Raw genomic sequence first — 288,358 nt, 5'->3', positions numbered from 1 at the left:
TGGGCTGATGGCTGCAGTTACACTAACCACTATGGAGTCTGATTTATAAATCCTGCCCTATGCTCCTTTAAGGATCCGTTGGAACCCTGTGAACATAATCTGTTTTTATTGGTACCCTTTGTTACAAAAAGTATTGATTGTGAATCAAGAATCAGTTTGAATCAAATCATCACCCCAAGAATCAGAATTGAATCAGAATTGAATCTTGAGTTGTTGGAAGATTAATTTCACATCATTAATAATTACTATCTAATCACAATATGGATCAATACAACATCCAAGTGTAATGAAAATAATGAATCAGACCAAATCTATACCGTAACAGCCCTATGTACTTAAAAATGAATAGTACGGACTCACCTTTCCCAGAGGGAAGCTGTTAAGGAAGGCTGGGGTGCGGTTTGTCAGCCCAAAGGTGAAGGCAGGGTAGCTGCTGCCAACTTTGAGCTGAGCTCCGCTGTACTGGGCTGTGATCTGGGTCTTGAAGGCTCGCCAGTTCTCTGGGTAGGTGAACAGAGTCTGAGAGGAGCAGGAAGACAGGGTTCAACATTTAAAACAAGCAAGGGTAAAAACTAAATCCAATGCATTAAAAATAAATATAATAAAAATCTAGACGGATGCATATTCAATCATCTTGCATTCTTTAAAATAACAGTCATTAAGGTTATTTAGCATCCAACAGCACCATGACTGAATGAATAAATGAACTGTTTGGTCATTCAATTCTAAAATGACTAAAAAGTGCAGCATCTATTGAATAAAAAACTAGCATACTTATCCATAATCCATACTGTTCATTATGAGATAGTTTTATTTGCTGGAAACTCTTGTAAAGGGAAATACTTAGAAAACCTTCAGAATAGCTTTAAAAATGGCTAATTATTAGCTGCATTTCTTATAGACTGTGGCTATTGATACGTTATATGTATCCATAGACTTCAACTCTATGCATACAAAGCCCCTCACTGGCCAGTTTAGGTCACGTGATAGATGCACTACGTGACTTAAAGGCTGCGTCCGAGTAATCCCTCCTATCTCCTTTCCTATCCACTTTTCTATAACCCCGTGGATGACGTCACAGGGTTAAGGAAAGGTGTTAGGAGAGGAGTTAGGAAAAGGTGATCACGTTTGTTTTGACGATCAGACGCACTTCCACTAGGTGATGTAATAATCCTACGGCCACGCCTCCTTTCATCATAAAATTCTAACGCTCTTTCATCATAAAAATCTAATGTTCTTTCGTCATAAAAATCTAATGTTCTTTCATCATAAAAATCTAATGTTCTTTCATCATAAAATTCTAATGTTCTTTCATCATGGCCACCACCTTAAACACTTTCAGGGGTTAAAGAAAAGACACTATCTCTAGACACTTTCTTTCTTATAAAACTCACACAAAAAACATTATTTTGGGCTAGTAATGTCTATTACAATGCTGCTCTGGCTATAGAGCCTTTATCCATATCCTTACAGTCTCTTCCTCAGTTTCAAGGAATCTCTCATTCCGGTATGAATTTTAAATTGTCCCTTTATGCAGATGATTTGCTTTTATACGTTTCTGATCCTACTCTTAGGGTTCCCTCGATTAAATCGTTGTTGGAAAAATTCAGTTTACTCTCAGGATACATAGTTAATTTACTTAAAAGTGAATGCTATCCAGTAAATTTGTTAGCTTTTGAGTTGAACCAGACAGATATTCCATTCAAACTTAGCCCCTCTGGATTTAAATATCTAGGAATCAACATCACCCGCACTTTACCTTCCTTATACACAGCTAATTTCACCCCATTGATTAACCAAATTAAAGCAGAATTTCAGAGGTGGGGCTCCCTGCCCTTATCTCTTTTGGGTCGAATAAACACAGTTAAAATGATATTTTTTCCCCGGTTTCTCTTTCTATTTCAATGTATTCCGGTGTTTTTGCTCAAAAAGTTTTTTAAGACTCTCAACCATCTTATAATATCTTTTTTGTGGGAAGGCAAGAACCCCAGAGTGAGGAAATCTCTATTACAAAAGATGACATTTAGTGGTGGGCTTGCTTTGCCTAATTTCCTACATTATTATTGGTCATCTCACATTCATAAATTGACCTATTGGCTCCGGTCACAAGACTTGTTGTGGTGCAAACTTGAACACTTGTGTTGTTCCTCATTATCACTGGAAGCTCTGTTGTGTTCTTCTCTTCCAATTAATCCCTCTAAATATACATAAAGTCCTGTGGTACAGTCCTCTTTGAAAATATGGTCACAATACAGGAACCATTTTAAGTTTCTTTCAGCATCAATAACAATGCCAATCATGAAAACTCATCTGTTTCCCCCCAGTCTCACTGACGCTACATACATGCAGTGGAAAAATGCTGGCATCAAAACTTTTAAGGACCTCTATAAAAATGGACGCTGCCTCATTGGTAGTAATTATGCCTGATGTAACAGTCCAGACATAAATCCACTATGAGGAGTAAAATGTGTGTGTGTGTGTGTGTTTGCATTATTTATTTTAATATATTTGATCTTCTGATGATAATATAACATACATTTAATCACAAAAGGCAGCTTCAAACAGATCAATGTTGACAGGTTGTCATGGCAACTCAGGCTAACATGGAAGCTCAATGTTGACAGGTTGTCATGGCAACTCAGACTAAAATGGAAGATCAATGTTGACAGGTTGTCATGGCAACTCAGGCTAAGATGAAAGCTGCAGAATCTACACCAATCTACACTCCGTACACCGTCAGAAACGAATAAAGAAGCTTTAATAACATCGATTAACGTTGACCAGCAGATGTCATCAGTGAGCAACGTTTGAGATCAAGGTGAGTTTTTAATAATAATGTCAACTTCAATGACTAATTTAGTGATTTTCCACAATCCAGTGTGTAAATACTGCTTGTTTTAATCTAAATGTATTTACATATATAGTCATAATCTTGTGTGAATGAGCTGATATTGTTAAGATCTTTGGAACGACTTTGTCATAGAAGCTCTATTTAAATCTGTTCGTTTTAACATTTAACATTTAGTCTGAATTGGATCATTATACACAGTGTGTGTGTGTGTGTGTGTGTGTGTGTGTGTTAGCGGCATATAATAACGGAATGTCTCACTGCATGTAAAGCTAGGGTTAAGAATGAATGAACCATTTGATTCCTTTTTTAGACAATCAACTTTTGCTTTTTAGAAAACGGAAATTGCATCTCAGGAAATGTGACTCGTAAATATAAAAATGAATAAAACACAAACAGAACAACAGAACTTTCTACTTCTGCCAAGTCCAAACATCGTCTCAGATATCTATAACTACATAGATATCTTTATTTGAGGAACATTGAAGATCACTTGAACTAAAGTTTAGACTTGGTGACGTGACGTTTTCCATATCTTTAACTTTCATTCTACCAAGTTCAAATGAGGTTTGAGATAAATGTGATGTTCATTTTGAAAAAAAAAAACATAGGATTGAAGAGCAGATATTTCTAACCAGTTTCCAGGTTAGAGATTAAATGTGTAAACAGTTTGCCATTGGTTTCCATCATCTACCACCCACCACTAAAAGTCATGTGATGTGTGATATCATCGAAGAAAGGTCTCTACTGTTCATGGGGAATGTTTTTTTAAATATAAATTAGCTGTGAATGGATTAAAAAAAAAACAATCGATTGCAAATCTGACTAAATAATCACAATTAATCACAACTTGTGAATTTCAATCATAAGTTACACTGAAATTACAATCAATCAATCAATCAATCTTTATTTGTATAGCGCCAAATCATAACCAATGGTATCTCAAGACACTTTACAGTAGAGCAGTCTTAAGGACGGACTCTTCATTTTCTGGATACACAGGTGCCCCCTCCTTCCTTTCTTTGGGAAGTGGTGGCCTAGTGGTTAAGGACGCTGGGCATGTAATCGGAGGGTTGCCGGTTCAAGCCTCACCTGGGCCATTACTGTGGGATGTTGAGCAAGTCCCTTAACCCCGAACTGCTCCCCAGGCGCCGCAAAATGGCTGCCCACTACTCCTCAGAGATGGGTTAAATGCAGAGGACAAATTCCATTAATGTAATAAAATTACATGGCCAATTAAAGGCGAAAGCCCCGATTTAATCTTAATCTTAATCTCCAAATCAGAAAAGGAGTTTATTTTTGGGTGCAAAATAAAACAGCATGTGCGATTTCCCTGGTTTAATTCAATGGGACATGAACATGATAAATGTGTTTGTTGTTGTTTTTTGTTTATTTACTTTTATTTTTTTTTTTGTTTGGTATATTTTTCTGTAATGTATGTTTTTTGGAGTCATTATGTGTATTTGTGTATCTTTCTGTTGTGTTTTTGTGCATTTTTTGTATAATTATAGTTATTTGTTGCCATTTTAGTGTGATTCTGTTGTCATTTTTTGTATAAATATTTAGTTTTGTGTATTTTGAGTCATTTTCATATTTTTGTTGTATTTTTCTGTAATGTATGTTTTTTGGAGTCGTATATTTTTTATTCTTTCAGTTGTCTTTTTGTGCATTTTTTTTTTTTTTTTTACTCATTTAGTATATTTAAATAAATAAATAAATACCGTGTCTGTGTGTTCCATGAAATGTTTGAGACGCTGATAACCAAACTCCATAAACATTGTAGCGCCAATCAGAAAAGTAACAAAACTGCGCAAAACAAAACATAAAGCTCCAAACTACATCAGTGAGAAAGTAAATTAAAGTATTATCTACAATTCGGCTGCCTTTTTAAAGAACAAAAATCATTTTGTACCTTCGAACCGAGTGATCAGAGCTTAGCTTCCATGCACGGCACCACACAGAATCAGCAGTTTTCCAGTTGGAGTATTGAACGGGTTGAGGTCAAAACCGACTCTTTTGAAACAGCGCGTTATTGAGCATCAGTTATATGGTTAAAACAATGGTAAACGTGTCTGCAAAAGACTCACCAGTGGCTGACAGTTTCAAATGATCTATTCAGAGAGCTCCCGTGTTTGAGAAGCTAACGATAGCATGGTGGAGGAGCAGTGGCCGCACACGTGAGTCTTGCTCGGGTGAGGAGCTGTGCAGTGAAATAGATATAGATGGTGCGCTAGCGCCCCCTCACACCCTGAGGTCAAAAGATGAATAGGTTTCATTTCGGGGCCGTCCAGAAGTGAAATAAAATTAAAATAAACATTTTGAAATGACCAAATTACTCCAAAATAACAGATACACACACTCGGGGTATTTGGAACCCATTGACCAAGTTTCTGGTCGAACTCGCACCGCGTCTGGGAGATATTTGCTCCACACACACACACACACGCACGTACACATCCACACACACACACACACACACACTCACAGACCTCCCTTGCTTTTATAGGTAGATACTCACTGGAAAGTGAGCAACAATGTTGGTTCATGTGGGCTTCCAGGTAGGAACGACGTACATGTCCTCTATATAAATGTCATTGCCCTATGAAAAAGTGAAGACCGTAAATAGACAGTAAAGCCGTATTGTTTAATTTAACCTTTTAGTTACAGCATTTATTAGCCTTTATATTACATACATTTTGCTGAGCTGCTTCATGGATGAGTTTCATGCAGGCATTTCCGATCTGTAAAAGAGGCAATTTCATATGTGAAAAAGCATAAACAAAAACAAACGTAGATTTTCCTTTTCTTGTTTTTACCAACTTTTCACTACTTACAATGGAATCCATGTATCGTTGCAAACCTGAGAAACAGAATTCCTCACGTGTAAGGCATGCGGACCCTTCTTTAACAATAATTTCTCCCGTAGGCCGTTTCTTGTGCAGCACGGAGTTAAGCTGCATGTAGCATATATTAGTCAGACAGTAAAGCGTGCATTCACAAACTAATATTTCTACTGATTAACTTACAAATTGTTCCTGGATAGGATTCCAGTCTTCTTCCCAAGGCTTTGCTGTGAGGGGCATGTCAACGGCTTCAGTGGTGGGCATGTCAAAGGCTGCTGTGGGGGGCACTGCCTTTGCCGAAATGCAATGGAAAATGACAGTTAACGCCTGACCTGTCAATCCTCATATGAGCTTACATCCATAGAGAAAAATAAAATTATGACCATGACAGGAAAAGAGCATCATTACTCACCTGCTGGTAACTCAGTGTTCATTGGACCAGGTTTAACAGTACTGTATGTCCCTGACGATCTTTGATTTTCTAAATTAAAAAAAAAAGTTAGGGCAAAAAATTCAATGAATAATTAATGTGGTGTATTTAACGTTGCATAGTAAAAGTAGGTTGAAGTTACCCAACACTGCCTGGTTGTAGATGTTCATTGATACTTCAGTTCTAAAGGTCTTTTTAATGGCATCCAATTGTTTTTTTGTTTTTGTGGGTGTTGTGATGGTGGATGATACATGTTTAAGAAGTAATTGTTTTTTTTTTTCATTTTTGCAAAAAGTTACTCCGCTATTTGACTGTTGACTTGTCCTGCAAGTTGTGGGACCAGCCGAAGTTTGCGCAAGGCATCTCGGGGATCCTTTGTATTGTCCTCATGGAATCGGTCATACAAAGCATAGTGCTCTGCTGAACCAGTTATTGGATGGCCATCACAGTCTGGTATCAGTTTCTTACAGTTCAGCCAAGGTAATATCACCTGCAGTTTTCCATCTTTGGCTTTTGATATGTTATCGGGAGTTGGTGCCACAAATGGGTTGACCGATATGGGTTTTTTAGGGCCGATGCCGATACCGATTATATTTCTTTCAGCCTTAGCCGATGACCAATAAGGACTGCCGATTTTCTTGAGCCGATATTTGGAGCCGATACTACCTTTGCTCGCTCAATTTACATCATAAAAATTACACTGTGATGATAACAAATGGTACAAGTTTCAAATAAAAAAAGGAACATTTATTGAAATGAACAAAGATGAGGTAGAGTGACACATTCACATCCCCCCCCCCCAAGATAATGCAAACTCTATTTAAAGTAACAGCTGTTTTTCTTCTTCCACCTCCAGTAGTACCAGTACCAGAGCCAAGCCATGGACTCAAGCATGGAAAACCTGTGAGTGCTAAACACGTTCACACACCACAGGATGTCAACAGCCACGGTTACATGATCATTTTTAATTCGGAATTAGTTTTTCCGAATAAAATCATTCGGAATTAAAGTGTTCTGCTTCATGTTTACATGGATATAATAATTCTCCAATTGAGGTTTACATGGAAAACCGGTTTATTTGGCTTTAGTTAATTCCGCTGTAGGTCTGGGCGTTGGGAAGGCTTCTGATTGGACGGGGCGAACATCGCGTATCACGTCGATCGGGAGAAACAAGCAACATTTTCTTGTTGGCTGTAACACAGAAGACCACATGAGTGACACATCCGTGTACCCTTCTTTGGTTATTTTGTTTCAAAACCAAAAAAAGAAAACAAAGAAAAAACTTGATTATTTTTTTGTTTTATTAATCTAAAACCAGAAACAGGAAAACGGAAATACCAAACAAGCAGCGTCTTTTTGTTTTAAAATTAAATCTGGTTCTGTTTGTGTGATATTTGGATATTTACGGGGAAACGAGGACGAGAGCTTCATGTTTTAATCTCACCACACAAAGGGGACACACAGACAAACTTTTACTCTGCTGCGTTTGATAAAAAAATTATCTTGTAGAGTGTTTTCCACCTCACACCGTTGGCAGAGGTGTAATTTGTGTCGATGATTTTGATTTTGTTAAAGAGTTATTGATGCTGGAAGTCCGAATCTGTGAATATCTGCCAACTTTACCGAACAGCGTTACTGTCCAAATAGTAAATGGACTAAAATGGACTTGATTTATATAGCGCTTTATCACCACACTGAAGCAGTCTCAAAGCACTTTACATGTCAGCTCATTTACCCAATCACTCTCACATTCACACACCAGTGGGACAGGACTGCCATGCAAGGCGCTAGTTGACCACTGGGAGCAACTTAGGGTTCAGTGTCTTGCCCAAGGACACTCAGACACCCTCTCTACCTTTAAGGTTAGGCTCAAAACATTCCTCTTTGGTAAAGCTTTTAGTTAGGAACCAGGTCATAGCTCATAGTTAAGATGCAATAGGCATAGACTGCCGGGGGGGTCTGGCATGCTCGGTTGGAGAGAGGTTGGAGAGGGCGTTAAGAGAGAGGTCATTTAGGTTAGAGAGGGACCGGAGAGGGTCCCATTCCTCTCTCAAACACTCCCTCTATGTCTGCTTCTTCCCTTGTGTGTTTGCTCCTGTACTCCTTCTGGCTTTTGTCTTGCAGGTCCGTGGGATCCTTAGTGTGGAGTTACAGAGTCTCAACAACTCTGTCTCTACCCTTTCCTCTGCACACACCCAACACAGCATAACATGGATGGCTGTTCATCATAGGAATGGGATCCACACAAGGTTCCTGCTGCTTAACAGAAGGTTTTCCTTGCCACCATGATGAATTCATGTTGGGTGTGGGATACATATGTATGTGTATATACGTATATATGCATATGTGTGTATCCATAAAATGAAGAGTCCGTCCTTAAGACTGCTCTACTGTAAAGTGTCTTGAGATACCATTGGTTATGATTTGGCGCTATGTGAGGAGATCTGGTCCAGGACCTGGGCAAGGAGGTGCAGAGGACTTCAGTTCTCGCTCTAATTTCCCCGTAAATATCCAAATATCACACAAATAGAACAAGTTAAAAAAAAACAGAAAAACGCTGCTTATCTAGTTTTTAGTGTTTCTGTATTTCTGTTTTGGTTTTAAATCAGTAAAACAAAATAACCATACTGTTTATTTGTTATTTTGATTTGATTTTAAAACAGAATAACCATAGAATGAATGGTAAAGGGATTCATGAGAACTGTTTTCACCTTTATTTTGATTGTAGTTTTGAAGCAGTAGCTAGACAATAACACACTTTGGTCCACGTAGCGGAAGAGAGATATGAGCTAATCACCGGTAAATAAAGCCCAGTAAAACTACGGAAAACAATAACCAGGAATAAATAGTTGCACCCTGGTAAAGATAGTAGCTCTAACAACCGTTACAATGATAAACTAGGTGATATTACAGCCTGTGCAACAGTATGGGGACGCATTTACTCCGTCTCCGGATTTTAGTATCACCTGTCCGATGAAGCCTGATCTGTTTGCTGACTCCATGTGTATAAGTCTACGTGTTAATGTCTGCATGTTTATGCCTCCTTCCATCCCCTTTTTTCATGATATCCATGTCTTTTAAGGCTCTTATTAAATAGTGTCGGCTCTATTCCAGGCCCCACCCAACACGTCATCACCGCAAGTCACACATGCGCAAAACGACTGGAATGAACTTAAAGCAGAATTAAGTGTTATTAACTGTTTACAAGAAAGAGGAATTATTTCATTCGGATTTAAAAACGGAATAAACCAGTCATCTAATTCAGAATTAAGTTTAATTTGGAATTAAATTAGCATTAGGAATTAAGTGTTTACAAGGTCAGGTTAAAGAGGAATTAACTTTTATTCTGCCTTAAAGAGGAATTAAAGCTCCCATTTAAATGAGCTCCACCATAGTCAATAATAATTAACCTTTGTGTGCATGTGTGTGTGTGCAGTTCTTCAAAGCAGATGATGGAGCAGATAGCTGACCTCGCGCACAGTCGGAGTCAGCTGAAGGAGCTGACCAAGGAGATGAGACAATGGCTGGATGTCGCTGACGAGGAGATATCAGAGCTGCGCTCACAGAACACTAGCATGACAAAGCACATCAAAAGGTCTGTCATTGTAAGAAACATGCATCCTAAACATTAGAGATGAACAATATTGGATTTTTGGCCAAGATCAGATATTTTAGTTTACAAGATTACAATTTCATTTAGCAGACGATTCTATCCAAAGTGATGTACAACAAGAACAGGTAGGGTTAAAGGTCCAGTATAATGCTATTTTTGCCATCTCCAATTGTTCGAAGAACCCCAACAACATAGTGTTTGATGTTTATTTTCACAACCTTGTCTGTTTTCTGGAGTTTTAGCCCACTGAAAAGTCGCTTTCATGACCGTTCCTAAAAACTGGCTGTTTTTGGGCCTTTGTGCATATACTGTACACGAGTAGTGTCTGAGGTTACACCTGGTACAGGGAATCAACTACTTTTTAGGGTCTCCAGCGGCCGCAATTCGGACTCAGGAATGATGCACAAAGTCGGATTCAGGGGGTATCTGTTGATACCTCGTCCGGTCCAATCCGAGGACTTTTTTTTTAAAAAGGCCAGGACTCTACCTAAGACTCTACCCACAACTCTACCTAGGGCTCTACCCACGACTCTACCCACAACTCTACTCACCCTGCCCAGCCAAAGGGGCACCAGAGATGCCCCTATCTTTTAGTACCCATAAAAGCAACTCAATTACAGTCACGTGAGAACTTGTAATCCATTACTTTCACCTCTAAGGGTGTGTGTGTTTGTGTTTGCAGACTGGAGAAGCTCCTCAGTGAAAAAGCCCACAATGAAGCAGAGTCAAGCGGGTTACTACGAGGCGAGGACCTTGATGCAGATAAAATCAATGCGCAAAAGATGAACAAGATGGTGTGTAATAATCACAAGCTTTTCAATTAGAATTGATGCTTGAAAGAAGATATAGAAGAATATCACCTGTGATGACTTGTGTGGAGCTCTGATTTAAAGTTGAACTTTGGTGTCCTGCAGGAGAAAGAAGCTGCCCTGATGATGGAGGAAACTCAGAAGCTCACTGCAGAGGTAGATATGTTGGTAAAAGCTACGCCATGTGCAGTGTTAGGTATAACAGCGTTTAAGTATAACGGCGCTACCTTTTCAGTTACGGAGTACCGTAATTTCCGGGCAATAAATCGCACTGTTTTATTGGCCGCATTACAATAATTTAGCAATTTTCTAAGAAAAATCCTCACGAATGCCGCAGCTTAACATAGGCCGCACTCTATTGGCTGATGAGGGTGCCCTTCAGACAACTCAGCCAATCAGAACAGGCAGGTAGGTGGGCTGCTGTACTCATCTTAGGTTGCAGGGAAATGTCCGTGTTTCAACTGATAAGTTTCCTTTACTACATGAAGTCACCTCCTCACTGCAATTTTGTGGTGGCATGAAGCTTATAAAACTGGGAAAAATCCATAATTTAGCCACGTCATTGTTTAAGCCACAGGATAGAAAGTGTGAGAAAAAAGTAACGGCTTATAGTCCGGAAATTACGGTAATCTAATTATTTACTCTCCCCATCGTTACAACGCCGTTATCGTTACTGGGAAAGTAAAGTGGCACGTTACCGTTTGGTGCCATGTTGTCAGGCAGCGGGCAGCCCATCTCAGCTGTTTTCATCCTGCAGGCAGCAGCAGGACAGTGGAGAACGCATGGGAGAGCAGGGGTGGTGATGACGGGCAAAAAGTTGGTTACTATTGAGCCAATGAGAGCCGAACAGGAAAATACGTGAAAACAAACATGGAAGACCCGAATTTATTGTTGAAACCCCAACAAGAAGAGGCTTTAAAACCGTCTATACCGTACTACACGCTGTTTTGGTCTGCTGGCTTCGTTTAGGGAAAAATAACTACGCTTGTTGCGCTGATTGGTTACTCTGCGCGTTTGTCACGCCCCACTCAGCCACCAGAACTCAAACGCCATGAGCACTTCCAGGCTAATGTCACGGCAAATTTGCGGTTGACCTCGTTTGGAGACATGATTTATTGCTCTGGTTGAATGATGGAGTCCAGTCGAAAGATGATGATTTTTATAAAAAAGGTTTATTATAAAACTCAATAAAAAAGAGTACAAAGATGGACAAAATTAGTGACCGCCCGGGCGGACGTCCGATGATCGAGTGGCACAGTTCTAACTCATCACGTATATTCCCCCTCAGTCCCCCTCCCTCCTCCCCCCGGGAGATAAAGAGGACAGAGAGGAGGAGGTGAGGGAAGAGAGCGAAAAGAGACATTTTCTTCTTAGGTCAAAACAACCAGTTCTCTGGTATCTCCTGATTGTCAGCTGTGCTGGAGGTGTGTGCGTGTATGGTGCTTGTGTGTATGAATGGATGTGTATTGGGTGTGTATGTGTTATTATGTGAGTGTGTGTGTGTGTGTGTGATAATAGAGGATGCCTCTGTGTCTGGCATGTGTTTTGGGAAGATGACCTGACCCAGCTAGAAGTAGAGCAGGAGGCACAATGAAAGTTACAACTTAAGGCTTAAAGGAATAAGATACATGAGTAAATGTATTTATAAACATAACTAACAATTTTTGCCATAACAATCCACCCTTTTTGGACAAAGTCCAACACAAAAAAGCAAAATTAGTTAGTAAAATGTTTACCTTAGCAAAGCACAGCCCAAAACACATAAAACTTTAATAAAAATTAGTGTAATTGTAGCTCAACCTCGTGGTCCGTAGGACAAACGATATTGACACCGTCATAACACTATGGATATATGCATTGTTTTCCTGAGGACACAGGCATCCCCAAAGTTGGAGCAAGAGGAAAGGAGGAAAAGGCAAAGAACCCCATAAACACATAATGAATATTATGTGAGACAAGGTCATATGCACAATAAAATCAAATATCCTTAGCTACTAAAATCATTGGCAATCACGGCAATGAATATGGAATATATATATATATATATATATATCACTAGTAGCAAAAACACACATGGTAAAAATATCAGCACAGCATAGCAACAAAAACATATGTAGGTGTCATCAGTAAGCAGAGTCATCATCTGAGACATCAAAAACATGAATCATAAACACTTCAGGCAGGACCTCCGGCGGTGGTAGGGTTATACAGACGTGGCAGTTTTTGTTCGTGGCGTCGCACAGCCTGGAAATGTTTTTGACTGCCTCTGCGATAATCTGACCGTCGGCGGTATTATCCGGGATAAAACTGCAACAAGATGCACCTACCATTGTGCAAACGCCTCCTTAGGCCGCGGTCTGTAGGTCTAGGACCATTCTATTTTGTAGGACCATTAAGCGTATATTCGTGATTTCCCCCGAGAGGCCAGTAAGGGCCAAAAATGACGCGTTAACGAAGGACTTAAAACTGTAGTCTAAGGTTTCGACGCGCAGTGTTTTGCCCACACCAGCCCAGGGAAACAGCGAATAAGTAACTTTCTGGCCTGTCGTCCACAGTTTATGTTGGGGGGGAACGTCCGTCCCCCAGATCGCGTCGTGTGGATCGAAACCCAAAGGAGTGTGAGACTCGCGTTTACGTTGTGACAAAAGGGGAATAGTTGAGCATAGTCAAAAACCGTTTGCTAAATTAAACGTGCCATTAGTCCCGGGTGTATGAACGTGGGCACATGTGTGCGAATTATGTGCAGTGTCGCATTCAGGACCCAGGGTATAATAAGCGGATTCGGCATCTCGCTGCGCGCAAAGCATGCTGGTCCGGGTCAAAGGTCAGGACTACCCAGCTCCCGCCTAACTCGTATCATAAAACGTAAACATGGCCGAGTCTGACAAAGATATTGAATATTTTGAGCGTTGTAAAGTGGATGTTTTAAACGAATATTGTAAGACACGTGGACACGTTGTTACTGGGAAGAGGAAGAAAGAACTGGTGGCCCTCGCTTGGGCATTGTCATTTCAAAAAGCGCCTATAGTTTTGACAAAACAGCAGGAACGAGATGCTGTCAACCTTGATTATAAATCTCTGCTCGAGATCGATGTTGACAGTTGATCCTGGGGGGATCGGGCATATTGTGGCGAGAAAGAAAAGGACGCCAACAAACCCCCGAAACCTGCTGGGTGAGAGACACCTCTCTAACATGTACACCACAATATAATATTTATATACTAGTTTACTAGTTAGCTTTAATGTAGTACAGTATATGTCAAACTTACTGATTTAATCCATTCGGCACGACGTTCTGGATCTTTTCTTTCAGTAGGAAATGGGATGAGTACGTATGGCGGGTCGCATATACATCGTGAGGTTCCTTTATTGCACTCGTGAATGGGGCAAAACTCTTTCATCCACGTATTAAGGCCACGTGTACCGTTGGAACAGCCACGCACTGAACAATGAGACCCTGGCATATTGCCTTAAAACGACCTTAAGCAAAGTAAATGCCTAAAAGTCCATATAAGTAGCCGGTTGTTCCACTAGACAGGGGCTTTGTTGACACGCTGGGCAGTCGTGAACTCTGACCCGGATATATTGACCCGGGAATCGCGCATGCGTACTGATAATGCTGATTTGGCTTATTGCAATTGTGACCGGGAATCTGGCCGAGTTTACGAGTTCCGTTTCTGGCAAAACAGAAGGGAAAAAGTGTGGATCGCGTGTAATCTACGTACATAGTGGAAGACGTGTCATCGCGTAGTGTAGCCAGTTTTTCAAAAATATATTAGTGACAAAAATAATGACGAAAATATTTAGTCAATGAAATTAACACTGTTTAACACGATAGTACAAAATATAAAAAAAACCTCATAATTACTTTGCAGAGTAACTCATTACTTTCACAGCATAGTAACTGAGTTACTAACTCAATTCCTTTTTGGGAGAAGTAATTTACAACAGTAACTAATTACTTTTTTATAGTAAAATGCCCAACACTGGTCATGTGTTTAACAGAGAAGCTAAACATTATCACCAATGTTTATCATTAATCATTCAAATTGTTTCAGATGAGAAGCCTCCAGGAACAAAAAGAGAAGGATCAGGCCCACATACGTGACATCACGACTGACCTGGAAACATTTAAGGTTGATATTTTTTTCCAATATTTCTGATAAGTGTCATGCTGTGGCTGAGTTTGATTCTGTTTGTTCCATCAGTGTTACATTGAACAGGGTGAGTTAGAGCAGCAGCAAAAGGATGAGATCATTCATCAGGTAGGAACACAGGAAGTGACCTAACTATGAGTCCTTAGTAATTACAACTCATCTTAACATTCAAATGAATATCTTTGCCGTTGTTTGTGATAGAGAACTTTGCAGTTAATCCATTTTGAGAAAACCGTTGGAGAGTACACCAACATCGTTGAGGTAATTATATCTGCATGTTTGTAATTTAAATTTTAAAAACTTTAAGCAGCCAATGTCAGTTTTGGTTTAAGATGTGGGATTCATTGTGAATAGACCCAATTTATTCATTTTTAGGTAGTAGTTGTTAAAGTTGCTGGAAATTATCATCTTTTATCAGATACAGATATGGGCTACATCCTCAAAAGGATTGAGCTGAGTTTGCGAAACAAGACCAGCACAAACAAGCAAAAAAGAGACATTGTGCGACCCACAGAGCATACGCAAATCGTGATATATACAAAAACTGTATAGGACTGTAACGATTTGTTTTAGCAACGATTTGATTCAAATCACGATTCATTGTTGCCGATATAATTCAAGGACGATATTTATTGATTTAGAACGATTTGATCTGAGGGGGTGCCCTTGGGGTCCGGTGGGCTTGGCCTGCTGGCTGCAAATCTTGGCAGGGGTCCTCCGGGGCGGGCGGTTTTGGCAGTGCCCTTGCATGCTAGCGGGTGCGGTGTGGGGTGGTCCCGCTTGGCCGTGCCCTGCGGTTCTACCGCCTCTGGGCTGTGTGCGCTGCATACCGGTATGATGGTCTGGCTGGGGCCCTTGGGGAGGGTCCAAACTTTGACAATAACTGGGCTCATCGCGCTGGCGGCGTCGTTGGGGGGTGATCTGGGGGGCTCGGCCGGTGCGCCTCGGGGCCTGCGGGGCGACTTGGTGCCCCAGGCGGCTGGGGGTGCGGCCGTCGTCCTTGGGCGGGCTGCTGCTGGTGCTGCTTCTGTTCCGGTTCCTTTTGGCCTGGGGTCCGGTCTCTGCTGTCTCTGGGCCCGCTGGTGGGCACCCGCTGGCTACCTGTTCGAGGCATGGGCGTTTGCCCTTTGCCAGTGTCTCGGGCGCAATAAACACAATAAACATGACAAGCATATGTGACAGCACACCGCTGTCAAATCACTAATACGTTTTTTAACATCATTTATTTCACGTGTCAGAGGCCAGCCTTCCATTCACCGACTCAGCATCCATCTATGCGTCTTTCTTGTGCTAATCAATCACATCCAAACCTGACCCTTTGTCAAAATGAGATTTACAGCTCTATTTTGGAGTCTTGTAGACGGATGCATAGAAGTTACTTTCAGTCCATAACAACACCAGAACTGTGATAAGTCACTTAGGCAGATTTTGTGGGGCAAACACAAGAAATCACAGTAAGAATGAAGTAAAAACACTTCTATGCATCCGTCTACAGGACTCCACATTCCACACTGCAATGCGTGAATCTTTTCCATCAACATCAATAAGAGAATGTTTACGGTGGAGATCAAAACAAACTTTTAAGCAGCAATTTTAACTTTTTTTTTGTTCTTTGATTCATTTATCTGTGAGGCCTACGATATGTCATTATATGAGAAGTTCATCTGCAGATTTCAGATGGTTTGGATGTGTTTTATTGTCTGATATTGGTTCTGTGCTGAAGGATCTCCGACTGACAAACCAGGAGCTGAAGAGGCAGTTAGAGGAAGCACTGGAGAGGACATCTATGTAATAATAGCTCATCTGATCTTCTTATTTCCCATTAATCTATAGCACTGTATATTAACTCTACTGTCTGCATGTCTGCTTTTAGTGCAGCTCTTAATGAGCCAGAAGCTCAGAATGAAAGAGCGCTCAGTAGCCTTCAGTCCATTGCTCAGGAAATTCAGGCAACAGCGGCTGCCCTGATGGAGGAAAATCAGAAGCTCACTGCAGAGGTAGATATGTAAAAGCTATGTCATGTGTTAAACAGATAAGCTAACCATTATCACCAATGTTTATTATTAATCATTTAAATTGTTTCAGATAAGAAGCCTCCAGGAAGAAAAATTGAAGGACCAGGCCAAACAACGCGATATCACTGCTGACCTGAAAACAGTTAAGGTTGATATTTGTTTTCCAATATTTCTGATAATTACTGATGTATCATGCTGCGGCTGAGTCTGTGTTTGTGTTGTATCAGTGTTACCTGGAACAGGTTGAGTTAGAGCAGCAGCGAAAGGATGACATATTTGATCAGATAGGAATGCCGGATGTGACCTATGACTCCTTAGTAATTACAACTCATCTTAACATTCAAATTGAAATATTTGCCTTTGTTTGTGTTTGAAAACACATGTACCATGTCATATTTTCTCGGAGATAAGTGGTCATGTGACCAGGTACGTCACGTTCTGTGATGTGTATTTGCAAAAAAGGTTTTTCCATGGCGCTTTTATTGCATTGCCAATAAACAAAATATGTGCACCTTTTTATTAAAAAAAAAAAAAAACACATCAAAAGGACTTTTTAGAACGATTTAATACCTTCAGGCATAGACTATGGAGAGTCGCCATTTTGGTCGTTCGTTAATTCCGGTTCCGATGGTGGTAAGTTTTTGAACAAGTTTAAAGTTTAAAAACAGTGGTTGCTATAACAAAAAGAGAAAAACCCAGCAGAATAATTTCCTTTGTGTTTCTAAGCCAAATAATGACACTAAGTCAGAGTTAGCCAGACGTTGGCTAAGCTAATGGGCATGAAGCCAAAGTTACATCTGAAATCAGACATGTTCAGACAGAATTCCTTCACAGAAAGTCTTGTAAACGTACCTGTTCAGAGCACTACTACGTCTCTGCTTACAGGGGATATTAAGAGTGGGTGTCATGGCACTAACTGCACCCCTACCAGATTGTTCCCTTTGATTTCCTTGTGACTAAATGATACCGTTACCAGTTTATTAGGGTGCTGTCAGGTGCTACATATTTTGTTTATTGGTAATACATTTAACAAATTTTTGTTAGATACATTTTCACTACAGGTACCCTTTAATATTAGAAGCGCTTTAAAAACACAACCAAAGTCGGCCATGCTTACATCCAATGCGTTATTTCCTTGTATCGATACAATTGATTGATTACCTTTGAAAACTATTTTAGATCGACGAATGTCCTCCGGAAGGCCAACTTGCCGATGACAGATTGATGTAGTTGGTTCATAGGAATATAAATTGATTCATCAATCTAATAAATTAATCGAATTTTCAAAGAATTTTCTGAGGATACGAGGCCCATAGTGTAAAGTGTAAGTCTGTGTAAAGTTGTTGGAAAATATCATCTTTTATCTGATAAAGACATAGGGGCGGATTCACTAAAGGTTTACTGGTATAAAAACATGTGCAAACATCACTCCGCTATTAAGGGGTACAAACCCCAGGGAATCAGGACTGCGCATGTTTAGCGTGTCACAATGTGCCCACAAACCATTTAGCGCATTTCCCTCTGATGAATATGTAATGTAACCGGATCGCATAAGGGGAGCAAAAAAATGGGAGGAAATGCAAATAAATTAATACAGTGGACGCAATGCAATGCATGAAAACCTGGAACTGTTTGTAGTGACTTTTCTGCGCCAGAAAATAGTACGACTCACAGGCAGGTGCAAACAGAGATCATAGCTGCAGTGAATGTTGATATAATACACAGCAGAGATGGGAAAAAAGGCTCTCATTAACCTTTCTAGTATATGAACAAACGTTAAATAATTCAATATTTATTATTAACAGCCACTGAAAAAAAATGTTGAGTAAAGTGTGTGTGTGAGGGAGAGAAATGCAAATGATCTTTGATTGTTCTGTCTATGAGGCCTACGTTATGTAATAGAAGCCTGTTTCCGCCACAAAAAAAAAATCACTATGCCAAGTCATAAATACGAGTTAGTAAAGTCATAATTTCTAAAATAATAATTAATTCAAACCTACACTATGTACCATGTGTTGAATTCTAAGAACTGAATAAACAGCCAAAATATGTGTATTGAATAAATTATAAATATAATATAATAATTAAGAATAGTAAAAGTCAGTGTTGGTAACCTGTTGCAAATGCTCAGATTGTATCTCATAATTATTACTTTCTATCTCACAATTATGAACTTAGTGATTTAAGTTATCCAGAGCTGAGCTGGAGATGATTGTCCATGCTTTTGCCTCATCAAGGCTTGATTATTGTAATCCAGTGTTTACATATGTAAAAAGTGTTTTTCTCAGCTTTTTGTCACAAACTGGCGATTTGTGTGAAACTTGCCTTTATTCAACTGCTGATTACAGAAGAACGAAACAAGCTATAAACAAAAAAAATATATTCCGATGAAAGTAGAGTCTAATATTTCAGAATCTGTTTTCAGATTTCAGATTGTCATAGGACAAAATATTCTGTGGGTCTTGAAAGATCGGTGAAAATAATCTAAAACGCCTGGCAATATTGGGTTGGCTGGCAATGAATGAGTTAATATGATACACAGTCCAAGTGAAAGACTAGTATATGAAACATCTCCTGGTAGGAATGACAGCTGAGTTTGAAGCTGCTGTGTAATAAAAAGCACTTTGAACTCACGCTGGTGGAGGTCGATATGTTTGACAAACTGTCACCTAGTGGTTTCTGGGGAAATGCTCCAAACTCCGGTGGTTGCCATGGTAGCGCAGGCTCCCCCACTTTAAAGTGTCCTCCCTTTTCATCTGGAGGACATGTGTAGGTCCGTAGTGAGATCTGATAATGGCTTCCAAAAGCTGCACCAACCGGCTTTTTCAGAGTCCAATTTTGTATTTTTCCGGGTAAGTGCAACGTCAAAATCCGTCCCTCTGTAAAGTTCCTGGTCTTATAGGAATAACGTCATAACGTCTCAGGAACTAGATGACACATAACCAAGCACCAGACTGACATGTTTACTCTCAATAAACTCTGGCTGCGATCTCTAGGATAGGAACAGTAATTCTGATAAGACATGAACATGATGTGTGAAAGCTGATTGGCTGTAATCTCCAAAATGGCGATTCCCACATATTGAGGGATATTTCATGTGTTTAAGGCTAAAAGGTAAGGTTGTGAAGGATAAACCGATGCGATCGGATATCCAATTCAACAAGTGAGAGATACGGCTCCATTGGTAGCAGCCTCCTCAGTCGATAGGAAATAGCCATGAATTCCAAGATGAATAGATTGTAGAGTCATGGATTGGGTATCGAGGGCGTGCACTGCAGCTGTTCCCACTCAACGTTCTTGAAGCCAAAATACAGCGCTAAATGGTGCTTCCATCTTGCAAATTTGACATAATTTGACCCAGTGTCTGCGCAGTAGGGTCTGGCAGGAGGAGCCCTGGTAACACTCCCCGCCCATTTAGCACACTGCCCTGATGATTTACGCAGCCCAGCTACGCCATGAACTTAAGTATCTTTCCCACTGGAAATTCTACCAACATCTTGTTCAGATGACATGTGATTTTGTTGTTCTGTTTTTGTTGTGCCAATGCCATAAAGCCACAATGCTTGGGGATTTGTGGTCTTTTACATATTTGATTGTTTTATAAAATATCTACAACAAATATTTATCATAGAAACAAATCATTATAGTTCCTACACTGTATCGAATCGATTCGTATCGAATCGTTCAGTGATAAAAGGATATCGTTTTTTAATCAAATCGTAAACTGTGTATCGAGATGCATATTAAATTGTTTATCACAGGGAGATGTGCAACCCTACTAAAAGTTAATATAAATGTCTCCAAGAACATTTCCTACACAAATTAGTAACAAAGTTTTAGTATTCAGTTTTAGACCAATCAAAAATATAGAATAGGTAAGATCTGTTTGGATGCTGTTGAAACCTTGTAAAGCTGCTGTATCAGTGTATATAAGCTATATTTGACCTGTCATGCTTTGTGTGTCTGCAGGAGGAAACTGAACCTGAGGATCAGACAGATCCTACAGTTGTACATCAGCACTATCAACGGTACCTCAGCTTTTACTCTTACATCCAGTCTTTTACTTTAATGTTTCACTTTTTTTTAAACCATATTTCAATGTTTTCAATGCTTTCCTCAGCGATGATCAAAGCTGTGCAAATGAGAAGAAGGAGGAATCTTCTGATTGGAGCTGGACCTTTTGTCTAATGAGCGTGTTGATCATTTTTCTTACACTTGTGGTCTTCGTGGCTCCAGGATGTTCCTGTCAGCTCTGCCCTCTTTTGAAGGACTTACTCAAGATGTTGCAACCTCATCTCAGCCTTACCTACAAGTCCAGACCTCCCATGTGAAATCACTACACAACCAAATTAAAAGCGTATGACAATGTGTTTGGTGTTTGTTGTATCATATAGTGAACAGAAATCTAAGGCTGTATTATGTATATATGTGTGTGTGTGTGTGTGTGTGTGTGTGTGTGTACTGTTCCCACTCTAATCTATAAAGATTTAACTTCCGATTGTAGGAAATCATATTAGTGTATATCACATTTGATTGTTACCAAGGAGGCAATATTTTCACCGACATTTATTTGTTCGTTTGTTAGCAGGATTCTAATCAAAGTCAGACCTTACTTCAGGGTTGGGGTCAATTACATTTTTCAGTTACAATTATGTTTTCAGTTACCCATGTTCAATTACAATTATAATGACCAGCATTTTTTCCACTTACAATTAAATTACAATCATTTTTTATTCTCAGAAAGTCAATTACAATTGCTTTCTCAATTACTAAATTTCAGTTACAATTGATCATGATTACTGAGACTGAAATGAATAACCGAATAAAAGTTAACCTGTTAACCAAGTTAGCTTTCTGTTAGCATGTTTTATGATAACGGGTCCTAAATCAGCTGTAAAATACACTAAAAACAAATATCTATCATCTAATTTCATTCCTATCTCTTGGTTACCTTGTTAGGCTTCCTAATCAATGAAAATATAGGTTTTAATATTTTTGATGGTGGTATCTGAGCCTTTTTTGTGTCAGTATACCCCTCTCGATTTCAATTTTTTTTTTTAATGATAAAATGTGGGAAAGAGATTTTTCAAATCACAATTATAATTAAAGCTGCAAGCAGCAATGAACGCACCCTCGCAAGTCGGGACGTGGCGCACGTTGAGGTTTGTTGCATGTCGGGGTGTGACTGAAATGTTAGTGTTGAGACGTAGCCGACCATTTTTAAGGATTATATCCCAAACTTTCCTGCAATGTTCTGTACAAATATGCCAATGATTTCCTTTTACCAGTAGGTGGCGCTATGACTATCAATGACGGTTGGGTTAAACCATTACTTATTTTTTGGCATACAAATGAAAGCTGCTATAATTAATTGTCATCTACTTAGCTCTACAAACTCTTAATAACTTCCATAAGTGTAGCACATTATACAGGCTGCTAAGCAGTGGTGGCTGGCCAATAGAGGGCGCTAGGGCGCCGCCCCACCACTTACCATGTTTGTTTGAGTGAGAAATAAAAATAATACCGAATTAAAAATACTACGAAACAAATGTATATTTGTATTTAGATAATCAGAAAAAATATATAGATAATAATGATAATGTGTAAAGTTGTTTTGTTCATCTGTGTCTGATTGGTGATGACGTGTTTCCTGTTTAGGGTGCAAAAATCTTTACATTCCACTCTCATGGAATCAGAACAGTATCATAATGAATGAACTCTTGCAGGGTTTTTCACAAATGCACATGCTTTGTTTCACAGTTGTAGTTCAGATTCACAAATGCACATGCTCTACTTCACAAATATTATTTTGAAGCACACTTTTAATATAAATCCACAGATAATGCAAATTGCTTAATGTGCATTTACAAGCTGCTTCTGTGCTGTGAAACATCTGTGTATTTGTGAAAGAAATGTGTGTAGTGAATTCTGAGACTACCCTAACGTCCAGACTACCCTGGTCAACGAACGTCACTATTGGTTGATAAAACTGACAGATTCATCAGCCAATCAGGTGTGTTTGCTTTCAGCCAATCATATGGCTTCTTACATTTTTGCCACACACCTGTTTGAACACTGCGTATGCGCACATATCAGTAGCTCTGCAGTTGGTGTGAAAGTGTGAGATACTAGTGCGTAGGATAATCACTACCCACTCCTGACATGGTCTTTCCTGGCTGTTTTCCCTGGACTCCAACTGCTCTGTTCACAGTAGTCACTGGGTTTCCAGAAATTCAGTAGGATCTCCTGCTAGGCATTGCTGCCAGTCGCACCTCCTCCAGTGCCCACGTGTCAGCAGCAGGGCCATCAGCCAGGAACCCCCGATCATCAACATTTTGCTGCTTCATTCCTGGAACGTCTCCTGGTGGTGAAGCAGTGACAAGACGTCTTCCTGCCACAGCTGATAGGTGTTCCTCCCTGCGGCTGTTGTCCTTCCTCCTCAGCCAGTGCTAAAAGCTCTTCTGCCAGCTCTTTGGTTGCCTTCTTTAGGTTCCCTCCAGTCACTCCTGCGTCCTTCACAAGGCGTGTGGTTGATAGCCTCACATAGCCTCGGCATTCAACTTCCACTGGATAGATGGTAGTCTTCCTGCCAGCCATCCGGCACTCAGCAGCCAGCTCTGAGTACTTGGCCTTCTTGCACTCATAGGCAGTCTTGATCCCCACCTCCACTGGTATCGTGAGCTCAATGAGGAGCACAGATTTTGCCTTACTGGACCAGGCCACTATGTCGGTTTTAAATCAGTGATATTGACCGGGAATCGGAGCTGCCTGTCGAGGTCTACTCACATGTTCTACTCTTGGTCAGGGGAAAATGGCCTAGATATTTCTTTTGGCCTGATGTTTCTTCTCCCTACGTCCTTCCATGACAAAACTGATGAGGCTAGGGTTCTCTGCTGGTGGTCCCCCTTTGTGGCCCTGTTGGCGGCCCTCCAGCACCTCTGCTAGCTTCCTAAGGATGATTGTGGCACCACCTGAGAGAGCGATCTTACAGCCTGACAAGAGGTGCTAGAGGTTAGCGTTAGGGGTGTTGCAGAGTGTACAGCATTCCTCATTCCCAAGATTGTAGATTTCTTATATTTAAAGTGCTTTCATACAGTTTCAAATTTGTATGTCTCTATCTATAGTTTATATATATCTAAATGTATAATAAAATATTTGATATAAGTGGGAAAAGAGCTTGTTTTCCAACGCAAACACACACAACACAAAAAGGTATTAGAAGTCTAATTATTTAGTCAATAGAAAATCATTGATCAATATGTGTCAACAGATATTATAGCGATAAGGTTTTTTGTTGTTGTTTTTTAAAAAATATATCTATAAAGAAGAAAAGTGGGTTTTCTAAAAATAATTCAGGAAAAGGTTTTGTAATGAATATAGCTGCTGAAAAATTATTTTGGCACAAAACTACCAGTGAAACTTTCATGATTTTGAAGCCAATAAGAAATCATATTGAGTCAAAAGGCTACTATAAATATTGTTGTTTGATTCTGTACTTCAGGTATTTGAGATTGTGGATCTTAATGTCTAAACATGAACAAAACACTCTTATGAGGCCACTATGTAAAGTCTTGATTTGTGAGTTAATATGTTCTGTGAAGTCCCTATTGAGATGAATACAACAAACATCTTCACTGAATACAGATTACTCTTGAGTAAGTTTGGAGACCAGAGAATGTAATTCCACACCACAACAATCCATCAGAATATAAGAACGTTTTCTGCTCAAAATCTGATCCTTCCAAGTACTTTGAGAGGCACCCTGTTTAGAAATGATCATGTAAATTACTGGCAGCAGTGTCTCCAGCAATTTGTTTACCTCCCATTACTTTGCTGTAAAATGAATAAATTTTCATTACTGTGATAACAATAATGTACTGCTCTATGTTGTGTAGTGGGAGTGAGGGTATCTTATGCAGGGTAATAATCACAGGGTAACTCATGTATTGAGCTTGATGTTCAGACTAAACATTAAGGTCATAGCAGCAGCTTCTGTTAAAAAATATCCCACTGCAAACTTTCTTCCATTTATAAGTAACATCAGCATTAAAACTACCTACATACTGTAACTACAAAAAAGTTTACAAGTGGGGTTTTTGTTTTGCTCAATATTATGTGGATTATGTTATGTATGCAAAAAGTGCCCATATAGGAAATTATTTATTTTATTTATTTTTTATTTTATTTATTTATTTATTTATTCAGTTTATTTCCGACATGGTTACATTCACTTTTTTTTTTTTTTTTTTTTTTTACATTTTTTGTACATGCCGAAAAAGGAGACGAGAGAAGCAGTTTGCTTATCCGGGTCCCGTCCCCTGTTTTACCATCGCAGATTTACATGGGTTTACATGTCTCTCTGGTCAAAACATTCTTGATTTCTTCTTTTTTGTGTATTCTCATCTGTTGGCCTTGTTCCCTGCCAGACGTTGTTAGCATTCCTCCAGTTCAAGAATAGTTCCTCTTTCGAAGGTGTTTGGAAGATTCTTCCCTTTTCATCCACAATGTCACCTTGTTTTGTCTCTACATCAAGGGTAATCCAGCTGTTGTTAGTTCTATTGGCAGTGTTGTATTTTCCACTGTCTGATGATGGGATCAGATCCAACTTGTATAAACACATCACTACATCCCAGTTCACAAGCAAAGTAGTATTTTAATGTAATATATCTCTTGGGATGGGTGTGGCTTAGTTCATAAGCGTGTTTCTAACTGCTGTTGTTAGTTTTATTGGCAGTGTTGTATTTTCCACTGTTAGATTTAACTTGTATAAACACATTATTATATCCCAGCTCATAAGCAAGGCAGTAATTTCATTGTATAAAAAAAAAACGTGTTTCTAACTGCACATATGACAATAAACACTTTGAATTTAAATTTAATGTAATCCTTAATCACCCCACCACCTAGCAATTAAAATGAATAAATGACAGACCTTTTTTACTCTTGGTTTCACATTTAAATCGGTCTCCGTAAAATAATCACAGTCTGAGTTTTGTTTCCAGTGTTTATATAGATCTGGGTCCATATCCATGATTACCATCAGTAGTGTTGTTGTTTAGGTGGATCCTTCGTATTTTCCCAAGTTGTCCATCGTCTTGATAAGAACTGGTTTTCCGTTCTCTTCTTCCAGGATGTAAATCCTGCAGTTTTTTGACCAAGTCTTCATAATCTTTCCTTCTTTTTTTATTTGGCGTGCTTTCCATGCAATGCTTGCATTTTGTTTCGTCAGGTTTTCATTGATGTACACCTTCGTTCCCTTGAGTTTGTTTCGTTGCTTGATTATTTCTCCTTTGAATTTTATATTCGTGAAGGTTATTTTTACAGCTCTGGTATCATTTCTCTTTGGCAGGAGATGGCAGGAGTTGATGTTGTCAGGGTTCAGGACAATGTCCTTCGACTTCAGGAAGTCAATGACCTGTTGTTCAATCGATTTTGTTTCTTCGTCACTCCTGGGTTTTATCTTTAGGCCTGTGATGATGACATCTTTCTCTCTTTCCTTTTGTTCCAGCTGTTCAACCCTCGCGTTCAACAATTTTATCTCTTCAGCATTTCTTTCATTCTTTTCTTTCAGTACCTTTGTTTCGCTTTGTAGTCTTTCCAGTGAATTTTCCAGCGTCTTTTCCAACGACTTTATCTCGGCAGATAGGTTTTGTAGACCCTCGCGTATCATCTCCTTGACCTCTTCCAAACCCGAATTGGGTTCTGAAGGGCCTCCCTGCGGTTTTTTCACCATTTTCCTTCAGTCTTGGGCCCAGTTTTTCAGGCTGTTCAGGCTGTTCAGCTGTAGCCAGCTGTAGCCAAGGTCGTGTTATCGGAGCAAAGAAAAACACGTCTGCTCTCACCAAAGACCAGAGACCAAATTATAACCAACCATTCGCCTATGGAGCATTTTGGGTAAAATGTTGATATATATATATATATATATATATATATATATATATATATATATATACACATTAATTTTGATCTAGGTATTAATTTTTTTAGAGAAATAAGTGCAATTTTACAATTATTTTTGCATCAGTTAATTTCACACTACCATGATTTTTAAACTACTGAGTCTGAAATAAAGGATGATGATGATGAATAAAAAAAATCACATAAATAATCTAATCCCTGACGACAGCCCAAAATGGAATAACAATCTAATCAAACACAAATACTTGCTACATTATGTAGGTCTCTCAGACAAAACCTGTATAAAGGCTAAAGGAAGTAAATATATATAAATATTAGTGATGCACCGAAATTATAATTCTTAGAACATTTAAGAAAGCAGTTTAAACTGAAATGGGAATTTTTGACTACTTCATTTTGGAGGTCAGATGATGAACATGAACAGGTTAGTGGACAGAAGGTCCAGCAGAACAGAGTAGAGAGATAGTGTCCCAGACTAGTTGAGCCGTGAACCACAGATCAGGAACTGCCATCATCATCCCATTCCTCTCTCAAACACTCCCTCTATGTCTGCTTCTTCCCTTGTGTGTTTGCTCCTGTACTCCTTCTGGCTTTTGTCTTGCAGGTCCGTGGGATCCTCAGTGTGGAGTTACAGAGTCTCAACAACTCTGTCTCCACCCTTTCCTCTGCACACACCCAACACAGCATAACGTGGATGGCTGTTCATCATAGGAATGGGATCCACACAAGGTTCCTGCTGCTTAATAGAAGGTTTTCCTTGCTGCCATGATGAATTCATGTTGGGTGTGGGATACATATGTATGTGTATATACGTATATATGCATATGTGTGTATCCATAAAATGAAGAGTCCATCCTTAAGACTGCTCTACTGTAAAGTGTCTTGAGATACCATTGGTCATGATTTGGCGCTATACAAATAAAAGATTGATTGATTGATTGATTGATCAGCTTCATGAAACCTGAAACAGAGCAGAGAGAGAAGGGCGAGGAGAAGACCCTATACAGTGGTGCAAAAAAGTATTTAGTCAGCCACCAATTGTGCAAGTTCTCCCGCTTAAAAAGATGAGAGAGGTCTGTTTTTATCATAGGTATACCTCAACTATGAGAGACAAAATGAGTAAAAAAATCCAGAAAATCACATTGATTGATTGATTTTAATGAATTCATTGTTAAATCCCTCAGTAAAATAAGTATTTGGTCAGTCCATCCAACCCAAACAGTTTCACCATTACCCCAGAGGACCCCACGGCCCCTCCCTCTGGGTAAACACATCTACACAGAACCAAAATCAAAATGATCCAGTAAGATATGTTATGTTGTTGGTTGATACAATCTGAATGAAGGATATTTTTTCTGTTTTTCGTTTGGGTTAAAGGAAACCAAAAACAAAAAAAAACGGATTTCAAAATAAAGTTCGAAATTAGTTTCTGTTCGTTTCCTTTTCTTGTTTTACCGTAATTGTTTAAGACATGAATAAGGACCGTCACGTGACCAGGAAGTAAAAGTAAAAGCGTCAAAATAAAAGCCCAAGGAAGGAAGGAAGGAAGATAGATGGCTAGATAGATATAAATAATTAGATAGACAATTAAATAGATATATAAATAATTTGATAGATAATTTATTAGATGATAGATAGATAGATATAGCCATAAATAATTAGATAAATATATATATAGCACTTATAAGGTTACAAGGTGCTTTACAGAGTGCAAAGACAAAACAAGATTTAAAACATAGAGAGAGTAAAAAATGTTCAATAAAATGCACATCAAAAAACATTGGTAGAATATATAAAAATGAATAAATAAATACATTCAGAGTTAATTTTTAAGCAAGGATTTACAATCTAGTATAGTGAGTTTGAGTTCCAGAGCTTAGAGGCTCTGAGAGCTAAAGCACAAGATATATAGATACTGTATATACAGTATACAGACAGACAGACACATACATACTGTACATACTTACAAGTTATTTTATGTGAGAAAAGACACATTTAAACGGATGCTTGTGGTGATTTTAGACGTTATTTCTGGAGCTGTAGTTACTCGTTGATGCCACCAGAGAAAGTATCACCTGAAGTGAGCGCTAGTTGTGGTAACTTTGCGTTTAGGTGTTTATGATTTAGCATTTGTATTAATTCCAAATATTAACTGTAGGTAACCCGTAATCATTGGAATTAATACAAATGCTATATCATAAACACAAATATAATGTATGTATCAATGTGTGTAGTTAGCAATAATTCTGTGATGTCAAAATGTACTAAAATGCTTCTCTTAGATCTTTTCTCTTGTTGATGTTGCTATTGTATGTTTGTAATAATAATTGTTTATGATTTAGGTGCCTATAAGCTTTCTTGCCTCAGCCTACTCCTTTGGAGCTTTAATTTCTAAGTTTAAAAGAGACATTGATGTGATTTGTTGTTTTTGTGGAACCCACCCAGAAACAGTGCAACACCACTTCTGGTCCTGCTCACACTCAAGGACTTTATAGAAAGACTTCAGTCAATTTATTCATTGTCCATCTTTACAAAGACTTTCCACTGAAATAGAAGGATATTGTCTTGTGTTTTTATTGTTTAATATTCTAAAGAAAATCCTTGCTTTTAATAAACCTCTTGATTATTTGGGCAAAATATTACATCTGCAAGTTACATCTACATCAATAAATGATATAAATCTCATTAAGAAATGCAAAAATAAAAAGGCTCAGAAAACCATTTACATCAGTTTCTAAAATGTTTGATTGTATGTGAACCCCCTGACACTCTTTTTGTGTATTTGTATGTCCTTGTATACTGTTGTATACTGTTTGTTTGCAAAATAAAAAATAAGAAAATTCACCAAGAATGAATATATTTTTTATATACTGTATGTATATAGAAAAAAGCCATGAAGGCAAATGAACTGATTTTTTATTTTATTGTTTTACAGAACCATGCTTGTGGATGTGCATAAGGTGTAAATGGTTTACATCAGGTACTGTTTCTTTCTGTAATCCTGTATCTTGTAGGACTTGCTGTATCCTGCGTTTGGTTATTGGTCACTGTACAAAACCTACATTTCCTCCCAAATGTTGTCTACATGTGGCCTGTGGGCACTTCTTGCATAAATAATCCACATATTATCAAGCCAAAACAAAACCTCAACTTGTATTTTTTTAGCGTTGGATGGTAGATTTTATACTGACTTGGTAGGATATAGATGTGTGGTTGGTGAATTTAAAGATGAATGGTTGCCATTTTACAGTATTACCTAGTAGTACATACAGTATGTTTTGACTAATCAAATGTTTTGAATGTTATCCTGATGTTGAAATCAGAGGTGTTGCAAACTGAGTTAATTTTGCAATTATAAGTTTGAGATGTATCTTTAAGAAGGGGAGATGTAATGTATAAATGCAGTTTGGTACTGTCACTTTATGGGACACTCGCGCAAGGCATTCTGGGATGCCTGGAAGCCATGTTTTGTCGGTCTTGACTTGGGAGTAAAGAAGTAAATAACACAAAAAGTCACCACTCCTCTCGTCTCATCTTTTATGTCTAGTAAGCTAGAAAACAGACATTACAGTCAGGTTCTTCAAAGCTCTGAGCATTCTTAAGTGACAACAGAAACAATGTCAGTTTCCTCAGCAACATCATCTGGAGACGTTTCCCAGTCCCCTTCAGTGTCTGTGATAGTCTGTTCAGCAGTAATGTCCTTTCTCTTTGCATCCAGCATTTGATTCACATGTCTTTTTACACATGCACCTTGTACATTTACTAAATATGTAACAGGACCCTAAACATCTGTTATCACACCATCCATCCACTAATCTCCTCCCCTGTAGTTTTTTTACAAGACCCACAGAGAAAGACCTGAGTTTCCTCCCACTGTCTGACTGCTGGGAAATCCCCACTACTGGAAAAACTGATGACCTTCTGGTTTCACTAAGGACAACCTAGTACGGACCCTTTCGTTTCAGAAAAAGCTCTGCTGGTGTTTTCTTGGTGGTTGAATGTATGTTCCTGTAACTAAACAAGAAGTGAGCAACACAATGCTGCAATGACATGCCACCAATCGCCCTGTTTTTTGCCAAAGACTTTTTGAAGTTTTGGACCAGGCATTCTGCCAAACCATTTGAGGCGGGGTGATAAGCTGGAGCTTTAATGTGTTTGACTGCATTAGCTCAAGAAATGATTCAAATTTCCCTGAAGTAAACTGAAGACCATTATCCGTTACAACCTGTTTTGGTAACCCATAGGAGGCAAAAAGGTTTCTCAAACCTCAGTGGTTTTGTTAGCTGTGGTAGTCTGCATGTGGCCAGTGATCATATGCATCCATAACAACTAGAAACATTTCCATTTTCACCTCTGCAAAATCCAGGTGTATTCTCTCCCATGGACCTGGAGCCCATTTCCATGTATGTACATGTGCTGTAGCAGGCATGCTATGTTGCTGTTTACAGATATCACATACATTCACCTCACTTTTATTGTCCTCATCAAGTGTTGACCACCAAAACCAACTTTTGGAGAAAGATTTCATTTTTACCATACCCCAATGGCTGTCATGTAACTCCGATTTGTCCGGAACGACCACCCGGAATCCCCAGAGAACACAGTCATCTTCTAATGTGAGGTCAAACGTCCTTTTCAGTAATGGTTTGTGGTCTGTTATCAAAGTAAACTTAAGACCAAACAAATACTCGTGAAACTTCATCACTCCAATAACTAAACCTAAGGCTTCTTTTTCTATCTGAGAATAGTTCTTTTCTGTTTTTGTCAGCATCCTAGAAGCAAAGGCTAAAGGTTTCTCATTACCGTCAAGCATTTTGTGTGATATAACAGCACCTACCCCCACACTGGTGAAGCATCGCAAGTTAGTATGAGCGGTAGGTCTGGGTTGTAATGTACAAGAACATTGTTAGAAAGTAGTTGCTTCTTAGCATCCTCAAAAGATTTCTGGCGTGACTCTGACCACGCCCACTTAACATATTTCTACAATAACCCTGTCATAGGAGGCAGCAGGGTTGAGAGATTAGGAATGAACTTCACGTAGTAACTCAACAGAGATAGAAAAGACTTCAGTTGAGTAGTATTAGTAGGAACGGCTGCTTTAGCAAGAGCCTCACATTTAGCTTGCATGGGGTGTATTCTCTCTGCATCAATCAATCAATCAATCAATCAATCAATCTTTATTTGTATAGCGCCAAATCATAACCAATGGTATCTCAAGACACTTTACAGTAGAGCAGTCTTAAGGACGGACTCTTCATTTTATGGATACACACATGTGCATATATACGTATATACACATACATATGTATCCCAATGACATGCCCCAAATAAGACACATTGTGCTGAAAGAAATAACTTTTTTCTTTCTTAACCCGAAGGTTGTAGTTGTTAAGCTGTTTTTCTCTATCTAGCCCTGTGAATAAAACGTCATCTAAGTAACACCATCGAGGCCCTGAAGGACTTGATCCATAAGTTTTTGAAATATTGCAGGTGCACTTGCTACACCGTAAGGAAGTCTGTTTACTTTATACAGTCCCTTGTGTGTGTTTATGGTCAAGTAGTGTTGAGAGCTCTCCTCTAGCTCCACTTGTTGATAAGCTTGTGAGAGATCAAGTTTAGTGAATTTCACACCTCCAGCTAGTTTTGTGAAAAGATCCTGTGGTTTTGGAATTGGGTACTGATCTACCTCGAACCATGGGTTAATGGATACTTTATAGTCCCCACAGATCCATCTAACTATGGAATGTTTACAGTAGGTGCAGCCCATTCACTATAGTTAACAGGTGTAATCACTCCATCAGCTTCCATTTTGTTTAGCTGAGCTTCTACGGCCTCCAGAAGTGCATAAGGCACTGAGCGAGGTTTGCAAAACTTAGGAATGGTCCCTGATACCACATGGAGCTTAGCTTTGAAACCTGTCACCTTTCCGAAGCTTGGCTGAAACACACCTGGTATCTCTCAGTTAACTCCTCCAAACTCTCAAGTTCTACTTTGTTTACAGAGGACCAATCCAGTTTCAGCCCCCTGATCCAGTCTCTCCCAGTAATGCTGGACCATCTCCTTCCACCACTAACACATTAAGTGTTCGACCGATTCCATTGCACTTTACATTTACCGAAATGCTTCCTCTCAGTCTAAGTGAATGCTTGCTGTAGGTTTTCAACACACAGTTTGTAGGCATTAGTTTTAGCTTCTTAAACCTACGTTTGTACAGTTTGTCAGAGATTACAGACACAGCAGCTCCTGTGTCTGCTTCCATTTTTAGTCGTTTCTCGTTGAGTCTCACATATAAATAGTAAGGTTTTTCAATCTGTACATCACTTTCAGAGCAGGAGTCCTTACCTCTAGTCTCTAATGAAAACAGTTGAACATCTCTGATATTACCTGTCCGGTACTCTGTAACACAGCCCGGTGCTGGTGTTGAGTGAGTCTTTGCTGTCCCTGCGTTCTGGCATTTTGGCCGCACGGCCCGAGTTGCAGGCTCTGTGGGCGGTGAGTCGACCTCCTTCTGTGGATCCTCATTAGAGGTGTGCTCCTCCACCGGCGTTGCAGGTACTTTACTCCAATCATGGTCCCTCCCTTGAGCGGAAGCGTCCAGGTGCTTGGTCCATTTGGTCTGTCTATCGTTTCTTCCTTCAGGTCGGGAACGGCAGGCCTTGGCAATGTGCCCTCTTTTCTTACAGGCGTGGCATTCCACGTCTTTTTATACGACATTCATCTGGTTTGTGCCCTTTTTCAGCACATCGATAACAAGGTTTCCTGTCTGCGTTTTTCTTCGGCGTGGCTGCCAAAGTAATGGCGTTACTCCTGAACGACTTTTGTGCCAACTGTTGTGCATTTTGTTTATTCACTTCATGTGCCAGTCCCATATCATACGCTGCTGCCAGTGTTAAAGCTTTTGTGTGGGCGTCATTCAACATGTCGTCACACAGTTCTGCACTTTGAACCCCACATACAAATCTATCTCTGAGAGCATCATCTAAAAATGTCCCAGATTTGCATGTGGATGCCAGCTTCCATAAACTAGCCATGTACTCACTTAAGAACTCACCTTCTTGCTGGTTCCTGGAGTTAAACTTGTATCTTTCTGCAATGAAGTTTGTCTTCGGCACAAAATGTGCATGAAACAAATCAATTAACTCCAACAGTTTTTTTCTCTGACAATTAAAATGGCGCACACAAGTCCATAAGCAGATTGTGGTTCCTTCTGCCCACAAATGTCAGGAATACTGCCTTTGACTTTTCACCACCAAACATCAGCCCGTTTTCCAACAAAGAACTGCTCCAACTTTTCTAAATAAGCTTCAAATCCTTCTTCGCTTTCATCGAAGTGAAAATCCTCACTTTTCCCTAATGCCGCCATAACCAACATGCTTTCTCCCTTCTCAACGGAGTTTTACTTCCAATATAAAACTCTTTTCATCCGTAAAAGATAAATCCCATCCTCGTCTGATGATGATTCTGTATCTTTTTATTCAGACAACACCACACACAGGCTGCAGCATTCTTCCTCTATAAACGGCTGCACAACTCCCAATACAGCTTTTTTTGCCCCTACAGGTGGAACAGATAACACAGCACTCTATACTTGTATAGGCATTCTTATGCTTCTTTTAAGATTAACACCCTTTCTGATTTAAACACCACACATACCCTCTTCTTTATTGTGTAGGTGGTGTATTTGAATGTGTTTCAAACACGATCAATGTACAAGTGCGCCATCTAATGGAATTTGTTGTCGTTTCACATTTTCACTGCGTTTTCTCCTAAACTTCCCATTCCTCCCATAGCCCATACTGCCTTTTTCAGTTCTGCCTGTATTTCCTCTTTTTTCTTTATTGTTTATTCCTATGTTCACTTCCCCAGTAAGTGCAAGATTGTGTTATTGTGCCTTTGTATTCTGATTTAAAATGTAGAAGAAGAAGAAGAGAAAAAAAGAAAGAAATAAAAAGAGAAAAGAAAGAAAGTGAAAAAGATAGAAAGAAAGAGAAAAAAGAGAGACAGTGAAAAAAGAAAGAGAAGAAAGACAGAAAGAAAAAAAACAGAAAGAAAGAGAAAGAAAGAAATAGGGCCTTCACACCCCTTCTTCTGGTGCTGGGGTCCTTCTAAGAAGTGTGCCGTTGTTAAAGGGGTCCTATCTGTGGGGGTCCTATCTGTGGGGGCCCTATCGGGGGTCCTATCTGTGCTGGCCCTATCTGTGGGGGTCCTATCTGTGGGGGCCCTATCTGTGGGGGCCCTATCTGTGGGGGCCCTATCTGTGGGGGCCTGTCAGCTAAAGCTGTGACCTGTAGATGGCATCCTGCTACAATCAGCAGCAGACACGCGAGGCTTCCCGCAGCCAATCACAGCTCTGCGTTTCAATCAAGTTTGTGTATTTTTCTGCCGTCACTGTTTGACTTCCAGCCGGGAGAAAGCTCTTGTTTTCCCGCTAGCTGGATATGTGGATGTGGAGGTAGCCGTGAGCGGCAGCAGCCCGCGGCTCACACCGAGCTTTGAGCAGCTCTGAGCGCGGAGGAAGATGTTGTTGTGACGGTCCTCCATCGCCCTGATCCTGGGCTTGGTGTGGTACTGGTCGGACTGTGGTCGCACTCTGTCCCAGTACGTGGCTTACTTCGTCCTCTGGCTGTTCTCTCCGCTCCTGTTTGGAAACAGCGGCCGAGAAAGTGCCACTCAAACCGAAGAGGAGTCAGAGGAAAGCCCGCTGCAGGTGGTGTTCACTGTTCCTTCACTTCTTTTTCCTGTTTCCCTCACACACATCTATAAAAGTGAAGTTACACTTCATTTAATTGATTTGTTACAGTCGAAGGTACAAACGATGAATTCATGTGGTATTATTAGTTGTACACCACACATGATTTCTTACAGATGTATTATTTTAGTGTTGCATTTAAAAACTAATCTAATGTTCCTGCTGTTTTTGCTCAAATGCCTGAGCAGTGATGTGTTGAATACCTGACAAATGTAGAAGTCATTGTTTGTAGCCTGAAGGGCTTTTCCCTGGAAACCTACATTCATTTATATTTTTTTGTTGAAAAACACTTCCTAACTTTACCAATTTGACCCTGTTGCATTTTGGGAAATCTTCCATGTATTTGCAGCAGCATGCAGATGAAGGGCTGGATCAGAATGATGGACAAACTGAAGCTGAACTCCTGGAGACTCAGTATCCACATGTGAAGAAGTCTCTGCAGCAAGGTGAAGCTCTTTATTCGTGTCTGTCTGTGCAGGATGTTTTACATGTGGTTTCCTTATAAATGTTTTGTCAGCAGCTTTTTTTTTCTTTTTTTTGTTTTCTGCTCTGTTTGGACTTGACACAGTTGAAAAGGACAGTTAGATTTAGACACAGCTGCTGCCAAAGCTCATATTACCATGAGGAGGGGCCTTAAGGAAGAAAATGTGAAAAACAGCCTCCGTGCATGGCGTGTCATCAATCTTTGACATGTTTCAAACAGGAAGTAGCCTATATTGAGGTTTTGGTCTGCAGCACAGTTTATCATGTTTACTTAGTATTAGATTTGCAGGGCTGATTTAAAGGGCTCATCTTTTTGTAAATTACTTTTTAACTGTAGTTAGTAGTTAGTAGTGAACTTCCAGGTATCTGATCTAAGCAGAAGTGTATATATATATCTGTGTATGTATATATATATTTGGGCAATATGGACCAAAACTCTAATCTCAATATTTTTTCTCAAAATAGCAATATACGATATAAATCTCAATATTTTTAACTAAATAAAGTCTTACCAGAGAGACAATTCTGGGTTAAATTTGCTGATTAAAATGCCACACAAGCACATTTATTAACAAACAGCTGCACAATGTGTCACTTTTGGCTTTTTCTCCTCTAAAGGCGGCACACGCTGTGATTTTATTTATTTTAAATCATTGAACTCAGCGATCCAGCTTAAATGAATGTGCGCAGCTTACGATTCATATTCTCACACTATACGGACCGACACTGTGACACGATCTGACTGCTCATACTGTACATCCATACACGACACTTATTAAGACATGTTAACTACCGAGTACACACAGTGTTTATACACACACTGATTTAAAAGTTTAAAAATCACTGGAGGGTTACAGCCAGCTTGTGTGTAGAATGGATGGGTGAAGCATGTACTCATCCTCAGTGATTAGCATGTTGAGTGCTATATAAATCAAGTCCATTTACCATCATGTAGTGCATTTCAGATTGTGTATTAAACTACACAGTCATGGCCCATTTAATGGCCCCTGTGCATTCAAAAGAGCTGAATCACTACAACTGGGAATGTTACAACTTTCAATCAGAATAGGACTCGGAGTAATTGGAGGTCCTGGTTATTTCCGATGAATCCCAGTACTCTACCATCACATGAAGGTCAAGGGCAATGATTCATCTGACCATTTTTTTAATCAATTCATTCTAAGAGAAATCACACATTTGTACAGAAGAATTGAAAGAAATAAACTCACATGACCTTTTAGATAGGCATTACTTCTATATAGGCATAATAAGAAATATTGCTCAAATAAACAACTACAGTGTTTAAACAGTGCCTTTATATCCAAATTCAGATTTTAAAAAAAAGCGCCCCCCCCCCTCCCAAGTTCAACAATAACATTTCATATTTTAGTATTTAAAATACTACGATTTTGTGCCACCATCCTATGGCACAAAAGACGGTTTAACCTCACATCCAATGTTTAATGAGTCTGAAGCAAAATAAAAGAACATTACTGTAATTTGTAAGTATTATTGCTATTCGTTTTTTTAATATTATATTGTATTATTTTAATATTATTTTTTATAGTATTAATTATCATATTAATTATGCAATTTATTTTCATTTTTCTATTTCTGCTTTCAGTGATTTTCATATATCAACATATAAAGCATATTAATTTTGAAATGCTTAAAACTACAAGAAGGTACAATACTGGTGATTGTATGTTTCCACTCATGGTCACTTTAGTTTGATATGCAATTAAACTGAAAAGCTATGGTTTTAGACCCATATCTGCAGCTTAATTAAGAATAAGTGTTTTGCAAAGATAAATAATAAACCTGACCTGTGGTTTTTTTTTGATAAATCTGCCGTTTAATGGGTCCTCCAGTCGAGCTGCTGCTGGACTAAGTGCTGCTATGAAATGCTAAAACTGCTCTGCAATAAAACCACTGCACAGTGCAATCTTTTTTTGCCACATTTTGAAGTGGGGCAGTGGTGTTCCATTAAAATCATTCTGGCGAGCAGAGTGCAGTGTGTTAAAGAGCAAAAACCAGACCCAGTGGTCTAAAAGACGATTCATTGACTCTCATAAATACGACGCTTCGACTCATTTTCTGAATCGATTTTGTTGGTTTAATTCTACGAATCATTTCTGGCCTAATCCAAATGGACCCATTGTCAAGGAGGCCGTCTTGCTACTGATCTGCTTATGTCTGAGAGCTGGATACTGCAGCTCAACTTTATAGCTTGTCAATGGCCTCTCATCCAGGTATCAACAGGGTTGGTTTTTGCATTAAAGGTGTAAATTGTTATGCAAGTCATTACAATGTAGTGGCTAGTCCTTGTATGGATTTGTTTTATCATAAAGTGGCAAGTCAATGTCCTACACACTGCAATGCAGTAAAAACGTCAAGTCATCGTCACATTGCACAATTTCTGCCATCACTAAAGAACAAAGATAACAAATGCTCTGAGAGTCTTCATGCAGTCGTACACAGAAAACTCCAATAGAGACTTCAATAATCGGAGTGGAATTGGGAAATTGGACTGAATAACCACTATGAACAACTCCCTTTATTTACTTCAGAGGAAAGATGTGAGGTGCTGCATTTTTTTTTGTCAGCCACCAACTGTGCAAGTTCTCCAACCTAAAAAGATGAGAGGCCTGTAATTTTCATCATAGGTATACCTCAACTATGAGAGACAAAATGAATTAAAAAAATCCAGAAAATCACATTTGTAGGATTTTTAATGAATTTATTTGCAAATTATGGTGGAAAATAACTATTTGCTCAATAACAAAAGTTCATCTCAATACTTTAATGTACCCTTTGTTGACAATGACAGACGTCAAACGTTTTCTGTAAGTCTTCACAAGGTTTTCACACACTGTTACTGGTATTTTGGCCCATTCCTCCATGCAGATCTCCTCCAGAGCAGTGATGTTTTGGGGCTGTCGCAACACGTACTTTGAACTGCCTCCAAAGATTTTCTATGAGGATCATTGTCATGCTGAAAGACCCAGCCACATTTCATCTTCAATGCCCTTGCTGATGGAAGGAGGTTTTCACTCAAAATCTCACGATACATGGCACCATTCATTTTTTCCTTTACACCAGGGGTCTCAAACTCAAATTACCTGGGGGCCACAGTAGGCAGAGTCTGGGTGAGGCTGGGCCGCATCAGGTATTCCACAAAAAAACTTTAAAAAATTTAAATCTTCATGAACGTCATTACTAACGGTTCTTTAAAAGTAGGGTAGGCAATTTTTGAAAGCTAGCATGATTTTGAATGAAGCCTCCCCGATGGCTCCGCCTTTACCCCCTCCGCCCCTCTCCTCTGTGCTCCGTCTCACTCACATGCATGCTCACAGCTGCTGGAGAAGAGGAGCTCAGCTCATTGCTTGTATTGTGTAGAAACTTCGTTGTCTCATGTCTCTTTCAGCAGTAAGTAAACAATAAACTTTCCATTATATATGTTAAAAACGTGACCAAAAATTCTGTTTTAACTCTGTTAGCGGTGGCGTGCTTTCAGTGTGAGGAAGAAATAGCCTGTGCTCATCACCAACCTTTCTCTCACTGCAGGCTTTGAACATGACATGATGTCGGCTAATTGCTGTCGCTCTCCTAATAAAGTTTTTTTTTTTTTTTAAAGCAATAAAGTTAAAGTCACGTGTTTAGCCAACCAGACACACGGAGAACGTCCTTTTCGCTTTTTCTTCCGGCAACAACAAGGCGGATAATGAACCACTCGGCAGCAATTGCTTTTCTTTTTGCACTCAATGTTCATGTATTTTGTGATGACATGAACATCATGACATTTGTAGATGGTAGAAAGTACCGCGATAGAGAGTGGAAAAAAGGCGATCGCCAGTGGGGCGTTTACTATCTGTTGGGACAGTGGGACATTAGCCGATATAAACCGTGAGAATGAGACCTCTACTTTACATGGATCAGTTGTCCTGGTCCCTTTGCAGAGAAACAGCCCCAAAGCATGATGTTACCACCCCCATGCTTTACACTAGGTATGGTGTTTTCTCCTCCAAACACGATGAGTTGAGTTTTTACCAAAAAGTTCTATTTTTTTTTTTTATATCTGACCATATGACATTCGCCCAATCCTCTTCTGGATCATCCAAATGCTCTCTAGCAAACTTCAAACTTCAGGCCCGGACATGTACTGTCTTAAGCAGGGGGGCACTTCTGGTACTGCAGGATTTGAGTCGCTGGCGGCCTAGTGTGTTACTGATGTTAGCCTTTGTTTGATTTACCGATTAATTCATTAAAAATCCTACAATGTGATTTTCTGGATCTTTTTTTTTTTTTTTTGCGGTATATCTATAATGAAAATTACAGGCCTCTCTCATCTTTTTAAGTGGGAGAACTTGCACAATTGGTGGCTGACTAAATACTTTTTTGCCCCACTGTATGTTTTATTTGCTCAATAAAACAAACCCACTCTTTCGGACATCTACAAATAATTGTGAGATTGGCACACACATGTTAATAATACTAACTTTGAGTTGTTTAATCCATGCACATGCAAGCTCCTTCTCTCCGCCCCGCCCATCTCAAAGCCAAAGCTAGCTTGCAGGCCAACACGAGGAAAGTTGTTTGCTAGTGGTCTTGAAACATGGCAGGAGAAACGCAGCAAAAACACTTGGTAAACAAATGTCAAGTCAAATTCTCTTCTATGGGAACACTTTGGATTTGATGGTGAAGACTTAGAGCAAAGACACATCACGTGCAAGAAGTGTTTTGTTTTGTGCAAAAGTAAACATACTTTTAATGTTTGAAGGATTTTATTTATGTTTAAAGAATATATTTTGTTTTTTTTGTACAAGAAATAAATACATTTTTGGTTGACAAATCAGTTGAATAATCATGATTTAAAATGACTAAAATAATCGTGATTATTATTATTTTTTTATAATCGAGCAGCCCTAATTCAAGGTAATAGTCCTGTCATTGTGTGTGGATGTGGACCCAAATGCAGAAACAGGTGGAGGCAGCAGGCAAGGATAACGTTGGTAATAATAGTCCATTTTAATTCTCAAACAACAAAAATTCAAACCAGGGAGTAGGGGAACAAAACGCAGCAGGACTCGAGGAGGGTAACATTGATGACGAACCAGCAATCATTCTATGTCCAAGCACTCAGCTAAATAGTGGAGGAGGCCTGATTTGGAATGGGCCACACCTGGGTGTAAAACATGAGGCAGTTAATTACTCGCAACCCAAACACACTGACATCACTGGGAGGTGGAGACACGAACAGGAAGGTCTGGAACACAAAGACAACAGTTAACACAGGAGGCCAGAATCGAAAACATTAAACAAAGACTCTCAGAAAACCTAAAGGAGAACCACAAGAGCTAAACACAAACAATAACAGATCCTAACAAGTCCACTGTTTTGTCCAAATGCTCTGTCACGTTGTCACAAACCCTCTCATTCTTATAAGGTAGGACGAGCCAGGATTATAAGGAGAAGTTTCCACGATGTGACGATGTGACCAACTCGCCCGTTTAGAGCTGACTTTTTACAAAATGTAGAATAACAAGAAAGGAAGGAAACATAACTTTTTCAACTTTGGGCCTCTGAATGAGGCTAAAAGAATGTATATCACTCTCGCAAAACCATTATAAAGTCATTTTTTTCATAATACTGATATAGTATACATTCGGGTATTTCTCGCGTACTCAATCTTTTCATACTATCTAATGTAAATGCACTACATACTAATTTTGACGTCAGACTTAGTATGAGTAGTACGTTAGTATGCCAATATGTCCAAGGGCATGAATTACTAGATCCATGTCCTGTAGTCTCACAAGACCTGCAGCACTAGTTTGGAAAAGTGGCAGAGTCCTGGTGGTAGTATCAAGTTAGCCGCTGCGTGGCTTTTCTGACTAATGCGCATGGGAGAATAGACCCCTCTGAGAAGCAAAGTCTGTTAGTGGTTTCCAATCTTTTTTGTCCAGAGTACCCCCTTCGCTTTTTGTCAAATAATGTGCACCCCCTTTTCATATCATAAGTACCCTCTCCATAATTTCATATGCGTTTTCATGTGTGTTACAGCTGGCTCTCCTGAACCCCTAAATGGCCACGTTTACATGAGGGCTTTAATTCCTTTTAATTCAGAACAAAAGTTAAATCCTCTTTAAACTGACCTTGTGAACACTTAATTCTGAATTAAAATATAATTCTGAATTAAACTTAAATCCCAATTAGGTGGCTGATGTATTCCGATTTTAATTCTGAATTAAATGCATCTCGAACATTGGTTGCCTAAGGGTTAATCTACAAATTCAAAACAATGAGTGGAATTTAGTTAAACTACAACTTTTATGTGATTACTTAAATACTTATAGTAAGTAAATACAGTGTCTTTTTTAAAAACATAGCTAATTATTTTTTCTATTGTCAGAAGTGTGATAAAACTGTATAAAACTGTGTAAAATAATCCTGTTTCAATGAATTACAAGAAAATATAGTATTTTATTAAGGAATTTTACTGTTACTGTTGAATTTGTAAATAAAAAAGTCCAAAAAGGAACTAGGAACATTTCCTTATTATTTCAAAATGAATTGTTACATCTATCTTATGTGAACATGTGCACTGGATTCTTAAATTACATTATTTTCTATAAGCTCTGATCTTCAGAAGTCATTCACTGGTAAAATAGAAAGGGCAAAGCTTGGATTTCATCAGGCAGGGATGAAAGCTGCTGCTGTCAGAGTAGGTGAGTGTGCTTGTTCCTGTGTGACTCCTGTTGTGATTGCTGCCCACAGTGTTTGAGTGTGCATACGCTCAGCTGGTCCTGCCTTGGTACGACACCCCTGAGCCGTGCGAGGAGCAGCCGCTGCACCAGGCACTCAGCAGAGAGGTCGACTTTGTCATCAGCCGCATCATTGAAAGAGCCAAAGACTTTGATGTCTGCCAGGCTGTCGTCGGCTCCATCCGCAAATGCTAGTTTCCATGACAATTATTGGCCTGTTCTCCTATGGCAGGGGTCACCAACCTTTCTGAAACTGAGTTTGTATAGTATTGTATAGTTTGAAGGGCTACCAGTTAGAAAAGCGCTTCTTAAATACCAAATGTTCACAGTTTCATTTTAAGATGAAGATGATAAACATTGCTTACCATTTTAACTTACAGCTAGCCTTTCTTAAGTTTCAACATGCAACACTTTATATTTTACTTTATGCAATTGTTTCATTTTCATTACATTTCATAGCAAATGATCATCTTATTTTCCTAGCTACTAATAAACTTTTAACTAATTGTATAACATAACATTTGTAAAATGTAACAATTGTCGTATTTTACAGAAATACACTTTGCGTTTAAAAAAAATGTAATCTTATATATCATATTACATATAACATACCACAACCCATACACCAAATTTGTAACACTTAAAAAGATTTATCGTAATGTTTCAGTGAAAACACACACTTATAGATGTTAATTTAATACTAAATCTTTATCAGCAGTATTTAACTCTACTAAGTACTAAATACATCTGTCATTATGTATTTATCTTTGTGTTTCAATCCTGGAAAGTAAATCACATTTTTGATGGAGCTCATTGGTAACTAGAGCCCCTGAGAGCCCCTCACATAGTCCATGCGAGCTACCTGGGGCCCACAGGCACCGTGTTGGTGACCCCTGTCCTATGGGGTATGTTTGTTTTTGTTAGATGTCTGAGAGTCTCTAGAAAAATGCTCTGACAACGTTTCATATTCTTTTGGCGCTTGTTTCCTGTCCAGAGCTAAAAGTGTCTGGAGAAAGTTCTGGTAACTTTTCATATAACTCATTTTTATTAAGTTATATACAATATATATTAGTAAGTTACGATTATAATGACCGAGCTTTTCCTCCAATGAATTACAATTGAAAACACAATTATTATTTTCCCTTAAAACTAAATTATAATTACATTCTCAATTACAATTAATCACAATTACTGAGCCTTAAATAACTATCTCCATAAAACGCGACATTCCTCTTGTCTGTTAACAACTCTAATGATAACGGGTCCGTTTGACCCATTACAGTAAATCAGTTGTAAAATACAAAATAGAATATTATCTTACATTTCATTTGTTTTTCATTTCTTGTTTACCTTGTTAGGCTTCCTTATCCATCAAAATGTTTTTTTCCTATCAGTATACCCCTCAATTTGATTTATTTATTTATTTTTTAAGATAAAAAAATTATACTCAAGCAAACTGAAATGTAGTGGGAGAACTGGATATGAAACATTTTTTATTGACTGTTAACTACGTATGTGTGAAACATTGAACTGTAACATGGTTCCACAGTTTTGCTTTTTAATTAAATTTCAGTTTTTAGAGACTTTTCATGCCAATTAAAATTACAGTGAATTATCTTAACTAAATTACAATTCAATTATGATCAGTGTTTGGAATAATGGCGTTTAAAATAACGGCGTTATGTAATGGTGTTTGTTTTTCAGTAACGGGGTAATCTAACTAATTACTTACTTATGCCGTTACAACGCCGTTATTGTTACTGAACGTTAAATGTGGTGCGTTACATGCATTGATTAAATAAACTGTGATCCGAAAGCATCCCCGGCTTCTTCCTCAGCTGTTGTGAGGAGGTGGGTTATAAACAAGGTGAGCTATTATGATTGGCTAAGGCGGCGTCATGTTCCATGGTAGCCAATCAGAGCCAGTGTTTTTACTCATGTGACAACACACACAAACACACACACTACAGATTTGATGACGCAGCAGAGATGGCGAGCGTTGAGCATCCGATGAAAAGTTGTCGACATCCGTTGTAAACAACTCAAATTTAATGAAGCACCTCACAATGACACACATCTAAAAAATCTGAATTCTTTGACATATAGCAACTTTTTTTTTTTTTTACAGTAATGCAAATAGTCACTTTCCTTATTAATGAGTTACTTTTATTATAGAGTATTTCTGTCATGAGTCTGCTTAGTTAGTTATGGTTTACCTCCTTATTCACTCCCTGTTCCTTGGTTTTGCCTGCTCCTGTCCATGTTTTCCTGCCTGCCCAGTTTTCCTGCTCTCCACAGCTGCTCCTCATTCCCTCGTCAGGTTGGAGGAGGTTATATATACTCCCTCTGTTCTGTCAGTCTCTTGCTAGATGGTCAACCCGTTAAGAGAGACTTCAAGCTCCTAGAAAGATTGAGAATTCTTGAGTTTGATTATAAAAGTGGGGAATTGAGAGTTTTGATTCCTGAGTTTTGATTATTAAAGTGGGGTATTGAGAGTTCCTGAGTTTGATTATTAAAGTGGGGTATTGAGAGTTCCTGAGTTTGATTATTAAGTGTGGAATCTGAGTTCTTTATTAAAAAACAAATCCGAGTGGGGAATATTTCAGTTATCTTCCTTGTTTTGGGTGGGGCCCGTTTATCTAATCTTATTTTGATATTTCAGTATCTGTCTAGTCCTTCCTGCGTTGCATTTGAGTTCTTCTGTATACCTGTGATAATTTCAGTTCCTAATGCAGTTACTTTTTGGAACAAGTAGTGAGTAACTATAACTAATTACTTTTTTAAAGTAACGTTCCCAACACTGATTATGATTACAACAGCAACAGATGTTTTCAATTATAGTAACAATTATAATTATGCCACAATTGTAATTAATTATCAATTACGCGATTGCAATTATAATTGACCACAACCGTGGTTCTTACAATAGTGAAAGCAGATCACCTCCAATGCTACATGTTGTGTGTCTAATGTTGGGTTTAGTGTTGTTTTGTTTGTGTAGTTTACTTTGTGGAAAAAGGGGAGAGTTCGTACTAAAGGGAGGAATCCTTGGTATCCGGAGAACACCCCCAAGAAAATGCAAACTCTATTTAAAGTAACAGCTGTTTTTCTTCTTCCACCTCCAGTAGTACCAGTACCAGTAGCAGTACCAGGGCCAAGTATCCAACAGTCAGTATCCATGGCCTTAAGTATGGAAAACTTGTGAATGACGACTGCTAAACACATTCACACACCACAGTGGATGATAATTAACCTCGTGTGTGTGTGTGTGTAGTTTTCCAGGACAGCTGATGGAGCAGATAGCTGAGCTCAAGCACAGACGGAGTCATCTGAAGGAGCTGACCGAGGTGAAACAATTGCTGGAGCTCGCTGACAAGGAGTTGTCAGAGCTGCGGACGGAGCAAATCAAAAGGTCTGTTATTGCAATAAACATACAACGTAAATATTAGGGATGCACAGTTTTGGATTTTTGGCCAAGATCAGATATGCCAATATTCTACAAGGTAGATTACAAGATTACAATTTCATTTAGCAGACGAGTTTATCCAAAGTGATGTACAACACAAACGGTAGGGTTAAAGGTCCAGTAATATGGTATTTTTCACCATCTCAAATTGTTCTAAGAACCCCAACAACATAGTATTTGAGGTTTATTTTCACAACCTCGTCTGTTTTTCAGATTTTTGGTCCTCTGAAAAGTCACTTTCATGGCCGCTCCTAAGAACTGGCCGTTTTGGGGCCTTTGTGCATATACATGAGTAGTGTCTGAGGTTCCTTTTAGGGTCTCTAGCAGGCACAATTTGGACTCAGGAATGGTGCACATATATGGACTCGACGGGACCAGACCTAGCTGCTGATTCCCCGTTCAGTCCGATCCAAGCACTTTTGGAAAAAAACTGGAGACCAAATTTTCAACAAATGGAACTTAATTTATTTTTCACCAAGGCATCTGTATAAAATAAAAGATTTGTCAAAATGTAATTTTTATTTTTTTTTTTTAAATACATAAAATTAACACCAATGACTTCAATTCAAAATAAAAGTACATTCTCAGGCTCTAAGTATAGCTAAATTTCTGAACTATAAAACTGAGATGACAACCAGCATTCAGTGGTGTTTTGGTGCGGTGCATTATGTTAATCTGGTTGGTTGCCTATGATGTGATGCATTTGGTTTTTGTCTGGTCATTTCATTTTTTGTAGTTTCACAATGTCCGTTGATCATTTAAAAAACGTAAAAAAAATAATTTACTCAGTAATGATTGGGTGTAGAAGTTAAACATTGCTTTACTTCTTTTAAAACGTACTTAACTACAAGTAAAATACTGATTTAGAAATATACTCATCACAGTTAATGGTAATTAACGTGTGTGTGTGTGTCTGCTTCATTGTGAGCTTTTTCACTGAGGAGCTTCTCCAGTCTGCAGAGACAAGCAGGTTACTTAATGCAGATAAAATGAATGTGCAAAAGATGAACAAGATGGTGTGTAATAATCACAAGCTTTTCAATTTGAATTTATGCTTGAAAGAAGATTGTTACGACCGGCTCTAGGCCGCAACAAATAAGGGGGACGCGACACAGGAAAAGGGTGCAAAGAAGTACATTTAATAATAAAGTAACAGGTATACAAAAACTAAATAAAATACAAACTCAAATGTACAAAACCAAAGGCTGGAGAACGTGGTCACCAGACCACAGGCATGCAGGCAGGTAGAGAGAGCGAGAGACACACAAGGAGCACAGCTCCCAGCTGACATCAGCAGCTGGGCCAGGTGCTGGATCCTGAACAGAAAGAGGAGGCGGCAGACAAGATGGGCTGCCCACAGGCCAGGCACATCACACACACCCCCCCCCCACAAGAAAGGGGCCCCAGGATAGTGGTGCACCTTTAGTTTACACCCCTGGGACATCGGGGTTCCCACCGTGCCGTCCCGGCGTAGCTTGCACGGTGGGTTGAAGTCACACGCGTCCAATGACATCAATGAGCCCTGGAGAGGGCATCCGCCATCAGGTTCTCCCGGCCCCGTATGTGACGAATCTCCAGTTGATACGCCTGGAGGTGCAGAGCCCAGCGCATCAGTCGTTGGTTGGGAGACTGGAGACTGCTGAGGAACGTCAGGGGGTTGTGATCTGTAAAAACAGTTATGGGCCCAGATCCCACATACACCCTGAAAAAGTGCAATGCCCACAGCTAAATGCTTTTTAGCCACTTCCTGAGCTGTATACAACCTGTATCTAAACCCATTCACAAAATCAATCAAATTACTTGGAGGATCTGATTCACTCCAATTATCTTTCAACAGTGCCAAAGGGCCACGAACTTTATGGCTAAACACAAGGTCATTAGGACTAAACCCTGTGCTCTCCTGGACCACTTCCCGTGCTGCTAACAACATCCAGGGCAGGGCTTCTTCCCAGTCTCCTCGCATCTGGACACAAAAAGAACGCAACATTGATTTTAGAGTCTGATGAAACCTTTCCAAAGCACCTTGACTCTGTGCATGATAAGCAGAGGAAAGGTTGTGAGTTATTTTTAATTGCTTCAACACTTGTGCAAACATCTTTGAGCAAAAATTGGATCCCCGATCAGTTTGGACGATACAAGGAAAACCAAATACAGAAATGAAATGACAATGCACGCACTACATTCTTTGTCGTAATACTGCGCAAAGGAAACGCAGCCGGATAACGTGTACTTTGACACATCACAGTCAACAAATACTGTACACCAGACCTAGCTGGCGGCAATGGACCAACGCAGTCTATAATCAAATGTTCAAATGGCTGTCCTATTGCTGGAATAGGATTCAATGGAGCCAATTGCAAAGTCTGATTTGGCTTACTAGTCAACTGACATGTGTGACAGGACTTACAGTAAACAGACACATCTCTCTTCAAGCGAGGCCAAAAGAAATACCTCAACACTCGATCATAGGTTTTCCAGATCCCAAGATGGCCGCACTGGTCGTGAGATATTTGTAACACAGTATCACGAAACTTTAAAGGCACCACAACCTGGTACACAGGATCACCTCCAAAGCCATCCATCTGAAGTGTCCACTTCCTCATCAATGCTCCTTCACGCAGGAAGTAACAGCAAGGACGATCTGCAACTTCAGATGAACAACAAACCAAATCAAAAAGCTCACTTAAGGTGACGTCAGACTTCTGCTCCTTCACCAGATCATCGTGTGTCACCGACCAGGGAATAACAAGACACTGTGACATCACAGTTAGACACCCCAACCATTTCATTACTTTTAGCTTTCAATAGTTTTGAACGTGTAACTACACAGGTACTAAACACGTCAGGAAACTGCCTCTCATTTTCATCAGGTTCATTACATACCACAGGAGCACTGGACACTTGGACTGGAGGAGGAACATCAGCCCACCTGCAATATCATTGCCCAATATCATCGTAACGCCATCTACTGGCAACGCTGGACGGACACCTATGGACACTTCAGCCTGGAAGAAATCACAGTCCAGTACCATTTTATGTTGAGGCACATTTAGGACACTTAAACCCATTCCCACAACAGGAATTTCAGCGCCCGTAAAGGTTTTTTCTGAAAACTGTAACACAGATGCAACAATAAATGAATCAACTGCCCCTGTGACGCGCAGAATCTTAACCCGCACACGCTCATCACTGCCGACCAAGGAGACATACCCCTCTGTAATGAACGGTAGGAAAAACTTTAACTCTGGCTCCACCACTGTAGGAACCATAACAGACACTGCACACATGACCGGTTTACGATCAGGTGACTTCTGCTCGAAACAAGCCTTCAACATATAACAATCATTCTTCCAATGCCCATGTTTGTGACAATAATTACAAATTTTCTCAGCGTCACGTGAAAACCGGCCACTTCCAATCTCTCCTGGTGGTTTTGAAAAATTAGACCCATTTTCACGAGAACCAAAACTACTTCTATTGCCCATTGAATGTGTCAGATAATAATCATCCGCTAATGCAGCTGCCTCCATAACAGTTACAGAGTTTTCAAACTGCTCCAGCAACATAAGCTCCTTCAAATCCTCTAGAGTTTTAACACCAGCTGACGAACACCAGCTCTCTAAATGTACCACCAAATCACGTCCAAACTCCAAATGTGACTTATCTCCACGTTTCCAACCTCGAAAACGTTGTCTGTAAGCCTCCGGTACAAGCTCATATGCTTTCAGTACTGCAGCTTTAACATCCAAATATGTAGCACCATCAGCACCACTCAAACCTGATATCGTTTGCTGCGCTTTACCTACCAAAACACACTGTAGCATCTGCACACGCATAGCCTCAGACCAACCACGAGCCTCTGCTAAATGCTCAAACAGGGCAAAAAACGTTTCAGGATCCCTCTCATTAAACTGAGGAACAAACTTCAAATCACACAGCTCATCCTTTGTGTGTTCCCCAGATCTAGAAGCACTCTGAACCTCTTGTCTCCTCAAATCCAGTTTCTGCCGCTCCAAATCCAGCTTAGCAATTTCCAAACCCTGCTTCATTTTCTCCTTCTCATGTTCTGCCTATAGTTTCAACAAAAGTAGCTCTTTCTGCTGCTCAAATGTCAAACCAGTTGCAACCACAGGTGAGACTAAACCTACCTCATGCTCCTCTATCTTACAAATGTTCATTTCAAACAACTTTTCCTTTAAATTATTTTTTATGATACCTTTCATTTTTTTAGTATCACCCAAATCAATCTCATAATACTCTGTTATACTAATTAACTGCTTTTTAGTGCAGAGATCCTGTCACGATGGGCTTTTATTTTGGAGGGCAGGCAGGAGATCGTGGACTCCCTTCCAGCAGCTTTCTCCTGCTGATTGGCCTCCAGCTGCAATGGATTAGCTGAGTATAAATGTGGAGGCTTGGGGTCACTTCAGTGCTGGGACATTGCTACTTGCTGTTGCTTCTTGCTGTGACTTTGGTTCTTGGTTTTACTTTTGTTGTTTTTCTTGGGTGCCTCCCTGGACTGACCATGCCTTTGAGAACAATAAATACTGGTATGATGCACCTGAGCTCCGCCTCCGTCCCTGCATTTGGGTCTGCACCCACACACGCCCGTGACAGATCCAGACCATCTACACATGGTGCCTCAACAAAATCCTCCACCATTTCATCCATAACTAACAAACTCAAAAAGACCCCAGAAGCTTAAATGTTAATTTACAAATGCACAGATACAAAGCTGAGGAAATCCCGCTAAACTACCTAGTCCAAAAACTTACTAACTCAACCCTAGTCTTTGGGAAGTGTGGCGGTGGGTTCTTATGCGCCAGATACCGTCGGTACACAGGACCACCAAACTGGCAACCAAGCGTAACCGCGGCGCGCTCCCAAGCCGATGTAGGGAAGGGAAGAAAATGGAAGCTGCGACCCGCTCTTAACTTCCACACTAAACACAGAAATGCAGTGAAACCCCTGTTGGGAAACACCGCTAAACCTAAAAGGGATTCCCCACCTTTAAACTTTCCGTGCAACTTAAAAAAAAACACACTTACCTTCTGGGTCTTTAACAACAGCTTCAGCTGACCAAATCCTCCCACATGTCCCCCACAAAGCGCGCACTGCTATCCAAATAACAAAATGACTTCACAGGGAATTCCCACTGAACACGTCACACCAAGACGCCAGGACCAGCTCACTCTCAAAATGGCGCACAGCCAACAAACAAACTAGAGCTAATACTGCGACAAAAGCGCTCCCAAAACCGGTTTAAACAAAAACGCGGCTACTTGTTACGACCGGCTCTAGGCCGCAACAAATAAGGGGGACGTGACACAGGAAAAGGGTGCAAAGAAGTACATTTAATAATAAAGTAACAGGTATACAAAAACTAAATAAAATACAAACTCAAATGTGCAAAACTAAAGGCTGGAGAACGTGGCCACCAGACCACAGGCATGCAGGCAGGTAGAGAGAGAGAGGCACAAGGAGCACAGCTCCCAGCTGATATCAGCAGCTGCTGATTACAAGGGGCTGGGCCAGGTGCTGGATCCTGAACAGAAAGAGGAGGCGGCAGACAAGGCAGACAAGATGGGCCGCCCACAGGCCAGGCACATCACAAGATGCAAGAAAAGATCACTTGTTGTGATGACTTGTGTGGAGCTCTGATTTAAAGTTGAACTTTGGTGTCCTGCAGGAAAATCAGAAGCTCACTGCAGTGGTAGATATGTTGGTAAAAGCTAGGTCATGTGTTTAACATGGAAGCTAATCAATATTACCAATGTTTGTCATCAATCATTCAGCTGAAAAGCCTACAGGAAGAAAATGAGAAGAACCAGACCTGCCTACGCGATATCTTCACAAACCTGGAAACACTTGGGGTTGATATTTGTTTTCCAATATTTCTGATAATTACTGATACACTTATCAGTAATGCTGTTCCATGCTGTGGCTGAGTCTGTGTGTTCCATCAGCGTTGGATTGAACAGGTTGAGTTAGAGCAGCAGCGAAAGGATGAGATCATTCATCAGGTAGGAACACAGGGAGTGACCTAACTATGACTCCTTAGTAATTACAACTCATCTTAACATTCACATTGAAATATTTGCCTTTGTTTGTGATAGAAAACTTTGCAGTTAAATCATTTTGAGATCGCCATTGGAAAGTACACCAACATCATTGAGGTAATTATATCTGCATGTTTGTAATTTTAACTTTTTTGCCAAAATAATTCAACCAGTGGGACTGAAATACACACCTGAATACTATACAGTGCAGGTGAGCTTTCATCGACTCCTGATGTTTAATGTAAGGGAATCGTCTATATATGTATTATGGACACAAACAAACAAATAAACATTCAATGGCACATTTATTCACATTTTATTTGAATAAAGTCCAACCAACACTTAAGTTTAAATGAACAAGATGTTAACCTTTTCTGCTCTCCTTTTTAATACTTAAAAAGTTTTCATTAAAAATACATATTAGGTTTACCTGACTCTTCTGTTTGTTTTTTCAAGATAGAAATAATACAATGTTGATATTGAAAATGAAGTGCAACCCAGATCTTTTCAGCTTAAATGAGCAGTGGTTGAATCTGCTACTTTTCTTTTTAACATAATTGCGAAGCCTGAGGCAGCTTCCGCAGAGCTAATGCTAATGAGCTAACGCTACATGTGCTGCTGCTGCAATGTTAAACACAGAGAGTGACTCCTTTAGAATATCTCCATCTGTGTTAAAGTATTTCCACACACTCGCCAGCTTCTCCCTTTTGTTTTGTTGTCTGCTGGCGCTCCCTGTCACAAAGAGCCAACAGAGTCTGCTGTAATGTCTTTAATACTTAGTGTTTTTCAAACACATCCAGTTTGCCATGCTTACATCCAATGCGTTATTTCCTTGTATCGATGTCGATTGATTACCTTTGAAACAAGGTTAGATCGATTAATGTCATCCGGAAGGCCAACTTGCTGAGCATAGATCAATGTAGTTGGATCGTATGAATAAAAAACCGATTCATCGATCAAATGGATTAATCGTTACACCCTTAGTGCAAATTAATTTGAGGATACGGCGCTAAAACAGTGCCGACTGCCGCACATACGCTGCAGAAATCGTGGCGCTGAGAGTAATTGCGCTTCGTTCTTTAGGGATGAGACTCATAGTATAGACCCCATAAATCAAAAATCCATTCATCCATTTTAAGACCCACTTATTCCCGTTTATCAGGGTCGTTGGGAAATCAAAAATCCTTTGCTCAAAAAGAGGTTGAAATTGCAGCTCAGAATATTTTATTGATCTCCACTGTAAACACTGTTTTTGACAATTTCATAAAAGTTTCACACTTTGCATTGTGGGATGTGAAGTAGAGCTGTAAGTAAATGAACTTGATTTATATAGCGCTTTATCCCCACACTGAAGCAGTCTCAAAGCGCTTTACATAGCGCATTCACCCAGTCACTCTCACATTCACACACCAGTGGGACAGGACTGCCATGCAAGGCACTAGTCGACCACTGGGAGCAACTTAGGGTTTGGTGTCTTGCCCAAGGACACTTCGACACATAGTCAGGTACTAGGATCGAACCCCCAACCTCTCGATCAGAAGACGACCCACTACCACCTGAGCCATGGTCACCCAAATCATTATATATGTCATTATCTGAAAAGTTCATCTGCAAATTAAAGATGGTTTGGATGTGTTTTATTGTCTGATGTTGTTTCTGTGCTGAAGGATTACCGATGGATGAACCAGGAGCTGAAGAGGCTGTTAAAGGAAGTATTGGAGAGGACCCCTATGTAATAATGACACATCTGATCTTCTTATTTCCCATTAATCTATAGCACTGTATACTAACTCAGTACTGTCTGCATGTCTGCTTTTAGTGCAGCTCTTAAAGAGCCAGAAGCTGAGAATGAAGGAGTGCTCAGTAACCCTCTGGTCATTGCTCAGGAAACTCAGCTGCAGGAAAAAGAGGCTGCTCTGATACAGGAAAATCAGAAGCTCACTGCAGAGGTAGATGTGTTGGTAAAAGCTTCATCATGTGTTTAATAGATAAGCTAATCAATATTACCAATGTTTGTCACCAATCATTCAGCTGAAAAGCCTCCAGGAAGAAAATGAGAAGAACCAGACCAACATAAGCAAACTCAATGCTGAACTACAAACATCTGAGGTTAACATTTGTTTTCCATTATTTCTGATAATTACTGATACTGTAACTGTCATGCTGTGGCTAAGTCTATTTGCATTTGTTGTGGCATCATTTCCACAAGCTTCTGCAATGTCACAATATTTATTTGTCTCTCAGATGTGACACTTCACCATTTATAATAGTTTCTACTGATTTCTTCTGATTCAAGATAACACTTGAAATACAACAAACTATTGTAAAGCTTGAATATTGTGCAGCGCTGTGCTGTAGTGGTTAGCAATTCTGCTTTTATGCTCCCCATCCTGGCATTTATTGATGTAGAAAACTGTCGAGACTTTTCTTTGTGCTGCGTATTGTACAAGCCTTTAACTGACTGGGCTGCTGAATGAGACTGAAATTAATAATGTTCTCTCATAGAAACACAAAGTTTATATAAGGTTGTGATGAAAAGCAGCTTCTCTGCTTTATCTCACAGTGACTCTGAGCTCTGCTCTCATTTCCTGCGCTGCTCTTTGTCTTAAAGCAGGTTCTCCACATCCATTCTATCATTTCTTGGGCACGCTGTTTTAATCCCATCCAAATAATGATCTTTACACCAAGGACAGTCTCAATTAAGTGCACATGATCTCAATGAAACCTGGGCTGACAGACTCTAAAGCCACGCCTCAGGCTGTGCTGTAGGAGTCCGTGTGACGACACAGAGGGCTGTACGTACCTGTGGTGCCAACTTGAAACAGAAACTCAAATCTCACCTCAAAAAACTGGGCCCAAGACTGAAGGAAAATGGTGAAAAAACCGCAGGGAGGCCCTTCAGAACCCAATTCGGGTTTGGAAGAGGTCAAGGAGATGATACGCGAGGGTCTACAAAACCTATCTGCCGAGATAAAGTCGTTGGAAAAGACGCTGGAAAACTCACTGGAAAGACTACAAAGCGAAACAAAGGTACTGAAAGAAAAGAATGAAAGAAATGCTGAAGAGATAAAATTGTTGAACGCGAGGGTTGAACAGCTGGAACAAAAGGAAAGAGAGAAAGATGTCATCATCACAGGCCTAAAGATAAAACCCAGGAGTGACGAAGAAACAAAATCGATTGAACAACAGGTCATTGACTTCCTGAAGTCGAAGGACATTGTCCTGAACCCTGACAACATCAACTCCTGCCATCTCCTGCCAAAGAGAAATGATACCAGAGCTGTAAAAATAACCTTCACGAATATAAAATTCAAAGGAGAAATACTCAAGCAAAGAAATAAACTCAAGGGAACGAAGGTGTACATCAATGAAAACCTGACGAAACAAAATGCAAGCATTGCATGGAAAGCACGCCAAATAAAAAAAGAAGGAAAGATTATGAAGACTTGGTCAAAAAACTGCAGGATTTACATCCAGGAAGAAGAGAACGGAAAACCAGTTCTCGTCAAAACGATGGACAACTTGGGAAAATACGAAGGATCCACCTAAACAACAACACTACTGAGGGTAATCATGGATATGGACCCAGATCTATATAAACACTGGAAATAAAACTCAGACTGTGATTATTTTACGGAGACCGATTTAAATGTGAAACCAAGAGTAAAAAAGGTCTGTCATTTATTCATTTCAATTGCTAGGTGGTGGGGTGAGTAAGGATTACATTAAATTTAAATTCAAAGTGTTTATTGTCATATGTGCAGTTAGAAACACGTTTTTTTTTTTTTATACAATGAAATTACTGCCTTGCTTATGAGCTGGGATATAATAATGTGTTTATACAAGTTAAATCTAACAGTGGAAAATACAACACTGCCAATAAAACTAACAACAGCAGTTAGAAACACGCTTATGAACTAAGATATATTACATTAAAATACTGCCTTGCTTGTGAACTGGGATGTAGTGATGTGTTTATACAAGTTGGATCTGATCCCATCATCAGACAGTGGAGGATACAACACTGCCAATGGAACTAACAACAGCTGGATTACCCTTGATGTAGAGACAAAACAAGGTGACATTGTGGATGAAAAGGGAAAAACCTTCCAAACACCTTCGAAAGAGGAACTATTCTTGAACTGGAGGAATGCTAACAACGTCTGGCAGGGAACAAGGCCAATACAAACAAAGATAGAGAGGACAACACTGACTACAGATGGACGTTCAGAAGAAATCAAGAATGTTTGACCAGAGAGACATGTAAACCCATGTAAATTTGCGATGGTAAAACAGGGGACGGGACCCGGATAAGCAAACTGCTTCTCTCGTCTCCTTTTTCGGCATGTACAAAAAAAGAAAGAAAAAAAAAAAAAAAAAAAAAAAAAAGTGAATGTAACCATGTCGGAAATAAACTGAATAAATAAATAAAAAAAAAAAAAAGTGAACTTTTCACATGTGTTGAAATACGGCCGCTCCACGGACACATTGTCCCGTTTCCAGACAAGGGCGCGCTGGGTGTGGTGTTTGCTGACGTCATCTCAACTGAAAATGCTATTTTTGGTGGCTGGAATTTCAGTGCATCACTAGCTGTAACCCAAAATTGATCTAAAACTCACTGTTAAAGTGATAAACACCCCAAGTGAAAGACTAGTATATGAAACATCTCCTTGTAGGAATGAGAGCTGAGTTAGAAGCTGCTATCTACCTATAAAAGCAAGAATGTTATGTATGCGTGCGTGCGTGCATGTGTTTGGAGCAAATATCTCCCCGATGAGGTATGTGTTTGACCTGAAACTTTATCAATGGCTTCCAAATACTCCAAGTGTGAGCATCCATTATTTTTGGAGTAATTTGGAGTTGCAAACGTTCATTTTAATTTAGATTACGGCTCCCTCTCGGTATTGAGCGCGGTATTGAACTGGCTTTTTCAGTCTGATCTTGCATTTTCCGTGTAAGTGTAATGTCAACATCTGTCCCTCTGTAAAGTTCCTGGTCTTATAATAACGTCATAACGTCCCAGGAACTTGATGACACATAACCAAGCCCTAAAGCACCAGACTGACATGTTGAGTCTCAATAGACTCACTGCAATTTCTAGGATAGGAACAGTAATCCTGACGAGACAAGAACATGATATGTGAAAGCTGATTGGCTGTAATCTCCAAAATGGTGATTCCCACATATTGAGGGATATTTCATGTGTTTAAGGCTAAAAGTTAATATAAAGGTCTCCAAGGACATTTCTTACACAAATTAGTAACAACGTTTTAGTATTCAGCTTAGACCAATTAAAAATATAGAATAGGTAAGATCAGTTTGGACGCTGTTGAAACCTTGTAAAGCTGCTTTATCAGTGTATATAAGCTATATTTGACCTGTCATGCTTTGTGTGTCTGCAGGAGGAACCTGAACCCGAGGATCAGACAGATACTACTGTTGTACATCAGCACTACCAATGGTACCTCAGCCTTTACTCTTACATCCAGTCTTTAAAAAAAATATGAAACATTAAAGTAAATCATTTTTCAATGTGTTCAATGCTTTCCTCAGCGATGATCAAAGCTGTGCCAATGAGAAGGAGGAGGATTCTTCTCGTTGGAGCTGGGCCTTCTGTCTGATGAGCGTGTTGATTTTTTTTGCACTTGTGGTTTTCGGCTCCAGGATGTAAAATATGTCTCTCCAGGATGTAAAATATGTCTCTCCAGGATGTAAAATATAACAATAAAAAAAGCATAACAAATGTATTTCTTACTATTTTTGCAATTACATTCAGTTCCTGTATGTTGTGACCATTGGGTTCAGATACTTACAGGCAAACTTGAGAGGGGGGTCACACAATGTTGGATGTCTCCAAGTTGAAACAACATAGAGGTCAGCAATATAGATGTTCTTTTTCTGAAAAATGAAAAACAATTTCAATAATAAATTTCCAATATACAAAAATGACAGAAAATAAGTGAAATCTGATCCCCCCCCACCCCCCATTTTACCTTGGACTGAGCTATCTGCTCATTGAGCTCGAAACAAGCATTTCCTATCTGAAAAACAGCACAAATTCCAATTCACAATTTAAGTCATAACAATTTTATATATACCAAGTGTTTAACCCACGTTAGATTCCATTTCTTTATTCTGGCCAAGGGTCCAAAAGTCATCGCGAGTCAGGCAGGCCTTTTGTGTTCTCACAATTAACTCTGTTTCAGGCCCCTCAGTATCCAGAATATATTCCAAATGAAAAGGTCCAAAAAATATCCCCTGGTCAATCATTGTTTGCTGCATTAAGAGGATATGAATGAGGCTCTATTAGGGGGAAACAGAATAATTACCAGCCGTTCCTGAGCAGGATGAGTTGAGAGTGTTGGCAAGCCCCAACTTGGTCAACCTTTGCGATGGACTCACAATGTGGTCCACATGGATTATAGTCTATTAAGAGAAAAAAAAAGTGAAAGTAGGAACTAAACAAGAAAAAAAAAGTGAAAGTAGGAACTAAACAAGAAATCCATTGACATTTGTTGGTCTGGGCCTACTACCCACTGTTGTTCGAAGTAGGGTCTGTGGGAAGCATTTGTTGCAGCAAAGGGGCACCTTCAGGAACGAGCTGTGGTTGCATCACCCTTTTGCAAGGCGACACTCCAGAGTCTTTCACTAAAAAATGAGTACAATTTAAAAACTGTATTTAAATTTGCAACAATAAACATGTACATTTCTTAGTCTACATATTTACCCAGTACAGCTTGTCCCAGATCATTCAAAAGGATGTCTTGCCCCTGATGTGACTCCTGTCCTCTCTTGAGAATGTGCTCCAAAAGCTGAGCGTTTGTGTTTTTATTTCGGTGGTGAACAATGTTCCTCATCATGAAAATGTGTGTCGATGGTGACATGTTGTTGAGGTAATAGTTATTTTTCTGCATGGTTGAGAAAAGCTGCTAAGCGACCTGGCTATTCAATGAGCCCTGAAGTTCCGGGACAAGGTTAATCCGTCTCAGGATTTGTTGAGGGTCTCTGGTGTTGGCTTCATGGAATTTGTCATACAACACATAATGTTCAGAGCATCCTGTGAGGGGATGTCCCTGTTTAACCGGTGAATGCAGCTTTTCAGTTGACCAGGGCAGTGAGACTCTCTTTTTTTTCTGCTGAGCTGCTTTAATATTCTCTGGGGTGGAGGCAGCCAGTCTTCCTTCATGTGGGTGAAAAGGTGGCGATTGTGGGCAACGAAGGTTGGCATGGGTTGCCAATCCCCTGGCAAAATCGTACACAGATGCCTCCAAGATAATAGAAGATCTGTAAAATCTCTTGGAGACTCTGCTCGGAGATTGAACTTCAAACTGTACACCACACCATGAGGGCACAGAATCACTGACCAGCCACCTTTAAAAAAAACAGAAGACAAGAACAATACTTATTTGAACATGAGTAACAGATGTGATGAAAAAAAATTATCCTCTACCACATCTAACCATTACCAAATGCTCCCCAGATTTTCTGGAATATCTTGTCATATGTGTCTCATTTTCATTTCTTCCCTCAACCTTATAACAAAATCCATTCTGGGTCCCTTTGAGTTAATGTTTAACACAAGCACAGACTTGCAGGTTTCTTTCCCAATCCATGGGGCCCAGAGATCAAAGCTGGGTTTTACAGAAAGGACATTTTTTTCATGACCTGGGTGAAAAGAACAGAACAAAACAAGAAAAGAAACAGTTAACATTTTTTTTTAATTTAACTTGTGTTATATATACAAAACCTTTAGATTAACAATATGAAAAAAATGTAATACTTTGGAAAAATCCTCATGCAACAATCTCCTGCTCAACAATGTCCCAAAATTTTTCACCACAGTAGTCCTCTGGAGGTTTTTGATGTTCAGTCACGAGAAAATAAATAAATAAATAATATATATATATACTGTATGTATTCTATGTGTATGTATATCCATATATATCTATGTATGTTAACAAAATTAAAAAAAAGTATGTATGTATATATATATCTAAAATAATTGAAATAATTCAAAAGATAAATAAAATAAAATCATGGATATGTGTATATATACTAAGTGTGTGTGTATGTATGTGTGTTCTTTCACATCCACTCAATACCCCCCCCTTCCTACGCTTTATATAATTACCCGTTGCTTGTTTTATTCTTTTGGTACTGGTTGTTGTTGTTGTGTTTGTGCTTCTCACTAACCTTCTCAACCCAGCCCCTTACCCTGTGGTGGTATCGCATGATAAGTACTTCTTCTCTTTCTTTCTTGCATCGAAGTCTATCACGACACAGCTGTGCACAAATGCTCTCAGACTCTTGGTTATGCTCACAATCGTATGGACTAAACCGCACTCCTTTCCATGTCTCAGTTTACAGTAACATCTTGGAATGTGCGTGGCATTCGCTCGCAGGCTAAAAAGATCAAGATATTTGATTATGTATCAAGATTAAATGCAGACATTGTTTTCTTTCAAGAAACTCACTTACTTCAATCAGAAGAAAAATCTCTGACAGACTCAAATTTTAACAAAATATATAACTCGTGTTTCAATTCCAGGCAAAGAGGAGTTTCGGTTCTTTTCAACAAAAGGTTGCTCTTTAACATAATCAACTCCACCATAGACCCAGAGGGTAAATATATTATTATCAAAGTGGTAATCTATAATAAATGTTTCACAATTCTAAACCTCTAAACCTAATAACGACGACCCTGAATTCTTCCAGAGAGTTTTTTTGGAGTTATCGGACCTATCTGCAGATTCATCTGTAATCATCGGAGGTGACTTCAATCTGACACTCAACACATCATTAGACAGATCCAGCAAGTGCCCAAATACAAAACCGTCTCGATCTGCTAAAGTATTAATGAATTACATGGATGATCTTGGAATAGGAGACGTATGGAGACTGAACAATCCAACTAAAAAAGAATACACCTTCTTCTCCCCTGTGCATAAATCCTTCTCCCGAATTGACTTTTTTCTCTTAAATAAATCCATTGCACATAAGATTTCCTCTAAAATACATCCTATAATCATTAGCGATCATGCCCCGATATCCCTCACCCTGAAGTGTGACTCTAATCAGAAATTATCCTCTCTGTGGTGCTTTAACACTTCATTACTTAATGACAGTGAATTTGGTAAAATGATAAGAAAAGAATGGGAGGACTTTCTAATAACAAACGATTCTCTGGAAGTGTCACCGTCCTTACTCTGGGAAACCGGCAAGGCTGTCATCAGAGGGAAGATGATATCATACTCTTCTTATAAGAAAAAACAGGAACAGATAGCAGAAAAAACGATTGAAGAAAAAATTAAGAAACTTACGGAAGAATACGCAGCTAACCCGTCTGAACTTTTATGGAAAAAACTCCAAAATACAAAACTTAATCTGGACATAATTTTATCTAAAAAAACGCATTTTATTTTACAGCAATTACGGTACAAAAACTTTGACTACAACAATAAATCAGGCAAATATTTAGCAAATCAGCTTAAACACAACAAATAAAACTATTTCATAGTGGCAATTTCTGATAATTCAGGTCAAACTTTAAACTTACCTCAGGACATTAATAAGATTTTTCATGATTATTATCAAAACCTATACTCATCAAACTTAAACCCTGACCCTGAATATATTAAAACCTTCCTCAATAACTTAAACCTACCACAGCTCACCATAGAGCAGAAAACCACCTTAGACTCACCATTAACCTTACAAGAACTACAAAATGCTTTGGATAGCATGTCAACAGGCAAAGCACCAGGTCCAGATGAGTTCCCTGCTGAATTCCTAAAACACTTCTGGTCAATGCTGGCGCTGCTCTTTTTCAGAGTAGTAACAGAGATTAGAAATAAAGGTTATGTAGGAGGTCACATGAATACATCTAACATTACATTATTACTTAAACCAGACAAAAACCCCATGTTACCCCCAAGCTACCATCCCATCGCTCTTATTAACACAGACATAAAAATTATTTCCAAAGCACTCACTTCCAGGTTAGAGAAAGTAGTACATACAATTATATACCAAGACCAGACAGTATTTATTAAAAATAGACACTCCACAGACAATGTTAGAAGACTGTTTAATTTGATCAACATGGCACAGAACTCTAAAAAGAAAACAATAATCTTGTCACTTGACGCAGAAAAAGCATTCGATAGAATCAACTGGTCATTCCTCCTTGCTGTCCTTGGCAAATTTGGCTTTGGAGAATCATTCATACAATGGATCTCCACCCTATACTCTAAACCTAAGGCCTCAGTAACCACAAACAAAATAACTTCCCAAAGCTTCACACTGCAGTGGGGAACCAGACAAGGTTGCCCACTCTCACCTTTGCTTTTTGCAATATTTGTTGAACCTCTCGCAGCAGCTGTTTATCAGAATACTGTTATTAAAGAAATCCACTCATCCATTTCAGAACACAAAATTAATCTTTATGCGGATGATATTTTACTCTATTTGGAAGAACCCCAATCCTCATTAGAAGAAGTATTTAAACTAATAAACAGCTTCTCTAAATTATAAGACTATTCCATTAACTGGTCAAAATCATGACTCCTTCCATTAACAAAAGATTCATGGAACCCAGCAACCCAATACCCACAATACCCCTCCCCTAAAAATACAATTAAATATCTAGGCTTAAATATATCACCAAACCTAAATGAATTAATTATACTGAACCTAGATCCGCTGTTGGATAAAGTCACAGAAGATCTGCGGAGATGGAACAATCTCCCCATCTCACACCTTGGCAGAATAGCCTCAGTTAAAGGGGACATATCATGGTTTTAAATCCTTCCTTTTAGATATAAATCATACAGTTGTGGTCTATATAAAGCGGAACTGCATTGCTTGGGTCTGAATTCCTCATTATTATAGCTCCCCAGACCCCTTTTCTACCCCTTTTCTGATGTGCTTCTAAGAGCAACTCGTTTTGGTGCGGTCTGTTCAAATGCAAATGAGACACTTCATACCCCACCCACTTTCCAGGTTCAACTCCACCCTGCTCGGCCATTTTTGTAGTTTGATAGAAGAGCTATGGCTATGTAGCGGCGCAGAAAAAGTTTATTCACACGTTATTTACACAATGTCAACAACGAAATACTTGTCCATCCAGCTTTACATGTTTGAGCCAGAGTCTGACCTGGCGGAGCGAGATGAAAATGAAGATGATAAACCTGCAGAACCCTAACAAGTGAGCTAACACAAGCACCGAGCTAACACAAAAATGACCTTACCCACAGATGTGGGTACATTTCCATAAAAAATAAAACTCAACCAGGCACTTTGAAAAGGTTCTGATGCTGGGAGACGTTGTACTGAATAATAAAAATGGCGGATTGCTCGAAGTGTTGGGCCTGGAGTCGATATCCTAATTTGGCAGTTCCGCTGACCTTATTGTTCAAAAAACGTAATAGAGAATCGAAAAGTCGAAACAGATTGAAAAATATGACCAAAACAGAATATAAAGATATCAACGGAGCACCTGAAGAGATTAATTTGAACTTTTCTGTGCTTCTAAACAATCTAAATATACATCAAAATGCATTTAAGGGCTAAAAAAAGTGGATTTAGCATGATATGTCCCCTTTAAAATGAAAATCTTACCTAAAATAAACTGTTCTCTATGATCCCACTGAAACCACCATGCAATGGTTCAAAAGATTAGATTCTGCAATTACAAAATTCTATGCTCGGAATAAAAAACCAAAAATAAGCCTTTCAACCTTTCAAAAAAACAAAAACGAGGGTGGGTTGGAAGCCCCTAATTTCACGCATTATTACCTAGCAAACCAAATTCTATATTTAACAGAATGGCTAAAACCAAAAGAATATCACAACACCTGGATAGTAATAGAACAGCTAGACTGCAAACATTTTAAATTCTCTGATCTCCCTTTTATCACTGTGACCCTCAAACGTCATAACTGCTTTAAAAACCCACTGATGGCCTCCACCCTGACTGCGTGGTGGAAAGCCCTGGACATTACAAATGTTCAATTAAAAACTAGCATATTGTCTCCAATATGTCCCTGGTGGTGGGGGACTGCTGGGGGATGTGGCTGGGGCCTGCTCCGCCTGGGGGGGGGGGGTCCCGCCGTGCTCATGGTTCGGGGGGGGCCGTGGGGGGTCTCCGGTTGTGCTGCTCTGCTCGTCCCTGGTGGCCGCTAGCTAATAGTATCTACTTTAGCATTGTTTTAGTGTTACAAAGTGCACTATAGTACAGCAAACAAAGAAACATAATTGTCATCCCTCCGACTGGTTTTAGGGAGAATACCTGGACAGATTAACACCTGTTTTTAAACCAGTAAAGTCCTAATTATTGTTAGCATGTAGCAGGATAACCACAATACGTGCTTCACTCACGGAGCTTCATTAACTTTTAAATTCCTCTTCTTCACTCACAACTGGTATTCTGACCAGGAAACAGCTTATTGTCACTGGTTTGTAGATTTCAGAATCATATTGGGATTATTTAACAGTGCATAAAGGGACTTTTTGTAGCTAAACATAGGTTTTTACCTCCATCCAAAGAGTCAGGCTGTTAGCAGAGGAAGGCTGACACCTAGTGGCCACAGAGGAGACTGCACACACCACAGCAGCCTGGAACCAGTATCTAAAGCCAGGACCACGTTTTTTGCTCATTTTTACCCTTTTTCTGCAACTAAACCAAACTTGCCATATTTTAACATGTTTTCATCACTTTTTCTTGCCATATTTTTGCTCCTTTTAAAGCATTTTTGCTACATCACTCCCATTTCTGACACTTCTCAATCTTATTTCAATGCCTTTTGTGCAAGTGTTTTCACTTTCCAGACATTTTCAGCCGATATAAACCCTTTCCACCACTTTTCCACCTAATGTGACAAATGTTGACCCATTATTGTCACTTTTAACCTCTTTTCAATATAGTCCATGCTTTTTGGCCAATTTAACCACATTCACAAATTGTCATACCCATTATTAGCAAGTTTCAACTAATTGTTCCAATATTGACAATTTGAAACCCTTTTAACACTTTTTGTCAGTTTTTACCCACTCTAGTTTGCTACTTTTAACCCATTTCTGTGGTTTTAAAAACCCATGTCACCACCTTTTTCCTAATTTTGGTCACTTTGTCTAATTAAATAAAAGGATTTCTTTAAGATGACTATAATGATAGTAAACTTCCTGGATAACAGTGGATATTATATTATATTATATTATATTATATTATAAATGTGGTTATCACAGATTCATAGAACAATGGACCATCATTTTGCGTACTTTATGGATGGACCCCAAAAATCTCTCCCCTTTATTCCCCCTTATAGATGATCCTGTCTCCACATGACTGTTCTTCAAAGTTCATGTCTGTGTTCAACCACCTTCTGCTACAGTGGGGGTCCCCGCTTTCTGGAACCTTTATTTTGGCGGTTGTGCCGTGAAAACCACTGATCTAAAGAACAAGTCACCAACCTTTGTGAAACATGGAGCTACTTTAAAACTAGTGAATAATCCAAAGGGCTACCAGTGTGATAAACACTTCTTAAACACCAAAACTTCACGGTTTCTCTTTAATTAAAGGGTAAGTTAATGAGGAAGAGTAATAGTGACTTAAAAAAGGAAATTTGCAAATGTTTTATTTTCACCACATTTTTTATTTTTCTGTATTTTTGTTTGAACAATCACACAAAGTTTACAAAGGGTGGCATACAACACACTGTGACAGATACAGTAATAAAGTATATAAATGCATGTGATCTTTACAAGTCTTTTTTCTTGAAATAAAACTCAGAGAGAAATAAATAAAAAACAAAACAGTTAAACTCAATTAAAATTAAGTAACCCTGGATAAACATAGAATACTTCTTTGAGGTTCAATCACCCTCTTTTACATGTAGGTTTCAAAAGTAATATGACAAAAAACAACACTTATACCCACATACAACACTTGGAAACAAAATGTACCACAGTTATACTCAACACAATTATAAATTAAACTTAGATGGACTTACAAAAACTCCTTAGATAACCTGAGCATTTTTTTTCCATTACATTTCATAGAAAAAATCATCATGTTCCTATTTTACTAGCAACTAACACCTTTCAACTGATCATAAAACAATCCAAACACCAAATGTGAAGTTTCTTTAATAAAATGTTTCCTCCCACTGTTGAGAAACATACATGTTAGGTTGGATGGAGTGCGTAACCAACCTGGAGAAGTGAATGGTTGCAGAGAACCATTGAATCTATTGTTGGTGAGACTTCATCATGACACTGATCATTCACTTTGATTGACAGGGCAGATGATCAGAGGTGCTGAGTTTTTACCACCATAGTTTAAACAGGGACTAAAGAATGGCTGTAGTTTATGAGTGAAGCAGCAGTGAGTGAAGGAGTCGATCAGAGCTGCAGCATCAACATCATAAAAGGAGACCACACCCCCCTCATAGTCCACAAACACACCCACCTTCTCAGGAACACACTTCAGATGAAGAATGACTGAAGGATCTTCACATGCTTTATACAACTTTCCATCTCTGAGTATCAAAGTCCAGTAACCATTCTTAGGAGTCAGAGGGGCGTATCCCTTCCTGTTGATGGATTCTTTAACCACTCCTAAATACCACTTAGTTTTTCTTTTAACCTGAACCTCGAAGTAAAATCTGCCTGAACCGAAACTCTGCTTCCCTGAAACATTAACACTAGGAGAAAATCTCTCTTTGTTGTCTGGAAGGTTCTTCCTCACATCACTGTGGCAAACTAGTTTTCCATCATCAGACAGGACGAGGTTAGGATGAGCTGTAAGAGGATCAAGAGTCACATCTACTGCAAACTGCTGCAGCCTCTTCATCGCTAACATCTTCATCTTCATCATCTTGTCACTGAGTGTGTCCTCCAGCTGAGTCACAGCTCTCAGCACAGTCCCTTCATATGATGATGGACGGACCATGACCTCTGTCCAGTCCTTGGTGGCTGGAGGAGCTTTCAGGGAGCAAAAGTGTTGGAGGAGGCGGTCTTCAGAGTGGGAGAGCTGCTCCACCTCAGAGCTTCTCTTCATCAGCTCAGAGATTTCCTCCTCCAGCTCTTTGATCAAACTATCAGCCTCTCTCTCTTCTGCTTCCTGTTGCTCCTCCATCTTCTCTATCAGCTTGTTCAGGCCTCTTTGAACAAGCTTCATCAGAGCAGTGAACATCTCCACACCTTCAGCTATCTCTCTGTCTGCAGCGTCCTTCCTGATCCTCACTGACTCTTTGATCTCCTTCAGTTTCTCTCGTCTCTTCTGGATCATCTGCTGAAGATAAACTTTCTTGTCTTCAAACAGATCTTCTCCCAGAGGGACAAACTGGTGACTCCTGTGTTCCAAAACAGAACACATCAAGCAGACACGTGTCTGATCGCTCAGACAGAACAGCTCCAGAGGTTTGCTGTGCTTTGGACACATCCTGGTTTCCAGGTTCTTCACAGGCTCCACTAGCTGATGTTTTCTCAGGCCTGATGCTGTAAGATGCGGCTCCAGGTGAGTCTTACAGTAGGAGAACACACAGTCCAGGCAGGACTTCAGGGCCTTTACTTTGGTTCCAGTGCAGACGTCACAGGGAACTTCTCCTGGAGCTGCTGCTTTACGCTCAGATTCACGTCTGAACTGAGAAACCAACTCACGCATCATAATATTGACCTTCAGCTGAGGTTTAGTGCTGAACACCTGATTACACACGGGACACTTGCTGGTGGTACTGGTATCCCAGCATGTGCTTATGCATGTTTTGCAGAAGTTGTGTCCACATGGTGTGGTGACTGGATCATTGAGCACCTCCAGACAGATGGAGCACAGGAAGTGATGTTCAGACATCCCGTTGCAGGCAGTAGACATGTTCACACACTGAGGGACAGAGACAAGCAGCACATTAACAGAACTCTCTCATTGTTGTGGAGTGTTCCTTTACTAATGTTTCTGAGTCTATCTCACTGAGATCACCTTTAGTATTTAGCATTGATTCAGTCCACCTGTAGTAATGTGGACAGTCGGCTGTGCCTCAGCAGCTGAATGTAAAAGTGCAATAGTTTGAATGTTCAAGGTTCAAATTAGTTCTAAGGTTCTCTCATATTGACACTGGAACTCTAAATTATAGAGTTAGATTTTTTGCACACTTTATTTGAATGTACAATCTTGTTTTCTTTAAAATAACCAATATATTGTGTAATAACAGACTGAAGTTTAACATAGCACAAACCTTTAAAGTCTGCATGGACCACACATTTCTCAGTGATTTTGTTTGGGAAAACAAATGAATTTACACATTCTGCCTCAAATGTAACTTATAAATACACGTAAGGCTAGCACTATCGGAAAGCGTCGTGTTGATGACGTGCTGACGTATCGATCATTTCCTGTTTACACTCTACCGCTGTTTGCAGCGCTCTACTACTGTGTTCTGCTAACGCTAATCAAACTTGTTGTCATTGATATTTTAGCCTTGAAAACACTTGTTTTACCGTAGAGTTAAACGTACGAAGGTTAAGTAAAAAGCAATCCCGCCTCTTATAGGCAGTGTAATCTCCTTTAAACTTCCTTTTGTCCTTAGCTTAGCTTAGCTTAAATTTAGCACCTATGGCTTCTCTCTCCTCCCCTCCGCTCTCCTGCCCGGTGTGTCAGATGTTTAGTTACTCCTCGTCCTCCTTTAGGGACAATGGTAGTTGCATAAAGTGTAGCGTACTGTTAGATATGGAGGCGAGGATCAACAATCTGGAGAAGCGGTTCCGCACCCCTGATACCAAAACAGAAGCTAGCAAGCAGGACCTAGCCGGTGCGGACCGTGCTAGCTCTAGCTTAGCCTCCCCCCCGGCCAGCAATGAGTGGGTTACTGTCCGTGGTAAGCATAGTCGAAGGTCAAAAAGCCGCTCGGGACACCACCATGTTCACGTCTCAAACAGGTTCTCCCCCCTCCGTGAGGACAACACACTCACCGGGGAACAAACTCTGATAATTGGCGACTCCATAGTGAGAAACGTGAAGCTAGCGAAGTCAGCGGGCATTGTGAGGTGCATCCCAGGGGCCAGAGCGGGCGACATAGAATCAAATCTATAGTTGCTGGCAAAGAGTAATCGTAAGTTTGATAGGATAGTCCTCCATGTCGGCACTAATGACTCCCGACGTCGTCAGTCGGAAGCAACCAAAGTGAACATTGAATCAGTTTGTGCTTATGCTAAAACAATGTTGGACTCCGTAATTTTCTCTGGTCCCTTACCAAATCTGACCAGTGATGACATGTATAGCCGCATGTCATCATTTAACCGCTGGCTATCGAGGTGGTGCCCAGAAAACGAGGTGGGCTTCATTGATAATTGGAGATCCTTCTGGGGAAAACCGAACCTGATAGGAAGAGATGGAATCCATCCTACTTTGGAGGGAGCATCTCTACTATCAGAAAACATGGCACAGTCACTGTTATGACATCTCATGAATGAGACCATGTTACAGAGGGGGAGTCCTCCACACCCCTCTGTGCTTGCCTTAGGACAGTTTCCCTCCCATTGCTATTATGATAGCTGTGTTCATCGCCATGGCAAATGCTGTGATGGTGATGAATATTATTTTATGGAGACGGTGTCAGTCCCCCGACCCAAATTTCACAATGATTTTAACATAAAATCAAATAAAAGAGCTATCAATTATAAAAATCTGAAAAAAATTAAAATCTCAAATCTAGAAACACCAAAACATAAAACCAGTAGATGTGCTCTATTAAATATTAGATCACTGAGATCCAAATCTCTACTAGTAAATGACCTTATCTCAGAAAATAACTTTGATTTATTCTGTTTAACTGAAACATGGCTGTATCAAGATGAATATGTTAGTTTAAATGAAGCCACTCCTCCCAGTCATTTAAATACTCATATGCCACGAGACATAGGCCGTGGAGGTGGTGTAGCAGCTATTTATCATTCCTCTCTCCTAATCTATCCTAAACCAAAGGCCAACTACACTTCCTTTGAAAGCCTGGTTCTAAATTTATCTCATACCAAATCAAAAACTTGCCAGCCAGTCTTATTTGCGATAATTTACCGTCCTCCAGGCCCTTATTCTGAATTTCTATCAGAATTCTCTGAGTTTATATCAAACTTAGTCCTCAGTTCTGATAAAATACTGATAGTAGGAGATTTTAATATCCATGTGGACAAAGATAGTGATAGCCTGAGCTCAGCCTTTATGACCCTAATAGACTCAGTTGGCTTTTTTCAAACTATTAATGAAGCTACTCATCATTTAAATCATACTCTTGATCTTGTTCTAACATATGGCCTTGATATTAATGAACTAAAAGTCTACCCTGAAAATCCTCTGCTATCAGATCACTTTTTAATATCTTTTAACATTATCCTAGAGGATCTCGCACTGTGCAATAAAATAGTTACGAGTAGAAATCCACTCATCCATTTCAGAACACAAAATTAATCTTTATGCGGATGATATTTTACTCTATTTGGAAGAACCCCAATCCTCATTAGAAGAAGTATTTAAACTAATAAACAGCTTCTCTAAATTATAAGACTATTCCATTAACTGGTCAAAATCATGACTCCTTCCATTAACAAAAGATTCATGGAACCCAGCAACCCAATACCCACAATACCCCTCCCCTAAAAATACAATTAAATATCTAGGCTTAAATATATCACCAAACCTAAATGAATTAATTATACTGAACCTAGATCCGCTGTTGGATAAAGTCACAGAAGATCTGCGGAGATGGAACAATCTCCCCATCTCACACCTTGGCAGAATAGCCTCAGTTAAAGGGGACATATCATGGTTTTAAATCCTTCCTTTTAGATATAAATCATACAGTTGTGGTCTATATAAAGCGGAACTGCATTGCTTGGGTCTGAATTCCTCATTATTATAGCTCCCCAGACCCCTTTTCTACCCCTTTTCTGATGTGCTTCTAAGAGCAACTCGTTTTGGTGCGGTCTGTTCAAATGCAAATGAGACACTTCATACCCCACCCACTTTCCAGGTTCAACTCCACCCTGCTCGGCCATTTTTGTAGTTTGATAGAAGAGCTATGGCTATGTAGCGGCGCAGAAAAAGTTTATTCACACGTTATTTACACAATGTCAACAACGAAATACTTGTCCATCCAGCTTTACATGTTTGAGCCAGAGTCTGACCTGGCGGAGCGAGATGAAAATGAAGATGATAAACCTGCAGAACCCTAACAAGTGAGCTAACACAAGCACCGAGCTAACACAAAAATGACCTTACCCACAGATGTGGGTACATTTCCATAAAAAATAAAACTCAACCAGGCACTTTGAAAAGGTTCTGATGCTGGGAGACGTTGTACTGAATAATAAAAATGGCGGATTGCTCGAAGTGTTGGGCCTGGAGTCGATATCCTAATTTGGCAGTTCCGCTGACCTTATTGTTCAAAAAACGTAATAGAGAATCGAAAAGTCGAAACAGATTGAAAAATATGACCAAAACAGAATATAAAGATATCAACGGAGCACCTGAAGAGATTAATTTGAACTTTTCTGTGCTTCTAAACAATCTAAATATACATCAAAATGCATTTAAGGGCTAAAAAAAGTGGATTTAGCATGATATGTCCCCTTTAAAATGAAAATCTTACCTAAAATAAACTGTTCTCTATGATCCCACTGAAACCACCATGCAATGGTTCAAAAGATTAGATTCTGCAATTACAAAATTCTATGCTCGGAATAAAAAACCAAAAATAAGCCTTTCAACCTTTCAAAAAAACAAAAACGAGGGTGGGTTGGAAGCCCCTAATTTCACGCATTATTACCTAGCAAACCAAATTCTATATTTAACAGAATGGCTAAAACCAAAAGAATATCACAACACCTGGATAGTAATAGAACAGCTAGACTGCAAACATTTTAAATTCTCTGATCTCCCTTTTATCACTGTGACCCTCAAACGTCATAACTGCTTTAAAAACCCACTGATGGCCTCCACCCTGACTGCGTGGTGGAAAGCCCTGGACATTACAAATGTTCAATTAAAAACTAGCATATTGTCTCCAATATGTCCCTGGTGGTGGGGGACTGCTGGGGGATGTGGCTGGGGCCTGCTCCGCCTGGGGGGGGGGGGGCCCGCCGTGCTCATGGTTCGGGGGGTGCCGTGGGGGGTCTCCGGTTGTGCTGCTCTGCTCGTCCCTGGTGGCCGCTAGCTAATAGTATCTACTTTAGCATTGTTTTAGTGTTACAAAGTGCACTATAGTACAGCAAACAAAGAAACATAATTGTCATCCCTCCGACTGGTTTTAGGGAGAATACCTGGACAGATTAACACCTGTTTTTAAACCAGTAAAGTCCTAATTATTGTTAGCATGTAGCAGGATAACCACAATACGTGCTTCACTCACGGAGCTTCATTAACTTTTAAATTCCTCTTCTTCACTCACAACTGGTATTCTGACCAGGAAACAGCTTATTGTCACTGGTTTGTAGATTTCAGAATCATATTGGGATTATTTAACAGTGCATAAAGGGACTTTTTGTAGCTAAACATAGGTTTTTACCTCCATCCAAAGAGTCAGGCTGTTAGCAGAGGAAGGCTGACACCTAGTGGCCACAGAGGAGACTGCACACACCACAGCAGCCTGGAACCAGTATCTAAAGCCAGGACCACGTTTTTTGCTCATTTTTACCCTTTTTCTGCAACTAAACCAAACTTGCCATATTTTAACATGTTTTCATCACTTTTTCTTGCCATATTTTTGCTCCTTTTAAAGCATTTTTGCTACATCACTCCCATTTCTGACACTTCTCAATCTTATTTCAATGCCTTTTGTGCAAGTGTTTTCACTTTCCAGACATTTTCAGCCGATATAAACCCTTTCCACCACTTTTCCACCTAATGTGACAAATGTTGACCCATTATTGTCACTTTTAACCTCTTTTCAATATAGTCCATGCTTTTTGGCCAATTTAACCACATTCACAAATTGTCATACCCATTATTAGCAAGTTTCAACTAATTGTTCCAATATTGACAATTTGAAACCCTTTTAACACTTTTTGTCAGTTTTTACCCACTCTAGTTTGCTACTTTTAACCCATTTCTGTGGTTTTAAAAACCCATGTCACCACCTTTTTCCTAATTTTGGTCACTTTGTCTAATTAAATAAAAGGATTTCTTTAAGATGACTATAATGATAGTAAACTTCCTGGATAACAGTGGATATTATATTATATTATATTATATTATATTATAAATGTGGTTATCACAGATTCATAGAACAATGGACCATCATTTTGCGTACTTTATGGATGGACCCCAAAAATCTCTCCCCTTTATTCCCCCTTATAGATGATCCTGTCTCCACATGACTGTTCTTCAAAGTTCATGTCTGTGTTCAACCACCTTCTGCTACAGTGGGGGTCCCCGCTTTCTGGAACCTTTATTTTGGCGGTCGTGCCGTGAAAACCACTGATCTAAAGAACAAGTCACCAACCTTTGTGAAACATGGAGCTACTTTAAAACTAGTGAATAATCCAAAGGGCTACCAGTGTGATAAACACTTCTTAAACACCAAAACTTCACGGTTTCTCTTTAATTAAAGGGTAAGTTAATGAGGAAGAGTAATAGTGACTTAAAAAAGGAAATTTGCAAATGTTTTATTTTCACCACATTTTTTATTTTTCTGTATTTTTGTTTGAACAATCACACAAAGTTTACAAAGGGTGGCATACAACACACTGTGACAGATACAGTAATAAAGTATATAAATGCATGTGATCTTTACAAGTCTTTTTTCTTGAAATAAAACTCAGAGAGAAATAAATAAAAAACAAAACAGTTAAACTCAATTAAAATTAAGTAACCCTGGATAAACATAGAATACTTCTTTGAGGTTCAATCACCCTCTTTTACATGTAGGTTTCAAAAGTAATATGACAAAAAACAACATTTATACCCACATACAACACTTGGAAACAAAATGTACCACAGTTATACTCAACACAATTATAAATTAAACTTAGATGGACTTACAAAAACTCCTTAGATAACCTGAGCATTTTTTTTCCATTACATTTCATAGAAAAAATCATCATGTTCCTATTTTACTAGCAACTAACACCTTTCAACTGATCATAAAACAATCCAAACACCAAATGTGAAGTTTCTTTAATAAAATGTTTCCTCCCACTGTTGAGAAACATACATGTTAGGTTGGATGGAGTGCGTAACCAACCTGGAGAAGTGAATGGTTGCAGAGAACCATTGAATCTATTGTTGGTGAGACTTCATCATGACACTGATCATTCACTTTGATTGACAGGGCAGATGATCAGAGGTGCTGAGTTTTTACCACCATAGTTTAAACAGGGACTAAAGAATGGCTGTAGTTTATGAGTGAAGCAGCAGTGAGTGAAGGAGTCGATCAGAGCTGCAGCATCAACATCATAAAAGGAGACCACACCCCCCTCATAGTCCACAAACACACCCACCTTCTCAGGAACACACTTCAGATGAAGAATGACTGAAGGATCTTCACATGCTTTATACAACTTTCCATCTCTGAGTATCAAAGTCCAGTAACCATTCTTAGGAGTCAGAGGGGCGTATCCCTTCCTGTTGATGGATTCTTTAACCACTCCTAAATACCACTTAGTTTTTCTTTTAACCTGAACCTCGAAGTAAAATCTGCCTGAACCGAAACTCTGCTTCCCTGAAACATTAACACTAGGAGAAAATCTCTCTTTGTTGTCTGGAAGGTTCTTCCTCACATCACTGTGGCAAACTAGTTTTCCATCATCAGACAGGACGAGGTTAGGATGAGCTGTAAGAGGATCAAGAGTCACATCTACTGCAAACTGCTGCAGCCTCTTCATCGCTAACATCTTCATCTTCATCATCTTGTCACTGAGTGTGTCCTCCAGCTGAGTCACAGCTCTCAGCACAGTCCCTTCATATGATGATGGACGGACCATGACCTCTGTCCAGTCCTTGGTGGCTGGAGGAGCTTTCAGGGAGCAAAAGTGTTGGAGGAGGCGGTCTTCAGAGTGGGAGAGCTGCTCCACCTCAGAGCTTCTCTTCATCAGCTCAGAGATTTCCTCCTCCAGCTCTTTGATCAAACTATCAGCCTCTCTCTCTTCTGCTTCCTGTTGCTCCTCCATCTTCTCTATCAGCTTGTTCAGGCCTCTTTGAACAAGCTTCATCAGAGCAGTGAACATCTCCACACCTTCAGCTATCTCTCTGTCTGCAGCGTCCTTCCTGATCCTCACTGACTCTTTGATCTCCTTCAGTTTCTCTCGTCTCTTCTGGATCATCTGCTGAAGATAAACTTTCTTGTCTTCAAACAGATCTTCTCCCAGAGGGACAAACTGGTGACTCCTGTGTTCCAAAACAGAACACATCAAGCAGACACGTGTCTGATCGCTCAGACAGAACAGCTCCAGAGGTTTGCTGTGCTTTGGACACATCCTGGTTTCCAGGTTCTTCACAGGCTCCACTAGCTGATGTTTTCTCAGGCCTGATGCTGTAAGATGCGGCTCCAGGTGAGTCTTACAGTAGGAGAACACACAGTCCAGGCAGGACTTCAGGGCCTTTACTTTGGTTCCAGTGCAGACGTCACAGGGAACTTCTCCTGGAGCTGCTGCTTTACGCTCAGATTCACGTCTGAACTGAGAAACCAACTCACGCATCATAATATTGACCTTCAGCTGAGGTTTAGTGCTGAACACCTGATTACACACGGGACACTTGCTGGTGGTACTGGTATCCCAGCATGTGCTTATGCATGTTTTGCAGAAGTTGTGTCCACATGGTGTGGTGACTGGATCATTGAGCACCTCCAGACAGATGGAGCACAGGAAGTGATGTTCAGACATCCCGTTGCAGGCAGTAGACATGTTCACACACTGAGGGACAGAGACAAGCAGCACATTAACAGAACTCTCTCATTGTTGTGGAGTGTTCCTTTACTAATGTTTCTGAGTCTATCTCACTGAGATCACCTTTAGTATTTAGGATTGATTCAGTCCACCTGTAGTAATGTGGACAGTCGGCTGTGCCTCAGCAGCTGAATGTAAAAGTGCAATAGTTTGAATGTTCAAGGTTCAAATTAGTTCTAAGGTTCTCTCATATTGACACTGGAACTCTAAATTATAGAGTTAGATTTTTTGCACACTTTATTTGAATGTACAATCTTGTTTTCTTTAAAATAACCAATATATTGTGTAATAACAGACTGAAGTTTAACATAGCACAAACCTTTAAAGTCTGCATGGACCACACATTTCTCAGTGATTTTGTTTGGGAAAACAAATGAATTTACACATTCTGCCTCAAATGTAACTTATAAATACACGTAAGGCTAGCACTATCGGAAAGCGTCGTGTTGATGACGTGCTGACGTATCGATCATTTCCTGTTTACACTCTACCGCTGTTTGCAGCGCTACTACTGTGTTCTGCTAACGCTAATCAAACTTGTTGTCATTGATATTTTAGCCTTGAAAACACTTGTTTTACCGTAGAGTTAAACGTACGAAGGTTAAGTAAAAAGCAATCCCGCCTCTTATAGGCAGTGTAATCTCCTTTAAACTTCCTTTTGTCCTTAGCTTAGCTTAGCTTAAATTTAGCACCTATGGCTTCTCTCTCCTCCCCTCCGCTCTCCTGCCCGGTGTGTCAGATGTTTAGTTACTCCTCGTCCTCCTTTAGGGACAATGGTAGTTGCATAAAGTGTAGCGTACTGTTAGATATGGAGGCGAGGATCAACAATCTGGAGAAGCGGTTCCGCACCCCTGATACCAAAACAGAAGCTAGCAAGCAGGACCTAGCCGGTGCGGACCGTGCTAGCTCTAGCTTAGCCTCCCCCCCGGCCAGCAATGAGTGGGTTACTGTCCGTGGTAAGCATAGTCGAAGGTCAAAAAGCCGCTCGGGACACCACCATGTTCACGTCTCAAACAGGTTCTCCCCCCTCCGTGAGGACAACACACTCACCGGGGAACAAACTCTGATAATTGGCGACTCCATAGTGAGAAACGTGAAGCTAGCGAAGTCAGCGGGCATTGTGAGGTGCATCCCAGGGGCCAGAGCGGGCGACATAGAATCAAATCTATAGTTGCTGGCAAAGAGTAATCGTAAGTTTGATAGGATAGTCCTCCATGTCGGCACTAATGACTCCCGACGTCGTCAGTCGGAAGCAACCAAAGTGAACATTGAATCAGTTTGTGCTTATGCTAAAACAATGTTGGACTCCGTAATTTTCTCTGGTCCCTTACCAAATCTGACCAGTGATGACATGTATAGCCGCATGTCATCATTTAACCGCTGGCTATCGAGGTGGTGCCCAGAAAACGAGGTGGGCTTCATTGATAATTGGAGATCCTTCTGGGGAAAACCGAACCTGATAGGAAGAGATGGAATCCATCCTACTTTGGAGGGAGCATCTCTACTATCAGAAAACATGGCACAGTCACTGTTATGACATCTCATGAATGAGACCATGTTACAGAGGGGGAGTCCTCCACACCCCTCTGTGCTTGCCTTAGGACAGTTTCCCTCCCATTGCTATTATGATAGCTGTGTTCATCGCCATGGCAAATGCTGTGATGGTGATGAATATTATTTTATGGAGACGGTGTCAGTCCCCCGACCCAAATTTCACAATGATTTTAACATAAAATCAAATAAAAGAGCTATCAATTATAAAAATCTGAAAAAAATTAAAATCTCAAATCTAGAAACACCAAAACATAAAACCAGTAGATGTGCTCTATTAAATATTAGATCACTGAGATCCAAATCTCTACTAGTAAATGACCTTATCTCAGAAAATAACTTTGATTTATTCTGTTTAACTGAAACATGGCTGTATCAAGATGAATATGTTAGTTTAAATGAAGCCACTCCTCCCAGTCATTTAAATACTCATATGCCACGAGACATAGGCCGTGGAGGTGGTGTAGCAGCTATTTATCATTCCTCTCTCCTAATCTATCCTAAACCAAAGGCCAACTACACTTCCTTTGAAAGCCTGGTTCTAAATTTATCTCATACCAAATCAAAAACTTGCCAGCCAGTCTTATTTGCGATAATTTACCGTCCTCCAGGCCCTTATTCTGAATTTCTATCAGAATTCTCTGAGTTTATATCAAACTTAGTCCTCAGTTCTGATAAAATACTGATAGTAGGAGATTTTAATATCCATGTGGACAAAGATAGTGATAGCCTGAGCTCAGCCTTTATGACCCTAATAGACTCAGTTGGCTTTTTTCAAACTATTAATGAAGCTACTCATCATTTAAATCATACTCTTGATCTTGTTCTAACATATGGCCTTGATATTAATGAACTAAAAGTCTACCCTGAAAATCCTCTGCTATCAGATCACTTTTTAATATCTTTTAACATTATCCTAGAGGATCTCGCACTGTGCAATAAAATAGTTACGAGTAGAAATCTGTCCAATAGTGCTGTGGCTAAATTTAAAGAGGCCATTCCTGCTGCCTTAAACTCAGTGCACCATCCAATAAATAACTATGATATTAATTATAACCCCTCTCAACTGGATCTGCTTGTTGATAGCTCTGCTAGTCTACTAAAATCCACCTTGGACTCAATTGCCCCATTGAGGGAAAAAACTATTAAACGTCAGAGGAAAGCTCCGTGGTTGAGCTCTGAAACTCACACACTCAAACAAACAACCCGTAAATTAGAGAGAATGTGGCGCTCCAATAAAACAGAGGAGTCACGAATACTCTGGCAAGAAAGCCATAGTAAATACATGACAGCCTTACGACATAGTCGATCTACATACTACTCCTCACTAATTGAAGAAAATAAAAATAATCCGAGGTACCTTTTCAGCACTGTAGCCAGGCTAACACAAAGTCAGAGCTCTATTGAGCCCATGATTCCTCTAGCCCTCAGCTGTGAGGACTTTATGACATTTTTTAACGATAAAATTCATAAGATTAGAGATAAAATTAGCCACTCCCTGCCTTCACCTGGGCCTGCTGTACCATTAAATGTAAATAGGCCTAACCTAAACTGTTTCACACATATAGGACTTCAGGAACTTAACTCTATTATTTCATCCTCCAAACCATCGACCTGCCTTTCAGATCCGATCCCAACTAAGCTGTTTAAAGAAGTTGTTCCCCTGGTCTGCCCATCTTTGCTGGAGACAATAAATATATCCCTATCAATAGGCTACGTGCCACAGTCCTTTAAAGTAGCTGTAATCAAACCCCTTCTCAAAAAAACCTACTCTTGATTCCAGCACTTTAGCAAACTACAGGCCTATATCTAATCTTCCTTTTATTTCAAAGATTCTTGAGAAAGTTGCGGCAGCTCAGCTCTGTGAATTTCTTCAAAACAACAGCCTGTTCGAGGACTTCCAGTCATGTTTTAGAGCTCAACACAGCACAGAGACTGCTTTAGTTAAAGTAACTAATGATCTACTCTGGGCTTCAGATGAAGGACGACTCTCAGTGCTGGTTTTATTAGATCTTAGTGCAGCTTTTGACACTATAGATCACTATATTCTACTAGAGAGATTAGAGAAATTACTTGGAATCACAGGGACTGCCCTAAACTGGTTTAAGTCCTACCTATCTGATAGGTACCAGTTTGTACACGTGAATAATAAGTCTTCTGTGTACACTAAAGTAAGCTACGGGGTTCCTCAGGGCTCTGTGCTAGGTCCAATCCTCTTCTGTATCTATATGATCCCCCTTGGTAATGTTATGAGAAAATACTCTGTTAACTTTCACTGCTATGCTGATGATACCCAACTGTATGTATCAATGAAGCCAGGTGAGACAAATCAGCTTTCTAAACTTGAGGCCTGTCTAAAGGACATTAGGGCCTGGATGGACCAAAATTTTCTTCTTCTCAACTCAGACAAGACTGAGGTCATTGTACTGGGCCCACGACACCTTAGAGAAACCTATGCTAGCCTAACTGCCCTAGATGGCATTACTCTGGCACAAAGCACAACTGTTAGAAACCTTGGGGTTCTATTTGATCAGGACTTATCCTTCAACTCTCACATAAAACAAACTTCAAGAACTGCCTTCTTTCATCTCCGTAACATTGCTAAAATCAGATCTATCCTGTCTCAGGGCGACGCCGAAAAACTAGTCCATGCTTTTGTTACCTCTAGACTGGATTATTGTAATTCTTTTTTAGCAGGCTGCCCGAGCAAGTCGCTTAAGACACTTCAGCTGGTTCAAGATGCTGCAGCACGTGTACTGACTAAAACTAGGAGAAGAGATCACATTACTCCTGTATTAGCCTCTCTGCATTGGCTTCCCATAAAATATAGAATAGAATTCAAGATTCTTCTTCTCACTTATAAAGCCCTAAATGGACAGGCACCAGTCTATCTCAAGGAGCTTGTAGTGCCATATAATCCCCCCAGAACACTACGCTCTTAAAATGCTGGACTACTCGTTGTTCCATTCGTCTCTAAAAGTAGTATAGGAGGAAGAGCTTTCAGTTATCAGGCCCCACTTCTCTGGAACCATCTACCAACCACGGTTCGGGGGGCAGACACCCTCTCTACCTTTAAGGTTAGGCTCAAAACATTCCTCTTTGGTAAAGCTTTTAGTTAGGAACCAGCTCATAGCTCATAATTAAGATGCAATAGGCATAGACTGCCGGGGGGGGGTCTGGCATGCTCGGTTGGAGAGAGGTTGGAGAGGGCGTTAAGAGAGAGGTCATTTAGGTTAGAGAGGGACCGGAGAGGGTCCCATTCCTCTCTCTAACACTCCCTCTATGTCTGCTTCTTCCCTTGTGTGTTTGCTCCTGTACTCCTTCTGGCTTTTGTCTTGCAGGTCCGTGGGATCCTTAGTGTGGAGTTACAGAGTCTCAACAACTCTGTCTCCACCCTTTCCTCTGCACACACCCAACACAGCATAACGTGGATGGCTGTTCATCATAGGAATGGGATCCACACAAGGTTCCTGCTGCTTAACAGAAGGTTTTCCTTGCCGCCATGATGAATTCATGTTGGGTGTGGGATACATATGTATGTGTATATACGTATATATGCATATGTGTGTATCCATAAAATGAAGAGTCCGTCCATAAGACTGCTCTACTGTAAAGTGTCTTGAGATACCATTGGTTATGATTTGGCGCTATACAATAAAGATTGATTGATTGATTGATTGATTCCAGAGCTTAGAGGCTCTGAGAGCTAAAGCACAAGATATATAGATACTGTATATACAGTATACAGACAGACAGACACATACATACTGTACATACTTACAAGTTATTTTATGTGAGAAAAGACACATTTAAACGGATGCTTGTGGTGATTTTAGACGTTATTTCTGGAGCTGTAGTTACTCGTTGATGCCACCAGAGAAAGTATCACCTGAAGTGAGCGCTAGTTGTGGTAACTTTGCGTTTAGGTGTTTATGATTTAGCATTTGTATTAATTCCAAATATTAACTGTAGATAACCCGTAATAATTGGAATTAATACAAATGCTATATCATAAACACAAATATAATGTATGTATCAATGTGTGTAGTTAGCAATAATTCTGTGATGTCAAAATGTACTAAAATGCTTCTCTTAGATCTTTTCTCTTGTTGATGTTGCTATTGTATGTTTGTAATAATAATTGTTTATGATTTAGGTGCCTATAAGCTTTCTTGCCTCAGCCTACTCCTTTGGAGCTTTAATTTCTAAGTTTAAAAGAGACATTGATGTGATTTGTTGTTTTTGTGGAACCCACCCAGAAACAGTGCAACACCACTTCTGGTCCTGCTCACACTCAAGGACTTTATAGAAAGACTTCAGTCAATTTATTCATTGTCCATCTTTACAAAGACTTTCCACTGAAATAGAAGGATATTGTCTTGTGTTTTTATTGTTTAATATTCTAAAGAAAATCCTTGCTTTTTGATAAACCTCTTGATTATTTGGGCAAAATATTACATCTACAAGTTACATCTACATCAATAAATGATATAAATCTCATTAAGAAATGCAAAAATAAAAAGGCTCAGAAAACCATTTACATCAGTTTCTAAAATGTTTGATTGTATGTGAACCCCCTGGAACTCTTTTTGTGTATTTGTATGTCCTTGTATACTGTTGTATACTGTTTGTTTGCAAAATAAAAAATAAGAAAATTCACCAAGAATGAATATATTTTTTATATACTGTATGTATATAGAAAAAAGCCATGAAGGCAAATGAAATGATTTTTTATTTTATTGTTTTACAGAACCATGCTTGTGGATGTGCATAAGGTGTAAATGGTTTACATCAGGTACTGTTTCTTTCTGTAATCCTGTATCTTGTAGGACTTGCTGTATCCTGCGTTTGGTTATTGGTCACTGTACAAAACCTACATTTCCCCCAAATGTTGTCTACATGTGGCCTGTCGGCACTTCTTGCATAAATAATCCACATATTATCAAGCCAAAACAAAACCTCAGCTTGTATTTTTTTAGAGTTGGATGGTAGATTTTATACTGATGTTTAATAGATGGAACAAAGTTTGCAGTGGGATATTTTTTAACAGAATCCATCCAGTTTGTGTCTAGAGAGATTAAACTTCAGTCCAAGGAGCTTATATATATATATATATATATATATATATATATATATATATATATATATATATATATATATATATATATAGGATAGGATACAGGATATATATATATATATATATATATATATATATATATATATATATAAAAGCTCCTTGGACTGATATATATATATATATATATATATATATATATGCACACTCTCGGACATCTGGGTCGACTGAGCTACACATGGCATCATGGACCCCTGTGCTGACCTGAGCTGCCCCAAAAGTGCCTATGTTATCCTTATTCGATTTGATCCACAAATATACCAAATAAAGTATCACAGTGCCCTTGTACAGGAACATCTAACAGGATGATAAACTAAAATATCAAAATATCAAACAAAATAATATGTGAGACAAATATAATATTGAAATAATACAACTGGGGGTGCCTGATAATAATATGGCCCTCACACATCCATCACCTTATATATCTACAACGTTAGCGATGGGCAATATTATCGGAAGAGCCTGATGACAATATGGCCCTCACACTTTCTACCATGGGGTCGCCTGAAATGTCTAGTAATTGATAATAATAATAAAACATAAATAAACACAAATTGAAAATTAAAACATATAAATCTAGTTAAAATAAAATGCAGTATAATAGGTGAGCATGTTGTCACGTTGTCACTAATTCTGGCATACGCTATATTTGTAACGCAGTTGTACAAACATTATCAAAAAAATAATTCTAGGGGAAAAATATGTTCATGGGCTCAACAGTAATGTGTGATATTAAAATGGGGTTACAACCCAATAAAGGTTGGGAACCACTGCTTTAGCCACACTAGACAAAAACAAATATGTTGCTTTAAAAAAAGAGCATTATTCAAAAACAAGTTTTCCATGGCAACCATGGAATCTCTTATGGAATCAGAACAGTATCATAATGAACAAACTCTTGCAGGGTTTTTCACAAATGCACACGATTTGTTTCACAAATATATTTTATGCAAACTTGTAATATAAATTCTGAAATGCACACGCTCTACTTCACAAATATTATTTTGAGGCACAGATGTAATATAAATCCACAGATAATGCAAATTGCTGAATGTGCATTTACAAACTGCTTCTGTGCTGTGAAACTTCTGTGTATTTGTGAGAGAAATGTGTGTGGTGAATTTTGAGACTGCCCTGACGTCATGGGTCAATGAACGTCACCATTGGCTGATAAAATTGATTGACAGATTCATCAGCCAATCAGGTGTGTTTGCTTTCAGCTAATCATATGGCTTCTTACATTTTCTCCACACTTTTAAACCAATTGCAGAGCGACTGATATGTGTGCGCATACGCAGTGTTCAAACAAGAGTTATCTCTGGATTTATATTACAAGTGTGCCTCAAAATAATATTTGTGAAGTGGAGCGTGTGCATTTCAGAATTTCTATTACAAGTTTGCATAAAATATATATTTGCGAAACAGATTGTGTGCATTTGTGAAATTGAAATACAACCTGCGAAACAAAGCATGAGCATTCGTGAAAAGCCCTGCAAGAGGAATGCAATATTGTTGGCTATAACGGAGTTTGCATATTTGTTTTCTGTGACAGTTCTTGACATACATTTTGTTCGAAGGAGTGTTGGACGACACCTAAAAGTATGTGATTTTTTTCCTGGTTGGGGGTAGGATATAGATGTGTGGTTGGTGAATTTAAAGATGTATGGTTGCCATTTTACAGTATTACCTAGTAGTACATACAGTATGTTTTGAGTAATCAAATGTTTTGAATGTTATCCTGATGTTGAAATCAGAGGTGTTGCAAACTGAGTTAATTTTGCAATTATAAGTTTGAGATGTATCTTTAAGAAGGGGAGATGTAATGTATAAATGCAGTTTGGTACTGTCACTTTAAGGGACACTCGCGCAAGGCATTCTGGGATGCCTGGAAGCCATGTTTTGTCGGTCTTGACTTGGGAGTAAAGAAGTAAATAACACAAAAAGTCACCACTCCTCTCGTCTCATCTTTTATGTCTAGTAAGCTAGAAAACAGACATTACAGTCAGGTTCTTCAAAGCTCTGAGCATTCTTAAGTGACAACAGAAACAATGTCAGTTTCCTCAGCAACATCATCTGGAGACGTTTCCCAGTCCCCTTCAGTGTCTGTGATAGTCTGTTCAGCAGTAATGTCCTTTCTCTTTGCATCCAGCATTTGATTCACATGTCTTTTTACACATGCACCTTGTACATTTACTAAATATGTAACAGGACCCTAAACATCTGTTATCACACCATGCAGCCACTAATCTCCTCCCCTGTAGTTTTTTTACAAGCACAGCTTGACCCACAGAGAAAGACCTGAGTTTCCTCCCACTGTCTGACTGCTGGGAAATCCCCACTACTGGAAAAACTGATGACCTTCTGGTTTCACTAAGGACAACCTAGTACGGACCCTTTCGTTTCAGAAAAAGCTCTGCTGGTGTTTTCTTGGTGGTTGAATGTATGTTCCTGTAACTAAACAAGAAGCGAGCAACACAATGCTGCAATGACATACCACCAATCGCCCTGTTTTTTGCCAAAGACTTTTTGAAGTTTTGGACCAGGCATTCTGCCAAACCATTTGAGGCGGGGTGATAAGCTGGAGCTTTAATGTGTTTGACTGCATTTAGCTCAAGAAATGATTCAAATTTCCCTGAAGTAAACTGAAGACCATTATCCGTTACAACCTGTTTTGGTAACCCATAGGAGGCAAAAAGGTTTCTCAAACCTCAGTGGTTTTGTTAGCTGTGGTAGTCTGCATGTGGCCAGTGATCATATGCATCCATAACAACTAGAAACATTTCCTTTTTCACCTCTGCAAAATCCAGGTGTATTCTCTCCCATGGACCTGGAGCCCATTTCCATGTATGTACATGTGCTGTAGCAGGCATGCTATGTTGCTGTTTACAGATATCACATACATTCACCTCACTTTTATTGTCCTCATCAAGTGTTGACCACCAAAACCAACTTTTGGAGAAAGATTTCATTTTTACCATACCCCAATGGCTGTCATGTAACTCCGATTTGTCCGGAACGACCACCCGGAATCCCCAGAGAACACAGTCATCTTCTAATGTGAGGTCAAACGTCCTTTTCAGTAATGGTTTGTGGTCTGTTATCAAAGTAAACTTAAGACCAAACAAATACTCATGAAACTTCATCACTCCAATAACTAAACCTAATGCTTCTTTTTCTATCTGAGAATAGTTCTTTTCTGCTTTTGTCAGCATCCTAGAAGCAAAGGCTAAAGGTTTCTCATTACCGTCAAGCTTTTTGTGTGATATAACAGCACCTACCCCCACACTGGTGAAGCATCGCAAGTTAGTATGAGCGGTAGGTCTGGGTTGTAATGTACAAGAACATTGTTAGAAAGTAGTTGCTTCTTAGCATCCTCAAAAGATTTCTGGCGTGACTCTGACCACTCCCACTTAACATATTTCTACAATAACCCTGTCATAGGAGGCAGCAGGGTTGAGAGATTAGGAATGAACTTCACGTAGTAACTCAACAGAGATAGAAAAGACTTCAGTTGAGTAGTATTAGTAGGAACGGCTGCTTTAGCAAGAGCCTCACATTTAGCTTGCATGGGGTGTATTCTCTCTGCATCAATCAATCAATCAATCAATCAATCAATCAATCAATCAATCTTTATTTGTATAGCGCCAAATCATAACCAATGGTATCTCAAGACACTTTACAGTAGAGCAGTCTTAAGGACGGACTCTTCATTTTATGGATACACACATGTGCATATATACGTATATACACATACATATGTATCCCAATGACATGCCCCAAATAAGACACATTGTGCTGAAAGAAATAACTTTTTTCTTTGTTAACCCGAAGGTTGTAGTTGTTAAGCTGTTTTTCTCTATCTAGCCCTGTGAATAAAATGTCATCTAAGTAGCAAATAACACCATCGAGGCCCTGAAGGACTTGATCCATAAGTTTTTGAAATATTGCAGGTGCACTTGCTACACCGTAAGGAAGTCTGTTTACTTTATACAGTCCCTTGTGTGTGTTTATGGTCAAGTAGTGTTGAGAGCTCTCCTCTAGCTCCACTTGTTGATAAGCTTGTGAGAGATCAAGTTTAGTGAATTTCACACCTCCAGCTAGTTTTGTGAAAAGATCCTGTGGTTTTGGAATTGGGTACTGATCTACCTCGAACCATGGGTTAATGGATACTTTATAGTCCCCACAGATCCATCTAACTTTGGAATGTTTACAATAGGTGCAGCCCATTCACTATAGTTAACAGGTGTAATCACTCCATCAGCTTCCATTTTGTTTAGCTGAGCTTCTACGGCCTCCAGAAGTGCATAAGGCACTGAGCGAGGTTTGCAAAACTTAGGAATGGTCCCTGATACCACATGGAGCTTAGCTTTGAAACCTGTCACCTTTCCGAAGCTTGGCTGAAACACACCTGGTATCTCTCAGTTAACTCCTCCAAACTCTCAAGTTCTACTTTGTTTACAGAGGACCAATCCAGTTTCAGCCCCCTGATCCAGTCTCTCCCAGTAATGCTGGACCATCTCCTTCCACCACTAACACATTAAGTGTTCGACCGATTCCATTGCACTTTACATTTACCGAAATGCTTCCTCTCAGTCTAAGTGAATGCTTGCTGTAGGTTTTCAACACACAGTTTGTAGGCATTAGTTTTAGCTTCTTAAACCTACGTTTGTACAGTTTGTCAGAGATTACAGACACAGCAGCTCCTGTGTCTGCTTCCATTTTTAGTCGTTTCTCGTTGATTCTCACATATAAATAGTAAGGTTTTTCAATCTGTACATCACTTTCAGAGCAGGAGTCCTTACCTCTAGTCTCTAATGAAAACAGTTGAACATCTCTGATATTACCTGTCCGGTACTCTGTAACACAGCCCGGTGCTGGTGTTGAGTGAGTCTTTGCTGTCCCTGCGTTCTGGCATTTTGGCCGCACGGCCCGAGTTGCAGGCTCTGTGGGCGGTGAGTCGACCTCCTTCTGTGGATCCTCATTAGAGGTGTGCTCCTCCACCGGCGTTGCAGGTACTTTACTCCAATCATGGTCCCTCCCTTGAGCGGAAGCGTCCAGGTGCTTGGTCCATTTGGTCTGTCTATCGTTTCTTCCTTCAGGTCGGGAACGGCAGGCCTTGGCAATGTGCCCTCTTTTCTTACAGGCATGGCATTCCGCGTCTTTTTATACGACATTCATCTGGTTTGTGCCCTTTTTCAGCACATCGATAACAAGGTTTCCTGTCTGCGTTTTTCTTCGGCGTGGCTGCCAAAGTAATGGCGTTACTCCTGAATGACTTTTCAGAATCAGAATCAGAATCATCTTTATTCGCCAAGTGTATGTTGTACACACGAGGAATTTGACTCGGTCAACTGTGCTCTCTCCAACAGTGAAAACATTCAATAATAAACAATCAACTAGAAAAGATGATAATAAGTATAAATATAAACAGTAGTTAGACTAGAATGTGCAAACTCGATAAAATAACAAGATAATAATAATAATAATAATAATAATAATAGTATAAAGAAATAAATAAAAAATAAAAATAAAGATAAAAAGAAGGAAAATAATAGAAAAGAAAGATAATAATAAAATATAATAATAATAAAAGGAAAATAGTGCAGTAGAGCATTGATAAGTAGTGCAGGAGAACATTTAAATTAAAGGTATGTACATGAACATTCTCAGTGTCAGATTGATCCAGGGTTGTTATGTTTGGTTCCAGGGTTTTTTCACAGAACCAGGTCTGACACTCTTTGACTGTTTAGTGTTGATCAGAGTGACAGCCTGGGGGAAGAAACTGTTTTTATGGCGGGTTGTTTTGGCGTACAGTGATCTGTAGCGTCTGCCTGAGGGGAGGAGTTTAAACAGATTGTGCCAACTGTTGTGTATTTTGTTTATTCACTTCATGTGCCAGTCCCATATCATACGCTGCTGCCAGTGTTAAAGCTTTTGTGTGGGCGTCATTCAACATGTGGTCACGCAGTTCTGCACTTTGAACCCCACATACAAATCTATCTCTGAGAGCATCGTCTAAAAATGTCCCAAATTTGCATGTGGATGCCAGCTTCCATAAACTAGCCATGTACTCACTTAAGAACTCACCTTCTTGCTGGTTCCTGGAGTTAAACTTGTATCTTTCTGCAATGAAGTTTGTCTTCGGCACAAAATGTGCATGAAACAAATCAATTAACTCCAACAGTTTTTTTCTCTGACAATTAAAATGGCGCACACAAGTCCATAAGCAGATTGTGGTTCCATCTGCCCACAAATGTCAGGAATACTGCCTTTGACTTTTCACCACCAAACATCAGCCCGTTTTCCAACAAAGAACTGCTCCAACTTTTCTAAATAAGCTTCAAATCCTTCTTCGCTTTCATCAAAGTGAAAATCCTCACTTTTCCCTAATGCCGCCATAACCAACATGCTTTCTCCCTTCTCAACGGAGTTTTACTTCCAATATAAAACTCTTTTCATCCGTAAAAGATAAATCCCATCCTCGTCTGATGATGATTCTGTATCTTTTTATTCAGACAACACCACACACAGGCTGCAGCATTCTTCCTCTATAAACGGCTGCACAACTCCCAATACAGCTTTTTTTGCCCCTACAGGTGTAACAGATAACACAGCACTCTATACTTGTATAGGCATTCTTATGCTTCTTTTAAGATTAACACCCTTTCTGATTTAAACACCACACATACCCTCTTCTTTATTGTGTAGGTGGTGTATTTGAATGTGTTTCAAACACGATCAATGTACAAGTGCGCCATCTAATGGAATTTGTTGTCGTTTCACATTTTCACTGCGTTTTCTCCTAAACTTCCCATTCCTCCCATAGCCCATACTGCCTTTTTCAGTTCTGCCTGTATTTCCTCTTTTTTCTTTATTGTTTATTCCTATGTTCACTTCCCCAGTAAGTGCAAGATTGTGTTATTGTGCCTTTGTATTCTGATTTAAAATGTAGATGAAGAAGAAGAAGAAAGAAAGAGAAAAAAGAAAGAAAGAAAAAGAGAAAAGAAAGAAAGTGAAAAAGACAGAAAGAAAGAGAAAAAAGAGAGACAGTGAAAATAGAAAGAGAAGAAAGACAGAAAGAAAAAAAAAACAGAAAGAAAGAGAAAGAAAGAAATAGGGCCTTCACACCCCTTCTTCTGGTGCTGGGGTCCTTCTAAGAAGTGTGCCGTGGTTGAAGGGGCCCTATCTGTGGGGGTCCTATCTGTGGGGGTCCTATCTGTGGGGGCCCTATCTGTGGGGGCCCTATCGGGGGTCCTATCTGTTGGGGTTTTTTCTGTGGGGGCCCTATCTGTGGGGGTCTTATCTGTGGGGGCCCTATCTGTGGGGGTCTTATCTGTGGGGGCCCTATCTGTGGGGGTCCTATCTGTGGGGGTTTTTTCTGTGGGGGCCCTATCTGTGGGGGCCCTATCTGTGGGGGCCTGTCAGCTAAAGCTGTGACCTGTAGATGGCATCCTGCTACAATCAGCAGCAGACACGCGAGGCTTCCCGCAGCCAATCACAGCTCTGCGTTTCAATCAAGTTTGTGTGTTTTTCTGCCGTCGCTGTTTGACTTCCATCCGGGAGAAAGCTCTTGTTTTCCCGCTAGCTGGATATGTGGATGTGGAGGTAGCCGTGAGCGGCAGCAGCCCGCGGCTCACACCGAGCTTTGAGCAGCTCTGAGCGCGGAGGAAGATGTTGTTGTGGCAGTCCTCCATCGCCCTGATCCTGGGCTTGGTGTGGTACTGGTCGGACTGTGGTCGCACTCTGTCCCAGTACGTGGCTTACTTCGTCCTCTGGCTGTTCTCTCCGCTCCTGTTTGGAAACAGCGGCCGAGAAAGTGCCACTCAAACCGAAGAGGAGTCAGAGGAAAGCCCGCTGCAGGTGGTGTTCACTGTTCCTTCACTTCTTTTTCCTGTTTCCCTCACACACATCTACAAAAGTGAAGTTACACTTCATTTAATTGATTTGTTACAGTCGAAGGTACAAACGATGAATTCATGTGGTATTATTAGTTGTACACCACACGATTTCTTACAGATGTATTATTTTAGTGTTGCATTTAAAAACTAATCTAATGTTCCTGCTGTTTTTGCTCAAATGCCTGAGCAGTGATGTGTTGAATACCTGACAAATGTAGAAGTCATTGTTTGTAGCCTGAAGGGCTTTTCCCTGGAAACCTACATTCATTTATATTTTTTTGTTGAAAAACACTTCCTAACTTTACCAATTTGACCCTGTTGCATTTTGGGAAATCTTCCATGTATTTGCAGCAGCATGCAGATGAAGGGCTGGATCAGAATGATGGACAAACTGAAGCTGAACTCCTGGAGACTCAGTATCCACATGTGAAGAAGTCTCTGCAGCAAGGTGAAGCTCTTTATTCGTGTCTGTCTGTGCAGGATGTTTTACATGTGGTTTCCTTATAAATGTTTTGTCAGCAGCTTTTTTTTTTTTTTTTTTTTTCTGCTCTGTTTGGACTTGACACAGTTGAAAAGGACAGTTAGATTTAGACACAGCTGCTGCCAAAGCTCATATTACCATGAGGAGGGGCCTTAAGGAAGAAAATGTGAAAAACAGCCTCCGTGCATGGCGTGTCATCAATCTTTGACATGTTTCACACAGGAAGTAGCCTATATTGAGGTTTTGGTCTGCAGCACAGTTTATCATGTTTACTTAGTATTAGATTTGCAGGGCTGATTTAAAGGGCTCATCTTTTTGTAAATTACTTTTTAACTGTATTTTCTTACTGTAGTTAGTAGTTAGGTGAACTTCCAGGTATATATGTGTGTATATATATATATATATATATATATATATATATATCTAATCTCAATATTTTTTCTCAAAATAGCAATATACGATATAAATCTCAATATTTTTAACTAAATAAAGTCTTACCAGAGAGACAATTCTGGGTTAAATTTGCTGATAATTTTGCCACACAAGCACATTTATTAACAAACAGCTGCACAATGTGTCACTTTTGGCTTTTTCTCCTCTAAAGGCAGCACACGCTGTGATTTTATTTATTTATTTATTTTAAATCATTGAACTCAGCGATCCAGCTTAAATGAATGTGCGCAGCTTACGATTCATGTTCTCACACTATACGGACCGACACTGTGACACGATCTGACTGCTCATACTGTACATCCATACACGACACTTATTAAGACATGTTAACTACCGAGTACACAGTGTTTATACACACACTGATTTAAAAGTTTAAAAATCACTGGAGGGTTACAGCCAGCTTGTGTGTAGAATGGATGGGTGAAGCATGTACTCATCCTCAGTGATTAGCATGTTGAGTGCTATATAAATCAAGTCCATTTACCACCATGTAGTGCATTTCAGATTGTGTATTAAACTACACAGTCATGGCCCATTTAATGGCCCCTGTGCATTCAAAAGAGCTGAATCACTACAACTGGGAATGTTACAACTTTCAATCAGAATAGGACTCGGAGTAATTGGAGGTCCTGGTTATTTCCGATGAATCCCAGTACTCTACCATCACATGAAGGTCAAGGGCAATGATTCATCTGACCATTTTTTTAATCAATTCATTCTAAGAGAAATCACACATTTGTACAGAAGAATTGAAAGAAATAAACTCACATGACCTTTTAGATAGGCATTACTTCTATATAGGCATAACAAGAAATATTGCTCAAATAAACAACTACAGTGTTTAAACAGTGCCTTTATATCCAAATTCAGATTTGAAAAAAAAGCGCCCCCCCCTCCCAAGTTCAACAATAACATTTCATATTTTAGTATTTAAAATACTACGATTTTGTGCCACCATCCTATGGCACAAAAGACGGTTTAACCTCACATCCAATGTTTAATGAGTCTGAAGCAAAATAAAAGAACATTACTTTAATTTGTAAGAATTATTGCTATTCGTTTTTAATATTATATTGTATTATTTTTTATAGTATTAATTATCATATTAATTATGCAATTTATTTCCATTTTTCTATTTCTGCTTTCAGTGATTTTCATATATCAACATATAAAGCATATTAATTTTGAAATGCTTAAAACTACAAGAAGGTACAATACTGGTGATTGTATGTTTCCACTCATGGTCACTTTAGTTTGATATGCAATTAAACTGAAAAGCTATGGTTTTAGACCCATATCTGCAGCTTAATTAAGAATAAGTGTTTTGCAAAGATAAATAATAAACCTGACCTGTGGTTTTTTTTTGATAAATCTGCCGTTTAATGGGTCCTCCAGTCGAGCTGCTGCTGGACTAAGTGCTGCTATGAAATGCTAAAACTGCTCTGCAATAAAACCACTGCACAGTGCAATCTTTTTTTGCCACATTTTGAAGTGGGGCAGTGGTGTTCCATTAAAATCATTCTGGCGAGCAGAGTGCAGTGTGTTAAAGAGCAAAAACCAGACCCAGTGGTCTAAAAGACGATTCATTGACTCTCATAAATACGACGCTTCGACTCATTTTCTGAATCGATTTTGTTGGTTTAATTCTACGAATCATTTCTGGCCTAATCCAAATGGACCCATTGTCAAGGAGGCCGTCTTGCTACTGATCTGCTTATGTCTGAGAGCTGGATACTGCAGCTCAACTTTATAGCTTGTCAATGGCCTCTCATCCAGGTATCAACAGGGTTGGTTTTTGCATTAAAGGTGTAAATTGTTATGTAAGTCATTACAATGTAGTGGCTAGTCCTTGTATGGATTTGTTTTATCATAAAGTGGCAAGTCAATGTCCTACACACTGCAATGCAGTAAAAACGTCAAGTCATCGTCACATTGCACAATTTCTGCCATCACTAAAGAACAAAGATAACAAATGCTCTGAGAGTCTTCATGCAGTCGTACACAGAAAACTCCAATAGAGACTTCAATAATCGGAGTGGAATTGGGAAATTGGACTGAATAACCTCTATGAACAACTCCCTTTGTTTACTTCAGAGGAAAGATGTGAGGTGCTGCATTTTTTTTTTGTCAGCCACCAACTGTGCAAGTTCTCCAACCTAAAAAGATGAGAGGCCTGTAATTTTCATCATAGGTATACCTCAACTATGAGAGACAAAATGAATTAAAAAAATCCAGAAAATCACATTTGTAGGATTTTTAATGAATTTATTTGCAAATTATGGTGGAAAATAACTATTTGCTCAATAACAAAAGTTCATCTCAATACTTTAATGTACCCTTTGTTGACAATGACAGACGTCAAACGTTTTCTGTAAGTCTTCACAAGGTTTTCACACACTGTTACTGGTATTTTGGCCCATTCCTCCATGCAGATCTCCTCCAGAGCAGTGATGTTTTGGGGCTGTTGCAACACGTACTTTGAACTGCCTCCAAAGATTTTCTATGAGGATCATTGTCATGCTGAAAGACCCAGCCACATTTCATCTTCAATGCCCTTGCTGATGGAAGGAGGTTTTCACTCAAAATCTCACGATACATGGCCCCATTCATTTTTTCCTTTACACCAGGGGTCTCAAACTCAAATTACCTGGGGGCCACAGTAGGCAGAGTCTGGGTGAGGCTGGGCCGCATCAGGTATTCCACAAAAAAACTTAAAAAAATTTAAATATTCATAAACGTCATTACTAACGGTTCTTTAAAAGTAGGGTAGGCAATTTTCGAAAGCTAGCATGATTTTGAATGAAGCCTCCCCGATGGCTCCGCCTTTACCCCTCCACCCCTCTCCTCTGTGCTCCGTCTCACTCACATGCATGCTCACAGCTGCTGGAGAAGTGGAGCTCAGCTCATCGCTTGTATTGTGTAGAAACTTCGTTGTCTCATGTCTCTTTCAGCAGTAAGTAAACAATAAACTTACCATTATATATGTTAAAAACGTGACCAAAAACTCTGTTTTAACTCTGTTAGCGGTGGCGTGCTTTCAGTGTGAGGAAGAAATAGCCTGTGCTCATCACCAACCTTTCTCTCACTGCAGGCTTTGAACATGACATGATGTCGGCTAATTGCTGTCGCTCTCCTAATAAAGTTTTTTTTTTTTTTTTTTTTAAGCAATAAAGTTAAAGTCACGTGTTTAGCCAACCAGACACACGGAGAACGTCCTTTTCGCTTTTTCTTCCGGCAACAACAAGGCGGATAATGAACCAATCGGCAGCAATTGCTTTTCTTTTTGCACTCAATGTTCATGTATTTTGTGATGACATGAACATCATGACATTTGTAGATGGTAGAAAGTACCGCGATAGAGAGTGGAAAAAAGGCGATCGCCAGTGGGGGGCTTACTATCTGTCGGGACAGTGGGACATTAGCCGATATAAACCGCGAGAATGAGACCTCTACTTTACATGGATCAGTTGTCCTGGTCCCTTTGCAGAGAAACAGCCCCAAAGCATGATGTTACCACCCCCATGCTTTACACTAGGTATGGTTTTCTTTCTCCTCCAAACACGATGAGTTGAGTTTTTACCAAAAAGTTCTATTTTTTTTATATCTGACCATATGACATTCGCCCAATCCTCTTCTGGATGGTGGCTGACTAAATACTTTTTTGTCCCACTGTATGTTTTATTTGCTCAATAAAACAAACCCACTCTTTCGTACATCTACAAATAATTGTGAGATTGGCACACACATGGTAATAATACTAACTGAGTTGTTTAATCCATGCACATGCAAGCTCCTTCTCTCCACCCCGCCCATCTCAAAGCCAAAGCTAGCTTGCAGGCCAACACGAGGAAAGTTGTTGCTAGTGGTCTTGAAACATGGCAGGAGAAACGCAGCAAAAACACTTGGTAAACAAATGTCAAGTCAAATTCTCTTCTATGGGAACACTTTGGATTTGATGATGAGCAAAGACACATCACGTGCAAGAAGTGTTTTGTTTTGTGCAAAAGTAAACATACTTTTAATGTTTGAAGGATTTTATTTATGTTTAAAGAATATATTTTGTTTTTTTTGTACAAGAAATAAATACATTTTTGGTTGACAAATCAGTTGAATAATCGTGATTTAAAATGACTAAAATAATCGTGATTATTATTATTTTTTTATAATCGAGCAGCCCTAATTCAAGGTAATAGTCCTGTCATTGTGTGTGGATGTGGACCCAAATGCAGAGACAGGTGGAGGCAGCAGGCAAGGATAACGTTGGTAATAATAGTCCATTTTAATTCTCAAACAACAAAAATTCAAACCAGGGAGTAGGGGAACAAAACGCAGCAGGACTCGAGGAGGGTAATATTGACGACGAACCAGCGATCATTCTATGTCCAAGCACTCAGCTAAATAGTGGAGGAGGCCTGATTTGGAATGGGCCACACCTGGGTGTAAAACATGAGGCAGTTAATTACTCGCAACCCAAACACACTGACATCACTGGGAGGTGGAGACACGAACAGGAAGGTCTGGAACACAAAGACAACAGTTAACACAGGAGGCCAGAATCGAAAACATTAAACAAAGACTCTCAGAAAACCTAAAGGAGAACCACAAGAGCTAAACACAAACAATAACAGATCCTAACAAGTCCACTGTTATGTCCAAATGCTCTGTCACGTTGTCACAAACCCTCTCATTCTTATAAGGTAGGACGAGCCAGGATTATAAGGAGAAGTTTCCACGATGTGACGATGTGACCAACTCGCCCGTTTAGAGCTGACTTTTTACAAAATGTAGAATAACAAGAAAGGAAGGAAACATAACTATTTCAACTTTGGGCCTCTGAATGAGGCTAAAAGAATGTATATCACTCTCGCAAAACCATTATAAAGTCATTTTTTTCATAATACTGATATAGTATACATTCGGGTATTTCTCGCGTACTCAATCTTTTCATACTATCTAATGTAAATGCACTACATACTAATTTTGACGTCAGACTTAGTATGAGTAGTACGTTAGTATGCCAATATGTCCAAGGGCATGAATTACTAGATCCATGTCCTGTAGTCTCACAAGACCTGCAGCACTAGTTTGGATAAGTGGCAGAGTCCTGGTGGTAGTATCAAGTTAGCCGCTGCGTGGCTTTTCTGACTAATGCGCATGGGAGAATAGACCCCTCTGAGAAGCAAAGTCTGTTCGTGGTTCCCAATCTTTTTTGTCCAGAGTACCCCCTTCGCTTTTTGTCAAATAATGTGCACCCCCTTTTCATATCATAAGTACCCTCTCCATAATTTCATATGCGTTTTCATTTGTGTTACAGCTGGCTCTCCTGAACCCCTAAATGGCCACGTTTACATGAGGGCTTTAATTCCTTTTAATTCAGAACAAAAGTTAAATCCTCTTTAAACTGACCTTGTGAACACTTAATTCTGAATTAAAATATAATTCTGAATTAAACTTAAATCCCAATTAGGTGGCTGATGTATTCTGATTTTAATTCTGAATTAAATGCATCTCGAACATTGGTTGCCTAAGGGTTAATCTACAAATTCAAAACAATGAGTGGAATTTAGTTAAACTACAACTTTTATGTGATTAATTAAATACTTATAGTAAGTAAATACAGTGTCTTTTTTAAAAACATAGCTAATTATTTTTTCCTATTGTCAGAAGTGTGATAAAACTGTATAAAACTGTGTAAAATAATCCTGTTTCAATGAATTACAAGAAAATATAGTATTTTATTAAGCAATTTTACTGTTACTGTTGAATTTGTAAATAAAAAAGTCCAAAAAGGAACTAGGAACATTTCCTTATTATTTCAAAATGAATTGTTACATCTATCTTATGTGAACATGTGCACTGGATTCTTAAATTACATTATTTTCTATAAGCTCTGATCTTCAGAAGTCATTCACTGGTAAAATAGAAAGGGCAAAGCTTGGATTTCATCAGGCAGGGATGAAAGCTGCTGCTGTCAGAGTAGGTGAGTGTGCTTGTTCCTGTGTGACTCCTGTTGTGATTGCTGCCCACAGTGTTTGAGTGTGCATACGCTCAGCTGGTCCTGCCTTGGTACGACACCCCTGAGCCGTGCGAGGAGCAGCCGCTGCACCAGGCACTCAGCAGAGAGGTCGACTTTGTCATCAGCCGCATCATTGAAAGAGCCAAAGACTTTGATGTCTGCCAGGCTGTCGTCGGCTCCATCCGGATTTTGACTCAACACTTGCATAATGCAAAGCAGTCGGACAGGTGAATGTTGATGCTTTTTCTCTGATATAATCTGATGTGATGGTGTTGCCTCAGTTACACTTTGCACTCAGTACCTGGCCCCTACCTATCATGTGTAAATCATTTTCTTTTATTGCACTATGAGTGCAGTCATGGTTGTTTTTAAGGCCCATAGTATAATGAATAGGAAGGTCTTACATCCATTTAGAGATAAAACCGAGCACTTGAGCTGATAAACTTTCAGTTATTGGATGGGCTTCACTTTCTGTTTCAGAGAGCAGTTGTTCAGCTCCAGAGCAGAGGAGGTTTCTGTTCTCAGAGCGTTCTCTGATGCTCTGGTACGTAACCTGTTTCCCAAATCCCTGTGGGGTCAAGAAGTCAGCCGCTGTGCCTTAAGTGAGATCATTGCTGTAAAGGGTAAGGAAGCCTTTGCTTATCTCACTGCAACTGTTTTTCATGAGGACCAGACCTCACATGACCTCATAAAAAGTGTGACTTGTCTGTAATAAAGTCAGTGTCCATGTGCAGCGTAGACGCAAATGCTAGTTTCCATGACAATTATTGGCCTGTTCTCCTATGGCAGGGGTCACCAACCTTTCTGAAACTGAGTTTGTATAGTATTGTATAGTTTGAAGGGCTACCAGTTAGAAAAGCGCTTCTTAAATACCAAATGTTCACAGTTTCATTTTAAGATGAAGATGATAAACATTGCTTACCATTTTAACTTACAGCTAGCCTTTCTTAAGTTTCAACATGCAACACTTTATATTTTACTTTATGCAATCGTTTCATTTTCATTACATTTCATAGCAAATGATCATCTTATTTTCCTAGCTACTAATAAACTTTTAACTAATTGTATAACATAACATTTGTAAAATGTAACAATTGTCGTATTTTACAGAAATACACTTTGCGTTTAAAAAAAATGTAATCTTATATATCATATTACATATAACATACCACAACCCATACACCAAATTTGTAACACTTAAAAAGATTTATCGTAATGTTTCAGTGAAAACACACACTTATAGATGTTAATTTAATACTAAATCTTTATCAGCAGTATTTAACTCTACTAAGTACTAAATACATCTGTCATTATGTATTTATCTTTGTGTTTCAATCCTGGAAAGTAAATCACATTTTTGATGGAGCTCATTGGTAACTAGAGCCCCTGAGAGCCCCTCACATAGTCCATGCGAGCTACCTGGGGCCCACAGGCACCGTGTTGGTGACCCCTGTCCTATGGGGTATGTTTGTTTTTGTTAGATGTCTGAGAGTCTCTAGAAAAATGCTCTGACAACGTTTCATATTCTTTTGGCGCTTGTTTCCTGTCCAGAGCTAAAAGTGTCTGGAGAAAGTTCTGGTAACTTTTCATATAACTCATTTTTATTAAGTTATATACAATATATATTAGTAAGTTATGTTTCTTAGCAGCTGAAATATATTGATTACCCCTTCTCTTTTACAGAAAAAACCCTTTTTTAAATTTGATTAAGTAACGCCTCTTTAAAATAATGCAACAAAGAAGTTAATCTTCTATGAACTTTCTACTCTCAATGCAATTCTTGACGACTGCCACTCTTTAGAGGATCTGTTATCTTTGGTCAGGCCAGAAAAACTGGTCTCCACTATCCATTCATGATCTATACGCACTATATGCCCTACATAAGAGCTGTTCACTTTCAGTTTAAAACTGCAAGTTAAACTCATTAGGTCACAATTTGGAAGATATTATAAATATTTTTTGATTTGATCAGAAAAGAAATTAAGTACAAAATACAAAAAGCTTTGATGAAGATTAAGAAGAGGCTGCAATGACGACATATTTTGACCTGTTGTAACTTGTGACTCAGGCATAACTTAAATACATTTAAGCTAAAAGTGAGAGGCTGTAGTTGAACAAACATTTAGGCATAAAAACATATGAAAATGCATTAAAATAAGGTTGAAAGCACTTCAACTAGCACATTACACATGTATACATATAACTTGATGGACCTGAAATTATTTGTGTACAGTCATAAGAGTGTAACAGCGTTCGTGTTAAAAGTAGTGCTGTAAAACAATTAAAAATTGAATCGCGATTAAACATGTTTTTTTTTTTTTTTTTTTTTTTTAATCGGGATAAAAAAAAATTTTCGCTGAAACTCTGTGTATTGTCACGTCAATGTCAATGGAACGTATAAACAACTCTGTTACAGCAAATGTATTTTGCCAAATGACAACAAAGGTTATTTGTTCAAAGTGTGTCTTATAAATTAATATTTCCTTTCGTCTCCTTTGAAAGAGGAAGTTTAATCAAACCAAGTCATTTGTATCCACTCCTAGGTCAGTACTAAACTAGATATCCCCATAGTGTTCACAAAGATAGAAAGGGAAAGTCATAACAACACAATCAAGCATGATCATTTTGTTTTTCTCCTGCTAACAGCAGAGCGTGCATTTAGCAAAGGCATCGTCAAACACACTATTTTGCAGAAACATGGGAACAGAACTGAATGTGTGCAGTGTTAAAAATGCAGAAGTCTCTCTGCTAAATGATATTTTTTGTACTATCAAGTGAGCTTACTATATTTAAAATTTCAAGCAGCATTACAAAGCCCACCTCCCATGCTGCTAATGATAGATCATAGTGGAGACGGGTGTGTAAACAATCCCAAAACTAGTCATCCTCAATATTTATCATTGCCCCTCCTTCTTTGGCTGCTTCAGAAGGATATCTGTGTTGTTACGTTCTGTCAGCTGATGACTACACTTATTACTGAGTCTCAGCCGTGGTTAGTGTCTGCAGGTAGTTGCAGAACAATCTTCACTTACCCTGCCAGTAATGATGACGCTATTTTTAGCAGGTAGACACCAAAGCTGAACGTTCATGACGATTCCAGATGTTGTCCATTCATACCCCACCAGACTTTAGTTAGCTCTCAAAGATTCACCTGAATGGACGACGGAGAGTCATTGGAGTAGTTGTATATGCCCTGGCACTGTAGATCTGGAATTAGTCCTTCGTTATGGCTAACGCTATAAACATAAAGAGCAAACCAAGTACATTATATGGGTCAGCTTCTCCTGCCAACATGGCAGTGTAAACAAATCAAGTCATGTGACTTCCAGAGCGCTATTCCTCATTTGACACACACTGGACGCTGCACTTCACCGCCATTCATAGTGCACATGCACACACTTTGTATCGCACAGGAGAACAACTACACTTCAATGTTAGAGCTCAACTTCCCATAATGCATCATAATTTAAGGTGGCACCAAGCCTGAAGCAGTGCAAACTAACCTTCGATGAACCCCGGATGCCTTAAAGAAATAAAAATAAGATTACGATTGTTGTGCATTTAAATTATCAGCGTTAATATGATGATGTGATAACAATTCCTGCCAGTCTATCACTTGATCTAACATTCCACATTACAAAAAAAGTACCGGTAATAATCGTCTGTATGATTTGTGCTGATATTGGTTCGGTATTGTTCAATCCTCAAGATGACAGTATCAGTTTCGTATCGGAAGTATTAAAAAGTTTCATTGCGACACCCCTAATGCGAGAATAATTATCACTATAAACACACCGTACTGTGTTGAAACTACCACATAACTAAACCTGATAAATAAACATGCAGATCAGTTCCAAAAATCAAATAAAGACAAAGGAGTTGTCTGCAGTCACTTTGGATGCAGAAACGATACGTACGGTAGTTGCTGGCAGTGTTGGTTCTCAAAGGCAGTGGGGTCAGTCCATCAGAGGACTAAGAAACTATGCAGAAACAATGTCACGATGATATAAATAAGTTAAGTGACTGACATCACAAACCACCTCCCTAATGATATCTGGCTCCTTAATAGTATTTAAACCTTAAAGCTGCAGTATGTAAGTTTTTTTTTTTTTTTTTTTTGCATCATTTGGTGAAAAATCCCTAATCATCTTTGATCATATAGTAAGGGTGTGTGATGCTATTAGATGGTGAAAAATTAAAACATGATGAAGATCTGCCAAACTATGGAGATTGTAGAACCCTCTGTAGTGCACGTTATCTCTTGCGGTGCCGTGTCTGTGTCCACACACGGCACACCCAAAGGTTTTTTTTTACTTGCCAAATCAATCAATTTGCTAAGTCAGGCTCATATCAGCAGTACATACACAATAATTATTATTAAGTGCTCAAAGCGCAGAAGTACGCTCCGCTCACCTTTTCCCCCTTCTTCCCAGTGCATGGACACATTGCTGTCCTACTTCCTCTGTTAGCACTGCCTGTCAGAGGCTCAGTGCAGATGTTCGTCTGTCCGCTGTAAAACTCAATGAGTTCTGAGTGTTGGAAGCACTGAGAGACGTTTGAGGAAACACTGCATGTATTTCTCTTCTCTAACTCAGATGCTGTGCTGCACTCACGGAGCTATTTACACAGCTTTTACATGAACCCCTCAGGCTGATTTTCTAAATGGGACCACGTCCTGAATGTCATTTAAAAACTAGTGGTATAAAAACTACTTTCAGCAACTCAAAGCTGCCCTGAAAGATGCAACAATACATAATTTAATCACATATTTCAGCATTAATGAAGGAAAAAGCCAAAACTGCCACAAAATATTGATATTGTGCTAGTGATTAATAAAAAGGTCTTTGTGGTATTTTTCTCCACTGGCTTTGACCCACTATTGTTTTTCTTCTCAAACTAATAAAAATAAATTGAGTTTATATTGCCTATCGCCATTTTGAGGAAAAATATAGAGATATGAATATTGGTCCATATCATCCAGGCCTAATGTAACCAAAGCAGTAACGTTTTATCTTGTAAAGGATATGATTGTCTAAACTGTGTGAAATGAGGCGTTCAAACACTGCTTAAAGTAGTATTTTATTAACATGAGTGTTACCTCAATAACAAATAGAAATCACTAGACTGATATGCTGCCTTGTTATGTAGCAAGTGTTGCTAACGCTAATTACACACTACTTTAGTTCAACAAAGTAGAAAAGACTGTGATTAAAATAACATGTCAGCCTTTTTTTTTTTTGTCCATATCGCTCACCCCTAGCATATTGTCATCCAAAGTGTTCTGAGTGGACAGTGAATCTCTTCTCTTTCTGGCTGTAAATGACCTTTAGAAATTCAGGACTTCAAATTCTTGGACTTCAGCCAATCAGATCTTTCTAAAAACACGTTTGCTTCATGAGCTGTTTTGGGCGTCACTATTGGCTGCTTGACTGAAGTCAGGCACGTTCATGTACCAAGTACAATGGCAGACGTGCTAGCACAACAGTTACACAGCAAATCAAGCTGAAAAGGGCAGACTGAGGTGGAGAAGCAAGTTTAAAGGCACAAACATTGAGGAGGAACGGACCACTTTGCGTCCTCGCGGAAGGTCCGCCGCACGTACTGGTGTCAGAGGTAGAGGGATGACAGAAGGGATAAATGGCGCGTAAACCTAAGAGAAGCTTTTTTTTTAAGCGGAAAGAACACACGCAATTTATTTTACAGTTTGGATGCAGAGTGATGGTTATCAGTCCGTTCAGAGCGGCAGCTGGGATCACAGCTGCCTCTGTGTGATCTCTGACTGCTCAGGACGGTAACTACAGAGTAATAAATGTGTTCATGTCAGAGTCTCTAAAACACCAGGAAACTCGCCAATAAAACAAGATAAGTCCATACATTTGTCACTAGTCTCTCTTGAGGAAAAAGTTGCTAAGAGTGTTCACAAAGACACCGTTAAGGGAGGTTGAGTTTATGTTTTGGTTTAAAAATGGAGCAGAGAGAGGATTCTACAAACTGCAGCTTTAAACACGCATGTTGAATATTAAGGGGTAGGGATGGGAATTGATAAGAATTTAGCTATTCCGACGCCGTCCCCGTTGTTGCATGTGACGTCATCAACCGTGTGTGTGAACGTGTGAAAGAGCAAACTAAAGGCAACGATCAGTACCAGTCTCTCCCGTGTCTGATTACTTGTTATGAGGACATAAACTGGCGACGAGGTGTGTTTTCTTGCAGAAGTTTGTTGTTTTTGGAAGAAAAGTCAGTGCAAGAAGCAACTTTTGCTCGAGTGTACAGAACCCGGAAGTGACTAGCGTAGCAACAGAGTCACGACAAACACAGCACAAGGACAGCACAGCCGTGGGTTTAGGAGGTGGATTCTCCACGGTGGACAGCAAACAACTATATGGTGGAAGGAGCTTCACTTGGTGCTAGCATAAACACAACATACAGGACCTGGAGGAGTTTATTGTTACATATTTGCGACGTAAGAGGAACCGATAAGTGGAATCGACAGGCAAGCAAACAAACGATTCCTAGGAATTGGATTGCTGAGAACCAGTTCTCAGAAAGAACCAGTTTTTTCTTCCCATCCCTATTGAGGGGTGGGGGGAGTTGTAGAATCAAACTGTTATACACGTCTACACCATACCTCCTACTTGCACTAAATAAATATTTCTATGTTTTTGATCGTCAAGCTTCTCTCTCTTCTGATTTCTTATTATTTTGCCTTTAAACTGTGACAGTCCAGTGTGATTGGTTGACAGCCTGTCTCCTCAGGGATTGGGCTGCTGGTCACATGGCTGTCGGATCCCGACAACCTTAACCAGCTGGTGGTGAGCCAGCTTGACATTGTCACCCCCAAAAGCTCCACCTGGGAGCTGTGTGGATCGGACCCCGATCAGACCTCTCTGACTTCACAGGAGGGAGCAGCAGAGGAGGAAAGCAGTGAATTGTGAGTGGCTGTCATTTTCTACCCCGAAGCACCTGCTGCCTGCCACCCTCTGAGTTTTAGATTGGAAGTGACTTGCTTTTGTGTGGTGCTTATTTTTCAGGAGCTCGCATGGAGCCAATTTTTCAACTGGCACGCGGATCAAGGACAAGAGGAAATGTATGTGTGTGTGGGTAATGATTGTATTAAAGCACTGAAGCCTGCAAGAATGCTGTGTTGGGAACTTTAGAGAAAAGTCTTGAAATAACCAGATGGAATCCTGGAAAAGAAATGAAGCACTTTTTTGTGGTAAACAAAAGGTTACTGTCTTCTACAACACTTTGATGAATAGCAATGGCACTGACTTGATGTGGAACATAATTGAAAGCCTGTGTACCTGCACATTATTATTCCCTTAACTCTGTACATTATTTACACAAACACACTGAATGTCAAACAGTTCCCTCACAATGAAAACATTTTTTTTTTAAATCTTGAAAACAATTTAATGCTAATATTTGAGATGAGTTGCTTTAAAGAGTAACTAAACCCCAAACCCACTTTTTTCTGCTGAATACACATGTATTTGGGTTTTAAGTATTGCTGTTTATTAATTTTAATTCCACTCTTCACATTTTAGTAAAAGTATTTTAATTTTGTGTTTTTAGGCCTCTCATGGTTAAACGCCGACTATTACAATTAAATTTTGCTATTGGCTGAAATGGATTCTTTGGATTACCCTGCGTTATCAACTTTCACTGTTGGTCCCGCCCCTCCTATAAAAGCTGAGAGGAGGAAAGAGGGTTTCCTCCAATCACAGCCCTCAGTGAGCATTGATTGACAGCCTCAATGAGGAAGTCCACTGCTCCGTGTGAAACAGCCCATTGTAGCAGTGCTGTATGTGACTGTGCTTCTATAAAGAGCCAGATGCTGATCTAATCTGAGGGTTCATCAAACTATGTGTGCTTTTACAGACACATCTATGCTATGAGTGTATTCCCGTCTGTCTCTGTGTGAGCGCAGACGTGTGTGTACGTCTTATTGCTATGCGTGAGGTGGTGGGAGAGCAGGGCTGTAAGGCTGTGTGTGAGCTTCACGTCGTGATTGTGTGTGCCTGTAGTTGTAGTGACACATCTCAGCTGTGAACTTGCTAGGTGTGTGTGTACAGACATCATTGTGCGCATTACCGTCTGTCTCTGAGTACAGTGCTGACCTGCAGCCTGACTGGGCGTGTCTTACTGCTACAGCATTTAGGCCCATAATCAGGCATTTTTTGAATTTCCCTCCTAGTGGCAGGTCATCAGAAAACAGGGGTTTAGTTACTCTTTAAGTCATTCACAGACCTGATAAATCTATTGTGACATGTTGAATCAATGTTTATTAGGATATCTGCAGTCAATAGGCCAGAGTTAACAAGACATCTGTTTTTTCTGAAATTAAGGTAACAAATTAAAGAAAGGTTGGTCAAAATTTGTGGACAAGATGAAGTCTAAGAAGGCAAAAAAGAAGAAGATGAAGAAGATGGAGCAAGCGCTTGTGAGGAGGATCATGTCTATCCATGGGGACGTATCCATGGAGGATGAAGCCAGCAGCAGAGAGGGCTCGGTTAACACCCAAGAAGACTCGGACAGGGTGAAAGTACTCGACATAATGCTTTCTTTCCCACTGGCAGTTTGTTCATCAACCTGGAGTAACTATTGCCTTTTGCCCAAATACCATTAGGAGGACAACGATTTGGAGAATTATCTAAAAAGTGTCCAAAAGGACATGATGGAATTCAAGCTTTCCTATGAGATGTGGTGTGTCGGGCGCTGGGTTGTCAGCATCTACCATGTGAGTCGTACACGACCTGAGGCAGTATGTGCTCACCTTTTCACAGTGTCTATAGAAAGTAACAAAGTAAAATGTTTCTTACCACATGCTATCAGGATTTACCACCTGAATACAAACAGTAATAGTCTAGTAGTTGGTTAAATGGGGAATATTGCCTCTAGAGACTGTTAATGTTTGAACTTTAATTTCACAGGCTGACTGGGAGGACGAGGAGTTGACTTTTACTGTCCACCTGGAGGAAAAGGACAACCCTGAGAACCTGCAGTGGGACATCAAGAAAACCTACATGGATGTTGTACATTTCCGTAACAGATGGCAGGTATGATTTCAACTGTGAGAATATTCTCAGAGATAGCATGTGTAATGTGACTGTAGAGTCAACAACCTCAGTTGTGTACGCCCACTTTTGAGCTTTGGGAACTTTTGATTAGCAAATGTAGCTTTTAGAATTCTTGGACTATATAATGGTAAAAAAAAAAAAAAAAATGCAGCAGGTCCGTCTGCCGAATCAGCAGTCGCAGTTTTGTGCAATTTCTTCCCATTGGAAGTTTATCAAAAAACGCAAAACGGTCACTGCTGTAATTTCATCAGCTGCTGTGGTGTTTAATTTCTTCCAGTTCCACATAAAGTATGTTTTACTGTCAAAAAGCAAGATTCATCTCATAGTTTTTGTTAAAGCTGCAGTATGTTTTTTTTCTGTGTGTCATTTGGTCAAAAATTCTTAATCATTTTTGAGCATATTGTAATTCAAAGTGTTTTGAGTGGACACTGGACCTCTTCTCCTTCTCTTGGCTTTATATTTAGGATCCAGAAATCAAAGAGTGTGACGCTAAATTTCAGCCAATCAGAGCTCTTTCTACAGAGTGCTCCATGAGCTGTATTGGGCGTTACTATTGGCTGCTGGACAATGCGTGTTCACTTACCATTGATAGTAAAAGTGTAATGGTGGACATTCCATTAGAAGTCTCCATTGCAGCTAAAAGCACAACGGTTACATGGCAAAGCAAGCCAAAAAAAGAAATGTGGATAAGCAACAGTCTAAAGTTAAAAATATGTTCGGGCAGAACGGACTTGAAGTAGGTCTCTCTGACTCAGTATGTAGGGCGGACTGCGCTGACTTGTAAACCAAAAAGAAACAAATCCAATTTGGAGAGAACATGCACAATTCATTTGCAGACTGGACGTAGAGTGGAGTGTCTGCTCTGCTGCTTTTGTATGAGCTTCATGGCAGAGGAGGGGCTGTGAGCTTCTAGTTACTGTCCTCACAGCAGCGAGTGGTAAATGCTTTCATGTCTCTAAAACATCAGTAAAATCTTCAAGAACACAAGATTAAGGCCCTACATTTGTCAATAGTCTATTGAGAAAGAAGTCCCAAAGAGCTCCACAGTTGTGCATGTTCATGAGAATACCGGTAAGGGATGATAGGTTTCAAAACGGGGAGGGGAGAGTGAGCATGGTTGTTTCTATACAAGTCTCACTATCTCTACATACTGCAGCTTTAAGAGCAAAGGTTTTAACTTCGAGCCTCGAGGACTGCAGTCCTGCAGGTTAGAAGTTACCCTCTCTAACACACTGCAAATTTTCTGCAGAGATGTTTGTAGAAGATTACTGTTGAAAACATGCGGGTCTGAGGCACTTTAGGAATGATATTTGTGATGCTAGGTTTGGAGAATGTCTGGTTTTCAGCTCATAGGGCCAGTGTTCTCTTTAGATTTCACAGAATGAAGAGTAAGAAAGAGTTTCCATTTTCCAACTCGAGTCTCTCCTCCCTGTTCCCTTCTCCTCCCCCTCCCCCCACCCCCTCACCTAGGTGTAACACTGCCCTCTCTTTTTACATCCTCCCTTTAATAAAGTATATCTTATCCTTCCTTAGGGAGGGCTGGTGATGGTCACAGTTTAGGGAGTAGCTTTTGTTGCATTGTTGAGTGACTGGCAAAAAAGGTTGACAATAATTAGAATGTGTCCACTTTGACCACAAACAAATGTTTGCCTTGTTAAAAAACTACATAAACCTTTTGGTTTTTATAAATGTCTTTTATTCTTTTAAATCAATTGCTGTGTGTATGTTTGTGAGATCCCATTTGTTTGTTTTTACTTGCACTACAGAACCAAGAATATATGGTGCATGTATACAAATAGAGGACTCTCGTATCACACACTCACCATGTAACTACTAGAGCACCAATAGCATCCATCAAAGGGCTTTACAGGCAACCACACACAAGCTAAAATGTTTTTCTTCAGTCTATGATTATTTACAGCACTTTTTACAAGCTTCAACTATAACAAGGTTATTTGCATTTCTGATTTAAAAAAAATAAATTAAAAAAAATAAATAAAGTTTTTCCCCGGATGATGAGGTTTTTCTATTAAATATCTGTTCATGTTTAATTCCTGAAGTTTTAACCGTATGGAATTAATTTTCTTTTCTAGTAAATTATGAACACATTACATCAAAAACACCATTGGCACTTAAAGGTTTAAAGCAGACATAGGCGAATGGCGGCCTGGGGGCCAGATGTGGCCCTCAGTCAAAATTGTTGCGGCCCCCAAAGCAAATCCGCTAAAATTGTAATTCAAGAAGTTAGAAGGAATATGAAGCCCAGCATAATACACAAAATAACTCCTAAAACACACAAATCGGCAGCAAAATGCACAAAGTACATAAAAAATTCCCACAGCGCACAAAATGACTCATAAAACATAAAATGACAACAAAGACAGGCACAACAACCACTTAAACAAAATGACTAGAAAAACACACAAAACAACACTTTACAATATAGCATAATAAAGACACACAAACTGTTAACAAAATTACACAAAATGCCAGGAAAATACAAAAAACAACAATAATTCAGAAAAATACACAATTAAAAAAAAAGAACAGCAAAAAATTACAACAAAAACATACATAATGACCCCTAAAACACACAAAATGACCTTAAAAAACCTTAAAACCAGAGACAAAGACCAAACCATTTCCCCCCAATGTTAATGCTCTTATTGGCTTTTGGTGGCCCTAGGATCAGATATAATCACATTTTGTGGCCCACACTGTGATAGCTGCCCATCCCTGGTTTAAAGTTTCCACCATTGAGAACCCTTGTGTGTGAGTGCACTGTAGTAATAAGCAACACAAGTTACCAAATCAATTTTTCCACTCAAACTTGTCTTTATATTTTTGTCAGGACTCGACCATCCTGCCGGCCATCCGGACCCTGGAGGAGACTGAGGTGACGAAGGAGCAGATTGAAGAAGCTCGAGTGTCGGTGGAGCGTTTCCTTCAGGTGGGAAATGCCACAAAGCCTCCCACCATGGAAAACCATTAAAGCAATTCAGGACTTTATTTTTCTGCTGTGTTTTTCTCCTCCTGCAGGAATTGGTTTTGGACGATTTAATCGGACACACTCAGCCCGTGTTTCAGTTCCTCTGCCCACTTGATAAACTGCTGAACGAGGAGGAACATTATGGAGGAGTGTGGAGCCTCCTCAGCGGTCTGGCTTACTTCCTTACTCCTGGATATGAGGAAGAAGAGGTGACGTTGCTTACATCTGAGGCCCAATGTTATGGTCAGACCAAAACTGCAAGCACTTTAATGTAATGCTCACAACAACTTTAAATCCACTAAAACAATGTTTGTAGCAGTTTAACAAAATCAACAGCAGGGCACTGTAGATTCTGTCCATTCATCATTTTCTTACATTTTTTAAGTTGGCTTTGCTTTTTCACAGCACTAAGGCTGATGCAGACAACAATTCAAGACTGAAATTCAAGACTAAAATTCAAAACTAATTTTGTTCAATTTAAAGTCGGGGCTAGTTGGTGAGAAAGGTCAAGACATAATGAGCCAATCAAAGGACGTTAACTTCACTGAGATTCTTATTCTTTTTGCTCTGAAATTTCCATGTGCAAATCATGTCCTTCATATTTTTTCCTGAGCAAAGCTTCTCCAGCACTAAAGAAGTTTTATGAACTAACACTTGTTTTTCAGATATTCTCATTCACTTCTGTACTATTCATTTATTTCAAATATACCAGCACTGCTCCCCCTAAAAACTAAAGAAACGCTGTTTAAAAGTCTAGTATAATGCTATTTTTACCCTTCTCCATTTGTTCTAAGAACCCCAACAACTCAGTATTTGAGGTTTATTTTCTAAACTCGCCTGTTTTCTGGACTTTTAGCCCCAAAACAGGCTGTTTTGGGGCTTTCATGCATATGCATAAACCATGGCTGCCCACTGCTCCTCGGGGAGGGGTTTAATGCAGAGAACACATTTAGTGTATGTAGCTTTACATATGACAATTATTTATATTAAAACAAGGTGTTTGTTTTACCTGTGAGGTAGTTAGAGAGGGAGGAGCTCACATTCTTATAGGGTACTTGCATGAAAATCACTCGCTTTTTGGCAAAATTTGCCATTTTGAACTCAAAATAGGCCTTATATGTAAATTAGGGCTGCACGATTTTGACAAAAAACTCAATTGCGATTTTTCTGACAGATTTTGCTATTTTGGTTTGATTTAAAAAAAAATTTTAATATTTTATACATTTAAATGCTGACACGTTTTATTTATTTTTTACTAAATTTTGTTTTCCACATCAATTTTTTAAAAATTAGTTTTTTTAGAAATGTTATTTCAGAAAATATTAGTTCTTGTAACTCCTGTGAGGAAACAAAATACTAATAAATAAAAAAAAACAATCATTAAACAAAAATGAGTAATGAGTAAGATGCTATTAAAAGGTAGATATTAGTTATACTGACATTGATTATTCTGACTGCTCCTTTTTAATTATTCATGTCATATAAAGATGTAACAGAGCAGCATTGTCACCCAGTTTACCCTCAGGGATCAATGGTTTACTGAATCTGATCAGGTTTATTGATTAAGCTTTGACCAAATTAATTTAGATTAACCTCATTTAAATGATCCTGATGACATCATTCCAGACCGTAATGATTAAACAAAAATACATGTGTAAGAAGTGTTTTTTCACCACTAGGGGCCAAAATAAGTACCGGTAATAATCGTCTGTATGATTTGTGCTGATATTGGTTCTATATTGTCCAATCCTCAAGATGACAGTATCAGTTTCGTATCGGAAGTATTAAAAAGTTTCATTGCGACACCCCTAATGCGTGAATAATTATCACTATAAACACACCGTACTGTGTTGAAACTACCACATAACTAAACCTGATAAATAAACATGCAGATCAGTTCCAAAAATCAAATAAAGACAAAGGAGTTGTCTGCAGTCACTTTGGATGCAGAAACGATACGTACGGTAGTTGCTGGCAGTGTTGGTTCTCAAAGGCAGTGGGGTCAGTCCATCAGAGGACTAAGAAACTATGCAGAAACAATGTCACGATGATATAAATAAGTTAAGTGACTGACATCACAAACCACCTCCCTAATGATATCTGGCTCCTTAATAGTATTTAAACCTTAAAGCTGCAGTATGTAAGTTTTTTTTTTTTGGCATCATTTGGTGAAAAATCCCTAATCATCTTTGATCATATAGTAAGGGTGTGTGATGCTATTAGATGGTGAAAAATTAAAACATGATGAAGATCTGCCAAACTATGGAGATTGTAGAACCATCTGTAGTGCACATGTTATCCCTTGCGGTGCCGTGTCTGTGTCCACACACGGCACACCCAAAGGTTTTTTTTTACTTGCCAAATCAATCAATTTGCTAAGTCAGGCTCATATCAGCAGTACATACACAATAATTATTATTAAGTGCTCAAAGCGCAGAAGTACGCTCCGCTCCCCTTTCCCCCTTCGTCCCAGTGCATGAACACATTGCTGTCCTACTTCCTCTGTTAGCACTGCCTGTCAGAGGCTCAGTGCAGATGTTCGTCTGTCCGCTGTAAAACTCAATGAGTTCTGAGTGTTGGAAGCACTGAGAGACGTTTGAGGAAACACTGCATGTATTTCTCTTCTCTAACTCAGATGCTGTGCTGCACTCACGGAGCTATTTACACAGCTTTTACATGAACCCCTCAGGCTGATTTTCTAAATGGGACCACGTCCTGAATGTCATTTAAAAACTAGTGGTATAAAAACTACTTTCAGCAACTCAAAGCTGCCCTGAAAGATGCAACAATACATAATTTAATCACATATTTCAGCATTAATGAAGGAAAAAGCCAAAACTGCCACAAAATATTGATATTGTGCTAGTGATTAATAAAAGGGTCTTTGTGGTATTTTTCTCCACTGGCTTTGACCCACTATTGTTTTTCTTCTCAAACTAATAAAAATAAATTGAGTTTATATTGCCTATCGCCATTTTGAGGAAAAATATAGATATGAATATTGGTCCATATCATCCAGGCCTAATGTAACCAAAGCAGTAATGTTTTATCTTGTAAAGGATATGATTGTCTAAACTGTGTGAAATGAGGCGTTCAAACACTGCTTAAAGTAGTATTTTATTAACATGAGTGTTACCTCAATAACAAATAGAAATCACTAGACTGATATGCTGCCTTGTTATGTAGCAAGTGTTGCTAACGCTAATTACACACTACTTTAGTTCAACAAAGTAAAAAAGGCTGTGATTAAAATAACATGTCAGCCTTTTTGTTTGATGTTCATTTTACTTAAAACCAGTTTGATAAATTGCTTACATAAATCTAATTTTTTATTTTTTTGAAAAGTACCCTGACTTAAATTATCTTTTATCTATATTTTTTCCATTTAGGGCGATTATATTAAGTAGGTGAATTGGTTTGTTTTACTGGTAAATAACTTGAAAATATTCTCAATTGTCTGAATGAAAAAAATGGCGATAAAATTGAGACTGTGATTATACAAAGAAAAAATTGTGATGTGTTTTTTTTTTTTTTGTCCATATCGCTCACCCCTAGCATATTGTCATCCAAAGTGTTCTGAGTGGACAGTGAATCTCTTCTCTTTCTGGCTGTAAATGACCTTTAGAAATTCAGGACTTCAAATTCTTGGACTTCAGCCAATCAGATCTTTCTAAAAACACATTTGCTTCATGAGCTGTTTTGGGCGTCACTATTGGCTGCTTGACTGAAGTCAGGCACGTTCATGTACCAAGTACAATGGCAGACGTGCTAGCACAACAGTTACACAGCAAATCAAGCTGAAAAGGGCAGACTGAGGTGGAGAAGCAAGTTTAAAGGCACAAACATTGAGGAGGAACGGACCACTTTGCGTCCTCGCGGAAGGTCCGCCACACGTACTGGTGTCAGAGGTAGAGGGATGACAGAAGGGATAAATGGCGCGTAAACCTAAGAGAAGCTTTTTTTTTAAGCGGAAAGAACAAACGCAATTTATTTTACAGTTTGGATGCAGAGTGATGGTTATCAGTCCGCTCAGAGCGGCAGCTGGGATCACAGCTGCCTCTGTGTGATCTCTGGCAATATTTTTGAGTATCACAACAACAGAACAACTTTTCCTACAGATCTTCTGTAGCTCTGATGAGATGTTTAAACACTCTGAGCAGGTAAAGCTGATTAAAGCTGAGTCATGTTTTCACAGCAGCAGCACTACATGAGAAATGGACAAAGCTTTTACAGACAAGTTAAAGTGAAACGGCACTGGTCTGCTCTGATTTAGGAGTCAGGGATGATTTGTGTAGTTTTTTGCCAGGTGTTTGAAATGACCAAGGATGAGAGTGGGAAGGACATTTAAACCCAATTTCCGCGTTCAACAGTAGATTTCATTTTCATTGTTCGATTCCGTGATTCAATTAACGTGGATTTTATAGGACCCTAGTGTAGTTGTTAGCGCACTCAGAGACTCGTGGAGCAAAAAAAAAAAAAGAGAGAGACTCGCTGGAGCTCATACAAGCGTGTGTCCTATAACCATCTCTGATTGGCCAGCAGCCCAGGAAGGTGGTTCTCTGCAATTCTGATTGGTGAACAAATATATCACTCAAATAATGGAGATGGAAAAAATACCTCCTGCACCTGAGGTTACGTTATGGCAGTAGTGAAAACCTTAAAACCGATGCGATTAAGGTTCATCGTTCAGCCTTAATGTGAATCGTATAGATCCGATTCGTTTTTTTCTGGGGGGCGGTGGTGTCATCGTTATAAGCTGTTTCTCGCTCTTTGCATGCTGAGGTTCTAGATCCATTCCACACATATCTACATATTACTCTGCGACGGACTAATATATGAGCGCATAGCCCTCAGTGCTCGCGTTCTGTACGGCCCCATATCTTCCACGTTAAGAAATGATTTAATAGACCAATAAAAATTAAATCCACTAAAAGTGACATAATGTGAATGAAATGCCGTCATCATGAAGGGGCCATCCATTCATTCCCACGCCCCGCACATGTAAACACATGTTGAATCTGCCACCCGAACACTGACTAAACTGCCAAAAAACTATGCAACTCATCACACACTCCTAAATACAGAGCCGAGCAGTTCCAGCTTAACTTTGTCTGTGAAGCTACAAACAGGGAGGGAGGGGCCGAGCAGCCTCCGTCAGCTTCACCTGCTCAGAATGTTCAATATGAACAACATCTCGTCAGAGCTACAGAAGATCTGTGAGAACAAGTTGTGTTGTTGTGGACGAGACAGATTCCAGAAATTGTAGAGTCTGAAACATCGTACGTTCATGATAACTTGATAGCTTCTAATATTCTGGCCCCTAGTGGTGAAATAACTGATGTCTATTTATTTTTGTCTAATCATCTTAAATAATATCATCAGGATAATTTAAATTAGGTTATTTTAAATTAAGTTGATCAAAACTAAGTAAACCTGCTCAGATTCAGTAAAGCATTGATCCCTGAGGGGGACAATGGTGACATTAATGCTGCTCTTATTCATACATCTTTATATGATGTATGATTATAAATAACTGAAAAGGAGCAGTAAGAATAATTCATACCTACCTGTCATTGCCTGATCCCGTTAGATCTTAGAAGTTAAGCAGGTCTGGGCCTGGTTAGTAGGTGGATGTGAGAATTCCAGGTGCAACAGTGGTGGACAGTCACACAGTGGTATCTGTCATTGTGTCTTTGGGCAAGGCACTTCACCCACATTGCCTAGTATGAATATAGTGTGTGAGTGAGTGTTGGTGGTGGTCAGAGGGGCTGATGGCGCACTATAGCAGCTTCGCTTCTGTCAGTCTGCCCCAGGGCAGCTGTGGCTACAACAGTAGTTTACCACCACTAAGTGTGGAGTGAAAGAATGATCCCTTAATTCTGTAAAGCGACTTTGAGTGTCCAAAAAAGCGTTATATAAAATTGATGCATATTATTATTATTATTATTATTATTATTATTATTATTATTATTATGTCCGTACAATCTATAGCTACCTTTTAATTGAGTTTACACATGGTTTTACATTACACTTTTATTTTGACATACATTTCTGTTTAATTATGGTTTTATTTTATTTAATTATTATTCATTTTGTTTCCTTACAAGAGTTGAAAATCAATATTTTCTGAAAGAAATGATAAAATATTTCTTTTAAAAACAGTAGTGTTAAGTAACAAAGTGAAAAACAGTACAAATGTTAAGTACTTTTGCTTTAACATCAGTATTCTCCATATATATAAATTTAATGTTTTTCAAAAACCACAACTTGAGTTGTGTGAATTATTGTTTTTTGTTTTTTTTTTTTGCTTGAAGAAAATAGTGTATTTTTCCTTATTGTACACTTCAGAGTGCTCAAGATTGCTTAATTTATGTGTTCCCCCAGACGCCCCATAAGATGGGTTTTCCCACCTTTTTTATGCTTTTGCTGTTTGCATCAGAGCCGTATAGAGAGAGAATCTTTCACCGTCATGTGATTCATGTAAGACTGATTTCGTACCCCGGAAGTCACTGGCGGCCTATTCAAATAAATTGACATCACTGGAATTTTTGGTAATTTTGGTAATTTAAGTCATTAACTGCATTATTGACAATATTTTCAACATTGTTGGCATATTTTTAACTTGTGTGTGCTTTCAATCTCACTGAGGGTTTCTAACTTCCCTTTCCCTCTGCCATGATCATAATTAGCTGAGTTTATACATGATATTTACAGCGAGGAGAAACTCAAAGCTTAAAAAATTCAATCCTTAAATTACCTTTTTGCTTAAGCTTGCTGTTTAGAAATCTGAAATATGCTGTATAAATTCATAGCATATCCCTTAATCTACTAGTTTAGCAGGGGATAATCCACTAACATGCTTTAATGCACACGTTAATGAGTTTATATACGTTTATAATAATAATAATAATATCCAATATGATTATTTAAATGTTTTACCGTTCAAAAATGCATCACAAACTCTCTCTGCTGTGGCTTCAATAGGCTTCATCAGTGAACTTCTTACTTCTGGGGAACGAATGTTGGTCTGTATGAGCCGCCATTGCTGTGAAAAAACTGAACCATTGGAGTGAACGGAATTATCGCAACTCTCTCTATACGGCTCTGGTTTGCATGTCTGAGGGTAGGAGGAGCCAAGATTCTCAGGAGGAGGAGTTTCCACCTTATGATGTATTATTGAGGGAAAAAATCCAACTCGCCCTTTTGGAGCTGACTTTTTACAAAATGTGGAATAACAAGGGTAGGAGGAAATGGAACTTTTTCAATGTTGACCCTCTGAATGAGGCTAAAGAATATCACTGTAGCAAACCCATTATAAAGTTAATTTTTCCTAATACTGCCCCTTTAAGTTCACTATAAAAACATGGAAGGCAATTGCAAATGGCTTTTGTATCCTGTTGTGTGTTAAAGTTGATTACATCCTCATTATGTGCTGACTAAAACAAATGACAACATTCAGATCCTGACTGTGACTTTGTCCAGCAGCAGCTAAAAGCTTCAGCAACCAACATGTGAGCCATGAGAGATGGACTGATGGCTTGTCATGTGACACGGTGAAACTGTAGTTATGCAACACGAGAGTGTAGTGTGACTACAGCACCTGACGGGCTTGTTTAGGAGAAGACAAAGACAAGGAGTGAAAGTGTTCTTCCTGCCCTTCTCAGGGACTGGAATAGAATCAGGAAGTCTTTCTGATAACTGTTCCTCTGGTTGACTGACGCACAATTAGACTTCCTGTGTACCAGCCAGTAGGGTTGGGGTCAATTATAATTGTAGTCATGTAGTTAATAATTAATTACAATTATGGCATAATTATAATTGTAATTGTAATTTTTAAAATCTGTTGCTGTCGTAATCGTCATTAAATTGTAATTGAGTTTAGATTACCCAATTTGTAATCGGAATTGCCAGGAATATTCTATAAAAAATTGTAAATAATTGAACGGGGAACCACGTTACAGTTCTATGTACAGTTATACTGTACACATACTGTATGTTGACAATTAACTAAGCTTTCCCACATTTTATTATTAAAAAAATAAGTAAAAAATGAAATCTAGGGGTATACCGACACAAAAAATGCTAAGGAACCCGCAACAAAAATATTAAAACCTAAATTTTTATTGATTATGAAACCTAACAAGGTAACCAATAGATATGAAAGAAATTATGATAGATATTTGTTTTTAGAGTATTTTACAGCTGATTTTGGACCTGTTATCATAAGAGGTGCTAACACAAAAGGAAGGTTACCTTTTATTAGTTTATTTATTTCAGGCTCCGTAATTGTGGTTAATTGTAATAGAACTTTAGAAATTGAGAATGTAATTGACTTTCTGAGAACAAAAAATAATAGTTGTGATTGGAAAAATATTGCACTGTATTCATAATTGAATTGTAATTGAACATGGGTAATTGAAAATGTAATTGTAACTGAAAAATGTAATTGATCCTAACTCTGCCAGCCAGTACTATCCATGTCCACAACATCTATTTAGTGTATTTCTCCCAGTAAAGACATAGATTTATAAAGTGGATATTTGAGATCCTATGCCAGGGGTACTCAAATACAAACTTTAAAGGTCCACATGGATAATTTTTAATGACTCAAAAGTCAATTTGTTATAATCAGTTAAGCCACAAGTCATAATAATGTAGTAAGATAATTTTCATTCATACAAACTCACACTAAAATTTCATTTCATTTTTGACAAATTCAAATGAATATTGAAATATAACAAAACAAGTAGGCCTATATCATGAGAGGGGTTAAGGAACCCCTTTTTGAAAAATAAAAAATGCATTGCTGTCCTCATGATTTGAAAAATGATAATAAATATACCCCTGTTAGTTTAACACTAAATCCAGCCCTGCATACCAGCTTTTGGTAAACACATTTTTCAAGACTTCAATATGTTATATTGATAAACTACACTGCTGTTTAATTACATAAATGGCATTTTGAGTCTCTGGCAAATACTTGAAACTTTTGCACACTTGGTGTGATGTCAGCAGATCACCGTCTAACACGATCTGATCACTGTTTATCACCGAGGACTGTGATGTACGGTATGGAAAATCGGAGTGTCATTGAACACATCTTTGACTTTCCATACATCGTGCTGTCCCCCACTGTGGGACCTGGAATTCTTAGTGGTCTCCCATCCACCTACTAACCAGGCCCAACCCTGCTTAGCCTCCGTGATCTGACGAGATCAGGCAATGACAGGCAGGTACAGGACAGACAGGCACAAAGTCATCCCTGCAGACTTTAAAAGTAAAAACAAAATAATGACTAGTCAGCCAGATTTATCTGCAACAGTCAAACTAGTTTGATTTTTTCATAATACTGCCGCTTTAAAGCACTTTATATTGGTTTTGCTACAGTGATATACATACATTTATTTTTCAGAGGGCCAAAGTTGAAAAAGTTCTGTTTCCTCCTTTGTTATTCCACATTTTGTAAAAAGTCAGCTACGATTACAAGCCTGCTCCCTTAACTACTAGTCCCTTTATCCACAGATTATATATTTACGTACATTCAGGATGTAGATAATCCAGTATATAGATAATATACAATACATCCTTAACGTATATATAGCGCAGTGTGAGTGCTCGCAATCAGTTCCACTTTTTGTAGCCGTTATATCGCCTTGTATTGCCTTTGACATGATCTGACGTGTTTGTGACCCAATGCGACGTAGCGGCTGGACAAAACAGTGGATTACTGTCTTAAATGCACTATTCCTGTAGTTAAAAGAGGAAAGGATGACAAGAAAACGACTTAGCAGCTTAACACTGTGGTGAGTGTTTGAAACAGCAGACTCAGCTGATTGACTCCTCTGCTGATGTGATGAACACACCCTGAAGCAGCGTTTGTCAATCACAATAGCTGCTTAAATAGTGTATTTCTGTAAGATGCAGTGTTTTGGCTGAAAACAATAACGAGAGAGTGTGGATAGCAAAAGACAATTGTTATAACGATCACACTCTCCAAGTGCGAGGCCCCAAAACTGCCTGTTTTTAGAAGCATCATGAAAGTGACTTTTCAGAGGGAGAAAACTCTGAGGTTTATTTTCCCAAACTCACCTGTTTTCCAAATATTATGTTGTTAGAACAAATAGAAATGTGTGAATAATGTCATAATACTGGACCTTTAATAGCATGTATAGCTGTAAATACCTCAACCAATCTAACATTTTACATTTTTAACGATATAGTCTTAGTAGTATGTACTTGAATCTAGTTCCATTCGACCAAAGTCCCAAGTAAATTGAAGACAAATATACATAGTTCAATGAGCTCGGCACCAATAAAGCAACTCTGGTGAATTATTGTAGATTTGGAAAATCTTGGGCTTTGAAAGTTGGTAATTTACACACTTTTTTTGATCATGGATTTGTTTGCAGTATATGTCTGGTTTAAAAAAGTAAAGTGACTTGATAAATACCATGATTTATATTATTTGTCATGATCAACATATCTTTGTCTGGAGGGTTGGTTGTTTTTTTTGTGGTTTGTAGTTGAGGCAGCTCTGAACCCAGCCTGCCTTTGTCACAACCTGACTATATTTTTGTGTGTTTGCAGAGTTCCAGTCCCCAGACAGAAGCCCAGAGTGACACATCAACATCCTCACCAAAGGCAGAAACTGTGGCATTGTCTTCAGAGAAGCAGAGCGTCTCTACTAAGAAGGAAAATGAATATCCTGGTGCTCTTCCACCAGCTATTATTTCCTCCTTAGAGTCGAGTTCAGCGCTGCCTGAGGAAGCTGCAGCACAAAGCCACCCACAGGCCATCATTAATGCTGACTGTTGCACCCAAGACAAAACTCAGGACTCTGATAATGCTTTAACTTCTCACCTGAAGCTGATCGTCCAAGGATTGAGCCGATCCAAGTCACAGGAGTCTCTGAGTTCTTCAAAATCAGATGATGAAGAATCGTCTGAATCTGAGTGTTGTCAAAAAGCAGACTTCCAGCACGAGGGCAGCAATGGGCCATCTTGGCTTCAATCATTGAGCACAAAGGCCAACAAAAAGGAGAAAAAAACTCTCAGGATGTTGTGCGAACCCACTATAGCTAAAGTAAAGGAGACTCAGGGCACATTGCAGAGAGGAGACGAGTCCCAATGTCAGAAGAGCCAAGTCAACTGGGAGCAGATGGAGGCAACCAAAGCTATATTTGATCTTCTCAAAGAGATATCAGGTTAGTAAAGCACTGAGTATTCACTATCAGTATCTGCATTTCCATTACCCTTGGAAATGTGCGAAATCTAAATAGCGCAATAAAAATGGGTCATGGACACACCTGAATTTCAAAAAGGGACTCGATATCGCTAAAAAGTTTAATGAGGAGGTATTTCAGAAGTTTCAATATTGAAATATGTCACAAAAGCAACATGGAAACACTTTTTTTCTGCAAATACACATCACAGAACGTGACGTACATTGTCACATGATGTGAGTAACCTGGTCACATGACCACTGCTCTCAGAGAAAACATGGCGCAGTACGTGTAAACAAAAGAGTAGACAAGACATTTTTTAGCATTTAGTACTTTTAAAAAATTATAAAACCAGCAAGTAGTCAAATATAACTTTATTAGCTCATTCGCTAAGAATAAATATAATACACTGATTTTGTTGGGTATTTAACTGAACATGTATTATTTTATATGTAAATTGAGATAAGTGCTAACTCTGAAACATTAATGACTAAACCCTTTGAACTGCACTCCTGTGCAGCTTGAATAAAGGAGATTAACATGCATTTGCTTTAATCTGAACTTTAGCCAAGGTTGATCATGCTTCACAAAGTTAAAGAACAAGTGAACGGAACATGTTTCAGTCTCACTTGTATGATACATTAAACTAATGTTCAATTTTGGAAGCATTGAGTGACAGGTGCACAACAGCAGATAATTAAGGTTGCCATCATTTATTTAATTAGGGATTTTTAAATGCAATGAAGTGCTTAAGGCAAACCCAATCTTATGCAGACCATGGAAAACTCCCAGAAGGCCCTCTGTTGTAACATGAGTTCTTATTCTTACTGACAGATGTTGGAGTGAAGCACAAAAAGCTCTGCATGTAATTACAAAGTGTCTTTGGTTTCTCTCCAAGGTCCTAAATATAATCCGCTCCAGCTCGTGGTTTATCTGGTAAAGCTTGTAACTGGGAAATGAAATTAATTTTTCCATTTTCCATGATATTAGTGCCTTTTTTGCACCGCAATTGTGTGTTTTGCCTCTAGCGGGTGCAGTTCTGACTCTACGCGGGAGAAATGTACATACTGTATTTGGACTTGGGCGGAGCAGACCTTTTTGCTGACACTTCGTTTGACTTGATCCGAGCACTTTTGGAAAAACAATGGGAGAAGCACTATCGATGCTGGAGCTGCTTTCACACTGCTCTCCCATAGACACAGTACACGGAGGCGACGCCCTTTCAGCACCTCTAATTGACACGCCCCCAGCATTTCAGAGCAGAGAGAAGTGCTTGTTTTTCCATGATTTTTAGACCTGATTTTATATACTTAGTGGTTTTTTCCCTCAGGGAGGGGTTAAATGCAGAGAACACATTTACATACAGTATATGATAATAATGTATAATGTATATTCTATATTAAACCGTAGTGTTGGTTTTACCTGTGAGGTAGTTTGAGAGGGAGGAGCTCACTTTCTTATAGGGTAGGAGGAGCCAGGATTGTTAGGAGGAGGAGTTTACATCTTATGACGTAGTATTGGGGCAAAAATCCAACTCACCCGTTTGGAGCTGACTTTTTACAAAATGTGTAATAACAAGGGAGGAAACAGAACGTTTTCAACTTTGTCCCTCTGAATGAGGCTAAAGGGATGTATATCACTGTAGTAAAATCATTATGAAGTGATTTTTTTTAATAATACTGACCCTTTAAAGCTGTTTCTGCACATGTTTCAGAGCTTTCCTCCCTCTTCTGGTAAAATAAAGTAAATGCAGTGTTTCTAAAAACAAAGCTCATAGCTGACTTTTTCTTTCAGGAAACTCAATTCTCCTAAACATATTTGATGCCATTTTGAAGCCTGTGATGCCCATCCTGAAAAAGTAAGGTTTGTTCAAACAATCAAAGCATTTTAATATATTATTGAATGACTCGTGAAAGCATACTGTACATTCCTTTAGGAAAGTGAACTCCTTCCTGAACAAAATGAACCCAACTGAAGCACTGATGGCTACGTACATTGACACTCTGTGTAAAAAGCTGTTACTGGAGTCGCCGCCGTCGACACTTTTACCGCCTCGTACTGAAGAGGAGAAGGACGAGACGAGGGAACGAGCACACAACCTCATCAATGCCAAATGTAGGCCATCACTCAATGCTCCATTGTCAATTATCTTCTAGAGTTTCATCGTCCATCGAAAATAATTGTCTGTTCCCTCTTCAGATTCTAACTTCCTTGTTCTAAAGAAGACAGACGTGGAATCTGTCTTTAATCTTTTTCAGGACCGTGAGGAAAACAAAGCTTTAGTCTATGTCAGTGCCCCTCCATTTTACTTTAAAGGCTCACTTCATTGAGCACACAGTTACTGATCCTCTTTTCTTTTCCTCTCCTCTTTCCTCACAGATGCTCTTCTCATCGCTGTTGAAGGAGCTGCTTCCCAACGAGCACTCGCTTAATGCCAGCACTGCTGCTCTGCAGAAAGTGATGAACCCAATCAGCTGAGCCAACATGCACTCGTTTTTATTGGTATTGTTAGGATGTTTTTAGATCTCTCTATTTATTAACCCTCTCCAAATGCCTTAAAACAGTTGTAGCCAGTTTTTATTGTTTAAGAAGACTGCCCAGGCTTACTGTGAATATTTTGTTGTCAATATCTGAAAACATTCCTAAAGGGAGCAGATCCATCTATGTACTGTATGTCATCTCTGGATCTGCTCTTTTGCTGTATCTTCATTTTTCACAAATCACGTCTTGTTATAAGAATGAAATTTAAAACAATCTGTCACTTTGAGCACTTTTTTACAGTGAGTGTACATTTTGTACACTGGTTCATTGTATCTTTAGTTTTCTAAAACGTCAAAGACCTCACTTTTCCTGATCACATAAATCAGTCAAAAACAGGCAGTTCAAAGAAACTTGAAACACTGTAAATTGATCTTTTGTGACTTTATTAATAATAAAACATTTTGTTGGAACAAAACTGAGTGAAAGATCTGTTTTCATGCAAATAAGTAATGTTAGATTTGAGCAGGTTGTAGAGCTGTGTAAGGCTTCTGTAAACCTTACCTTCTTGTGGTGGAGGCCTTTGAGTAATGATCCCAGAATCTTTGTTGTTCAGAGCATTTTGTCTCCCAAAGCAGATTAGTCCTAGTGAAAGGTTGGATTAGGGAGTGGTTCAGAAGATCCTGAAGGATGAACAGCTTAAACAGCCCTGATTACTGGGGTGTCACTTTGGCCGTGGGGTCTGACTGGGATTTTCAATGTGCTTGTCGTAAAGTCAGGGGTGTAGCACCACATTTTGGGCCCTGGATACAAACTATCGTGATGTGCCCCACTGTTTTTTTTTTTTTGTGCCCAGAAACTATACTACCAGTAGTATTCTTGCATTATTATATAAGCTTACTTTTTTCTTCACAATATTTATTTAGCACTTTAGAGTAGCCATTAAAGGAAAAAAACAACATAAAAAAACATTCATTCAGATGTATGAATATACAACAACAACAAAAGTAATAATAGCATGTGCATGGGAGATGTAGAAGCCAATAGGCTTATAAATAAAAAGCCTATATAATAGGATGAGGATGTAATAGTGCGTGATCAAATACCACTTTTCAATTTACTGTTTGATTGTATATTTTAATATATTTTGTGAACTTAATTGTTAAGTTAACAAAGAAGCTTGAAATATATTAAAAAGGCTACTTGCACATTGCATATTGTATATTGTTGTCATGCTTTACTACTACTTACCCGTCCTATAATTTTTGTTTTACTTGGTTGCGTACGGATATATTTAAAGTTCAATAAATGTTAAGAGTTCTATTGGTGTATTTAATTTAATTTCTAATTTATACATTTATATCATATGAGAGTTTCAATTGTCTTTCATAATCAACATACTTTAAGAAAAGAAGTACATCGGCCTCCAAGATTTGTTTTAATTATCAGCCATCGGCTGAAATTAAAATAAATAAATGGTATCAGCATCGGCCTATGAAAATCCCATATCGGTTGACCTCTAATCATGGGGACACTCTGGCCACCCACTTAAGTCTTCAAAATCATTTTTTAAATTTTTTTTATTTCCATTTAGATTTGACGTACAAAAGGAATGTTCCAGCATTTAAATGCACGAAAGTGCACATAGTTCATTTCAATCAAAATAATATTGCCTAAAAAAGATATGTTTTAAAGCTCACCTCTAAAGAATTGAGTAAGCAGTTGCTTTCCCTCATTTGACCTTCTCTACCTCTCCTTTCTTTGCTTGTGATTTTGGCCTGGTTTTTCTTCCTGGAGGAAAGACATGGTTTCCTGCTGCTGTCCATCTCCTGCTCCTTGTTACATCCACAGTTCAGACTACCTGCCACAGAGCAGCACACATGCAGGACGCCCCGCCCTGGGTCCCCAGTCTGATGCCCATGCTTCTACTAGTTGAAGCAAAGGCTGTGGATGTGCTGGTCCATTTAACATCACTTTTCTGGTGCAGAGGGAGATGGAGCTTGTTGAAGTCCAGTAATGGTTCTTTAAAGTCTGCCTCATTACCGCAGAGAGATTCTCGTCGGGAACTAAATTCCCTGAAGGGTTGGACTTTACTTTGCCTAGGTCTAAGAATTAAAAATAATTTTTTCATGTCCCCCAGTCTTTTAACCTAGTGTTCGTGTTAATTTCAAGGAACCTCAGACACGGGAACCTCTTGTTCCTTTGGGTCCAGTAGCTGCTTCTTCTTCCATGCCATTTCAGAGTACCAGAAATGAGTAGTAGCAGCAACTGGGGACGCCTTTGTCCTGCTTGAAGACTTTTACACCCATGTGGGCAATGGCAACTTGACCTGAAGGAGTGAGATTGAGAGGACCAAACTGATTTGATCTCATCCTGGGGTAGCTCTCTAAAACATGCATATTAGTCTTTTGAAAGTGTCACATTTTGAATTTCTTAAGATTCTGACTTAAATATAATTGGTTTTAAAAGTAAACCTAAAAGCCGGGGGACATTATTTATTTTGCAAAAAAAAAACAAACAAACAAAAAAAAAAACACCCTGTTAAAGTTTCGAGTCAGGAGTTGGAGGCATGAACTCAAGGAAATAACAAGGGAAAAAAATTACCCACGAGCAATGAATACTTCAACATTTGTTATAGCAGTTTGTTTTTGTCTGCTTTTAGCAAATTAGAATAGCTTTTTATCTAACATTCAATGTAATGGCAATAATAGCATTAAATCTTATACAACTTTGTTTTGAACATTTGTTGCCACTGGCAACTGTTCTCTGAAAGCAGTTGAAACTAATACATTGTCTCCCCCTGCAACAGTGTTGGGCTGAACCCAAATGAAACCATTGCATTGGTTGCTGATGGCAACTGAATGTTTATACAAATTGAGTGCAGGGCAGAACTATTGTTTTCTCAAGGCTTTTCATTTTGCTGGCTGAGACTCAGCAGTTCCTAAAAGAACCTCCTAAAAATATGTATCGAATACCTAATGTCATGTGCAACAGCTGCCTGATAGATCAATAAAATATGCTAAATAGTTGTTTCAATTACAGAGGCTTGCAGAAGTATTCAAACCCCTTAACCATTTCCACAGTTTCACATTACATCCACAAATGTATGTATTTTATGAGATGGATCAACATAATTGTGAAGTTGAAGGAAAGTAATACATGGTGTTTCTATTTTCTTTTAAACAATAAAAAAACAAAAAGTGTTGCAAGTAGAAAAATTCAGTTCCCCTGGTTAAATACTTTGTATAGGGCGCCTTTAGCTGTAATCACAGCAACGTTCTTCTCAGAATATGTTCAGCACCTCTAGGTTAACCTCATAAACTTCCTGTGCAAAGCACACAGATGTTGTTCCATTTATTTACAGTGCATCTGGGAAGTATTCATAATGCTTCACTTTTTTCACATTTCATGTTACAGCCTTATTTATTCCAATTTGTATTAAATTAATCTCCTTCCTCAAAATTCTACACAAAAAATTATGAAAACTCTTTTCCGCCACTAAAAAATAAAAAAAATCGCTTTGGAAAGTCATAATTATGAATTAGTAAATTCACAATTACAAGATTGAAAGTCATAATTAATTATGAGAAAATATTTTTATATGTAAAGTTAAAAAGAAACATACAAAAATGTGACAGAATAATTTTGCAATAAAGACGTATTTATATCTACACTATGTACAGTGTGGTCAATTCGAAGAAGTGAAGAAACAGTAAAAAGTGTTTTGAATGAACTTTTATTCAAAGTGTAATTAAGAACAGTCAAAAATGCTCAGATTGTATCATAATTATGACTTTCTGTCTCATAATCATGACTTTACTAGCTCATAATTATGACTTTCTGGGGTGATTTATTTATTTTTATTTATTTTATTATTATTTTTTTGTGGTAACAGGCTTCCATAAAATACCCTGTAATGACAATGTGAATTATTATTTTTTAAAGATTTTTGCAAATGTTTGAAAAACAGAAAACTAAGAAATGACATTTACACAAGTGGTGGTTCTGCTTGTGTTTGAGTGCAGAGTCATAGAAGCAGCTGAGAGGGCATGTGGGTGAGAGTGCTTATGGAGATAGATTTCTTTATTATTCAATAGAAAAAATAAAAATAAAAAAAACACTTCAATCTAAATGAACATTTTCGATCAAAAATGTTTACTTTATTTTTTTTTTAAAAAATTGAATAATAAAGACAAATCTACCTGAATAAGTGCTGTGCTCACTTTCCAAAAGGTGGTCAGAAAAATGGTTAGCTCTACTGGATTTTAATAATTAGAGGGTATTGTCCTAATTCTGCTCTGCCTACATTGTTTGGTGTTTATCCAAATATTCATTCTTTAAATACTATTGTTATTCATTAGTTTATTAGAATTAGTAATACATAGTGCTGTGAAAACACAAAAGTAAATGAATAAACTGGAGATATGATCAATGAAGTGGAACATGAAAGGTTTCCTCCCGGACGGCAGGGGGCAGCACCCTAGTCACGTGTCTCACATGTGGTTGTTGTCAGTGTCCAACATGTCTGCGCCCTGACTGAAGAAACAGCTGAAGGTGCTGCACAGAGTCAGACACAGGTAAGAAAACACCCAGCTGCTTCACCTTTAATGGTTACTAGGTTTATTTAGACGTGTAATGGTGTTGAACGGGTCTGTGAGAGTCTGTCTGTCGGTGAAATGTCTCTGTTTACCGACTGTGAGTGAACATCTAGAGCAGAATCTGTTCATTCATGTTCCAAAGGGTGATCAATAATCCGACTGTTTAAACCGACCTTTCTGACACTGTGAGCTACTTCATCATAGCTACTGTATAGAAAATAGAGCTTTTTAAATACTACATTTTCATGGTTTCACTTCATTAGAGGGTAAGATAAAAAGTAAGGCTATAGCAGGTACAGTACTTAAAAAGGTCAGACTAAGACTACGTTTCAACATACAACACTTTATTTCTCCTAATTTATTCAATTGTTTCGTTTTTTAAATTTCATAGAAAATCCCCATGTTGCTAATTTATTAGCTACTAACAATCAACTTGTAACTAATCATAAAACATGTCAAATTTGGAGAAAAAAGGCCGTGTCTAACAGCGATGTAACGATTAATCGTAAGGCAGTTAAAAATTGATTCATAGGTATCATGATTGACATCGATACTTTGAAAATTTAATCGCAGTACTTTTTTTAAACAGCAGAGGGCGCTACATATTTATCCCTTTTCTTGTCCAGCAGTGTACCAGCGGGCAGAATCTGCTACTACTTTCTTTCTGGCCGCCTTCTACTCTTACATGTTAATGTTACATGTTAATGAATGATTTATTGCCCCTTTAGCACCGAAAGAATATCTGTAATATTACGTGAATATCTGTAAAACTCACGTTTTTCTATTAGCTCTGTCAGCTAGCACATATCATCTCTTCTTCACTGCACAGAATATCTGCATGGCAACCGGCCACTGGGTTACCAGCGCCCTCTGCTGGTCCAAACAAATATCTGACGTAAATCAGTGCAATGACGGTTTTTTTTTTTTTTTTTTTAAAGTCCAATTGTTAAGGCACAAAATACATTTTCAGTTGCATTTTAAAAAGAAAAAGAACTATTATGCAGTTTTGTATTGTTTACTATAGAACCAGAATTTAAATTAATAAGCTTCTTCTTCATTTGTATTATTCCTTTATTTATTTCAAGATTTATTTTTAGTTAAATTGCATTGATTTGAATAGTTTATCAAGGGATTGTTTTGACAATAAAAAACAAAAGGAAGATAATACAGTATTTTCTAGTTTTTTTCCCAAAAAAATAAAGGAATATTTTTCAGTCATCATTTGACTACAGTCCCATTTTGTAAAATAAATCGTGAAAAAATCGTATCGTGAACCCAGTATCGTGAATCAAATCGTATCGGGAGTTGAGTGAATCGTTACATCCCTAGTGGCTAATGATACGTATCAATAGACTCCCAGTCTATTCATACGCAGCGCCCCTCAATGGCCTGTTTAGGTGACGTGATATGGGTGCACCACTTGACCGATACCACTTTAAGCATAAAATATTTCAACCATACCTGTCAAGTTTTGGATTTGAAAATAAGGGAAATTTTCTGGCGCCCACTACGAGCCGTCCCACCCGCCCAACCAAGCTCCAGTATCCTTTATATTTTAAGATAAGTGTACAAGAAATCTAAAATACACACTTATCAACCACTTACTAATACAATTATGTGATTAGAATCTGGTAGGTCGACCTTTATTAACATTGATATGCTGTGAACATTCCTACTAGGGCTGGTGATATGGACCAAAACTCATATCTCAATATATTTTCTCAAAATGGTGATATATGATATAAATCTAGATAATTTTATTAAATAAAGTCTGATCAGAAAGACAATTCTGGGTTAAATTTGCTGATGCTAAATGCTACACATGGACATTTATTAAAAAACAGCTGATCAATATGTGCACTCATTAATCATCTAACTGAGCTTTACATGTTGTTCTGAGAAGTAAAAGCAGCGACTCCTAAAACTAGTTTTTTGATATATAATAAGCTATAATTTTTATATATATGAAATATTATAGTTTTCTATATCACCAAATAGAAAATTCGATACATCTTGAATCTCGATTTATCGCCCAGCCCTAATTCCTAAATTATAAAACAGCCTAAATAAAAACATAAATGTGTATATGAAGCACATGTGTTTATTTAATATAATTACAGTTTATATACACGAGTCAACACATTTAGTGTTAATTTCACGTTGCTTGTCTTTAAGTTAGACATTAACATTTTATTTTCATTATATATTTTCTTATAATTTCTCATGCTCTCTCATGTGGTTCTCTGGTATTCACTAATGACTTATTAGACACATTTATTACAGACTTTACATTCTTTAACACTTTATAAAGCAGTTTATATTTGTGGAGCTTGTGATTGGCTGATTTTTCATGGTTCCTTCCGCTGTGTTAAACATTAAAATCTCAGTTATTAATCTTACAGAACGTGTAACTGTGTCACATCCTGTTGCTCTTTAGGAAGATAAACTCTCTGTCACATTTCACAACGTATTTGCACCAGTTCTTAGTTTTTTCACCAGAACGTCTTCATTCATCATCTCTGTTCTGAGTTGTTTCTGGGTTTGTTGCCGCTGTCGGCACTAATCTCGTGAGAGCTGCCACTCAGGCCATTTCAGATGGTAGTTCTCGTGAGGCTAGTGATGGCGTTCAGTTTAGTAAAGCATATTTTAATTATTATTACATAAAAATATGGGATATTTACGGGAAAATAATAATACGGAAGATGGCGGGAAAGAGGTATGATTTCAAGGTTTTTCTGTATTTCTGTTTTGGTTTTAGGTCATTAAATAAAATAACCACACCGTTTATTTGTTATTTTGATTTGGTTTTAAAACGGAATAATCGACAAACAAAGGGTACACGGATTTACACAGTAACATAAAACATGTATTTGTAGTGTAGTGTTGTTATCTTTAACGCAAAATATAACTGAAGTCACAGCAAAATTATGATGACATTAAATATCAGAAAATTAAAGTGTAAGTTGTCTTTAACAAAGTAGTAATAGTAAACAAAGAGAATAAATAAGTAACATTTTAGCTGGGGCTAACCTGCAGGTGGTGGAGATAAAGAAGTTTAAACCAACCACAGAATTTCTGTTACTTAAATCAAGTCTATAAAATGAAATAATAAATACTATCTTGTTTGATATAATCCTTACAAGTTAATAAAGGTCTAATTAATTTTATACAAATCGCAAAGTGGGTAATAAATTAAAGAGGTTTACTGTTCAGAATGAACACTAGTATATAATAATATAAATAATACATAATATTTCAGAGCGTGTACGTCACAAACTAACTGATGAGTGCAGCGTTAAACATGCTTTCAGATGTACACACAGACCTAATACCTATATTAATTAATTATATTATTATTTAAAGGGGACCTATCATGCTAAATCCGCTTTTTTAGCCCTTAAATGCATTTTGTTGTATATTTAGAGTTTTAGAAGTACAGAAAAGTTCAAATTAGTCTCTTCAGATGCTCCGTTAATATCTTTATATTCTGTTTTGGTCATATTTTTCAAAGTGTTTCGATTTTTCTATTCTCTATTACGTTTTTTGAACAACGTCACAGTATTTGCAGCGGAATTTGCACCAAAACGAGTTGCTCTTAGAAGCACATCAGAAAAGGGGTAGAAAAGAGGCCTATGGAGCTATAATAATGAGGAATTCAGACCCAAGCATTGCAGTTCTGCTTTATATAGACCACAACTGTATGATTTATATGTAAAAAAAGAAGGATTTAAAAGCATGATATGTCTCCTTTAAATCACAGACTGTCGGCTAACAAAGACATTTGCATGTGATGAGAAATGAAAGATTGGGTAAATGTCAGCGGGAGTGATGTCACTCCTCTCTGGATCCGTGTACAAACCGAGGCTTCGCAGTGGTTTTGTATGGGGTGTCCCTCCCTCCCACCGTGGATCTCCGTCGGGCTTTATTGATTGAGAGCTGAACTAATCTTCAGTTTTTCCCTCTTTCCTCTATTATTGTTCTTCTCTGTTTAACTTGCACAAAGTTGTTGGTGCAACACTGTCCCTAGCAGTCAATGTAAGGTACTGCATCAGAAAGAAAGCAGGATACGGCCACAGGCTGGATTTTATCATGAATTTACAAGATGAAACGACTCATCAATGATGCAAAATTCACACCGACTAATTTTTGTAGTCGACGTTAACGATTATGTCTTCTAATCATTGCAGCCTTGAATGAAGCCGATGTCTCTTTAAGCCCAAACACAATTCAACCCATATTCACATCTGTGTGTTCACATGTAGAATAATCCTTTGCAAATTATAAACATGACAAGCAGCTTCACGTGCTGCTATATGCTACGTTTTGGTTGAAGCTACGCTGTTTAAGGCTCAAACATACTTGAGCATCTAACTTTCCCTCTGAAGCCAGTACGTGGGGCAGACCCTGCACAGTCACAGGGATCCGCAAGGATGCAAAGGAATCCGTTCCTCCTGAGTATTTTTGTACCTTTAGACTGTTGCTTCTCCATGTCGGTCTTACTTTGCCGTGTAACCATTGTGCCTAACGCCTTGATTAGGGCCCTATAAAATCCGCGTTAATGGAATTGAGAACAGATTCACGGAATCGACCAATGAAAACCGTTAAAGGTTGAAATGGACAGAATCGGCATGAAACGCCGTCACCGTGGGGCAATAAACATTTTTTTTTGGGGAAATGTTTCCGGGGACCGCTTATTAGGTGCACTGCCCTCCCCCCTGTCCTAGCTGCATTCAACTCCACTTAAATCACCACAAACAACGTCTACAAACAACGCGAATCATCAATGACTCCTAACTACAGAGTCACCAGTGCCCGTTTAACTTTGCTGTGCCTGTAAAGCTCTGTCCGTTTTTTGTGTAGCGCTGCGGCGCTCCGTGAGAACGTGATCAGCTTTAATCATCTTCCCCTGCTCAGTGTTCGAATTGTTTTGCCTGGCTAACTAAGAATAACTCAGTCCGTTTTGTCTTTTAGTTATTCCAGCCTTTTGTCCATGCCTCGTAGGTACACATTCACAGTCAGCAAGCTACCTCAAGTACAACCGTTTCAGTGGTAAATCAGGTGGCATTAATGCTGTTCTCATAAATCTTTATGACATATAAATAATTAAAAGTTAACAGTCAGAAACATCCATGTCACTACAACTTATACAGTAGGTGATTATGGCTTTTTGACCAAATGAAGCCAAAAAATTTCTTAGTAGGTTAATCTCATTCATAAACAGGGAAATGTTCATGTGCACATGTGTACACTGTAAACTAAGGAGAAACACTGTTCTGTGAAGGATTTGTGCTTTTCTAATCTGAGAAGCCACTATCACAGGTCTGTGCTCACTTCAACACTCTCCAGTCCAATGAGTCAACGTCTCCACAATGAATTTCCAAGCAGAGTTCCACAGCGGAAGGAGCACTTATTATAAGAGCTGGCTTCATTCCAGTTATATTGTTCGTGCAGAGCTTCCGCTTTAATGAGGTTATTGATTACACCTGATGGCAGATAAGCTTATGTGTATACCGTGTAAAGGGGTGTGTTTATCTTCATCTTTACTCATTTTGTTTGCCATGTGGTTTTTCAATGTTCTGAAGTAAATCAAACTGTATTCGATAATACTTTTTTGAGAAGATCATAATCAGTTACACTCTGAGCTAAACAGAAGTGTGGTTCCTGTAAAATCCTTTTAACAAGATGAAAACTGCTCCATATCAAAGAGATTCCTTGGGTAGCAAGCTAAAAAGGTCCACTTCACAGTACTTTTTATTCTAATAGTCTAGTATACATTTATACATCTATAGAATACATCTTTAGTATACATAGATTTGCTTGTTAGTGTTTCCCTTTTATTTTAATTACTAGTCTGGTTTGGCACTTATAGAGGTTTTTTAAGAAAACATTATTGCAGTTGGAGTAGTTCTTTTCTTTACCAAAATTTAAATTTTGAATCTGTTCAAACAAAACTGGCTCATTCCTACTAAACAGTTAAATTCATGTAACAACCACCTGAAAAAAAAAATTGAAACAAATTTTTCCAAAATCCTATAACTTTCCTGAAGATATTCCAAAATGAAATAAAAGTGAAGGTTCTACAGGTTATGTTGGTTATTGCTTGGATATTGCCTGTGGATATTGAGATGCGTTTATTACAGCCTTTAATAGAACAGTGATTCATGATACTGATGTTAATGCAATGAGAATGCATTAGATACTCTGTATTATGTAAGCTACATATCAAGTGATGTTATCACACTAAAAACAATTTATTCTTGTATTTAAAGGGACATAGATTCATTCAGTGTTCCTGTGTAAAGCATTACAACATGTCAGGATTACAGTGTATCCAAAAGTATAAATTTGTTTCAATTTGGTCCCATTGGAGTCAGTGGGACCAAAAATGGTCCTAAGGGTCTGGTGTATAGTTGATGTGAATCTCCTACTTCTATTGACTGTGCAATAGAGAACTAAATGCCATTAGAACTTGTTAAAAAACTATATGGCTAAATTTCATCCCTTTAACGCAGACAATCTGTCCCATTATAGTGGAGGACAATGTTCTTAAGCACGATACATTGTCTCAGGGTGCCTCAAGGGTTAAACTACCATTGTTGCATTCACTCCAATTGTTAGCATGAGAGCAAAATTCAAGCTCTTGTAAAAGAAAATTAAGCATGTTTGGTGTCAATTTGAGCAAAAATGATGGGAGTAGGTAGGTTTCAGAAGTTTCCACAATTTTTGAATAAAACAGTTTTAGGTTCAATTATATGTTTAAATATACTAAAGTTTTTTCAGTATTGAGGCTACATTTGGGTGAAAGTTGCATCTGTTGCACATATGGTAGATATTTTTTTTATTTATTTTTTTATAATTTATTTTTTTTTAAACAGGAAGATCTTACTTGGTCCAACATCTTACCAATTTCCAAACATTACAGCACAACATATATCTGTATACACATATATACAAATAACCCAACAGTGCAAGATGTGGTTCCTCAAGTTGAAACTTCAGCCACTCCTTCCTCTCAATTTCAAAAACGTTTTAAACAAATGTATACATTTCAGAACCCAAAAGTAAAATAAAATAAAGTAAAATAAATGAACAAGTACAAAAAGCTGTCACCTTCACTCGTCCATTTATAAGTATATACTCACATCTCTATTGAATAGTCCAGTAAGTTTTATATTCTATAGGTAGGTCATCAAATCAAGTCTGGCCTCCAAGGGCTAATGTACCCAACCCACTTTGACCACCATCTTTGAAATTTCTCCGATTGCACTTTAATAGAAAAGGTCAATCTTTCCATAATGTAGATGTCATAAATAATTTTATACCAATCGTCAATTGTTGGTGCATCCGGTTGTAACCACTTCTTAGTTATGGCCTTCTTCCCTCCCACAAGCAGTATTCTCATTAAATATTTGTCTGCCGCAGATTGTATATGCCGTTCCATGCCTCCCAAATACAGTGTGAAAACATCAAAAGGAATAGTTTTTTGAAATACAGTTTCTAGACTTTCATGAACCTCTCGCCAAAAAGTTGCAAGTTTTGGGCAACTCCAAAACACATGGGAATGATTGGCTTCAGTTGAACCACACAACCTCCAACAATCTGTACCAACACCTTGATATCTCCTTTGGAAAGGGGTAATAAAAAATCTGATGATATTTTTCCACCCAAATTCCTTCCAGCTGTGTGAATTACTTGTTTTCCATTGCAATTTACAAATATCCCCCCATTGTTCTTCAGATATCGGCAAACCTCCTTCCCTTTCCCATTTACTTTTAATATGCAGGGTGTTTAGGTTTGAGGAGCTCTGTAAGCTTTTGTATATTCTGGATATTATTCCACGTCCACTCCCAGACACATAAGCCGTCACAAAAACACTTAGTATATCGCTGTCTAATTTCCCTGATCCCCCCGCCATGATCTCATTCAACCGATGTCGTATCTGTAAATATCTAAACAAATCTTTATTCTCCCATTTATATTCTCTCTTGCACATATCAAAACTTTTAACAACCCCCTTCTGTATTAAACGACCATGTATTGGGCGACCATGGCTCAGGTGGTAGTGGGTCGTCTTCTGATCGCGAGGTTGGGGGTTCGATCCCAGTACCTGACTATGTGTCGAAGTGTCCTTGGGCAAGACACTGAACTCTAAGTTGCTCCCAGTGGTCGACGAGCGCCTTGCATGGCAGTCCTGTCCCACTGGTGTGTGAATGTGAGAGTGATTGGGTGAATGAGCTGATATGTAAAGCGCTTTGAGACTGCTTCAGTGTGGTTATAAAGCGCTATATAAAATCAAGTCCATTTACCATTTAAACAGCAGTAAGCCGTTACCCCAGAATTTCTCCAAATTTTAAAAGTGGAATCTGTTCTGTTTGGTATAAATTCTGTGTCATATGCACACCACCGTAATACTTTCTCTGCATCCTTCAGGTTTTGTTTGATAATCATTTTCCGCCATATTTTCTGAGTTACTTTTATCCAAGGGTTGTCTTTATCATAAAAGTTATTGATCAATCCATCATCAGCTATTCCACCTCTTCTATTTCTTTCCATCTTGCTCTAAATTGTGGATCAGAAAGACACACTAGTGGTCTTAACTGTGCTGCATAATAGTAATCCCTTAAAATTGGGAGCGCCATACCTCCTTTTTCTTTTGACAATTGCATCGTTTTGTATCTTATCCTTGGTTTCTTACCCATCCAAATATAGCGCAAAATTAATTTATCCCACTCAATAAACTGTTGATCATTTACTTCAATTGGTAGAGTCTGAAAGAGATATAGTAGACGAGGCAGAATTACCATTTTGATTGAGTCAATCCTTGAAGTTAGACTAAGGAAGGGTATGAGGTTCCATCTGGAGATGTCTGACTTTAATTTTAAACTAAGAGGGGTATAATTAGCTTCAAACAATTTTGTAATATCTTGAGTGAGGTGAATTCCTAAATACTTAATTGATTTTTCACACTTCAAGCCATATTTATTTATAAGATGCCCTGGTGGATCAAAATTTAAAGCCAAAATCTGGGTTTTTTGAACATTTAGCTTGTAGCCTGACAATTGACTAAATTTTCCCAGAAACAACATTAATGCTGGTAGAGATCTCAAGGGTTGGGTCAAAAAAATCAACACATCATCTGCGAATAATGACAATTTGTGCTCCTCTCCTGCTATCTTTACTCCAGTAATCTGTGTATTTTGTCTAATAGATTGACTTAGAGGCTCAATAAAAAGAGCAAAGAGAAGTGGTGAGCAGGGACATCCCTGTCTGCATGAACGTTCTAATGTTAAGGATTTAGAGAGGCTACCATTGATTTTTATCCTTGCTGTAGGTGCATTATATATGGCTTGAAAGGCCTGAATAAGAGTCTTGTGAAATCCAAACTTATCTAGTACCTTATACAGGAAGGTCCAGCTGACTGAATCAAATGCCTTCTCTGCGTCCATTCCCATAAACATTGCCTGTGTCTTATTTTGATAAACATTCCACATAATAGGTAATGTCCTTCTCAAACTATCCTGCGTCTGTCTCTGGTGGATGAAGCCCGTCTGGTCCAGATGTATGAGTGATGGTAAAATGTTTTCTATTCTCCTAGCTAAAATATTTTATAGTCTACATTTAGCACAGAAATTGGTCGGTATTGTTTACAGTCTAATTTATCTTTACCTTCTTTTGGAATTACTGAAATTATAGCTGCCTTCCACGAGGGGGGGATTTCTCCCTTTTTGAGTGCCCAATTATATATGTGACATAGTTTTGGGGTTAATTGATCCTTAAAGTATTTATACCACTCGGCCGAAAAGCCATCTGAACCAGAACTTTTATGTGGTTTTAGCCTTGATATTGTGGCCTTCACCTCTTTAGCAGTTATTTCTGCTACTAATGTTTTATTCTGTTCCTGTGTAACTGTAGGCAAATCCAAAGTTTCAAGAAATTTCTCTATTTTATTCACATTATTTAATTTGGGTTGTGAGTATAAATTCTTGTAATATTCTTCAAAGCTCCGTTGGATCTCTTCCAATTTATACTGTATTTTTTTTGTTTGAGAACATCGTATTTTAAAGATGGTATTATCGGCCTCTTGCTTCCTCAGTTTATAAGCTAACAATTTCAATGCTCTACTACCTGCCTCATAATGTCCTTGTTTTAGAAATATCAATTTCTTTTTTATTTCCTCTGAATAAATCTCATCTATCTCTTTTTGCAGTTTTTTAATTGCCCCTTCATTATTTGGCCTGACTTTATCCTTGTGTTGTTTCTGTAAGTCTTTACGTTGATGATTTAAATCATTGAGCTTCTCTTGTCTTTGCTTCTTTTGCATTGAGGAGTAGGAAATAGTTTTCCCCCTCAACACCGCTTTGTAAGCATCCCATACCATAGGGGGGGAAACTTCCCTTTTTCATTTTCTTTAAAGTACATTTCCATCTCTTTTTGTAATCCTAATTTTACCTGGGCATTATTTAATATATTTGAGTTTAATCTCCACAATGTTGTTTTTAAATTATTATTAATACTAATTACCATTTTTATTGGTGAGTGGTCTGATATATCAATTGTTCCTATATCACAAGATCTGATTCTAGAGCGGTCTTTTTTAAATATGAAGAAATAGTCTAATCTCGAATATGTGGATTGTGGAGCTGAATAGAAGGTGTAGTCCCGGTTAGTTGAGTTAAGATCCCTCCAAACATCAATAATACCAATTTCCTCTATAATAGAGTTGATTTTATTGATCATGGGTATATTGTGACCTCTGCCGGTCCCAGATGAATCCATTCTAGTTAGTTTTATGTTCATATCACCTCCACATATAAGCAACCCCTGAGATTCTGTAGATATAATATGGAATAATCTTTGATAAAATCGCCAATCACTTCCTGGGGGAGCATATATACTAAATAATGTCACCAAAACCCCTTCAATCCTTCCTATGGTCATTATATATCGACCCTCCTTATCCTTAATCTCTGAGATATGTTCATATTGAACTTGGTTTGAGATAAGGATAGCAGATCCTCTTCTATGCCCGGATTTACAGGAGGAATAGAATAGATGTTTAAAGCCTCCTCTTCTCAATTTAACATGTTCCACATCTGTTAAATGTGTTTCCTGCAGAAACACCACCTGCACCTGCTCCTTTCTCAACTTTGAAAATATTTTACTTCTCTTGATCGGGTTAAGAATACCGTTCACATTATAGGAAAGTATCTTTATAGTATTATCCGACATTACATTTGTAGTAGAACCTCTTAAGACCTCTAAAATGAGATTGTGTGACAGCTCCCATACTGCTCTGAACTGCAGCGAACAAAAAAACAAAGTAACTAGTTAAGGTGCGAACCTTAATCAACATCAAATGTTCAACAGAACATTGATAGGTGGGGGTCCATAGAAGGACCCTGAGTCAGTTGTTGTACTGCAGCCTCCCTGAGGGAGGGCCTCTCGTTCCTGAAAGGGCCCTCAGTCGCCATGGTAACACCATAAGTTTTATCCATGGCAGTGAAAATACAGTCCAAAAAAGAAAGTCAATCCCCCGACATGCTTATTAATTGCCATCATTTTGGGTTTTCATAATAAATAAAAATAATAACAATAAAATTTAAACCAGAAAACACTAGTCATCATCTAAATTTAAATCTAAGACATCTGACTAATCAAATAAGATTAAATAAGAAGGAAAGGGGAATAAAATGGTTTCCGTCACTCCTGGGGGAAATAATAGCTTAAGCTTTACCTAGAATGTCAAAGAAAACAAACATATATATTCCCCCAATAGGGCCAGTGTGTTCATCGTCTACTCAGCCTTGTCTTGGTCTTCCTGTGATGAGCTCCTGAACTTCTGGAGCCTGTCCTTGTATGTTGATTCTCTTTGTTTGTGAGCCTGGGTCTGTCTTCGTCCGCCGTTGACGGTCCATGTCAGCCTCCTGATCTGCTCCAGAAGGGTCTCGGGTGGTTTAAGTACAGTAACCTGTAACCCCTTCTTTGTCATCTCCTCGGTCGCTTCCTCTGCAGATGTGTATGTACGGGTTCCGTCTGGGTAGAAAACTCGAAATCTGGCTGGGAAGGGCGTCTGGAAGCGGATCCCCTTTTCCTTCAGCACCTTCTTTGCTTCCGCATATTCTTGTCTTTTTTTAAGCACACTCGGTGCGTAGTCATTATCAAAATTGACACGCGCACCTTTCCAGTCGAATCCCTTCACTTGCCACGCTGTTCGCAGGACCTCCTCCTTCATTCTGTAGCTTTGGAAAGCGACAACAATCGACCTCGGAGGAGCCCCTTCTCTCGGTGCCGGACCCAGCGCTCGGTGTGCCCGCTCAATCTGGAAACCCTTTTCCTCCGTCACGGATAGGTTACATTTTAACAGTTCCTCAACAAAATGTATCATCGACGGAGACTCTTTCTCAGACCCCTCCGCTATGGAATATATCCTAATATTATTCCGCCTGGATCTTCCCTCTTGGTCGGATTGTTTAGCTTCCAGGTGAGTCTGAAGCTTCACCAGCTCCTCCATCACTTCCTCCATCGACTGCATCCTCTCCTCAACACTCACAATCCGTTCCTCCGCCTCATCGAGTCTCAACTTTGCCTTGTTGATCTCCTCCTTAATTTCTCCAAGTTGCTGCTTGTTGTCTTGGCGGAAGCTCTTTATTTCCGCCTGTATTGTGTGTAGACTGACCTCCACGTCTTCCCCTTCTTCCTCATTCTCGGCTAGCAGACTGCGGTTAGCATTAGCTCGTGGGCATTCATGGCTAACGCCGTCCTGTGAGTCGACAGTCTGTTGGGTTTTCTTGGTTATCATCTTAGTCTGCTTGTCCTGCGTCCACATCTTGTCCTTATCCATCTATTCACGTTAGTTCAAGTCGCGTTTGTCAAGTTTAAAGGGCAGTTTAACACCAAATGTCGGAGGAGTGAAACTTTTAAGCTGTCATCTTGGCAGTCGACCCCCCCCCCCCCCCCGGTAGATATTTTTTTTAATTTTCAAAATTTTAAATTCAGAGGTTTCCTATAACACCATCTTTAGGACAGCCTGTCTTTGCAGCTGAGACAATCTGGCATGGGACTGGATCTTTGTGAAAAAATTGGTGATTGTTCACACATGGAAAGTAGGATTTTTCTCTGAAGAAGAACTCGCATCCAGGATAACAATAGGGACCAGACCCTATTGTTATGCCTTAATTGGCTCATTCAGCTTCTCCACTCAAATAAAAAAAATGTAATTTCACATTCAAGTATTTTCATCTAGTTTTGTTTCTTCTAAGTATGTGCTACACATTTTTAGTATGGACTTAGTGTTAAGGCTACACGCTGCCAAAAGCTCCCTCAACCATTGTGCTGCTTCTCCTGTCATCTAAATCTTCAGTTCTAGTGCTTTCCCTTCAACTTATTCACTTCACATTTCACATACTTGTGCATTGAATTCCAATGATGGTACGTGCTTCAGCTTTGAGTTTTGCTGCTTTTGTGTACAATTTACAGACTCCACCCTAAAGATAACAGTTCTTGCTAAAATTGAACACTTTGTTGTTGAGTTCCTAAAGTAACTGTAATAGTTTTCAGCAGTCAGCACCTTTGATGTTCTTTGTAGTTTGACACCAGTAAGAACTGTGTGACTTTGCCAAAACATTAAAAGCTGGCTGGCTGGCTGTCTGCATAATCTATTAGCAGGTAAAATCAAGGTTGTTTATCTTTTTAAATTTGTCTATATTGAATACTGTCTCTCCTGTTGATTATTCAAAGTCAGGTTCTGCATGCGGTGCAAAAGTATTGTATTTTACAAGCTATTTAGTGCAATCAAGGTGACTGGATTCCTGTGGTGACAGGAAAGGAACAATTTTACTACTAGTTATATTGCTTTAATAGTTGATACTTGTATTTCAACCCAAAAATGGCCCAAAAGAGCACTGTAAAATAAAAGCACTTTTTCAGAACTTTTCTAAATTTAACGCCCACTACTTGAGTCTGTTTTGTATGAATCGGAATGTGTGACACTTTCCTCAGTCTCCTGAATTCCAAACTTGGACAGGATCTTCTGATTTTTATTGTGATGCTTACATCTTTTTCAGTCTGAATTATGGTAATTTGATTTGTGCGTGTCTAGATGTGTCGCGTTCCGTGGAAAACTTGTGCATTATTATAGATTTGTGAAACCCCACTGTCGTCACAACAGGCTATGAAATCTATCTGGATGAGTAGACTAACTCAAGGTCACAACGGCGACTGATCGAGGCATGACAGCTTCACCCACAGACTTATTTAAAAACCACTGATTACAGATGAGGCTCAGGTGTGCACAGGAACACACCACCCAGCCATGCACCATGGTCCCAACACAATCACACTCAGCATGCACTGGGATACATCCACACTAGGCTTGAGCAGTATCCAAATTTTGATAGTGTCAAACCTCTTCCCTATTTTACCACGGTATATGGTATTACCTGACTAGTTAAAAATTATGATGTATGGCTCAGACAGCGTCACTATACTTTTGACTTGTGTCTTCACCGTTCAGTAACTGAATACCAAACACAGATTAAATTTTTTGTTTGTCCGTTCACATTACCATTTAAAATGTGACCTGTGTCACACTCCAGTGTGAATGGTTTGTGGCTCCAATCTGACCTACGTGTGCATTGTCGCGTTTGTCTCAAAAGTTTTGTGCAGCAGACCCGGTGAATGAATGAGCAGGTGCAGAGGAGGACGAAAAAAAAAATTTAAAAAATTTGTTTTGTGGTGCAGATTTGCTTTTAAACACCAACTGATATGAACCGTATTCAAGCTTTGACCAGAACCCGACAAAGCAAAAGTGAAACTTACAGGTTCGACAGATATTAGGTACTTTAATCAGAGCCTGACCTGAAACCGACAATTATAACTATTTTTCCCACATACAAATGACATATTTTCGTTTGTTTTAGTGGTAAGCCTACTGTTAATGTCAAATCAGCGCACGGGAAACCAGCACTTCAAACACACACAGGTGTGCAGCGCAGCGCCAGAGACAGCAGTCGATCTATTTACATAATCAGCGTATCAAATATAAGGATAATCCATGTTCATGTGCAGAAAAAAGGATTGATTCATTCGTGGATGCTTGTGCTTCAAGCAAGCCTGTCTTAATTTCTTCCTTCTCTGCTCTGATCTCTGCTCTGAGGACAGCGCACTGCGCTGACGGCAACACTTACACAGCTGTTGCTGGACATAGAATCATGTTTAGGCATTAAATAAATTATATTTTATCTCCTATATAAGTGCATTGCAAACTGATACCGTTACTATTTCATGACACCGCGATAAACACTATTACCATATTACACTATCACAAACCCAAGCACACTGCCTCATACTCTCAAACTAGCCTAACCCTGAACTCGACTAGTTGGTCAAAGCACCACAAGTCATCACACTAAACACAACATGTCCCATCACAATATAGACACATAACCCTGATCACCCAGCAGAAGCTGCACACACTCACCACTGTCTCTGATGGCATGCCATTCAGGAGGGAGTCATAGAGGGAAGCAACAGGTCTCAGGCTACGACAGCCAATGAAATCAGGATTTGCAGTAGAGTTTCCATGATTGTATTTACTTATCACACAACATCAACATTAGTGTTGTAGTACTCAAGACCGGACTAGAAATCATTTTAACCTAGTCTTATTTCGGGATTTTCCACAAGACCAGCACAGATTTTAGCTATTCTTCCACTTATTGTGATGACAAGAATAACTTGGTAAAACATAAATATCCTCAATTCATGCATTCATTTGCCCCATGATGATTGCAGCTTTGGATGGATACCGATTTGGATTGAGTACTTTTTTTGGTACCGTCCAAATTCCTTTGGTATTACCAGGTACCGATTCACGTGTAATCAAACTGTACCATGTTTTGGTACATAAACGTGTCCTTGTGACAGTGAGGGTAGACAATTTCCTGTGTAGTACCAGAAAACATCATTGCACGCACATGACGGCAGTAGCTTTTCAGAATGCGCTGCAGACCAAGCACTAGCTGAACTTCTGCTCCACACAGTAAAATGGCAGGTGTTAATGTGAGCTTCACTCTTGAACAGCTGCTGTACCGACTACAAGAAAGTAGCGCGTTGACGCGACAAGGAAGAAGCACCCACCGTGACGGCAGTAGCAGCGCGAGCACGCACGCACGCGCACACACACACCTACACACACATACACACATACACACACAAGAATTAAAAGATGCACTTATTTCAGTGAGCTAGGCTTATGTGTTTTCAACATAAATGTTAAATTCTGTTGGTTGAGGAAGGACACCATGACAGGCTGCTGCTCCCACTGCCTTTTTATTTTTCATTGACTGCTACCTCTGACTCTGAATGCATTATTTTGTACTTTTATATTCTTCCTTGAACTTTATTTTGGGATTTTGAGTTGAAGAGTAATAGACATATTGTAATGTAATTTTTTCCATTTTAGATATGTAAATCAGCATGCATAAATAACTTTTAATCAATTAATGGGGAGATAATCGAATGGAATCGAACTAGGAAAATGAATCGTTAGATTAATCGATGCATCAAAAAAAAATTGTTTAAAAAATAATTGTTTATCCCAGCCCTGCCTAACAGCTATTGTGATGACTGATTTAATATTTGAAAAGTGTTTATTTTATTTCCTTTATTTAGTGTCCTTGAGTGCTGATCACATTGCCAATGTCTGTTAATGCCTGTTGCCGTGTAGGGATATTTTTATTTATTGTCAAGTTTGTTGTTAAAATCAGGGGCTGAGATTTTCAGGGAGTGCTCGACATGAGAGGAAAAATTTACCAGAAAAAATCATGGTAAACAATTTCACACAAAGTAAAAGAAGAAAGGGGAAAGTGTTGGTGACAACCTCTCTCCAGGTATTTATGAGGCTTTCTGGACCCATCTTCTGTCTCTATTCCTCCTCAGCTGAGTTGGTTAAAGTTTTGTGTCATGTCTTGTGTAGCTCAAGCCTAAATCATGCTACTGCGTCATCCTCTCTGCCATTTTTTAACTTCTTGTGAGGCGGGGCGAGTGTTTCCAAAATGGATCAGTTAGATCAAAGAACTAAGATCAGGGCTCTACACTAACTTTTCCAGTGGTGGCACTGGTGTGACCAACTATTTCAGCACAGAATTTGGTCGCACCCATGCATGCTGATGAATAATTGACTTAACTGGCATACCGTAGTTTTGTATGAAGTATAGATTGACAATGACTTGAGATATTTGCATATTTGTTTTCAGGTTTTAGTGACAATATTATGTTTTTCTGCACCAGCAGTGGCTGAAATAACAGGTAATTTATTTTATATAATTTTAAAAGAAGATGTAACAATTTTTTTTAATAACAGCAAAGCATAACAACTGGTTACATGTATTCTGTTTTTTTATTTTGCAGAAATGCTGTACTTGAATTAAGTTAACAGCAGCATAACCTACTTAGCATCTGCATTGCTTCACCCCATGGAATTCAATTCAGAGGTTCCAGCTCTTATAGTGGGGTCTCCTAACCCTCTTCCCCTGGTCAGGGGTCTGCAACCTTAACTCTACAAGGAACCATTTAACCTCATCTCACCTGGATTAAAGTCCTCCTGGAGCCAAAAATACCTTCTCAATGAAGACAATACGGTGTATTAAATTATATACAGTGACAATGATATAGAATATTTGTTTTAATTTGATTTATATTGATCATGTAAATGGAAACGTAAAAAACAGTTTAAAATAAAATAAAATAAATTGACTTCAATAAATAAAACAGTATCTTGCATCTTCAAATTCTTATGCATCTCACTTTACAAGAACTTTTTAGTAAATGTATTTGAAAGGCTACAAAAAGTAACTTGAATTTGATAACACATGATCATGTGATCAACACATGCTAATTTCTCATTTCTTGCCACACATAAAGCATGCATGTTTAACCTGCACATTGGTGGTTAAATGAATCTGTTCCCACACAATTAAAATCTCTATTTTCTTCCAGAATAGTGATTTTGTTGGTTTAGTTATCTTACCAGGGATTTAAAACTTAAGGTTAGTCACAGGAAAGTTGATGGTCTGTAGATGTTGCTGGAGGTGAAGTAGGAATGTGCTGAGTCATTGCACAACATGATTTATTTTAAGTTAACAAATTGTTATATTTTGATTTTATTTGTCATTAATAGCCTCTGTAAAAATAACTATTTCAATAGTTTTTTTTAAAGCTATAGGGAGCCATTGCAAAAGAGTCAAAGCGGGTTGCAGACCCCTGCCCTGAGAGAACCACAGCTGAACATCTGTCCTGGCATCATAGTCCATCAGTTCTGGTCCCTCCATGATGATTATGATGAGCGTGTACACTATCGCTGAGCTCAGCACGTTCTTCCTTTTTAATGCTACTTTCAATGTGAGCGCACACTTGTTATTCCTGGCTCCGTTCGCGGACTGCGCGCACTCCAAAGGAGCACATCAGTGTTTATACTCAGCGCATTCACCATTACATTACCTGCAGCCAAGTTGTGTGAGCGCGCTCCGTCTCCTCACCCACAGGCCGGAGCGAGAGAGAGAGAGAAGTGCACTCTGTGGGACATGACAAAGCGCTCTTCCGCTGCCTCCATAATAAGGTCATCCATACGCACTCGCATGGATGCGACCAGATAAAATTTTCACTCGCACACATTGAAAATATACTTGTATATGCAACCATTTTAGTCGCAGTAGCGAGCCCTGAAGATGGCCAAAAAATCCCAGCATTTTTTAAATTTCCTTAAAAGGTTACAACGCATACGTAAAGCTGTTCAATCGCTGACAAAAGGTGTGCATTTTCTGTTATTACCGGTACTCTGCCATGTCTGTGAGCCTACAGGAATTATATTTATCCTCCAGCTCATTCCTCATATCAGGGTGGCACCTGGACAGTGACACAAGGATCCATGCAGCCAGAGATAGCCATTCCTGTTTAGTTGTTCACACTGTTACCAAAGGTTATTTCAGGGAATGACGCACTTTGTTCTTCCAGGTTGTCTGACAATGCTGCTGTATCCGTTGGCGCCGGTGTGACCGTCTGTGAGTGGCTTTGGGCTGGCAGAGCGTCTTCCTCTACTTATTATTAGAGGATGTAAATTAAAAAAAATAATTCTCCTCAATGCAAGTTGAGGTCAGAAGCTGAATTGTTAGGTTTCATTTAGTTTATGTGACCGTGACATTCTCATTCATTTATGAAGACTTGCGAGCCATTAGCACAGTCAACACAAAATACCCCCGCGATCGACCGGCATATTGCGTTTAATAGGGATGTAACGATTAATCGTAAGGCAGTTAAAAATGGATTCATAGGTATCATGGTTCATATCGATACTCTGAAAATTGAATCGCAGTACTTTTTTTAAAAATCTATTTATCCTTCTCTTGTCCAGAAGCGTAGGCGGCGGGCGGAATCGCCTACTACGCTTAAACATGTTCATAAATGATTCCTTACCCCTTAAGCACCGAAAGAATATCTGTAATATTACATGGATATCTGTAAAAGTCACGGTTTTCTATTAGCTCTGTCTGCTAGCGCATAGCATCTCTTCTTCACTGATAGAATAGCTGCATATCAACCGACCACTGGGTTACTAGCGTCCTCTGCTGGTCCTAACAAATATCTGATGTAAATTCAGTTTCAAGTTCGATTGTTAAGGCACAAAATACATTTTCAGTTGCACTTTTAAAAAGAAAAGGAACTATTATGCAGTTTTGCATTCTTTACTATAGAACCAGAATTTATATTAATAGGCTTCTTCTTTATTTGTATTATTCCTTTATTAATTTCATTCATGTATTTCAATGCAATTTAACTAAATTCATTTTTAGTTAAATTGCATTGTTTTGAATAGTTTATCAAGGGATTCTTTTGACAATGAAATATAAAAGGAAAATAGTACAGTATTTTCTAGTTTTTTTTCCCGAAAAAAATAAAAGAATAATTTTACTGTCTACTGTCCCATTTTGTAAAATAAATTGTGAGAGAATCGTATCAAGATCCCAGTATCGTGAATCGAATCAAATCGGGAGTTGAGTGAACTGGGGGCAGAACTACGGCCACCATCCTGGTCTGGTTATCCTACCTGTAAACATAAACTGAAGCCGGATCATTTTAGCCGGAAAAGGGCAGGACTACGTCTACCTCCAGAAAAGTTGAAGAGAGCTTGTCTCTGCCCCTTCAGGATGACCCAGAATCATCAACTTCACACTCAACCTTATCTTCATGATGTATTTTTATTTTAAACATACTATCAAAATGGTCCTAGACATAGTAAAATTTCTTATTTGATGCCATTTATATAAAACCCAGAAATTAACCCATAGACACACAATTAAAGACATGTTGAACATGCGTTTCTAACACACACACACACACACACACACACACACACACACATGCACTGTCTGACAGTGTTTTTGACAAATTATGACTATAAGAAAGAATGCGGGCCATACTCTAATAGTGTCAAAGTCGTGTGTGTGTGAAGTGAAACATCAATCAAACCATGTTCATCCCTTTTTCTACTAGGATCATAGCTATGCCTTGCCTTGCCTGCTTTCCCTCCCACTCTTAAAGCCAGACTTGAAGCTTTGCCAGTGAAGGCGCTGAGAGCTGCAGAGGTTGATTCAGCTAGCTGTTCAACAAGGCAAACTCCAATGGTCAACATTCACCTACATCGTTCGGAAGGAGATTGGAACAGAAGATGTTTTTTCTGTTTGGGGGACACATTGAGGAGACACAGTTTGGCATTGACAACCATCATTCTAACTTGTCATTGGTTGTCTGTATTGTTGAAAATAAGGCTCATCACATTGCCAGACTTGCTTCTTTTGACCTACAGAAACAAAACACGAGAAAGAATCTTTGCAAAACAGGGCTTTTAGCTGACTTTTAGCAACTTTCTGTAAATATGGTTTTGGTATGGTGGTGTCATGTTTTAGTGTTTAACTTGAACATTTTTATTTTTTAGGATTTCCGTTAATAAATATATCTATCTATCATCAATCAATTCGCAGCCAGGATTGTGCTTGATGAGCTGTCTGACAACTGTTGCTCACAGGCCCCGCCCCTTTCCCAGAGCTAGAGCACCGTCTATTTTACAGTGTATGATCTGGAGGAGTAGAAGATGGAATTTGTGACTTTTCTGCTTGAAAGGTAATTACTGCTGCTTGATTTACATTATGTTTGATTTGTAATTGTTACACTAGAACTCTGTGGTGTTCATGTGCACCAGCAGCCTCCGTGTGGCTGCTATAAGTAACACTGTGTGGTTGCTGCTGCTGCTGCTGCTGCTGAGGTGTGTGCACATAGAGAGAAGCACTGCAGTAATATACTTTTAACAGAGCATGTTATATTACTGTGATGTTGCTGTCTAACGTTAGCTTGTTAGCTCCTCTGAGGAAGGGACTTTGGAAAGTTTGGAGGCAGGGCAAGAGAGCAGCGGGGTGGGAGGGGGAGCGAGGGATACAACTGCTTGCGTTGTACGTCGCTTTGGATACATTTAATTGTAATATATCGATGATGTATCGATATATATTTAAATAAGTTATATATTGTGTGTGTTTTGTAAAAAATACCTATATTGCATATCACATCAGAATATTTCATTACTATTAAGACTACTATAAATAAAATACGCCAAACCATATGTCCTGTATCATACCTACATGTATGATGTTTGCAGTTTGCTATTCAGCAAGTGATGAGTGATAAACTGTGCTGATTCTTCATTGCGCCTGTCAAACATATTACATTGAGAGGACCGGACCAATATGGCGGACCCACCGTTGGGCAGCTTCAATGGGTAGTAGTGGTTGACGCAGTGTCTACATCGCATCAACTGCGGGAAAAGAATAAATACAGCCATGTTAAACCTCAATTTCCCATTATGAATTATCATTAAAGGTGACCCGAAGAATGCAAAGATTTGGAACACAGATGCCTTTAAGAATTTGAATTAACTTGCATTAAAATGATTATCCTTTTAATTCGTAAATATTTTTTATGATAGCCCTTGGTTTATTAGTTGTTACATATATGCCCCGTGTTGATCTCTATAAATATTGTCAAACTTGTAATTAAGTATGGTAAAAGACTGTTTTGTTTAAACAAAAAAAAGGTTTGTTTGCAGAAAGACAATCTGTATCTGTCTGTTAAGATTGTGGTAAGATTTACCATATCCCTTTTTTTGACAAGCCTAAAAGATAAATCCTTCTTGCCTTAAATATGTCCCTCAGGATGTGAGATTTGATGTAACAAATTACAGATTTCCCTACGAGCTGAGGGGGAGGATTGTTACGGTGAATATAATCTGTCAAATAAAATGGGCCTAATTAGAGCTGGGAATTATCAGCCAAGCTGCTAAGACAACATGTTATTGCAAAACACAAAACGCAACCAGAGAAAAACAAACCGCAATCGCAACTACTATAGAAGTCTAAATTAGGTTCATTATTTTTGATTAGCTTATTCAACATTAGCTTATTATCATTTTGTTAATGATTATGTTACAATGATAATAAGTTAGATAAGAAAGTAAATTTCTATTTATTTGTCAATAATGTGTGTTCTTACAACACAAAGTATCGAACATACTGTATTTGTCCTGTCTGTCCACTAAATTATTTTTCCCAGGCTTTAATCGTGTGGCCAGGCTTGAAGCAAGCAGAGATGCATTTCACAATAAGTATAGCACCTGTGTATCATTGGATAGCCATAATAAAGTCAATACTTATTGTGTTTAAAATAAGCATGTTTGACTTTGAGTTGGACAAAGTCAGTGTTACCGGCATTGGATTTGGATTCATGCAGATTGTATTTTGTTCTTCCATCTGTTTAAATGGGTGGATGTGATGGCGCAAGTTAGTCACTGACTTTCTAGTCTAGCACTGACTTCCCAATTTGTAATAAAATGCCACAAAACATTTAAATGCAAGGGGGTCACACGTCAAATTTGAAGAAACATCTGGTGGCACATGATGTGTAGGCTACTTAAAAATCGAAGTGTGCATTGTGTTTGACAAAACTCTCTGATCCAGTGCCAAGCACATCGACGGCTGCCGCCAGTGTCACGCCTCCCGGACTACTCTGAAAAAAGTCCCAGTCCTGCCAATGTAAGCTTATGTGTGTTTAAATTGGTCTTTATTGTAATATTTAAGGCGTTGTTTTGTCAAGTGGCCTCATTTATAACTGTTGTACACATACACATATAAAACAGGGCCTGAGTGTGCACTGGAATGTTAACTATGGCTCTGGCACACTAAAATTTTGAAACGTAGGGAAATGATGGTGTTGAGGTTTTAACGGCATGTACGTAAAGGCCACAGTGTAGGCCTGACGTGTGAAACAGAAACATAAATCCCACGTGAAAGTGAAATTTTTATTGTTTTCACACTGTGCTCTGTCTCAACCTTAGCTTAGAAGATGCATTAGTGCTCAGATATGGTTGTGGTGTTTACTTGCGTCATCATTATTCATTTTGGCGGGTTGTTTTTTGGTGTAAAAATGGTGGCCAAACTTTTTGGTGCATTTTTAGTTTTCTTAGAGTCAGGACACATCTCATAGAGTTGTTGGCGAAGGCTACGGCTCACAGCGCTGTCATGGCTGTCAAGCGATGCGTCTTGTTGCACATCGTGGCATCGTTTTTTAAAAAAATCAAATGACGTATATTTGACTGTTTTATAATAGTTAATTTTGAATTGTATTCAGAGTGTATACTTTCACTGGACATTTTGACCAAAGGGGCTAAAAATGATTGGACAGATTGTGTGGAATGTCTTCGGAGTGAATAAGACTGATAAAGCAATGCAATGGGAGCATCTGCAAAAAAATTGAACACGACAATGAAGTCAGTGATCAGATCGGTGAATTAAGACATTATAACTGATCACACAAATTGCATAAAATGCAAAATTATTGGCCATTGTGATATAGCTGATCAACATTGGCAGAATACCTAATAGATACCCAACCCTAGATGCAGCCCAGCCTCATCCAGACTCTGCCTTCAGCGGCTCCGAGATAAATGAAGTTTGTGACCCCTAGCGTAAGGTCTATGTTTGGTTAAAATGTTGTTCAAATCTGTTTAGTACACAATCCTGCTAAAGGCCAAACAAATAACTAAAGATACGTTTGGCGAAAGTGATATCTATAAACATTTGAAAATATTACATTAACATTAACTTTTCTTGTCAACTAATTAGCAAGGAAACACTAAAAAGGCTTTTTTTAAACTACTTTGTCACCATTGCAGGTGTCAAAAAGGGCTTGAGCACATTGCTTGCTGCCAATTATGGGAATGCCCTTATTGGTAGGAAAAATGTATGTATAGCAGAGATGATATTTTCTTCTTTAGTTCACAAGTAGGTTTGCAAGTGTTTCCACTTAAGACCGATTTTACAACTTTGCTGCACTTGCTGAATCAACAAAATGAGCGCTTCCACACAAACAGCACATGCTAACAGCAACCGGACTCTTCTGTCCAACGTCGTGCTCTTAGAATTGGGGGACTCAGTAAACAGACAGAGGTTTGGTTGAACCTGGCCCAGCAGCCCAGCTCTGACCAAGCTATAAATAAGTTCCTTTTCTTTGGACTTGCCATGTCTGGTATGTCAGGGGTAATGATAGCTAGCCACTCTATACCTTGTATTTGTCATTGCAAGAGCTATTGTCAAGCCCCATCTGTCTGTTTTTTTACCCTTGTTTTTCTTGAACTTCTTTAATTTTGTTTTAGTAAATGTCCATTATTTTTTTAATTAATAAATAACCTTTTTACACAGAGGATCTTGACGCTAGGAACGGTCCAACCTAGCTACGGTGTGTGCTGTAAGCCACACTTAAAATTAGCAAATCGCTGGGATTTAAATAGACCACTTCATTAATAATTGAGTATTTAATCAGTGGCAGCAGGATTCCCATATTCTATCCATACACAAACTCTTCATATAATTTCAAATTGTTAACCACCTTCCCATGTTCAGTTTCTGTGTTAATTACTTAATATTTACCCCCTTTTCACTAATTAAATGTTACCAATTATAAACATAAACGTAATGTTCAATAAAAGGGAACTGCAAAAGTCATTAATGTATAAATCATTTATATCTTCTATGACAAGAAGAGAGGCTGAAAAAGAATGTCATATATATATATATATATATATATATATATATATATATATATATATATATAAAGAAATTAAAGCTATCTGCTGCTATAAAAGGAACAGTTGTATTATTAATCCCTGGTTAATATTACATTAATAATTAATATTTTGTCATACATCACATGTTCTCCCTTTCTCACAATTAAGGATATATAACTTCCCTGGATTCTTCTTTTAAGCATGATGGGCATATCTACCAAATGTCATAACCCATGGTATAGATAACTATGATTTATTAGCTGATTGATCAAAACAGTGCTTAGCTACATTTATTCCTTGGCCCCTTGTAGACGGATGGACAGAATTGTCTCACTTCACTTTAGAGATCTGAACTCTTTGGGTGGATGCTTCGGTAACTCTAAGATATCATCATGCCATTGCCAAGTAATTTCCATAAAAGGAAACCAGGAGGCATCCTCACGTCACACTCCTCCCACCGAAAGTGTTTCTCTGTATAGAACTATCAGTTTTACTTCATTTCAATGGCTGCACTCAGATTTATACATAGTTTACTAAAGTGCCCCTTCCACTCCTTCAGGTCTGGTTATAAAAATAGTCTAAATAAAGGAACTTTCAAGGATCTTATCGGCTATTGTATGACCTTTGTATGACTTTTAGCAGACTAAGACATTTTCCCCCTAGGTTTTTCCTCTCCCAAATGAATAATTTTGTATATATATGTGAGTACTAAGCCTTGGGAAGCTTTGATCAGCAAAACAGGCTGTAGTTTGTGTGTGTTTGAGGTGTAGGAATGAGCAGACTGAGGCACTGCTGTGAATAGTATACCATCCTAGCAAGGGTCCTCCGATGAAAATAAAATATGGGAAGACTTGTCCTTAGCTGCAAGTTTAGAATACTCTAGAACAATTATACAGAATACTGTTCATGTTAACAATCATACATAGTCATTATAATTACCAATATTAATAATGAATTGTTGTATTTGGCAGGTCTAACAGAATGCTGCAGACCTATTTTGTTTTTCAATGCTGTCTACCACTGAATGAGTTGTCAGTGGGCGTGTCAGGTTTGCACCTCAATGAATACAAAAAGGTGTCTGAGGAAGCAGATTGTTTTTAACATTGCATTGAATGTCCATGTGTGCATCACTTACTTAAGAAAGGCATAATGAAAAGAAAAAGAAAAGCCAGAGAGGCATTACTTTGGTCCAAGGGTTGGGGTCAATTATAATTGTAATTGTGTAATTGATCATTAATTACAATTACAGCATAATCATAATTTGTAATTTAAACAATATGTTGCTGCCGTATGCAACAGATTACAGCAGCAATCTGTTGCTGCAATTACAATTGAATTACAATTCATAATCAAATTGCAATACTAATTGAGTTAAGATAATTGACTTTGTAATTGTAATTGCCATGAAAATTCTATAATTCTATAATGTCAATTATAGTTTAACGCAAAACTGGGGAACCATGTTACAGTTCTATGTACAGTTTTACACATACAGTATGTAGATCACAGTTATTTCATATCAAGCTTTCACACATTTTGTAATTTAAAAAAAATTGAAAATGAAGGGTAAACTGACAAAAAAAAGAGGCTCGGACACCCACACCAAAAATATTAAATTTTCAATCAATTTTCATTGATTAGGAAGCATAACAAGGTAACCAATAGATGGGAGAGAAATTAGATGACAAATATTTGTGTTTAGTGTATTTTACAGCTGATTTAGGACCCGGGAAGAGATGCTAACAGAAAGCTAACACAAGAGGAAGGGTAACTTTTAATAGGTTTTTTATGTCATACTCAATAATTGTGATTAATTGTAATTGAACTTTGGTAATTGAGAATGTAACTGTAATTTACTTTCTGAGGATAAAAAAATAAATGTAATTTTTTGTAAATGCAAAAAATTCTGTCACTGTAATTATAATTTAAATGTAACTGAACATGGGTAATTGAAAACGTAATTGTTAATGAAAAATGTAATTGATCAAAATCCTACTTTGGTCCTCCCAAAGTTTTGCTGCAGATCATTCATATTCTGTAATGAATGTTTCCTGAAGGCAGCAGCCTCTTATAGCAGGATAATGGCTTTTGGCACCAAACATGGAATCAGAAAAACATCAACCTTAAGGTGTTATCCAATACATTCTGCAACTCTGAATTGAGTACGTGTAGGAAGGTGATCAATAAACTGCCTTAGTGCCTTGGTACCAAACATTTAGTAGTTCAAGTGCACGGACGCCTTGTCTCTTCGATGCAAAAGTGTCACTTTGACTGTGAAAGTAGTGGTCATAACAGTTAATTAGTGTTTATATTAATCAGAACTATTACAAATAACAGTATAATTAAAGTTATGTGTTGTTTTTGGCCCAGATGACTCTAAACCTCTTTAATCTATCGTTGCTAAATTAAAACCATCTCATCTTTCAATTAGACATCGGTAAAAATGAGTCTAAATGAGTTAATGAGACTAAACTTGCCTTTAAGGGTGCTGCTTTTCCCAGAGCTAAAACATAACAAACTGCTGTGGTTTTATTATTAAACCAACACATTTAGCCTTAGTGGCTGATCAGTGTAGAAGTTCATGTCAAGCCCAAGTGCCCTGATAACAGGTAAATGTGCGTTTATCAATACCTGTAGAAACGTGTGTACGCCACCTCAGAAGGTGCCGTAAAGCACCACACATTTCAGTTTTGATGTTTTGAGAAATGTTTTTATTAAGTACTCACACGCAGCAGCTTTGCTCTTTGTGTGTGGTCCCTGTATTGATGCCGTTTTTGCCATAATGTGATAATACTACTACTAATAATACTGATATTCAGCCTTAAAAGTCTTACTCTCAAAATAGTCTGTTCTTTCCAAATCACAGCAGCTTTGACTGGATTATTCACAGCACAGCATTAACGACACTCTCAAGGTCAGTTGTCCAACATTGAACTGTTTTCTACCACGTTAAATCGTGTGAAACTCGCTGTGCATTTTTGATGCTTCATGTAGGTCAATTCTTCAGCTTTCACAGCTCAGCCTGGTGATGACTGACTTCACTCTGCCAAACAACTTCTATTCATATTCCAACAGTTGGGAGTATCTTGCATTGAGGCAATATATCAAGGTGCTTATGTAGGACTCATGTTATTCATGGGTAAAAGCCGAGAATGAAATAAATGCTGCAGCAGAGAGGAGACCACTCCGTGTCCAGATGAATCAATTGCACATGTTCTCTCCACTTTAGATAGGCTTTTCCAACATTTACACACATTTTATTGTGTTTGGCAATTGAAAATTGGAAATAAGAACTCCACCGATTACAATGTATTTGCCAATTGAAAATTCTGCAACTCCTTTGTCGTGGAACTCCTCCTAGGCTATTAATGCACCACTAATGACACATATATCAACTTATGGGGGCTACGCCAAGGGTGTGCAGTCAACATTTTTTGGTGCCAAAATGTCAAGGTCAAGGTCGCGTCAAGTGTCAAAATCAAATATTTTCTATATCTCTGCAAATATTGATTGCACAAATCTGATCGCTACGACCCACCAGTAAAAAGATTGGTAGGGGTCAAAGTTCATGACCTCACAGAAAAAAAAAATCCTTAAATCTTGGGCACAAATTGAGATACAGTTCTCAGACTGGTACCTTTGAACAACATTTCCTTTCAATATGTGACCTTGAACTTTGCTCAAGGTAAAAAAAAAATAAATAAAAAAAAATCCCAATAACTTAATGACACATATGTCATCTCATAGAGGCAATGTCAAGGATGTGCAGTCAACCTTTTTGGCGCTAAAATGTCGAGGTCAAGCTTGTGTAAAGTGTCAAAATCCAAAAATGGCCATATTTTTACGAATGGAGTATTTCATTTCGTTGGACCGAAGCTGTACGACCCACCAGTAAAAAGATCAGTTGGGGTCAAAGTTGATGGCGAACGCCATATTAGAAAAATGCATATTACTCCAATATACAAAGTTTAGACAGCCTCATATTTGATACACATGATGACTGTCCAGCCCTAAACAAGACTCAATGTAAAAAATTACCCATCATGCGTTGCGTTCTCAGATGGCACCACTTTTAGTGGCGTCCGACGCTATATAATAGTACAATTAGATGTCTTTCACATGAACAATTCTTACAAAACAAAAATGTGTACTTTTAAACAGTTTCATTATATTGAATTTTTTTCTCCACAAATTTGCCAGTATCAATTTTCAATTGGCAGATACGTATTCGCCTTGCAAATACAGGTCTCGCTTAGTTCCATTTGTTTTCACTCTCACCCTCTGACACAAGCACGTGGACTCTGTACAGTAGCGGACACCTTCTTTGAGTCCATTCCCAATATGTTCCACCTGAATATATTTGAGCCTTAAGACTGTCGCTTCTCCACATCGTTCTTCCTTTTTTTGGAGCTTGCTTTGCTGTGTGAGCTGTTGTGCCTAATGTCGCAATGGGGACTTTTCCTGGCGAAACCCCTGACATTGCACTTTCACTACCGAGGACATGAATGTGCATCAACTTTTGTCAAGCAGCCATTAGTAACACCTAAAAGAGTTAATGGACTATGGTTTGTAAACAGATCTCTGATTGGCTGAAAAAGAGTGTCATGCTCCAAGATTTCTAAAGCTTGAATACAGAGCCAAGAGTAGGTCCAGAGGTCCAGTGTCCTCTCAGGTTATAATGCATTTTTGACCAAATTACGCCAAAAAAAATGTACATTTTGCAGCTTTAACTCAGGGCATACCGACATATACTCTGGATATAATCTTTTCAGCTCAAAAGGAATAAAATAAACAATAACATATATAAGACCAATTTTTCCTATTTGAAATACAAAAAGTGTTGCTCTGCAAATCAAATGGACAAACAGGGACTGACGAATGCCAGTCTAATTTTAAAACCAAATCATCATGACATTCTTTAAAAAAATTATTCCCATCTGTGCAGTTTGTTTAATGCATCAAACTGGAACAGTCTACCGTGCTCAGATTTAAGATATGACAAAGAAAGATGAAATAATTATCGTCATACATTGATGATGACATTTTGTTCTCTAAACTAACCAAAGCCCCTCGAAAAAATAAACACACTTATTTATTACATGGCTGACAAAATGAAGTCCTCTGTTATTGAATTATTATTTTTTTGTTGTGACACTGGATAAAATAATATATATTTATATATAATGTTATGATGGAAAAAGAGATGGAGTCTAAGACAAGGATTCTCTGGTCAGATGTACACCAGGTTTATTGTCAAGTTGCAGTGACCGACAAACATGCAAACTGACATAAAGTGTGGACTTCCATTACAGTATTTAAGACTTAATACCCCAGGGAAAAATATTTTAATTCCAGATTAAAATGCATAATACTGATAGGATAACATGTTTGATTTAATCTATTTTCCGTCAAGTGTTTTAAATCTGGGACTCCGTAACTCCCAATAAATTATGAGACTGAAGAATAGATGGACTCATAATTTCATGATATATGCAAGAGGTGTCAAACATGCGGCGCGAGGGCCAGAACTGGCCCACCAGAGGGGCCAATCGGATCCACCAGGTGAATTTGTTAGATATGATAAAGTAATAAAATACATTAGCGCTTAGCGCACATTTGTATTTTGATACTGATTCGTATCAATTAATCTCCACATGCTTAGTACACACTGCTTTTAACCCATTTAACCCTGAGGAGCAGTGGGTAAAATTACTTTGTCACCAAGTCTATTCAGGTGTTAAAACTCAATGTTTATGTAAGTTTACAATCCTGAATGTAAAACTGTTGACGGAATTGTTTGGGATATGTTTTGACCTTGGGGTTTGAGAAGCAATAGAGCATTTTGAGAAGGAATGTAACAGAGATGTGTTTTTAAAACAGTGAGTCTTTAAAACTAATCTTTCTGAGTGACATAGAGGCTTTGATTCAAAAGAACTAATCTGCAGTTGAAATGTGCAAAAATTACTGATCATGTTTCAACATGTTTGTGTGTGTAATCAAAGAAATACATATGATTGTGTGTGGGGTGAGTGGATTTCAGGTAGAGAAAAAAACGGACCAGATTAGATTAGGGTGGGGAAAAATGGACACATGGGTTTTTCTGAGTGGCTGAAACAAGGTGGTGGCTGGTAACTAAGGTAGGACTGGGCTGATAATAGATTTTGCTGGACGATATATTGTCCCACAAATTATTGCCGATAAACAATATTATTGTCAATTTTTTTTTGACCAAATAAACCACTAATGTAATGATAACATATTATAATACAAGTACACCCTTTCAAATGCAATCAACTTGGATTTCTTATTAGTATTTTTTACCATTCTAATTTCAATGTCACAATAAAATAAAACAATTAAAATAAAATGGACTCTCTATTAGCAAAAAATTGCACTTTAATAAATATCACAAACAAAAACAATAAAATAATAAAATAGACCCTGTCTCTGTTAAGAAAAAAAAAAACACCACATACAACCAAAGCAATAAATAAAATAGTTTGTCAAGTCTCTCTCAAAAAACAAAATTGTACTGTACTTGCAATATTAAAGATTGAGGCACAGTGGTATATCATATAGTTGTACATTCTTTAACAGGTAACACTTCCAATCCAGTTAGAACCTTTGCAAACAAAAATGCTAGCAGACCCGCCTCCCCCTGTTTTATTCTGTTCCATTTTCATTCAGTCTTAAACCATACAGAATGGACCAAATAGGTTCTAGTTTACTGCGTTCATTCCGCTGTGGAACAAACATGCAGATGCTGAGGGTGAACCCCCTTGTCATCCAGCCTGTTTGGAGACAAAAGACGAGAAAAACGAAATACTTAGACTTAGCTTTGTTGCCGCTCAGCATCCTCGCTTCTGCTTCCGATCACACCGCTTCCCTCTCCTCCTCTGGCGGACACTGCTGGTAAGAGGCTCCGCTGCTTCACAGGCCGCTGAGTGTAGTCGGCGTAGCAATCTGAAGCTACGTATTAGGTCCAGAGTTGCAGCATCTACCGGACTATAATGGTTTGATTTACCTAAATCTAAGAGTAGCTGGCAGTGCAGGGCTCTACACTAACTTTTCCAGTGGTGAAACTGGTGTGACTAACTTTCTCAGATGGTCGCACCAGCACAGAATTTGGTCTTTTTTTCCTTTTTTTTTGTGCGGTGGTGGGGAGAGTGTACAGCATAGTCATGCATGCTAATGAATTGTTGATTTAACTGGCGTACTGTAGTTTTTTTTGAAGTAAAGACAATGACTCAAGAAATATTTGCTAAATGTTTTCAGGTTTCAGTGTCATTAAGTTTTTCTGTAACAAGCAGTGGCTGAAATAACAGGTAATTTATTTTATATAATTTTAAAAGAAGACAATTTTTTTTTTAAATAACAGCAAAGCATTACAACAGGTTATATGTATTCTGTTTTTTTATTTTGCAGAAAGGCTGTACTTGAATTAACTTAACAGTAGCATAACTAACTTAGTATCTGCATTGCTTCACTCCATGGAATTAAATTCAGAGGCTCTTATAGTGGGGTCTCCTAACCCTCTTCCCCTGGTCAGGGGTCTGCAACCTTTACTCTACACGGAAACATTTAACCTCATCTCACCTGGATTAAAGTCCTCCTGGAGCCAAAAAATACCTTCTCAATGAAGACAATACAGTGTATTAAATTATATACAGTTACAATTATATAAAATAATGTTTGATTTAATTTGATGTGATTTATATTGATCATGTAAATGGAAATTTAAAAATAGTTTAAACTAAATTGACATCAAGAAATAAAACAGTATCTTGCATCTTCAAATTCTTACACATCTCAGTTTACATGAACACAACGTTATATAAAGAAGATTTTTTTAGTAAATGTATTTGAAAGGCTACAAAAAGTAACTTGAATTTGATAACACATAATCATGTGATCAACACATGCTAATTACTCATTTCTTGCCACACATAAAGTATGCATATTTAACTGGCACAGTGGGTGGGAGAGAGCGAGAGCTCAGCCGCTCCGGATGCGACCAGATAAAAAAAAAAAATAGTTGCATATGCGACCAATTTGGTCGCAGTCTCGAGCCCTGCGGTGGAATACTATTTTCTATCTTTAGAACTGACTGAGTTATCTGCTGTTTAATATCTGTTACTAACACTAGCCTCTGCAGTTGGCAGGCGTGCCGCCAAATACGTATGAATATTGTTATATACCGGCAAACTTATCGAGTTCATTTTATTTACCATCCGGTTAATTGATTATTGATTGAATTGTAATCGATTATCGGCCCAGGCCTAAGCTAAGGTATAATAAATTAAAACTGGCCTCTTCTCCGTCAATACCTGGACTGACCACTCATTGAGAGAAGATCATGAATTTCTGGACACGGATGACGTTTCAAATTAGTTTTCCTCAGTTCTTCTGTATCACATTTTCCACAACAAGGAGGAAAAGCCAAACGGCTACAAAAGCTGAGGGAAAATGACATTCTTGATTATGTTTGTTTTCATGTTGACTTGGACTGAGTGTTGGTATCAAACATTTTGTGGAACTTACTGTTACACATTTGGAGCACTTAACGGTTTTGAGGACAGACGTGCTGGATTGTCAGAGACATTTGTGGACTAAACTGTTCCGTGGACGGATGTTCTGAGGTATCAGTGGATGTTTGTGGATTAATCTGTTTTGAGTACAGTTGTGGCAAGATAACAGAGACAGTTTCATTGAATTTTCTGTTTCACAGAGAAATGCCAAGAAAACTGTTATTGGTGATATTGGCATTTTCTATATCACCTAATATAGAAATCTCAATATATCACAAATCTCAATATGCCACCCAGGTCTAAGACAAATTAATCATTCATTAGTTACTGACCAGCTGTTAACTCAAATTGTGAACAGTATTATCTTTTCTCAAAGGCTTATCTAATGACAAATTTGTCATTTTAGCACTAATGATAATGATAAATATCAAGGTTGTTTATCCCACTCTTCCTCATAGTTAAGTGTTAAATGTAATTGCAACTATTGGACTGTAAGAATAGTCAACAACAATGTTTTTTATCGTCTCTATTCATGTAAATGGAGAAGTTCAGCCTGAATTGCGGTAGGGAGGTAACAGGTCGCTGTCAAATTTGTGAAGAAATTGCTGCTTTTCATAAATCATGCAGGTAAAGCATGAAAAAATTTGTGACGATCAAATATTCAGTCTGTGCTGAAAATAAATGTACCTTGCAGTCAGTGTGTCATTGTATTATTAGCTTTTTAATGCGGTGCAAATCATCAGGAATTACATCAGTCCATCTATATGTAAAATGTTTAGTTCTGTTTTTTTGTGCAATGCTTTTTGCAATCTGGGGTTAATTCTCAGGTAAAATTTGATTAAAACATCAAAACTATGTTAAATAGTTTTCTGAGTTGGGTATAATCAGTTCATATGGTAGGATCGGAGCAGCTTTAGATCCTCCATCAACACCAGCCATGTAAATCCACTCCTGTTGGCTTCAACCCATACAGAGTAGAGTTTGACATTTTGTCTGTGGATAAGAGAATTTGCCAGTAGCCCGTGGTTAAATTCAGTGTTGTGAGAAAACAAGCACTTGCCAGCCAGTCCAGGAGTTTGTTGGCCCGGGGCATAGGATAAGCATCAAACTGTGACACATCATTCACATTCCACACTGAACAGCGCTGACCTATCCTTAACAAAAACAATGTGGCTGCTCCATGTGCTGTGACTCTTTCATTACTCCCATTTCTAACATGGCCACCCGGGCTGGGTACACCAACTCTTGATTTTACGAGATTTCGTGTATCATTTGTTCATTCGTTTTTCACAATGTAACAGAAACTTAAAAAAAAAAAAAAAAAAAACACTCATTATTTGATATTTGTTTCCAAAACCAAAATAAAAAAAATGGAAAACACCTTGTTTTTCAAATTCAAGCTCTTTTGCTTTCATACAGAAAATGAAAAACAAACACCTTTATCCGTTTTCTCCATTACCGATTGGCCAAAGTACGTGACCCGGAAGTGTACTCTCATCTGACGCTAAAGGCAGTTCGGCATGACAAGATTGCTGCTTCCAACTGTGCATCCGAAACGTACTTCGGCCAAAAGAACTTGAATTTGAAAAACAAGGCGTTTTCCATTTTTTCATTTTGGTTTTCTGAACACACGAATATTTTTTTTTTCGTTTTTCATGTTTTTGTTACATAATGAAAAACAAATGAACAAATGATACACGGATTTATGAGTAATCAGGATCTATTAGTCTTTAGAGCTTTGGGTCACGAAAGAATGAATAAGATCTGGGTGCAGGCTTGATGATAGGATGAGGAGCTTGGTCATTCAGGAGAGACTCAGCTCCTCCAAGTCAAGAGAAGCAGGCGGAAGTGGGTCAGGCTTCTATCAAGGATGCCACATGGACGCCTATCTGTGTGTGTGGGGCAAGGTCAGCTCGCCTAGGACACACTTGGGTAGGGCTGGGCTATATGAACCAAAAGTCATATCTCAATATTTTTTCCTCAAAATGGCAATATATGATATAAATTTCAATATTTTTAACTCGATAAAGTCTGACCAGAAAGACAATTCTGGGTTAAATTTGCTGATGTGAAATGCCACACTGGCATATTTATTAACAAACAGCTGATCAATATGTGCCACTTTTGGCTTCTTCTCCTCTCATGCTGCGTTTGGCACCGGACGCATCTGCCGCACAAAATGTTTTGCAGGATCAAAAAATTTCCCCATTTGCTTCTTATGCGTGTTTAAAGGAAAGCCCCGCCCACCAGTGACACATCCAACTCTGTGATTTTCACTGTCTCCTTTCATAAACATAAACCACCAGTGAAAAAAGCTGGTGTGATTAGCAGCTAATGCTATCCTAGCTCAGTGCTAACTTTCAAAGATGAAAACTACAGAGAGAACTTTTACCTGCTACTACCACCTCCTCACTGATTGTCCTCCACGCCTAATCCTTCCTAGTCCGGTCCCGGTTGTAAAGGCCGTGTCATACAGCACCACGTGGTCACACACAGCTTTTTCTCCAAGGTTGAATGGGTGAACAGACCAGTGTCCGTGTTGACGACCTGACGTCATCGTCAACAAAGACTCTGGTTTTCGTGATGTGAAACAGTCTCTTGCGAATGTGCGAATATGACAAAAAATTGGGAGCGCGCTCGCACGGCCAACGCTCTTGATGCGCGAATCTGACCTCAGGAAAGATTTTGCCTGTGGGCCACGTCTATCTATAGACTTTGTATGTAATCTGGATGCACAAACATTTTGTGACACATTCGGTGTGAATGCAGCATAAGGGACAGCATGTGTGAGTAGGGGTGAGTATTGGCAAGGATGTAGCAATACGATACATATCGCAATATGTGGGTCACGATATTCTACCCTATCAAAATTAAACATAGAGGTGAAAAATCAAGTTGCTGTATATGTTCATCAGAAGATATTGATCATTCAGAGGACAAATTGAGTCAAAACTATTTGCTTCAAAACATCCTATTTATTATTAGTGTTTTTGCACATTTTCACTGAAAAAAATAAAATGCAGTGTTACACACTGCCATCATGAAATAAAGTGCAATAAGTTTCTTTTCACTGAAACTACTGTGGAGAAGTCTCAAAGTAACCATGACAACATAATGAAAAAACTATTAAAAAAACTTCATGTAAACTGAGAGTGTAAGAATTTGAAGATGCAAGATACTATTTTATTTCTTGATGTGAATTTATTTTATTTTAAACTGTTTTGAAGTTTCCATTTACATGATCAATATGAATCAAATCAAACATTATTCTATATCATTTTAACTGTATATAATTTAATACACTGTATTGTCTTGATTGAGAAGGTATTTTTTGGCTCCAGGAGGACTTTAATCCAGGTGAGATGAGGTTAAATGGTTCCTTGTAGAGTTAAGGTTGCAGACCCCTGAACAGGGGAAGAGGGTTAGGAGACCCCACTATAAGAGCTGGACCCTCTGAACTGAATTCCATGGGGTGAAGCAATGCAGATGCTAAGTTAGTTATGCTACTGTTAACTTAATTCAAGTACAGCCTTTCTGCAAAATAAAAAACAGAATACATGTAACCTGTTGTTATGCTTTGCTGTTATTTTAAAAAAAAATGTTACGTCTTCTTTTAAAATTATATAAAATAAATTACCTGTTATTTCAGCCACTGCTTGTTGCAGAAAAACTTAATATTGGCACTAAAACCTGAAAACATTTAGCAAATATCTCGTCAATCTTTACTTCATACAAAACTACGGTACGCCAGTTAAGTCAACTATTCATCAGCATGCATGACTATGCTGTACCCCCCACCCAGTTCAAAAAAAGGGTGCGACCAAATTCTGTGCCACCACTGGAAAAGTTAGTGTAGAGCCCTGTCTTGAATCTCGTCATATTGCCTAGCTTTTGTTCTGGGAATGTGGTGGAAGTGGCTGTGGAAAGGGGTCCACTGGGCTTTTCTGCTGCAATGTAATGGACAGAAACACATTTTGCAAAGCAGTTGTTTCTGAAAGGTAGCCATTGAGGGAGAGCTGATTTAATGAAGTCTGTTTGGAGCTCTGTCTGCTGCAATATCCTTTCATATGTCATGGTGGTTACGCTTTAACAGCTGCTGGGTAATCAGCAGTCCAGATAGGATTCCCAACGTCTCCTGTCTGTTGGTCTGAAGCAGCATGGGAGTCCCATATATTGTTCTGCTACAGTCTTCTTTTTATTTTCATCGAATGCATAACTCCTAAATTGCAAGCCTCAGTCTTAAAGCTATTCATCCCTTGACTACAGCCATTGATCTTTCCTTTATTGTTCTTTCTTTTCTTTTTAAGGGTGTGTCAGGATCACTTTTATTCCAGCAGAAGATTATGGATTTTGGCCAGTGCCCCAGTCTAGAGAAAGGCTGTGGCTTTTATATTGACTTTAATTTGGACAATCCCATACTTATTTCATGTGTCACAGTTAATTCTGACCTGACAATTTACCAAAGTACTTAATCTACAGCACTGCATAAATAAAAAAAACCAAAAATAATATAAGGACTCAAGAGAGCATGAATGAGAATGTGTTCTATATAAGTTTAAAGGGCCCAAGTTATGCTTAATCCACATTTCTGTGCTTTAAACATCATAAAGTGCTATTTGGGCTTCATACACATGCCCTAAGTGTTTTTTTCATTGATTCCCTCAATCGTTAGTTAGAGGGTGATTTGCTACTTTCTTACTGCAGGGCGAGCCCAAACACCTCGCTCCAATTTGATGACGCATTCCCACTTTGATGACAAATTCGACGTGGCACTGAGCTGTAGAAGCCGCGCCTCCAGGAAGCTCTCTCCCGTGATGGACATGTAAACAGACTAGCCCACGAAGGTGAGCATTTCAGCATCCTTCACGCAGTACTATTTTTCTTTATTTTCTACAGTCTATGTAAGTACCAGCAAACGCTCAGCGCCCACGCTCTACCTAGTGTTTATAAAGCAGCATGAGCTCGGCTAGGTAGTGGGTGGAAGGAAGGCGTGCCATCCGCTGGCCCTACGTTACCGTGCGGGGAGGAGGAAGTTAGTGTCCCGTCTATAGACCCGTCCACTAATGAATATGCAAAGGTAGGCCGCAAATCAGCCTATTTTGTAGAGTTGCTCAGAAAGTGACTTTTCAGAGGGCTAATACAGGGGAGTTTGGTCAAATAAACCTCAAATACTATGTTTTTGGGATTCTTAGAACAAATGGAGATGAGTGAAAAATAGCAGGACATGGGACATGTTAATGCTTGGATTACAGAGAGCTCCGACAAATTACCAATGTCAATTTTGCGTGATTCGTGACACATTCGTGACACTCGCAACGAAGCGCAACCTAACTGGAGAGGGTTTGTAACGGTGCATAGCATTCCTAGCAATTGTGGGCATGTTTTTGATGTGACCATATTTGTGGAGTGCGTTAAACATCTGTGTCTCCGCGTGCTGATCCATTTTGCTGATCACAACAGAGTGTGAAAGTATTTGAAGTGTATCCTTACATCATTTCCTTTCAGACCGCTCCTAAAAACAGGCTGTTTTTTGGGCCTTAATGCATACGCACGAGTACTTGTAAAGTAAGAATTAAATTGGAGCTTTCACCTTTATTGGTCATATATGTTAACACATATGAAATTTGTCCTCTGCATTTAACCCATCCCCGAGGATGGGTTGGGCAGCCCACAGCAATGGCCCGGGTGAGATTTGAACGGGCAACCCTCTGATTACAAGCCCAGCATCCTTAACCATTTGGCCGATATATCATCGAACACATTCTCACCGGTAAGAATATGTCATCCCACGATAGTAGTGTTGTAGTAGTCGAGTCTAGAGACCAAATTTTAAAGGTCTCGGCCTCGTCTCGGAAACATTTTGACTCGGTCTTGTCTCGGACTCGGGCTGCCCGGACTCGGGATTTTCCCTCAAGACCGTTTGAGACCAGCACTAATTCCTGCTATCTTTAAACTTTTTTATAATGTGATAATAACACGGAGAAGAACGGGATAAAACAATTCTTTATTCATTCTTTAATCCACCCCGTATAATGACCGCAACCTTCCTTAATGTGACCGAGTGACGTGTGTGTGACACACTCACACACACAAGTAGGAGAGAGAGGCGGGAGCTAAACATGTTCGCTAACTTGTTGGTTGTGAAATTTGGTTTTACGAACCACAAAGAATACATTTGTAAAAACACAGCAAAGAGGAAACACTCTGCGGTGTGTAGGTGACCAGCCATGTTATTTCTTGGCAGAAATACTTTTAAACACTTGCTGTACATTCAGCTGACATAAAAATCTTGTTTTCAAATATGTAGAATAATTGTGAATTTATCAGTAGCAGTAGTAGTTTTAATATTTTAGTTCATTTTTTGCAGGCACCTTTTTTGTCCATCAAATGTATTAAAAAGAAACTAAAACTAAAGACAGAATGTTATATAACTGTCGAACCTTGTCATAATTTTATTTATCTGTATATATTTTTTAAATAAAAAAAAAAAAATGTTTATGGTCTTGGTCTCGGCTTGTCTCGGTCTTGGTCTTGACTCGGTCTCGGCTCCCGAAAGTCTTGGTCTTGTCTTGGTCTTGGTGCATTCTGGTCTCGGGCAAGTCTTGGTCTCGGATAGTGTGGTCTTGAACGCAACACTACGCGATAGAAACGATAAATTCCATTCAGAAATTAGCGAGAGCCACGGCCATTCATTTAGCCAAGAATGCCCCTAAAAACCTTTTTCCATGGGCCAAAATTGCTCCAAGTTTTGTGTCAACAACTTTTTATTCTCTAGAGCAGAGCGTTGTTCACGGAGGCTCCACCGCGGAGCCTCCGCGGTGTGCGCTGCCACCACGGCCCCAGCCCCTCACACACACACAGATGGCGGTGCTCGTTACGACAGGTAACGTGCTGCGATACATCATGGACCGCTACTTGGTTAAGACCAGACAACTATCCAACAAAGTATATCAGTCTAAGATCCTCCGCCAGATCCACCCAACGTTCCACAAACACTGTGACAGGATGTACCTGCCAGCAACAACTATGAACTGGAAACTCAACCAAAGCTAACTAAGCTATGCTAACCCACCGACACATATGGGACTGGGCTAAGAACTAAAGCTAACCACTCCATATATGGAATAGACCATGTCTGGAGCACTCGGCTGGTGGTTCGCGGCTCAATGTCTGGGACATTCGGATGGACTATTTTTCTATGCTATTCTGTTTGCCCCTCTGTTCAATCCCAAACACCAACCATTCGAAGTAGATGGCTGCCACCTCTGACCCTGGTACCGCTGGAGATTTCTTCCTATAAAGAAAAATTTCTTCCCACTGTCGCTAAATGCATGTTCATGTGGATCTTGTTGGGTTCTGTCTGTCTTTCTTACTATGGACTTTAAATTTTGTTCAGCACTTTGAGATGAGTTTGTTGTATTTTGCGCTATATAAATAAAGTTGAATTGAATTGAAAAAGTAAAAAGTACACGTTTAGTTACTGTCCAGTAAGATTTAACACTGGAAGGATAAAAGCTAACATGTTGCACATCGTGTGAAATAAATGTTAGTATTAAACTGACGTCACTATTCATCTGTCCCAACTTGTAAAACGCAATATTTTTTAATTATATTTTACGTGTTCACAAGGACAAAGCTGGTCCCATTAAACAGTAATTTAACTATTATTATTACACCAAAATATTCTGAAGTATTAAATAATCAAGCTTGATCAGAAAGGAAATCAGAGAGAGATTTATCAACCATAACTTCATGTAACTCATTATCAGATATAAAATAAACAATTCAGCAGCAGTGAAAACACTAATGGAGATTTTTGCTTTTCATGTGCTTATTTTTTTTTTTTTTTTTTTTTTTTTTTTAAAAATGATTTCATTTTAACTGAGAAAATAAATGAATTGCATACAATAACACTAATAGAGTGATCCACAAATATATTCCATAACATATCATCCCATGAGCTCTGAGTCAGCAGCTATTGTAGCCTTTTTAAATGTGTCTAGTGTTGATGTATTCAAATTCATTTGTGTTTGTAAGGAACTTGTTTACACTTTAAATTGGGAATTGTTTTATTTATTTATTTATTTATTTTTATCGTGATAAATACCAGAAATTATCGGGCTAATTTTTTTAGTCTATATCGCCCATCCCTAGCATAAACACACTACTTCAGGCACTGCTTCAGCGTCTGTTTATCACAGCAGCAGCAGCAGTACCATTAACAGTGTTCCTTCTCCTCCTCACCCTCAACTGACAACAGAACTAATCCATTTAAGACGATAGTCCATTATTTTTTCCGACCACTGTATTGCATTGGGTCACAAACGTGGCAGATCATCCCATAAAAGCGTTACGAGGCAGTATAACGACTACTAAAAATGGAATTGATTGTCACCGCTCGCTCTGCGTCGCAGGGAAGTGAACTATCAGCTCAGTCAGCTGTTTCAAAAGCCCACATGAGCTGCTACGCCACTTTGTTTTCATTCGCACCTCTTCTGGTCGCAGGAATAGTATAGGCGATACAAGGTAATATAACGGCTACTAAAATTCAAACTGCTTGTGAGTGCTCTTCGGTTCATTTATATACTGGATAATCTCAATACTGAACATAAAGATATTAACTGTGATGTTAACTGTAATATCAACCTGCCATCGGTATGTTTGTTTTACCTGTGAGGTAGTTTGAGAGGGAGGTGCTCACATTCTTATATAGGGTAGGAGGAGCCAGGATTATCAGGAGGAGGAGTTGGAAAAACCCACCTTGCCCATTTGGAGGTGACTTTTTACAAAATGCGGAATAGCAAGGGAGGGAAAAAACAGAACTTTTTCAACTTTGGCCCTCTGAATGAGGCTAAAAGAATGTATGTCACTGTAGCAAAACCATTATAAAGTGAATTTTTCCATAATACTTTCCGTAACTCATTATAGCACTTTCTGTGTTGACATTGGGCTGTACCATTTACATCCAAATACTTGAAGGGGGGAAGTCCCATAACAGGAGCCCCATGACTTGGTGGAGAAACATGTGAAGCAATGTGAAATTCTCATTCTCCTCATCCCGGACATGCCGATTTTCACCGCTTGCCCCGTTTTTAAATTGTTTTCCCTCACCATCACGACACTCTCAATAGTCCACTTAGTTCCACACATGCTCTGGTCGAGTGTGCGCTGCTGTGAGCTGCTGGGAGCTTCAGCATCAACTCTTGTGGCACCATTTTCTGTTTTGCAAACTCCTTTCTTCTTCCTCTGAGCTGTGCCCAACATGGGTGATCTCTCATCCAAAGGTGCGCTGCTGCCACCTACATGTCACCAGTTGGTCACTACATCATGGTACAAGCTCGATATTCACAGGAGAGCGTCGTCAGGAGGAGGAGTTGGAAAAATCCAACTCGCCCGTTTGGAGGTGACTTTTTACAAAATGTGGAATAGCAAAGGAGGGAAAAAACAGAACTTTTTCAACTTTGGCCCTCTGAATGAGGCTAAACGAATGTATGTCACTGTAGCAAAACCATTATAAAGTGAATTTTTCCATAATCCGTAACTCATTATAATACTGTCTTTTTTGACATTAGGCTGTATTTTGGAGAAACATGTGAAGCAATGTGAAATGTCCAAGATTTGATGAATTGGTGAATTTGGTTGTGTGGAGCCAGATATATACACAATTGGCAACATTTGCCACGTAGCATATTGTGACAATCCGCACTGGCGCTGCACGTCTGTGACCAAGTGTCACTGAGCATGACAATTTGCCACTGACTCGTACTGTCATCAAATGTGAGGCATTAACTGTCACAAATTTGGGTAACCCCAGCATTACACTGACGTATTTCAAAAAACAACTATGAATCTTAAGTGTTTTTGTATTAGTATTTTGTTATGTTCTTAAAAGAATTTGATTATTGGAATTCAACATATTGTTCCTCAGCATTTAAAAAACTCCGTAAAAGTAGGTGTAGAGGGGTTGTTTCCTAATCCAGGAGTTCCAGATTTGATTCCAGGCTAGACCTGTTCTGGTTTTGAAGTGTCCTTGTGCTGGTCATTGGCCACAGTTACAAGATGTTTTATAATTCAGAATTTGTTATTCTGAATTAAATTATTCGGAATTAAAGTGTTCTGCTTTGCGTTTTCATCGAAATAGTAATTCCGAATAGACGTTTACATGTAAAACTGGTTTATTCGGCTTTATTTAATTCCTCTTTAGGCTTGTGGGTTGGGAAGGGTTCTGATTGGACAGGGGGCGAACATGACGTATCATGTCTATTGAGAAAAAACACACAATAAACCTTTTCTTTTCAGTTACAACATAGAAAACCACATGAGAACTGTTTTTGCTTTTATTTTGATTGTAGTTTTGAAGTAACGAAACAACTGTTCTACCTCCACTATACAGGACAAAGAGTGAAAAATGAACTTTACAATGATCTGCACATCATTAGTGAAGCTCTGGTGCTTCATGCCCCGATGAAGCCTGTTCCGTTTACCGGTGTCCATGTGTGTGTAATAAGTCTGTGTGTCCGTGTGAATATCCGCATGTTCATTCTTCAGTCCATCCTCTCTTTTCATTGTATTCATGTTTATTAAGGCTCTTATTAAATAAATAGTCTTAGCTAGAGTCTCGGGGGGCCATCCTGGATTATGTCATCACCAGCGTGTCATAGCAGCAGGTCGCACATGCGCAGAACGACCGGAATTAACTTAAAGCTGTTTACAAGATAGAGAAATTATTTAATTCAGAAATAAAATCAGAATAATCCAGCCACCTAATGCAAATTTAAGTTTAATTCAGAATTACATTTGCATTAGGAATTAAGTATTTACAAGGTCAGTTTGAAGAGGAATTAACTTTTATTCTGAATGAAAGAGGAATTAAAGCTCCCATGTAAACGTGGCCATTGAATCTTAGGGTCCATACCAATGAAGGCTGAGTGCCTAATAAATCATTTTAATTGTGAGAGGTAATATAAACAGGGGTGCACATACATTTTTTGATCTACCAGTGCTCAGGAGAGCACATTGGCGTTGTTGCCTGGTGCTCACTTTTTTAATTACATGTCTTCCATAACCACCTCACTGCAAAAATGGAGATCAATGGATAATGTGACATGTGCCTTAATTTAAATGAAAAGAAGCTGCACAACTAAATGTTTTTTTCTTTACAGCCTCTCAGAATTGAATGAAATGATTGAAAACTAAGAGCACAAATGTCTAAAAACAAAAAGTAAGTACATCTTTTCAAGCACTTACAACAGTGACTATTTTAAAGTAATGCAAGTCTATTTTCCTACAGATGATCATCATCCTCATTGTCACTGACATTCTGATTGTCTTCCTTTATTTCAAAAAACAGAAGATTTCAACTCCAAAGTGGCTTCTCAAACTTTCGTTTAGCTTACAAGAGTTATTATCAATGATCTGTCTATCTATTTAGAAAAAAATAATAATTATAATAAGTAATTATTTATATGGTTTTATTTGTATACTTAACATCAAGCAGACTGTTCCATTAATAGATAACATAATAAAGGTCCACTAATGTCACTAATGGATGGACTGCTCTCATGTGCAGTCTGTGGAGCCTGTGTAATCTCCAATGGCTCTGCAATTTACTGAAAAAAGAGAAGTGCATCAATGTAGTGCAATCAATAAAGTGCACCAAATATAGCTTCCTTGAAAAGTAAAAACCGATAAAAGTAATAAATATTACTTTATTTAAAAAATCCTTATCCATTTTCAATATAAACCCTCTGCTTTGAAATGTATTAAATTTCAAAAAGGTGAAATTTCATGCCTCCGAGTCAAAAACTATTGTCTATTGTAAATGCATTTGTCAGGCGGCTTGATTTAAATGCATTTCTGTACAAAATTCTGCGTCCTTGAATCGCCAAACAGTTGCTTTTTTGTCTGCTGATACAGCAAAAAAAAAAAAAAATCCTGAAATAACGTGTTGCTAAGGAACACATTACCTTGCACTGCCCACTGTAAAATAGAAGCCACAAAGTGAGTGAAAAAAGAATGTCAATCAATCATTTGCAGTTTAATAAAGCAGATTTAAAAACAGTCTGTTTATTCGAATAAATGCTTTTACTGTCCAGCTTTTGCAAGTAATGACATTCTAAAAGTCATTACAATAATGTACAGCAGGGCTTTTCAAACTAGAGTGGAAGTGGGAGATCATGCTGTTTAGTTGCAATAGATATGCTCCTGGTGTATAAATGTGTGAATGGGTGGGGTCCAGAATAGATCAGTGATATGTTAGTCAGTTATAAACCCAGCAGGTCTCTCAGATCTATGGACACAGGTCAGATAGTGGAGACCAGAGCTCACAGTAAACAGGCTGTGTTTAGTTGTTATGCCGCAAAGAAGTGGAACAAACTGCAGCAGAGCTGAAGTCAGTATCCAATGTGAACATTTTTAAATCAAAGTTAAAGGCACTCTTTTCTCTACTGCGTTTGAGAGGGATATTTTTGGTTATGTTGTTGATGTAATGTGTTTGTTGATAATTTTAAACTTTTTTACTGATGATTTTTTTTTTGCCGACATTAACTCATTCATTGCCAGCCCTTTTCAGAGCAGCCAACCCCATATTGCCAGGCATTTTAGATGATTTTCACTTATTTTTTTTCAAGACCCACAGAAAGACTCAAGTTTCATCAGAATTTTTTTTTTTGTAATCCGCAGTTGAATAGAGGCAAGTTTCACACAAATCGCCAGTTTGTGACAAAAGGTTGAGAAAAAATCCTTTTTCTGAAAAAATGTATTAGTGACTTTGAAGCCATTTTTTTTTTTTGCTTTAGGGGACACCATCATTAGCTTCCTACTATAAAACTACAAAAACAACACTGAGACTGGGCTTTTGATGGCAAAATTATTATTATTTTGCCATCTATGTCAGAGTTGAATGAGTTTCTTACTGTATTTTGGCCTTCCTCCAAGTCTCTCCCCCCGTCAGTCTCCCGACACACAACTTCCTCCTCATCCCGAACATGCTGATGCTTGCCCCATTTTTTGATAATTTTCCCTCACCATCACGGCACTCTCAATAGTCCACTTAGTTCCACACATGTTCTGGTCAAGTGTGAGCTGCTGGGAGCTTCAGCATCAACTCTCGCAGCACCATTTTCTGTCTTGCAAACTCCTTTCCTCTTCCTCTGAGCTCTGCTCATCACGGGTGATCTCTCATCCAAAGGTATGCTGCTGTCACCTACATGGCACCAGTTGGTCACTACATCATGGTACAAGATTGATTATCACAGGAGAGCTTCGTCACACTGTCTCCTAGCAATTCCAGCCGAAAAACACAATTAACATCTTTAAAATGGTAAATGGACTTCATTTATATAGTGCTTTATAACCACACTGAAGCAGTCCCAAAGCGCTTTACATATCAGCTCATTCACCCAATCAATCTCACATTCACACACCAATGGGACAGGACTGCCATGCAAGGCGCTAGTCAACCACTGGGAGCAACTTAGGGTTCAGTGTCTTGCCCAAGGACACTTCGACACATAGTCAGGTACTGGGATCGACCCCCAACCTCTCGATTAGAAGACGACCTTCTACCACCTGAGCCACGGTCGCCCTTTAGACGTCTTTGGCAGTTGATGAGTTAATGTTTTATAGATTTTAAGCTGTTGAATGTTTTCTGTTGCACTTCTTGATTATGTAAAGCACATTGAGTTGCCTTGTGTATGAAATGCGCTATACAAATTAGAGATGTAATGATTCACTCAACTCCCGATTCGATTCACGATCCTGGATTCACGATACGATTCTCTCACGATTTATTTTACAAAATGGGACTGTAGAAAAATGATGACTGAAAAATATTCCTTTTTTTTTGGGGGGGGGAACTTTACTGTTTTCCTTTTATTTTTCATTGTCAAAAGAATCCCTTGATAAACTATTCAAAACAATGCAATTTAACTAAAATAAATCTTGAATGAAATAAATAAAGGAATAATACAAATGAAGAGGAAGCCTATTAATTTAACTTCTGGTTCTATGGTAAACATTGCAAAACTGTATAATAGTTCTTTTTAAAAGTGCAACTGAAAATGTATTTTGTGCCTTAACAATTGGACTTAAAAAAAAAAAAGAGTCATTTCACAGTATTTACGTCAGATATTTGTTTGGACCAGCAGAGGGCGCTGGTAACCCAGTGGTCGGTTGGCATGCAGATATCTTGCAGTGAAGAAGAGATGCTATCCTCGCAGACAGAGCTAATAGAAAAACTTGACTTTTACAGATAATGACGTAATATTAAAGATATTTTTTGGTGCTAAAGGGGTAAGGAATCATTTATGAACATGTTTAAAAGTAGAATGCGGCCAGAAAGAAAGTAGGAGCAGATTCCGCCCGCCGCCAACACTTCTGGATAGCGCTCTCGGCTGGTTAAAAAAGTACTGCGATTCAATTTTCACAGTATTGATGTGAATCATGATACCTATGAATCGATTTTTTTAGCTGCCTTACGATTAATCGTTACATCCCTAATACAAATACATTTGCCCTGCCTTGCCTTGGCTTGTCTTAAACAAAATATGCAATAATTAATATCCCTCCCTGTCAGTAGGTGGCAGAATTAGCACAATAAGGCTAGATTAGAGTATTTTGTCAATTCTTAGTGTGGCTTTCTCAAAGTGTAAAGCATAGCGCTATGGTTTATTACAGTTTGGAAAACGCAAATGCAGAAAGGGCACCAGGGGTAGCTCATCTGTTGATTAAAAATCAACTCTGAAATGTTGTTAAAAATATCTGTCAATGTTCTCCTGTATTCGCAGCCTCGAGGGAAATTAGTGGGGGTGGTTTGCTGCGCTCAACCATTGTAGGGGAAATGCAGCGTTGATATAATACACAGTAATTCAAACGTAGGCTATTTGCATGTGTTGAAATTGATGTTTGGTTTATTTTTAGCTGTCTGACAGCCACCCCTGCCTCTCTCCAATATGAGTTAATTGGAGTCCAGGAGTGGGATCTAACTTTTAGCTGTCAGCTTAGCCAATGGCTTCTTCCTAATTGGCAATTTAAAGACAGCTGCACAAGAAGTCATCTCCAGTGTTCATAACTAAGAGACTTAAGCACATTATATCATTATGGAGTTAGCTTGTGTTTTAACCGTTACCCCGAGTGCTACTCCTAGTCAAGACCTCGTGTATATTACAGTTGTGTGTAGTAGCTGTATCTCAAGTGGACGTGATCATTAGAGATCATAATAAATAAATGGCAACTATCAGAACAATAAATATATGCAACAACTTCAATGATGACAGCGGTGACTTAAAACGCATGCTGAAGGTTTGAAAGGATTGTTGAAATTGGTTTGAAAAGTATAGTTAACCCTTTACCATCTGTTACTGCAGTGCCCTTGTGCTTAAAGCTGCAGTTTGTAGAACTGTAAGACTCGCCCTCCCCTCTCCTGAACGAATGTTACCGGTCTTCTTGTGAACGCTTGCGTGCACGCACACACTGTGGACCTCTTTGCGACTGTTTTCTGCATTGAGACTAGTAACAAATGTTTGGACTTTATCTTGTGCTATTGGAGAGTTTTCTGATGTTTTAAAGACATGAAAGCACGTATCACTCGCTGCTGTGAGGACAGTAAGAGGCTCACAGCTGAACAGAGCAGACACTCCACATCCACACTGCAAATGATTTAGGTCTTTCCTCTCCACCTTAGATAATGTTTCTCTTAGGTTTACAAGCTATTTATCCCATCTGTTATCATTCTCTCTCTTTGATTCGCTATGTGGGGTGGACTGCGCATGGACTGAATGCTGATCGTGCCCAGTCCGTCGCACACACCGAGTTACAGGAGCCTCTGCGGAGTCCGTTCCTCCTGAACATGTTTGTGCCTTTAGACTGTTGCTTATCTACCTCTGTCTTTCTTTTTCCTCTTGTTTTGCCATGTAACCGATGTGCCAAAAGCTGCAATGGGGACTTCTGTTGAATACAATGCCATCACAGTGATCACACTCTCCCTACTCTCAGATCGTGAACGCGCTTAGACTTTTGACGAGCAACTTGAGCAGCCAATAGTATCGCCCAAAACAGCTCATGGATCGCCCTGTTGGTAGAAAGATCTCTGATTGGCTGAAGTCCAACGTCACACTCCTGTATTTCTAAAGCTCATTTACAGGGCCAGAAGGAGAAGAGATTCACTGTCCACTCAGAACACTTTGGATTACAATATGCTGAAAGAGGATTATGGATTTTTGACAAATTACACCAAAAAAACTGGAATACTGCAGCTTTAACTATTGATTTGTTCACCAAACAAATGGTTTGCAGTGCTGAATTTCAACAATAGACCCATTTCAATGTGGACAAACATGAGACACCTTGACTGACATAAGCGTGCAAACAGTGTTGTTTACATATGTGACGCTGGAAAAATTAAAAAATGACAATGAATGAACCGCTATTTAGGCTTGAAAATAGTTTGAAGTATGTAGAGAGCATGTCACCTGAGGATGCAGTCGCTTATTTAAGGAAACTCACTTTAAGTATAGGTGAACGATTGTGGGACCAATGCAGCATTCCTGAAAACGAGTGGTCATCTGATATGCGCTCCTGGCCCGATGTTCAATGGTCAGACATTTCTACATATCTGATAGAATAACTCAGTGTATATACAAAAGAAAACCTAAAGGCATTAAGTCTCTAGATGCTTATAACTACTTGTTATGAACGGGCAGGTATGGTGGGCTGCTGCACTCCTGTTAACAAAGGTTTCCGCATATCAGTTCATCTACATCTTTTTATGGCCACTTTTTACTGGTTACAGATTGATATAGCGCTCCGTCTGCTCCCGTGCACCATCGCCTCCGCAGTGATTACATTGATATGACCGCTTCTGAACAAACATAATGTGGCAACTTTATGCTGTTTATTTCTATCATAAATCGGCTGATTTTTTTTACTTGATTTAATATTAACTTTATTATTGACTTAATATTTATACTTGATTACGGAATGTTTCAGTGTTGTGTGTGTGTGTGTGAGCATAGCACGCACTAGAGTTGTCACAATACGTGTTCAAAATGAATAACCACAATACTATACCAGAGAAAGTATCACGGTTCTGGGTAATATCGCAATAGTGAAGCCTTTTTTTATGAACTGATATCTATTTGTACAAGTTAGAAATACTTACTTATACTTACGTGGAGTTTTCTAAACTGGCAAAAGTTATAACAGATCAGGGAAGAACAATGTCTACATTTTATAGTCAGTAGTTTTACATCAGGACAGCAATGACATGAGACTAGCTCACCGTTGTTGCACCAATTGTTTTTGATGTATATGCAAACACCACGTCCCTCATCTCCCATCTTGCATTTAAATCCAGCTTATTAAATTAACATAATTACACTATTAACTCAATAAAAAGGAATTACAATATGTAGATTAAACTGTAAAAAGAAAATTGCACTGCGTAAATGAAAAAGCTTTTTCACTGTTTGTTGTGAACTCTGGGTTTCATTATCTGACCTGTCCATAGATCTGAGAGACTTGCTGGGTTTATACCCAACTAACATCTCACTAGCTGGGTTTCCATAACAGATTTTCGCAAAATATAAGATATTTCTTAATGTCAATTGCCCTTTGAGCGTGTTTCCAGTGATCGTTGGGGCTGAAGCCTAGTAACTCCCGTGAAATCTCATCCCGCGAGACTTCACTGCAGAAAGATGGACGCTCAGAACCTCCTTAAAACACTCCGTATTCCTTTGTTGTTTCACATCTAATGTGGCAGTAAACATTTTAAGTATAATCCTAAGAATGTCCCGGTCCCCTCTTTTGTTTACATTTACCGCGTCATGTTTTCCTGGAGAGAAATAGTCATGTGACTAGGTACGTCACGTCATATGATCATGTATGTCATGCTCTGTGATGTGTATTTGTGGAAAAAGTGTTTCTATGTTGCTTTTGCAACACATTTCTATATCTAAACTTTTTAGTGAGTTTTTTGAAAATTCAGGTGTTTCCATTACCAGTTTTTATTACGCTATTTACATTTTGTGCATTTCCAAGGTTAATGGAAACGCAGGACCTGATGGATCATGAAACCAAATTTGCTCATTTGTTTCAAATCAAAATATTTTAAAGCTTGGTTGCCCAATTCAGATCGTTCACAGTTGTAGTTTCTTTCTTTAGAAAAAAGTTTGGCTGCTCCTTGTTTCTGTGTCCTTGACTAATGACCTCCAAAGAATAGTCTTTAGACTGAGAATGAGCTGCAGTACTCATTTATTAGGAAGCCACTTCTCACCCACAAGTGAGGTGCCAAAGGCCATTTGGCACAGTTTTGATAATGTTTCAGAGAAGTTACTATATAAATATAACTCAATATCTCAGACTGCTGATCCATACCAAACACACCTTCAGGTAAAGGCTGCTCCGGCTTAGACGATCAAAGGCAAAGATTTTTAATTACTTGCCTTCCACAGAATAGAAAGGCAGGGATTTTTTCCTGCGGGTATCTTTCGACTTCTGTGTATGATGTTTTAATGAGCCCACTGCGAGACTGAATTGTGGCGGTTGTGTGTTTTAGAGCCTAATTTGCTTTTCTTCTGTTTTTTAGTGGATGGATTCTCAGACGACTTGCAGGCACATTTAGAATTTTTTCCACATCAGCAATAATGTCAAAGATCTCCAAAGCAGCCAAGGCTGTGAAGAAATTGGACACAGCAAGTGTGATTCGAGCTATAGTCAGGTCAGGACAGGCAGCGCCTGGACCTCCACTTGGGCCCATCCTGGGACAGGTAAAATTACTCCATATTTAACATCTTGTGTCTCCTCCTGGCTCTCAGTAGCAGTGTATGCAGTTCTCTTTAAATGCCAGATTAGTCAAGCTTTGGCAAAGCAAATTTTACTTGATTTTACTTGTTTTACTAGCCAGTAACTCCACTAATAACTCGCCGTTGCCTCATTCTACATCGTCAAACACTTTCCTTCTACATCTTCTACATTTTACATATTTTGTAAACTAGGTCTTCAATCTCAATCAGTAGAGCAGTCTTAAGGACGGACTCTTCATTTTATGGATACACACATATGCATATATACGTATATACACATACATATGTATCCCACACCCAACATGAATTCATCATGGCGGCAAGGAAAACCTTCTGTTAAGCAGCAGGAACCTTGTGTGGATCTCATTCCTATGATGAACAGCCATCCACGTTATGCTGTGTTGGGTGTGTGCAGAGGAAAGGGTGGAGACAGAGTTGTTGAGACTCTGTAACTCCACACTGAGGATCCCACGGACCTGCAAGACAAAAGCCAGAAGGAGTACAGGAGCAAACACACAAGGGACGAAGCAGACATAGAGGGAGTGTTAGAGAGAGGAATGGGACCCTCTCTAACCTAAATGACCTCTCTCTTAACTCTGTCTTATATTATATTTTATAAATAAATAAAACTAATTAAAACAGAACTAAGTAACTTTCACTTAGTGCTTCCCCTAAAGGTCCCTTTTGGTTATGACAGCAGCTACTGTTTCTCGCTTCAGTGAGATAGACAGTGGGAGGCTTTTTAAACGTACCGGGGCAAAATTAAAGCTGTTAATCTTGAATAAACCTACATTCTGTGTGAACTCATCCTTTAGTAACTTAGTAAGTTGAGCATTTATACCGTAAAAACGGGGCTGTTTATGATAAGGGAAGTGATCAGCCAGCTGTCTCCCCTGTCACCCTGCTACACACACACACACACACACACACGTTCCCTGGTAATGACACCACTGGAGAGATGAAGTGACCAAAAAGCACCACTGTGTTCAAGTGACTCATCACGGGCGATTTAAGTGACTGCAGTCGCTACAGTTGCGTTCGGTGTGAACGCACCTTTAGTGTGTATACACCTTTTCGTGTGACGTCAGCACTTGACTAACCAATGCGCGCCGCCATTTTAACAGTGGTAATCATTTGCCTGACAGCCGCTATTTACCACTGATCTTGCAGTCTGGCTGATTTTTATTGTATAATGCCCAAATCCTACGTAGTATTTGTCTGTCATAACCTCGCCTGGCTGAAGGAAAACATAGCTTTTTACAGAATACAGACAGAAAAAGTCCAGAAACGGAAACTATGGATCCAAGCACTGAGGTGAACAAATGCAGATGGAACTCCATGGAGCCCAAAATCAAAGTGGTCGTATGTTTGCAGTAGACATTTTGTTAATGGTAGGTTGTGTATTTTGGGGATCTAATTTCTTTCTGACTGATTTTATAACATTGATTATGAATTATCCTACATTTAAATTGTAATTTATTCAGTAATGATTGAAATGTTTATGGCTATAATGTCTAACTTGAAGACAAGCAATGTGAAAATAACAGTAAATATGCAATGCGTTGACTCGTATATTAAATTAACAATGTGCTTCATATACCCATTTATGTTTTAATTTAGACTGTATTATTATTATTATATTATTAGCGGCGCTAGCCTAGCATAACCACATCACGTAACGAACCAATTATCATGATGACACAGGCCTATATAGACACAAAAACACATACATAAGCCTACCTTAAAGAATATACTGTATATAGATCCAAGCTTTTGTAAGTATTCATCTTCTCCATTGTGTAGACGCCAGGGCTGTTAATGAGCTAATCGTAAATAGCAGCTCATTGGAGATCTGGCCATGTTGTCGGGTCATTTTTCCATGAACCTTGAGGTGCTCTGTATGGACATGATTCCAAACCAACCAGATGTAACTTCCCTTCACATCGGTGCCAAGTCTTTGGCCCTAATCTGCTGAAATATTCGTACAAAATTGATTAAAACCTTTGTGTTGTCTGCGGTAAATAGTGTAAATAGCGGTTGTCATGCCAATGTAAACCCCTCTTAAAATGGCAAAGGGCGTTGCTAAGGCAAATGTCCCGGATGATGATGTCACCGCGAAAAGGTGTATTGGGCCGTCGTAAAGCAGTATGTGTTGTTGCGAGAACGAGAACAGAGCTGCGAGACTGCCACCGGGTCGGAGGCAGGGAAAGTTGCAAGTGCTGTTCTTTGGCCAGAGACAGCAGGAGGGATGAAAGACCCCCTGATCACCCTATAAACACTTGTATTACCCTCAAAGGCACTACGAGGAGGATTTATTAAGGTGAAAAAGTTACTTAGTTCTGCTTTAAATTTCAAGAAGTATAATAACCCTGACACACACTCACTCACTCACTCACTCACTCCATTGTATAAACTACATTTGTTCTTGCTTGTTTATTGGTTCTGTGGCAATAAATTTGATTAGTTTGAAAGCAGTTCTGTGACTGCAATTTTCCTACTTATTTGTTAAAAGCTACATAAACCCTGTTTTTGGTGTACGTTTATTTTGGAGTTGTAGCCCCCCCAGAGAAAAATGCACCAGCCGCAACTGCATCTGGATACATGTAGGAATGGCCAACTCAACTATTGCCCTCACAGGTTTTTTGCCCAAAACACTGATATCTGTATTTGGCAGGGCCTGTATGCACACACACGTCTTATTCTCTACAAACCAGGTATTGAAATAGAACTGTCTGTGAAGGCTTTCTCTTATAATCATGTGTACTACTTTGTGCAGCAAGACAGCAGAGGTTGTCATATATTTTTTATTGCTTTGGGATGCAAACCACAACTTTCCACCCCAACAATAATAATAATAATGCATCAATTTTTTATAACGCTTTTTTTGGACACTCAAAGATGCTTTACAGAATTAAGTGATCATTCTTTCACTCCACACTTAGTGGTGGTAAACTACTATTGTAGCCACAGCTGCCCTGGGGCAGACTGACGGAGGCGAGGCTGCCAAAGTGCGCCATCGGCCCATCCGACCACCACCATCACTCACTCACACATTACATTTACAGTATACTAGGCAATGTGGGTAAAGTGTCTTGCCCAGGGACACAATGACAGATACCACTGAGGTAACTGCCACCTCACTGTGGCACCTGGAATGCTCTGTGGTCTCCCTTCTACCTACTAACCAGGCCCAGACCTGCATAGCTTCTGAGATCTAACGGGATCGGGTAATGACGGGCTGGTATGGCCACTTATGCTCACTTCAAGTGTGGAAATGTATGCATAGCTCGCTGTAAATTAAGTCAGCTGTCTTCTAGCTTTGAGTTGGGAACAAACTGTAGTGAGCATGTAAGAAAAGCTGAGTTTCCTCTTTTTTTTCTTCCTAAGTAGAATTTTTCTTCTTTCAGTTCAATTCATTACTGATGCCCTGTTCATTACCCTCATCTATGCCTCTCAACACTCAATAGTGTTGTTTCAAATCTCCTTTTAAAATCCTATGCCCAGTTTTACCTCATAAAGGCTCAATTTGCTGCTGCTGTAATGCTTGGCAGGCTGTTAAGGTTTGATTGTTTGTGACAAGATTGATTGCAAGCAATGTACGGAGGGTTTTGTACATACTAATGATCTAGTTAGCCTCTTTAAGGACAGCTTTCAGCTTCCCTAGAGGCTGTTGTTCACTTAAAAACTAGATCAATCCCCATAGTAAATCCATCAATGGCCACATTCACACAGGCAGTGGCAGTCTGTGGTATAGACAGTATAGGCAAATGCTAAGGGCACATCCATTCATGGTGCCTCACACGTGGAGGAATAGAAGTGTATGCTTCTTATATCTTATCTTGTATTATTATTATAAAAGCAGTTGGTACTATTTCCTATAAACAAACAAGGCCACATCAGTTTAACTACACTACATTGCAAAGCCTATAAAATAATAATACAAAACGATAAACCCCACTACCCCCTTACTCCCCGCTGATTAGACTCTCCCTGCTCTCTTGAGGGATGTGCAAGTTTTTTGACATGACCCTAGAAAGCACCATTAGAACTCTGTTTTAAAAAATAAGTTGTATTATAGTTATTTTGTGCAATTATCCTAATTTTTTGTGTTGGTAATGGTATCTTTAATGTCTTAATTTGTGCAGTGCCTCATTCATTTTGTTTATATATATATATATATATATATATATATATATATATTTTTTTTTTTTTTTAAACAATTTGTTTGGATTATGTTTTATCTTCTGTATATATTAAATAAATGTTTAATTACTAATTTAATCACTATGTATAGTATTTGTGGGTAATTATTTTGATTAGATTTTTGTTTTCTAAGAATAAAAAAATAAAAAGTTAAAGACAAAGATAGTTTCTTTGTGTGAAGATATCTAAATTAGCAGTGGTATTTACTGTGACGCAAAGGAGCATCACATAAAATTTTGCACAAAATCCCATAAAGGCTGTACTGCACATGGGACAACACAGAGGTGTACACAATTGATTGAAAGCTGAGCTGTGCTTGTTTAATTACTTAAGAAATGTGAGGCGGACGATAAATAATGTGGAGAATTTCCCTGATCTGACTTTGAATGCATCATTACATAAAAAGTGATGCACAGTGCTGTCACCAGCGACGCATTCATCACTGGAAACCTAATATCCCTGACTGACTGAGCCTAACATTGAATGCTTATGACGCACATATATTTTATTTAAAACCCATTTCTCCACAATAATCTACTTTTGTTTCTTATTTATCTATCAATATTCTCTATAGAGGATGAATCTTACCTGCAACAGAGTCTCTCTGCTATTGATTTTTCTCTAATTACTTTCTCATATAATTCCTTAATCTCACGGTGACGAAAAGGCCAGTAAAACCAAAAATAGTATGGTCATCGCTCTTTGCTGCCATTCCATTTTTAACTTTGGTTTAAAAATGCCACAGTGCTACTCTAACTCATCTGGTGATCTGAAAGAATCAGAAATCAATGCAATTAGTGATCAAAAATTCTTTATCATTGCACATTTTATCATGTGAGATATATTCAAGTGAACCTTTTTATTTTTTGAAATGGAAGGGTTTATGCAATTTGGAAAAAGTAATAACCAATAAAACATGTTCTAATCTGGGCACACTTGTGGACAAGAAGAGGAAGTCAATATGAGAGGTACAGGAATGATGCAGAAAGACGACTGGGCAAATGAAGCAGCCAGTGACGATACAGCCATGAAAAAGCAAGCCGGTATCTTCCTCGTGCCGATCCCAAGCCTGACTAAATGCAGAGGGTTGCAGCTTGTAAACATACCTGTTCTAAGCACTACTATATTTTTGTTTACAGGTGATTATGGGTGGCTGTCAGTGTCATTAGAGCTGCAACTAATTATTATTTTTGTAGTTCACTAATCTATCCATTATTAAGTCAAGAATATTTTTCTATTTTGAGGCACATATTTTTCGCTGCTCTTTTAGCACAGGGAGGAATTAAAACAATGACATAAAATATGTATTTGTAGTGTAGTTGTTAAATTTAAAACAAAGTATAATTATAATCACAATAAATCATTTTAGTTGCTAGCCATATTTTTGCACTTCCAACACACTGTAGACAAACTGAACTTGTGTTACATTCCTCCAGGTTATCTCCGAACCGTGGTTGGGAGGCCTGGTACATTACTGAGTGACGTACGCTTTCTTTTGTACGTACGCAGCGTTTATAAATGAGGCCCCAGATCATAGAAGTTAGTACTAGTACTAGTAGCTCAAAAAAGATGAAAAAAAAACTGAACAAAAAAGTTTAATGGTGCCTCGGCTTTCCTTCACGATGTAACTGCTTATGCTATTCACAAAGAGAGCTACGCAAGATACGAGGCTTTCAATCATTGTCATATATGACGTCAAATCCCGTTTTTCAACCTCAAATAACTTATTTTAAAACAAACTTCATAGAAAATGAGCACTTAAACACAATGTAGGGTGATAATAACTAATGATCACAGCAGAGTTTAGGTTTGGAAAAAAATTATGTGACAAGTATTTTAATTTTACAGTTTGACCCACATCCCATCAGTTATCATTGAGGAGGTGGGGTTTATGACCTATACTGCAGCCAATCAGCAGGGGGAGCTCTAAAAATAAAAGCTTCACTTTTCCATGAGCTTGTCCCATCCATTCTTTTTACATACATCGAATACATCGCACATCAATGTAAGGAATTATAAATTAAATGTTTTGGATTTTTTGTTTGGACAAAAACATTGGGGGGAGTTAAGTTATTTAGGTTTAAATTTTGGGGGGGTTGTAACCCCCTCAAAATATATTTTAATATATAAATATATTTTACGCCTATGGTCTCGAACCACCACTGTTGACCCTGCCCTCTTACCAAAACTGGAGGGAGGGATTAGTACTTCCTGGTCTCTCGGCTACCTATGTGGTTAAACAATGATCTGAACTGCTCCATGCTGACTGCTTTCTGCTGCTGTGATGGTTGTAGCCCTGTGCTTCTTCAAAGAGCTAAATCTGGTACTCAGAGGGTTAATCAAATTGTGTTTGCGTATAGCCAGAGGGAAATGGTGCCAGCCCCAACTGTGTATGAGTTGGTGTTCTTTCTGTCTCTTCCTCCTCAGTTACGTTGAGTTAATGTGTCTGAACAACTTGGTGGTGAATGAGAGTCCCTGATCTCAAGCATGTGTAGAAGTGATCATTGTGTCTGTGTCCCCTGTCTGGCTCTGTCACTTTTTGTGTCTGGCTTTGTGTGTGTGCCACTCCCTGTCGCCGTGTGTCCTTGGTATTTGTATGCTTGATTTGGTGTTCCGGGAAGCACGGTTGGGCGGTGTTTGTTCATGCATTGTGTATGCGTGTGTTATCGGAGTGTTTGAGTATGAGGGCACGCAGGCTCTTGTGCACGTCAGATTGAGAGATAATGAACATGTTATATATCAGAGAAGACACCTTGGCCATCATCCTGCTGTCAGCCACTACCTCAACAGGATCTTGAGGGCAGGCCAGCACAGAGCTGACATTCTTCACCAGCTTGTTTAGTCTCTTCTTGTCACTGAAGAGGAAAAGTCAGCTTTGTTCCTTTTTGAAAAGAGCCCTCTAATTATCAGACCAGACCAGTTTATTGTTCAGGTGAATGCCCTGGTACTTGTAGGATTTTACCATCTCAATGTCTTCACCTGGATGTTCATCGGAGTCACAGGAGAAAGCTGGCACTTCTGAACGTCCACCGCTCCCTTGTCTTTCCAATGTTCAGCTTGAGGTGGTTCTTCTGGCACCAGACAATGAAGTCCTGAATCAGTCATTCCTGTTGTCTCCCTTCTTGATGAGGTCGACAACTGCTGAGTTATTTGATAACTTCTGCAAGTGGCGTATGGTGGGTGATGTCTGCAGTGTAGAAGGTAAATGGGAAAGGCACCAGAACCGTACCCTGTGGGGACCCAGCAGACAACAATGTGGGATTGACACTCCTGGATGCTCACATTCTGTGGGCGGCTTGTCCAGAACCCAGATTGATGTGTGGTGCTCCACCCCGAAGAATTCTTGTTTGAGAGACTGCAGGATGTGGTCGGCATGTCAGCCCCTGTTAGAGTGGTTCAGATCTTACCTGACTGGGAGAACGTTCTCTGTGTCCTCTAACAATATGACGTCGGAAACTGCAGACTTAAAGTGGGGTGTACTCCAGGGTTTGGTCCTTGGGCCGCTTTTGTTCTTGATTTATTTACTCGCTCTAGGCGAGCAGATCCAGCAGTTCAGTGAGGCCTCCTATCACTTGTATGCTGATGACCTCCAGTTGTACTGCTCTTTTAAGTCCCCTGAACCTCAGAGACTTGCTTCTCTCACAAACTGCCTGGCCAAAATAAAGCAATGGCTAAGTGAAAATAGCCTCCTGTTGAATTCCTGTAAAACGAAATCCCTAGTCATTGCTCCGGACAGTATTGTGCCTCTTAATAAGCAGCACCTTGACGCCCTGAGTAGCTCTGTAAAAGGTTGTCTGAGGAACCTTGGAGTAACTTTTGATGAAGAGATGTCCCTAGAACCGCATTCTAAACGGCAACTGTTTTTTCCACTTGAGAAACATCTCTAAGCTGAGACACATGGTCTCTTGTCATGAGCTTGAGATGATTTTGCATGCGTTTGTTTCTTCGCGATTAGACTACTGTAACCTGTTGATGGTCCCCCGCACTCTCTTTAAAACCCAAGGAGATTGATCGTTTAAGGCGGTAGCTCCTCGCCTCTGGAATGAACTTCCGCACACTCTGCGCATGCTCGACTCTTTGGATGATATTAAAAATCAACTAAAGACATACTTTTTTGGGTGGCTTTTTAGCCACACTTTTGTATCTCTCCAGTGTAGGCTTTGTATGTACCCTTTTATTTTTTGCATTCTACCGACATTGCACTGTACTGGCATGTGTACTCTGTTGTTGTTATTGTTTTTAAGTGTAAAATGTGAAGCATTTTGTGACCCTGGTCTGTGACAAGCACTATACAAATACATTTTACTTACTTAATTCCAGCTTGCTCCTCAGAAGGCAGGGCTGAATGGTATTACATGCAATAGAGAAATAAAAAAGACATGATCCACACTGTGCGCCCAGAACCTTCCAGGTGTGAGAGGGATCTATGCATCAGGTAGATGAGGCCTACAAGCACGTCAGCTAAAACCTAGGCTAGGGGTTTAGTTACACTTTAGGAATCACGTAAAGTCTCACAGTGTAAGTTATTCAACCAAAGCCTTTTAAACTCAGCTCATGGACCATCTGCGAAATATGCTGGAACAACATATCGATAAGCACAGGATTTTTGAAACTTGCTGTCAGGAGGTCAACGAAAGAGCTTTGTTTTTGTTTGTTTAGTTTTGAATATACTTGTTTGTCTTTCAGATCAGATTAAAGTTGGCCTATGTACCCTCGGCATTCAAAGGTGGTTTTATTGTCTTTTTGGTAAAAGTTCCTCGAGCAATTATTTTTGGATAGGTAACTGTATAATTGCCTTTTGTATTGGAGTCTGTGTATTGGACAGTTTTATTGAAATATTTGGGACAACAACAAACAACGGTTTGTTGGTTTAGGAATTGGAGCCTTTAATCCAAAAAGAGAAAAGTTAAAGTTGTAACTTAACGAGACAAACATGAAAGTGTGGCATTCACTATGAAGAAAAATATTTGTTGACTCAGTTGTCAATAATATTGTGTCCTTTCAAAGCATGCACATTTTGTTTGCCATTGAAAGGGTACAGTGCTATGATCATTATTATGGAAGGAGACCAGATTTAAGCTTCGACGCAGAAGTTTGATACTAGGCTGTACTTGTTTGCAAGTGCTGAATGTAGATTAGCAATCTGCACTTCTGGATGGTCTTTACTTTTCCTCTAAATAACATCCCAGCAGTTAAGAGGCTTTAAAGGTGCAGATTTGCTTTAAAGTTTTTTAATAACGAATAACTTTTCAATGTCTAGCATCTTTTTCCTCGTCTAAAGAAAGTGATTCTGAAAAAATACAAGGAAATGGTGCCAAACTGCAGACCACAATCACTGGTAAAGTACTGCACTGTAAAGACAGTAGAAAACCACTGTTCATATTCAGGCTGCACAATTAATTGAATTTGAATTGTGATTACGATTTTGTCCGCCACTGTTAAACTAACCTGATTGTCTGCGATTTTTACATTTAAAATGTGGCCTCTGCTGCATTTCTAATCAGGAACTTTCTCTGCTGCAATGCACTCAGACAATTTCTATCCAAAATAAAATGACCAATCTCTGCTTTAATCTCATCACAATCCAGCCACTTTTATTTCTGCTCAAAAATTCATCAGCCAGAATTAAATGCTGCCAAGGAAAGAGAATACAATCCACCAATTTTACCAGCTCTGCACTGTTTACCAATTTAGATTATATTGGATTTTGCTATTTTCACTGAACACATATATGGATATGAAGCTCTTTTTACCATCTCTGCACTAGAGACCCAAAACCAAAGATACTGCCATTTCAGACTCTTAAAGGTCATTGAGGTCCTTCCTTAGTTTTGATATAATCTCTAAACTTCAACTTTCCAATACATTTTGTACTGCTGGTATAAAGCTGGTCTGATTTCACACACAATAACACATTGAGGGTACCAAACCACATTTTATCCTTTCACTGTCCCTGATGCTTACGTGTAAATCTATTACACCTAAAGGTATAATTCTTTTACACTGAAATAATGTTAAACACTGAGTTTTTAAACAATTGTTACTCTGTTATACTGGCTGTGATGTCAGCATAATGGCTCTGGTGTCGTTATTACAGCTGTACAACAGTGTTTCTTTTCCCTTCATAAAAAAGTAAAAATTGAAACCTGAAAACATTTCTAGTTTAATATTAAACTATTTCTAACAAAAGCCTGTGTGCAGCTTTCCTAGCATGTTTTGTAGTGTTGTGGTTTAAAATTTGGTACCTTTAACCTAACATGCCTTGTGCATTTCATCGTAGTTGTAAGTAAGTGCCCCAACAGATTAGATGTAAATTGTTACCTCAATTAATTGAACATTTGAGAAGTTTTTTTTAAAAAAAACCATATAGTTTTGAGGGACCTTATTTCCTTACTTCATCATCTCATATACAATCTATTTTCTTTCTGAACTCTTTCCTTTGCTGTTTTTATCAAAGTTGACATAAAATAGAGAATGAATAATGGGGAAAAAACTGCTCCCAAGTCTGTTCAAATGTGATTGCAGTACTTTGAGTTTGGTCCCTTTTCTAAAAAAAAAATATTTTGTGGGTTTTAATTGGAATAGACATGCAACTGTAATTCTTTCCTTTTTGCTGATGGATGTGTCAGAAAATACTGATTGCCTCACTGCATTATGATATAACATGGCACTTCTATAAAAATTACGGAAAATATAGAAGTCTAAATCTAAACCATATGCAGTATTGTTTAGCTCAATAGACCTTGAGAATCTACAGTAAATAAGAAAGTAACACTATCAACACTCAGGAATCAATTTGTGAGTAAAATTGAGCAATTCATTTTGAAACAAATAAATGGTAAATGGACCTGTGTTCTGCAGCACTTTACACTCATTAAAGTTACATGATTTTTACTAAGCTGCTTTTTGTCCCTCTTTGTTGTCACATGCCCCATCAGGCTCACAGCATGTGTGGATGAATAAATGGCAGTCAGCAGCAGCTCCGCTTTAAGCTGTGACCCCAGCCCGTTAATCTCAGCCAGTTATCTTGTTTTTTGTTTTTTTCTCTAAGCAATGACTAACAACCACGAACAAAGTGCAGGATGGCAGGCAGCCTACCAAGAAAATTTAAATAGAGGAAATAAATGAAGGAATGGTAGACAAAAAAATGGGAAACATAGGGCTGAGGTACATGAGACTAGTTGCAGTCAGCACTGGTGTTAGTCCAGGGGAATGGAGGGGGAACATTGAAGAGAAAAGCAGAGGCAATGAAGGAACAGATCGTGCATTTTCCTCAGAGTCGAGACTTGCTGGGAGAAAATGCTGAGCATTGAATTTAAAGCTTAACAGGTGTAACAAATTCTAGGAGGTACTGATTTGCAGAGGCTGCCTCTGATTTAGCCGCTGCTTTTAGTCTAATAGAAATATGAGAAGTTGGCCAACAGGGAGCGCATCTAGCAGAATTCATGTGTTTGAAAAGGTAGCATGAGAGAAGGAGATGAAAGACAGAGGGTAGACAAGAGTTGCTACAGAGAAATCCCTAAAAACACTGTAAAGGAAATTTCTCACTGAAGTCAAATGCATCCTCTGAATACAAGCTGTAAATCAAGCATTGGACTGAAAGAATCAGCACTTGCATTTTGACAAATTGCCTCAATTTAAATTAATAGAACCATTAAAGCTCAGAGGAGGGGCTGACGGGTGCATTCAGAGCTGGCTAAGAGCAAAAAGCTTATTCAGTCTAAAAATATCAAACACACACACGACAAAAACGCCCCATTGCTTCAGGTCCTGTTTGTCTTTCAGCGTTAAAGGAATGACATGACAGGATTACTGCGAGAGGATCAAGCGAATGCAGCATAATTGTGATAAATGACAGTTTTTCGCCAGCATCCCCATCAGTGAAGCAAAAAGAGCAAATATGAGGAGGAGGAGGCTATTGATGGTATAGTCCAACATCAGATAAACAGGAAAACATTCATTGTAACTGCAGTGCTTGACCTGATGACTTTAATACAGAGGCGAGAATGAGCAGGGTATATAAACCAACCAGCTCCCCCACCCCCACCCCCTGCACACACACACCCCTTCCAATGAGTATGTGACAGGTTGCCAATAACACTCTTAACATATTTGCCAAGGAACTGTCAGCACTGGATGAGTATAAAATACTTAATTATTTCTCACTCTATCCTAGGGGGTTTTTTTGACAGCAGCAGTGGAATAGCTTCACAGTTTACACGTGGCCGATGTCCAAGTTCCATATGGTGCCCATGTAGCGTGATTTCCCCAAATCTAATCGGGAGCAAGGCACGCGACTGTGCTGCTCATCCTCTACACTCCCTGCTGACCCAGAAATCCTCCAATGATACCTTGGTAGAATTGCATTCAAGCATTTTCATCCCTGAGAATAGAAAAGTAAAAGGGAGCCTACAGAGCTTTGCATGGTAAAAACTCAGAAAAATTACCATAAAACCACACTTTTACCAGGGGTGTGAATCTTTAGGCACTTCACAATTACAATTATAGGGACTGCAATTTGATTATGAATGGATGTATCTCAAAAAATGATTCTGGATGCTGTATCTACACTACCTTCAGGATCATCTCCAAAACTGAGCTCATTCTTTTTTTGACATTGTGTCTATGAGCTTACCAAATTTAATTAAAATTCGTTCAGAACTTACAAAAAAAATCCTGCTAGCAAACATCCACATTAACAGACGGAAAGACGGAGAAATGCTGGTGAAAACTTTGTCGTTGGTGGAGAAGGGCTATTCCAAATGATAGATTATATACAGTTATTATGCATAAACTCAATGAGCAACTCAAGTATCATATAGGGCCCAATAAAATCAGTTTTAATTTTTTTTTTTAATTCCTTTTAATTTGCTTCCAAATTCTGTTTTCCACATTAATTTTTTTAATTCCATTTTTTTTTAGAAATAGTAATCAATTTTTTTTAGAAAATATTAGTTTTTAACTTCTGTAAGGATACAAAATAAATATTAATAAATAAAAACCCCATAATTAAACCAAAATGTATGTCAAAAATAAAGTAAGACACAATTAAAAGGTAGATATAAATTGTACTGACTGATTATTCTAACTGCTCCTTTTCAATTATTTATACAGTATGTCATATAAAGATGTACGAGAGCAACATTGATATCACCCAATTTCCCCTCAGGGATCAATGGTTTACTGAATCTGAGCAGGTTTATTGATTAAGTTTGGTTCAACTTAATTTAAATTAACGTAAATTAAATGATCCTGATGACATCATTCCAGGCCGTAATGATTAAACAAAGACAAAAAGCAAGGATGCATCAGTTATCTCAAGACTAGGGGCCAGAATATTTGACAGTATCAGAAGTTATTATTCTCTCTACAATCCCTGGCATAGATGGTCTTGTCCACAACAACAACAACAACTTTTCCCATGGATCTTCTGTAGCTCTGATGAGACGTTGATCAAACACTCTGATCAGGTGAAGCTGATTAAAGCTGCTCCTGTTTAAATGGAGCATTGCTGCGCTTGACGAGAAACGGACAGACACAGCAAAGTTAAGCGGGCACTGGTCGGCTCTGTATTTAGGAGTCTGTGATGATTTGCATAGTTTTTTGGCAGTTTAGATGCTGTTTGAAGCAGCCAGGATGAGAGTAGGGAGGGTTCACTAATGAGTGGTCCCCGGAAACTTTTCTCCATTAAAAAACTTTCCCTCACGGTGACAATGTTTCAAACCAATTTTGTCCATTTACGCATTCAACAGTAGATTTTGTTTTCATTGGTCGATTCTGTGATTTTGTTCACAATTTTGTTAACGTGGATTTTGTAGGGCCCTAACCATAGTGCTTTTGAAATCTTTCTACAGTATTTCTTGTAACTTACCATTTAAATAAACGATTATTGGAACTGTATGAATTGATTGTCTGAATAATGATGCATCGTTTAATTCTTTTACTTTTACACTGTAAATGGATTATTACACTGGTTTTACAGTCTGTTGTCTGTTGGGAAGAACAACTGTACTTTACTTTGTTTCCTGCCATGCCAACTATGAAAAATCTTTCTTCTTTTTTTTTTTTTATTTACAACAGCAAACATTTAAATCAATGCCCTTTCTGTGTTAGAAATGCTGACAATAACAAAGGATGCAAATTTTTTTAATTCCCTTATAATAACTTTGGAAAATTGTTCTCCAACCTCCAATCCTCACAGTGACAGGTTTCTCTGGCAAGCACATTAGAACAAACAAGTAATACACTGAGGGGCGGATTCACTAAGATCTGAAATAAAGGGTGGTAAGCCAGGTGCGTCCCTAAATCCTTTGGTGACGCAGTTTCCTCACCTGCACGGAATTCACTAAGATTGCAGCAATTATTAGTGCACGTGCAGAAGTGGTGGAGACCGCCCTTCTTAAATGAGCATTTTCTTCATTCAATGTGAAGACGTGAGTGCACAGAAACACACAATGAGGAAGGTAAATTGGAGACAGATGGACTTCTCTGTCTGCTGCACAAACATTTAATAACGTAGAAAACTAAATAAACAATTATAAATGTTTAAAAATAAATAAATATTTGAAAAAAACTTTAAAACCCATTTTTCCCCCTAATTTAATGTGGCTGCTCCGTCAGGTCCTGTAACTTTGTTCTGATCAGTCCATGAAAAATTGGCAGATTTAGACAGAAATCATCCTATTGATCTGCAATTGAGTTAATGCAGCACCAAAGTCTGTCAATCAGTCTGCACCATTTGAAGATGATCTATTGACCATTATCCAGCAGGTCTGAGCTCCAGTAGCGCTGTGTCACCACACTCTCATATGTAAACATTGTGCGATCACTGCTAAATTACTCATCTAATCAGCTGATTAGGGCCTGATGCTTCTTCCATCAACGCGACATCAGAGTTTGACGGTCAAAATATCACTGAAGCATTCCGTCCATAGCGCGCACAGCATCCTCTCTCCACCCCAGCGTCACCAGACTCCACATTTGCACCGCCGTTTTTGCATGTCCTCCTCTCATTTTTTTGCGCCCCTTAAGAGATCAGCCTACTTTACATATTCATCAGAGGGAAACGCGCTAAATGGATTGAGGGCGCATTCTGACGCGCTGAAGATGCGCAGTCCTGATTCCCTGGTGTTAGTACTTTTTACGTGGAGTGATGTTTGCACACATTTTAATACCATTAAACCTTTAGTGAATCCGCCCCTCAGTGTTCTCAATAGATCACAATAAATCAAAACAGCTTTTCACCTTAGAGCCCAATTTCTTTTTGTTAAAATGCAAATACATTGTAAGTATGAGAAGAAGTGTCTCTTTACTACACTTCTTTTGTGATGCTCTAGACCAGTGGTTCCCAACTTGGGATAGGGGGTTTCTGAACATTTTTCATTAAAAATTATTACTGTTCTAAAATATGTGATTGCACATTTTATGTTATTTTTATGTGTTTTGAAAAAGAAAAGTCAATTTTTTTGCTGTTTTAATAAGAAAATATTTTTTTCTTTTTACCAATTTTGTTGAAATGGGGTGGGGTGGCTGAAAATATTTTATTCTTCAAGGTGGTTGGGACAGAAATAGTTTGGGAACCACTGCTTTAGACTTAGCATTTTTTTTAACTTTAGAATAACTGTAAAAATTTAGAACTTTAGCAATTTAAATAGGACAGGAGAAACCTCAGCAGTTTTTGTGTATCATCAAAATATGAACCTAAAACACAGTAGACACAATTTCTTTTGATTAATATGGTTTACATGAAAATATGGCAACACACATCTGATTTTTATTTTTTTCAATAATGATGATTTCTTTTTTTTTGTTACATTTTCTTTTTCCAATTCAGGTGGGCCTCTGAGCTGTTAGATGGCAGGACAGACTTTTCAAATATTCTCAGTGAAATGCTATGGACACATGGTTACGCACAATTTAGAGAGTGACCTAACGAACGGGTTTGGGACTGTGGGATGAAATTAGAACACCCAAAGACTAATCTTGCATAATAAGAAAGAACATGCAAACTTCTCTCAGCAAGAATAGTAGGTGTCAAAACCCCCTGACGTACTGTATTACTGAGGGACAGCTTTGCACACATTCCATTCCAAATGCCAACATCCCATTAACTGACCGCTCCACCTAAATATCCCTGTTTGCTATTATTACAGGCTTATTGGTGGAAATAGCACAGGTTTAAAAATACAAAAACATGTTCTTTGCTCAAACGCAATAATCAATGTTTCGCATCGCCCAAGCCTATTACAACATGATAGGTAGTTTATACTATAAAAGAAATCAAAACTTTACAATCAATCACATTTTAAAATTACAAAAGACAGAATGCAACAGACTGTAGGAGGTACATCAGGGAAACAAGAAATTAACAAAATTGCTTGGCTTCTGGAACGCACTTCCTTAATACACAACTCACATTGACGTGCTCACAATGTCCACTGTAAATGTGTTCTTGAACTCCCAGCAATGCATTGTGAGTAATGGCGAGCTCAACATAACAAGCTGACATATTAGTGTTGTCCTAAAATTCCAGACCTGTAATCCGTTTGAATGTGTTAACAGTTTAGCTGCACGGAATTGTAAGCTACAATTTGTGAAGATGCAGTTTTTAGTGCTTGTAGGTTTTCTGAAGTTGATGGGAGATTAAAGAGGGTCCTAAAGGAGCTGTTGAGGCTCTAGGCTGATGTGGGACAGTGTGTGGCTCTGAGAGCAAGACAGTGTGTGGTAATGATGAGACGGAGCTTTCCCCTGTGCCTGGCTTTGGTTCTGCTCCAAGCTCTGGCTCGGTACAGTTGCAGGCGGCTCGGCCTCAGCTGCAGCCCCGGACCCCACAGTACCACGTTCCTGCTTGTGTCTCTCCCAGGCTGAGTTCAGCTTCAACATCAAGGCCAACAGGTTTTTCCCTAAAAACACTGTGGACACTCGGGAGTCCCTGAACCACAGCATTCCTGTGCCACGCAGAGCCAGGGTGAAAATGTTGATAGTGACAAGGCTAAGCCAGGGGTACAGAGCCTCCTTTCGGGGGCCCTTCTGTCCAGGCAGGCCTGTGGCCCCCAGCTCTGTGAGGGCCACACAGGGCAGCAGAAGCAGGAGGGCATAGCAATAAAAGAAGACAAGTCCTTCCACCCAGATTGGCAGCTTTGTCTCAGTGACTCCTCCCATCCCTCCTGCCGACCCACCCTGCATTTCCCACAGCCCAGCCTGCAGGTCTAGCACATCCAGCAGGTCGACCACAACCCAGAGGAGGCGGCCCCGTACTTCCTGCTTTCTGCGTTGTGGCGTCATATGGTCAGCTCCTGTCAGGATGAGAAATAAAGAGGGCAGGCAGATGGACAGCAGCAACGTTAGGGTCTTTCTGGCCAGGGGGTCGGGTGGCCGGCGCTCCTGACGGTAGTTGTGACAGACAAAGAAGAGCTTTAGCTGGAGCAGTGACAAGAAGAGGAACCAGAGGGCATTGGCGAAACCGCGGTGGGGCGACCGCGCTTCAGACATCACGCCAGCCGATACAAAGCGCAGTGCCAGCAGGAAGCCTGCGTCTCCTAGCAACACTGTTGCATACTGCCACACTGTTGGTCCTGAAAGACCCCGAGTTCCCAGCATGCTCTGCTCCAGCAAGTAGAGGTCAACCACTGCCATCGTGCTCACCGTGACCAGGGTTGATACGCACACCTGGGGCGTGGGCACCATCCCTAAAAGAGACACAAACAGATCAACATGGACTATTCGTTCCATCAACATGGTTCACTCTTTTTGCATTGCATTATCAGTCAACAGCAAAACTAACAGCTAGCCTCTTTTTCAGTCTTAGAAGCACATGAACAACTTTTGTTTTGACCAGAGCAACATCCACTTTAGCCAATCTTACTATTTGCTAGTATCTTTAATCTTATAATTGAATTGTCACTATTTTTTTATCTTTTTATTTTACCAACGACCTAACATTGCCTGTTTTTTTAATTCAGAGATTTCTTTCTAACTTATCCATTGGTGTTTTCTTTGTACAGCTTTGCCATCTTTCCCCTCAATTCAGCCTATTTGTTATTAATTAGTTGTGTTCAGGCACAGCTCAGTCCCCTGTCAAAGCCTTTTCATTCCCTCTATAGTCGTCCATGTTTATTTACACGCCATGCTTCAGCCTTTAATCATCCCAAATTCCTAACTTATTTCAGACAAATAATGATAACCCTGCTTTTTGTTTAGTGGCATGTTTGGTTTGTGTCTCTGTGTGAGTGCACACAAGTAATGCTGATCTGGCTGAGTGCAAAAGCTTTTGTTGTTTGGTGTTTTACTCTTATCACAGCTGGGGACAGTACAAACACCAGCACTGATCTCAGCATGAAAAGTAATCATTGAATTTACAATGAAACTGACCCATCATCAGGTTATTTAGCTTGGACCAACAGGCTATTTGTTTTCAGCTCCATTCTCAATTTATTTTAATTCAGTTAGTAGTTGTCAACCTCACGTAGTTGTTCAATTCGACTTACAAACAGAAATTTACAATAATAACTCTCTATTAACCAAACTGGGGATCGACCTCTCAACTGGATTGAAGGTGTTAATAACATTCCAGTACCAGTTCAGATAAGTCTGAACAGCAAAAGTTCACCCTGATTGAACAAGAGATTGTCAGCAAAGTTTTCCAGAGAAAGATGTGTATTGTCTTTTTGTTAAGGGAAGTCAGTCACTTCCCTCACTGTTGGAGTATCAGGAGCCTCAATGCTTTCTGAATTACTGAAAGACATGAACTACTGTGAGAGTTACAGGATTTTTAATTCTCATCCATGAACATGTACCAAACAAAATTGTACACGCAAATTCCCTGTTGAAAATGAGAATAAGACTCTCAAGTTAAATATTAATCGGCCCTTTGGCTGTCTGCATTCCTAATAAAGTATTACTGCATGATGGCAATAGTTTATAAAGAAGCCAAGGGGGAGATGAGGTGAGGGGGCTGAAGGCGGAGAAAGAAGGAAATGCAGATAAAATGACTTCCTTCCACTGATGGTACAGGGAGACATGCTCCTATGATCCTGCCCGGCCTAGATTAATCTTAATGTATTCACCAAAATATGCACACTTGGGTTTTTTCTCTGAAATGGATGTGAATGATTTCAACCTGATTAATTCGCTTTGGGCTTTTGTTGAAGAAAAGGCACACGCCATGCTAGCTTTGGTAGGAAAAGATTGTCTGTGAAGCCTTTGGTCTCACAGCACATACCAACTCCATTCTGATTGTCCACATTTGAGTGGATTTCACCACTGCTGTTGTGGAACATTTTGAAATGAAAATTGTCTCCTTTCATTCTCTTTTCTCTCATTAGATATGAACATATTCATCACTCAGGTGTCTGCAGTGACACAGACAAGACAAAACATTAGTTGCGACATTGAATAGTGAGCTTGTGAGTGATTTGTGTGTACTCTATTTAGCAAAGAAAATGGTTATTTCCCTCCTACAGACTTCTTACCTTTTTCGTTCAGGATAGTGCACAGCATTGTTTGGAAGTAATCATCCGGAAAAAGCTGTCCAACACCCACACAGGCAGATTTAAAGCAATGGGTGGAGCTGCAGCTGGTATTAGCTGCCTATTATTGTTATTGGGTAATTCACTAGAGTGGCAGTGGGTAGCATCACATAGAAAAAAGGTTATGAAATTGTTTGATCACTGTTTGCTCTTTCTGTGGAAAGTTGCCATGTTCTCTTTGGTGGGTTTGATCTAGATAGGCTACTTGGCATTCGTTCCACTGGCTGAGCATGTGTTATCGGTTCATTGGACTGTGGGAGTAAATGTGTGTCTGTCCTTGTGTGTTAGCACAGTTAGTGAACTTTATCTTGTGCGCTGAGCAGGGCTGTGCTCCAGCACACATGAGCCTAAAATGTAGGACACATGGATGGAGATTGGAATTCCTGGATTAACATAATCTGTGTAGCAATTATTCACTCAACCAGCTGCAGGTTATCTCTGTACATTTCCTTAAAGGGCATCAAAACATATCAAAGACAAATTATCCACAATATTAGGAAACAGTAATTGGGTGTAAAGAGTGGTACATGTGCGTCTTGTACAAATACAGAATAGCCCTAAACCCTGTAGCATCTATTCATGCATCAGGTAAAAGCTCTAGAGTTCATCTCCACTTTCAGTTTGTTAGTTCTAATGGTTGAAGCATCATCTGCTCATTTAACAGACTCTATTAAACCTTATATCAACAGCACCTGTTTCATAACTGCCCTCATAAACAGCTGGTTTTCTGGGTGTAGTTAACCATGCAATAGCTGTTATTAAGTGAGGCTATAGTTACCCAAACCATTCGTTGATCCCCCGGGTTTGATTTGCAGCAACTAATGCGTATTTCCGTCTGAGCCGAAGCGCAGTCTGAGACAAATAAAGTGTCTTTTATCTCCGATCCGATTCTCTTCGTCGGCTCTTTGCCCACACTCAGGCTCTAGAGGAAGGCTGTGAGGGAGAAAAGTCATCCCTGCTGCCAGGCTGAGTTTACAAGAAAAAAATCAAGGACTTATCTCGATGTGCAGACATGCCACATATCCGCAGAGGATCCAAGTCTGCCACCTCCTGCTATGCTGCCGGTTTGTCTGTTTACACAAACGCGGGGGCAGGGATCCGAGCCGCTACGAGCTGTGCACTGAAGCCGCTGTGGAGCGCAGCAGCTCATATGAGACCCTCTCGCTCTCTGAGATGGGCTGTACTGGTAATTTGTAAGCAGGTTACGTGCCCAGGCTCAGACCTCCCACCGTCCCCTCCTTCCCTCCACAGTGGATTTTTGCCATGAATATTTTACTCTGTGCTCGTTGATTATTGCATTGACGACAAAACCACTCGCAGAAGATTAGTGATATTGTTTGTGAGGAGACTGGATTCCTATATTTACCTCTGTGTGCAGAGATAATTTAATCAGATCACTTTTGTTTTTTACCTCTGCCAAGGTACTCATGATTTTGCTGTTGTTCATTTGATTGTTTGTGATCAGTCTAACTCAAAAACTAACGGATGAATTTTCATGACATTTTCAGAAAATATTTGAAGTGAGATGACTAACAAGGGGTTCTGGATCAATATCCCGATTCTTGATCAGTTTAAAAAAATAAATGAGTCCCCATGTTCAGCTCTTTGAGCTGGTTCTAGAGCACCCCCTGCTGTAAGTTTGTACCTTTAAAATTTGATCATGATACCATGATCAGCATAACTGATCTATATAACTGAGTATCTGACAAAGATGATATTTGGCATTGGCTGAGGTTTTGATGACATTTTCATGAAATATTTGAAATGGGTGAAGTAGGGAACTTTAAAATCCATTTTATTTTTTATCCAAATTCCTTGTTTTCCACTTTTTTTATTTTTTGTTTTTCTAGAAATGTGAATTAATTTTTTCATTAAATATTCGTTTTGACTCCTGTGAGGAAACAAAATAAATACTAATAAAAAGATTATTAAACAAAAAAGGATGTCTAAAACTGAAATGTAATTTAGAATAATGAGTAAAATACAGTTAAAAGGTAAATATAAGTTGTAGTGACATGGATTATTCTGACTGCTGCGCTCATATAATGATGTATGAGGGCAGCACAATTTCCCCTCAGGGATCAATGGTTTACTGAATATGAGCAGGTTTATTGATTAAGTTTTGATCAACTTAGTTTAAATTAACCTAATTTAAATTATCCTATCTTCTGTAGCTCTGATGAGATGTTGTTAGAATGTAACATTCTAATAACGTTGCCCCAACTGACTTTTATTTTGTAAACTGGAAGCTCCCACTGAAATGGTTGTACTTGAGGTAGCTTGCTGACTGTGAATGTGCACCTACGAGGCACGGACAAAAGGCTGGAATAACAAGAACTAAAGGACAACACGGACTGAATTATTCTTTGTTAGCCAGACAGAACAGTTCTAACACTGAGCAGGTGAAGATGATTAAAGCTGATCATGTTTTCACGGAGCACCGCTGCGCTACACGAAAAATGGTCGGAGCTCTACAGGCACAGCAAAGTTAAACTGGAACTGGAGGTTCTGTATTTAGGAGTCATTGATGATTCGCGTTGTTTTAGAGGATGTTTGTGGTGGTTTAAGATGAGTTTACTTTAGCCAGGACAGGAGGAGGGAGGGTGATCCACCTAGTAAGCGGTCCCTGGAAACATTTCCCCTTAAAAAAAACGTTTGTTGCCCCACGGTGACGGCGTTTCATGCTGATTTAGTCCATTTCCACGTTTAACCGTTTTCATTGGTCGATTCCGTGATTCCGTTAACGCGGATTTTATAGAGCCCTACCTAAGGAACAAGCGATTAGATTTGGGAGAAGATCTGGATCCATATACAGTACCTATTCTGAATCAGTTTGTAAAATTGATAATGTTAGCTCTTTGAGCTGGTTCAACAACACCTCCTGCTGGTGACTTTGTGCATTACATGTTCCAGTCATAATTTCCATTTCACTTTCTGTTTTGAGTATACAGCAGCACAGCCACATACTAAACATTTCTTACAAGCCTTTAAAACGTGAATGTTCATGGTTTCATGATCAGGATCATCAGTGAGATTATTTGGTGTTGGCAGAGGTTTGCTTGTTTTTGCTGTGGCTTGATTTTAAAAAAGAATTCTGTGAGAATTCTGTTTTGGCTACTTTTGTATGGTTCTAATGCTTTTTGGAGAAATTATACATCACTCTGTCTTTAAGGTCTGCTTCATCAAGTGTTGCTTATCACTGCACCTTCAGCAAAGGCTTCAGCCCTCAGCTGCCGCATGTCTTGTCACATTTGTGTCCTAGGTTCCCTCCAGACTGGGGTTTCATTACACTGCTAAAATAAAAAGAGGGGATGGAGAGTCATCTTTCTTGTCACACTCACTGCTGCACTTCACTGAATTCCAAGAGAAGACATATTTTCCTTTTTTTCCAGCAGTAGTTCTTCCCCTTCCACATCTCTTTCTATCCTCTTCATATTCATTTCATTTGTCCTTCCTTCCTTTCTTTGCTGTCTTTTTAATCGTCACCTAATGCTGTGTAGGTGTAATAAGTCAATATGCCTGTCCGATATTGCACTTTCACAATTGGATATATTTATATGAATTAGTAATAAACTATTAATGTTTTGCTGTTGTTTAGATTTTGTTACTTAGAGCAACACAAACATTTTGAAAGTCACAATTTTTGAGCCTGTGATCCACTTTTTTGTGTGTGATGTCAACAGCTTCTGTGTGTCTGTAAATAACCATAACAACATGACCAGCAACATGCACATTTCAAGTAGAAAATAAAACTGGTATTAGGTGATTTAATGAGCTATTCACAGTTTCACTTTACCAACCGTGTCTACTTAGACTTCCATGGCTTATCCTTTGATACAAAAAACGCTGCGTACGTACAAAAGAAAATGTATGCCACTTATAAGCAACGTTTGAGATTTATAAAAAAGAAACTTGACGTGATAATGTGTGCACCTCCATGGCAGCTCTGACCCTGTCGTACGCACAAAGTCATGAGAAACGGGAAACTCTGACCCCAACAGGAGAAGGATGAAGCTAGAGACAGCTCTGTGAAATCCATACATTTAAGTGAAATAACATTGCACATTTCACAACACATCATATATGAAGGATACATTTGCAAAAACAAAGAGAAAATTATACAGACACCCCAGAAAGGGAGTGACGTGCACACGCCTACAAATAGTTTTATATAATAATAATAATAATAATAATAATAATTAAAATGACAAGATCATTGCGCAAAACTGCTGGCTGCAACACCTGTAGCTGTTATAAAAAGGAATGCACTCACAATGCGTAAAGTTGCACAGTGGCTTATCAGGCACTGCTGGAGGACAAGGTGCACGGGAGACTCTGGAGGCAGCAGATCGCAGAGACCTATAGGCAGGACCCCCTGTGAGGACGAGGAAACAAGGAAATTCAATTTAATCCCATGCTTCTGGTGCATATAGTGCATCTGTGTCCCCGACACCGAGGGGTTCCCCAATGATCCTCCATGAGGCTGAGCTATGGTGCGCTCTTTCCAACACCTGTTGAACATCTTTTCTCCTCCGCTTCTATGTCTGACCATTAATTTTTACCTCAGTCACAGTCTGAGGCAACGCAACGCGATCTGCCTTTCTATCATTCATAATGCGGACTGTCACCAAAATTATACTCTCCTGTGTGTGACCTCAACAATTAATAACTCCACCTCACATTACGTGAAATTTGTTTTATTTGCTCGTTTCCCCCCTCGGTCCAATGTGAAATTAATATTAATGAATATTCATTAAGGGCATTCACCGGACCTTTTATACCATATGGGCGGAGCAAGGCGTTTTCTCACGTGCGACAACTTTCGAGTTGAAAACAGGCGTGGGTCAAGCGTGCGCATTTGTTTATGTCTAACAGTTTTTTTATGTACTTCCTGATTTTTTGCGTACACCAGCTGAAGTGATCTTACCTAGGCACACTTTTATAAATGAGGCCCCAGACACGGGCACAGTGAGGCATGTAAGCTGAAGAGAAATATGAACAGATAAAATCATAATTTCTGTTCAAATTAAATGTAGATCAAACTAAAAATTGCCCATTAGCTTGGTACCTGTACTGGAAATGTATGTATCATTAAATGTGTTTCATGTATTAACTAATAAACTACAATTTTTTATTAAAAAAAGCTGGATGTAACTTGACGTAGTTGTTTACGATGCAGTGTGCAGTCTTTATTTAAGTTTTTGTAGTGCTTTTCTTCACATTTTCTTCATATCATGTTTCTAATTTTTTTAATTTCTACCAACAACACAAGAATGTGTTTTAGAGCTACTTCATGTGTGTCTGAAACTGCTAATGTAAGGTTTTGCTGCACATCGTCGGCAGTCAGCTGCACTATTTACATACGAGATGCAACGAAGATTGCGATATGGGTCAGGACGAGAGAAAATGAACTTAAAGCGTCAGTGTTTACGTTTTTTTAAATCATTTTTGAGCATATTATAATCCGAAGCGTTCTAAGCGGACAGTGATCTGAGAGTAGGCAAAGTGTGATGACCGATGTTCCAGCAGAAGTCTCTAACGCAACTTTTGGCTGAATGGTTACTTGGCAAAGCAAGAGGAAAAAGAAGACCAAGGTGGAGAAGCAACAGTCTAAAGGCACAAATATGTTCAGGAGGAACAGACTCCTCAGAGGTTCCTCTGACTAAGTATGTGCCGCGAACTGCGTGCGATCTGCTTTCAGTCCATACGCAGTCCACCCTACATAGCGAGTCGGAGAGAAAGCGATAACAGATGGGATAAATTGCTTGTAAACCTAGGAGAAACAATATCTAAGGTGGAGAGAACAGACGCAATTAATCTGCAGTGTGGATGGGGATTGTCTGCCTGCTCTGATCAGCTGAGCATGGCTGCCTGTGTGTGGAGCTGCTGTGGCTGTGAGCCTCTTACTGTCTTCACAGCAGCGAGTGATATGTGTTTTCATGTTTCTAAAACATCAGGAAACTCTCCAATAACAAAGAATAAAGTCCCTACATTTGTTACTAGTCTTGATTAAGAAAAAAGTCGCTAAGAGCTCCACAGTTTTGTGAGTTCACGCAACAGTAAGTTTCAATCAGGAGGGGAGGGGGGAGTGAGGAGCGTCTCACAATTCTACATACTGCAGCTTTAACAGGTGACGAGTCTGGAAAGACATTGAAGTGATGTAGAGAAGGAAAATTTGCGAGAGAAGTAACTGTCACAGAGCCACCGGCAGCACTAAATGCCATGTCATGACATCATGACCAGTGTCTGAAGTAAGCAACAAGCTGGTGTTTCTCTTCCTGGGTGCTCTACAAGGACTTAAAAAAAAAAAAAAACAACAGAAAAATCCAACTAAACCTTAAGTATTGAATGCTACCTTTTCACAGAGCTTACAATTAAAATGAACTACATGTACCATGTAATCAGTACAAGCACTTTTTAAGAGTTAATCTTACCTGGGAACATCAAATAATTAGAAAAACATATTTTTATAAACTTATTACAGATTGGAAATCTACTTTTTTTCAGAGACAATACAATAAAGGTCAATAAAAATTATTTTATACTTAATTTCTTAAAACTACACTTTGGCACTCTCTCAGTTTTCGAGCAAAGCCCTTAAACACAATTTTTGGAGTGCAGACCCTCTAATATCTCCTTGAACGCTCCACAAACAACTGGAGCCATGTTAGAACCCAACAGCTGTTGCTGCTGTGTGATTTTGTTCCCGCCCACGGCTGTGTTTGGATTTCCCTGTATGTGTTTCCTTCACGTGTCAGTGTGTGATTTTCCTGTCTGTCCCTGTGTGGAGCCTCAGCCACCTGCAGTTCATGCTACAGTCCAATCGTGATTAATCATGTGAAATGGTTCACAGCACAATACTGTCAAGACTGTGAAGGGACCTAATGGAGTTGAAAATGGGGTGGTTTGACACGATGCCATAACTTTTTCTTGCCCTGACGCCTGTTTGCTTGCTTTCTCGCTGTTGTTGTGCCCTCAAACAGCAAATTCTTCTCCCGGTGTTGGGTTGAATTGGAGAAGGCTGTTTCTATTTTTGGTAAAGATCCTAAAACCTGAAACACTACAGAGAGATTTTTCCCTTGTTATGAAAATTGGGTTGTGATTCACTTCGTCAGGTCTGCTCTCATTTGAGCAGCTATTATACGCAGACCTGTATTTGTCCTCAGCACAGTTCGCTGGAGGCTGGAGGTGGAAATAATTTTTGCTGGGCCATCAGTGATGATTGTGACAAAACATCAACACCAGGACGGATTAAATAAACAAATTCATGAATAATTTATTTACCCTTGCTTCCCAACAGCCTTTTCTCAACCTTTCTCCACACATTGCTGCTTCTTTTCTGCACTGACCACACTCCACAATTCATCCAGTGGCCTCGAGTACAAGGGGCACTAAATCCTCCCATCTGTCCCAAGGCCTTATTGTGCATCTGAATCCTGTATCTATGTCGTTGTCACGCTTCCATAAGCACACTGCTCCTGCCTCCTGCCATATTTCTTTTGTTCTTTTTGTTCACCCCCTCCACGGCAGAATCACCTGCAACCACACAGTGACACGTCCTCAGCATCAGCATCTTTATATGCACACATACTCTCTCTCCAACTGATAGTCTTAAAGCCCAAGTGTTCATACACATTTATGAAGACCTCCCTCTGCCTTTTTTTCTCAGCATGCCATCAGTCCCCTCAAACAAACCCTCTTCTCTATGTTCAAATATTGACCATGGTTTCTGGTCACATTCTGACAACTTCCATACATTCTTGTCTCCATTCTTCTCCCATGTATTTCCCATGAACACACCATCAGCTCCACCAGTGCCACATCTTGTTAAAAGGGGTTAGTGAAGCTGAAAGTCAAGTCGGAGTAACACGGAAAGGAATGTCAAAACTACAGCTGAGTGTAAGAATGGAAAGGTCAAATCAAATGGACAATTCTTTAATTTGAGTTGCTAAATACCTAGTTGATACCCATAATGATTACTCATAGGACCCACACACATCCCATAATGTGCACCAGTTACTCACAACTGTTTGCGCAGGATTTTACTGCAAGAAATATCTTGGTAGATTAGTGCCAAGGAAATGAAAGAGCTTTGAAGATGCTGGTTGCCTACAGCGAGCGTAGGAGACCCCGCCTTGGATGATGAGCTGCTATTTCATACTGGTTGCCTGTAGTTGGTCATGGTGGTAAAATAGCAATAATTTACACTGCTGCTTTGATTCCGTAGTCATTGGATGCTCAGATGCAATAAGCTGGTTCTGCTATCAGGCTAAAGCAGCACTCTATACACACTATACTTCTGTCATCCTTTAAGAATGACATGACATTATTATCTATATGATATCAAAATGATGTAATAGCCACAGAGCTCAAACTAATTATTGACTTTAGTAGAAAAGGTTTATGGAAGTTTTTTTACCAAGGTTCGGGTCAATTACATTTTTCAGTTACAATTCAATTACGATTACATTACAACTTTTTTTTTTGCATATACATATATTTATTAGACAGTCAATTACAATTACACTCTAAATTACTCAAGTTCAATTAGAATTAATCACAATTACCAGCTTGAAATAAATAACCTAATAAAAGTTAACTTTCCTCTTCTGTTAGCTTTCTGTTAGCATCACGGGCGACCGTGGCTCAGGTGGTAGAGGGGTCGTCTTCTGATCGAGAGGTTGGTGGTTTGATACCTGTTGAAGTGTCCTTGGGCAAGACACTGAACCCTAAGTTGCTCCCAGTTGTTGACTAGTGTCTTGCATGGCAGCTCTGTTCTATTGATGTGTGAATGTAAGTGTGAATGAGCTGATATTGTAAAGCGCTTTGAGACTACTTCAGTGTGGGGATAAAGTCCATTTACCATTTATTGTAACGGGTCCTAAATCAGCTATAAAATACACTAAAACAAATATCTATCATCTGATTTCTATCATCAATCCTTGTTACACTTCCTAATCAATGAAAATATAGGTTTTAATGTTTTTGGTGTGGGAATCTGAGCCTTTTTTGTCAGTATACCCCAGATTTCAATGTTTTTTTTAAATGCTAAAATGTGGGAAAGCTTGATATGAAACATATTTTAATAATTGTTATTTTACATATGTGTAGAACTGTACATAGAACTGTAACATAGTTACCCAGTTTTGCGTTGAATTATAATGACAATTTTTATAGAATTTTCATGGCAAATACAATTACAAAGTCAATCTATCTAAACTCAAAGTTTCACTACGATTACGACAGCAACAGACTTTTAAAATTACAATTACAATACTAATTACGGCATAATTGTAATTAATTATCAGTTACGTGATTACAATTACAATTTACCCTTGATTTTTACCCATGTCTGATGCAGAAGTAGCCGTGCGTACAGCTGGAGGCACACGAGGATCCTTCCTCTCACTATGAAGTATTGTCTACCTTATTCTGTGAATCTTAGATGTTTCTTTAAGATTCTTTCAGTATTAGTCTCGTCAAAGAAGAGCGTGTGAATCTGTCTTTGGCATGGATGGCCTTAATCACATTTTACGAGCGTTGCATCTCAGTGGTCAGGGAGTTCTTTTCAAGGCTTTGTGTGGCATGAAAGGGCCGCCTGAGTCATCGAGATTCTTATCTGCTATGAGCTGAACTGAGGAAAAGAAGCTGGAGTTGTGAGGCAAAGCCCAGAGGGACTTTTCTCACACCCAACATCACAGTCAATTTACAAATCTGTTTTTAATTAGCACACTCCATGCTTGTTTATCTTTGTGGTGTTGTTTTACATGGGGTGGAAGGAGGGAAGGGCACGGGTAGAAGGTACTAGGGCTGAACTGGGATTAGATATAACAAGAGTGGAGGGGAAGATAGGTAGATCTTAGTGAGAGCTCCTGGGATGTAGCTGTGTTTCCTTTCAATTAGCAGAATATTGTAATTCATACTGCAGCCATCAGCACAAACAATAACCTGTTTCGACTCATGCCGCGCTTCAAAATATCAATCACTTTGCTCCTATTGTAATGGCAAATGCGAAGAAACACCAGCGAGTGATTAGTAGCGCCTAATGAAGTGACAGGGCTGTTATGCAGACAAGGCTGTTGATTAGCATTCTTCAGGTGCATTTGAATCCAGTAAGTGGACTTTCTGCTCTGTTGAGTTCAAGCATGCTTTGCTTGCCTTAGTGTCATTATAGGATGTTTCTCCACTGTGTAGTGAAGCAAAAGCTATTCACCAGAGCATTAAAGAGTGTAAAATAATCCCTTTCTTACATTCTTTATTTTATCTAACGAACATTTCATTGAGAATATTGCCTTTGGGAAGGACTGTGGGTGAAGGTCAGTTTAATTTTCAGCAGTAATAATTAAATTCTTTATTAGGCTTCTCTATTGAATTCCGCTGCACTGGGGAGCGCTGCGAATGGTGTGTGCCGGGTGTTGACTTAATGTCAGCCATCCATTTTGCTTTCGCTTCGGTTGGCCTCGCAGCAGCTGGAAAAGGGGAGCCCATTCATCACTGGGTTTCTCTGGCTCAGAGCGCTAACATGCATTCAGTCATAGCTGGAATGACACACACACATAAGCACTTTGTTTGGAACAACAGAGAGCCGCACACACACAATCACAGCAGATATTTCAATGAGAATGCAAGAAGGAAACACTTATTTATCCTTACAGAGATCTTATCATTAGTGGAAAGAACTTTTTACATTTGATGATCAGTATCATCAAAGGGGCATTATAATCACTCATTGGTGGATCACTAGCTGCTTTTACATTACCCTTGGCAATAGAATCACCTGAATTTCAAAAAATCACTCACATATCGCTAAAAAGTTTTGACTCTTTCACGAGGAGGTATTTCATTGATATTGAAATGTGTCGCAAAAGCGCCATGGAAACACTTTTCCGCAAATACACGGCACAGAATGTGAGGCACCTGGTCACATGGCGCAGTACGTGTAAACAGTAGAGGAGACCGGGACATTTCTCAGTATTTTACAGGTACATCTAAAAAAACTAGAATATCATGAAACAATATATTGAACTTTTTCATGATATTCTAATTTTTTGAGTTGTACCTGTACTTTAAAATTATTACTGCCACATTAGATGTGAAACAACAATGGAATACGGAGTACAGAGGCGCTAACTGTCCGTCTTTCTGCATTGAAGTCTCACGCGATGAGATTTAACTCAGAGTTACCAGGCTCCTGCCCAAAACAACATTAAATAGAAACACGTTCAAAGTTGACATTTAGAAATATTGCTTTTATTTTGTGAAAATCTCTAAGGGAAACCCAGCTACTGTCTTATTCACACCTAAACTACCAATCCTCTGTGGTCAAGGTCTGGACCAAAAAGATGTTAATGTTGAAGAATTTGCTTCTTCTTTTATATTTTATATTCAAATAAAATAAGATACACAATCTACAGAACTAAACACAACAGCATTGCAAAACTGTTGTTTGTGTTTACATCAGTGTGATGTTTTATAAACAGCATTTTCCAGCATTCCTTTCATTGCTGTTATTATATTTGGTTAGTCATCCGATCAACTAAATAATAAAAATGTACTTTAAAGTTGCGGTCCACAACTCTCAGATCCCTCTCTCCCCCTCCCACCCCGCTGCTCTCTTGCCCTGCCTCCAAACTTTCCACGTCCCTCCCTCAGATGAGCTAACAAGCTGATGTTAGCTAGACAGCAACATCACAGTAATATAACATGCTCTGTTAAAAGTATATTACTGCAGCGCTTCACTCTCTGTGTGCACACACCTCAGCAGCAGTAGCAACAACACAGTGTCACTTACAGCAGCCCACACAAAGGCTGCTGCGCGCACATGAACAACATTTGCACTACAGAGTTCTAGTGTAACAATTACAAATCAAACATAATGTAAATCAAGCAGCAGTAATTACCTTTCAAGCAGAAAAGTCACAAATTCCATTTTCTACTCCTCCAGATCATACACTGTAAAAAAAAAAAAAAAAAGACAGCGCTCTAGCTCCGGGAAAAGGGTGGATCCTGTGAGCAACAGCTGTCAGACAGTCCATCACACACAATCCTGGTTCTGATTGGTTCTTTTTGTTCGGTCGTGGTGCATTCTGGTAATCTGCCTAAGGCTGCAGGAGCAGCAGGGAGGACTCAATGAGCCTGTTTCTTTCACGGTAAAAAGTTTTAAGTGTGTTTTCCATCACACTGATGTGATGTGTAAGGGGGCGGTACAATATGTAAGAGGATATTTAGTTAACGTAGCAATAAAAGCAATACTTTTTGATAGTTCTATTATAATGGTTTTGAGATGGGAATACAAGCAAAAGCCTTAGCCCAATGATCAGAGCCTGTGGCCACGTGACTGCCGTAAAGTAATTTGTTCTCCAGGCATTCTCCAGGTCACATGACCTGGCCAACGACGGTCCGTCTCTCCAAACTTACATGGGCGGTATTTCAAGAGGGAAGCCCCGCTCTGAGCATTGATACTGTCAAGGACTGTATATTGGCCTGAGGAATCATCTAAAATAGTTGAGGCAGATCCTCTCCATGTCCAAGTCAGGCTCTGTTGGAAAGTTCCTGCTGTTAGTTCCCAGTTTCCCTTACTTTCTTTGGGCAGTGGAAGCCTGTCTAACTGTAGATATATATATTTTTTCTTTTTTCAAGAAAGCATGTTGTTTTTGCTGCAGTGTGGTATAAATCCAATTGACTGTAACACACACACACACACACACACACACACACACACACACACACAAGAGAGAGACGGCGGAAAACACATCTACAAAGATGAGACACACACCGGGGATATAATACTGTGTCTCATACATTTTCTCTAAACCTCTACATCCGTGCAAGCCCATCAGAGGACCAAAGCTGTCTGAGTGATTGAGTGACAGCAGCCCGTGCATCAGTATTCTGGCAGAACGCTGCGACACAAATGTTTTGTGAGCAAGTATTGCTCATACATTTTAAAGCAGCACTTCATCATTTTCTCATGTTTATTTTCCTCTGCTCCCTGTCCCTGTTTCAGAGAGGAATTCCCATCGGGCAATTCTGTAAAGACTTCAATGAGAAAACCAAGGAGCTGAAAGAGGGCATTCCTCTACCAATTAAGATCCAGGTCAAGGTGCGTCACAGTTAACTTCTGACCATTTACATTCCCACATTTATGGTTAAAGCCTCTCTCTGCAAAGCAGCACCAAATGCTTCCATTATTTGTCGCCTCCAAACTAACTTATTCTTTCTATTGGTATTAACAAACCATTGCCCAAAGGAGGCTGGAGTTAAAAAGCATTAAGTGCCTGCTTGACATTTCAGTTACACAGGAAAGAGATGTCAGTGTTTGTGACTTTTATAATTCAACCTGACCACATCCCACTGTGTGCTGTAAGAACTCTAATCCTTTAAAGAGTCAATAAACCCCAGAAACACATTTTTCTGTTGAAAACAAATGTAATTGGATATGAAGTAGTTGTTGATTGATCCTCATCCAACTCTTGACATTTTAGTCAAAGTATTTACATTTGGAGTATTTTGTTGTACAAATGTAAGAATGACTATGTGTTGAAACCCAGCCATTACAATCACATTTAGCTATTGACTGAGAATGGTAGATTGTGACATTGTTAGTTTTTGTTGTTGAGTGAATTGTAAATAGAGCAGTATTGTATGGGGAGAGATTTGTCTCAAATATATTTACAAATGCGGGGCTCGAAACTGTGACGAAATTTGTTTGCATATGCGACTATTTTTTCAGTGTGTGCGAGTGAAAATGTTATCTGGTCGAATCCGTGCGTAAGGGTGGCCTTATTTTGAGTGCACTTCTCTTTCTCTCTCACTCTCTCTCTTTCTCTCTCTAGCTTCGCGCTCATGTAATTTGGCTGCGGGTAATGTAACGGTGAATGCACAGAGTATAAAAACCAATGTGCTCCTTTGGAGTGCGTGCGGTCTGCGAACAGAGCCAGACATAACGAACCCTTCACTGAGTGTGCGCTCACCTTGAGGGCAGCAGTAAAAAGGAAGAACGTGCTGAGCTCAGCGATAGTGTACACACTCATCATAATCATCATGGAGGGACCAGAACTGATGGACTATGATGCCAGGCCAGATGTTCAGCTGTGGTTCTCCCAGAGCAGTGATCTGCAACCTGCGGCTCTCGGGCCGAAAGTGGCCCTTTGACTCTTTTGCAATGGCTTCCTATAGCTTTAAAAAAACTATCAAAATGAATAGTTTTTTTTTTTTACAGAAACTATTAATGATTAATTATAAATAAAATCAAGATATAACAATTTGTTAACCTAAAATAAATCATGTTGTGCAATCACTCAGCACCTTCCTACTTCACTTCCTGCAACATCTACAGATCATCTTTCCTGTCACTGTGACTAACCTTAAGTTTTAAATCCCTGGTAAGATAACTAAACCAACAAAATCACTATTCTGGAAGAAAATAGAGATTTTAATTGTGTGGGAACAGATAAATTTAACCACCAATGTGCAAGTTAAATATGTATGTTTAATGTGTGGCAAGAAATGAGAAATTAGCATGTGTTGATCACATGATCATGTGTTATCAAATTCAAGTTACTTTTTGTAGCCTTTCAAATACATTAACTAAAAAAATCTTCTTTATGAAACATTGTGTTCTTGTAAACTGAGATGTGTAAGAATTTGAAGATGCAAGATACTGTTTTATTTCTTGATGTTAAACTGTTTAAACTGTTTTTGAGTTTCCATTTACATGATCATTATAAATCAAATCAAATAAAAAAACATAATTCTATATCATTTTAACTGTATATAATTTAACACACTGTATTGTCTTTATTGAGAATGTATTTTTTTTGCCTCCAGAAGGACTTTAATCCAGGTGAGATGAGGTTAAATGTTTCCTTGTAGAGTAAAGGTTACAGACCCCTGACCAGGGGAAGAGGGTTAGGAGACCCCACTATAAGAGCCTCTGAATTTAATTCCATGGGGTGAAGCAATGCAGATGCTAAGTTGGTTATGCTACTGTTTACTTAATTCAAGTACAGCATTTCTGCAAGATAAAAAAGAATACATGTAACCAGTTGCTATGCTTTGCAGTTATTTAATTTTTTTTTTGTTACGTCTTCTTTTAAAATTATATAAAATAAATCACCTGTTATTTCAGTTGCAGAAAAACTTAATATTGACACTGAAACCTGAAAACATTTAGCAAGTTTATCTCGAGTCATTGTCAATCTTCACTTCATACAAAACTACGATACGCCAGTTAAGTCAATTATTCATCAGCATACATTGCAATGCTGTTATAATGTGTTCATTTTCATTTTTTGCTTGTGGATTGAGCAAAGTGCGTTTGTGGATCGATCGGCATGTACATTTATTTTTTAGACAACCATAATGCAGCTTTGCTCACATTCACACACACAGAGCTCCTGATCCACATGTGTGTAGAGCACCACTCCTCCACTAGGGGGAAGTATTGAAGTCTCTGCTGAAGATTTATTCCATTTCACCAATACAAAAACAGACAACCACAAGAATATCTAATAAGATCAATGGTATTTACTTTCATTTGCCTCCTGCTGATCATATTACAACACTTGGTTTGAAAAAATATTAAATTTTCATAATTTTAATGGATTTTTCTTAGTACTAAAATTGAATAATTTCACTCTAATATACTGTGGACTAATGAAACTCTATCCAACTATCAAAGGGGTTCTGTTGATCACACTATCACACACTATATATATATATATATATATATATATATATATATATATATAGTAAGAGGTTTATTTTTTTATCAATTTAAACATTCTGGTTTCAATTTTCATTTCCTCCCATGTGTGTACAGTCTGAATAGTTTTTTGGTATATTGGTGTAGTGAGGATTCTAAGTTTATTCATATTTACTATACAACTCTTTCATTTTTTTTGGTCAAACTGACTGGTGCACTGGGACCTATGCTTTTTTTACTCTGTGTTATATAAAATATTGCATCACATAATTCAAGAAAAGTGTCTTAAAAACATTTTTACGTATAAAAATCTATTAAATGGGAGCTTATACTCTCACAGCAAGCTAGACAGGCTGAAGCTGCTATGGCACATCCACCCATAGGAAAATAAGACGAACACATCAGAATGTTAAAATATCATTAAAAAGTATTTTAATAAAATAATATTTATGTAAACAACAAAGAAGATTGGGGGGAAATGTGCAAACTCCACCTTCTCCATCTGTCACAGCTCAGTAGACGGCAGCACTTCTTTTATCATGGTTTCCAAGCCCCCGCTGCCCCTGGGCATCTCCTGCAGGGAGTGGTACAGAGAATACTTTTATCATCATCAGAAATTCTGTATTGTTTTCAACCCAATAAATGTACATTTTTCATGTAGTCTATTTGAAAAATGTAATCGCTGCATTATGAATCAGTTTGGCTTGAAGTTTTCACTGATATTTGGAAACTATGACTGTCATCAAATTTATTAGAAAATGTAGCACTTTTTATTGATTTAGTTATTTTTCTTTAAGCCAGCGCAGTAACCACACTCTATACATTAATATTATATTATGGTACTGTTTTTGTTGTATATTAGCTTTTTCTACACATTTACTGTAGTGCTTTTTTTGTATTGAAAATAATTATACCCATTATCCCAAAACTGCATCTGACATTTTCAATGTGAACCAAGATCAATGTATTCATACATAACAATGTCATATGTATGTCACATTTCTGGCCCCTTTGTGAAGAGCATGCATGAGCACTTTGAACCAGATATTATTTAAGTTATTTGAGTTTATCTATGAAAGTGTTTTTGTTCACTACCTGTTGTATGTTGTTTTCATTGTGAGTGGTTAAAACTCACACGTATGACAGCATGTAGTGAACATGAGCTTCAGTTGTGATGCAGTAAACAGAAAATAAAGCCCAAATACATCCGGTCTTCGTGAAGATTTTCTTTAATCAAACCTCAGTCTAACTTGGACAGAAGTTCCAGCAGCCTTGCTCTGTTACTTTTGGCATGCTCTGGGATTGGGATGGCAGCATTCACTGCTTTTAATGGATCAAAGCAAACACACCGGGGTTTGTTTTTAATTGGATCTAAGCTGACAAGTGAGAGCACACATAGAATATGTAATAACAAGCTAGGTCCCCCAATCATCTACTATCATTTAAAGCAGCTTTTTCTTTTGCTTGTGATGGAGGAGCTGCAGAGCATCCCACCTCAACACATGTGGAATAACATCCAGAGCTTTAAATGAAGTTATAGATTATCTTCATTAGTAATGCTTGGATTGTTAAGCATATAAATTGTGTGAGGCCTCTCTAGTTAATAAGATAATTGCTCTATTTGCACTCGTCTTGAATCCTTTTTCGTGATCTGTGTGTGCAGGGATATACACATGTATTATTTAAAGTTATTGATGCAGCTCTCAATCCACTGCAGACTTTATCCTGACGTCTCTGCTGTTGCCTGTGAAAGATTTTTAAAACATTTTGTTGCAAAAGTCTCTGATACCAGGGGCCTCATTTATAAACGCTGTGTACTTAAAAAATAGAAAGCGTACGCCACTTATAAGCAACATTTGGGACTTATAAAAAAAAACCTGGCATGATAATGTGCGCACCTCCACGGCAGCTCTGCCCCTGCCGTATGCAAATGGCAACCTCCCCTCCCCCCAACAGGAGAAGGATGAAAATAAAGACAGCTCTGTAAAATTGATACATTTGAGTGAAATAATCCAACATTGCACATTTCACAACACACACTTTTTCCACCACCTGTTGAACAGATGGTGGAGAGTGATACAGATTTTCTCCTCCGCTTCTATGTCTTTTTTTTGTTCAAAGTGTTTTTATTGTACATATGATACAAAACAGAAGAAAAGAAAAAACAATGTCTTTTTTTTTGGCTTATAACCCCCCTCCCCCCTCCCACAGAACACTCCCACCCTGTTGCACCTTAAAAAAAATTACCAATAGAATAGAAATATGAATACGACATCATTCTGATAGAATAAGTGAGGGATCCACCTGTTTGATTTGATCCAAGATGGGTTGCCAGAGAGTGAAAAACTTACTGGCACAACCTTTTCTAGAATATTGTATCTTCTCCAGTGTTAGATGAGACAAAAGATCAACAAACCACATTCTAAACGATGGAGGGTATTTGTCTTTCCATTTAAGCAGTATAAGCCTTCGGAGAATAAGTGTAGTAAACACATCTTTTTGTTTTTGATTCAATTTAGAAAATTGAGGTACAATACCAAATATTGCAGTTGTGGCGCCCGGTTCAACATTAATCTGAAATACGTCCAAATCTAAATATGGATTCCCAAAAGTGTGTCAATTTTGAGCAGAACCAAAACTTGTGAGATAGAGTCGCTGGTTCAGTTTCACAGCGATCACAGTGGGGGTCTAGGTCAGGTTTAAATTTCGTCAGTTTCACTTGTGAACAATTTTTAAATTGAATTACCCTATGTCTTAAACAAATTGAAGAGGAATATATATTATATATCACAGATTGCCATACAGCTTCAGGGATTACAGTTATAAATTCCTCCTCCCACTTACTTTTGACACGAGACAATGGTTCCAAATCATAGGAATTAATAATAGCATAGATTTTACCAATGAGTTTGCATTCAAGTCCAAAATGTTTTCAAGGAGTGTGTCAGGTGGTCATGATGGGAAGTGATTAAGTGAAGCAGACACAAAACTGCAAAGCTGAAGATATCTGAAGAAATGTGAATCATGAATTTGAAAAATCCCTTTCACTTGTTGAAATGAGGCAAACAGTCCTTCAACAAACATGTCCTTCAGTGTCCTCAGGCGAACCACACTGCAAAAGAGTCATCAACAACGGAAGGGACAAACATATGGTTTTGCATTACAATTGACAGATTATTTAGACCAAGCAGATCGGAGAGACCTATAGGCAGGACCCCCTGTGAGGACGAGGAAACAAGGAAATTCAATTTAATCCCATGCTTCTGGTGCATATAGTGCATCTGTGTCCCCTACACCGAGGGGTTCCCCAATGATCCTCCATGAGGCTGAGCTCTGGTGCGCTCTTTCCAACACCTGTTGAACATCTTTTCTCCTCCGCTTCCATGTCTGACCATTTATTTTTCAACTCAGTCACAGTCTGAGGCAACGCAATGCGATCTGCCTTTCTATCATTCATAATGCGGACTGTCACCAAATTACACTCTCCTGCGTGTGTCCTCAACAATTAATAACTCCACCTCATAATAAGTAAAATTTGTTTTATTTGCTCATTTTCCCCCTCGGTCCATCGTGAAATTCGTATTTGTGAATATTCATGAAGGGCATTCACCAGACCATTTATAGGCATCGTATGGGCGGAGCAAGGTGATTCCTTTCCAAATTGACAGTGATTTAAAACAAAAGCAGGCGTGGGATGTACGTGCTGCCCTCGTTTATGCCATTAAAAAAAATTTGTACACACTTCCTATCGTACGCCAGCTGAAGTGTGCTTACCTAGGCACACTTTTATAACCCAGGGCTCTAATCACAGCTCCAGGGTATGATCCATCTGTTAATTTCTCTTACTAAGTTTCTTTTGATCATTTTGAGCCAGTGACCTTACTTTCTTTGCAAGAGACAGTCAGAAATATGAAGGCCCCATGTTCTCCTAATGATCCTGTCCCCCCGCGGCTCTTTAAGGAGGTTTTTTCAGCCTTCGGACCTTCTCTTTTTACACTGATAAATAGTAGCCTGTCTTCCGGTATGGTGCCAGAAAATTGCAAGCATGATGTGTTTTTATCAACTGAGTCTCGCGACTTTGTTGTTCTTATGCTTTTAGATTTAACTGCAGCTTTTGACACTGTGGACCATGACATCCTGATCTCTCGCTTAGAGCATTGGGTAGGGATTAAAGGATTAGCTCTTCAGTGGTTCCGGTCGTATCTGACTAACAGAATCTTCTGTGTTGGCCTTGGTGTCTGTGTGTCCTCCACTGCTATCCTATCATGTGGGGTCCCCCAGGGTTCAGTTTTGGGCCCCCTTCTATTTGCTTTCTACCTCCTGCACCTTGGCACCATTTTTAGTGAACACAACATACCTTTTCATTGTTTTGCAGATGACACGCAAGTATATATCCCGTCAGAAAAAAAACTTCCAGTGTTTTAAAAGCCTAACAGAATGTTTGGTGGACATAAGGGCTTGGATGTACCTACATTTTCTACATTTTAATCAAAGGAAAATGGAAGTCAATGCTTTTACCTGTACCTCTGACTGTGACCTGAGTTCCTTTGGTCCTAATGTAAAAAGAAGTGTCAAAAACCTTGGCTTTAAGCTAGATGACACACTCACTTTTGATAGCCAGATCAGAGCTGTTGTCAAATCAAACTTTTTTCATTTACGACAACAGGCCAAAATCCAACTCATGCTTACTCAGCAACATTTTGAGACAGTGATCCATGCTTTTATTACCTCTCGACTGGACTACTGTAACTCACTCTATGTGGGGATTAGTAAATTCTCCATCTCTCGTCTCCAGATGGTACAGAACGCTGCTGCATGGCTTTTAACTGGCACAAGGAAATTTGAGCACATTTCCCCTGTCTTGAGCACTTTACACTGGCTGCCAGTTCATTTTAGGATTGATTTTAAACTTTTATGTGTTTTTAAATCATTGCACGGCCTTGCACCCAAATACCTGGCAGACCTTCTTCAGCCCTATGTCCCTGCTCGGGCACTTCGATCACCTGGCCAGCGACTGCTAAAGGTGCCAGACAGTAGAAAAAAAGCTCAGAGGCGACCGAGATTTTGCAGTTGCGGGTCCGAAGCTGTGGAACGCACTGCCACTTGATATCAGAGGCTTCATCTCTGCTTGTTTTTAAATCTCTTTTAAAAACGCATCTTTTTACTTTGGTGTATGGTTTTTAATTGCATTGATTTTATGTACTGTACACTGTTATTTTATATTTTGTATTGTTTTGTTGTTTGTCATATAGTTTATGCACTTTTGTCACTTTTGTACAGCACTTTGTCCCCCTCTTCCTGGGTTTTTAAACTGCTATATAAGTAAAGTTGGATTGGATTGGAAAATCTAACTTTCAATCTTAACTTAATGGAGTGAATGCAATGCAATTCATCAAATCTGGAACTGTTTGCGGTGACTGTTTCTGTGCCGAAAATAATACAACCCACAGGCAGGTGCAAACTCACACAGATCATGGCTGCAGTGAATGTTGACACAATACACAGCGGACGTTAACCTTTCTAGTCTAAGAAAATATTTTAAACAAAACAATACTGTAGTCAATATTTACGCCACTGAAAGGAAATTCAGAGTAAGTGTGTGTGAGGGAGAGAAATAGCTGGAGTCCAGTGTGACTGCAGTGTAGAGGATGCTGTGCACGGATAACCATGAATATTGTTCCAGATGTGCTGCTCCAGTGAGCTCCTGTGTACTCCTCTCCATGTTTTGACTCAAACTTTCATGTCATGGTGATTGCAAGGAGCGTCAGGCCAGAATCAGCTGACCAGCTGTGTAATTTACGCAGCTGGCACAAGGTTCACATAGAATGTGTGACACAGCGCTACTCAGGAGCTCAGACCAGCTGGATGAGGTTTTTCATGGACTGATAAGAGCAAAGTTACAGGACGTTACGGAGCAGCCACATTAAATTAGGGGGATAAAATATCATTTGGTTTTAAAGTTTATTACACAGCACTTGTATTTGTTTTTTTTGTTTTCTACATTATTAAATGTTTGTGCAGCAGACAGAGAAGTCCACCAGCCTCTAATTTCACTTCTTCAAATATCATTGTGAGCTTCTGTGCACTCACCTCTCCACGTTAAATGAGCAAAATGTTCATTTAAATAGGGCGGTCTCAACCACGTCTATACTAAACATGTGGAGATGAATCGATACGAATCGGTATCTCGATACAAACGTGCACAATGCAAGTGTATAAATTCATTCAGTGTGCATCGGTACAATTTACGGGTGAAATCAGGTTGCATTGGTCACTGGGTGCCTGTATCGGTAAAATCCATGGTTGCGTAATTTGTTTTTCATCCATCCATCATCCGTCTAATTTCTGACCTGCTTGTTCCTGTTTTCAGGGTCGCAGGGCAATCACTGCTTTGTGTTTTTTGAGCGACAATCTCAGTCAACAACTTGAGTAAAATAATAGTGTCTCATGCAGCAATGACAATACAAAAAGGAATAATTTATTTTCCAAAAAACATGATTATAATATACATTGCAATAAATAACAGTTAACCTACTGTAACTTTACAATAATAAGCTGTTGTATTCATATAAATCTGATCATGACATTTTTTTTTGGTATTGATCGATTTTTTTTTTTTTATCGATGGTCGACTGTTGTGATGTTTTAAGCATTTTTAAAAATCAGTACAGCAATCTCTGTGCATGTCTAATCCTGCACGGATACATCTCACTACGTAGCAGTCACTAGGGATGGGAATTAAAAACCTTTTTCTTTCTGAGAACCGGTTCCCAATAATCCAATTCCTAGGAATTGTTTGTTTGCTTGTATTTCAATTCCGCTTATCGGTTCCTCTTAAATCACAAATACGTAACAATAAACTCCTCCAGGTCCTGTATGTTGTGTTTATGCTAGCAACCAAGTGAAGCTCCTTCCACCATATAGTTGTTTGCTGTCCACTGTGGAGAATCCACCTCCTCCACCCGCAGCTGCGCTGTCCTCCATGCTGTGTTTGTAGCGACTCTGTTGCTATGCTAATCACTTCCGGGTTCTGCACACTCACGCAAAAGTTGCTTCTTGCACGGACTTTTCTTCTGAAAACAATAAACTTCCACAAAAACACACACCTCGTCACCAGTTTGTGTCCTCGTTGTTTTTAGTTTGCTCTTTCACACGTTCACACACACGGCTGATAACTTCACATTTAACAACGGGGACAGCGTCCCTGAAGGTCTATTTATAGAAATGTAAACAAAGGCTAAGCTAAAGCTTTACCGTTTAAACACATAACAATAAGTGCAGCTGTACTTTTGGTTAATATGTTCTTTTTTACTGAAGTTATTTGTTTTATGTCTGAATTAGTTTTGGATCAAGTTGGTCAAGTTCAAAAGGAGCTTTGTAAATATTCTCAAATGTTTGTAGCCAAAATGTGTCATATGTTGTAATGATAATAATAACTAGAACTGCAAGCAGTTATGAAAGGTGGTCAAGCCTTCCCGCGTGACTTGGCCCCAGGTTTTGCAGAGCCCATGGAAATACGTCACATGGGCTTGGGGCGAGCGTCAGGACACAGGCCAACGTGCCATTTGCTGTGAACAGGTGGATATGAAGTTTATGAAGATGTGATTTAAAATGTGAAAGTTACAGGCCAAAATGCATTTGCACCCATTATAGCACCTCCTAGTGGTACACTTTTTGGTATGGGTGATCTGTGTGCTCTGCTATATATATATCCTGTATATTTCACATCCCTCAGCATAATATTTCAGATGAAATAAATGTTTGTTTATTTATATGTTATGTTGTAATAAGCCCAGCCCACTTTGACCAATCGTGATTAACTTTGAGGTACGGAGGGGCGGTGTGTAGCTCAGTGGGTTGAGCGCCCGCCCCATGTACGGCCTGGGACCCTTTCCTGCGTGTCATTCCCTGCTCTCTCTCACCCCCTTCCTGTCAAGCAACTGTCATATAAAGGCCACTAGAGCCAAAAAAATCCTTTAAAAAAAACAAAAAACTTTGAGGTACGGCCTCAGGAGCGACCCAAGGTCATACCCACCAAATTTGGTAAAAATCGGTCTTGCCATTTAAGATATATAAAAATCCCATATTTGCAGCACCCCCTAGTGTCCTACATTATTCAACTTTGGCGCATACCCCCACAGTCATATGTCAACCAAGGATCTCAGATTTGGTGTTGTTAGCATTTATTTTGACCGAGATATGCACCAGTTCGTGTTTTTACAGCTAACTAGACTATTTTACTCAGTATTAATTTGTGCATATTTTGCCCCAACAAAATTCTTTGCTGAACTTTAGATCAGATCTATAGGAAGTCTCTACGTGCCAAGTTTCACACTGATTGGACAAAACCCCAAGGAGGAGTTCGAAAAAGTAGGTTTTTGATATGTAGTGACTTACAAAGAGTAATGTGCCGTGGGAGTGGGCGTGGCCTATGTCAGAAGATGCGACCCTATGTAGGGAACACGTGGATATTAAGTTTATGAAGATGTGATTTAAAATGTGAAAGTTAAGCCAAAATGCATTTTGCCTCCTTTGGTATAATGGGTGCAAATGCATTTTGGCCTGTAACTTTCACACCACCTAGTGGCACACTTTTTGGTATGTGTGATCTGTGTGCTCTTCTTTATGTACCCTGTAAATTTCACAGCCCTCAACATAATACTTGAGCTGGAATAAATGTTTGTTGTTAATGTTGAATTAGGCCATGCCCACTTTGACCAATTGCGATTAACTTCGAGATACGGCCCCAGGAGTGACCCAAGGTCATACCCACCAATTTTGGTTAAAATCAGTTATGCCATTTAAGGGATATACATTTCTCATAATTTCAGTGCCCCCTAGTGTCCTAAATTATTCAAATTTGGCTCATACCCCCACAGTCACATGTCAACCAAGGATCTCAGATTTGGTGGTGTTCGTATTTATTTTGACCAAAATATACAACAGTTATGCGTTTTTATAGCGAGCTAGAAAACTATACTCAGTAATTATTCATGCATATTTTGAGCAAATAAAATTATTTTATCAACTTTAGATTAGGTTTTACTGAAGACTCTTTGTGCCAAGTTTCATGCTGATTAGACAAAACCCCAAGGAGGAATTCAAAAAAGTAGGTTTTTGATGTGTAGTGACTTACAAAGAGCAATATGCTTTGGGAGTGGGAGTGGCCTATATCAGAAGATGCAAATCTATGTAGGGAATACGTGGATATTAAGTTTATGAAGGTGTGAATTAGAATGTGAAAGTTAAAGGACAAAATGGTAAATTGACCAAATTTGGTAAAAAATTGGTCTTGCCATTTAAGAGATATAAATATCCCATATTTGCAGCGCCCCCTTGTGGCCTAAATTATTCAAATTTGGCGCATACCCCCACAGTCACATGCCAACCAACGATATCATATTTGGTGTTGTTAGCGTTTATTTTGACCGAGATATGCAACAGTTCGCATTTTTATAGCTAGCTTGAACAATTTATTCGTTAATAATTTGCGTATTTTTGAGCGAACAAAATTCTTTGCTCAACTTCAGATCAGGTCTAACTGAAGACTATGTGCCAAGTTTCACGCTGATAGGACAAAACCCCAAGAAGGAGTTTGAAAAAGTAGGTTATCCAGTTTTTGCACCAAGAAAACTACAGGCAGAAATGGGCGTGGCCTAGCCAAGGTGATTCAGTGCTATTCAAGGAATCTGTGGATATGAAGTTTTTGAATGTGCGACATACGGTGTGGGAGTTATAGGCCAAATCGTGTTGACCTTGGTTATAGCGCCACCTGCTGGCGGACTTATGTTAGTTTTTGCGTCCTAGGTAAACTGAGGGGTCTGGACCCACCTTCCAAAGGGCATCGCCCTCCTTTGCACGGTTTATTCTGCAGCACCACTTTTACCAAGAGAAAAATAAAATGTAACTATAATCCTTACGATTACAGTAGGGTTCCTAGCCTCACGGGCTTGACCCCCTAATAATAATTCATCAATTTCATATAGCGCTTTTGTATATATTATTATCCAGTGAAAACAATCTATACCTGGTGGATTAAAAGAGAGCTGATATCCCTGCAGGAAATTAAAGAGACAGAGAAGATAATATAATTAAGAGTTAAAGCAAACAAATCCATTTGTATTGTTTAATTCCCTCACCCAATGAGAATCTGTAAGGAATCGAATTGATAAGCAGTGTCGATAATGGAATTGGAATCTCTAAATTCTTATCAATTCCCATCCCTAGCAGTCATGTACTGAGATTGTAAGAGAATCTCAGTACGCAGGTGAACTCAGACCGTGACACCGGGAAGCACGTTGGTACCACAACAAACTTACAACAACACGGAGGTCAGTGGGAGCAGCAGCAACAGCTGTAGAAGAGATTTAATCATAAGGCACCTAAAAACTTTACACCAGTCATAGAAAGATGGTAAACTTGACCAGATGGTGGTCTATAAAGAATGCTGTGCTGCTAAACCTTACTCAAACTGAGGGGCTCACTAGTATTGATACGGAACCGCTGTTCCCCCTAATTCAGATTCATCAGAGGCAGATTGTAATCAGAGCTCCAGCAAAACAGGTGAGAAAAGTACCTCTAATAACTTTGTCCAAGACGGTACAATGGCAGCTCCCTCTACCCATGATAAAGACATAACTGATGCCAGATCTGTTTTCAAAAGTGTATTTTATTTTATTTTATTCTTTGTTTGCCTAATGGACATTACATATGACTCAGTGAGGGTCTGTTTACAGCAGCTGTGACTGTTAAATAATAGTTTTCATATTTCTTTGTGAAAGACCCAATAGTGAAAGGTTATTATTATTCATATTATAAATGTTAATGCTACTTTATTAGCCTAATGTATTGTATCACTGGTAGTGTATCGAGATGCGTATTGAATTGTCATAGGGATGTCCCGTAATTTCAACATTATTGTGCCCTAGTTTGCACTTCTACATATACATAAATTACAAAATATGTAAGAAACCGACAATATTCTAGTGATAAATATCAGTCCCAACAGTATCTTCACTTTAAATTTCCTAGATCTTGTCACCAAATATTATTTAATTAAGGGAAATATTACAGAATAATTTAAGGAAAAATGAAAGATTTTGTAATAATTTTGAGTTTTTTCAGCACTAAATATGACTGCAATCATGTGACATAGGCACCAGGAGTGTTGAGTTTCATTTACACAATGATTCATGTTTTCTCTATAGTTTTTACTTTCTCCTTCGGGCTGAATTGGATCCTCCAAAGGGCCGGATTTGGCCTGCGGGCCATGAGTTTGACACGTGGTCTATTCTCACACACAAACATACATGTGCACACGCAAATCACACAAACACTTGTGCTCACGCACACAAACACGCCCTAAAACATTCACTCACACTAGCATCAGGCTAGTTACCAGAGAAGCTAACGATACGTTTGGTCTCTTCCAAACAGAACAAATGTTGTAGGGATTTACCTGCTGTTGAACTCCTGTCACGGCAAATTTGCAGTTGACCTCATTTGGTGACATGAATTATGCTCTGTGTTGAATGATGATGTCCAGTCAGAGAATGATGATTTTGTAAAAAGAAAGATTTATTATAAACTAAATGAAAAAGAGTACAAAAAAGAGGAGTCCCATCCTGTTGGGAGGAAAGGTGGCCAGGTACTAAGCAGGATGGTCCAAACGGTCTTGTCCCCGGCTCAGGGTATACAGGACTGACCAACAGTTTCACAGTTTAAGCTTTTATACAGATAGGGAAAAAAGTTGCACCCTGAGAAAAAGAAAAGGAGGGAGTCAGATGCTCCCAACAGTGGAAACGTTGGAGGATGATGAAGACGTGTATATTATGAGGAAGGCCTGCGCCACTGGTATCTGTCCTTGATAGTGTGTGTGCGTGTATATCCGCATGTGAGTTTGAGTTTGGCCTTGAAGGTTCAGGCTGGGGTTCTTAGCTGTGTGTTAACATGACTCAGCTGTTCAAAAGTGCAAAGAGTAATGCAGTCATCATGTATTAAAACATGACAAATTGTACACATGAACACACATTTGATGATATGATGATGAATATAATAATTGCCATAACACTCCTTTATTCACAAACGTCTGAGAACTTTAGTCTAACTCTCCACCTCCGCTCAGCGTCCAACTTGCTCTGCCGACCAATCAACAGGGGCTCCTCTTTTTGACACAAGTTATTTTGTGCCATCATGTTCTACTGGTTCTGCAGCTTCAGAGCTTTCGTATCCATTTACACCGTAACCAGAGCGCTACTGTTTACCTTTGCAGTGCAACGTTGAAAAGGCTTCGGTCTTACGTATCGCAGCGTAGCGTTCCGAACGTTGTGTAATCAATATACCGGTACGGCAGTATGTTAAAAATGTATAACATAATGAAAATATATACCGGTATTTGGTATGAACCGGTATACCGCCCACCCCTTTAATGATAATAAATATACATATATATCCGAGTCCTGATCGGGAGATCACGTCCGATTCCTATTGAGTCTGAAACCATGTGATCTGGCCCGATTTCTGATAACGTGATCGGATCTGTACATCCTTAGTTGTCAGTGATGGAGATTCACCTATTTGCACTGCAATTTTTCACTGCAGGTGAGGAAACAGCACCACCAAATGATTTAGGGATGCAGCGAGTTTACTGCCGTTTATTTCAGATCTTAGTGAATCTAAGTGTTTTTTAACGTCTCCCACTCTTCTTCTGTTAAAAAACTAATATTTTTGTTTGATCTTAATAAAATGTAGGAACTAACCGCAGCTCGTCCAACGTTGTTTCACCAGAGAAAAAAATCCACTGCCTCTATGGAAAGGTCAGTACTGTTAGATAACAGTAATGACAAATCATCTGCTCTGGGATATCATCCCAGCTCAGCCTACTACCGTCTGGTGTTTGTTTAGCATTTTTTTTATCTGATAGATGACAGACAATTCAAGGCAAGCTTACCTCAGAAGATTTATTGAAATGATTTAACATCAGCTTTAACCCCAGAAGGGTCACAAACAAAGAAAAGGGCTTACAATCGAAGGGTGAAGTTAAGGAGCGGCTCATAATTTGAAGGTAAAGGATGAAAACTAGGCCTGATGCATGAAGATTACCTAGAAGCATCGTTTTTATTTATTTATTCTCCTCAGAGCTTCATTGTAGAATGTTGTGAGTGTGAACTCAAAGGACTGTGTAATGTGACAGTTAGAAGCGTCATATAAGCAGCACATTGTGTTGGTCTGTAATCTGCAGCTCTCCTGCCTCTCCTGAGTCCTATTCTGCCACAACAGAAAAGGAAAAGATAAACCCTCTGAATGCAACACAAACAGCACAAAACCACGGACGTTAAAAGTGAAAACAATAAAGCATCAACACTTAAAGAGCCAGCTGTTCCCTGAAGAGATGAAGACAATAACTAGACTTGAATAAAAGCCTATAGTGATGGACGTGACTCCATCACGCTTAACACCAAATCAATAGTAACTGCTGCTGCCAACAGAATGTTTAACCAGCAGGTTCAAACCATGAACCTCTTTAATGGAAGCTGAAGGTGGTTTACTGCTCCCTCATGTTCTCTCTCCCTTTCAGTCAAACTCCTCAAGAACCAAGATCTTGTGGAAGAACAGATTTAAGATATTGAGAGTTTTTGATTTACTGATAAAGCGTTGAGAGTATTTGCTGAAGTCAGCAGTAGGTTGTAGTCGGTTGTTCACAGTTGATGTATGCTGCCTGTCTTTTAATATGCCCTGTGCTTTTTTATTCCTATTTAAGGAATCTTCTACTGTTTTTACAAATGTAGCCTAAATCCTTTGAAATGTCCTTATTAGAAGGTCTATGCCTAACAAAATGCATTATTTTGCATCATATTCGTTTTTTTAACTTTTAAAAATGGGACTAGTTTACCGTTGATGATCAACGGTAAACAACATTGATGATGCAAATCTCCCCGTTTAGTCCATTGAGTTCTATAGGAGGTGAAGCATTCAGAATCATTTAGCAGCTTTTTCAGTCAAAATGTCTGCTGCTTTGGGTTGCTCTAAAAATCAGTAAAAGTTAAAAAAGTTGATGTAAACCTATTTTGTTTACCAAAATTTGATAAACAAACTCCGTGACCCAAAAAAATCTGTGACGGTTCCAACTCTGCTGTTTTGTAGACGGCATGAAGAAGAAAAGAAGAGCAAAAAATCCAGACTTAGACCATTAATGAACCACATTCGATCCTGGTTGCCTGTATTTACATGCACGGAGCTGTTCTTCTCTTCTTCATGTCGTCTATGAAACAGGAGAGTGGAGAATCCCTTTAATGATTTAGTTCTAAATTTAAATTTCTCTGTGTTTTTTCAGCCTGACAGAACGTATGATTTAAGGATCGGCCAACCCACTGTGTCTTATTTCCTCAAGCAAGCAGCAGGCATCGCCAAAGGAGCTACAAAGACAGGTGAGAAGAGCAGCTGTTTGCAGCAGTTTTACAGTTTTGTCTCAAATCCACACAAATCACTCAGGTGATTGATATTAACCTCTTCAATCCTAACGGATCCGTCAGCGGGGGCAGTTACATCTTCCGTGACTCTCACGGGTCTTAATGTTGTCAAGAATGAATGAAATCACACATTGTATACCTCTCCGTAATCCTAAGAAACTCAGCTATAACTCTATCTAACCCACATTCAGAACAAGAGACCACATCACACACACCAGGCCATTATGTTCAAAGAGGGAAAAGTCTAGAACTCAGCAAACTCAGCATTTTTCCACTGCTGTGAGTCACAGAATAAACACAGAGCTCTATAACAAAAGCCTATGTGAAACTCCAGACTGAGCTGAATCAACTGATATACAAGTCTGGTATGTTACGTACCAAACCACCTCCATAAAACCAGAAAATCCATTGAGGAAAAAGTAAGCAATGACGTCAAATGGTGTCTTATCTTTGTTTTTTCTCATCAAAAGTTGTTCCAATGTGCATAAAACTCCATATTTTGATAAATCCAAATTGTGCAGTCAGACAGATACCGCCATTACAGACATCTGAGCACTGTCAGTCAAGAAATCCGTCCAATAAGGCGCATAGCGTTCGTGCGTAAAATGGCCGGTCCCTCCTTTATTCAGCTCTGATTGGCCAGGGCTAAAGCCCGGCCCCTTAGTGTTTGAAATCCCCAATTTCTACAGGCTGTTAAACGTTCTGATTGGTCAAAGCATTGCTGAATAAAAACCATTCGTAATGGCACCAAAGAGTGGAACCAAAAATAGCATGGCACCACAGAGACCTGAATAAGAAATTAGATTATTTCAAGCCAAATTGCAACACCTAGTGGTCAAACATAACACGAACAATGGTTGGAATCCATTTGACTGCTGCCAGTGACTTTCTATTTAATATTTTTGGGGTAAAATTAAAGAAAAGGTTAAATTTGACATGTTTATTGTACATTGATATGTTGTTCAATAAAAAGACCCTTGAAAGGAATCATTTTGACTGACATATTACAGTTACAAACTTGTTTCTAAATTTGTGAAAAACTTTGGCACAGTTGTTGCAATGTGGCCTTCCACCTGAACTTTTTTGTACAAAAACATGTGTATCTTTAGCCTAATGCTTATTATTATCACCAAACTTGGTGTAGTTGATGTCCATACATTAGTTCAATTATTTCTGCTTTTACAGACTTGGATTTATATTTGATGCAAATCTCTATTTTTTGGGCAGACTACACATTTCTGTATTTAAAGCATGAGGTATTGTCACTTGGTATCATATAATTCCAAAATTTCGCATCATTTGTAACCACCAAGGGTCCTATTTCAATTTGAACAAAAAATTAGCCATGTAGGTCACGTAGAAGCTTAAAAAAACGTTAATTGTTATGGGTCTGTGATTTTTGGAGAAATGTGGCTTGGGCTTAAGAGGGAGCATGTGTTTAAGAAGGAGAGAATTATTAGTGTCTGCTTTTAATGCTGTGTTTCATTGCCTTCATCATGGTTTTGTGTGTGCAGGTCATGAAACAGCAGGCATGGTGTCAGTCCGAGCAGTGTATGAAATCGCACTGGTGAAAGTGCAGGACGAGTGCTTCAAAATGAGGGATGCCTCTCTGGAGTACGTTGTTAAAAGCATCATCGGCTCAGCACGCTCACTGGGCATCAAAATTACCAACGAGTGAGTCCATGTTCAGTTCATCTTCAAATCTTGTTTCAGTAAATGGAAGAGGACTGTAGTGGTGCTCTGTTAGCGCTGTGTGTGAGTAGCTCTGTGGTCCGCCTCTAACACACTACTTCAGATCAGCGAGAGAAACAAAGTGACAGAATGGACGCACCATGTGTGTGTGTTTGTCACAGCCTACATAGGGCTGGGAGGAGGGGTTAAATTAAGGTGTCACCTGGACAGTCCCATTTTTAGAGTTACGTCCCGTGTCCCGGTCGATTTCCCCTAAACCATTTATTTGTCCTGGTTTTTTACAAGCTCAGTCCTGTTTGTCCCGTTTATTAAGGAATGGATGTCTGTTGTTGCTGACAGAAAAGACCCTGAAAGCGCATTCCATTTAAAAACCTGATCTCTGTGGACTGTGAGCTGTCAATCACAACAGTTGCCATAGTAGCGCTTGCAATATAAACCAATTGAAAAACTCAAAAGTCTTCCACGCATTTGCAACTCGATGCAGATTGGCTGATAGCATTGACAATATGACTTGTTTGCTTTCTCTCATGCGTTCTCCTACAACATGCCAAAAAGAAAAACTCTTTTTTTGGATTATTCAAAACAATTTGATGTTTACTTAAAATATATATATGTATCTATATATATATATATTTTTTACTGATGGCCACTTTACAGATGGTTCAGTCGTTACAATAATACATTTTATCAAAAAGGAAGAGATAAGAAATGTAATTTATGAGACCTTTTTTCATTACAAATAAAAGCATATGCTAATATTTTCTTTTGAAAATCTGTCGTTCCCTTTGGTTAAATTACTGTCGCGGTTTTGAGTTTTAAAACTTGCCTGTTTTCTGATGTTTCAGCCCGATGAAAAATCACTCTGATGATGCTTCTAAAAACAGGCTGTTTTGGGGCCTTCATGTATTTTCATAAGTGGCCGTGTCTGTAGACGCCGACTCCACACCACAGCTGATCGCCATAGTGATTGTTTATCCACACAGCCAAAAAACTGCACATTAACGTAAAACACATGGCTATTTATGCGGCTGTTGTGATACAATAAACACTCCACTGTGTGCATTTATCACGTCAGCAGCGGAGTCAGTCATCTGTTTTAGCTGTTTCAAACACTCACCGGAACTGCTACGTCACTTTCTTTACCTCCTCACATCTCCTAACCACAGGAATAGTTCATTTAAGGTGGTGATCCTTTGTTTAGTCTAACCGCTGCGTCGCATTGGGTCACAAACACGTCAGATCATATCAAAGGCGATACGAGGCGATATAAAGGCTAATAAATGTGGAAAATGGAACTAATTGTGAGCACTTTGGATTATCTATATACTGAATGTAAATATATTATCTGTGGATAAAGGGACTAGTGGTTAAGGGAATGGGGTTGTAATCGTAGGCTCACTGGTTCTAATCTCCCTGGTCCATCACTGTGGGATGTTGATCAGGCCCTTATTTTAACCTTCTGCTCGACTGCTCCCAGACTGTGGAATGCTCTCCCAGACCATCTGAGAGCTCCGCAGACTGTGGATTCTTTTAAACGCAGCCTAAACACACACCTTTTTACAAAGGCCTTTCCGTAGCCTTTTTTATAACTCGTTGTTATTGGTTTTAAACTGTTTTCTAGTTATGTTCATTATAGGTCTTAGGCTTTTCTTTGTAGCACTTTGATATTTCTTTAATGTAAAGTGCAATACAAATAAAATCTATTATTATTATTATTATTATTATTAACCCTTACAACTCCCATCGTGGCTGCCCACTGCTCGTCAGGGAGGGGTTAAATGCATGCTCATAGTGTAGGAGGAGCCAGGATGGTCAGGAGGAGTTTCTGCAATGTGACGTTACAATGCGAGAAAAATCTAACTCGCTCATTTTGAGCTGACTTTTTACAAAATGTGGACTAACAAGGGAGGGAGGAAACAGAACATTTTCAACTTTGGCCCTCTGAATGAGGCTAAAGGTTGTATATCACTGTAGTAAAATCATTATGAAGTGAATTTTTCATAATACTGCCCCTTTAAAATACAAAAATAATATTAAAACAGTAACACTTAAAAACTGGTTGTTTTTTTTTTTTTTTATTACAATGAAGAAAAATATTTAGAAAATTAAGTTTGTAAAAAGTCTCCTTTCCGTTTCATCATGGTTGAACCAAAACTCTGTGTGTAAGAAGTTTGTTTCCAGAATCTCAGATCATGTTACATCTCTCATCAAAGACCCACAATAAAAATGCACATTTAGCGGCCCCAGTCAGAAGCACTCGGCCAGTCCAGATTATTTACCTGGTTGTCTTTTAGCCTTTCCTGTGTAGTTTTTTGCAGTATGCTTTGAATCATTGTCTTGCTGAAAAATAAATTGTCTCCCAAGACGTAGTTCTCTTGTAGACTGAATAAGATTTTCCCCCAGGATCTTTTGCAGAATTCCTTTTTTCCTCTATCTTTACGAGCCTTCCAGGGCCAGCAGCAAAGAAACACGTCCTCAGCATGATGCCACCACCACCATGCTTCACAGTGAGGATGGTGTGTTTTTCGTGATGTGCAGTATTTCTGTCAAACATAACATCTTGTCTGATGGCCATAAAGCTCATATTTTGGCTCATGAGACCAAAGAGCCTTTTTACATTTGGCCATGGAGTTTTCCACATGCTTTTTGGTGAACTCTAGTCAAGATATAATATGAGCTTTCTTCAACAGTGGCTTTACATGTGTGACATATTCTTTCCACTTCTTGATAATTGATTTAATTGAACTCCAGGGGATGTTCAGTGACTTGGAATTTTTTTTAGCCATTCCCCGACTTGTACTTTTCAATAACCCTTTCCCTGAGTGTCTTGGGGTGTTCTTCTGTCTTCATGGTGCGATGTTAGCAGGGATACCAATCAACCAGTCACTGGACCATCTAAACCAGGGGTAGGCAACCCCAGTCCTCGAGGGCCGGATTCCTGAGACTTTTTTATGTCCCTGCTCCAACACATCTGAATGAAATGAATGGCTCGTTATCATGCGTCTGCAGAGCTTAATAACACATTGGTTTCAACCAGAGGGTTTATTCCATAAAGCAGGTTTTGTTCAAACTCTGAGTATGTTCGGGCTCAAATGAGGGAAACTCTGAGTATCTCATTCCTAAACGCGAGGTATGTTCTTCTCTGAGTATGTTGCCATGGCAACATTGTCCGTGAACTAAACCTGGTTGCTGGCAGGTTTTATCAAAGAAACCCTGGGTTTCTACCTGGCTCCGCCCACCTGAACACCATTTCTGAACACATTAATGTACCTTTTACACTCTTCTCTGTAACACATTAGTCACATCACACACCACAGACGTGTTCACATCATTACTAATGTTGTTGTGTTGCTTTACGTTTTTTTTTTTTTTTTGTGCAAACGGTAGTTTTCTTGTTTTCTTTCTAACATTGTGGATACAGAGCATTGAGGGAAAGTCACTGAGAGGTTGATCTGCATTAAAACATCTACTGACGTCTGTAGTAAAGTTCTCTGAATACAAACCTGTGGATAATATAGAGGAGGAGATGATCATTTAAATGAATCCACTTTTAAGGCTCGATTGTTGTTTTATATTGTTATACAGTTAAATCTGTAGATCACATATCTTTGAAGATACAGTTGTGTGCGAAAGTCAGGGCACCCCTTTAAAAACAGCATATTTTATATATTTAAAAAGTTATATTCATATTTACTGTCTCTCTGGTATATGGGAAAAAAAGACAATATTGTCAGGAAACATTAATGCATAGTTACATTTTATTTTATAAATTGAACAAAATTACAAAAATGAAAAACATTATTTTGGCATGTGCAAAAGTCGGGGCACCCTACAGCATCAGTACCTTCAGTACTTAGTAACACCCCCTCTGGCAGATATCACAGCTTGTAAACGCTTCTTATAGCCAACAACAAGTCTCTGGATTCTATTATTTGGGATTTTTCCCCATTCTTCCTTGCAAAAGGCTTCCAGTTCTGCAATATTCCTAGGACGTCTTGCATGCACAGCTCTTTTAAGATCTACCCACAGATTTTCGATAATGTTTAAGTCGGGAGACTGTGAAGGCCATTCCAAAACCTTCAGCTTGCGTTTCTTGAAGTAGTCCATGGTGGATTTGGAGGTATGTTTAGGATCATTATCCTGTTGTAGAAGCCATCCTCTTTTCAGCTTTAGCTTTTTTACAGATGCTGTGATATTTGCCTCCAGAATTTGCTGGTATTTAATTGAATCCATTCTTCCCTCCACCCGAGCAATGTTTCCTGTCCCACTGGCTGCAACACAACCCCAAAGCATGATGGATCCACCCCCATATTTAACAGTTGGCAAGATGTTCTTTTCATGAAATGCTGCTCCTTTTTTTCTCCAAACATACCTTTGCTTATTGTGGTCAAAGAGTTCTATTTTAACTTCATCAGTCCACAGCACTTGTTTCCAAAAGTCATCAGGCTTCTGTAGATGTTCTGTTGCATATTTTTGACGTTGTATTTTATGATGAGGTCGTAGATAAGGTTTTTTTCTACAGACTCTTCCATGAAGGTCTTGTTTGTGCAAGTATCGGCGCACAGTGGAAGGGTGCACCACCAGTCCTGAGTCTGCTAAATCTTCCTGGAGGTCTTTTGAAGTCAAATGTGGGTTTTGGTTTACCTTTCTGACCAGACTACGAGCTGTTCTCTCCGAGAGTTTCCTTGGTCTTCCAGATCTCTTCTTGACCTCCACAGTTCCCCTCACCTGCCATCTCTTAATTATGCCTCGCACTGTGGAAACTGCAAGCTGAAAACGCTTTGCTATCTTCTTGTAGCCCTCCCCGGCATTGTGGGCATCAATTACTTTAATTTTTTCTGTCTTACACAGCTTCTTAGAGGAACCCATGGTTGCTGAGTGTTTGTACAAGGTTTGTGGAGTCGCCGTATTTAAGAAACCCTCAAATTGGCACCAGCTGGCACTCCCTAATGACAATTGTTGACACATGCTTCAGGACCAATGAGCTGGTAGAGGTCTGAGCTTGTAAAAAGAATCTGACACTTTGAAACTCTCAGGGTGCCCCGACTTTTGCACATGCAGTGTAACAACAGGGCTCTCCATGCAGCCATCCTATGCTGCTGACACGTCTCCTCAAACACATTTTATTCATATTATTTACCGCTCGTCACGTCACTGAAGCAATAAAGTGATGAAGTGACCAAAAAGTGTGACTAATTACAGGTGATTTAAGCCACTATAGTCACTGAAGACTGAACACACATTTAGAACAGGCTCATATTCATCAAACACCAGCTTATTTCACCCATCAGGGTGAATAAATCACTCTCTTCCGGGTGGTTGCCATGCCAGCTTGAGTAATCTCTGATCCATTGATGATGGCTTTTTATCACGTGCGTGCACGTAAGTAACTCAAGGTTTACATACTCAGGGTTGATTGACCCACTTCATACCAGCTTTAATGGAATCCAATACCCAGAATTTCCATCACGGGGTATGTTGACCCAGAGTTTATGGATAGACTCAGAGTTTGTTAACCCTCCTTTATGGAATACCTCCCAGGTGTGTTGAAACAGGGAGACATCTAAAAGCCTCAGGAATCCGGCCCTTCAGGACTGGAGTTGCTCACCCCTGGTCTTGACACAGGTGTTTTATACCTCAATCACTTTAGACACACCCACACTAGGCATGTGAATCTCAATCACTGACAACGATTTGATACGCATCTCGATACACTACCAGTGATACGATACATTAGCAATACATTGAATTCCCTGATGATATGATCTTCATGATTTGATATGATTTGCTATTGATTTGATGGTGATTCAATTCTACGCAATTTTTTAAGATGCGATTCAACATGATGCAAATAAATTTTACCAAAAATATAAATGGTAAATAAGTAGCTGCATTTTAGTATGGTACTAAAGGCAGTGGATTTATTGTATGCCTTATAAGCAGCAAATTTCGCAAGTGCACATTTTGCTTATATTTTGTACTGGAACTTTGCATCACTTTATGCAACTTATTTTTGGCCTCTTAAAAAACAGGCCTTTTCACCAGTAGGGTTGAGATTTAGAACCAGATTCAACATAAGGAACAGGAAGTGGTTCCTCACATTTGGAACCTGTTTATCACACTGTCACAACTTAAACAGTAAACAGTGAGACATCATCACTCTTAATGAGTGACTTAAAGTGATAGTCCAATGTCCATATTCCTGTCTGCCACAGATACTAATATGAGCTGTTCAGCAGTTATTAAGCTAATACAGTAGCATTAACATTAATAATATTAATAATAATAATAACCTTTCACTATTGGGTCTTTCACAAAGAAATATGAAAACTATTATTTAACAGTCACAGCTGCTGTAAACAGACCCTCACTGAGTCATATGTAATGTCCATTAGGCAAACAAAGAATAAAATAAAATAAAATACACTTTTGAAAACAGATCTGGCATCAGATATGTCTTTATCATGGGTAGAGGGAGCTGCCATTGTACCGTCTTGGACAAAGTTATTAGAGGTACTTTTCTCACCTGTTTTGCTGGAGCTCTCATTACAATCTGCCTCTGATGAATCTGAATTAGGGGGAACAGCGGTTCCGTATCAATACTAGTGAGCCCCTCAGTTTGTGTAAGGTTTAGCAGCACAGCATTCTTTATAGACCACCATCTGGTCAAGTTTACCATCTTTCTATGACTGATGTAAAGTTTTTAGGTGCCTTATGATTAAATCTCTTCTACAGCTGTTGCTGCTGCTCCCACTGACCTCCGTGTTGTTGTAAGTTTGTTGTGGTACCAACGTGCTTCCCGGTGTCACGGTCTGAGTTCACCTGCGTACTGAGATTCTCTTACAATCTCAGTACATGACTGCTAGGCACTGAGATGTACCCCTGCTGGATTAGACATGCACAGAGATTGCTGTACTGATTTTAAAAAAAATGCTTAAAGCATCAGTCAACCACTGATAAAAATCAATCAATCAATCAATCTTTTATTTGTATAGCGCCAAATCATAACCAATGGTATCTCAAGACACTTTACAGTAGAGCAGTCTTAAGGACAGACTCTTCATTTTATGGATACACACATATGCATATATACGTATATACACATACATATGTATCCCACACCCAACATGAATTCATCATGGTGGCAAGGAAAACCTTCTGTTAAGCAGCAGGAACCTTGTGTGGATCCCATTCCTATGATGAACAGCCATCCACGTTATGCTGTGTTGGGTGTGTGCAGAGGAAAGGGTGGAGACAAACTCGACCAATGATAAAAAAAACATGATTGTCATGATCAGATTTCTATGAATACAACAGCTTATTATTGTAAAGTTAAATTAGGTTAACTGTTTATTACAATGTATATTATAATCATGTTTTTTTGGAAAATAAATTATTCCTTTTCGTATTGATCAATTCAGATTGCCATACTAAGCTTGCCATGGGAAATTAGTGAAAGGAAGAATACATTCTTAAAAAGTATATTCCAACATGTGCGTTATTTTTATCCAAACAGAATACATGTAATAATAAAAAAAAAACTGCATAGAATAAATTATTATTTTTTAATTTTTTTTTTTGTACAAACAGAATACATATAATAATTAAGCACTCGTCAAATAACATTAGCTTTAAACTTAGCTTTCAAATTGAATTTTCAATCTCAGCACGGTGGAAGTAGCAAAACTCACAGTGGAACTAGTGCGTATGCTCATAATCAATCTCAGTATGACGTAAACTCAGTACGTGACACAGACATCAATCCGTGTTCAAAACACAAACCAGTGATGGTGCATTCATAGTCCCACGGAAACACAGGATAGAATGAAATACCCTGAAAACAGGAACACGCGGGTCAGAAAATAGACGGATGATGGATGGATGAAAAAAATGATGCAACCATGGATTTAACCGATGCAGGCACGCAGTGACCGATGCATCTCGATTTCACCTGTAAATTGTACCGATGCACACTGAATAAATCTATACACTCGCATTGATCACATTTGCATCTAGATACCCATTTTTATCAATTATTCTCCACATGCTTAACCACTCAGGTGATCCTATTTCAACAATTGTGAGATTTGGTCAAAATTAGATTGACCTCTAATGAATTACACCATTACATTTAAAAGGGCGTGAATAATTATTTAAACAATTATTTTTCTTTAAATATTTTTGCTTAACTGACATTACTTTGTAGAAGCCTGTTTCTTTTTCGACATTAAACATGTTTCCAATAAAGGGGGAATTTTCTTTTATCGTGATTTATTTATTAAAGCAATAAAAGGGAGAATCATCCAAAGGGGTGGATACGTATGATAGGCTCTGTATCTTTAGATGAAGCCATTGATGACTTTGCGGGAAAGAAGTCTTGAAGTGTGAGATTTTAGGAATAGAGATTTGAGCTCAGCATTTTTGTCACCTTAGAAAGCTGTATCTAAGAACAAGTAGCAGAGACTTTATGGAATCTATGGTCTCATGGTGTTTTGGTATCACTTTACTTGAACTTTTTATACATAAAACTGACATTAGATGTTTACATCATACATTTTGTCCCCAGCAACTAAATTAATTGGGTTGAAATTAATATTTGGTTCAGACTTTTTCAAGTCAGGTTTTCTCTGAGTTTCTCCTTGTTCATTTGCACTGTGAAGCAAAAACCTGTAGTAGTTAAGGACCTTGAAACAAAGCTATCATGACTTGAAAGAAGGCTCAGCAGACAAGTGAAATGAGTCAGTAATACCAGGAGCTCCTCCTGTGGAGAGTCTTTGTCTTAAAACACATCCTTTTCTAGAGGGCAGCAAAGCTAAAAACAAAGCTTTACTGCTGTTAACCTACTGCTCTATCAGGGTCACACATACCACCTTAAGTCCCATTAAACTACTAAGCTGTTATGTGTGTTTCTTTTTTGCATTTGTATGAAGAACATTATGTAATAGTACAATGGATGTCAAATCTGAGTCAGCAGAATGACTTGCGTTATTAAATACTCAACATCTTGAGTTGTAGCATCTAAAAACAGGGATTGATCATACCTGAATATGACAGCCTGAGGTGGTAGATTATGATTAATGATTGTGTTTTTGTGTATAAGCTGAAACATTGTTTTATGTATGACTCCGCCTCTCCTGTACCAACAGTGTTTCATTTAATCCCCATAAATCTTTATGGCTCAAACCACAATATTTTGTTTTCCACGGATGTGTCTGATCCTCCTCCAGCAAATGTTGTTCTGACAGTGCCAGAAATGGCTTCACCTCCCTATTTAAAAGTTTATATTTCCCAAGGCTGCAGCGCAATGCTGAATTTTCTCTTTTTTTGAGCACTCTGGCAGAGTTTTTCACCTCATAACTTTGAGATGAGAAAAGGAGAATATAAGAATGTAAATGTTACTCCCAACTCCACAATCTAATGTATGCGTTTTTGCTTCTTCTCCTCAGCCTCTCAGCCGATGAGTACAAAGTGTTTCTGGAGCAGAGAGAGGAGCAGCTGAAGGCGGATGCTGCAGCCGCAGCCGCAGCCACTGCTGCTGAAGCTTTGTCGAGCAAGAAGAAGTAGCGCCCTGCAGTGCTGCTCATCCTATTTCCTTTTGGCTTCATCACATCTCACTGTTGTTCATCTTATAAAAGTGTTTATAGTTTCACTCTTTTGGGCTTGACTCATTCTTACTCACATTCACCTTCTATGTCCACCTATCAGTATCACAGCAGATTTAAGCTTCTTCACACTTACAGGCTACTTGGTGCCATTTCTTCACACATTATCAACTTACTGAATTGAAAAGTTCATAATTCTGACATTTTGCAAACAAAAACAAATGTAATATGACATTTATGAGGAAACAAAAACAAATGTAATATGACATTTATGAGGCTGAGTGTAGCAGAGCAGATGAAAATGCACCATAATATCTCTGTGTTGTCATTCTCCATGACATTTGATCTGTTGACCTCAGAGCATGTGTTTGAAGTTATTTTGAACTCCCGCCACAATGACAGGATCAGGACTGTTTTTTTTTTTTTTTGTTAGAAACAAATTTCCCTGAAATTACCTGGTCACCGCACAGGCCTCCCAAACCGGGACACAAAGTGTTGTGTTTGGTCTGCTGCAGTGGTGGGCCTGAGCCTTCAGCAACATCCTACACCAGTCAACCACATTTAGCGACCCACTGGAGCCGTCTGGTCTGCACAGACCCTGACACTACTTCATTACATGGGAAAAAAGTGTAATTGACCGATTGTGTTCGTCAAGTCACTGCAGCCTTCCTCAAAGCTGTCAACCTGCTTCCTCGTGTGACGCGTTAGAAACAGCTGATCAGACCAGAACATGTGGGTTCTCTGTCCTCGCGCTGTCAATAAAAAAATGGTGTCCCATTTGTGTGGGAGGCATGGAAGCAACACCATTTTTTGGCATCATTTGGTCAAAAATCCATAATCATCTTTGAGCATATTGTAATCCAAAGTGTTATGAGTGGACAGTGAATCTCATCTCCTTCTCCTGACCCTGTAAATTAAGTTTAGAAATCCAGAAGCATGACGCTGGATATCAGCCAATCAGAGATTGTTCTACAAACACGTGTGCTCCATGGACTGTTTTGGGCGTTTCTATTGGTTGTTCGACTGACGTACTAAGTGCAATGATGGACGTTCCAACAGAGTCTCCATCGCAGCAATAGGCATAATATTGACATGGCAAATCAAGTGGAAAAAGGCAGACTGTTTAAAGCGCAAACATGTTGAGGAGGAACAGACCGCTTTATATCTGCGTCTCTGGGTACGCTCCAAGGGGAGAAGCAGACGGTAGCAGCTGCTGCTCGGGGCAGTAACTACAGAGTAATAGGTGTATTTATGCCAGAGTCGCTAAAAAACCAGAAAACTCTCCACTTACAAGATAAGTCCATAGATTTTTCACTAGTCTCTATTGAGAAAAAGGTAGCTAAGAGCGTTCACAAAGACACCGGTAAGGAAGGTTGAGTTTCAGTTTCAAAACGGAATTGTATTCTCGCTCTTGTTTTGTGTATTTTTCTGTCTTTTTGTACATTTACTTTGGGGGCCAGTTGCCCATGTCTGTTCTAGTGTCTACATGGACCTTATGTCAAAAAGTTCTTCAACGACAAAGTATGTTGATCATCAGAAATCAAATTAGTATAATCCATTTATAATGTTTTCCTTTCATCTTGGCTTATGATGTAGATAAGATAATAAGTATTATTGGCTGGTGACAGAGGGGAACCTAGAGGTGACAATAATTTAACCAGTGCCTGTAAATGCTACTGATGTGAATGAGGATTTGCTGAACTCAGAGTGGCACAGTTTGAAAAAGGTGGTGTCGTAAATGATGAGATTCAAAAGATTGATTCAAACACTGGGCGAGAATCGCAGGCTGTTCTCTCACAAGCAGGTGATCAGTTTGGTCCTGAGAGGGAATATTTGACAAACAAATGCAGAAGTTCAGGTCAACCACGGCAGGAACCGTTCTGAGGATGTTGCAGTGGCAGAAATGGAGATCATTAAACTTTGTCAGAGCAACAGTGATGAGATTGCATTTTATCACTAACAACAGATGTTAAGCACCCTGTGGTCCATCCTAAAGATCATCATGTCTCAGTTTGATCCTCAGACACATTTACAAGTAAACGAGACACAGTAGAAATGATAGTCTGTATAAAGTGAGAGAATGATTTTAGATTTTGCAGGTAAGAAAGATTCTGCAAAGCCTGATGAACAAAGAGTGTCAAGTTTGCCTCCTGATCGTTTGTTACCTGACGTGTGTCATTTACAAAGGTAGGTATTCATTATTTTGGTTCGTTTTAAGGTAAATGCGGGAGTAGCAACGTTAAAATGGGCTCTCATTTATCAATCTTGCATGAAAAAAGGTGCAACTTTGAGTGCACATTTGGTCTTGTGACGTCATATCGGGTATTGATAAGTGTGGTGGCTGAATTCGATCGTCGTTTACGTGCTATTCCCTTAAAACCCCTGGGTAGGAAATAAACTTTTCTGTGAAGGTAATCGGCATCCTCACATCTGAGGTTGAACAAAACAAAGATGTGTTTGACAATGTGAAAATTGGAATTACAGGAGCTCATAAAAACACTCTGTGGAAGAGGGTCAAGCTACAGAGTGCATGAAGTCTGACCCCCGTGTGTGCTGCGACTAAACCTCACAGCAGAGGTCCTGGAGAGAGACAAATATGCCCTTTATATCAGCTTCAGTTGTCCGCACTATTGAGGCATTAAATAACACATTAAAATAAATTTTAAAAAAACCTTTAAAAATAACTAAATGTCCAATTTCACCTCGGATACTTCATCTCATTACTGATTAAAATAAAAGCATTTACAAATATTTTAGGTATACACTACATTTTATAAGCATTTATAGATCCCAGGTGAGGCTGTGCTGCCCACTGTTCCTGTGCTTTAACTCCTCAGGCTGCGTTGCCCAGTGGGCGCTCACTGTAGCTTCCATCTTGCAAATTTGACATCATCCCAGCTATGCCAAAAACAGTGATGTGTAGGCAGGGCAAGGGATTATTTGTTTTAATTATAATGTAATTATAAATCATTTATTTTTCTATTTTCTACAGTATCTATAAGTTTGAAAGTGACAACATTTTGTGCTTTACGTAGCCTAAATAACTAAACGTCACTATTTCCTGGTATGGCGGAGACGCTGCACAGTCTCACTCCGCTGTAAGACAGAAGGAGGCCACACCCCTTCTCAAAAACACACGGCTGCTCTGCCTCTGTTCTCATAGCATGTTTTTATGTGTTTGTGCGTGAGCAGTCAGTTCCCCAAGATGAAAACCATTTACGTAAAAAGGCAGCTCTCTATGCTGCTTTTGGACATAACCGTGCTATGCTAAATGCTATACGTACCTTCAGAGTGCATTAGTGAATTGATACAGCGTGGCCGCTGCTACGTTCTCTAGCTAGTGGGCGGGATTATATCACTACAGGTAGGATGACAGCGTTAGAGATGGGTTTGCAGTAGTGGTTTTTGCACATATACTGGTCTACGATGCACTGGTACACCTTGGGATGTGGGATTAAACTCATAGTGGGCTTAACTTTAGACACGATGATCCCAAATACCTGCTTTAGATATTACCACTCACTCCTTCCCTCTGTCCACAGCCACCACTATTATAGCTAAGCATCACACTTGTCACCAGACTGGCTTGATTACACAACATAATAAGCACAATATATTCTACTACAACTTCACATCTCACCCTCACTGTAAAATAATCTATTTTTCCCCACCCTTTCTATTTCCTGCCTTGAGTCTCCTCCCTGCTCCCTTTCCCCTCCCCTTCCCCCTCCCCCTCCACCTAGGTGTAACACTGCTCTCCCTTTTTTATATCCTCCCTATAATAAAGTATTTTTACCCTTCTTAGGGAGGGCTGGTGATGGTGACAATGAATCAATAAAATAAATTAATTTATTTCATTGCAATAACAAAACTTGCATTGCTGTCTCATAATGATTGCACTTCTTGTAGTGTTGACCTTTGACAGCATATGCAGACAAGTAAAAAAAAAAACCCTAACCCCCTGCAATGTGCTCACGTACCCCTAGGGGTACGCGTACCCCTGGTTGGGAAACACTGTGTTAAAGGACTGGTGGGATTTCTCAACACTGCTGTGCGTACGACTGGCGTCTGCACTGTTATTAAAGAAGCACAATCAAAAAACACGCACTTCCCCTTTTTTTTGGAGGCAGTGTACTGGATCAAAAAGGTCCAAAGATGCTTTGAAAAAAGGTCTGCACAACTGTGTGGTTAGTTCCCAATTTCAGTTTTATTTTACACCATAAACTTGACGTTTTGGGCTGACCGCCCTTCATCAGGCATGAGTACTGTTAATAAATCCAGATTTTTTTGTTGTACTTATGAACTTTCTAGATTGAAAAAAAAAAGGCTCCAATACCACTGCTAATTCTACTCCTGACTGCTCTGTCTACATCTGGATCCTCCTGCTTTGACAGGTATATAAGCTTATAATGGAGTTTTTACTACCTTGACAAACATCATTTAGCAAAACATATATAAAAGTCGAATTTTAGTTTTGTTTTAGTTCAAATTTTAGTTAGTGGGATTCAGTTTGAGTTTGCCCTAATTTATGTCTCATGTCGGTCTTTTAAACAATTTGAAAGTGTTGTTATACTATCTTTGGTGCATGACCAAGACTAAAATGAAAATAAACATTCTGTGACTTGGGAGTGTGGTCTCAGAGCAAGAAAGAGCTTCAAAAAAAAGAAAAAATATTTTCATTACCTTTCATTACCTTTATAACAGATTTGTTTACAGTCTGATTTTCACAAGAATAAAGGACTAAGTGTGTTCAGTTCAATTAAAGACGTGTAGTTTTATGTTCAAAGGACGGTTGGCTTCATAACTTTTTACCCTCTGTAAGGATTTCTGTTTCTTCTGTTTCTCATTGTCCTCATTCATTCCCTCATGCTCTCAGTGCTGCTTCCATTTACTGTGCACACTGTTTATTAGAGGTCGACCGATATGGGATTTTTAAAGGCCGATGCCGATAATGATTTAAAAAAAAAAAAAAAATTCAGCTGATGGCCGATATCTAAAGCCGATTTTGGAAGCTGATATTTGAGGCCGATACACTTTTTATACACCAATAGAACTCTTAACATTTATTGAACTTTAAATATACCCATACAAAACCAAGTAAAACAAAAACTATAATACGGGTAAGAAGCAATAAAGCATGACAAAAATATACAATGTGCAAGTAGTCGGTTTAAACTAAATACCTGTTTTAGGTGTAACCACTCATTCCTTCCCTCTGTTCACAGCCACCACCATTATACCTACGCTTCACACTTGTCACCATATGCACAACTACAACATCACATCTCACTTTAAAACAATCAACTCTTCCTCACACTTTCCATTTCCTACCTCGAGTCTCTCCTCCCTGTTCCCTTCCCCCTCACCTAGGTGTAACACTGCCCTCTTTTTATATCCTACCTATAATAAAGTGTTTCTTACCCTTCCTTAGGGAGGGCTGGTGATGGTCAAAAATAAATTAGCTCTAGTGCTATTCATTTCTATTTGTATGTCATTTACATTTATGTTTTCCCATCTTCTTCTCCTGGGTATGTTCCTGTCTGTGTACAATATATAACAGTTCATGAGGGCTATATTTTCTCAACACCAACATACCATCTTTCATTTTGCTCTTATCACTCAGCATATTAGCTCTGGAAAAACTTCTTTCAACTTAGCCTCCCCTGCTAAGTGACATCCTAACTTTAAGAGCCTGTACTGCAAAGCTTGTTTTTGTCTTATTGCATCAAATTCTGGGATTTATTCCGTGTGCTGTACACAATGCTGCTTAACTTCTTACCGGGCTAAATTACCATGGTAACTTACACTGAACCTGGTCGGGAGTAGATGTTAAATGCAGAATAAAATATATGCAGAAAGCACCTCCTCCTGATCAATCAGTTGTCTTGGAAAATGACCTGCCCAAGAATAGGCGGGTTATACTCGCTGCTGCGTTGATCTGATCTTACAGGAAAGATAATATTTATGGATTGATGCAATCCTTTTATTTACCTGATGGCATCCTATAAGAAACATATATTTTTTTATCTGGTTGAATCACCAATATTAGTCAGCTCATAAAGCCTGCATGCATCAGGTGCTTTCTGACAAATACATTAATTCATTATTTAATGTATTCATATATGCTGTGGTGACGCTGACAGCCTCAGTCCTGTAAGATATTACAGGCTGTATGAAATACAAATGTTGTCCACTGTATGATCTAGGCTGAGCTGTATGAACGCAGCATCAGAGCCACAGACAAGGTCTGTGTCTTAATAAAGTGAAAGTAATCAGAGTGTCAGTTTATTCTCCTATGTATTAAAATTTTATAATTTCACTAATTTAAGCATCAACAGTCATCGATTATCTACCTGCATCCATTCCTTCCTGCTTTTTCTGCTGCAGCAGTGTTGTTTTTAGTCTGAATTATGGATTTTAATTCTTCTCTGCACAGTTTCTGCGTGTTTTTGATTGGTCTGACGCTGCAGTCTTTGTCCCTCTCATGTCAAGCGTGCACATAGCCAGGCTGAAATCACTTGGCTTGAGTGAAAATGTTTATATCCTGCTTTGCAGTACAGCTGCTCTGTGGCGGTGAATGTTGGGTTAAGTGAAGCCCACTAACGGCGAGATATAGTTATCCAGCTTCATAGTTCAGGCCCTTTAGCATTGTGTGTTAGCCTCAAACAGAAAGAAGGAAAACAGAGGAAACTAATTAAAAGCTCTACATTTATATATTGTCATCTCACTGGTCTGAGACCCACTTGTGGATCCCCACCCACCAGTTAGGAACCTCTGCTAAAAGGCTCCCTATGAGACTCATACTGGGTGTAGCTGTGGCTTCATCCACTAGATAGCAGCAGTCAGCTATTCTAAATGTCCTGCTCAGGCCTCCATCATCAGCACTGCATCCAGCACTGGTGGTATGAACTGTTGTATTCAAACTATAACATGTAAATGCTTATTTGCATGTAGGCTTTTAGTGTTGTGGCATCACTATCATGGTGATGATTATGACAATAAGGCGATGAAAGGCTTTGTGGGCATGCATCTGCAAAATCTGCATTCTTTTATGATGGAATAAAAACATATGAGTGGTTTTAGGTTTGACTTTCTATCAATCAGTGTTTTTGGCACAGAAGCATACCTCTATCCCTGTGTGTTGTATCACTAATTTGACCCTTTTTACACTGTTCCTTTTGTTGTCCTTCCCTTTCTCCATCAACCCTCTCTCACTCCCACCCTCCCCTCTCGGATCTTTCAGAGCAGAGGCTGAGAATAGATGAGAGGCTGTTTCAGTCCCAGCTCCTGAGCAGGAATGCCTATATATGGAGTCTCACACTGTGGCAACTGCTGATGAGTCTGAGGTACATCAGTGGATGTGGGCCACTGTGATTTGTAAAGAGGGGTGGTGGGAGGGCTCGTGTGACTACTATTTTGTGTTTGTGTGTGTGTGATCATCATCAGTGGGAGGACGGCTGTGTATGATCACGCCCCCCATACGTAAAAACCTTGATGCCAAGTGTGTGCGTCAGTCTGAGTCAGATGGTGTCTCATCCTGTCACGTCATGCGTGTGCGTCAGTGCTGTTGCTGAGCGAAACTCGCTCCGGGGGAAGAAACGGAGGAGAGCGAAGGGGAGGGAGCAAGAAGAGGCAGGGATGGAAGGTTGATGATGATAGTGGTGACGATGATGAAGCAGTGTGGGTTTGACTCTGACAACACAAGTTGATCAGCTGCATTAAGTGCACTTTATTATAAATGCATTTGTCTGACAACCAAATACACTTATAAGCATCACAATAGAACACTGGTCCACAATGTCCATTCTGTAGTATATGTTTAAATATATTCCATCTTTTGCAATAAAAATCTCTTTCTCAATACAGATATGTTTCATACAAATGTACAAATGTGTACAATCTTTCTGAAAAGAACATACGCCCTGTTCCCGCGGACATAATGCATATGCATTAACATCTTTTTGAAATATAACAAGTACAATAATAAAATTTTACACATTATATTAACTTAGCCTTGAATAGCTAGAACGTAGGAATCAATCCTTTACTTAACCGTAGACAACTCTACGTGAGCATTTCGACACCATGGGAATTGTACCATTCTCAACCCGTGTCGCTTGGTAACTGAATAAAAATAGCACCCCATTGCCACTTTCATTTTTTAAAACAAAACCATTTTAGTAGTCTAACCCCTCTCAAAAAAGAAGAATCTCTCATTCACACAGTCAACTGTGCCACTGCACCGCACTCCAGTGGAGCCACGATGCAACTGTCCACAATGGATGCACAATAGTAAAGAGTTCAGAGTTCAGCAGATCAGAGCCGTTTCAGGCACACAGGCGCCGCTATAAGCTGCCAGCATTGCAAATATTGATGCTGCAAAGAATATCCAGCCGAATGCCCTCAGGACAGCAGTGACCTGAAGAGCCCACATTCAGAGTCTAATGTACAGTACGATGAAGCAGTGGATCTGAGGTGTGATCAGAATCCCGACAAAATCTCTTTTGCTGCTTTTCAGCTGCTATTGATATTTTTCAGACATTCCTGCACTGGGATCTTTTCACATGTTTTTCTTTTTTTGTTTGCACGGCACATTGATACACAAAGATTGTTGATGGAGAGATAAATATGCAAAGTTAAAGGTCTTGTATTGCAAACTCAAAGCTCAAAGTATCATAAGTACTTTTGATTATGTAATACTGTTTGTGATTTCTGATGTCGCCTTTGAGGCTGTGAGAACAGTGGGCAGCTCTGCAGGCTGAAGAGAAGATTTCACAAAAGAAAATCATTGTATGTTCTGATCATTTTCATCCAGAGGATGGCAAAAAATTGTAAACATTTGACTTCCAATACATTTGAGGTTTGAGTATGCGTCGCTGCATGACAGGCAGAAGTGCTAAGATTCATCTTACAATGAAATAGTAAGAAATGCAGTATATCGTGTTTTTGTTCACAACAGATATTTCACTACGAGTGAATACAATTTTTGTCTGGAAGTTAAACAACGCAGAGAAAATCAGAGTTTTCTATTGGAACATCTCTGAAGCTAAGAGAGATGCTGCATGTACCCACAACGAAGCAGTCATGGATTTACAGTACACAGCTGCACCGTCAAGTTAAAGTTGCACCAGTTTGTTTTAGTTTACAGATCGATGACTGAACAAAAATATCAAGCCAATCTTTGTTCTCAGTAGACATGTAGGAGTTAAAGTCCTTAAGTTGTATATACATTATGTATATTTATACACTTAATTGTTTTTACTTTTCAGTAAAAGGAGCTCCACAAAATATGACAATATGCCATACTTAATGAAGTAAGTCACAGACTTATTTTAGAACGGAGGAACACTTCCACTCCCATCTGAAAGACAGAAAAATCAGAGAGAAATCATGTTAATTGTGCATGGTCAGACAGAACATCATGTTCATATCTCATGACACAAAACTCAATAGATTTCTGACTCTAATAAACGTACCTTTGTGGAAGCACTGTGGCGATGGATGACATTGGAGTTGATACAACTCAGGTTGTTGCCCTAAGCCAGGGGCGATCGAGGCACCTGCCCCAAACATGGGTTCCAGGATGGCCAGTTCCTCCAGGAGGGACTGAGTGCAAGACAATGCCGGCGTGGGCGAGACAATGGGCGTGGAGGAGGCGGGGCTGGGAGAGGCTGTGAGGATGAGGGGAGGGGAGGCTGGTATGGAGGAGCAGGAGGACACAGGAGATGAAGCAACCTCAATCTCCATTGGCTCCTCTGCCAGACTCTCCCCGTCCACCTTTGCCCCGGCCTCGTCAGCCACAATTGCCTCACATCCAGCCATGGAGTTACAATGCGCCAATTGGACGCTACAGATGTGGCCCGCTCCCTCAAAGTGGGAGGGTTGGTGCCAGCACAGGGCTGTTTGAGGAGAGGTCGGGCTGGAGGGATCAGGAGCAGTTGAAAATGAGGGGGAGGGGAAGCCAGGAGACTGGGGAGGAGCCAGGTCATCGTGGAGGAGGGTTTCTATGATGCTCTCTTCAAACAGAGATTCATCATCATCGAAGAAGATGGGAAAGTCCAGACCTCTCCATGCCTTAATAGGGTAAAACTCCCTCAGCATGTGGACTGAATCTGTATTTTCTACAGCAGGTGACAAGAAGGGGGAGGGAGGGGAGGATGAGGGTGAGAGGGTCGAGGGGGAGAATTTAGACAGGAGCGGGTCCAGGTAAAACCCTTCTGCCAATGAGCTGATGTGTTGAGCCAGGAGGGAGATCTCTGCCCTTTCCTTTTTCCGCTCCAGGGAGAAGAAGGAGAGGCAAGGGTGTTTTCCAGGTGATGCCTCAGGGGTGAGAAGGCCTTCTGGTGGATATTGAAGAGGTGCGAGTGGTACATCAACATAGAGAGGACCTCGAAATTCTGGCATCGTCATCACTGTGCAGTCCCCGTCTCCCGGGCTGTCGGGTGTTGGGGGCAGCTTCTCATAGAGGGAGCTGCTACAGGGCTCAATCGGGAAGAGGAGGTCAGTAGATGGAGTAGGAAGAGAGAGGGGGAGCTTGGTGGAGAGGGTGGTGGGAGGAGCAGGGCTTGAGGCAGAAGTGGGCGGGGCTGTGGATGATGCTGAGGGAGCCAACGAGGTAGTGGCTGTTGCAGTCGTAGCAGACGGTGGAGGTGTGGTGGTGCCAGTGGGGTCAAAGCTGAACAGTGGTTCACCAAATTGGAAGGTGGCCCCGCCCATCTGGGGAGTGTAGGGTGGAGTGCACACAAACTCTTTGGTCTGTTGAGCTTGTGAGGTGGGAACAGGGGGGAGGGGCAGGGGAAGAGAAGGCAGTGGTGGGTCGAGCTGGAAGGAAGGGGGCAGTAGGATGTTCTGTGTCAGAAAGTCCAAGTCTGCCACTGTCTCAACAGTGACTGGGGTTGGGGAGGAGGCAGCAGAGGGGGTTTCAGTTGGATGCTGCTGGAAGAAACTTTCCTCCTCCAGAGAGGAGATACTGGAGCGAGGGTCACCTTCCAGCTGCATGGGCTCAGTGGCTGAACTACCCGGGTCATCGGAGGATCCCACACTGCAGCCAGCAGTGCTAAAGTCAAAGGACTGGGCTGAGAGGCCACTGCTGCCAGGGGTGAAGACCTGATCTGGGCTGGATAGAGTATCTGGTGACTGGAGGCTCAGACTCTCAGGTTGAGAGGATCCAGCACTTAGAACCAGGGTGAGCTGAGTGTGCTCTGAGCTGAGCTGCTGGCGGACTGCCCAGGCCTCAGAGTCACTGGAAGAGAAGGAAAAAGACCAAAGCCCACATAATCAGATAAATGTACAGAGCTTTACTTAATACAACTATGGCATAGTATTAATGTGGGGTTAGTATATACCTAATAATGTAGTTGTTGCTGCTGATAGGAATCTCTCCAGACTGTAGCTGAAGCACCATGTAGAGCCAGACCCACGACTGGTCCTCCGCCTGCACACGTACCACCATCTCAGCTCTGCCCTCACCTCCCTCTCTCACTGTAGAGCAGCAGTATGCGTTGGCATCAGTATATTGTCCAATTATTCATCATTCATTGTCTAAATGTGTGTGCACAGGGTGGTGTGTGTTAGTGGCACACTTACAGAGGGCGCGGTGCTGAGCGGAGGCGTGTGACAGATCCTGTGGATGGAGGAGGCTGTACCAGGAGCGGGAGCGTAAAGCTGGCACATCAAAGCCAAGATAGGTGCTCATGCTGTGGGCGAGAGTGGGATTGAGATGAGTTAGTTAGAAGGATAAGATATTACCACCTCATGAACAGTCTCACGTATAAATGCAGCGTATAGCAACAAGTGGAGGAGAGCAGGGCAGCGTGTGTGAGCTCACCTGTCCTGAGCTCCCTGGAGCCTCATGTCCCGGTCGTGCTGGGAGTGGAAACAGGCCAGGAACAAGTTGGTGTCGGCCAGAAGAGGGGTGGTGGAGGTGGCCTCCCGCTCTCCTCCAGGACTGGAGCGGGTGGAGTGTGGCTCCAGAGGGGAGCAGAAGCACATCCACACTGGGTTGGAGGCCCAGTAGGATCCAGTGGTGGGGGAGGTGTGGGGTGGGGAGAGGCAGCGGGCTCGGATCAGGACCAGCTTGTTCCCAGCACTCTGTCTCCTCACAGACTTGGAAGTGTTGAAACGACAGCGAAAGAGACGATCTGTGAAACAGGAGAACACCATGGTGTTGATAGTCAACAACAAGTTATTACAAGAGTGTGTGTATGTGTGTGTGTGTGTGCGCAAACTTTATCTTACCTATCTCCAAAGTGGAAGATACTGAAAGGTTGCTCCTCATGATTAAGTGGTCAGAGGAATCAATGATGTCATACACACTGTCACCCTGTGCAACAAGATCCACCTAAAAAAAAATTCAACAAAGTCAACCAAGACTGCTCAGCTCAACCCCGTCTTTGAACATATGTTGTCTTTTCATTTGAACGTACCATAGAGTGTCCGAGGTGCTCAGAAACGCTTTCTGACAGGTAGAGGAACTTCCCCTCCCCAGTAAGCAGCATCAGAAACCCTGGCAGCGCCTGCATCAGCTCCGACAGCTCGGGGAGGGACAGGAGTTGAGCACCTTCCTCCAAACTAGCTGTTTCTGAATAAAGGAGAAAAAAAGAGTCAGATGTGGTGAAAACTGCACATGAGGATGAAAACACAGTGTGTGGCTTCAGCAAGAATTCATTGAAACACAAAATCTGAAACATCAAACACAAATCAAGAAAAGCTTTGGACTAATATTTTTAATGTACATATTTTTTTCAATTTTATTTATCCTCAAAGAAAATATGTGTGTTCATTTCCCCCCAATTGTTCATTATGTAAGCCCATTGCATTATATATATATATATATATATATATATATATATATATATATATATATATATATATATATATATATATATATATATATATTGTAAAATGTTCCGGAGCTCACACGGTTTAAATATTTCAGCACCACGGACAGCGACCACCATCTGCTGGTTTTCAGAGCTTTGTTCTGAAACGTCACCAGGAGTGTCTCACACTAACGCACACTTGTTGATGGTGATCGGGGTCGCAGTGCGTCAACAGGTTGTCAGTATTCTCACAGAAACGAGCCTTACCTTGGCTGAAGAACACCGATTTCCTGGTGTACATGCAGGCCAGCGACATGATGTGCAGGTACGACATCCGGGCTTTGTCCGCCTCGGATATGGGCAACAGGTCCTTGAGGTTGCGGATCTCTGCGTTGATCTGGTCCCGTCGAGCCTTGGACGCCCCCTTGGTGGAGCGGTACATGTTGGCGCGGTGTTAGCGGTGAGAGTCCTCCTGGATTGTGGTTTCAGAGAGCGCGGAGAGGCTGGAGGTGGAGCCCGGTGTCCAGAGACGGTCTGACGGACGGTGTTATTGGACTCTCATGTCAGGGACCGGGATGTTCTTCCCCCTGGCCGCTGCTGCTGCTCCGTCCCTTCTGTCGGTGCAGGTGAACCTTCTCGAACAGTCCGGAACCCGTAAATCTGGTTGAGGGACTCTGCTCGCAGGTTCCTTTTATAGGCTGGGACTCCGCCGGAGCAGGGGGGCCCCGACGCTCCAGCACCGACGTAACGCAAAGGGAGGGGGATCTGTTTAAGATCAGTGCTAGTGATGCTGAGGGCCCCCTCCATCCCTCCATCCCTCCATCCTCTCGGTGACTCTCTCTCTACGTCAGCCTTTCCCTCCACTCGCTGATGACGTGGCCCTGAAACCGGGAGCTCCGACGACGCAGAAAGCCCGATTTGGACAAAACCGAGTAAGAGGCGGAGCCAGCGGTAAAACGGAGACACTGGACTCAAGGGAGGGGGTTGCATAGAATCAGGTCTCTGTGTTTATGGGCTACGACTGTCTGTCACTGGACTGGAGCAGCTTCATGAGGCTGCAGCATGGAGCCTCTCTGCTGGCTAATAATAATAATAATAATAATAATAATAATAATAATAATAATAATAATAATAATTATTATTATTATAATAATTACTATCTACCCCTACAGTATAAACTGCACCGGACTCTGTGCTTGAATTACGATCTCCTCCACATTTTGTATGGTTATCTGATGGACTACAAAATGCTGCGTATTTGTAAATCCTAGTCACACATTGTGCACCACTACTTGGTGATGATGCACATATATTTACTGTATATAGCCATGACATTATAATCAATGTGAAAGAGGAAATGTACGTCCTTTATAAATGTTCTTGTCTGTTTATATTCTCCATTCCCTGCACACACTGTTGAATCCTCCAGAGCTGAAACATGAAATCCTTTAATTGTCTGAGCTGAGCCTCAAACTCATTTTAAAGGGTGTTGTTTCCACATTGTTTCGTTTTATTACAACGTCCTCAAGCGGCAGCCAAACAATAGGCAGTGCAGGATAAATGAAAGATATCGATCATATAATTATACTTATTATAACTCCTTAAAAATCAGCAATCAGGGGCTGATGAATGACTGGTTTGTAAAATGATACTGACGCTTATGTTTATTCAAAATATCAAATGAAATGAACGCTGATCGTAATTGTGTGTATAAAGAAAAACAAAACCAGTATATATGTAACAATTCAGTGATCTTCTTAAATGATGGTTTGGATTGTTACTTTTAGGATGGTGTATTGTGCATGCCTGAGAATATATAAAGACTCCATCATCCTGTGCGTCGTATTATCCATCATCGTTATTCTAAGATCTGTTTTTAAATGTCTACCGTGCGTTGTGTGAGTCAGTGTGCACGGCTGTGTCTCATTGTTTTATGGCTACAATGACCGCTTTCTCAATGAAACTCATCCTGATTATAAAATGCCATTCATGAATAATTTGACGTGCGCAAACACCAGCCGGTTATTGCGCAATCCCTCTCCAGGCTCACGTGAGCAGCGCCGTTTCTAAAAATAGATCCTCACCGGTGACACACACACACACACACACACACACACACACACACACACACACACACACACACGTACACACACACACACACACACACACACACACACACACACACACACACACACACACACACACACACACACACACACACACACACACACACGAGAAGACAATACATTCAATGAAAATGTGTGTGTTATAAAGGGGTTTATTAAAATAACGTGTGTGATTTCCCTGGTTTAATTCTATGGGACATGCGCATGATAAACGTGTTTGTTGGTGTTTTTTACTCATTTTTAAATATTTTTCATTTGGTGTATTTTTCTGTAATGTATGTTTTTTGGAATCATTATGTGTATTTTTGTATCTTTCTGTTGTCGTTTAATGCATTTTTTGTAAAATTATAGTTTTTTGTTGCAATTGGTGTGATTCTGGAGTTATTGTAAGTATTTTTGTATATTTTTTGGTCTAGTTTTGTGCATTTCTGTTGTCATTTTGTGCATTTTTTGTATAAATATTTAGTTTTATAATAATAATAATAATAATGCATCAATTTTATATAGCGCTTTATCATAGACACTCAAAGTCGCTTTACAGAATTAAGGCATTACTCTTTCACTCCACACTTAGTGGTGGTAAGCTACTATTGTAGCCACAGCTGCCCTGGGGCAGACTGACGGAAGCGAGGCTGCCATAGTGCGCCATCGGCCCCTCCGACCACCACCAACACTCAATCACACACTACATTCATACTAGGCAATGTAGGTGAAGTGCCTTGCCCAAGGGCGCAATGACAGATACCACTGGGTGACTGCCACCCCACTGTGGCACCTGGAATTCTCAGTGATCTCCCATCCAACTACTAACCAGGCCCAGACCTGCTTAGCTTCCGAGATCTAACGGGATCGGGCAATGCATGGCTGGTATGGCCACATACATGTATTTTGACTCATTTTCATATTTTTGTTGTTTGGTGTTTTTTTCTGTTATATTTTTTGGGGCCTTTTGTGTTAATTATTGTGCATTTCTGTTGTTGTTTTGAGTACTTTATCGATAAGTAGTTAATTTTTTTTGTTTTATTTTACTCATTTATTATATTTTTAGTGGTGTGGGGCATGTTTTGAGGTGTGTGCGTGTGTGTGTGTTTGACTCGCTACCTGTCCTCCTGGTTACAGTGTGGGACTCTCTCCATCAACTTCATGGGTTCTCTCACGCATGCACGCGCATCAGCAGTGCGCATGCACATACTCCATCACATGTTGTTGAAATGCGTCTCACGCCCAACGCGTGAGACTTGAGAGAAAAAAAATTGACCCGGAAATACCATGATGCAATGGAAATTGGGAGCAGTAATCTTAAAACAAAATGAAAATAAACATTTTGCAACGTACTTAAATATAAACGTTTTACAACACACTTAAATATAAACATTTTGCAACATCAAATCATTCCAAAATAGCGGATACATACCATGGGGCCATGTGGAAGCTGTTAAAAGTTTCAGGTGGAACAGACACTGCAATAGAGGGTTTTCACGGCGCGTCATCAACCCGGAAATTGCCATTTGGCGACAAAGCAGCAGGTCTACAAACAGAACGCAGTTTTTGGCTGTACCAATCGGTCAAACAGTGAGACACATTAGGAATTTTTTTGATTGCAAATAATCAAAACAAATCAGGGAGAACAATCTCACAAGTTATCAGAGGAAAGGAGGCGCTTGTGGCTAGCAAAGCTAAACCAGGATCTACGTGGCAAAAAATCTGGACAACATCCTAATTTGTTCAGCCCATTTCTTGTCAGGTAAGTAATGTGTTGTTTGCAGCAGCTAATAACTAATTTTCTACTGTGATGATAATATAATTCATATCAACTCCAAAACAACTCATCATAAGAACCGTTTCTTCCCCCAGGCTGTCACTCAAATGAAAGCTAGTCAGGTTTTGTCTCAAAATTCGGGATTTTCATGTCTGAGTGCTGTTCGTAGGCCTGCTGCTTTATCTCCAAAAAGGGCGAATTCCGGGTTGAACAGTGAAAACCCTCTATATTGACCTTCTTTTGTGACTGGAGGAGGGTCTTCTACTGATTATGAGAGGTTGTAAATGGTTGGTGTGTTAGCGCCCCCTCACACTGAGGTCAAAAGCTGAATAAATTTCATTTCTGAGTCACATAAATGTGCCATCTGGGCTATATAAAATTAAAATAAATGTTTTGCAACACCAAACAAGTCCAAAATAATGCATGCACATTGAACTAGAACTTCCTTGATTTATTAGTGAGATTTTTGTATGTTCTTAGGCCATTTTTGTCCTAGGAACACCTGTTTTTTTCTATGAGGAGGCCTACTTGGAAAAACATAACCAGCAGGTTGTTTATTGGTAGGCTTTTTCCCAGAGAAGAAGTACAGATCTGCCAGGAAACTTCATGTGATTTAGCTCTGGCTATAATTAATGGTTGGGGGTCATCACAATAAAAACTACATTTCTCTGTATTTTAAAGGGACATGCATAGATTATTTTGGTATTCATGTGAAAAGCATTGTAACATGTCAAGTTTACAGTGTATCCGATAGTACATGTTATAATGGAAGTGAATGGAACCAAAATGGTCACATGGGTTCTGGGCATATAGTCGATGTGAATCTCCAATTTCTAATGACTGTGCAATAGAGGACTAAATGTAATTTACAATTAGAACTCGTTAGAAACTATCTGGCAAAATTTGAGCCCATTAACCTTTAGACTGAACAATCTGTTGCATTTTGGAAAAAAAGGAAATGCCAAAGTGGACCAAAAATAGTCACTGAGAGCCATTAGCCTCAACTGTTGCAGCTGCATTGCTCACGAACATGATACAAGCTTAGGGATCTGGAAGTTGCGGTTTTGTTTTTGCAAATGCACATCTCTGAGAGAGTTCTTGAAATCCACCACACAAATACACACTGATAGTCAGCTATTTCAACTCTTCAGAGAAAAACCTTGCAAAGTTAGGGAGAACATGTTAACTCCACACAGAAAGGTCCTATCTTTCATTACAAGAGTCAAACCCAAGACCCTCTTGTTGTGAGGCAGAGGTGCTAATGAATGTATGCGTTTAAGATCCCTATTAGCATACTGCTGCAACTCTAACTGGGGTCATTTTACATCTGCCATGTTTCAGAGTTGTGGATGAGGACCCAAGCGCAGAGAGAGAATCAGGCAGACGTAAAGTTCATACAACCAGTCCATTTTAATGATCAAAATAAACAAAAACTCAAATCCAAAAAGGCACAAGTAGTCGAGAGGAAAACAGGGAGCAGAGCACAAAAACGCAGCAGCACACACGGAGGCTAACATTCACAATGAACTGGCAGGTATTCTGTGTCCAAACACTAAGCTAAATAGTGAGGGAGGCTTCATTGGGAATGGGCCACACCTGGGTGTAAAACATGAGACAGCTAATCACTCACAACCCAAACACACTGGCATCACTGGGAGGCTGAGACACGAGCAGGAACATCTGGGAACACAAAGACAAGAGTTAACACAATAAACTAGAATAAACAGAAAAACAGAAAGCCACAAGGGCTAAGAACAACAAAAACTAAACAGAACCTGACAAAACCCCACATTTAAAGGGCCCACGTTATGCTAAATCAACTTTTCTGTGCTTTAAACATCATAAAAGTGTTATATGGGCTTCATACCTAAAGTGTTTTTTTCATTGATTCCCTCAATCATTAGTCAGTGGGTGATTTGCTCCTTTCTTACTGCAGGGTGAGCCCAAACACCTCGCTCCAATTTGATGACGCGTTCCCACTTTGATGACGAATTTGATGCAGCACTGAGCTGGAGAAGCCGCACCTCCAGGAAGCTCTCTGTCATGATTGACATGTAAACAGATATGCCCACGAAGGTGAGCATTTCAGCATCCACGCACTCTGGAAAACAGGCAAGTTTGGGAAAAAAAACCTCAAATACTGTTTTTGGGGTTCTTAGAACAAATGGAGCTGGGTGAAAAATAGCATAACATGGGACCTTTAAGGAGCGGGTCCCACACGCTCCAAACTGTGACTGGGAGGCCGGAAGGGGTTCCGAAGGAGGGACCAGGCCAAGTGTTCCATAACCAGGACTGGGAAGCTCTGGTCGAGCGGTCTCCTGGGCAGCAGGCCAGACAGGTCTGTGGAGTACTGGTCTGGTGGGCTGCCTGACCGCAGGCCGGACAGGACTAGGGAGCGCTGGTCAGGCGGTCTACCGGTCTGCTGGGCAGGACTGGGAAATGAATTCCAGGGCCCCTCCCGGGCCGTGGAGCAGACTTGGAGAGCTATGGCGAGACAGACATGGAGAGCTCCAGTGGGCCAGACAAAGAGAGCTCTGGTGTAACAGATGCCCGGTGCAGGGAGATGACCATCAGGCATCATCACTGTAGAGGTCAGACCATTGGTCCGACCTCTACGGTGATGATGTCATCAGTCCTTCCTTCACAGTGATGTCATCAGTTCTACCTCTACAGTGATGACGTCCCACCTTCAAATACTACCTCATTTGGTCATCTATGACAAAGCTACTTAACCTCCCACTTTTCTATAGCAATACATACTTCCTACTAGGCACTGCATTAAATGAACAAATGAAAGTCAGACATTGTTTTGAATTGTAATTTAACATAATTATTTCAAAAAAAAAAATAATGAAACTGGCCTGGACAAAAATGATGGTACCTTTAAAAACTTAATATTTTCTTGCACAACCTTTTGAGGGAATCACTGCAATGAGTTGATTTCTGTAACTCGCAATGAGACTTTTTGTTGATGGGTATTTTCTTCCACTCCTCGTGAGCAAACTGCTCCAAATGATTTGAAGGGTGTCTTCTCCAGACTGCATGTTTCAGCTCATTCCACAAACACTCATAGAAAGCCACTTAAGAATAGTTGTTTTGTTTTTAGGTGCTTTTAGTTGTGTGTTTTGGGTCATTATCTTGTTGGTGGACCCATGACCTGTGACTGAGAACAAGATTTCTGACTCTGGCAGCACATTTTGCTCCAGAATACCGTGAGAGTCTTGAGATTTTATTGTACCCTGATGACGCCCTGAACTAGATGCAGCAAAGCAGCACCAAAACATAACTGAGCCTCCACTATGTTTCACAGTATGCAGTGTTCTTTTCTAAGAATGCTTCATTTTTGCACCTGTGAACATAGAGCTGATGTTCTGTCTCATCTGTCCAAAGGACATTCTCTCTGAAACTTTGTGGCTTGTCGATATGTATTTTGGCAAATTCCAGTCTTGTTTTTTGTCGTCCTTCCATTAAGTCCATTTCAGCTCAAACAGTGAAGGGTGGTGCGATCCGATACTGTACCTTGACCTCTCCTTACTGATTCTTTCTGTGGTCCATGTTCAGTGTGGTACACACAACCATACTAAACAACATAGTTACTACTTTTCACCCTTTAAAAAGGCAAACTTACTGAATACAAGCTTGAAGACACCTGTGATGCTAATTACAGCTAGGCTAAAAAAAAAAAGAGCAATTTATTGACCGAGATGGAGGGAATGTACGAAAACAAGACCTTTTATTTTGAAGCAGAAAACTGAACAAAGATGTGGAGGAGATAGGGACCAACACGTTGTGCTAAATTAATGAAATGACCAAATGAAATCAATTGGCTGGACGATCACGGCGCTTGTTTAGGGGTTTATAGGACGAAGGGGGGACTTATAAACATTAATGTATATGAATTAGGGGTGTTCCGATTCGATATTGATATGGGGTATTGGTCCGATATCAGACAGAAAATGAATATCGGATTATATGGGACTGCATCTCAAATCTCCGATACATATGTATTCAATTGTAGAATACTGTAGATATTATGTTGAAGGTTAACATTTATGTAACCAATTGATTAATAATAAATGGGTCCGTTCTTCTCATACCTACTGTTGTTGACTATTGTTCTCTGTTTGAGTAACATTACTTGATCAAGCTTTTTCTAACATTCAACACTACAAAATAAGTAATAAAAGTATGTTTGATTCGTGCTGATATCGCATCGGGTCGATATCGGCCAATATTTGGTTTTGTGTGCACTTGAAGCATCAGGAAATGAACTATTTCTCGAACCACTTGGCTGAAGTGTTGAGTCCGACGCTCTCGTGGCTCAGTCGGGGGTGCTGGGGATGGAGTGACTGCTCTGCCTTTTTATGCTTGTCAAGTTCAGTTCATCAGTGATGTAAATGACTGTAAATCATGCTTCTCACACACACCACTGACAGAAAGATGTGGCAAATTTAGTTTTCAGTCCAATCATTGTTGTTTCATAATAGGGAATCTTAAAAAATGAATTTTTAAAATAATTTAGCCTCAGAAGTTGTTCTCTGCATGACTTCATACCAAGTGGTCCTCTGCATCTTAGTGTCAGTAGCCTGTAAGATGACCACATTAATGTAATCACACAAATGCTCAAGTTCCCTGTAAAGGCTTACTTCCTTCAGACAACTCATTTAAGTCTGCAGCCTCATTACACAGCCTATAAATGAGTCTGTGCTGTTCTTATAATAGACAAAGCTAATTAAGGTTTGTCAACATTTCTGGAAAAACTAAAGGCAGGGAAAATCATTTTGGGAACTAAAACCACATTGTTAAAAATACCTGTGGCTTTAACCAAATAGCCTAAGAAATTAGTTGACTTTAAAAAGTTGTTATTTTTTCACTTAAGGAATATTACATACTTCTAATTAGGGAGGCAGTTAAAAATCGATTCAAAGGTGTCACGGTTCACACTGATACTGAAATTTAGGACGCACCACCGTGTTTTAAATCAGAAGTGTGGAAGCTTTTTGCCTTCCCACAGACAAAATGAAAGATGTGAGAAAGAAAGAACACTAAGGTCAGAGGGTCACAGAGCGGAGAAGGAGAAACAAGAGCCATAGTTTATTTATATATATTATTTCTTTGATATGGGATTTGTTTTAAAGTCCAATTGTTAAGGCACGAAAAATATTTTTCAGTTGCACTTTTAAAAAGAAAATAAACTATTATGCAGTTTTGCATAGTTTACTGTAGAGCCAGTATTTAAATGAATAGGATTTTTCTTCATTTGTACTATTTCTTTATTTCATTTAGGATTTATTTTTAAATTGAATTTTTTTGCCTTAGTTTATCAAGGGACTCTTTTGACAATGAAATATAAAAGAAAATAATCCAGTATTTTTATTTTCAAAAAAAAAAAAAAAAAAAGAATATTTTTCAGTCATCTTTTGTCTACAGTCTCATTTTGTAAAATAAACTGTGAGAGAATTGTATCGTGAACCCAGTATCGTGAATTGAATCATGTCGGGTGTTGAGTGAATCGATACATCCCTATTTCTATTGCATCATTAATTCCTAATGAAAAACAGGTGTTGCTTCAGATAAAGAACTTGCCTATGTTTTTTCCTAACATGGTGTATGTTATAATTACATTATTATTATTATAAATAATATTAATGATTTCAATCTTGACATGACAGTAAATGCACATTTCAAAAGTAACTAAAGCCACTAATTATTGTCTGTTGCATTCAAATCCTTCTGACCTCACGTATCTACTTTATACCCTTTATTTAGAACCATTGCTACTCTTCCTGGAGTCTTCACACAGCACACTGAGTAAGCTAAATAACTACATTTGCTCTGTATACAACAGAGGTTTGCAATGAATCTGTAAATGATCCAGAGATTCCATTGCTGTTGTGACAGACAGGTGACATGTTCACATCCTCATCATGTCATTTATCACACAAATATTAGATTATTTTACATTTCTCTAGAGAGATATTATTTTTGAAAATGTATGTATTCACGTATATATGTTGGTTGTTATTACTTTAGTGTTCTATTTTAGATTTATTGATTGAAAAAGAAAGTAGTACCGTAATACTTTTGAGCTCGATGTTTACTTGAACAGATGCAGTTTCTTGTTACATTCTGTTATTATCCTCATTGTCCCCCAATTCAAATCAAGACATTTTACATAAATGTTCAAGTCAGATGCTTTTATGCAGGATATTTAGTTCCAACCCAGTCTCACAGCAAAATGTGTAATAGCAACGTTTGTCCACAAACAATATTATAAGCATTTTACATATGAGACTCATAGAAAGTAAGATGCTACAGTTTTTTTTTTTATGCTACATTTTTTTCCGCCCAGTCTTTTCAATGGGCTGACGTCAGGTCACGTGACAGTGATTCCGCTCCTGGCTGCAATAAAAAACATGGCGGAAACTCAGTAAATTTTAGTGGCAAATTGTCTTATTTCAAGATAGATTGTGGCTTTAGATTTTTTTGACGACATTTCTAGTGAGAAATGAATCCTTACCTTTCATAGTATCTATTCGGTTTATGTATAGGATCCGTAGTTTGGTCGTTTCGGCATAAACTCATCATGCTTTATGCTGTTGCTATGGTTGCTGCTAGCACGCTTAGAACGTACAAGAAGTGACGTTTTTTAAAACCGGAAGCGATGTCGAAATACGTGTTTACTTTTTAAAACCCCAAATTTCACAGACATGATCTATGACCCATGGGTACCATGTGATCTATGAGCTAAGAGGCCTTATCCCAGAGAACCAACTAACATAGGTGGAGCTTTTCCTTTCCAGGTTCCCAATTTCACAAGGATTTACTTTATTTCTATGAGTCTCATATGTAAAATGCTTACAAAATTGATTGTAGACAAACGTTGCTATTGCACATTTTGCTGTGAGACTGGGTTGTTAGTTCATAGTTGTATTGAGCCAAAAACATTAATTTCAAGACATTTTTCATTTTCTGAAGGAAAACTATATCTAGGATAATTCGGCATATTATGTGTTTGAAGCAGTTTGTTGGATTCAGTGAAGGATCCAGAAGAAACACATTTGGTTCTTCTATTTAGGGAGATTTTATTTGTCTCCTATGATGTGATCAATAACAATAATAAGTGTGGTATACAGGGTGCTGTTGGTATAATTTATGAAAATGGCTGTTCAGTTCTAATAAAGAAACCTTTTAATTCATCAACAGGCATACAGTTGCACTTTATAATTTAAATGGTAAAAGTTTGTGTATTTTTTAGTTTTGTGACTTATACAGATTGCAAAAAGTATAGCATGTATTCTCCCCCCACACAGGAATTACTCTCTGAAATATTACTGTTTTTGTGGCCCCAACAATAAAAAAGGATTTTCACGCCTGCTTGCTGTTTGCGCTTCTGTCCGTAACCATGGTAAACACGGCATCTGCAGCAATAGGTTCTTTGAACATCCGAGAAAATGTAGGACTTCATGAGTCTGAAAGTATTTCTTGTATTTCAAATGTGTATGTTTAAACATTAGGAGAACATAAGACATGTCCTCACATGTGACCTTGCTTCTCACAAAAACGGTGACAATCCTTTCTTCCAGAACCAGCATTATAAAAGTAAAAATCCCCGACGTTCAGGTTAATTTACTCGTGGCAGCAAAAATTGTAGTCACGATTAAAAAAAGATTAATTGTGCAGCCCTACCTTAGAGTGTCAAAATATCAGAGCAGTGGTTCTTCATCTGTGTGATGTTTGTATTACACAAAATACATTTCCATGATAAACTACTTTGTTACATTTAACATCTAAATATTATAATAAAATTCTGACCAAGCTTTTGTGTGTATCCGAATAAATTATACAGCAAAGTTTTTATCCAATTACGAAGAGTTCGGTGAATGCACTGATGAAGCTTGCAGGATTCCAGTACCTCCAAGAAGGTTAAGAACCTCTGTCATAAATATAGATAGAAGAGCACAGAACAGCACATGTAGAGAGAACAAGAAAAAAAACTATGTTCTTGTATGTTGTCTGGAGCGCTGTCATTGAGGTGGGTGTCATGATCCTTGCCTTTAAAAGCCTGGGTTGTGTTGGTGTCATGGGTAGGAGGTAAAAAGGAAAGGCAGGCGGCTGAACAGCGATAGGCCCGGGGATGAGTGTCTCATCTCTGTGACAGCAAATGGACCCAAATTAATTAATTAGTGAGTCGTCTTTGTGACAGAAACTCCCGTTTGTCTTCGTATTCATGTAGAGGCTCATTTAGTCCCTTTCGCCCCGATTTAATGAGACCACTCATTCTGTCGTGTGACGTCCACTCTATTCTCTTATTTGACCATTCTAAACAAATGACTTTCATTCACTCTTTAATTGATACAACTATTAATGTCCATATGTTTCAAAAAGACAGTAATCAATATGTTGCATTTGCACAGAAAGCTAATGGTCTGTAATAAATGGGACAATTATGCATTATGATAATTAGACATCCCCTGTTCAGCTAATTATTGGATGAACTGGTTTTACTCCTTTGCACGCAGACAGTATCAATCAATCAATCAATCAATCTTTATTTGTATAGCGTCAAATCATAACCAATGGTATCTCAAGGCACTTTACAGTAGAGCAGTCTTAAGGACGGACTCTTCATTTTATGGATACACACATATGCATATATACGTATATACACATACATATGTATCCCACACCCAACATGAATTCATCATGGTGGCAAGGAAAACCTTCTGTTAAGCAGCAGGAACCTTGTGTGGATCTCATTCCTATGATGAACAGCCATCCACGTTATGCTGTGTTGGGTGTGTGCAGAGGAAAGGGTGGAGACAGAGTTGTTGAGACTCTGTAACTCCACACTGAGGATCCCACGGACCTGCAAGACAAAAGCCAGAAGGAGTACAGGAGCAAACACACAAGGGAAGAAGCAGACATAGAGGGAGTGTTTGAGAGAGGAATGGGACAGTAAGGATAAAAACACGAGACAAAAAAGATCCAGATTTAAAGAAAGCGTCTGATAAATTAAATTGTATTCTTGTAACCTGTGGGGGGCAGCACAAGTACGCTAAAGGATTGTGTTCACCATTTACAAATTTACCAGTTAAAGATGAGACAAAACTGAATGTATTACATGTTATTATACTTAGGACTGTCACTTTAACTCATTAATTGTGATTAATTAGTTACAGGAAAAAAAATGACGTCATTAATTGCATTTTGTTAGTTTGTCAGTTCCCGGTATACCCATAATACTGATACACACACTGCCGAGCTGCTCAGCTTCATTTGCGTTAATTTTGGCTTTTAAAAACACCGGATGGAAAACTAAAGCCTAGTTGTGTGAAAATTGTGCAAGAAAGAGTTTGCCTTATCACCGGAACTTTGTAGCCTTCACTACCACCTGAATGTAGCAGCTAGCATGGACAGCTAGCACGGACGCTCAGACAGTGCTAACTGCTACATGTTGCAAGCTGTGACTGACAAATGAACAAACTCACTGGATAAATCATATTTTCTGAAGAAGAGAGAAAGCAACAAGTTTGGTGTCCGAAAAGTGTTGTTACAGTGTTGTTACTGTTTATGATGTGCTAACTTATAGCATTATATATGAAGTTTTATTACAAACCCAGTGCAATAATTAAATACTAATCCCGGCAGCACTTTAACATTGTTTTACATGTGTTTTTAAAGCCTAATAATCAAGCCCTGTGTAGAACATTTTGTTCTGTATGAGCCTATGGTGTATAATATTCTGTATGTATGAATGACAATAAAATTTTATCTATTTCATTTGTGTTTTCTATTATTTAGAGATTGACTAAAAGTACACGTCACTATGATAAATAGCCCTTGGGACTAGTCTCAAATGTACAGTAAATGGTTACGTCTGCATCTGTTCTAGTTTGTTAAAAACAATGACTTTATAAAGCCACTTTTGTTTTGATCTGCCACAATAATGTAATTTAAATCTATCTAAATACAATCTAAAAGATTAATTAGACTAATTAATTACAGAGCATGATTAATTAATCGCACTATTTTTTTCATCTCTTGACAGTACTAATTATACTGCCTACATAACATTTTATCTACACCACTCCTTGTTCTGGAAGTGCTGTGAGGGAGTCAGCGAGGAGTGGGCACCTGTGATGAGCGTCTCAGCTGCAGCAACTTGTTGATTGAAACACTGATGGACCTTAGCCCTATTTTCCACCAGATCTGGTACTGCTCCAAAACTGCTGTGGAACTGCATCACAGCTGATAGGTTTCCATTAAAGTCAATGCTGCGTAACTGCAGCAAATACGCAGCCCTTCTATTTTTGCCAGACGCCGGAGCTGTGCTGCAGCAATTCAACAAAGCCCATGCGGGACAGGAAGTAGTGCTCAGACCTTCTGGGTCACGGGGGTCTGCAGGTGCCTATCGTCCGGGTTTCTTCAGGCACTAGATGGGATTAGATCATATATAATGTATAAATATTGCACTTACCTGTGGTTGAATCACAATAATATCCACAAAAGCAGAAGATCTCCAGTGCAGGACCTAGTGGATTTCTTTTTGCTCCTCTAGAAGGACACAATGATCTGTTTGTATGGCTTTGTGGTTCCTTTAGTAATGACTACAACTCGTTATATCACACAATTACATGTGAATAAGCAGGATCTCTTGAGTCCATGCTGCAAAAGATACGCATCATAGACGGAGGCGGGGGGGATTGACGGACTGCAGATTGTGCTTCAGTTACACAGCAGAGCAGCTTCAGAGCAGTTATGCATTCAGTGGAGATCCGGTGTTAGACTTCTGTCCATGCTGGTCAGACTGTTGTCATACTTTGTTCGATCACGCCACAAGCACAAGTAACACAAACTTTCATCTACGGCGTGACCATTGACAGCCAACCAGGAAGGAAACGTTGTGGCTCTAACGCGCATACACACGCTCACATAACAATTGACAACACACGCTCAAAAGCACAGGCAGGAAGCAATGCAATGGAGTACAATGTAGCTAAATAATCTTCTCGGTGAAATGCATATATCTTATTAATTGAACCTGTCAGATTCTTCTTTGAAGGATGAGGCCTTTGTAAATAAAAAGTGGGCTTTATCTTTTTTACGGATTTCAATGTCAGGTACAAGTGTTAGGAAAACTTCATGTTCCAATTTTCAGACAGCAGAAAAAGATGACATCATGGCAAAGTCTGCCTCTTTTGTAAACTAATCACATAAGACAGCCTTCATTCACAGCCTCACGTGCGCTGGGTCTATTTACACATGGTGAGCGTGTCAGGAACATAAGAGAAACATGTGTAACTCTATTAAAGAAACAGCTTAAAAAGCAGTATTGGGAACGTTACTTTAAAAAAGTAATTAGTTATAGTTACTCACTACTTGTTCCAAAAAGTAACTGAGTTAGTAATTGAATTATTCTATAAGAAAAGTAACTCATTACCAAGGAAAGTAACTATTTGAGTTACTGTTTAAAAAAATAAATAAATAAAAGGTTACTGTATGTCAAAGAATTCAGATTTTGTAGATGCGTGTGTCGTTGTGAGGTGCTTCATCATTAAATTCAAGTTGCTTACAACTGATGTCGACAAAGTCTTCTCTCCTGGATATAATGAACACTTCACATGCACGTTCTTACCTTTGACCACAATTAATTTAAAGTAGTGTTTGTATCGTCACCTTAAAAATGACAACTTTTCATCGGACTGCTCAACACTCGCCATCTCTGCTGCTTCATCAAATCTGCTGTGGTTGTGTGTGTGTGTGTGTGTGTGTGTGCTGGCACATGTGTAAAAACACTGGCTCTGATTGGCTACCATGAAACATGACGCCGCCTTAGCCAATCATATTCGCTCACCTTGTTTTTAACCCACCTCCTCACGACAGCTGCGTATGAAGCCAGGGGTGCTTTCAGATAACAGTTTATTCAATCAATGCATGTCACGCACCGCATTTAACGTTCAGTAATGTTAATGGTGTTGTAACGGCGTAAATAGTAATTAGTCAGATTACCCAGTTACTGAAAAAAAAAAAAACGCTGTTACCTAACGACGTTATTTTATCTGTATCTGTATATCTGTAACTAAAACCCTGCGTTCTGCTGACCTGGCACTAGGAGGGAAACAGTGACGTGCCGTCAGGGTAGGCAAGGTAGGCAGTGCCTACCCAAGGGTGAATTGATATTTTGATTATTTGTTTTAATTATATTATAATTATAAATTGTTTATTTTTCCATTTCCAATAGCCTACTGCACCTATAAGTTTGAAAGTGTCCGCATTCTGTGCGTTTCATAGCCCAAATTACTAAACAGCGCTATTTCCTGGAACAGCTGCACAGTCTTTTTTTTTTTTTTACACTCTGCTGTAAGGCAAAGGGGGCCATGCCCCCTCCCAAAGGCACGTTGCTCTTCTGCCTCCGTTCCCATTGCGTGTTTTTACGTGTTTGCGCATGTGCAGTCAGGTCCCTGTTGTGTACGTGCCACCCCAGCACCCGTTGTGAGTGTGGGTTTTACGACAGTATATCAGAGCTGTTGTGAAAAAACAACAGAGTTTATGGCACGCAGTGTGTGGGTGTGCTAGTGTGTTTTGTGTGAGGCACAATAAATTCTTCAGCAGCTAACGGGTTGCAATTCATAAGTTACTTACATAACAGTCCCCAAGATGACAACCATTTACGTGCAAAGGCAGTGTAGAGACCTGCTTTTGCACGTAACCGCGCTATGCTAAATGCTATACGTAAGTTCACAGTACATGAGTCGCATGAGTGAATAGATGCCACGTGACCACTGCTGCTACGTTCTCTAGCTAGTGGGCGGGATAACACTACAGTCAGGATGACAGCGCCAGAGATGATAGAGAAACTTTTTTTTGAGGAAAAACGACAGCTTTTAAAAGATGGAGACCAACACCTGAGTTACCAGAACTTCAGCAAAGGTAAGGTCAGAACATGTTTCATACTTTTCACAGTGAATGGTACAAAAGGAAGGATTGACTTTGTGGATGCTCCTCACTGAGGCTGTTCTGAGTTGTCGTCATTTTCTCTGTGTTTCCAACACAAACAACGGATGTGCTGCCGTGTCATGAGATATATCTTGTTGGGAGAGTATGGAGGCTATATTAAATAATTGTTTATGTTTCTTTAATGGTGTTTATGATTGTGATTTTGTTAGATGGCTAAATGCTTGTTCATGTGGATCTTGTTGGGTTATTTCTTTCTTATTATGAATTTTATATTTTGATAAGCGTGTTGAGATGACTTTGTTGGAAATTGCTTTATACAAATAAAAAATTTATTTGAATTGAATTAACACTTGCCAGCAGAAACATATGAAATTGGCATTGGTGGTCTCGATTTGCAATGTGCCTACCCAACCATAGTGGTCACGGCACGTCACTGGAGGGAAATCAAAAAAGGCCTTGATTATGGGCATTACTGCTGTAGCAGTAAGACACACCCACACCACTGTGCGCAGAGACAGACGGTAATATGCACACATAACGGGTTCATGAGATTTGTCACTACAACCACAGGCTCACACACAGCCTTACAGACACCACTCAGGGGCAAACAGCCCTGCTTTCCCACCACCTCGCACATGGCAATAAGACGTAAACACACGTCCGCGCTCAGACAGAGACAGACGGGAATACGCTCATAGCATAGATGTGTTTGTACACACACACATAGCTTGATGAACTCTCTGATTAGAGCAGAATCTACTCTTTATAGAAGCACAGAGTCACAAACATCGCTGGTAAGCTGCTATTGTAGCCACAGCTGCCCTGGGGCAGGCTGACAGAGGCGAGGTTGCCATAGTGCGCCATCGGTCCCTCTGACCACCACCATCACTCACTAGGCAATGTGGGTGAAGTGTCTTTCCCAAGGACACAATAACAGATACCACAGGAGCTACTGTCCCCCACTGTGGCACCTGGAATTCTCAGTGGTTTCCCATCCAACTACTAATCAGACCTGCTTAGCTTCTAAGATCTGACGAGATCAGGCAATGACCGCAAAGTGGCCTACCCGAAAGATCATCAGTGAAGTTTAGATCCATATCTTACACTAGTGTTCCTCATTCCTAGTCTACTTGTTCAGAAGTCCTACTAGTTCAACACACCTGCATAGGATGTGTGGGTTGTTACCAGGTGTTAGTAGAGCTTGCTGATTACACTTTCATTAGATGCAGGTGTGTCATGCAGGGAGACAACAAAAATAGGGCTGCGTCCGAATAGTTCCTCCTATCTCCTTTCCCATCCACTTTTCATTAACCCTGTGGATGACGTCACATGGCTAAGGAAAGATGTTAGGAGAGGAGACAGGAAAAGGCGATCACGTTTGTTTTTACAATCAGACACACTTCCACGACGTGACGTAATAATCCGATGGCCGCGAAGGTTAGTGACGTCTGCTGTGGTGAAAAAACTACAAACTTCCAAAAATGGACAACTAAAAGCAGATTTATAACACTTTCTGCTGATATAATCTCAAAAATCACAAGGTTTGAATATAAATCAAAGGTATAGAGGCTACCAGGCTACGAGGAACAACAGTGAAACTAAAAGAATGTCACACTGAGAATGGTTGCTCACACTCACCTTCCACTCAGAAATATGAATTGTGTTGAATAAAACATAAAGGGACTAAAAATGTCTGATCCATTTTTCTTAAATGATAGTGTCTGTTTTATGTCAGTTATAATCTGATAATATGGCCTACATATAATAAGATATGGGTTTTAGATTATTTAGAGTTGTTCAAGGCATATTATTTCATTGGTAACTTACATGATCTCCTTTCTTTGTCAGTCATTGTGAGTTTCTGTGAGTGCTCGGGTGTGCGCGTCTGTTTAAATGTTGTCGTCGCAAGGAATTGTGGGGCAGCATTATCAGGTCTCCTTTGGTAAAGGATGCATCAGTGTTTCCTAGGCACTAGGGTTGGGTAGGCAGGGCGTTCCAAATCGAGACCACCAATGTCAACACCAATGACAATCGAATATGTTTCTACTGGCAAGTGTTAATTCAATTAAATTCTGTTAAATTCAACTTTATTTGTATAGCTCAATTTACAACAAAGTCATCTCAATGCGCTAATCAAAATATAAAATTCATAATAAGAAAGAAAAAACCCAACAAAATCCACATGAACAAGCATTTAGCATCTAACAAAATCAACATCATAAACACCATTAAAGAAACATAAACAATTATTTAATATAGCCTCCATACTCTCCCAACAAGATACAGTATATCTCATGACACGGCAGCGCATCCGTTGTTTGTGTCGGAAACACAGAAACACGTAGAAAATGACAACAACAACAACTCAGCTCAATGAGGAGCATCCACAAAGCCAATCCTTCCTTTTGTACCATTCACTGTAGAAAATACGAATAATTTTCTGGCCTTACCTTTGCTGAAGGTCTGGTAGCTCAGGTGTTGGTCTCCCATCTTTTAAAAGCTGTCGTCTCTAGCGCTGTCATCCTGCCTGTAGTGTTATCCCGCCCACTCGCTAGAGAACGTAGCGGCAGCGGTCACGTGATATCAACTCACTAATGCACTGTGAACTTACATATAGCATTTAGCATAGAGCGGTTACGTGCAAAGGCAGCTCTCTATGCTGCCTTTGCACGTAAATGATTGTCATCTTGGGAAACTGACATGCACATGCACAAACACATAAAAACATGCTATGGAAACAGCAATGTGCTTTTGGGAGGGGGTGTGGCCTCCTCCTGCCTTACAGCGGTTAGGAAATAGCGATGTTTAGCAATTTGGGCTATGAAAAGCACAAAAAGCTGACACTTTCAAACTTATAGGTACTGTAGGCTATCGGAAATTGAAAAATAAATAATTTATAATTACATTATAATTAAAACAAATAATCAAAATATCAATTCATTGCCTACCCTGACTGCACGTCACTGGTTATAAAGGAAGAATTGAGCCTCCTTTTCTTAGCTTTTAGAGAAATGGAACGCTCCTTATTATGGCCATCATTTAAACACTTCCAGGGGTAAAGGAACAGTGGATAGGAAAGGAGATAGGAGGGACCATTTGGACGCAGCCAAGGTGTCAGAAACAGGAAGAAGAATGAAAACTTTGTCATTGCAGATTTATTTTATTTTAGCAGCACATTTAAATTAAATGAAATTCTTTTGAAACAGAACTTAAAGTTCTGGTGACAAATGTGTTGTCTGCACATGTGTCAAGTTGCTGTTCTGAGACCAAAACATTTCTGTAGACATGTGTGAACTCTCAAACTCACTCACTCACCCACATGTTGCCTCTAATAACCTCTCACTCACACACTCATTCATCAACACTTACATTGTCATTAACACACACACACACACGGAGCAGACATATACTGTACTGTGTGCAGCAGGTGTGAGTTTCACAGCTTGACGCTGGCAGTGAATGAAGTTGTGGATGAGCAGCATGTTCCTCCACAATCCTTAGTCATCACATCACAGGGAACAGGACCGACAGCTCATCGGCCTGTGCTGCCACTTCACCATGTGAATGTTTATCACAGAATAACCAGTTAGCTGATAACAAGATTAATGTAGTTCACCTTGATTGTAGAGGTGACTGTAAATATATGTGACATATATGGATCTATTCAGACTGATAAGGATGCTAATGAGCCATATGAGGCAGGCTGTGCTGAAAATACTTTGAGGGTAAACCTAGAGTTTGTTTCTCATAGCAGAGGTGAATGATTCTTCCTTTTCTCTCCAAGATTACCTTTTGTCTCTGTTTATTTTTACACTCAGAGTCAAGGCCTGCTGCTCTGCTTCTCCAAAGGAAGGAGCTAATCTGTTGCATAGCAACACCTCCCACTCCAGCATCGGAGCAGAAGGATGGGAGGCTGCAGAGTAAGGAGGAGAGTTAGGAGCAGAATGAAACAGAAAATATTCTGGGTTGAAGGAAGGTGGGGAGACAGAACTGGGAGCACTGGGACCTGACCGTTCAGCCGTAGATTGGAAATTGAGGCCTTTAGGGAAGAAAATATTTTTTAAAATGAAATATTTATTGACAAAAAATATTAAAAAAAAATTGCCTCTGTATTATGAAATGAGTGCATACAAAGTAGTAAATTAAAAACTAATTATTTTTGTGTAGTTGTATAGTGCAATAAATTATATATGGTTCTCACAAAATCCCACGGAACACCCAGACTTGCCACGCGGCACACTAGTGTGTCACGGCACACCATTTGGGAACCACTGATCTAGAGTATATCTAGCTTTTCTCTTGGTACTGAGAGTCCCACCCAAACCAAAAAAAAACAAAAAAAAAACTCTATTTTGCCCAAAGTAAGCTAAGAAAAGCCCCAAATACCCAATGAGCATACACAGGCAGTTTTTCCTAATTTACCTTTGTCAATTTAACATTGTGTTACAAGTTTGAAAGCACTGTCTTTTTGTGTTTTTTGTTTTTGCTTATACTGCTTGCTTATACAAGTATTTGGGTCTTCACATTATGTGGAATTATACTTTTATACATTTTTGTAATAGAACTATGTTTGTGTGTCAAATGAGCTGAGTCATATTGTAAAGTGGTAGTGGTAATAGAGATTGACGATACCATTTACAGTGAGTAATAAACAGCAGGATAAACTAAACTCATCCTGGATATCAGGATTAGCCTAATCTAGTTTTTGTGAAACACCCTCCTGGTCTTGTGAGCATTTGTGCACTGTGAGAGTGATTAGGCTTCCTAGCGTTTCTAATCTAGCTTTGCTTCATTCCTTCATGAGCGTTTGAACAGAGTGGTTGCTGGTTCCATGTCTCTGTGTTGCCTCTCCTTTCTTGTCAGTTTCCCAGTCTTAATCACCAAGTTTGTTATTTTTGTCAATGTTGAGTCAGTTGATTAAATGAAATATACCCCATGACATGTTAACTAGTCTGATTTAATCATAGCCTGTTTTATTTATTATACAGTATAAACAAATCTTTACATTTATAGTATTTAGTTTAAAAAAAAATCTAGTGGTTCCACAACTTTTACTGCAGCGTTTATTTTTCTTGCTTTTTTATATTAACGCTTAGGTGCGTTTCTTAGAGGTGACCTTCACATTGTTGAAGCTGAACTAACAGAGATAATGTAGTTACATTGTGTGCGTCAGTCGATGTTGATAAAAGCACTCATTTTATTAAAGATTGGTTGTTTTGGTATTTATCTAAAAAAGGAAGCTGTTGAAAGATTCAGTCATCAGCGTTCTGATATTCTGCTCTAATGTGTCATCGCGGAAGCTGGGAGTAAAAAGAGCTCTTCATGACTGTACTTGACAAACTTCTCAGTATCCCAGGTGAGGTGAACAGTTGGCCTGTGAATGTGACACATGATGATATATCAGTGTGACCTGATCAGTGTGTGAATGAATTACATTGAAAATATCAGAGGTCTGTCAAGAACAGACTATTTATATATACATAAATATAGTGAGACTATGGGGTCTAGGGGGCTGTACGTCAGTGTTTCTCAAACTTTTTTGGCTCTAGTACCCCCTTTCTCTTATTTCTGAATCCATGTACCCACTTTGTCCTCCTGCAACATTTTGCTTAGAAAACTAATAAAAAACAACAATAGAGCATAATGATGTAATGAACGAGTGATAACACACATTTTAAAGAATCTTATTTTGTAAATAAGTGGAAAGAAACAGTATTTAGTGCAGTGGTTCCAAACCTTTTTTGGATCGTGACCCCATTTTGATATCAAGAATTTGTGGCAACCCCAAAGACATTTTGTTTTTCCTAAAATCAGTTTTTGATCATATTTTAGCTCAGACATTTTTTTTACTCCATTTTAGTTGAATTACATTTATATTTCACAAAGTGAAAGTATAGAAATACAGTTGTAAAAGATTGTGTTGTTTTAATTATATATATAAAAAAAATAATAATAATAATTATTATTATTTCTTCTTTTTAATTTTTCAGAAATTTCAGGTGACCACACACTGGGTTCCGACCCCAAATGTTGAAAAACACTGATTTAGTAGCTCCTCAATAGATTTATTTGTTAATTTTCCTCTCTCTCTTTCTCTCTCTCTCAAGTACCCCCTGTAGTGCCATCGCACACCCCTAGGGGTACACTTGCCCCATTTGAGAAACACTGCTGTAGGTCATTGGAGTTCCTGTTGAAATTCTGTCTTTCTCATGAAACGAGTGAAACTATTTGAGTAAAACCAACCTGTTTACAGTGAGTACTTCTGATGAACCATCAACTCAAACCTGTTCATATCTAGGCAGACTGAGCAGCTCAGGGTGGCTGGGTTGCTGTTTGATGCCTTACTTTGTGCATCAGAGTTTACTTTTTCTACACTTGCATCTGCAGCCTGATGTAACAGCCGACCGATGAATATTAACTATTTAAACACACAAACCCACTCCGAGCTTCAACCACCTTCATCGCCTGCTGCCTCCTGCTCTGGGTTTGGTTCTATGAGGCAGTGGCCTTGAATCTTTTCTGTTGGCTTTTCAATAAGCAGTTTATTTTTAGCTTGCTGGGCCACAAAGCCAGGGATGCAGGTTTATCACCATCACTGTTAAGTTGTGCTCAGTCTTAATTTTCTCTGATTTAACACTTAGACTCTGAGGATCTGAAAGAGGCTGCAAGTGTCTATTGAAGACAGATTTGAGCAAAGGAGGTTTTAGTATCTGAGGTTTTCATTGACATAAAGGGAGGTTTAAGGTGTCAAAAAGACGTTTTAGGGAATTATTTGAGCTTAGAACCTTTCAATAGTAACTAAAAACCAAAGAATAATAGTTTAACTTTAAAAAAAAAAGAGTCAAAATTGTATTCTTATATTTGTTCAGTAAGTGTATATCTCATTTATACAAGTCAAATGTGTAATGTGTGCCTGTAACATACCAGCACAGAGTCCCACTCTATCCCTCCACAGCCTGTTGGTGCTTGTGCGGTGTTGCTATGGTTACATGATGTAGATGTGTTACATCACAAAATACCCCTGAGCAGCAGACCCTTCAGTGAGCAACCCCCCCACTTCTATTTTTCCCTCTTCTCTTTGCGTTCTGTTGCCCCTCGATTAACTCTTAGCACCGTGTTTGCAGAAAAGGTCAAGTGCAGCTAAAAGTGGGTGAGACATGAATATGTCCATTGATGGTTTTCACACATCTCACCTGGTCATATGTTGGAGATGAGCAGATAAATGAGTTGTTGTGTAACTGCAGCAGTGAGTGGGTTGATGTAAGTGAATGAGAAATGGCTGAATGGATCATTGTCTGATTCTTTTCTTAGACCACGTCCATTTGTCCTTGTGCAGTGCAGCTCAATATATATATTGACCCATCGCTGTATTACCTCTCACATGCTTCTTCTATCTTTACCTGTTTTCTTTAGGTTGTCGACTGTCCAAAGCATTTGAAATTTTAATTCACTCTAGGTTGAGTCATGGCTGGATGGGGTTAATTTTTATCATCTGAAGCTCATCTCCTTATTCAGGTCTGTTCTCTATTAATAGCAGCCCAAAACTCATGAGCAGTACTGCAGTAAAACAAGCTGTAAAACAGGGGACAAGCCCCTAATTAAGATTACACTAGAGATTAAATTTAGAGTTGAATGTGTATATTAGAGTTTATAGAAGAAAATAGTAGTTTATGTGTGTTGTCTTATTCTATCTATATTTTAAAGAGTAACTAAACCCCAAACCCCCTTTTTTCTGCTGAATACATATGTATTTGGGCACTATTATCTTATTATTATTATTATTGTATTCTTATTTTATTTCATTATTATTATTATTATTATTATTATTACTATTATTATTATCTTGTTATTTTTTATTTAGTTTGCACATATTAGTCCAACTACTCTTATATTTATGTTTATACTTCTTTTTTCTTTTTCTTTTTCTCTATTTTATTTATTTTTCTTTATTCTAGTTGATTGTTATTATTTAATGTTATACTACCTGAGAGAGCACAGGTCACCAAAAGAAATTCCTCGTGTGTATTCATTCACCCCTGGCCAATAAAGTTGATTCTGATTCTGATTCTGATTAAGTAGTGCTGTTCATTGATCCTGGTCCAACTTTTAACATTTTGGTAAAGGTATTTTATTTTTGTGTATTTAGGCGTAAAATATCAGTCACTGCCCTCTAAGGGTTGAACACCAGTCATTACAATTGAATTTTGCTATTGGCTGAGACAGATAATTGTGACCATCGCACGTCACCACCTTTCACTGTTGGCCCCACCTCTCCAATAAATGGTGAGAGGAAGGTTTAGTTTTAATGCGAAAGTCTAATGCTTTGTGCAAAACAGCTGCGCTCCAAGCGTTTTTTGATTCTGTGCTTCTATAAAGAGCAGATTCTGGTCTAATCAGAGGGTTTATCAAGCTATGTGTGTATGTACAGACACATCATTTGTGTATTCCTGTCTGTCTTTGCGTGTGCGTGGACCAATGGGTGTGAACTGTATCTGTTCCCACTCAACGTTCTTGAAGCCAAAATACAGCTCTTAGGGGCAGTTCCATCTTGCCTATTTGGCGTAATTTGGAACCAGAGTCTGCTCAATAGGACCTGGTGGGAGGAGCCCTGGTAACGCGCCCCACCCATTTAGCGTACTGCCCTGATGACTTACGCAGCCCAGCTACACCACGAACATAAGTATCTTTCTGGAAATACCAACGTCTTGTTCAGATCATAGAGGTTAGTACAAAACCACAATATATTTCAACTCACATATCTAGTTAAATGATGTCTCGGCTTTCCTTCACGATGTAACTGCTATTCACAAAGAGAGCTACGCAAGATCACGTTTTTCAACCTCAAATAACTTCACAGAAAAATGAGCACTTGAATACAATACAGTGTGATTATAACTACAGATCGCAGCAAAGTTTAGGTTTGGAAAAAAATTATGTGACGAGTATTTGAACTTTACAGTTTGACCCACATCCCATCCGTTATCATTGAGGAGGCGGGGTTTATGACCTATACTGCAGCCAGTCAGCAGGGGGAGCTCTAAAAATAAAAGCTTCACTTCACTGGGGAGTTTGTTCCATCCATTATTTTCACAGTCTATGGTGTGGACGTGCATTTACTTCTCATTGCGCTGTGTCTTCCTGCCTGACTGGGCGTGTCTTACTGCTACAGCAGTAACACCCATAATCAAAGCATTTTTTGAATTTCCCTCCTAGTGGTGGGTCAGCAGAAAGCAGGGGTTTAGTTAGTCTAACTTTAATCATGTCTGTTTGGACTTTCTTTTACACCAGTGGTACCCAACCTTCGTTGTCTTGTGTACCCCTTTAGCCTTTTTGTCATACCATGAGTACCCCCTCACTCATACGTGTTCATGATTCTCCAAAAGTAGAACATAACACAACGGAATATTTAACTCATTTTATTTCATCTTCTTAAATTGAACAATTAATATTTAGGCATTATCTTCTTATTTAACTCAAATTAAACATACAATTATGTTGCTTTTAAGGCAATAAAAATGATAAATATAAGAAATAATATTATAGTAAACGTTTGTATTATTAATACGAATATATTATGATCATATTGTCATTAAATATATATATGTTATATATGTGTTATGACATTTACCACAAAAGGAGCTTCATTGAATATGTCCCCTTTAAACAGGCATTTACACTTTAAAAAAAGTCATAGCGCACACGTACCTTTTTATTAACGGACTTGTGAAATGACTGAGAATATTTTTTATTATCTTGGAAAAAAATTCTTAATTTTTCCACGTACCCCCTGCAATGTGCTCACGTACCCCTAGGGGTACGCGTACCCCTGGTTGGGAAACACTGTTTTACACCAACTAAATTGTTGCCACCTGAACACTGCTGGTCCCATTGTTGCTGCCGAAACAGTAAACCTAGATGTTCGTTTGTAATTTCACAAGTAAATTCTTCATGGTTTGGAATTGAATTCATTATATGTTTGTGCAGCTATTCAGTTTTCTACACAAGTAACTGTGAAACACTGTTGGAGGTAATGCAGCTCATTTGCTGGATTATAAACCCTGAATCAGTTATCTTTAACGTTATTCTGTGCACTGTTACCCAGTTTTAAAGAGACCCTGACCTTGTGGTCTAGATGCACATTTTGATCATATTTGCCATAATCTAAAGATAATCATCGTTTTCAATATTACCTGACATATTTTGCTGATCAGTGTAAATTTGGTGGGAAAAATAGGTGCAGCTCAACAAAAGGATTACAGGGTTTATTTTCACAGGATTAGCTCAGGTTAAACAGATAGAGAAGGTTATAATAATTCCTGTGTGGAGTTTAATCTAATTAATTGGTGATTGATGATAGGATTTACAACACACCTAATTATATACAGTAACATTGGTCTAGTTATTCTAATTTTAGACAACAATTGTAAAACTACACGAGTCTTTGATTTATTGTGGTGCTGAAGGAAAGCCTGTGCAAGACCACGGTGCCACACATCCACATTTAACTCATTTTTAATAAGGCACCTCATGATGAAAAGGTAAACAATTTAAATGACAAGTTTAATTTTGTTCTTTTCACCTTTGCTGTTGTTCATTGTCTAATGGCGTGTTTCATTTGTCACTGCCCTTTTAGAGAGTCACAGCTTAAGCTGCAGTGAATACCATTTTAGAGGATTACATTCACCTGTTTTTGTGCCTTCAGTCAGATGAGATAAGCTGACCAGATGTTAGGGTACGGGGGTATCGGAGATCACAGATGGAGCAACACTGACCTCCTACATTTAACACATCGCCAAAGAAGAAGTTTTATGAGTGACACAGTCACACTGGTGGAAAGTTTTTGTGAAGATTTCTGCTTGTTATGTTACAAGAACACAGATCAATGACTTTGAGGCTGTAATAGTGGAGCTAAATTTAGCTGCTCTACACCCTGTTGAACAATCTCTACATTATGTCCTGAAGATGTGACATTGTGTGATTTTGTATCTTTATGTGAGTGAGGCATAGAGCTCATCTCAGCCTCCTGCTCACACACCTTTCACGCTATTATTTTTTTCTCAGGGCTGAATCTCTTTTCAGCTTTAGTCCCTTTTGCTGCTCTACACCCACACACACATAGCAACACGTTATGGTCTCCTGGTAACCACGTTTACGCAACGAGTAAAGAAACTTGAAGTAAAGCAGGCTTGGTCTGTCTTACATTTAATGTGAATCTATCTGAGTGAGCAGAGCTCTGTGTGTTCCTATGGAGTTGATAATGGATTAATTGACTGATGCTGTTGTGCTTGAGGAGGCACGACTGAGTTGGTTTACATGTTTCACTCACAGTGTGTATGATTATCTCTTTCAGGATTTAAATCATGCTTTTGTTAAGTGCTGACATGTGACCTGGTGGCTTTTTGCAGAGACAACAGTTGAAGTTACTACACTGACCTGAATAATCCAACAAACTTCATATAATTGTTGCCAGATAAAGCTTTTTGGTCCTGGTAAAATAATAATAATAATAATAATAATAATAATAACACCACTCTTTTAGGATAATATCCTTTACAGTATAAATACATATGCTCAGTTCTTGACTGGCCAATCTGGCAACATTGTCATGCAACAGAACAACAACCATGTTTAAACTTATAAGCTAAATATCTTCATCTCTACCTGTCTCATACAAATATGGGACATTTTCTGGCCCCCACTACGAGGCATCTCACTAACCCAACCAAGCTCCAGTATCCTTCTAAAAGATTTTAGAATTCTATAATAGCCACTTACTAAACACATTCATGTGATTAGAATCTGGTAGTCCTACCTCTGTTGACATTGAACTGCTGTGAACATTCCTACTCAGGCTGAGCGATGTGGACCAAAACTCATATCAGACCAGAAAGAAAATTCTTGGTGAAATTTGCTGAGGCAAAATGTCACCCAGGCACATTTTGTAACAAACAGCTGCACAATATGTGCCACTTTTGGCTTTTTCACCTGTAAAGGACAGCACGTGTGAGTGAGTTCTGTAGTGTGGCTTGTTAAGGGGAAGGTCTTTTGTTGCAAAATAAGGTATTATATATATATATATATATATATATATATATATATGTCACTCAGCCCCCTTACTTTTATGTTTTCTTTAATATGCCATCCAGATTCCACTGGTTATGCTCTTTTTTGAAGAACACGTATGTTTATTCCTTCTCAGGACTCTAAACATGTTTGTGAAGTCCATCCCTATTTTATGTTGTCTGTCTCAAATCTTCATGTGTCAAACTGTAAACTCTGCTGCTGCCTTGACCTGAAAACTATAATATTTGCTGCTAATAAAGATTGTAAAAGATTGAATAAAGGTTAAATGAAAAACAATGTATATTAGATTTACTAAAGTGACTGCAGAGGAAATGTTCCATGTTGTGCATTTATTTTGGTAACTCAGGGGTATTCCACTCTTTTTAACAAAGTCTATTTTAGTTATGTCTATTAACTTGTTTTGGGACATTTTTATATCTATTTTTGAGAGTACTTTTGTCTGTGTTGTTTATATGAGGACTTTCTGTGGTTTTCTTCAACACGTAAAGGCTCAATCATACCCAGACATACATCCACAGAACGGAGTCCGAGTGGAGAATCCGTCAAACCAATTAAGTGTAATTAGTACAAAACTTTTACAACCGCAGGGACTGGTCCGCATAACTGGTGGCACACAAAACGCTGTTCAGCATTAAATGTAACACTGACCTGCATTTCACTGCCTGGTGAGACAGAGCAAGAGAGACTGGCAGACAAGCTACGAAAATACAGACACCTTTAAAATGCGTACCAAAAGGAGTACAAGGATTACAGAGAAGCGCCTAGGATTGTGGGAAATGTAGGATTTTACTGGAAACTACTACACGGCAGTGTGCACTGCACTCTGGGATGTCAGCGCTGAGGAGTGAAGACAGTCTGCTCTTGTACGTTTGAGCCTTAAGAGTTATTCGTTTTGAACAGAATTTGTTTTCAATATGTGACCAATTTCCCTCATAATGTGATTCCTTGATACACAACAAGTACGCAATGTGTTTTTTTCTCTGTTAGTGCTTTTATACAGTGTGTGTGTGTGTGTGTGTGTGTGTGTGTGTGTGTGTGTGTGTGTGTGTGTGTGTGTGTGTGTGTGTGTGTGTGTGTGTGTGTGTGTGTGTGTGCCATCTTTTCTGTGTCTATTTGTCTGTGTTGGTATTCACACATTTGGGAAATATATTTTTCTACCTTCACACACTTCACTATGCTCCTCCATCTTTCTTCTCTACCATCACAAGTTAAAACACTCAGTTCAACAAAAACTGAACAGATATGTTATAAATGCTTCCTGCAAAAAGTGACACACTGGCAATGGTTTCATGTTTTTAATTCGGAATTAGTTATTCCGAATTAAATTATTTGAAGTGAAAGTGTTCTGCTTCATTTTTACGTGGAAATAGTCATTCCAATATGAGGTTTACATGGAAAACACGGTTTATTTGGCTTTATTCAATTCTGCTTTAGGTCTGAGGGTTTGGAAGGCTCTGATTAGACAGGGAGAGAACGTGACGTATAACATCTATTGAGAAAAAACACACAATAAACTTTTTCTTTAGCTACAATAGAAGAACACATGAGAACTGTTTTCATCTTTACTTTGATTTGTAGTTTTGAAGCAGCAGCTCGACAATAACACACGCAGAGTAGAAGAGAGACAGAGCAGCAGAGAAAGGAGATAGAAGTCCGTACTTTGGTCAGTCAAAGCCAGCGGTGAATGCAACAGCTGTTCTTCTTCCACTATACAGGACGATTAGTGAAAAATGTACTTTATTATGATTCGCGCATCATTTGCGAAGCTCTGTTGCTTCATGCCCCGATGAAGCGTGTTCTGTTTTCCGACGTCCGTGTGTGCGTAATAAGTCCATGTGTCCGTGTGAATATCTGCATGTTTATGCCTCCATCCATCCATTGTTTTTATTATATCCATGTCTTCTAAGGCTCTTATTAAATAAATAGTCTTGGCTCGAGTCCAGACGACCATCCTGGACTTTGTCGTCATCAGCGCATCATCGTGGCAAGTATTGCTGAACGACCAGAATTAACTTAAAGCAGAATTAAGTATTTACAAGAAAGAGGAATAATTTAATTTGGAATTAAAATTGGAATAAACCAGCCAACTAATTTGGATTTGTATAATTAGGAATTACATTTGCATTAGGAATTAAGTGTTTACAACCTCAGTTTAAAGAGGAATTAACTTTTATTCTGAATTAAAGGGGAATTAAAGCTCCCATGTGAACGTGGCCAGTGTGTAGTAGACTCAACAGCCAATCACATTACAAAACCGCCATGTGTCTTTTTCCTCATGCGTGGGATCTGCTGCCCCCTGGTGGCTGCAGTGTGTCTGCTCCCATTACATAAACCGTGTGTGTGCGTGTGTGTGTGTGTGTGTGTGTGTGTGTGTGTGTGTGTGTGTGTGTGTGTGTGTGTGTGTGTGTGTGTGTGTGCGTGTGTGTGTGTGTGTGTGTGTGTGTGTGTGTGTGTGTGTGTGTGTGTGTGTGTGTGTGGGCAGAGAAGACAGCAATGGACTGAGAAATGAGGGCTTCCCCCTCTTTTCTCTCTCTTTCTGAGCCCCTCTCTCTCAGACACTTTTATGTTCCTCCACTCTGTGGTGCAGTGATGTGGCTGTAAAAATAGAACATGCAGCTATTTACATCCAAATCCAAAAACATTAAGGCAAATGTGAGATCTCAGCAATAACTTTTGTAACAGAGAATCCAAATTTTGCATCGATTACTGATGAAACTGCTAATGGACGAAGAGCTTTTTATAGCAGTGGATTTGTTGAGGCCGTTGGCCAATAGAAAGAGTGTCTTTGAGCTTTAAATACAATAGTTGTTGTTGAAAGACACAATAGGCTTTTACAGTTTTTTAAAGATCATCAAAAAAATCCATTGTGGCTAAGCAGATCGCATGGGCTGTGGTTGGTTCCAAACCTCATCCCTGGTCATTGCCTTTTCCGGCCGCATCAATTTTTTGCAGAGCAGCGCAAGTGTTGTTTATAGAATAGATCTAGTCGAAAAGACAACCAAGATGACCAAAAAGTGAATGAGTTGAATTATTTCCTTTCATAGCTGCACCATATGTGAAGCACCACAGAACAGTCTAATCATGACCAAAAGATGTGTGTGTACATACAGTGTGTGTGTGTGTGTGTGTGTGTGTGTGTGTGTGTGTGTGTGTGTGTGTGTGTGTGTGGGCCTCCACGATTAAACCAACCTGATGTTTGGTGATTTTTACATTTAAAATGCGGGCTTTGCTGGATATCAAACCAGACACTTTTCTCAACCCCCCCGTAGTCAGCCAACCACCAGGGGGCAAACACATGATTAAGGCCTCATTAAGCTACCCTAACAACAAGCGAGCAACATTTCAGTGGCTCATCAGCTTTGGGTCACTCTGTCACTAGACTGATGAGAGAGAGTCATGTGGAGCGACCAACCTGCAGCGCTGCTTTTTTACTAGTTTTTATAAAGAAAAAGCAACATATTGACATGCTCTGGGCTCACCTGATTTGTTTACGTCTCAGTCTGGTCTGATGACCATAAGTCCCCAAAGGTTGGCTGGCAGGGCTGAGGGTAGGGGGCGTTGCTTTTGCTGCTATGTAGTGGCACGCGGCGGCCCCTGCCAATCCTTCCAATTTTAAACACACCTCAATACAGCACTCCTCATAGGAGACGACCGCCACCTCTACCCTCTGGAGCTAATGTACCACACACAGCTTGTGCTGTCCGGTGGGGCCTGGACTGCTGTCCTGTGCGGTCCTGCTGGATGATGTCCGGTTTGCGGGCTAGGGGCGGGCTTTCCCCGGGAGGCATTGCCCGAAAGCTCGTTCTTGAGGGTGCCCGGTGTCGGTGGGGTGGGGCTAAATATTCTCTCTCCTGTCAGCATCACATCAGATCCAACAGTGATGTGTTCACAGAATGATCCACCTTTTATTGGCCAGGTTGTTTTCTAAGAGAGCTGATTGGTCAGGAGGCGGAGCTATAGTGCTCGCTCAGATGCTAGCCAGAACAAAACCTGGTTCCGACCAGGTTAGTCGTTCAGCCTAAGTTACCATGGTGATGTAGCCCCTTAAAGAGATCCTCAACTGTTTTTACAAATGTGGCCTAAAACCTTTGAAATGTCCTTATTAGAAGATCTATGCCTAACAAAACGCATTATTTTTCACCATATACGTTTTATTAACTTTTAAAACTGGGTCTAGTTTATCCTGTGTGTCGCCATGTTGAAATGACATCATTGGTGAAGTGATGAGCCCCTTTTAGTCCATTGAGTTCTGTACGAGTTTAAGCATTCAGGATCATTTAGCAGCTTTTTCAGTCAAAATGACAACTTGTGCTGCTTTGGGTTGCTCTAAAAATCAGTAAAACTTAAAAAAGTCAATGTAAACCTCTTTTGTTTACTGAGATAAATTAAAACCGGGACCCAAACAAATCTGTGGCTACATGGGGTGACAGTTCCCATTCTGCTGTTTCTCTCAGTCCTGAATGCTTCACCTCCTATAGAACTCAAAGGACTAAAAGGGGCGACTGGTGTCACCAATGATGTCATTTCAACAAGGCGGCGCAGAGGGTAAAGTAGTTCCAGTTTTAAAAGTAAATAAACAATATGGTGCAAAATAATGCGTTTTGTTAGGCATAGATCTTCTAATAAGGACATTTCAAAGGTTTCAGGCCACATTTGTAAAAACAGTGGACGATCCCTTTAAAGGAGACATATCATATATTTAAGTCCTTCTTTTTTTACATATAAATCATACAGTTGTGGTCTATATAAAGCGAAACTGCAATGCTTGGGTCTGAATTCCTCATTATTATAGCTCCACAGGCCTCTTTTCTACCCCTTTTCTGATGTGCTTCTAAGAGCAACTCGTTTTGGTGCGGTCTCTTTAAATGCAAATGAGACACTTCATACCCCGCCCCCTCTCCAGGTTGCAGAGGTGACACTTGGTTCAACTCCA

General features: G+C 39.2%; 7 protein-coding genes, 1 long non-coding RNA gene and 1 pseudogene across 10 annotated transcripts; 4 read left to right on the top strand and 5 right to left on the bottom strand.

The window, feature by feature from the left end:
- The first annotated feature begins 9,573 nt into the window (after positions 1 to 9,573).
- Positions 9,574 to 35,139, top strand: LOC114471558 (outer dense fiber protein 2-like). Its single transcript, XM_028460404.1, has 13 exons — positions 9,574 to 9,716; positions 10,417 to 10,528; positions 10,649 to 10,699; positions 14,602 to 14,679; positions 14,752 to 14,808; positions 14,902 to 14,961; positions 16,424 to 16,488; positions 16,574 to 16,697; positions 16,786 to 16,863; positions 20,685 to 20,743; positions 33,041 to 33,125; positions 34,763 to 34,890; positions 35,037 to 35,139. The coding sequence occupies exons 1-13, from the start codon at positions 9,574 to 9,576 to the stop codon at positions 35,137 to 35,139; spliced, it is 1,143 nt and encodes a 380-aa protein (XP_028316205.1).
- Positions 35,140 to 35,169: 30 nt separating this feature from the next.
- On the top strand, positions 35,170 to 42,703 carry LOC114470564 (uncharacterized). The gene is made up of 3 exons (XR_003674888.1): positions 35,170 to 35,340; positions 35,732 to 35,828; positions 42,643 to 42,703. It is a non-coding gene; the product is annotated as an uncharacterized LOC114470564 (long non-coding RNA).
- Positions 42,704 to 66,091: 23,388 nt separating this feature from the next.
- On the bottom strand, positions 66,092 to 68,025 carry LOC114471557 (E3 ubiquitin-protein ligase TRIM39-like). The gene has a single exon (XM_028460403.1). The coding sequence runs from the start codon at positions 68,023 to 68,025 to the stop codon at positions 66,433 to 66,435; it is 1,593 nt and encodes a 530-aa protein (XP_028316204.1). The 3' UTR covers positions 66,092 to 66,432.
- A 5,855-nt stretch (positions 68,026 to 73,880) lies between these two features.
- Positions 73,881 to 87,688, bottom strand: LOC114471556 (E3 ubiquitin-protein ligase TRIM39-like). The gene is made up of 2 exons (XM_028460402.1): positions 87,629 to 87,688; positions 73,881 to 76,052 (listed from the first exon to the last, which is right to left on the bottom strand). The coding sequence occupies exons 1-2, from the start codon at positions 87,686 to 87,688 to the stop codon at positions 74,451 to 74,453; spliced, it is 1,662 nt and encodes a 553-aa protein (XP_028316203.1). The 3' UTR covers positions 73,881 to 74,450.
- Positions 87,689 to 90,444: 2,756 nt separating this feature from the next.
- LOC114471555 (uncharacterized) lies at positions 90,445 to 123,867 on the top strand. The gene is made up of 16 exons (XM_028460401.1): positions 90,445 to 90,633; positions 91,023 to 91,119; positions 97,635 to 97,848; positions 98,102 to 98,244; positions 104,378 to 104,552; positions 104,653 to 104,708; positions 105,970 to 106,160; positions 106,251 to 106,361; positions 106,555 to 106,680; positions 109,553 to 109,651; positions 109,741 to 109,899; positions 120,278 to 120,893; positions 122,706 to 122,769; positions 122,848 to 123,026; positions 123,111 to 123,199; positions 123,291 to 123,867. The coding sequence occupies exons 1-16, from the start codon at positions 90,445 to 90,447 to the stop codon at positions 123,387 to 123,389; spliced, it is 2,607 nt and encodes an 868-aa protein (XP_028316202.1). The 3' UTR covers positions 123,390 to 123,867.
- A 4,000-nt stretch (positions 123,868 to 127,867) lies between these two features.
- mrpl11 (mitochondrial ribosomal protein L11) lies at positions 127,868 to 241,722 on the top strand. Of its 2 annotated transcripts, XM_028458793.1 has the most exons (7): positions 127,877 to 127,966; positions 172,840 to 172,898; positions 180,261 to 180,441; positions 213,214 to 213,309; positions 230,246 to 230,339; positions 231,896 to 232,055; positions 241,520 to 241,722. In XM_028458793.1, the coding sequence occupies exons 2-7, from the start codon at positions 172,882 to 172,884 to the stop codon at positions 241,635 to 241,637; spliced, it is 666 nt and encodes a 221-aa protein (XP_028314594.1). In that variant the 5' UTR covers positions 127,877 to 127,966; positions 172,840 to 172,881; the 3' UTR covers positions 241,638 to 241,722. The 2 variants fall into 2 exon arrangements, with proteins under 2 accessions (XP_028314595.1, XP_028314594.1); XM_028458794.1 differs by lacking the exon at positions 172,840 to 172,898 and having other exon boundaries at positions 127,868 to 127,966.
- Positions 195,227 to 201,378, bottom strand: tmem265 (transmembrane protein 265). Of its 2 annotated transcripts, none has more exons than XM_028458786.1 (2): positions 200,151 to 201,378; positions 195,227 to 198,368 (listed from the first exon to the last, which is right to left on the bottom strand). In XM_028458786.1, the coding sequence occupies exons 1-2, from the start codon at positions 200,176 to 200,178 to the stop codon at positions 197,335 to 197,337; spliced, it is 1,062 nt and encodes a 353-aa protein (XP_028314587.1). In that variant the 5' UTR covers positions 200,179 to 201,378; the 3' UTR covers positions 195,227 to 197,334. The 2 variants fall into 2 exon arrangements, with proteins under 2 accessions (XP_028314587.1, XP_028314588.1); XM_028458787.1 differs by having other exon boundaries at positions 200,986 to 201,378.
- A 7,662-nt stretch (positions 241,723 to 249,384) lies between the features above and the next one.
- Positions 249,385 to 255,311, bottom strand: npas4a (neuronal PAS domain protein 4a). The gene is made up of 8 exons (XM_028458764.1): positions 254,764 to 255,311; positions 254,101 to 254,255; positions 253,913 to 254,015; positions 253,503 to 253,815; positions 253,262 to 253,371; positions 253,021 to 253,156; positions 251,152 to 252,917; positions 249,385 to 251,036 (listed from the first exon to the last, which is right to left on the bottom strand). Exons 1-8 carry the CDS (start codon positions 254,936 to 254,938, stop codon positions 251,008 to 251,010), a joined length of 2,787 nt encoding a protein of 928 aa, XP_028314565.1. The 5' UTR covers positions 254,939 to 255,311; the 3' UTR covers positions 249,385 to 251,007.
- Positions 255,312 to 257,385: 2,074 nt separating this feature from the next.
- On the bottom strand, positions 257,386 to 257,503 carry LOC114471683 (uncharacterized; annotated as a pseudogene).
- Between the last annotated feature and the right edge of the window lie 30,855 nt (positions 257,504 to 288,358).

The sequence above is a fragment of the Gouania willdenowi genome, chromosome 10 (genome assembly GCF_900634775.1).
Source record: "Gouania willdenowi chromosome 10, fGouWil2.1, whole genome shotgun sequence".
NCBI lineage: Eukaryota > Metazoa > Chordata > Actinopteri > Blenniiformes > Gobiesocidae > Gouania > Gouania willdenowi.
Note: the sequence above shows the minus strand (reverse complement) of the source record. Positions and strands in the feature narration are given on the sequence as shown.

Excerpts from the sequence above, each read along its gene's own strand:
- LOC114471558 (XM_028460404.1), top strand. The coding sequence starts at position 9,574 with ATGGAGCAGATAGCTGACCTCGCGCACAGTCGGAGTCAGCTGAAGGAG. Across the intron at positions 9,717-10,416 it reads ATGACAAAGCACATCAAAAG|ACTGGAGAAGCTCCTCAGTG; the intron begins GTCTGTCATTGT and ends TTGTGTTTGCAG. Across the intron at positions 20,744-33,040 it reads GTACATCAGCACTATCAACG|CCCGGTGCTGGTGTTGAGTG; the intron begins GTACCTCAGCTT and ends TCTGTAACACAG.
- LOC114471557 (XM_028460403.1), bottom strand. The coding sequence starts at position 68,025 with ATGTCTACTGCCTGCAACGGGATGTCTGAACATCACTTCCTGTGCTCC.
- LOC114471556 (XM_028460402.1), bottom strand. The coding sequence starts at position 87,688 with ATGCCAGAACGCAGGGACAGCAAAGACTCACTCAACACCAGCACCGGG. Across the intron at positions 76,053-87,628 it reads GCACCGGGCTGTGTTACAGA|TGTGTGAACATGTCTACTGC; the intron begins GTACCGGACAGG and ends TCTGTCCCTCAG.
- LOC114471555 (XM_028460401.1), top strand. The coding sequence starts at position 90,445 with ATGTTGTTGTGGCAGTCCTCCATCGCCCTGATCCTGGGCTTGGTGTGG. Across the intron at positions 90,634-91,022 it reads CAGAGGAAAGCCCGCTGCAG|CAGCATGCAGATGAAGGGCT; the intron begins GTGGTGTTCACT and ends ATGTATTTGCAG. Across the intron at positions 123,200-123,290 it reads AAAACAAAGCTTTAGTCTAT|ATGCTCTTCTCATCGCTGTT; the intron begins GTCAGTGCCCCT and ends CTTTCCTCACAG.
- mrpl11 (XM_028458793.1), top strand. Across the intron at positions 180,442-213,213 it reads TTGGGCCCATCCTGGGACAG|AGAGGAATTCCCATCGGGCA; the intron begins GTAAAATTACTC and ends TCCCTGTTTCAG. Across the intron at positions 230,340-231,895 it reads CAAAGGAGCTACAAAGACAG|GTCATGAAACAGCAGGCATG; the intron begins GTGAGAAGAGCA and ends TTGTGTGTGCAG.
- tmem265 (XM_028458786.1), bottom strand. The coding sequence starts at position 200,178 with ATGCTGTGCACTATCCTGAACGAAAAAG. Across the intron at positions 198,369-200,150 it reads CACTATCCTGAACGAAAAAG|GGATGGTGCCCACGCCCCAG; the intron begins GTAAGAAGTCTG and ends TGTCTCTTTTAG.
- npas4a (XM_028458764.1), bottom strand. The coding sequence starts at position 254,938 with ATGTACCGCTCCACCAAGGGGGCGTCCAAGGCTCGACGGGACCAGATC. Across the intron at positions 253,816-253,912 it reads ATCTTCCACTTTGGAGATAG|ATCGTCTCTTTCGCTGTCGT; the intron begins GTAAGATAAAGT and ends CCTGTTTCACAG. Across the intron at positions 253,157-253,261 it reads CGCTCAGCACCGCGCCCTCT|TGAGAGAGGGAGGTGAGGGC; the intron begins GTAAGTGTGCCA and ends GCTGCTCTACAG.